At 44.2% G+C, this 243,793-nt stretch overlaps 2 protein-coding genes and 1 long non-coding RNA gene across 10 annotated transcripts; 1 reads left to right on the top strand and 2 right to left on the bottom strand.

Annotated features, from left to right (window-relative positions):
- The first annotated feature begins 3,272 nt into the window (after positions 1 to 3,272).
- Positions 3,273 to 42,518, top strand: LOC143925260 (uromodulin-like). The gene is made up of 7 exons (XM_077449851.1): positions 3,273 to 3,539; positions 4,573 to 4,663; positions 5,938 to 5,958; positions 27,925 to 28,005; positions 31,332 to 31,540; positions 37,551 to 37,714; positions 42,223 to 42,518. The coding sequence occupies exons 1-7, from the start codon at positions 3,273 to 3,275 to the stop codon at positions 42,299 to 42,301; spliced, it is 912 nt and encodes a 303-aa protein (XP_077305977.1). The 3' UTR covers positions 42,302 to 42,518.
- Positions 42,519 to 45,648: 3,130 nt separating this feature from the next.
- LOC144000332 (uncharacterized) lies at positions 45,649 to 163,973 on the bottom strand. Of its 8 annotated transcripts, none has more exons than XM_077494071.1 (22): positions 163,831 to 163,973; positions 152,105 to 152,354; positions 141,709 to 141,871; positions 136,538 to 136,634; positions 117,685 to 117,890; positions 115,497 to 115,651; positions 112,476 to 112,721; positions 111,438 to 111,600; positions 102,899 to 102,995; positions 98,856 to 98,897; positions 97,568 to 97,588; positions 96,259 to 96,621; positions 90,152 to 90,244; positions 86,678 to 86,886; positions 82,703 to 82,854; positions 76,573 to 76,818; positions 75,185 to 75,347; positions 71,525 to 71,624; positions 63,062 to 63,085; positions 56,202 to 56,225; positions 49,675 to 49,698; positions 45,649 to 45,901 (listed from the first exon to the last, which is right to left on the bottom strand). In XM_077494071.1, exons 1-22 carry the CDS (start codon positions 163,904 to 163,906, stop codon positions 45,840 to 45,842), a joined length of 2,976 nt encoding a protein of 991 aa, XP_077350197.1. In that variant the 5' UTR covers positions 163,907 to 163,973; the 3' UTR covers positions 45,649 to 45,839. The 8 variants fall into 8 exon arrangements, with proteins under 8 accessions (XP_077350197.1, XP_077350196.1, XP_077350203.1 ...); XM_077494070.1 differs by lacking the exon at positions 163,831 to 163,973 and adding an exon at positions 163,637 to 163,796; XM_077494077.1 differs by lacking the exon at positions 152,105 to 152,354 and having other exon boundaries at positions 163,831 to 163,965.
- A 48,717-nt stretch (positions 163,974 to 212,690) lies between these two features.
- Positions 212,691 to 225,380, bottom strand: LOC144000331 (uncharacterized). The gene is made up of 3 exons (XR_013278217.1): positions 225,252 to 225,380; positions 218,686 to 218,709; positions 212,691 to 213,291 (listed from the first exon to the last, which is right to left on the bottom strand). It is a non-coding gene; the product is annotated as an uncharacterized LOC144000331 (long non-coding RNA).
- Between the last annotated feature and the right edge of the window lie 18,413 nt (positions 225,381 to 243,793).

Raw genomic sequence — 243,793 nt, 5'->3', positions numbered from 1 at the left:
GGCCATTGGTTGTCGGGGTCTGCGGGCTTAGGGCTTATCGGAATCCGGGAGCCCCCCAGATACCAGCCCCCCACCCTATGTGAATGAGTATTGGGTACAATGTACCCCTACCCATTCACCTGGTGAAAAAAATGTAAATAAAACACAACACAAGGTTTTAAAATAATTTATTGCACAGCTCCAGGGGTCTTCTTCCGTCTTGGGGGGTCTTCTCGCTGGACTCCTCTGCTATCTTCTGCTCTTTTGCTAGCTCTTTTACTACCGGAGGAGCCTGGCTTTCTTCTTCATCGTCGTCCGGGGGTCTTCTCCCGACTTCTCCCGACTTCGGGGACCTTGTCCCCCTCTTTGGGGGTCTTGTCCTCCTCTTCGATTCTTCTTGCCGGGCCTCTGCTTTCTTCCTATAGCTCTTTTGCTAGCGGTGGCCCGGTCTTCTGTTGCCGCTACCTCTTCTTCCAACTTCGGGGGTCTTGTCCCCCTCTTTGGTTCTTCTTGCCGGGCCTCCGCTTTCTTCTTCCAGCTCTTTTACTAGCGGTGGCCCGGTCTTCTGTCGCCACTGTCGCCGCCTTCTCTTCTTCTTCCTTGAGATGTTGACTCAGCAATGTCTCTGGCCACAATGACAGGGACGTGTTGCGCTGCGACTTATATAGGGACAATGGGCGGGGTCACCGGGTGATGTCCCCACCCTTTATGATGTCACAGTCCCAGAGGATGTGTGGGCAAGTCCGTTCATTTCAAAAGTCCGGCGGACTCCTGCCATAGTCCGGGCGGACCTAGTCCGCAGGAAATGTCCGGTTGTGTGTGGGCAGGTCCACTCGTTCGGAAAGTCCGGCAGACTTTCTGGCGGTTTGTCCACCAGAAGTCCGCCAAGTAGTCTGATGCTAATGTTGTTGCTGCTGTTGTTCTGCTAATGTTGTGTTTGGTGAGCATTGATTCTGAGCATGCGTGCGTGTACTTTGGACTTTTGTCCGACGGACTTGTGTACACATGCTCGGAAAGTCCGACAACACACATTTGTTGGCGGAAAATTTGAGAACATGCTAGCCAACATTGGTTGGCGGAAAGTCCGACAACAAATGTCCGATGTAGTGTACACACGCTGGGAATTTCCGCCAATAAGCTCACATCCAACATTTGTTGTCGGAAAATCCAATCTTGTGTACTCGGCACTAAAGCAGATAAAAAGACTGGTCTAGTCTGTGAGTCCAAAACTAGGACTCCTCCAACAATGAGGCATACACTCAAAGTGATGACCCCGGTCACCAGAGTGAAGGCTTTCATTGCCTAAGTACATTCAATCTGTAAGATCAGCTCAGCTGACCTTATCAGACAGTTCTATAAATGTAGTTTTTATTGATTATTGATGATAAATCAGAAAAACTGCGTAGTTTGATCAATGCTTATACAGTATTTTCATTGGGACTTCCAAGGAAAATGGTGATCACCAACTCTGGCTATTCAGTTCAAAAATGGAGGCTCCACAAACAATCAACTTTAGGCTACCTCAGCAATATAAAATGGTGAATCATGATTGGAGAAATAATTCACTGGAGATCAAACAATCCTTTGTGTTTATATCTAGGAGAATTAAAAAACAAAACAAAAAACATGACTATGTTATTAACCATGGCTTGTTACCGGCTATACCAATAACCCCCCCCCCCCCACCCCCCTATTCATTTTAATAACCACACCACACATAACTGGAGTAAATTGGCCATAGCAGCCGTTTTATTAACCAAATATAAATACCAATAATTAACATGTCAATAACCTTACAAAACAGAACATATGTCTTTATTAAAGATAATGTAGCCCAAAGTCATAACCGTACCTGCTAGTCTTATCTGGCCTCCAGTCGTGAAACCCCCTACTTGGAGACAACTAGCAGGTACCCATACCAAATGGGAGCCATACCTCAGATGAGTCCCCACCAACTGGGAGCCATACCTCAGACGGGTCCCCACCAACTGGGAGCTGTACCTCATCTGGGTCCCTACCAACTGGGAGCCATACCTCAGATGGGTCCCCACCAACGGGGAGCCATACCTCAGATGGGTCCCTACCAACTGGGAGCCATATCTCAGACGGGTCCCTACCAACTGAGAGCCATACCTCAGATGGGTCCCTACCAGCTGGGAGCCATATCTCAGACGGGTCCCTACCAACTGGGTGCCGTACCTCAGATGGGTCCCCACCAACTGGGAGCCATACCTCAGACGAGTCCCTACCAACTGCGAGACGTACCTCATATGGGTCCCTACCAACTGGGAGCCGTACCTCAGACAGGTCCCCACCAACTAGGAGCCGTACCTCAGACGGGTCCCCACCAACTGAGAGCCATACCTCAGACAGGTCCCTACCAACTGGGAGCTGTACCTCATATGGGTCCCTACCAACTGGGAGCCGTACTTCAGACCGGTCCCCACCAACTGGGAGCCGTACCTCACCTGGGTCCCTACCAACTGGGAGCCATACCTCAGATGGGTCCCCGCCAACTGGGAGGCGTACCTCTTTCGGGTCCCTACCAACTAGGAGCCATACCTCAGACGGGTCCCCACCAACTGGGAACCATACCTCAGACGGGTCCCCACCAACTGGGAGCCATACCTTATACGGGTCCCTACCAACTGGGAGCTGTACCTCATCCGGGTCCCTACCAACTGGGAGCCATACCTCAGACAGGTCCCCACCAACTGGGAGCCATACCTTATACGGGTCCCTACCAACTGGGAGCCATACCTCAGACAGGTCCCCACCAACGGGGAGCCGTACCTCAGATGAGTCCCTACCAACTGGGAGCCATACCTCAGATGGGTCCCTACCAACTGGGAGCCATATCTCAGACGGGTCCCTACCAACTGGGAGCCGTACCTCATATGGGTCCCTACCAACTGGGAGCCATACCTCAGATGGATCCCTACCAACTGGGAGCCATATCTCAGACGGGTCCCTACCAACTGGGAGCCATATCTCAGATGGGTCCCTACCAACTGGGTGCCGTACCTCAGATGGGTCCCCACCAACTGTGAGCCGTACCTCATATGGGTCCCTACCAACTGGGAGCCATACCTCAGACAGGTCCCCACCAACTAGGAGCCGTACCTCAGACGGGTCCCCACCAACTGAGAGCCATACCTCAGACAGGTCCCTACCAACTGGGAGCCGTACCTCATATGGGTCCCTACCAACTGGGAGCCGTACCTCAGACGGGTCCCCACCAACTGGGAGCCGTACCTCAGACGGGTCCCCACCAACTGGGAGCCATACCTCAGATGGATCCCTACCAACTGGGAGCCGTACCTCAGACGGGTCCCCACCAACTGGGAGCCATACCTCAGACGGATCCCTACCAACTGGGAGCCATACCTCAGACAGGTCCCCACCAACTGGGCTCCGTACCTCAAGGGGTCCCTACCAACTGGGAGCCATACCTCACATGGATCCCTACCAACTGGGAGCCGTACCTCAGACGGGTCCCCACCAACTGGGAGCCATACCTCAGACGGATCCCTACCAACTGGGAGCCATACCTCAGACAGGTCCCCACCAACTGGGCTCCATACCTCAAGGGGTCCCTACCAACTGGGCGCCGTACCTCAGATGGGTCCCTACACCATACCTTTTAAGTGCCCATATGACCTAAAAGGACCTTGCCCCCCGCCACAACACGACAAATTCCCCCAAAATTGTAGGGAGGGAGGGAGGGTGGGAAGCTGATTCTCCAGCTCTTCCCCTGCAACTGAATAACCACCTCCCTTTCCTCTCTAGCTCACTTCCCCCCCAGAGCTCCACCCATATCTCCTTAAACCATTTAACAACGCCCTAACAAAATCCTAACCGCACACTCCCCTCCCTTCTTACCATTTTTCCCAGTCTCAAGCCCCATTAACCCCTGTCATGCCGGCCCTTCGTTTATTGCTTTTTGGGGCCTCTCTTTTGGGAGAGTGTCTGTGGTATTTTGTGTCCATTTTTGAGATCAGTTACTGATGTTGGATGAGAAGACCTGGCTCGCCATTGGTGAGGTGTTCAGTAGGGATGAGGTCAGGGCTCTGCACAGGACACTTGAGTTCCTCCACACCAAATCGGTCACACCATGTCTATGGAGCTGACTTTGTACATGGCGGGTGGGGGTGGGGTGGCATGGTGGAACAGAAAAGGGCCTTCATCATAATGTTACCACAAGGTTGGAAGAGGACAATTGTCTACAATATCTTTGTATGATGTAGAATCAGACACAGCATTGCCTTCTGAAAACAGAAGACATTTACACATCTCCACTTCCAGGACAAACAGAAAACAAGGAGTCTCTACGGGGCTCAGTGGGCAGTTCTAGGCAAACCATTCATAGTTTGCATGACTCCGCCCACTTATCTATTTACATACAGTATATAGCTATGTAGTGCACAACATTTACCAAGAATTCTCTGTATATAGGAAAGTGATAAGGTGTGACCTGAGCTCCATTCAGTCATCTCATCAGATGAATTCTGTGAGGATTTGGTAGAGAAGATCTTATACCGATGAACCCGCCTGACCTCTACCTCAATTCTTAATGTCTTTCTTTGTTTCTAGGTCTGTGCCAGATCAGCAAGTCGAGCTGATGACACCGGAACCTCCCAGGGTTTCGATAGCACTCTGACGATTGGACCTATTGTGGGATCAGGTAATCTTGTGATTGGATACTTTACATTATTTTGTATTCTTGCTGATTTTTATCTGCTTAGTGGGAATAAGTCCCAAAATGATCCCATAGCACCAAAACTCCTTCTAGAACAGAGATTACTCTACAATGGAAGAGGAATTTCACAGTGGAGGTTCTCATATGTTCTCAACATCTCTAATTCTCTGCAATATAAAATAAAAAAGATTAGTGATAAATGCCTTAGCCCTTGTACACACGGTCGGAGATTCAGACGGAATGTGTCCGATCCGACCGTTTTGTCGGATATTCCGACTGTGTGTGGTCTCCATTGGACTGTTTCCTTCGGAGTATCCGACGGACCAAGTTTTCCAACTTGTTGGTAAAATTTTCCGCCAAAATGCTCCGATCGGACATACTCCAATCATGTGTAGAGAATTCCGATCGGACAAAGTGCCACGCATGCTCAGATCAAATTCCTACATCAAAGCTATTGGCTACTAGCCTGAACGTAGTCCCGTCGTAACGAAATAACGTCACCACGTTCTGAACGATCGGATTTTCCGACAACTTTGTCCGACTGTGTGTATGCAACAGTTTCGGACAAAATCAGATCTTGACAGCCCGAGTGAGGACCCTAAGCCCTTGTACACACGGTCAGACATTCCGACAACCAAATCCGACGGATTTGGTTGTCGGAATGTCTGACCGTGTGTACAAGGGCTTAGGGTCCTCACTCGGGCTGTCAAGATCTGATGAGTTGGATGCTGTTGGCTAGTGAGGGTGCAGGCTGAGGAGAGGTCCACCCAGGCCCAAAGCATACTTCAAAAATAGGAAGAGATAACCTGACCGATGCACACCGCAACCCGGCCCGAGAGGTGAGCAGGTAAAAGCAGCCCCAGCTTCATTCATCAAGACCACACCTCCAATATGTTCTGCCCTGCCCTGCCCTGCCCTGCCCTGTCCTGCCCTACCCTGCCCTGTCCTGCCCTGCTCTGTCCTTCCCTGCCCTGCCTTGCTCTGCCCTGCCCTGCCCTGTCCTGCCCTGCTCTGTCCTTCCCTGCCCTGCCTTGCTCTGCCCTGCCCTGCCCTGTCCTGCCCTGCTCTGTCCTGCCCTGTCCTGCCCCATCCGGCCCTGCCCTATCCTACCCTGCCCTGTCCTGCCCTGCCCTGTCCTGCCCTGCCCTCTGGCCTTAATCACACTGAAGGTTTTTGACCTTCATGCATAGAATACAATGAAGCATGTCAACATGTCTGATTATATGTAATAGTTTGATATCATGGATTCTATTTTCCAGATCCAATTCCCACCACTCCTGGTAAGTGTTTTATTCTTCTATCAGATCACAATGGTGGAAGTCCTGTGGATTATTTTATACTTGTACAATATAATGTGATGATCAGATCATTGATTGGTTGCTCTTGTTGTACATTATATATGGTGATGAGTAAAGCATCCAACATTCCGTACACTTTTGTCCTATTTTTGTCCCTCAATACACATCTAGAGAAGGGAATATTCTGGAAGAACGTGTGTTCTATACATGTATGAAGACCTCATGAAGACCCCAACCCCCCTGGTTGTTATGATATAAAAAAAAAAAACAATGTCTAAAAGATCTGGAGCTGAAACACGCAGGCCTACTCTTCCTCCTTCCAATTGGTCAATAAAACTACGCTTCAAAGATATGAGCCAATAAGGAAGGCCACGGAGCTGTGAGCGCAGGGACAGCATGACAGTTGCTATGACTGCACTGTCGCCGTTAATTAGAATAAGGGGGGGGGGGCGCTTTAAGAGAGGACAGGTAGGAGGGGCCATGGGCGGAGCTTAGGTTTCGCCGGAAAATCGGGGGCAGTCGGAGAGCGGAGAAGGAAGGGATTCCCACCCACCCTCCCTTTATATTGGAGGTTGTTTCGAGGGGGTTTGTTTACTGGGGTGGGCAGTTTTGGGGGTCAGTTGAAGAGGTTAAGTGGTGCAGGTAGAGAGTAGGTTTGTACCCATCCATGGTGATGGGGGGTGGTTGGATCTGTACTTCCCGGTTACATGGGGTTAACCGCGAAGGGTAAAAGGGGTAGGTCACTGCACTGGTTTGGGTATAGCCTCCAGAGACAGGGGAGTCCGTCTGGAGGTCCGTCTGGAGGTCAAGAGGTTAAAGTAATGACTGATGTAGTGGGCAGTGACCAGTAGATTATTGGGTTCATGACCCATCATACAAGACTAATGGAAGGTTGTTTACATGTTAATAAAGTTATTTATGAAAAAGTTTATATTGATATATATATATATATTGGTTAATAAATCAAGGCCGGGTGGCCATTTACCCCAAACATAGTCTGGTCATTTGTTTATGGGGGGGTGGGGTTTGGAGGGGAGTTGGGGGGGGGGATTTATGGCAAGTTTTGATCCCGGGAGGTGTCAGTCAATACAGATGTCAAGACGTAAGAGTCACAAAGGAACATCCGTGAGATCTGAACCACAGGCCCCCGGTTATCATCTTATGATGAAGCACTTGGTTTCTACACCACCCTTCATATTCCTTGAGATGCTTTGGGGGGGGTCCAACGAGTGATCTGGGTAAAATGGAACCATTTCCTCTGTGCCAGTTAACCACTTGACCTCCAGAAGATGTACCCCCCCCCCACCCTTGATAACCAGGCTATTATTTTCCATACGGCACTGCGTTACTTCAACTGAGAATTGCGCAGTCGTGCGATGCAGTACACAAATACAATTTGCGTCCTTTTTTTCCCCACTAATAAAGCTTTCTTTTGGTGGTATTTGATATTGCTTTTAATTTTTTTTGGCTATATGTACAAAAAAAGAGCGACAATTTAAAAAAAAAAAAAAAAAAATAACAATATTTTTGACTTTCTTCTATAAAACATCCATAAAGTACAATATAATGTCACTGAAAATGTAACGAAGAATCGGACTGATGGAGTAAATGTATTCATTCTATTAAAGTTGTGACTATCCTTCTGTATTCATGAAATGATACAATCGATACACCACTGACATGCCTTCTGTTTTCCTTCTCTACAGGAGCCAGCTCTTCTATCACTAGTAAGTTTTTATTTTATTTTATTTTTTTATTTGTTTATTCAAATTGTTTTTTGGTAAGCAATGATGAGAGAAATCAACAAGCTCTTTGTTATTGAAAGAGGAACTGCAGCCCGCTCACATCATTTGTAATAAAAAAAAAACATCTTTTGCCATTCTGAAGCTTCCCTCCAACCACTTTTGCATATTATTTTATATATACAGTAATATCTCAGATTGCGAGCAGAATTCATTCCAGAAACATGCTTGTAATCCAAAGCACTTGTATATCAAAGCGAATTTCCCCATAAGAAATAATGGAAACTCAGATGATTCGTTCCACAACCATTTATTCCTAGGTCCTTCAGTTTATAGTCAATATAAAAAGATTCTAGCAATGTGATCGGTTGTGTAACCATAAAATGTTCATCCACAAATGGAGGCCTCCACAACGGGATTAGAAGCAAAATCCAGCAGGTGCTACAGGGTATAAAAGAGAATAGAGGGCGCCTCTAAGTGTAGCAATATGTTGCTAAATGTATTTTCATGAAATGTAACCATATTGCTACACTTAGAGGCGCCTCTCTTCTCTTTTATACACATTTGTGACATGATGCTACTTGTATATCAAGTCAAAATTGATGAAAAAAATTTGCTTGACTTGCAAAACGCTCTCAAACTGAGGTTTTACTGTACTGAGATTCTGTACTTGCCAAATATACTGCAGAAATCTCCCTCCACTGAGCCTGGCTGCAGCCATTTTAACTGTGGGCAGCTGCCTCATCACTTCCTGGATTTACCACAGAGGCACACCTCCAGCTCTGTAGCTCTCATTTGCCCTCTTATGACTCAACCCCCCCTCCCTTCTGGACAAACGCTCAGGAGAGTGAAAGAGAGAGCTGTACATGATGTCATAAGCCTAGGCCAGTGATGGTGAACCTCGGCACCCCAGATGTTTTGGAACTACATTTCCCATGATGCTCAACTACACTGCAGAGTGCATGAGCAGTGGCGTAACTAGAACCTTCAGGGCCCCGATGCAAGAAACCATGAAGGGCCCCCCTGAACCCCAGCCAGGGCCCTTCCCTCCGAGTCCGGCGGTGGAACTCCAGGGCGTGGTCACAGGTATGACCTTTGTGAGCCCTGTAGTTCCACCACTGGCATTAGTAGTTTTTATTTTTTTTTTTTATTTTTTTTTAGGTGCCCCATTGGGGGACTGTCCCTAGGCAGGATGGGGTCCCCGTCCCCAGAAGAGATGAGGTCCTTTTCTCCAGGGCAGATGAAGTTACTGCCCCCATGTGAGAAGGGGGACTCGGGGGGGGTGGGACTCTGGCTGGGGACAACAGACATAGGACTGAGGGGCAATGCATGGAGCAGGAGAGGGGTACTCTGAGGAGCCGGCCGAGGACACAGGTCATGCAGGGAATGCACAACTAAAGAGCAGCCAGTGTGATAGTCGAGCATGGAGCTCTGCTAGTCACCCTCCACCTCCAGCCACCCGTGTACATGGTGCACTGGTACCCCTAGCTGCCTATGCTGCTGCCGGCCATATGTAGGGGGGCTGCATGGGCCCCCTGCATCACAGGGCCCGTTTGCGGTCGCAACTGCTGCACCCCCTATAGTTACACCCCTGTGCATGAGCATCATGGCAAATGCAGTTCCAAAACATCTGGGGGTGCCAAGGTTCTCCATCACTGGTCTAGGCCAATGACCAGAGAAGAAACAGGAAGTGGGCTGTATAAGGGATTTACTGACAGAAGAAAAAAAAATGCTCCCCAAAGTTAAAACAACAACAAGGGGCAGAAGATTTAATAGATGGGAAGATGAAAAAATGACTGAAGGTCCGCTTTAACGTTCTGCTCCACCGTTTGGTAGCGCACATTTTGAGTCACGCTAACTCATTGAAGAATGTGGACTTTAAAGGGTTAAGCTAAATGCTTTAAATCCATGGAGATCCTCCCATTAAGGTCCTTGTTCAGACACTTCCTGTTGTGGGGTGACAACTGTCTCCCAATTGTTCTCCTGAGTTGTCACCCAGACTCATGAAATTCTGAGGAAGATGAAGACGGAGATAAGTGGTGATAACAGTTTTCTTGAGTTATGGTGGTGATAAGTCCCTAGGCCAGTGATGGGGAACCTCGGCTCCCCCAGATGTTTTGGAACTACACTTTTCCATGATGCTCTGGCACTCTGCAGTGTAGTTGAGCATCATGGGAAATGTAGTTCTAAAACATCTGGGGTGCCGAGGTTCCCCATCGCTACCCTAGTTTGATGTCTTCATAGGAATGAGGTTTGGACTGATAAAAAAAGGATTTTTTTTTCAGCCAATAGGCAAACGAAACATTACACCAGCAAAGCCAAACCTCCATCTGAAGGGGGAAGTCCTACATTTAGCTTCCTGCTCAGGGCTCCTAGTTACCAGGAAGCCAGGGATCCCCGGCATCCAAGCAACCAGATCTGCTGTCTGGGAGATTCCGAGCAGACAGCTGTCACCAGGGTCCTAGCAACACGAGACACATCCCCAATAATCTACCAAAAGAGAGAGAAAAAAGGCGTCAAGACTGTACATTTATTGGTACATACAGTAGGTGCATTATAAACTCACATGGAGTTTGGGAAGAAGATGCAAATGTTGTGTCAGTAAGACGCTGGCATCTGTCCCGACTGCGAAGAGCTTGAGGAAAGGAGTGTGCTCTGTGTACAACTCTCCAGTCCGCATGCTCCGAAACGTCGCCACGAGCACGCCAGTGAGGCCATCACACCCAACGCCACGTTTCTCCAGCTACTCTCCAAGCCTCGCTTTTGGTTCTGCACGATCGCCTAGCACCCTGCGGGCCCGGGATAGCCCCGACCAAAGGTCGAGAGCGACGTGGGAACGTCTTTACAGCCGAGACAGATGACATCGTCTTACTGACTCAACATTTGCCTATTCTCCCACCTCCATGTGAGTTTATAATGCACCTACTGTATGTACCAATCCATGTACAGTCTTGACTCAGAGGCGTCTTTTTTCCCTCTCTTTTCTCATGTTTGGAGCTTGCTTTCACTTCCCCCACAAAGGTTGGCCCCCAACACATAGACTGTCCTGCCACTATACTTTGCTTACAGGACTAATTCATGGACTCGTATAATTATTTGTTTAACTATCTGGTTGCGGCACTACCCAATTCTTTTTGCCCGAGGATCTACCAACTGGAAGAGTCCCGGGCAGCAACTGAATGCAAACAGAGAAGTTACTTGCTGGCTGACATCATTGACCAAAGATGAGCGTGGCCATCTTTGGTCAATGACATCAGACAGGATCCCGCCCCTTTTGTTTGCAAGAACGCTGCGCAAATGTGGTGTGACATAAAGTATTGCAACGACCGCCATTTTATTCTCTAGGGTGTCTAAAAATATATATAATATTTGGGGGTTCAAAGTCATTTTCTAGCAAAAAAAAAAAAAGATTTTAACTTGTAAACAACAAGTTTAAAAAATTGGCCCGGTCCTTAAGTGGATAGGGAAGGGCACATATCTGACACCTTACTATCTGCCTATGTGCCAATAAAAGGAATCACTTTTATAGATTTCATGGAGATTCATGCAGTATGGTGGCCAATGTAGAGTAGACTCTGCAAGAAGTTGCTCCAGGAAAGGAAATAACATTATGTTTATTTTTGCAGGCGTTCACATATTCTGGACCCTCATTGTCTCCGCTCTGATCATCCTAAAACAATCTTTGTAGTCACCACCCAGAGCTGGAGATCACCAGATGAAGTCCTGGATGTCACCTGATGAAGTCCCGGATGTCACCTGATGAAGTCCCGGATGTTACCTGATGAAGTCCCGGATGTCACATGACGAAGTCCTGGATGTCACCAGATGAAGTCCCAGATGTCACCGGATGAGATGGATGGAACCAATTTCAATATTATTTTTGTTTATTTAAGAACGCAAAATCCTGAATTTTCTTAGAAACATTTCAATTTGATTGTATAATATGATTTCCTTTCATTTTGTTTTTCTTTTTTTTTTTAATTCTGTATTTTATTTCAACAATTTTTTTATACATATAGACAAAACAAATTTTATTGCATGCGTATCAAAGAAAAAATAAATAAATAAAAATGTATTTTAACACAGATGGATTCTGTTTTCAACTGATATATATATATAAGGCCGTTATTTAAACAGAGAAATCACACAAAAGGGTCTACAAGAAGAGTTGGGTTCTCTGTCTTCCCTCCCCCTTAAACCCCCGCCTGCTCCCCCTCCACAGGCGTATCGCCATATTCCCTGGTGCGTATGAAAAGCGACCATGGTTTCCATTTTTTATTAAATTTTTCCTCCTTAACTTGCGTAATTGCGATACCTTTTTCCATAACATGTATATCGGCTATTTTTTTTAACCATAGCGAGATGGGGGGGGGGGGGGGGGTAGCTCCTGCTTCCAATTGGCCACAATACAGGTCATTGCCACATTCAAAAGATGAGCAAACAACAAATTTTGATATTTACGTTTAGAAAAATCTGAAAGGTGGAGTAGATATCTTGCAGGGCCAGATCCCAGATCACAATCTGTTAACCGCCCTATAATGCCTCGGACTTTGGACCAGAAATCCACTTACTTCTGACATGACCAAAAGATATGGATCATATTACCCTCTGGACTCTGCACAACGCCAACAAGTATTGTTATTTTTTCCAGATAGATTTTTTTTGTAGTAGTGATGGGACTTTATACCACCTTGTAAGGATTTTATAGCATAGCTCTTGGTACTTACCAGCTGTTGAGGAATAGTGGGCAAAGTATAAGATATGGCTCCGTTGCTCTTTAGAGAATGTAGTGACTAAGTCTCTTTCCCCTTTCTGAAGGAATCGAGGGACCAAATCCACTGGAGGATCTATTAGTATTTTGTATACCTCAGATACCCCTTGTGCAGACGTCTTTTCTATCAGCCACAGGTTTTCCAGTGGTGTGTTTGGGTGGTCTGATCTCTCTCCGCGCATAAGGGAGGTGAGAAAATGCATAAGCGGTTGCATCCGCCATGGATCCAATGGCGGGCTAAACAGCAACTGCATTTCCGCCCTGGTCTTCAACCTTGATACTTCAAGGAAGTCACCTAATCGAAATTGACCTGATCTCGTAGTTTGTTTAAAGCGGTTTTCTGTATAGCCTGTGGGAATTGACGGGTTGCCCAGGACTGGGTAGAGCCGCGTAATTTCTCCATCCGATTGTGAAAACAGAGGGCTTTGTTGGATGACTCTTAGCCCTTGTACACACGGTCTGAGAATCCGTCAGAATGTGTCCTATCGGACCGTGTTGTCGGATAATCCGACTGTGTGTGGTATGCATCGGACTGTTTCCGTCGGAATCTCCGTCGGACCAAATTTTCCAACTTGCTGGAAATATTTTCCGACCAACTGGTCCGATAGGACATACTCCGATCATGTGTAGAGAACGGACAAAGTGCCACGCATGCCCAGATCAAATTCCTACATCAAAGCTATTGGCTACTAGCCTGAACGTAGTCCCATCGTAACGAAATTACGTCATCACGTTCTGAAAGATCGGATTTTTTGTCAACAGTTTCGGACAAAATCCAATGGATTTGGTTGTCGGAATCTCCGACCGTGTGTACAAGGGCTTAGAGTTGCCCCTATCAGGGGATGGTTTCTTAGGGATCCCAATGTTCTTAGCCGCAGCCATGGCAGACATCGGAGTGGGATCTCTGTACATGATCGTTCAATCGCAACCCAGGATCTATGTCCCTCGTCTCTACACCAGGCTAGTACCCTAGCACGGTGTACTGCTTTATAGTATCATATCGGATATGGGAAGGCCACGCCTCCCTGGAGTTTTGGCATAGCTAAGTAATGGAAAGATAATTAAAAATGTAAAGCAGCAATGGACTAATAGGCCTCTTTTTGAGCCTGCGCTCCCCTCCCAGAATAATCTAGGAAGGGAGAGCACTGGGAGGTGAAAAACCTATGTAGGGGGAGCTACAAACACTTCACCAAAGGGAAGAATCGCTCGGATCGTATTTACACAAAACACTTCTGATCCTTTTCCCCCAATACCCACAACTTTAGAATACATATCAGGCACATATGTCATATTACGTCTTCTTTTATTGCCTAAAGGGGCGGACTGACCATTCGGACACTCGGGCACTGTTCTTTCTCATTAAGCATGTTCTGCTGATGGCCAGTCCTTTTCTATAATTTGAGACTAGGGGTGGTTAGAAAATATCAGGCAGTTGTTGCCGACAATCCCATCAAGAGGCGCCTTTTTCTATCTCAGCACCTCAGTGTATCCTTTAAAAAAAGTAAATTGCCATATAGCTTCAACCCCATGTTCAGCAAAAGTCAGTCCCAATTCCACCGCAGGTATACTGCAGTACTCATGTGCTAACAAGGAACATGTTCATGGCAGGAGAGAGCAGAGTGAGATAGAGATGAGCTCCTCGGTCTTCTGCTTCTCCATTCACAGGTTGGAGGAGGGATAATGCTGCGTACACACGACCGGACTTTTCGAGGGACTAGGCCCGACGGTCTTCCCGACAGACTTTCGGCGCAGTTCCGACGGACTTTCCCATTGAACAGACTTGGCCACACACAATCACACCAAAGTCCGACAGATTCGAACACGATGACGTACGACCGGACTAGAATAAGGAACTTCATAGCCAGTAGCCAATAGCTGCCCTAGCGTTGGCCTTTTTCCGTTGGACTAGCATACAGACAAACTGATTTTTCAACCGGACTCGAGTCCGTCGGAAAGATTTGAAACATGTTCTATTTCTAAAGTCCGTCAGATTTTTGGACAGCAAAGGTCCGATGGAGCCCCACACACACGATCGAATTGTCCGATGGATTTGTTCCGTCGGACCTAGTCCGTCGAAAAGTCTGGCCGTGTGTACGCGGCATAAGACCTGTAAATGTTACTAAACTGCAGCAGAAAAAAATCAGGTCTTCTACTATTCCCACAGGGCTATTCTGTGTGGCAAAATTGTGCAAATTTCACGACTGGATGGAAAGAAATACAAATGCTTTGGCAGGTCAAACAGCCCCAATATGTATACGTATTTCAGCTTGTTTCAACTACACTATATTACCAAAAGTATTGGGACACTTGCCTTTACACACACATGAACTTTTTTTTATTTATTTTTTATTATATTTTTTATAAAATTTTTACAAAGGAAAGGTTACAGAATGTTTGAGTTCCAGGAATAAACAAAAGGTTGAAAAACACAGAAGAAATGTCCACAAAGGCAGAGCACAGGGGTGGACATCTCAATAGAAAGAGAAGACATCAACTGCATAAAGCATAACAAAGAAATATTACAGAGGTCATGCATGCAAGGCAAAGCTGATTTAGGGTATATAAGTATGGTCAGGAAACTCTAGGGGGTACCAATTTGGTGTATATTTGTGAGGGATGGGAGGGGGGAAGGCCCCTGCAAGTGAATTCAGAGAGTGGAAAACGAACATTTCAGGACTCAATGGACGGAAATTGCGTCCCATATTCCGAACTGTCCCAAGGCTCCCAGATTTTGTCAAATTGGGGAATAGTATTGTGTACAGTGGCCATCAAGTATTCCATTCTTCGAGTCTCAGCAATAAGCTGGAGAAGTCTGGACCGTGGTGGGGGAGTGTTGGATAGCCAGCACAAAGGAATAAGTCTCTAAGCAGCAAGGAGGATGTAACAAATTAGCCGGTTGTTGTTTTTTTTAATACCTGAGAAAGGGAGGCCCAGTAAGTAATGTAGCGGGTCAAGTGGTAGAGATATCTCCGCCACTTTCTGTATTAGTAACGTTACTTCATGCCGGAGAGGCTGTATCAGAGCACATTGCCAAAAAATATGAAATAGAGAACTCAAGACCAGCCCACATCTCCAACAATTAGCTGAGCTCGAAGCCTCATACGTATGAATGACTTCATGGGTCTTATACCAATGCATGAGGATCTTGATGGATGTCTCCCTCTGCAAGACACGTTTGGAAGACTTAAAAGTGGAGTACCAGATCCTGTCCCACATCTGAGAGCTGATGGGTCTACCTATCAGATGGGCCCATCTTCTCTTATATAAATGCGTGACCTCAGTGAGGGGGCTTGACTCCTGAATGATGTGGTAGATAGAGGAAACCAAATGTAGTTGGTGAGGGCCCTAACACACATATGAACTTTAATGGCATCCCAGTCTTAGTCCGTAGGCTTCAATATTGAGTTGGCCCACCCTTTGCAGCTATAACAGCTTCAGCTCTTCTGGGAAGGCTGCCCACAAGGTTTAGGAGTTTGTCTATGGGAGTGTTTGACCATTCTTCCAGAAGCACATTTGTGAGGTCAGGCACTGATGTTGGATGAATGAATGAATGAATGAAATACTTGTATAGCGCATAACGTGAACTGAATCGCCTCTAGGCGTTGTGGCGAGCTTTGATCATCTGCTAAAAGAGGAAGGTCTTGAGTTTTTTCCTAAAAGCCAGGTGATTTTCTTCCAGGTGGATGTTGATTGGTAGAGCATTCCATAGCCGAGGCCCTTGGACAGCGAATCTCCGATCACCCTTGGATTTATACCGGGATTTGGGCACGAGGAGGAGGTTTTTGTTGGCTGATGGAAGACTGCGGTTTGGTGTGTAATGATTTATTTTCTCCATTAGGTATTGCGGAGCTTCTCTATGCACGCATTTGTGGGTGAGGCAAAGGGTCTTGAACGTGATCCGATTTTTTACGGTTAGCCAATGTAAGCTCCTCAGTGAAGGAGAAATGGATTCCCAGGTTTTTTTTTCCTGTTATCAGCCTTGCCGCCGTGTTTTGGATCAGTTGTAATCGCACAAGTTGATATTGTGGTAATCCTATGTAAAGCGAGTTTGCGTAGTCCAGTCGTGAATTAATGATTGTTCCAACTACCACTGCTTTGTCATTCTTTGGGCTAAAAGGGATGAGTCTGCGAAGCATGCGCAGCAGATGGTGAGATCCACTGACTACAGATCCTATTTGTGCATCCATTGACATTTGTGCATCTAAAATAACCCCGAGACTCTTGGCCTTGGTCTTTGGGGAGATAGTCTGCCCAAAGACGGTGGGTGGAGACCAGGAGGTTTTGGTTGCGGGCTTATGATTTGGGTGTAAGATAAGAAGCTCTGTCTTTGATACGTTCAGCTGGATGAGAAGACCTGGCTCGCAGTCTCTGCTCTAATTCATCCCAAAGGTGTTCTTTCAGGTTGAGGTGCAGGCCAGTTAAGTTCCTCCTCCCCAAATTCGCTCATCCATGTCTTTATGGACCTTATTTTGTGGACTGGTCCAAATCATTTGGTGGAGGGGGTATTATGGGATGGCCCTTCCTGTTCCAACATGACTGCGCACCGGTGCACAAAGCAAGGTCCAACAGTCATGTTGGAACAGGAAGAGGCCGTCCCCAAACTGTTCCCACAAAATTGGGAGCATGAAATTGTCCAAAATGTCTTGGTATGCTGACACTTTAAGAGTTCCCTTCACTGAAACTAAGGGGCCAAGCCCAACCCCTGAAAAACAACCCCCTACACCATAATCCCCCGTTCACCCCCACACCATAATCCCCCGTCCACCCCCACACCATAATCACCCCTCCACCCCCACACCATAATCACCCCTCCCCCCACACCATAATCCCCCCTCCACCAAATGATGACCAGCGCATTATAAATATAGTAGCCTAGGTTTTATTTTATTGGGCATTCGGGGAATGCTGGACCACCTTTCTGACTACCTCTTTAAAAAGAAAAAAACAAAAAAACAAATAAATGTTATTTATAGCAGCCAAATCTTTATAGAAGTCGTAGCCTTGCCTCTCATTGTGGTCATGTACAGTAAACTGAGACATTTTATCGAGGAAAGAAACCTATAAGATAAATTAACAACTATAAACTCTAAACAACTCCAATCTTTCAATGGATAACCAAAGGTAATAAACACGCCCATATTGGATAGAAGGCAAAACTTTCACACAATGAGATAAAAAAAATAAAAAAAATAAGGGAAATCAAATACGGCCATAAACACGATCAAATTTCCTCAGATTAAGAGATGGAAAAAAGGAACGTACGTGCGACTGTAAATTGGTGATCAACATCAAATGACCTTTTACATTTTCATTTCTTTATAAAACTATATATAAATGAGAGTTAGATAAAGCCAACAGATCTCAGCTATGTCAGGTAAGGGAAGACTCTCCAGGAGCCATCACTGCTGGGTCCGAACCTGCTGAAGAAAGAACCACCATGTCTAAACCCCTCGTAATCTTGGTGCTTTTATCCACCACATCACTGGTGACCTTCACAGGTGGCCAAACACCAGGTACGTAACCGATACAATATTTAAAGCCAGTGAAGGGGATGAGGGCTGGGGGCTCCTGTGAGCATATGGAACACCCCAACGGGAATTCAGCCCCATTGCTCAACCACTGGGGCATTTGCAGAGCCGAGCACGACATTGACTTCCCTCTGAAGGGACTGTTGGTTCTTACGGAAGGGTTAACTCCTGGGATTCTATGTGTGTATGTGTTTATTTTTATTTTTTTTTATGTTTATTCATGTCTGTTATTGGAGTGCCATATCCCTGGAATCCTAGAAGAAGATTCATTGTATCCTATTAATTATACTTTTTGACTATGTCTCCCTTAAAAATAATTACCTATAATGTTAGAGGATTAATTAATCCCATTAAAGGTCATCAGATATATCGGGAATTAAAAGGACGTGCTGCCAATGTGGTGATGTTACAAGAAACTCATCTGAAATGTTCCTCCAAAATTATATGCACAAAAAGTTTGGAGGTAAGGGACTTTTACGGTACCAAAAATTAAGAATAACAAAAAATATACTGAAAAAATATCTAAATTTATTTAAAGTGGAGGGCCACCCTGAAAAAAGAAAATACATTAAAAATTAGAAAAAAATCATTAAAAAATAAAATGAAAAATATATTTTTTTTAACTTACCAGAAATGCCTGTTGCTAGGCACATCATCCTAATCTGCCACTTCCTCCTCCACGGAGATCTTCTTTCTTCTCTCCTCCGTGCGGCGTCTTTTGGGTAATGGGTGGCGCTGTGTGTTCTGGGAACTGTGTGTCCCAGAAAACAGAGTGTCCCATTCACAAAGCGCTGCGCGACTCGCTCATGCGCAGTAGGAAACGGGCAGTAAAGCCGCAAGGCTCCACTGCCTGTTTCCCTTACCCAAAATGGCGGTGCCGGGACCCGAGACCGAGGGACGGGTCAGCCTCGGGCGGTCGACATCGCCGGCATCCTGGACAGGTAAGTCAGCTTATTAAAAGTCAACAGCTACAGTGTTTGCAGCTGCTGACTTTTATTTTTTTTTTTCAAAACCGGCCCTCCTCTTTAACTCATACTCCACATATATAAAAAAATCCAACATTTAATACATTTTCCTATATTCTATAACAGGCTCCTGGTACAAAGAAACAGGTGACATTCTATTAAAGACCAACAGAGTTTCCATCCCAATACGTTCAACATGTTTCGCCTTGATCGGCTTCTTCAGGAACAAGAGACTAGAAGTGTTCATATCACAAAGAGACAATGTGTTACTCTCTAAATATACATAAAAAAAGAAAGAATCAATTAATAAATAAAGAACAACAGAACAACAAAACTTTGTGGTATAGATAACATAACAATATGTACACAACATCAACCATAATATCACAATTTTGCAGCTCAAAGATTGCAAATGTGTGAAGAGAAAGAAAGGAAAAAAGAAACCTTTACATAATCCAGGTGTTAAATGGTTCCATTACCTCCAAAAAGGGAAAAAACATCAACACAAAAAGGGGTTAATCCTCCTCTCCAAATTTTTTTTTCTTTTTTCTTTCTTTCTCTTCACACATTTGCAATCTTTGAGCTGCAAAATTGTGATATTATGGTTGATGTTGTGTACATATTCTGTTGCTATTTATTTATTAATTGATTCTTTCTTTTTTTTTTTTTTTTTTTTGTGTATATTTAGAGAGTAACACATTGTCTCTAGTCCCTTGTTCCTGAAGAAGCCGATCAAGGTGAAACATGTTGAACATATTGGGATGGAAACTCTGTTGGTCCTTAACCACCTTCAGACCGGACCATTTTGCTGGTAAATGACCAGAGGTCTTTTTACAATTTGGCACTGCGCTGCTTTAACTGGTAATTTCGCGGTCATGCAATGTTGTACCCAAACAAAATTTGCGTCCTTTTCTTCCCACAAATAGAGCTTTCTTTTGATGGTATTTGATTGCCTCTGCGATTTTTATTTTTTGCGATATAAACGTAAAAAGACCGCAAATTTTGAAAAAAAATGATATTTTCTACTTTTTGTTATTAGAAAAATCCAATAAACTCAATTTTAGTCATACATTTAGGCCAAAATGTATTCAGCCACATGTCTTTGGTAAAAAAAAAGTCAATAATTGTATATTTATTGGTTTGCGCAAAAGTTGTCACATCTACAAACTAAGGTACGTTTTCTGGAATTTACGCAGCTTTTAGTTTACGACTGCCTATCTCATTTCTTGAGGTGCTAAAATGGCAGGGCAGTACAAAACCCCCCCAAATGACCCCATTTTGGAAAGTAGACCCCCTAAGGAAATTGATAAGTGGCATGTTGAGCCCATTGAATATTTTATTTTTTTGCCTCAAGCGATTGAATAATGACAAAAAAATTTTTTTTTTTTTTTTTTTACACAAAGTTGTCACTAAATGATATATTGCTCACACATGCTATGGGCATATGTGAAATGACACCCCAAAATAAATTCTGTTGCTTCTCCTGAGTACGGGGATACCACATATGTGGGACTTTTTGGGAGCCTAGCCGCGTACGGGGCCCCGAAAACCAAGAACCGCCTTCAGGTTTTCTAAGGGCGTAAATATTTGACTTCACTCCTCACTACCTATTACAGTTTTGAAGGCCATAAAATGCCAAGATGGCACAAAACCCCCACAAATGACCCCATTTTAGAAAGTAGACACCCCAAGCTATTTGCTGAGAGGCATTTTGAGTCCATGGAATATTTTATATTTTGCCACAAGTTGCGGGAAAATTACAAACTTTAATTTTTTTTTTATTTTTTTTTCACAAAGTTGTCACTAAATGATATATTGCTCACACATGCTATGGGCATATGTGAAATGACACCCCAAAATAAATTCTGCTGCTTCTCCTGAGTACGGGGATACCACATATGTGGGACTTTTTGGGAGCCTAGCCACGTACGGGGCCCCCGAAAACCAAGCACCGCCTTCAGGCTTTCTAAGGGCGTTACAGTTTTGAAGGCCATAAAATGCCAAGATGGCACAAACCCCCCCCCAAATGACCCCATTTTGGAAAGTAGACACCCCTAAATTTAGGGGTACACTAGTGAGACTAGGTAATAAATGGCGGGTGCCCTGAAACTATAAAAAAAATAACTAACCAACCAGCGTCACCTGTAACAGTTATATGGTGATCACTGGTGAAAGGGTTAACTAGGGGGCAATCAGGGGGCTTTATGCGGTAGTATATGGGGGTCCCTGGCGCTATAAAAAGCTGCGGCGAACCTAAATACCTACCTGCCTAACTAGCGTCACCTGTGACACTAATACAGTGATCAGAAAAACGATCGCTTATTAGGCTGGGTTCACACTGGAGCGATGCGGGAACGCCACGAATGCGCGGCGGGTTCCCGCATCACATGCCTCCCGGCGGCAGTTCACACTGCCCTATGCGAACTGCTGGGAGTGTCAGTGAAATGTTAATGACACCCCCAGATCAGTTTGCATATCGCAGTGCGATCTGCAAACTCGGATCGCATGGTGTGAACACCCATGCGATCCGATTCTGCTGCGGACCAAAAAAAGGGTCCCGTGCGAGTTTGCGGCGGGTGCGGCGGGCGCGACACGAATTCAGCCATAATATCTGTATACTATCTGTATACTATCTGTATGGCTGAACTCGAATCGCACAGAGATCGGATGTGATTTGCACTGTAGTGCGGTGCGAATCACATCCGTTCTCATAAACCGCTGCAATGTGAACCCAGCCTTAGTGACACTGGCGACGGGGGGTGATCACGGGGTTAAACCTTTATTGGGGGGGTTAGGGGGGTACCTTAGAACTAAAGGGGGCTAACCCTAACTGCCCTAACAGTTATTACAGTCACAAATGACACCCGCCGGGTGATCAGGGGGTTAAACCTTTATTAGGTAATAAATGGCGGGTGCCCTGAAACTATAAAAAAAATAACTAACCAACCAGCGTCACCTGTAACAGTTATATGGTGATCACAGGTGAAAGGGTTAACTAGGGGGAAATCAGGGGGCTTTATGCGGTAGTATATGGGGGTCCCTGGCGCTATAAAAAGCTGCGGCGAACCTAAATACCTACCTGCCTAACTAGCGTCACCTGTGACACTAATACAGCGATCAGAAAAATGATCGCTTATTAGGCTGGGTTCACACTGGAGCGATGCGGGAACGCCATGAATCCGCAGCGGGTTCCCGCATCGCATGCCTCCCGGCGGCAGTTCACACTGCCCTATGCGAACTGCTGGGAGTGTCAGTGAAATGTTAATGACACCCCCAGATCAGTTCGCATATCGCAGTGCGATCTGCAAACTCGGATCGCATGGTGTGAACACCCATGCGATCCGATTCTGCTGCGGGCCAAAAAAAGGGTCCCGTGCGAATTTGCGGCGGGTGCGGCGGGTGCGGCGGGTGCGACACGAATTCAGCCATATTATCTGTATGGCTGAACTCGAATCGCACAGAGATCGGATGTGATTTGCACTGCAGTGCGGTGCGAATCACATTCGTTCTCATAAACCGCTGCAATGTGAACCCAGCCTTAGTGACACTGGCGACGGGGGGTGATCACGGGGTTAAACCTTTATTGGGGGGGTTAGGGGGGTACCTTAGAACTAAAGGGGGCTAACCCTAACTGCCCTAACAGTTACTACAGTCACAAATGACACCAATGCAAAAAAAAAAAAAGCAATTGGTGTCACTGTGACTGGGGGGGCAGGGGTAATTGGGGGGTGATCGGGGGTAAAGGGGGGGTGTGAGTGTGCCTGGCATGTTCTACTGTATGTGGGGTGTGTTGGTGCAACTCACCGAACCTCTCTCCTCGGTGCCGGAACGAAAACTACCGACACGGAGGAGAGAATACATCACTTCCTCTCCTGTGTTTACATTACAGGAGAGGAAGTGATGTCACCGGACATTTTCATTCGCCGGGAGCGATCGAGAGGGGGTGGCCATGAATGAATGGCCGTCCCCTCGTCCGGGATCGCTCCCGAACGAATACCGACCGCCGCAGGCACCGGGCGGGGGACCGATCGGGCCCCCGACCGGCGGGCAGGCAAGGACGTACATGTAAGCCCTTATGCCTGCCCGTGCCATTCTGCCGACTTACATCGGCGTGCGGCGGTCGGCAAGTGGTTAAAGGGGTTAATCCTCCTCTCCAAATTTTTTTTTTCTTTTTTCTTTCTTTCTCTTCACACATTTGCAATCTTTGAGCTGCAAAATTGTGATATTATGGTTGATGTTGTGTACATATTGTTATGTTATCTATACCACAAAGTTTTGTTGTTCTGCTGTTATTTATTTATTAATTGATTCTTTCTTTTTTCTATGAATATTTAGAGAGTAACACATTGTCTCTTTGTGATATGAACATCTAGTCCCATCTAGTCCCTTGTTCCTGAAGAAGCCGATCAAGGCGAAACATGTTGAACGTATTGGGATGGAAACTCTGTTGGTCCTTAATAGAATGTCACCTGTTTCTTTGTACCAGGTGTCTGTTATAGACCATAGGGAAATGTATTAAATGTTGGATTTTTTATATATGTGGAGTATGAGTTAAATACATTTAGATATTTTTTTCAGTATATTTTTTGTTATTCTTAATTTTTGGCACCGTAAAAGTCCCTTACCTCCAAACTTTTTGTGCATATATCTTTCTTGGGATGTTGGTACTATCATTGTGTTTAAGTTGAACGGACCCCTGTCAGAGTATTTTCGTAAATTTCTCCAAAATTAGCTTTAGCTCAAAATAATTTCCGATATGGTATTATGGGTATTCCCCCAATAAGAGATCAAGGGGCGCTGCAGTAGGATTTGACAGGAATACACCATTCATGGTGAAAGCAATAAAGTTAGACCCAGAAGGACGACAGAAAGGGTCCTTAATATAATATCGATTGCACTTTGGTAAATGTATATTGCCCCAACAGACGGCCTTCCCCTTTTTTTTGAAGGGGGTTCTTAGTAAATTTAGGTTTTCGAGAAGGGAAATGAATATTAGCAGGAGACATTCAATTTGTTTTTGATCCAGTCTTGGATACCCAGCCTATGTCTTTAGAGTCTAAAGGGGGGCAACTCAGGGCGATTAAACATAAGATACATCGACGACGATTAGATGTATGGAGAATCTTGTATCCCAAAGGAATATATTTTACATACTATTAGACAAGAAGAACCGCGCAATCCCTAGAAATTAATAATAGGGTATACGCCCTTCACCCGAGAGACTAAAATGGAAAGCAATAGTGATTTGAAGTGCAATGTCCCCTATTGCACAAAAAAAAAAAAAACTCCTCGTATAATGCAAATAAAAACAACACATATAAAATAATATCACTTATTATATATATATAGTGAATCCCAAAATGTTTCGCATACACTGAAAGCACTCTTAAAAGTGCAAGTACAACAGTGTCACGAATTGCATGTGCAGTGAATCACAAAAATATTATACCACACTATACACTAAAGTGCAAAATATATTGTGCAAATGAACAAATCATAAACTAATCATATAAGATCTCAATGAGTCCTTTTGTTATAGTCCTTAGAGTAAGACCAGAAAAGTGAACTATAAAAAACACCACGTGTCACAGATAACTTCGGCTTCCTGATTCGTATTCCAACTCATAAACCATGCTGAGGTGCACCACCACCAAAAAGATAAGATTGGCTCCTTACCAGACGTCCTAGTAAGTTACGCTTTAAGAGGTCAAGCCAGACCATACATGTGCCTTAGTCCTCCAGCAATGCTTCCATTCTCAGACCAGACCACAATTCGGAAATATTCCAATAAAAAGAGCGAATGGTCCACCACAGAAAGGAAAAAAAGCGCTCCAAATAGTGTAATATCATTTATTAAAATTTAATGAAAAAAGAAATACACTTACAAGGTTACTGTAAGAGAAGGCATATCATAGTGGGAAGCGTCGGCCGAGCGCAATTCTCCACAATTGTATCCTTATTCCGGTTAATGTTGAGAGGCAAAAAAGTAGCGTGTCACACCACCCTACGCGTTTCGTGATATATCACGTCGTCTCGGGGTCACAAGTACGCTCCTCATATTCAAGATTTGGTCACATTCTTCTAGACCATCAGCTTTTAGAAGGACTGTTAAAAGTAGAAAAGAAACCAATAACGTTGTGAGATCACGTTCCAGTATTGGATGTCCTTGATGTGAAGGATCCCTTAATCTGGAGGCTAGATGAGTGTCTTCTACATGGCCCTAGAGTGGCCAAAGATCTAGAGTTAGACTTGGATCTCTTTTTTTAAGGAGAATGGTGCAGAAAATATATCTCCAGTTGTACTTTGGGAAGCACATAAGGCTTATATGAGAGGGAAATTAATAGCGGAGGGGGTCAAACGGAAGAACTCATGTAGAGCCCAGTTGCAGTTCCTTCTTAAGGAAATCCAAGGAGTGGAGAAAATACATAAAGAAACAAATAAAGATCAAACTGTGGTGAGACTAGCAGAAAAATAGAGATAGAAATAGAGCTTCCTTTTGATGGTATTTAATCACCTCTGCGGTTTTTCATTTTTTGCTAAAAAGATGAAAAAAAGACAGAAAATTTTGGGAAAAAAAGTTTTCCTGTCAGAAAATGTTGTAAATAAGTAATTTTTCTCCTTCACTGTTGGGCACTGATGAGGCGGCACTGATGGGCACTGACAGATGGCAGCACTTATGAGCATTGTTAGGGGGTAATAATGGACACTGATAAGTGGCGCCTATGAGCAATGATAGGTGGCACGGATAGGCGGCGCTGATGGTCAGCACTGATGGGCACTGATGGGTGGCACTGAAGAGGCACTAATATGCAGCACTGATATTGGGCACTGATGGGGTGACATTGATAAGGAGGTACTAATATGCAGCACTGATGGGTACTGATAGATGGCACTGATATGCCGCACTTATGAGCACTGTTAGGGGGCACTAATGAGCAATGATAGGTAGCATGGATAGGCGGCGCTGATGGTCAGCACTGATGGGCACTGATGGATGGCACTGAAGAGGCACTAATATGCAGCACTGATGATGGGCACTGATAGGGTGACATTGATGAGGAGGCACTAATATGTAGCACTGATGGGTACTGATAGATGGCACTGATATGCTGCACTTATGAGCACTGTTAGGAGGCACTGATGGGCATGCATTGGCATCACAGATGGGCACAGAGTGGCATCAATAATGGGCACTGATGGGGCTGCACTGAAATCAGGGCACTGATTTGTTCTCCTCTTCCCATACTCTGTAAGTGTGAGGTCAGGAGAGCTGATAAACTGCATCTCCTTGTTTACATGTGATCATCTGGGATTGGACATGGCTGATCACATGGGTAAAGAGCCGCAGATGAGGCTGTTTACTGAGATCGGTAACGCCACATCCCAGGGACACAGCACACCCGGGATCGTCACGGCACATGCTTCCACGGGCATGCGATCATGGTGAGACTGAGCGATGTCATATGATGTTGGCACAAAACAAGAGGTGATCCCGCCCGCCATCATTTGTCCATATGGCAGGTCGGAGGTGGACAAAGGCCAATTTTGTTGAAATTTTAGTGAAGATACAATTATTGTTTTTGCCATAAAATTACATTTGGGAAAAATCTGACGATGATGGTCCGTGGAGGAAAATGTTTCATCAGTTTTTGATCTAATAGAATATAAGAGGAAGCTGTACTTCTCTGCAGACTAGATGATTTTTTTTTTTTTTTTGCATACACAGAAGAATTTAAAAAAAAAATCAACATTTTCAGATTCATTGGGTTTCCAAACCAATTCACTCATTCTATAGTACCATATGTAGTGCCGGCTACTGATGAGCACGCGCTATGTGTTTTTTCCAATTCCTAAAATCACAGTTGGGTTTTAAGGTTAATTATGCCAAATTGTGATTTCAGTGCCAGTCTAGCTGGATTGCACTGGGTTCTCCTTGCCCACAGGTGTCGCTGTCACCACTGGCAAGTGTGAGAAAGCAGTCTAGTTAGGCGTATTGAGTGTCATTCTTTCTCAGAACCAACCCAGTGGGTGTGTCATCCTGCTGTGTATTCTGGGAAAGGGTATTTAAGGTACTGACATCACGTGATTCTGGGTTCCGGTCCAGAAGATCTTTCTGTCTGTTTGGTCCTCCTGACCAGCCCCCATGGCCCTCATGGCCTGGGGTGCGGATCCATCCAATTCCGAGTCTCAGGGTTGGCTAACCCGAGGCAAAGTAAATGAGAGTAGGATTCAAAGGTGGTCCGGTGCCGTCTCATCTGTGGAGAGGCCCAGCAACTGGAGAAGCAACCAGGGGAGGAATCTTCGGGAGAAGGCCACGCTGAAGGCTGGCTTCTAAGAAGGAGCCTGGAGGCTCAGTTGAAGGACACTAAGTGAATCTACACTCATGCGGTATCGCCGGACCGGCTGCAAGATACTGGTACCATATGATAGCTCTCTAAATTTACCTACGTCCCTCAGTTACATTCAAGTCTGTGGCAGAGACTTTGTTCTACTTAAACACTCTATCGGCTGCTAGGCCTGGTGAGAGGAGGTCTATCCGGTAGCTGTGAGAATCCAGTTGTGAACGGTAATTCTCTGGATTTCTATAGTGAGAGACTTCCTATCTTTTGCAGTTCCAAAAGTACCTGAACTTCCTACCCAACCCTCTACCCTTCATGGAGAGACTGTTTTGTCGACTTTTTCTCATATAAATATCCCAAAAGTGGCTTCAGTGTCAGTTTCTGCAATTCTTTGGGCCATCTACCTCGGGAAACCCCTAGACAATACGAGGTCAAGAAGGTAAGGGTAAGCCCAACAAAACCAGCAGCTCCTTTAGGGGTCAGTGCTACACATATTTCTTATTATGTCTTCCTAATATTATCCAATTTAGTGTATAAAGGTACCCCATAAGTTTTATTTGCCCTCATCAGTATCCTATGTTGTCTTTTTTTATGATTGTGCAGAAACATGTAAAGCGGACGAGGAATGGCAGCAGAGGGGAGATCAATTCAGATGTTTTTGCAAAGATCCATATAAAGTCACCGGTATGTATGCAAGAATTCGAGGAGTCACCCGATTTTTTGCAATATTTTACACTGTAGTTAAAGTCATCTAGCAATGCCAATAATATTAAGAAACCATTTAAAATTCAATCTCAGCCAGAACATTTTATTTTAGCTTTGAATAGACTCAGGAATAGCAAAAATGTCAGTTGGGTTTTGATTGTGTGACATCACTGGGGAGCAGAGATGAGAGAACTTCTGAAAAGTTTGAGCGGTTGTGGTTTAGCTGAAGTTTTAAAACATTTTCAACCAAGAAGTCTCATTGAATTCAACATTAATTCAAGCTGTCAAGTATAGATTGGCATATAAAAAGCCAACTTAGCAGAGGATGGTTTCAGTCCATCAACCTCTAGGTTATGGGCCCACCACGCTTCCGCTGCGTCACTCTGCTCCAGTAATTCAAAGCTGTCTTCAATAAGTTTGCATTACAGAGCAGTACACAATGCAAATGTGGCTGAATGGTTCAGGAAGTTCCTGGCAGTCCCACCAGGTAGTGTAACAATTATACTTAGATAAAGGGACCTGGTGGGATTGGAAGTGCGATCTGGTGGGACTGGCAGTCAAGATAAGGAAGAGTGGGACTGGTAGTCAATATGAGGAAGGGGGGACCTGGTGGGACTTTCAATCAGTCTTAGCCCCTGTACACACGGGTCGGAGATTTCCACAACCAAATCCGTCAGATTTTGTCCATCGGATCTTGTCCGAAACTGTTGCATACACACGGTCGGACAAAGTTGGCGAAAAATCCGATCTTTCAGAACGTGATGACGTAATTTTGTTACGATGGGACTACATTCAGGCTAGTAGCCAATAGCTTTGATGTAGGAATTTGATCTGAGCATGCGTGGCACTTGGTCTGATCAAAATTCTCTACACATGATCGGAGTATGTCCTATCGGACCAGTTGGTTGGAAAATATTTCCAACATGTTGGAAAATTGGGTCCGACGGATATTCCAACTGAATCAGTCAGATGCAGACCACACACAGTCGCATTATCCGACGACACGGTCCGATAGGACACATTCCGACGGATTCTCCGACCTCGTGTACAAGGGCTTAGGAAGGGTGGAACTTTATGGGACTGGCATGGGACTGGCAGTCAAGATAGGCAACAGGGCAGGTCAGAGGAACTGGCAGTCAGTCTAAAGAACAATGTAATCTGGTGGAACTGGCAATTAATATGTGAAAGGGTGAAACCTGGTGGGACTGGCAATTAATATAGGAAAGATAGAACCTGGTGGGACTTATGGCCAATCTAAGTGCAATATGGTGGGACTGGCTGTTAATCTAAGGGTAGGTGGAACCTAGTAGGACTATTAGTCAAGTAAGATTGGTGGTAGAAAAAGGAAACTCCTTTTTTATTCTTAGTGATGGAGTTAGAATATCCAAGGGGATCCAGTGATTTGTTTGCTTAAGTTTGTCGGAATAGATCTGAGGCAAAGATATTTGTAGAAGTCTGATTTTGGAAGGTTGTATGATGTTTGAAGTTCATAGAATGGGCGTATTGTGGAAGAGTTCATTAGCAGGTTGAATGTAGATAGGCCAGCAGATACCCAGTTGGATAAGGAAAGGTCGTGAGCTAGAAGATCCAATGATGTTATTGGGAGAGAACGGAAGTCCGCTGAGTATCATTTCAGGGTACTTCTCCATAAAGTTCCCCAGGTAGAAAAGGCTGCCCTAATTGTAATATAGGGGGATACAGATGGGTTGAGCGCCCAGAAGGATGGCACCTAAGGTGCTTTTGCAGAGGTGATCCTAAAAGATGATGTTCAATAGAGGTCCAGAGATGGTCCTTATATGTGGACTTGAGTTGGTCTGAAATCTCTGCTTGGTGATAACGCTTTGAGATTAGGGATTCCCATTCCCACAGCTACTTTAGGCCTGAAGAGAAATTAGGTTTTGAATCTTGGTCTCCTGCCACCACAGATGAAAAGGTGTAAGGTAGTTTCTGTAGATAGGATGCTGGCGGTGGTATCGGGAGCGTTCTGAAAAGGTGAAGTATGGTAGGGAGAATAGACATTTTGACCACGGCAGCTCTTCTCGCCCAAGATAAGGGAGCTTTCTGAAAGGCTTCAGTTGGTTGTTTTATGGGCACAAATAATATTTACATACACGTACCCAGCACTCGATGGGCATGTTATAAATTGTTTTTAATTATTTTTGTTTATTTTGTAAAAATCTTTTTTTTTTTCTATTTTCTTTATTACTTTAAAAAGTGTGCCAACAAACCCTCTATGTGACTAATGGCAGGTGACCTTTGTATGCCCTCCAATGCCCCTGGCCTCCAATGCCCCTGGCCTCCAATGCAGCTATTCCGGCACAGATCTTGCTGGAATGGCTGCATTCTCGGTTACATTTTTACATTGTAGTGACATCATACAAGTCTCTTCTGAGGTCATTAATCACAGAGATAACACATGTTTCCCAATGTCCTCATGCTTACTGAGAGGAGGCTGGTTCCTGAGATTCTGGGGTCCCCTGTGGAATGGGAAGGCCTGGGAAACACTGCGGGAGCCCCTGGTTCAATTGTTTTACGACTTGTTGACATGTAATGTCTCTTATATACACTATATTACCAAAAGTATTGGGACGCCTGCCTTTACACACACACATGAACTTTAATGGTATCCCAGTCTTAGTCCGGAGGGTTCAATATTGATTTGGTCCACCCTTTGCAGCTATAACAGCCTCAACTCTTCTGGGAAGGCCGTCCACAAGGTTTAGGAGTGTGTCTATGGGAATGTTTGATCATTCTTCCAGAAGAGCATTTGTGAGCTCAGGCACTGATGTTGGACGAGAAAGCCTAGTTTGCAGTCTCCACTCTAATTCATTCCAAAGGTGTTCTATCGGGTTGAGGTTAGGACTCTGTGCAGTTCAGTCAAATTCCTCCACCCAAAACTCACTCATCCTTGTCTTTATGGACCTTGCTTTGTGCACTGGTCCAACTCTTTTTGTGGAGGGGGATTATGGTGTTGGGGGAGGGGGGATTATGGTGTTGGGGGGGGGATTATGGTGTGGGGGGGGTTGTTTTTCAGGGGTTGGGCTTGGCCCCTTAGTTTCAGTGAAGGGAACTCTTAAGGCATCAGCATGCCAAGACATTTTGGACAATTTCATGCTCCCAACTTTGTGAGAACAGTTTGGGGACGGTCCCTTCCTGTTCCAACATGACTGAGCACCAGTGCACAAAGCAAGGTCCATAAAGACATTGGTATCAAGCTCACAGCTGCAGAATGTGGCAATGTAATTTTTAGATTATACAAAGGGGTCCCTGAAAGATAATACATTATATTTTTGTTCCATTTAAAGCTTTGTCACAGGTTGTTCCAGACCTGACCTGCGGACTGAGCGAGATGAGAGCCACCTTCCATAAATGTCAGTTTAATGATCTGAACATTTACTTCAATCAGAGTCACGTCAAGAATTACGTCTACTACATCTTCCAGGATGACCCCGTCACAAATACCTTCAAAATCCGGGCCCCCCTAGAACTCATCCAATCTGGAGGCCTGTCCTATGTAAGTTTTCTCTAATGCTGCTCTTATTATTATTATTATTATTTTTGTATGGTTACCCCTCCCCCCGAGGCTGGATTCACACCTATATGAGTTGTAGCCACCACACTCAATGTTAATGTCCCCACAATGTCCCCACCCCCTTTCCTGACCGGCCGGGCTGCGTGCTCAGATAAGGGTCTGGTATGGATTTTGGGGGGGACCTCCACGCCGTTTTTTCGGTGTAGGGGGTTCCCCTTAAAATCCATATCAGACCCAAGGGGGGGGGACCCATGCCGTTTTTTTATTTAAAATTTAGCGTGCAGTTCCCCCTCATAATTCATACCAAACACAGTGCCTGGTATTGGCAGGGATCCAAGTCGGATCCCCGAACCAGTGTGAACCCAGCCTCAATGTCAGCAATGCTTGTCACTCATAAAACTATTTTTTCCTTTCCGGATGAGCGAGCCAGTTCGGCGCTGGTTCCCGCAATGGGGCTCACAAGGTGTCAATCTCACCGATAAAAATGGTGAGATTGACACAATATCGCAGTCTGGGAGGGAGGCAAACCCTCCCTCCCAGAGAGCTGATTATTCTGTCACCTGGCCTGATCCAGAATGGAAATATTTTAGGACACTTCCACCACATGTACAGCAGGGATCCTTGTTCTCCACATTGTCTCCAACAAAATGGGGAGTAGGAGGGAGAGAACCTGAATATGCCTGTTGGAGTGTAGTACCAACGGTGGACAAGTTTTAGTTGGGGTTCTCAGTGTGTAGTACATCTTGAATGTTTAAGTACATTGTTGGTGGCGTTGGGCCATTGTAGAATACGGAAGGTTTGAGAGAGGTCTTTTTCGACGTCATAGAATGAGATTTTTGCTTTGAAGAGGGAGACAGGAACCTTTGGTAAAATTATGATATTCCTTTTTGATTAGTGGAGTAGTCATGGATAAAGGATAGGAGATCCGGTGTAATTTTGATCTGTTCCTTGCGGATAAAGTGAATTACGTGTCTGATACATAAGTACTTGTAGAAGTCTTTGTTTGGCAGGTTGAAACGCAATTGTAAATCTGAGTAAGAATGTAGTGTCGCTCCTTCGTAAAGGTGTCCGATGGTAGAGATTCCTGATTCCGTCCAACTGCTGAGAGAGGGGTCATTAGTGAAAATTATGAGGGAGCACAGAGGAAGAGTAGAGGTGGTCTGGCAAGGTTGTGAGGATCCACTGAAATGCCAGGATTTTGCTGCGGCTATCATGGTAAGGTATTTGGACAGGGGGGATGGAAGTCCCAATGACAGTGCTCCTAACAGACCTTTTAGCGGGTGACACAGTATTGTTTGTTCGATGTGTACCCATTGTCGGGAAGTGGGTGCCACCATGCTTTAACTTGGTCCAGGATGACTGCATGGTAATAGAATTTTAAGTTAGACACTTCCATCCCAGTTGCTGATTTAGGTCTGTATAAGATCTTATTCCTGAAGCGAGGTTGTTGTTTTTCCCAGATAAAGAGGTTCAAAGTAGATTGCAGACTCTGAATGAAGATAAGATATGGTAAGTGGCATTGGCAGTGTTCTGAAGTAGTATAGTATAGTTGGTAATATTGACATCTTCATAACTGATGATCTACCCGCTCAAGAGACTTGCAATTTCAGAGAACGAACTTTTTTGTTTCCGTACGTTGCTTAGAAGAGACTCATAATTGGCTTTGAAGAGTGAGGAGCTGGGGGAAGTTATTTTAACTCCAAAATACTGTATACATTAATGTTGGGCCCAGGAGAATTCAGAGGACGCTGTTATCTGGTCGTTCAATTTGTTAGGAAGTGGTATAGGGAGCATTTGTGATTTGGAGATGTTCACCTTATACAGAGAAAGATGACCAAATTCTTGTAAAAGTGTGGTTACTGCTGGGAGGGAAGTTGTGGGGTTTGTTAGTGAAAGGATCAAATCATCTGTATATAGACCTATTTTGTAGTCTACAAAACCGATTGTCATGCCTGAGATATTTGGATGGTTTATAATAGCTTGGGGCGAGTGGTTCCATGACCATAGCAAACATTATTAGTGATAGGGGACAGCTTTGTATAATTCTGTTAGTGATATGAAAAGCCTGTGATAAGGTGCCAGGTGTGTATACGTTTCAACTGGGGGAGGAGTAGAAGGCAGAGATGGCTGAGTTAAAGTGGAAGTAAACCCATGGATTTAAACAGTTAAAAAAAAAGACATGCCGGGAATGCTAACTGCACATTGGCTGTGCTCTCAGCCAAACTATCAAACCACCCAATGGCTGGTGTCATAACGAATCACATGTGCAGCACCATAGCAGTTGAGGATTAAACAGAGGCAAAGATGGCAGCTTCCTTGGCTGAAAACGATAGGGGAGTTTACTTCCACTTTAATAAACCCTGTGAGGCCAAAGGTATGTAGTACTTCCCTGAGATAAAGCCAGTGAACCCGGTCAAATGCCTTCTCCGGATCCAGGGAGAGGAGCAGAGAAGATGATGGGACTCAGCCCATTGAAGCAGGTTTACAATGCGTCTGGTGCCATCAGATAGCTGGCGCCCTTTCACCAAGCCCACCTGATCTAGGTGAATTAGTAGAGGGATAATGTTTTGTAGTCTAGCGGCAATGATTTTTCCATACATTTTTATGGCCAGGTTAAGGAGAGAGATGGGACGGAAGTTGGCTGGAAGGTGAGGGGGTTTTCCTGGTTTTGGTACGGTGATTATTAATGCCCCCAAGGCTTCGTTAAGGAATGTGGCTCCTTGTGCTGCCGCTTTGTATACATTTTGTAGGTGCGAGGCTAGGATTGAACTGATTTTCTTATGGTACTCATTGCCAAGGCCATCTGCGCCTGAAGCTTTATGCATGGGCAAATTGGAGATCGTCTTGGTAATCTCTTGTATTGAGAACTGGGCAAATAAATCAGTGAGATATTCTTAGGATATTTTTGGAAGGTGTAATGAGGAGAGAAAGGTTTGGATTTGAATGGCTGAGGTAGGTCTTAAATAGAATTTAGATTGTAGAGTTCATTCTAGTATTCTGCAAACCTGTTTGCTATGTGTAGCAGGCTAGTGAGTCTTTTCTCTCATTTTTCTAGTAGGAAGTCTATTCTGCGTTTGCTGGACTTGAGTTGAATCTGGTTTGAGAGGTATGTGCCTATATTGTTGCTTGCCGAATAAAAATGTAATTTGAGGCATTTTAAGAGAATGTCATATTGTGAGATAAAGCATTGAGAGAGTTGATGGCGAAGGTCTTTCAATTGTTTATTTGGGAAGTATTTAGGTTTGTTCTGGGATTCCCAGATGGAATTAGTAAGATCAGTGCTAATATGCGTCCTCTTACGCTTCTCCTTTGCTCCTCGTTTCATGAAGACGCCTCTCATGTAGACCGTGTGGGCTGCCCATAGGGTATGTGCATTGTCCACAAAGTTAAAAGACAGGTGTCTTTGATTGTGATCATCACAACTTTGGTTTTTGTGTCGGAGTTTTCAAAGAGGCAGTGAGAAAATTTGTGATGGGCAATTTTAGGGGGGGTTAAGCATAGATAAGTGAGTTTCCTGAGCACCAAATATATAAAATTTCTGTGAAAAGGCTTCCCTCCATAACATTGATCTTTTGTATGGGCTGTTTAAACCCTTAACATTTAAAGAGGCAATTTTTAATGACATCTTTACTTTTTGGAAGCCTTGCGTGGATTGGGAAGGAGTGGTCAAATAGGGTATATCCTGGGGTTAGTTATGCTGCTACTTTAATATGCCACAGCCTATCTGTAGAAGAGCTTACCAGTGAAAGCTGCTATGTAACAACAGCTACAATAAACATTTGTAAAAAAAAAAAAGCATAAAATAAAACGTAAAGGTTATAAACACAATATTGTATGAACACATAGTAGAACAGATCAAACCTAACTGTAAAACTCAGACCTAATGTCTGTCAAACTGCGAAATTCAGGTGGACTACTAACGTGTGAGGGTACGTGAACAACAGAAAGTCCGGTCATGAGGAAACACCATGTTAGGAATTGCCTATACATGCTTTGAAAGCCCTTGTATGCTTAGCTTCTTATCCTGACCAAAGGGCCCGCTTTCCCAGCCTGGGAGAGTAAATTTGAAGATTTGGAATGATGGTGATGCGGATATGGAGTGAGGGGTGGTGGGATACCCCATTGTTGTGGCAGCTTTTTGTATTCCGCAAGTGATTGGAGAACATACTGTATTTGTGCCCCTGATGAGTGATTTGAAGTGTGCCAGGGAAGAGACATTTATTGTGTCTAAGAGCCTCCGTGATGGGGGGAAATTGTCTCTGCCTTGCGAGAGTTGCCGCTGCGCTGAGAAGTCAGCCTAAATTAAAATGTGAGAGAATGTGAGAGAAGGGTTACAAAAGCTTGCCTGCCTTGTGAGCTGCCACCATAGCTCTGTCTTTAACGTGGAAGAAATTAATTCTTGCCAGAATATCCCGTGGGACTGTATCTGGAAGTGAGCTTGGTTTGGTGATTCTGTGGGCTCTGTCTATGACCAGATCTCAAGGATGTTCCATCGGGAGTAAGGTTTTAGGCAGTTCTAGGAGATATGGAACAATCTCAGGAGGAGAATTCAGGAATACCACTAAACTTGAGATTATTTCTCTGAGACCGATCTTCCAGATCTGCAATTTTATTTTTCATCCACTGGATGTCAGCATTGTGCTCCTGATAACAGTCCACTAAATCATTATGTGCTGTTACAGAGTCTCTTAGCTTAGTTTCCATGTTATCAACCCTCTCCTCAATTTGATCTACCTTTACTTGTAGATTGGTGATGTTTTAACATAGATCTACATGGGAATCCTGTTTTGAGGACATGAAAATTTATTTAAGTGTGTGTTCTGATACTGGTTGTTCAGTGGCAGGGAAGAAGGACAGTGTGTCCTGAGGCTCCTCTCCTAAGTCACAGTTCTCCATAAAAGAGTTGTATTTTTTTACTCATGTGCCCTTCTGTGTCTTTCTCTCCCCCTGTTCCATGTCCTGGATCTCTGTGTCTGATGTGCCGGAGAGTGATGCTGTGTCTGTGTGAGGGAGAGAGGTGCATCCATGCAGCTTCCAGCGGCCATCTTGGGTGTCCTCTCTGCCAGTCCCAGGAAAGAAGCCTGTCAGTTTTTTAGGCTGCTGAGCATCGTAGGAGTGGCAGGAGAGACCTCCTCTTGTTATCCTGACAAGGCTGTGTCAGGCTGTGTCAGGCTGTGTCAGGCGCTCGATCGTGCAGGCTGAGGCTGTTATTTAGCTGCTGATGGAGCTTTCCTCTGCCGGAGCTCTGGGATCAAGCGGCCATAATCCTGAGAGGCCAGACCATGCCCCCCCCAGAACTGGCCCTTTGAGGACAACCATAATGCCGATGTGGCCCACAATGAAAATGAGGTCGACACCCTGGGTCTAGAGTATTTATTTATTCATTTATTGAACAGTGGAACAATTTTGTGTCCAAAATGTATTCCATGACTACCTTAAAACTCCATCCCCCGTGCCATGGACAAGGTTATAGTCCTTCTGTAGTTGATGAACATTTTATGCATCTCTCCCTGTACATAATTTTCTTCAGTATATTTCATTGTATTTTGATGTGTTGGTTGTTTTACTAGATGTGTCTTTTCTGTATGCAGAACTCACCTCCCGCCCCTGATGAAGAAAGCATTTTGAAACGCGTTGGGCTATTCCCATACAAGAACTTAGAAAGTTCTTTATTGTAACTTCCATGTTTTCATGGTATATGGGAATATGGGATTATAGTTGAATATATTGAGATGATGGAAAGGTATAAGCCGGTAGGGGCCCAGCTGCAGGAGAGGTGCGAGGGCCAAATGAAATAGCTTGGTGGGCCTGATGTTAAAAATTAAATTCCATGATTCTATTCTATGCAGTCAGTTGAAGTTCCATGGAGTTTGTTTGGAGTTTGTGTGGCATTTGTATGGGAGTTGGTGTGTGTGTGTGATGGGAGGGGTGGAAATAGATCCTGGCACTATCTACTTTTTAATTTTTATTATTATTTTTTGTTTCTATAAAGAAAACAAATGATACCCACGCCACGTACACGGCCAATTTCATCATTGTTGTGGATCAACTCGGTGCAATAATCACCAGGAACAACACCCTGAATATCACCCTGCAGTGTGCCTATGAGTTGGATATGATAGCCAGCCTGCAGAAGACTCTGCATCCTATCATCAGGTACAAGAAAAACAAAAACAAATGTGAGTCTAAGGATAATGACAAATGTCTAAAGACTGACTGCTTAGTAATTTGTCTCCTGGGTGGATTCACATGAGGAGCTCCTTCAAATCTGACCGACCCAACCAAGATTATCATAGACGATTATCCAGAGATAGAGGAGACACTGGAACTCCAACAAACTTACAACAGACCTACATTTGCATTTGCTCTGTGTGAATCGGATAAAAACAAATGTTCTCAGAACTCCGGGATCAGCAAAAATCCCCCATTAGTATATCCCCCCACACACACACACACACACAACACACACAACACACACACACACACACACACACATCACACACACACACACACAAAACGCACACAACACTAAACAGTTATTACATTTGAGAAATTCCTTACCATTGAAGAGAAAAGTCAACTGAATTTTCAGGAAGTCAGCTCTGTAATTCAAAAAATGCATCATGTATTCTGCCAATGGGGAAGTGTTACACCGCGGATTACATCATATCCTCCCCTCTCTTTAAACCTTAATTCAACTACATTTCCCAACATGCTTTGGGAATTGGAGTGAATGTGGGCTGGTACACTAGGCCTGTACATCTTAAATGTGAACAAGCCCACTTCAACATAAATTATAGTTCCCATCAGTGCAGCCTCATCAGTGCAGAATATCAGTGCAGTTTTATCAGTGCCCATCAGTGCAGCCTCCTCAGTGCCACCTTAGTTTTTCCTCATCAGTGCCCATAAGTACAGCCTCATCAGTCTCCATCAGTGCAGCCTCATCACTGACCATCAGGGCAGCCTCATCAGTGCCACCTTAGTGCTGACTCATCAGTGCCCACAAGTGCAGCCTCATCAGTGACCATCATTGTAGCCTCATCAGTGCCACGTTATGCCCTGTACACACGGTTGGACATTCCGACCACAAAATCCGCCAGATTTTTTCCGACAAATTTTGGCCGAAACTTGCGTTGCATACACACTGTCGCACAAACTTGTCAGGAAATCTAATCGTTCTGAACGAGGTGACGTCAATCACGTATGTCGGGACTATAAATGGGCCAGTAGCCAATAGATGTGTGCCCATCAGTGCCCATAAGTGTGGTTTCATCTGTGCCCACCAGTGTGGTCTCATCTGTGCCCATCAGTGTCCATAAGTGTGGTCTCATCTGTGCACACCAGTACAGTCTCATCTGTGCCCACTAGTACGGTCTCATCTGACAGATCTTGTATCTTGTGAAACACCGCTCGGTCCAGGAGGCGGGACGTTACGGCTAGTGGTGTTTTACATACAAGATTTGTCACAGCTGGAGATCTCCACTCTGTCACCCGGCTGATGTCTGTTAACGATCCAGCTCTGCACTGCAAGATGGCAGGCTTGTAGGGAGGAGGAAGGAGGAGCGGAAACCACCTCCATGGGTGGCACAGACTGGGGTCTATGAGACCTCCTCCAACCTCTACAGCAAGCAGGGACGGAAGTACAAGTCCCAGCTTGCTTTTAGAGAACTACTGGTGGTAGGTGCCAAGATAGCTGGCTGGGGGTTCAGGAGGAATAGCAGCCACCAGCGGTCTTGTGAACAGGAAATCACCGGAGATTAACAGCTTTTCTGAAAAATCATCAGGCTAACACAGAGGAACTACAGAGCTCAGAAGAAGATGGGTGGCATAGCTGGAAAAGGTAGGAGATCAGCAACAAGGACATGGAAAAAAGTTTATTTTCGGAGTTCTGCTTTAAGGTATTTTCTCTACTGAATCAATGTTCTTTTATTATGGGCAGTAGTAATACATCGATCAGCTATAACTTCATGACCTACCTAAAATTTGAGTTAAAAATTTTGCTATGAAAATATCTCTGACCCGTCGATACATGGACTCCACTAGACCTCTGAAGATATGCTGTGGTATCTGGCACCAAGCCATCAGTAGCAGATCCTTAAGCAAAAACAAGTCCTGTAAGTTTGGAGGTTTGGCCTCCATGGATCAGCCTTGTTTTTCCAGCACTTCCCACAGATGCTCGATTGGGTTGAAATCTGAAGAATTTGGAGGCCAATGCCTCAAATATTTTGTTGTGTCCTCAAACCAATCTTGAACCATTGTTGCAATGTGGCAGGGTACATTATTCTGCTAAAAGAGGCCACTGACATCAGAGAACATCGTTTTCATAAAGGGGTGTGCTTGGTCACCAACAATGCTTAGGTAGCAGTTACGTGTTAAGTAATGTCCACATGAATGGCAGGAGGCAAGGTTTCCCAGCATAACATTGCCAGTTCCCCATAGTTCTCTCTAGTTCCTCTCCAGTGCTCTCCAGGCCCCCCAGTGCTCTCTGGCTCCCCCAGTGCCTTTCAGCTCCCCCCGTACTCTACACCCCCAATGCTCTCCAGTTCTGGGGGCAGTGCTCTCCAACTCCCCTAGTGCTCTCCAGTTCCCCACAGTTCTCTCTAGTTCCTCCCCAGTGCTCTCCATGCCCCCCAGTGCTCTCTGGTTCCTCCAGTGCTCTCTGGCTCTCCCAGTGCCTTTCTGCTCCCCCCGTGCTCTTCACCCCCAATGCTTTCCAGTTCCCCCCCAATGCTCTCCAACTCCCCCAGTGCAATCCGGTTCTCCACAATTCTCTCTAGTTCCTCCCCAGTGCTCTCCAAGCCCCTCAGTGCTCTCTGGTACCTCCAGTGCTCTCTGGCTCCATCTATGCCTTTCAGCTCCCCCCGTGCTCTCCCCCTCCATGCTCTTCACCCCCAATGCTCTCCAGTTTTAAAAAAAAATACAAAAAGTGCACTGTGTTCGGACGCTGGACACAGTGCCCTTATGGGAAGTGCCACGTTTATGCAATCACGAGATTGCAGACATGGCACTGCATTTGTGGCGTTTTCTGAAGCGCCGAGTAGCTTCCACCCAGCCATAGTAATATATACTTCAGATTTGATTGACATCTGACCTCAGTTAGATGTCACTTTCTGCCTCTCTCTCCCATTGCGCCCGGGAGAGGAACCAGGAAGTATGCTGCTCCATCAGCACTGCTACTGGAAGGAGACACTGCAGGAGAGGACAACAGCAAGGTAAGTACCGCTGGGGGGGTTTGAAGTGACAGATGCTGCAGGCTGCATTTGGGGGGGAGAAGCTGATTTTAATGGGACACAGGCAGGCTGCGTTTGGGGGGGGGGGGCACAGGCTGCATTTAATGGGGCACAGGCAGGCTGCATTTAGGAGGAGGGGACACAGGCTGCATTTAATTGGACACAAGCAAGCTGCATTTGGGGGGACAGAGGCTGCATTTGGGGGGACAGAGGCTGCATTTGGGGGAGAGAGAGTCTGCATTTGGTGGGACAGAGGCTGGGACAGAGGCTGCATTTGGTGGGACAGAGGCTGCATTTGGGGGGACAGAGGCTGCATTTGGTGGGCAGATGCTGCATTTAATGGGACACAGGCAGGCTGCATTTGGGGGGACAGAGGCTGCATTTGGGGGGACAGAGGCTGCATTTGGGGGGAGAGAGTCTGCATTTGGTGGGACAGAGGCTGCATTTGGTGGGACAGAGGCTGGGACAGAGGCTGCATTTGGTGGGACAGAGGCTGCATTTGGGGGGACAGAGGCTGCATTTGGTGGGACAGATGCTGGGACAGAGGCTGCATTTGGTGGGACAAAGGCTGAATTTTGTGGGATAGAGGCTGCATTTGGTGGGACAGAGGCTGCATTTTGTGGGACAGGGGCTGCATTTGGGGGGACAGAGGTTGCATTTTGTGGGACAGAGGCTGCATTTGGGGGGACACAGGCTGTATTTGATGTGACGCAGGCTGCATGTAAGGAGGGAGTCCACTGGGGGCACCTGATGTAAGGACGGACTCTGCTGGGGATGAATGATGGCATCTGGTTGTAGGCAACGTGGCTAGTGACACGCTCAGGGCTCCCACTGATTCTGCATTATGGTGAGTTGAATTATTTAATTTTATATTACAATGTTATAATATATATAATGTGCTTCAATCATCCTGACACCATAACAACCATGGTGCCGGGATGATTGAAGTGCTAACACCAGGTGTTTGGAGTAACTTTATCTGCTGATTGTTAAACTTTCTAGAATACACATATTTCTATTGTTGTGTAGGATCTGGGCCTGCTGTCCCTCCATCCCTCTCTCCCTCTCCCTCCATCCCTCATTCATCTCAGACGCCAACCACACCACCTTAGAGCCACGCCCACTATTTCGCTCAAACCACGCCCATTTTCACCAAATGGGAGGGGTCAAAAAGGAAGGGCGGGGTCTGGTGCCCCCCCCCCCCCTTCTTAAAACTTCACCAGCTGCCACTGATTAGAAAATATGCTTTTAGAAGAAATATCTATCTCCTAGAGTCCTCAGCCCTCTACTACTGTTCATAATAAAAAAATAACTTTTGCTCAGAAGAGAGAATAGCCTAAAGAAAATGTGTTTGTCCAATTCACACAGAAAGAATTACAGTACATACAGATTCACTGATCTAATGTGATTTTTCTTTCTTTTTTTAATACATAGACCAAAAAAAGCAAACACAGGAGATACAGGAACAGGGCAGGAACCTGATAGTGAACAGAGTCCAGCAGACAAGATCTAATGGCCAATCTCTAGCTGCCGACCAAAGTGAGCGTATTACCTTTGGATGAAAAATCACGTGTTGCTGCTAAACCTACCAGATCAAAGACATTTTTTTGAATATAAATGAATCAGATTGGGTGCTGCTGCTTTATGTCAAGCAAATTGTGATAAATAAATACATAAATAATGTGACATCCAAATGTGAGCTTCCCATTTACACTTGTTGCTAAGACTGTCCATGAAAATCATACCGGTCCATACCTCCTAACTCTTTGAACTTCAGAATGAGGGACACTTGAGGAAGGAAGTGACAGGGAAAAGTGTGGGTGCGGCCAAACTATTAACAGTGGTAGGGGCTTTCTATGCTATCCACAGAATGCAGGGGTCAGGAGTATATAATGCACACAATGCAGGGGATGGGAGTGTTCGGTTTAGAACTCTGTAGAGATCATTTGAGTTACTCCATACCAAACTGGTCACACCATGTCTTTTTGGAGCAGGATTTGTACACGGGGGTGGGGGGGGGGGGCACTGTCAGGGCAGAACAGAAAGGGTCAATTAACATTCAGCCCGAGAAACATAGATTATCATGTGTACGTAGCCTTTCTTCAAAATTATGTTTATACTTGAAAATCTATTGGAGTGTCCAGAGAGAAAACAGGGAAAGAACCCAACACCCAGAGATCAACAAACAGCAGCTACAGGCCTGATGTTCCTCCATTATCCTTTATCCAGACCCTTTTCCACCATCTTTCTCAAGACCCCAAATTTTCCCCACCTCACCGAGAACCTCACACACCACCAGGAAGGACTTTCTACCAAAGCGATATCGGACACTGTGCATTCCAGGTGTAATATCGAACTACTAAGCTGACTAGAAAAAGAGTGTCCAAATCAAATCCCTTGCGATTCTGCAATGCTCCATACCCCCACTCAGCATAAGTCATGCTAGGCAGGAAAGGAATATTCAGAGCCCTCCCCACGTTTTTATAGATTTATACATTGAAAGGACACTGAAGCAAGAATTGGTCCATGGTTTCCACTTCATCCTAACACTCGCTCTTGGACAACCACGATTGTCCAAAGAGCGGCACTTCACATTGCCCCTTACATAGAGCCTACTGTGGAAAGTGAGCCAGGTCTGGTCCCTAAATTTCAAGGGAATCCGCTCTCCCTCATAATATGACCTGGGCAATCCCTTAGGGGCAGTGGCGCATGAAAGACAGTACCCACGATCTTCTCACCCAGGAGTCTCCAAAGAAGGACCTGCTATCCTCCGCTGTCATATGCCACCGTTCTAAGAATTTTCAGGCATGGGGCAACATAAGCCAGGAGCTTACCATTCTTGACCCATAGGCTTTTCACATTAATGGCACTGATGATGCTGCATTGAGGGCAATGTCGAGGCTGCATTGAGGGCAATGGTGAGGCTGCTAAGAGGGCAATGGCGAGGCTGCATTGAGGGCAATGGTGATGCTGCATTGTGGGCAATGGTGATGCTGCATTGAGGGCAATGGAGAGGCTGCATTGAGGGCAATGGTGATGCTGCATTGAGGGCAATGGTGATGCTGCATTGAGGGAAATTGGGAAGCTGCTTAGAGGGCAATGGTGAGGCTGCATTGAGGGCAATGGTGAGGCTGCATTGAGGGCAATGGTGAGGCTGCATTGAGGGCAATGGTGAGGCTGCATTGAGGGCAATGGTGAGGCTGCACATGGACATTGATCAGGCTGCAGATGGGCACTGACCCTTATTTTCAAAGTTCTTTATTTTAATTTGATTTTTTTTTCCCTGAAACTTCCCTCTTAAAGTGAATGTGATAAATACGGTACTTTTCTACTCCTTTTTCTGGTGTGACCCTTGCCTACAAAGTCTCAGGGGAATCCTCTGTGTTTTTTGTCTCTCTGCAGAGGTGAGGCAGTTGATCCCTGCCCTAGAGTACACACTGTGTGGTTTAATAGATCAGGCACTGAAGACACAGCAGCAGGGGGACTTTCTTGTAGACCGGGACATGTTTTATCCTGAATCTGCCCCAGTGAGGCATCACCAAGGGTGATATGGGAAAGGCTTTGAGAAGAACATTTCAAGCCTCAAGATTTGCACATGAGTAGGGGACAATAGCTGAGGAGAATATTGACCTCAACAACCCTAATGCCGCGTACACACGGTCAGACTTTCCGCCGGGGAACGTTGGATGTGAACTTGTTGGCGAAAGTCCGACCGTGTGTGTGCTCCATCAAACATTTGTTGTCGGACTTTCTGCCAACAAATGTTTGTTGGACTTTCCGCCAACAAATGCTTGCTAGCAGGTTCTCAAATTTTCCACCAACAAAATTTTGTTGTCGTCCGTCACACAAAAGTTGCCTCGGAAGCAGAAGTGGTCGGTCTTGTAAGCTAACGTTCGTAATGAAGACTTAACATTCGTGATGCGGCAAATTATGAAATCTCCAAATGCAGCGCACAATTTTCTTCTTCTTTAATGGGATAGAAATTAAGCTGCTTTGCCTGTGATACTGATGGAGTTATTGCAAATGAAGAAGCCCAAAGGGTGGCTCTAAAGAGCTGAAAAACCACGTAGTGTGTCTTGTACGCCACTACGTTCGTAATTGTTGGCCAACATTTGTGTGACCGTGAAAGTCTGTGCATGTGTACGGTCCATTGGACATTTGTTGTTGTACTTTCCGCCAACCAATATTGGCTCGCATGTTCTGAAAATTTTTACGCCAACCAATGTTGGCTAGCATGTTCTCAAATTTTCCACCAACAAATATTGGCTAGCATGTTCTCAAATTTTCCACCAACAAATGTGTGTTGTCCGACTTTCCGGGTGTGTGTATACAAGTCCGTCGGAAAAAAGTCCAAAGTACAAACATGCATGCTCGGAATCAATGCTCACCAAACACAACATTAGCAGAAGGTACTCAAAGGGTGGTGCATGACTATTAAACTTCCTTTTTATTGGCTCGCCGTACGTCTTGTACGTCACTACGTTGGTAATTGTTGGCCAACATTTTTGTGACCGTGTGTATGCAAGACAAGTTGGAGCCATCACCCTTCGAACAAAATTCCATGGTGTTGTTGTCGAAAAGTCCCATCGTGTGTACGGTGCATTAGGAGTCAGGTTCTTCAACCTCTTTACATTTGTGGTGGATGGGTTTATTGATGTTCCAGTGCCCACAAAAGGCCTCTAGAATTCATGCCTTCAAGGAGTGGGAACATTAATGGTTGACCACCCTTTTGGATATAAGGGAAAAATTGTCTTCCTGCCATCAGAAAGGGAGCAAATAAGGAATATCTTCAAGGACCTGTGTATATTTCTATGTATGATTGTTAACAACGGTATCTAAGGAATGAATTTGCAGACCCAACAGGCTATGACATTTTATTTCCCATACATTTGCAAACATTAGTTGAGAAACAAAATCAAAGCAAGTCAAATTATACAATCTCATTGACATGTTTCTAAAAAAAAAATGGCAGGGCTTTGTATTCTTGAGAAAAATAACATTGAAATGGGTTCCGTCGGTCTCATCCGGTGACATCCAGTCCTGGGTGGTGACTACAACGATTGTATGAGGATGATCAGAGCCGGGATAAGGAGAGTCCACAATATGTGAGCGCCTGGAAAAAAAATAAAATACTTTAATGTTATTTTCCTTTTCTGAGACAACCTGAAGTAGAGTGAGTCCCGCAGCTAGCATCCACAAGGGGGAGGTAGGCATAGGGACGGCATGACATGTGCTGGACTGCACAGTCGCCGTTTTAAGGGGGGTGTATGGCCGCTTTAATGGGTAGGGGGTGGGCGGAGCCACGGTATCTAGTACGTGCTAGCAGGGACAATGCTAGCAGTTGGAGAGCGGAGGAGGAAGCAATCCCCACCCATCCTCCCTGGTTTTAGTACGGGGGTTCAGTCTAGGGTGACAGGGTGTTTCGTTGGGCGGTTCTGGGGGCTTTAGATGAGGAAGTGAGGTACAGGTAAAAGGCCTGTTGTACCCATCCATGGGATGGGGGTGGTTTTATGTACTTCCAGGTTACGAGGCTTTAACCCGGAAGGGTTTAAAACGGGTAGGTCACTGCTACAGTTGGTTATAGCCTCCGAGACAGGGGTTGCCGTTTGGAGGTCAAGAGGTTACAGTTGAAGTTGTTTGCAGTGACCATTTATGTTGTGATGCTACGTACCCATGACCCCTTGGAAAGGCTGGGAAAGTTTTACTGTATTTAAATGTTGGTATTTATTAAAGATTATATTTTTTGTTAATAAAGTTTAGGCCTGATGGCCATTTACTCCAAATCTGTCCAGTCATTTGTTAAGAGGGACAGGGTTTGGAGGGGGGCGGGTAGGACGGTTATGGGGGTTTTGAGGTAATATAGAAATATAACACTTGGTTGAGTCCTACAAATGTCAAGTCCAGTCTACACTGGCCGCCATGCCGGATGAATCTCCATGAAATTGAGTGTAAATATTGAAACTCATGGTTGGTTCCTTTATTTGGCACATAGGAAGGTATCAAATGTGTGTCTTCCTGGCTTATATTATTAATATCATCAGAAACAATAACAACATATAATAATTAAAAATAATTAGGACATATTTTGAATATGATGACCTTGTCCTCCTATCGAAATGTCTTTGGAACTCGGTAAATAATCTCCTCTACAAGGTCTTGGATTCGTAAACTAAATAATTATTTCTTCTAAATAAACCTCCCCAAACACTCCCCGACCCCCCTGTGTTCTTCATAAAGCCGGCTACAAAAATATAACAATGAGGTGATCCTCGAAGACATTGTTTATTTACATATCTGATACCAAGATTAAAATAAAGGCTCATGGAAAATTAGCCAGCATTGTAAATGATACAGAAGACGTGCTTGACAAGGTTTGGGATCCTTGGCTTTCCTTTCTTCATTTACAGTTGGGTTCTAAATGGATTCCCCTTCAACCGACCCCAATAGATTTTCAGCTTTCTCTTATATTTGAGGCGTCCCCTCTTCCTTCCACTTTTATCCCTTCTTCTTTTCCCTTTGCTTTCACTCTTCATATTGTTCTTATACACTTAATACAGAGGATATTACTGAGCCGGGGAATGTATAAAGCTTCAGCCAACATCCTTGTACTGAAAAAAAAAAACCTCATGCACTAAATTTAAAGCAAAACCACGCCTGAGGCTGAATGAAGGGAAAAACGGACACTATATTTCCAAAAGTATTGGGACACCTGCCTTTACATACACATGAACTTTAATGACATCCCAGTCTTAGTCCGGAGGGTTCAATATTGAGTTGGCCCTTTGCAGCTGTAACAGCTTCAACTCTTCTGGGAAGGACGTCCACAAGGTTTAGGAGGGTCTCTATGGGAATGTTTGACCATTCTTCCAGAAGAGTATTTGTGAGGCCAGGTACTGATGTTGGACAAGAAGGTCTGGCTTGCAGTCTCAAATTTCCGAATTTCTAAAATTTTGGGAATTTCTGAAATTTGGAAATGTGGAATTTTTGGAATTTCTGTAATGTGGAAATTTGGAAATTCATGAATTCGTAAATTCATAATTTTGTAAATTCGGAATTCCGGAATTAATGATTTTGTCAAAATTTGTTAAAAAAAGAATTCAGAACTAAATTAATTGTACATGTCTAACAATACTTATTATTATTTATAGTTAGGTTTAAGCACACTATTATTCTTATTGTATTATTTTGTAGACATGTGCATTCGTTTCCGTTTGAATGCATTTTCATCTGAATTTCTGGTATTTTCATTATTATTTTAACAAAGGATAACGAACGAACGTGCAGAATTCGAAAATGAAAAATCTGACATAAACAAGCGCTTTATTTTCATTTTCGTTGTGACAACAATTCGATATAGCTAGGAGATTTGACATGACGCTGACAATAGCGATCTGTGTCCATGGAACCTGGGGTCGAATGTACCTAACCTTAGTTCTATTAGTGAAGATTATTCAACATAGAGAGAAAAGATTCAACATAGAAAGAAAAGATTCGACATAGAGAGAAAAGATTTGACATAAAGAGAGAAGATTCGACATAGAGAGAAAAGATTTGACATAAAGAGAGAAGATTCGACATAGAGAGAAAAGATTTGACATAAAGAGAGAAGATTCGACATAGAGAGAAAAGATTTGACATAGAGAGAGAAGATTTGACATAGAGAGAGAAGATTTGACATAGAGAGAGAAGATTTGACATAGAGAGAGAAGATTTGACATAGAGAGAGAAGATTTGACATAGAGAGAGAAGATTTGACATAGAGAGAAAAGATTTGACATAGAGAGAAAAGATTTGACATAGAGAGAAAAGATTTGACATAGAGAGAAAAGATTCGACATAGAGAGAGAAGATTCGACATAGAGAGAAAAGATTTGACATAGAGAGAAAAGATTTGACATAGAGAGAAAAGATTTGACATAGAGAGAAAAGATTCGACATAGAGAGAGAAGATTCGACATAGAGAGAAAAGATTTGACATAAAGAGAGAAGATTCGACATAGAGAGAAAAGATTTGACATAGAGAGAGAAGATTTGACATAGAGAGAAAAGATTTGACATAGAGAGAAAAGATTTGACATAGAGAGAAAAGATTTGACATAGAGAGAAAAGATTCAACATTATACTGTAGAGAGAATAGCAAAAAAGGTTGAATGTGCCTAACCTAACTCTATTAGTCCAAGATTATTCTACATAGAGAGAAAAGATTTGACATGAAGATTGGACGAAGCAGTCGCCGTGAGCGGAAATTTATGGTGAAATGCTCCGCCCATAGGCTATAGAAGAATTCTAATGTTGGGTGACTAGTAATAATAATGAATAAATATAATTATTACTAGTGTCATCCAACATTAGAATTATACTATAGCTTGAAGGCGGAACATTCGACCTTGAAATGTACGATCGCGGCGTCATACAGTTTCGCTGCTCCGTTGAATCTTCTCAGAACATTCGACAGACACCATAAGCCTTCAATGACAGATTCCACCTTAATTATTTCGGATTTTCGGACGATTGCATTTTTGAATGAAACAAAATAAATAAAAAACACATTTCGGGAGTAACTAAATACATTTATTTTTCAGATGAAAACAAAATGCCGCAACAAAATATCGCAGTGTGCGCACGTCTAGTAGCTTGTATGTGGCAACAGAGCACATTTAAATAGCTGCAGCTGAACCCGGTTTTCACATTAGTAATCAGAACTTTAGTAACCCTTTTGTTACAATTAGGAGACAGTTGTCAACTCACAACAGGATGTATCTAAAGAAAGACCTTCATGGTGGAATCACCGGGAATTCAGTGCATATAATATAAATAACAAAGTATCTGTCTGGTTCTCTCATCCCTACTTAGGAGAACATTTTAAACACAATAGAAACCACTTACTGTTGATGGTGGAAGATCCGGGTTCTGTAGGGAATACAGAGAGATGACATATCAGTGGTATATAGATTGTATTATATACAGGTCCCAGAAGAGGGCAGGACCGTTCAGAAAGTGCAGCATGACTCGTGCACGCGCGGTAGGAAACCAACTGCTGGTTTGCCTTACTTACAATACCGGCTCCTGCACCCAAATCCAATCGACAGACTTTTTTTTTTTACAGACTGGAGCTCCTCATTAACCTCCCTGATGATTACGTCAGATTTTTGCGTCTCAAAGCGATACAATTATTTTGCATGCAAATTTGGCATTTTTATATTTAGGCCTGTAATTCTAATGCCGCGTAAACACACGACCGGACTTTCCGACACACACAAGTTCCGACGGTCTTCCTGACGGACTTTTGGCGGAGTTCTGACAGACGTTCCCGAACGGACTTGGCCACACACAATCACACCAAAGTCCGACGGATTTTGACCAGTCTAGGATAAACGAGTTCATAGCCGGTAGCCAATAGGCTTGTGCAATTCGTTTCGTAACAAATCGAAATTCGGCCGAATTTTGCATCTTTCGGACATTCGGATGCATCCGAATGTCCGAATAAAAAAAATAACAAATTACAACGAATACAAAAGAAATATAACGAATGAATTCGACATGATTCGAAATTATTTCAACTGCATTCGAAATGATTTCAACCACATTTGAAAATATTTTGTGACCCGACTTTAGGGCCATGTATCTCGGGATCACTTGGTGCTAGACACTTCAAATTTGGATATGTTGTATTGCTAGTATTATTGTGTTTGCATACCAAATTTGGGGTTTCTAGCTATAAGTGACCCCAAGATATGTGGCCCCAAATTCGAGTCGCAAAATGTTATTAGTTATTAGAGCAGAGAATGACATTTTGCGACCCGATTTTGGGGCCACATATCTCGGGGTCACTTATATCTAGAAACCCCAAATTTGGTATGCCAACAAAATAGTACTAGCAGTACAACATATCCAAATTTAGAGTTTCTAGCACCAAGTGACCCTGAGATACATGGCCCTAAAGTCGGGTCACAAAATATTTTCGAATGTGGTTGAAATAATGTCGAATCATGTTGAAATCATTTCGAATTCGGTAGAAATATTTTCGAATTTGGTTGAAATATTTTCGAATGTGGCCGATTTTTCGAATTCGGTAGAAAACAAAACGAAATCCGAAAACGAATTTAAGGAAGTTAACGAATATAACTAAACGAAATTAATGAATTAACGAATTAAAACGAAACTAAACTAAACAAATTTTTTTCCTTTTGCACATGTCTAGTAGCCAATAGCTGCCCTAGCCTCGGTTTTTGTCCGTTGGACTAGCACACAGACAAGCGGATTTCTCGATAGGAACTGGGTGCGGCAGAGTTCTGGCCGAAAAAATTTGAAACATGTTCTATTTCTAAAGTCCATTGATAAACAGAAATAAATATTAAAAAATCAACCAGCGCTAAACACACATAAAACAACAAAATCCCCGATCTTATTCTGCAGCTAGAATACTGAGGGGCAAATTACCGAATCCCACGATGAACACTATTACAAAAAGCAGTACAGCGCAGATACTATAACCTAATACAGATTAATAAAATAATTATATATTTCATATATAGAAAATGTCCAGTCAACAACAAAGGAGTACAGGAATGATAGGATAAATATCAGTCCTTGTACACACGATCGGAGATTCCGACAACCAAATCCGTTGGATTTTGTCCGACGGATTTTGCCCGAAACTGTTGCATACACAAGGTCGGAACAAAGTTGTCGGGAAATCCGATCGTGCAGAACGTGATGACGTTATTTCGTTAGGACGGGACTATGTTCAGGCTAGTAGCCAATAGCTTTGGTCTAGGAATTTGATCTGAGCATGCGTGGCACTTTGTCCGATCGGAAATTCTCTACACATGATCGGAGTATGTCCGATCGGAGCATTTTTGTTGGAAAATTTTACCAACAAGTTGGAAAACTTGGTCCGCCGGATAGTCCGATGGAGACCACACACAGTCGGAATATCCGACAAAACGCTCCGATCAGACACATTTCCGTTGGAATCTCCGACCGTGTGTACAAGGGCTAAGAGCCAGCAGGTGTTCACCAGAGCCTCTAGTGGTGAGGATAGAATGCGCTGCAGTCTGGCTCCAGGTCGCGGCCCCTAGGGTCTCACAGCTCACGGTAGACTACAGCAGGCAAGAACAAAAAGGGACAAGGTAGAGGTCAGGGCGACTAGCAGACGGGAACAACAGAGTACACGCCAAAGGGTCAGGGTCACAGACAGACAGGAATAGTCAAGAACACGCCAAGGTCGGTAACAGACAAATGTAGAGCACACGGCAAGAAGGCAACAGGAAGCCAAATACATGGGCTAAGAAGTCCCATGTGTAAGGTGATCTTATCCGGGGAATTGGGGTGACTTATGTGATCCCCTCCACCAACGACAGAAATGGACTCTCACCTCAAGTACTGGACCCCCTGAATAATCAGATAGGTCAAATACAGCATTTCCCGTCAAGGGTTAACGAATGAATCCAACTCCTGTTGATCACTCCTGGGGGTTTTATCATATCTCATATCTCATTAGTCTCATAGTAATTCCATGTGTCATATATAAGAAAAAATAAAATAGCAACATCTAGTGCTCTCTGTATAAAATCTAATTATTTAAAACATATAGAAGTGCACTCACATTCCAACGCACTGCGCCCCAGTGCTGGGTAATAAACGATGTGTATAAAGTAATTCCGATGAGCGATCGTTCACGGATCAGCATTCAGACAAGCGGGTGACGTCACGACTTAAGTCACGTGGTATTCCGTGACGTCACGACTTAAGTCACGTGGTATTCCGTGACGTCACGACTTAAGTCACGTGGTATTCCGTGACGTTGCGACTTAAGTCACGTGGTATTCCGCATCACGACTTAAGTCACGTGGTATTCCGTGACATCACGACTTAAGTCACGTGGTATTCCGTGACGTCACGACTTAAGTCACGTGGTATTCCGCGCCACGACTTAAGTCACTTGGTATTCCGCGTCACGACTTAAGTCACGTGGTATTCCGTGACGTCACGACTTAAGTCATGTGGTATTCCGTGACGTCACGACTTAAGTCACGTGGTATTCCGCGTCACAACTTCAGTCACGTGGTATTCCGTGTCACGACTTAAGTCACGTGGTATTCCGTGTCACGACTTAAGTCACATGGTATTCCGAATACCACGTGACTTAAGTCGTGACGTCACCCGCTTGTCTGAATGCTGATCCGTGCACGATCGCTCATCGGAATTACTTTATACACATCGTTTATTACCCAGCACTGGAGCGCAGCGCCTTGGAATGTGAGTGCACTTTTATATGTTTTAAATAAATTGATTTTATACAGAGAGCACTAGATGTTGCTATTTTATTTTTTCTTATATATGACACATGGAATTACTATGAGACTAATGAGATATGATAAAAACTCCAGGAGTGATCAACAGGAGTTGGATTCATTCGTTAACCCTTGATGGGAAATGCTGTATTTGACCTATCTGATTATTCAGGGGGTCCAGTACTTGAGGTGAGAGTCCATTTCTGTTGTTGGTGGAGGGGATCACATAAGTCACCCCAATTCCCTGGATAAGATCACCTGACACATGGGACTTCTTATATTTATCCTATCATTCCTGTACTCCTTTGTTGTTGACTGGACAGTATCTCACAAATTAAAGGGTCTCTAAAGCTTTGTTTTGTTATTTTCTAAATAGGTTCCTTTAAGCTAGTGCATTGTTGGTTCACTTACTTTTTCCTTCGATTTCCCTTGTAAATGTTTTTTTTCTTTGTCTGAATTTCTCACTTCCTGTTTCTCCTCAGTAAACTTCACACCATCAGCCGAGCGGTGTTTAGTCAGCCAGGACAGCTTACTGAGGAGGAACTTTAATGGCATCCCAGTCTTAGTCTGTAGGGTTCAATATTGAGTTGGCTCCGCCCTTTGCAGCTATAACAGCTTCAACTCTTCTTGGAAGGATGTCCACAAGGTTTAGGAGGGTGCCTATGGGGATGTTTGACCATTCTTCCAGAAGAGCATTTGTGAGGTCAGGCACTGATATTGAACGAGAAGGCCTAGCTTGCAGTCTCTGCTCTAATTAATCCCAAAGGTGTTGAGGTCAGGACTCTGTGCAGGCCAGTCTAGTTCTTCCACCCCAAACTCGCTTATCCGTGTCTTTATGAACCTTGCTCTGTGTACTGGCCCAAATCATTTGGTGGAGGGGGGTTTATGGTGTGGGGGTTGTTTTTCAGGGGTTGGGCTTCACCCCTTAGTTCCAGTGAAGGGAACTCTTAATTTCATGATCCCAACTTTGTGGGAACAGTTTGGGGACGACCCCTTCCTGTTCCAACATGACTGCTTATCAGTGCACAAAGCAAGGTCCATAAAGACATGGATGAGTGATTTTGGGGTTAAGAAGCTTGACTGGCCTGCACAGATTCTTGACTTCAATCCCATAGAACACCTTTGGGATGAATTAGAGTGGAGACTGCGAGCCAGGCCTTCTCATCCAACATCACTGCCTGACCTCACAGATGCTCTTCTGGAAGAATGGTCAAACACTCCTATAGACACCCTCCTAAACCTTGTGGACGGCCTTCCCAGAAGATATTGAACCCTACGGACTAAGACTGGGATGCCATTAAAGTTCATGTGTATGTAAAGGCAAGTGTACCAATACTTTTGGTAATATAGAGTATATGTTTCATTTAAGCACATTAATACTGGAGAGTTCTTTCCTGCCCGGGCAATTTTTCAGCTTTCCCATTGGATGTTGCTGGGATACTAGTTGTACAGATGATTCTACTCTTTTCTGTTATTTTATTTTCTATTTTCTATTTCAATTCAAATGTATTCTATTTGTAATTTGAATTTCAGAAGAGGGTTTTATTCTTTTCCATTCTATTATTTTCTATTTTATTCTCTTATTTGATATTGTATTATATTCTTTTCTATTCTATTCATTTGCTATTATATTCCTTTATTTTCTGTTCTATTCCTTTCTAGTCTATTCTTTTCTATTCTATTTTATTCTTTTGTATTATAGTCCTTTTTTCCCTATTCTATTTTATTGTATTCAAAAATTAAAATTTTAATCAAATCTGAAAATTATTAAAATTAAAATTTGAGTTAAATTTCATCTGATTTTTTTTTCCGTTATTTTGGATTCATTAAAATTTGTTACTATTGAAATTTGGAAATTTTGATGCGTCCGAATTTCCTGAAAAATGTGTCCAACTTTCGATTTGGAGCAAAACTAACTGCACATGTCTATCCAAGCCCCTTCATTTTTATCTATTTATCTATTCTCTGAAGGTGATTGGAAATTTGGAAATTTAGAAAATTCAGAAATATGAAAATTTGGAAAAATAAATAAAATTCAGATTTTCAAATTTCCGAATTTTTGAATTTCCGAATTTCAAATTTTCGGATTTCCGAATTTTAAAATTTCTGAAATTCCGAATTTTGAATTTTCAGATTTTCGAATTTCAGATTTCCAAATTTCCGATTTTCGGATTCCAAATTTTTAGAATTTTCGAATTTCTGAATTTCCAAATTTCGATTTTTTGGATTTTTGGAAATTCGAAAATTTGAGAATCTGAAAAAAGAATGAAAATCTGTAAAATTCGAAATAATAAGTAACTATTAATTTATAGGAATTGGAACTTCCTTTCAAATTTGGCTGTTCCACATTCGTTATTTTGCATAATTTGTAACTTTGGATAAATTTGTACTCATTACGTTCACCAACAGCCAAATTTGAAAGGAAATTCCAATACCTATAATCTAATATTTATTGTTTCAGATCTTTAGGTTTTCAAATTTTTCTGATTTTCATTATTTTTAATTTTCAGGTATAATTTTTCAAATTTTAGAATTTTAGAATTTTTAAATTTCTGACATTTCGATTATTCAAATTTCTGAATTTCTGAAATTTTGAATTTCTGAAAATTCGAAATTTCAACTTTTCAGACTTTCGGAAATTTGAAAATTTGGAAATTTGGAAATTTGAAATTTCAGAAATTCGGAAATTTGGAGGTTTTGGAAATTTGGAGGTTTTGGAAATTTGGAAATTGGGGAATTTCGGAAATTGAAAAATTCAGAAATTCAGAATTAGCAATTTTGTCAAAATTCTTTAAAAAACTAATATGGAACTAAATTAATTGCACATGTCTAGTGATGCTTATTATTATTTATAGTGAGGTTTAAGTGCACTGTTATTCTTATTGAATTATTTTGTATGTAGCATCACATTAGTAATCAGGTCCATATCAGAACTTTAGTAACCCTTTTGTTACAATTAGGAGACAGTTGTCACCTCACAACGGGATGTATCTAAAGAAAGACCTTCATGGTGGAATCACCGGGAACTCAGTGCATATAATATAAATAACAAAGTATCTGTCTGCTTCTCTCATCCCTACTTAGGAGAACATTTTAAACACAATAGAAACCACTTACTGTTGATGGTGGAAGATCCGGGTTCTGTAGGGAATACAGAGAGATGAAATATCAGTGGTATATAGATTGTATTATATACAGGTCCCAGAAGATGGCAGGACCATCAGAAAGTGCAGCATGACTCGTGCATGGACGGGAGGAGACCGACTGCTGGTTTCCCTTACTTACAGTGCCAGCTCCTGCACCCAAATCCAATCGACAAATCGGCTCGGCTGCCATTGTTTATTTTTATTTTTTTTTACAGACTGGAGCTCCTCTTTAACCTCCCTGGTGGTATGATTATGTCAGATTTTTGATGCTCAAAGCGGTACAATGTTTTGCATAGAAATTTGGCGTTTTATATTGCAGGCCTGGAATTCTTAGGAATAACTCACTGAAATCCGTCCAAACCAGAGTCTAGAAGACATCCCGGGTATGATAAAGTTTGAAAAACCAAATCATAAATTATAATATAATAAATAACTAATAAATAAATAATTATAACAAATTATAATATAATAATAATTGTTAAAACACCAATTTACCGAGGGCGGGGCCAAACGATGACATACCCAGGTGGCCCCGCCCCCCTCTGACACACATGGACTTCCCAATGGCTTCCCTGTGGCGTTAGGGGGGGGGTAAGGTCGCCCAGGTATGTCACTGTTTGGCCTCGCCCTCAGTTATAAAAGAACTGTGAACACGCTGAAGCGTCATAAGGCGGGTGCCTCCCATAAGGCGGATCTTTTTTATTTATTTTTTCGGGTCCGTCAGCGGAGCGAGAGAAGAAGATGAATAAACTTTGTGAGACATTTTTATTTTTTAAATTTTTTAATAAAGGACTTGTCCCAAAGTGTGTCTTGTGTTTTTTTTTTTACATTTTGACACGTTTTTTGTGAAATGGACAATACAATGTACAACCCTAATGTACCCGTTACCATTTCAAACATGGGGGGCGGAATCGGGGGGCTTCCAGATTCCGGTAAGCCCCCCGCCCACAAACACCCACAACCACCGGGCAAGGGTTGTAAGTATGAGGCCCTTGTCCCCATCAACATGGGGACAAGGTGCTTTGGGGGGCTCGTATGGTTTGGGGGGAGCTCTCTCTCATCCCCCTTCTTTTCCTGCGGCCTGACAGGTTGCGTGCTTGGATAAGGGCATGGTGTGGATTTTTGGGGGGACTCCCGTGCCATTTTTTTTTAATTTTGGCACAGGTTCGACTTAAAATCTATACCAGACCTGAAGGGCCTGATATGGAATTTGGGGGGACCCCCACGCAATTATTTTTTTAAATCCCATGCTGTTTTTATCAATGAAGTTTTATGTGGCTGAAAATTCATTATAGCCATGGGTAGTTTTAAATGACTTTTTTTTCCTTTCCCATTGCTGTCAGACAGTTCTAAGCATGGGAAACATGCGCCCCTTTACAGGCATACTATAGACACCCCCCAGGTATGAAATGTAAAAGAATATTACACTTTTATTGTTTCACTTCGTTATTAAGATCACTGCTCCCGAAAAAAACGTCAGTTTTAAAAAAAAATATTTTGCATTGATCCATGTCCCCCGGGACCCCAAACATTTTTTATGACAATAACTTGCATATTAGCCTTTAAAATCAGCACTTTTGATTTCTCTCATAGACTTTTAAAGGGTGTTCCGTGGCTTTTCAAATTTGCCCCGAACACCCCAAATTGTTCGCTGTTCGGTGAACAGGCGAACACCCGAACATCAGGCTCATCCCTAGCGGCCGCCCAAAGATATCAGTGGCCCGGGAGGGGAGCCCCAGGGTACCACATGTCCGGAGCCAGGGTGGGCTAGGGGGAAGGATAAGAATACCTTTTTGGGTTGAGTTACTTTTAAGCGTTAACGTTAGGTTAAGGGTTAAATGGTGGAATTAAACATCAGCGTAAGTTGACCGTTAAGGGTTAATTCTCAGGACCAGGTCAGGGACAACATTTCAGTGTTAAGGGTTAAACATTAGGGGTAGGTTAAAGTCACATTAAGGGGATTTTTTCATGAGATGCTTATAGTGTGACTTACATGTTCTTGCTATTCTTTTAAAATACTGATGCTTTCTTCTTGCTCTACTAACTGTCCCCAGGCTGTGCTGTACAACTTGGGTCCCCCGTGCCAGCTGGGCCCCATAAAGTCTTATTGGAGCCTCCATTTAGAACTACAACCTTACATGCAGCTGTACTTGAGAAGGACACAGAGCCAAAGCCAAACTCAACTGGAAGCCCCCCAATTTTGGCTCTGTAAACCACTTGTTCAGCTTGTGCGCTCAACACTGGGAATGTCTCCATACAAGGTTGTGGTTCTGAATGTGAGCGTGCAGGAACAGCAGAGTCTGGTGAGACTCCAATGCCGCGTACACACGACCGGACTTTTTGACAGCAAAGGTCCAACGGAACGAGTCAGTCGGACAATTTGATTGCGTGTGGGCTCCATCGGACCTTTGCTTGCCACAAATCCGGCAGACTTTAGAAATAGAACATGTTTTACATTTTCCCGCCGGGCCGAGAAATCCGTTCGTGTGTATGCTAGTCCGACGAAAAAAACAACAACGCTAGGGGGCAGCTATTGGCTACTAGCTATGAACTTCCTTATTCTAGTCCGGTTGTACATCATCACGTTCAAATTTGTCAGACTTTGGTGTGATTGTGTGTGGCCAAGTCCGTTCATTTGGGAAAGTCCGTCGGAACTCCGCTGAAAGTCCGTTGGCAAGACCGTCGGACCTAGTCTGCCGGAAAGTCCGGTCGTGTGTACGCGGCATTAAGGTCCCAGAGGGCAATAGGAAGGCACTTAGGCAAACTCCTTGAAATACTTTGTTTTTCCTGCTCTTAGATTATAAATACTTTGTAAATATGTAAAAGAAAAATAATATTTATGCAATAAAAAAAGTGCGGAAAAATAAATAAAATTTAATTAAATTAAAATAAATAAACTGCTAAACCAAATAGCATGGGAAAGATACATATAAAGAGAGTTAATAGTGCTGCACACCTCAAATAGTACAATATGGGAAGAAATATAATTGGGAGGGGGGGTTTAGGCAGCAAGGTAAGTAATTCAATTAGGTAATACATATAGAATAATATTTTATTGAAGTATGCATAAGATAATACCACGCCAGTTAAAATATGAGCTCTGGTAGGAGAAAAAAAAAAGAAACATTCCAATGCAAACAGAGAATTATACACGGCATTACATATCAGAATGTCAGTTGTATAAAATACTGACGCGTTTCGACCTGAATAATTAGGGTCTTCTTCAGAGGTTTAGTTTGATACAAAAGACAATCAAAGATAAATGGTCAGAGCAACTGAATAGTGTTTTGCATATTTAGGTGGAAAAGGTGAAAGATAGATAAGGAAGTATGAGGGAAGCGTAAATGGGTGAAAAGATGAATAGGGGGGGAAAAAAAGAAGGATAAGTGATTGTACAGATGATTCTACTCTTTTCTGTTATTTTATTTTCTATTTTCTATTTCAATTCAAATGTATTCTATTTGTAATTTGAATTTCAGAAGGGGGTTTTATCCTTTTCCATTCTATTATTTTCTATTTTATTCTCTTATTTGATATTGTATTATATTCTTTTCTATTCTATTCATTTGCTATTATATGCCTTTATTTTCTGTTCTATTGCTTTCTAGTCTATTCTTTTCTATTCTATTTTATTCTTTTGTATTATAGTCCTTTTTTTTTCCCTATTCCATTTTATTGTATTAAAAAATTTGAATTTTAATCAAATCTGAAAATTATTCAAATTTGAATTTGAGTTAAATTTCATCTGATTTTTTATTTTATTTTTTTGTTATTTTCGATTCATTAAAATTTGTTACTATTGAAATTTAGAAATTTTGATACGCTCTGAATTTCCTAAAAAATGTGTCCAACTTTCAATTTGGAGCAAAACGAACTGCACATGTCTATCCATGCCCCTTCGTTTTTACATTCAGCTGCTGGTTGGGCATCTCCCAGAAGGCAGATTAATGGGGATGTGCCACTGGTTGCTAGGATACTGGTGCTTGCTGGCTTCCTAGCAACCAGGAGCCCTGCACAGAAAAGCTGACACATTTGACAGCGGTGGTAATGCAAATGCTATGTATGACTTCCCGCATCAGCCAGGGGTTTGCCTTTTTGCTGAAATGGTCAATTCTAGATCAGTCTGTTTTTTTCTCTCAAACTGATGATCTCTAAAAAAAAATGCTCTCAGAAATAAATGAAATTTCCCTTGAGAAAGTCACGTGACCTGGGACGCAATGCATTGGGAGGAGTCAGTGACGTCACCTTCAGTGTTTCACTATACCAAACGTGCAGTGAGGAGGAAAGCTGCGTGCACCACTGATCATTTTAAGAGCATTTTTGAACCAAACCCAATGTGAGTGAATAGCCCACATTGATCGGGGGTTTGTGAATACACAGCGATCTTGTGCAATGATGTCCTTTTATTACTGTTCTATTGCTTTCTAGTCTATTCTTTTCTATTCTATTTTATTCTTTTGTATTATAGTCCTTTTTTTCCCTATTCTATTTTATTGTATTAAAAAATTCGAATTTTAATCAAATCTGAAAATTATTCAAATTTGAATTTGAGTTAAATTTCATCTGATTTTTATTTTTATTTTGTTATTTTGGATTCATTAAAATTTGTTACTATTGAAATTTAGAAATTTTGATACGCTCCGAATTTCCTGAAAAATGTGTCACACTTTCGATTTGGAGCAAAACTAACTGCACATGTTCATCCATGCCCCTTCGTTTGTACATTCAGCTGCTGGTTGGGCATCTCCCAGAAGGCAGATTAATGGGGATGTGCCACTGGTTGCTAGGATACTGGTGCTTGCTGGCTTCCTAGCAACCAGGAGCCCTGCACAGAAAAGCTGACACATTTGACAGCGGTGGTAATGCAAATGCTATGTATGACTTCCCGCATCAGCCAGGGGTTTGCCTTTTTGCTGAAATGGTCAATTCTAGATCAGTCTGTTTTTTCTCTCAAAATGATGATCTCTAAAAAAAATTGCTCTCAGAAATAAATGAAATTTCCCTTGAGAAAGTCACGTGATCTGGGACGCAACACATTGGGAGGAGCCAGTGACGTCACCTTCAGTGTTTCACTATACCGAACGTGCAGTGAGGAGGAAAGCTGCGTGCACCACTGATCATTTTAAGAGCATTTTTGATCCAAACCCAATGTGAGTGAATAGCCCACATTGATCGGGGGTTTGTGAATACACAGCGATCTTGTGCAATGATGTCCTTTTATTACTGAGAGCTTTTGTAGAAATCATCAGTTTGGGAGAAAAACAGACCATTTGAACCAAATCCATAAGCCCATCAGAGTGGGGATCCATGATCTGGAGCGTGTTATTAAATTCAGGGTTTTGATGTATCTATTCTCTGAAGGTGAATAGGGGCTTTTCCTCTAGGTGGTGGTTCACCTCTTTTGGGACTTTCTCTCCATATTCTTTATCAGATTTTTATTAATACTGTGTGTATGTTTGGATTATATTTCTTTTCACAGAGGAAGAAGCACTGGTAATTGTTTACAGTACACGCTTGGATTATTGGATTGTATATTGTTGTGCGATACTTAGACTTAGGGTTTAGTTTCATTTTTTTTTTTACTTTTCTTGGAAATTTGGAAATTTTTAAGATTCAGAAATTCAAAAATTCTGAAAAATTAAAATTCAGATTTTCAAATTTCCAAATTTTTGAATTTCCGAATTTCAAATTTTTGGATTTCAGAATTTAAAAATTTCTGAATTTCTGAATTTTGAAATTTCAGGTTTACGAATTTCAGATATCCGAATTTAAAAATTTCGAATTTCTGAATTTCAAAATTTCGAATTTTTGGATTTTTGGCAATTCTAAAATGTGAAAATCTGAAAAAAGAATGAAAATCAGTAAAATTCTAAATAATAAGTAACTATTAATTTATAGGTATTGGAATTTCCTTTTAAATTTGGCTGTTCCGCATTCGTTATTTTGCATAATTCGTAACTTTGGATAAATTTGTACTCATTACATTCACTAACAGCCAAAATTTGAAAGGTAATTCCAATAACTATAAATTAATAGTTACTTATTATTTCAAATTTTTACTGATTTTCATTCTTTTTTCAGATTTTCAAATTTTAGAATTGCCAAAAATCCAAAAATTCGAAATTTTTAAATTCAGAAATTCGAAATTTGGAAATTCGGAAATCTGAAATGCGGAGATCTGAAAATTCAAAATTCGGAAATTCAGAAATTTTAAAATTCGGAAATCCGAAAATTTGAATTTTAGAGTTTTAGAATTTTTACATTTCTGACATTTCGATTATTCAAATTTCTGAAATTTCAAATTTCAATTTTTCAGACATCCGGAAATTTGAAAATTTGGAAAATTTGGAAATTTGAAATTTCAGAAATTCGGAAATTTGGAAATTTAGGAAATTTTGAGGTTTTCTAAATTTAGAAATTGGGGAATTTCGGAAATTTAGAAATTGGGGAATTTCGGAAATTGAAAAATTCAGAAATTCGGAATTAGCAATTTTGTCAAAATTCTTTAAAAAACTAATTTGGAACTAAATGAATTGCACATGTCTAGCGATGCTTATTATTATTTATAGTGAGGCTTAAGTGCACTGTTATTCTTATTGAATTATTTTGTATGTAGCATCACATTAGTAATCAGGTCCATATCAGAACTTTAGTAAGCCTTTTGTTACAATTAGGAGACAGTTGTCACCTCACAACGGGATGTATCTAAAGAAAGACCTTCATGGTGGAATCACCGGGAACTCAGTGCATATAATATAAATAACAAAGTATCTGTCTGGTTCTCTCATCCCTACTTAGGAGAACATTTTAAACACAATAGAAACCACTTACTGTTGATGGTGGAAGATCCGGGTTCTGTAGGGAATACAGAGAGATGACATATCAGTGGTATATAGATTGTATTATATACAGGTCCCAGAAGATGGCAGGACCATTCGGAAAGTGCAGCATGACTCGTGCATGGACGGGAGGAGACCGACTGCTGGTTTCCCTTACTTACAGTGCCGACGCCTTCACCCAAATCCGATCGACAAATCGGCTCGGCTGCCATTGCGGGATCCCTGGACAGGTAAGTGACCTCATATTAAAAGTCAGCAGCTGCAGTATTTGTAGCTGCCGACGTGTTTTTTTTATTTATTTTTTACAGACTGGAGCTCCTCTTTAACCTCCCTGGTGGTATGATTATGTCAGATTTTTGATGCTCAAAGCGGTACAATGTTTTGCATAGAAATTTGGCGTTTTATATTGCAGGCCTGGAATTCTTAGGAATAACTCACTTAAATCCATCCAAAGTTTGAAAAATGAAATCATAAATTATAATATAATACATAACTAATAAATAAATAATTATAACAAATAATAATATAATAATAATTATTAAAACACCAATTTACCGAGGGCGGGGCCAAAAGGTGACATACCAAGGTGGCCCCGCCCCCCTCTGATGCACATGGACTTCCCAATGGCTTCCTTGTGGCGTTAGAGGGGGGGTAAGGGCGCCCGGGTACATCACCGTTTGGCCTCGCCCTCAGTTATAAAAGAACTGTGAACACGCTGAAGCGTCATAAGGCGGGTGCCTCCCATGGAGGCTAGTCTTTTTTATTTATTTTTTCCGGTCCATCAGCGGAGCGAGAGAAGAAGATAAATAAACTTTGTGAGACATTTTTTTTTTTTTATAAAGGACTTGTTCCAAAGTGTGTCTTGTGCTTTTTTAAATTTTGACACATTTTTGGTAAAATGGTTGGGGTACAATGTACCACTTACCATTTCAAACAGGGGGGAGGTGGGATCGGGGGTCCCCTTGTTAAAGGGGGCTTCTGGATTCCGATAAGCCCCCCGCCCACAGACCCCCACAACCATCGGGCAAGTGTCCTGTACAAAGCCCTGACCTCAACCCCCCACTGAACACCTTTGGGATGATCTGGAACCAATCAAGATCTCTTTTTTTTGGTGCTCAATCTGAGGCTTGGATTGTCAATGATGAGCCAGGTTTTATAATCCAACATCAATAACTGTTCATACCAGATCCTTATCTAAGCACGCAACCTGGCAGGCCACAGGAAAAGAGGGGGGGTGAGAGAGCGCCCCCGCCCCTGAACCAGGCCACATGCCCTCAACATGGGGAGGGTGTTTCGGGATAGCCCCAAAGCACCTTGTCCCCATGTTGATGGGGACAAGGGCCTCATCCCCACAACCCTTGCCCGGTGGTTGTGGGGGTCTGTGGGCGAGGGACTTATCAGAATCTGGAAGTCCCCTTTAACAAGGGGACCCCAAGATCCCAGCCTCCCCCCTGTGTGAAATGGTAACAGGGAAAGCCATGGGGAAGTCCCTGTGTGTCAGAGGAGACGGGTCACCCAGTTTCATCACCGTGTGACCCTGCCCTCAGTTATAAAAGAACTGTCACCTGAGAGGACAGTCATTACAGTGGGTTCCTCCCATGGAGGCGTATAGGTGGCAGGCGTGCAGGTTTTTTTTTCGGTCTGTTGGTGGAGTGAGAGAAGAAGATGAATAGACTTCGTGGGACATTTTTATTTTTTAATAAAGGACTTGTCCCAAGTTGTGTCTTGTCTTTTGTACCATTTTGACACTTTTTTTTGTGAAATGGTAGGGATACAGTTGTATCCCGTTACCATTTCACACAGGGGGGGGGGGAGCCCACAACCACCGGGCAAGGGTTGTGGGGGTGAGGCTCTTGTCCCCATCAACATGGGGACAAGGTGCTTTGGGGGGGCTACCCCAAAGCACCTTCCCCATGTTGAGGGCATGTGGCATCGTATGGTTCAGGGGGGAGCGCTCTCTCACCCCCCTTCTTTTCCTGCAGCCTGACAGGTTGCGTGCTTGGATAAGGGCCTGGTATGGATTTTTGGGGGGACTCCCGCGCCATTTTTTTTTTAAAATCCCATGCCGTTTTTTTTAATTTTGGCACGGTTTGACTTAAAATCTATATCAGACCTGAAGGGCCTGGTATGGAATTTGGGGGGACCCCCGCGCAATTTTTTTTTTTAAATCCCATGCCGTTTTTATCAATGAAGTTTTATGTGTATAGCCGGACTGACAATTCATTATAGCCGCAAGTAGTTTTAAATTACTTTTTTTACTTTAGAAATGCCATTTTGCTGTCAGACAGTTCTAAACAGGGGAAACATGTGCCCCTTTACAGGCATACTATACACACCCCCCAGGTACGAAATTTAAAAAAAATATTACACTTTTATTGTCATTATTAAAATCACTGCTCCCGAAAAAACGTCAGTTTTAAAAAAAAAATTTTGCATTGATCCATGTCCCCTGGGGCAGGACCCGGGTCCCCAAACATTTTTTATGACAATAACTTGCATATTAGCCTTTAAAATCAGCACTTTTAATTTCTCTCATAGACTTTTAAAGGGTGTTCCGTGGCTTTTTGAATTTTTGGCCCGAACACCCCAAATTGTTCGCTGTTCGGTGAACAGGCTAAACACCCGATGTTCGAGTAGAACTTACATTAGACTCAAACATCAGGCTCATCCCTAGCGGCTGCCCAAAGATATCAGCGGCCCGGGAGGGGAGCTCCAGGGTACCACATGTCCAGAGCCGGGGTGGGTTAGGGGGAAGGATAAGAATACCTTTTTGGGCTGGGTTAGTTTTAAGCGTTAACGTTAGGTTAAGGGTTAAATGGTGGAATTAAGCATCAGCGTAAGTTGACCGTTTACGGTTAATTCTCAGGACCAGGTCAGGGACAACATTTCAGTGTTAAGGGTTAAACATTAGGGGTAGGTTAAAGTCACATTAAGGGGATTTTTTCATGAGATGCTTATAGTGTGACTTACATGTTCTTGCTATTCTTTTAAAATACTGATGCTTTCTTCTTGCTCTACTAACTTCCCCCAGGCTGTGCTGTACAGCTTGGGTCCCCCGTGCCAGCTGGGCCCCATAAAGTCTTATTGGAGCCTCTATTTAGAACTACAACCTTACATGCAGCTGTACTTGAGAAGGACACAGAGCCAAAGCCAAACTCAACTGGAAGCCCCCCCAATTTTGGCTCTGTAAACCACTTGTTCAGCTTGTGCGCTCAACACTGGGAATGTCTCCATACAAGGTTGTGGTTCTGAATGTGAGCGTGCAGGAACAGCAGAGTCTGGTGAAACTCCAATGCCGCGTACACACGACCGGACTTTTTGACAGCAAAGGTCCAATGGAACGAGTCAGTCGGACAATTTGATCGCGTGTGGGCTCCATCGGATCTTTGCTTGCCACAAATCCGGCGGACTTTAGAAATAGAACATGTTTAACATTTTCCCGCCGGGCCGAGATATCCGCCCGTGTATATGCTAGTCCGACGGAAAAAAAACTACGCTAGGGCAGCTATTGGCTACTGGCTATGAACTTCCTTATTCTAGTCCGGTCGTACGTCATCACGTTCGAATCCGTCGGACTTTGGTGTGATTGTGTGTGTGGCCGAGTCCGTTCATTCGGGAAAGTCCGTCGGCAAGACCGTCGGCCCTAGTCTGCCGGAAAGTCCGGTCGTGTGTACGCAGCATTAAGGTCCCAGAGGGCAATAGGAAGGCACTTAGGCGAACTCCTTGAAATACTTTGTTTTTCCTGCTCTCAGATTATAAATACTTTGTAAATATGTAAAAGTAAAATAATATTTATGCAATAAAAAAAGTGCGGAAAAATAAATAAAATTAAATTAAATTAAAATAAATAAACTGCTAAACCAAATAGCATGGGAAAGACACATATAAAGAGAGGTAATAGTGCTGCACACCCCAAATAGTACAATATGGGAAGAAATATAATTTGGGGGAGGGTTAGGCAGCAAGGTAAGTAATTCAATTAGGTAATACATATAGAATAATATTTTATTGAAGTATGCATAAGATAATACCACGCCAGTTAAAATATGAGCTCTGGTAGGAGAAAAAAAAAAAGAAACATTCCATTGCAAACAGAGAATTATACACGGCATTACATATCGGAATGTCAGTTGTATAAAATACTGACGCGTTTCGACCTGTATAATTAGGGTCTTCTTCAGAGGTTTAGTTTGATACAAAAAACAATCAAAGATAAATGGTCAGAGCAACTGAATAGTGTTGCATATTTAGGTGGAAAAGGTGAAAGATAGATAAGGACGTACGAGGGAGGCGTACATGGGTGAAAAGATGAATGGGGGGGGGGGAAAGAAGGATGGGGATAAGTGATTTTTAAGGGATTTCTGGTTAAGAGGGTCTTTCCGAATACACCTCCCACTGGGTAAATATATGTTACATCTGTATTTCACATATTATGATTTATGAATCACCTGTTAAAATTTGACATGTGTACATGTTATGTCTTTTGCAGCAAACAATTCCTCTGAAGAAGACCCCAATCACACAGATCGAAATGCCTTCTATCCAACTGATAATCTGATATGTAATGTCATGTATAATTCTCTGTTTGCATTTTATGTATTTGGAATGATTTTTCTATATATATATTACCTACTTGAATTACTTACCTTGCTGCCTAAACTCCCCCCCCCCCCCGGGGGAAACTGCTAAACCTGTTTCCCCCAGGGGACAAGTCCGGTATCTGATAAAGTGGAAAGGTTACTCTCCAGAAGAGAGCTCTTGGGAACCTGCAAGCAATGTACATGCCCCTAGACTTCGTAAGTTTTTCAACAGGAACCCTGAGAAGCAAGCACACTTGGGCATCCGGAGGCTGACCCTTTGGGGGGGGGGGGCGCTGTCAGGGAACAAGCTGCTTAAAATTTGCGAACAGGAATTTGTGAATGCGAATACGCATGCGCACGCAGGCACGAACGAGCAATAAGACATTTTTGCCAGTGCGCATGTGCGTACACCAAAGTGCACACAATACGTGACAGACTCTGGCACCCAGTGGCCTATTTAGAGCCAGCAGCAGCAACCGCTAATTGCTGAATGATCTTCATCTCCCCCGTGTGTCCCTGAGTTCTGTTCCTGTTGTTATTTGGATTTCCTGTTACCGACCCGGCTTGCCTTTGACCTGTCTTGTCTCCACTTCTGGCTTTGACCCTTGGCTTGTTCCTGTGGCCCCGCTCCTGCCTGCTGATCCATATATGACGTTTGGCGTCTTCTGCTTGTTGCTACTCATGGCTGATATCCCGTGCATGATTTCTGGCCTGGCTCCTGACTCTCCCTGCTGCCCAGTCTCAACTGGTACTCCCGAAGGACCACTGCCCAGCAGTGCATCCTGCTCATCAGCCTGACAGCCACCATCCAGTGGTCATTGCCTTATCACCGCAGCCTACCGCAGCTGGCAACCCCTGCTTCTCTGAGCATTGCACTCCCTGTTACCACCTTCAGGGGTGCTCTGCACTTAGCCACAAAGGGAAGCCCTCTCAGCACTTCGGCCTCCGACCAGGTACGTGACACTGTACCAACCACAGCTTGTGACCTTGACACTGATTCTGTGCCTTGTGATCTGGACTACTTGATTTCTCTTTCATTAAAGCGGGAGTAAACCCAGTTTCAAAAAACACTTACATTCCCGGCATGCTAACGTTCACATTGGTTGTGCTCTCAACCAAACTTTCAAACCATCCAATAGCTGGTGTCATAACTGATCACATGTGCAGCATTATGGCAGTTGAAGAATTATTAAAGGTCAAGATGGCGGCTTCCTTGACTGAAAACGATAGAAGGGTTTACTTCCACTTTAAGAACTATGCGTAGACTGAGGTTTCCAACCACTGGGCTCCACTATCTACAGAAATGTACTAGTTACTGAATCCTGATACCAAACTGGAATAGCGGTGGAAATTGAAGAAGTAAAGAGCCCACGAGCACTAAACCCGCCTGAAACCTAAGCTTTTATGACTCTTAATGCTTTGCATAAGAGTCCATAACTGTTGGTGAGTGTGGCAACTAGGGATGAGCTTCGAGTTGAACTCATGTTCGACTCGAACATTGCCTGTTTGCCTGTTCAGCGAACAGTGAACAATTTGGGGTGTTCGTGGCAAATTCGAAAAGCCGCGGAACACCCTGTGCAAGTCTATGGGAGAAATCTAAAGTGCTAATTTTAAAGGCTAATATGCAAGTTATTGTCCTAAAAAGTGTTTGGGGACCCGGGTCCTGCCCCAGGGGACATGGATCAATGCAAAAAAAGTGCAGTTTTTTTCGGGTGCAGTGATTTTAATAATGATTAAAGTGAAACAATAAAAGTGTAACATTCTTTTAAAATTCATACCTGGGGGGTGTCTATAGTATGCCTGTGAAGGGGCGCATGTTTCCCGTGTTTAGAACTGTCCCTGCACAAAGTGTCATGTGCAGGAAAAAAAGTCTTTTAAAATCACTTGCGGCTATATTGTCGGCTTCCCGTAATACAGAGAACACTCAATGAGTGTTCTCTGTATTAGCCGACAATTCATTCATTGATTAAAAAAAAAAAAGCATGGGGGTTCCTCTAAATTCAATTACCAGGCCCTTCAGGTCTTGTATGGATATTAAGGGGAACCCTGCGTCAAATAAAAAAAAATTTGACGTGGGGGTCCCCTAAAAATCCATACCAGACCCTTTATCCGAGCACGCAACCTGGCAGGCCGTAGGAAAAGAGGGGGGACGAGAGAGCGCCCCCCCTCCCTCCTGAACCATACAAGGCCACATGCCATCAACATTGGGAGGATGCTTTGGGGGTCTGTGACCCCTCAAAGCACCATGTCCCCATGTTGATGTGGAGAAGGGCCTCATCCCCACAACCCTGAGCGGTGGTTGTGGGGGTCTGCGGGTGGGGGGCTTATCAGAATCTGGAAGCCCCCTTTAACAAGGGGACCCCCAGATTCCGCCCCCCCTGTTTGAAATGGTAAGGGGGTACCCCTACCATTTCACAAAGAAAGTGTAAAAATGGTTAAATAAGACAAACACACTTTTGAAAAATTCCTTTATTAAAAATAAAAAAAAATAAAAAAAATATTCCAGCGGTGCTAATCCACTCTTGCTATCCAGCGATGAATCTCCGGGGTCCAGCGATGGATGATCATATCCAGCGACGGGGAATCTCTCAGTCCAGCGCTGTTCATACATCCGTCTTCTGTCTCCACTGCGGAGACACTGCGGGGATCCCAGCGCTGACGTTTCTTATATTAGGAGGGCGGGGCCACCCGTCACCTGACCCCGCGCCCCCTCTATAGATAGATAGATAGATAGATAGATAGATAGATAGATAGATAGATAGATAGATAGATAGATAGATAGATTGTATATATCTATCTATATCTTTATATCTATATATATATCTATATATAATTGTATTTTTTCCAGACACCCTAGAGAATAAAACGGAGATTGCTGCAATACTTTATGTCACACTCTATTTGCGCAGTGGTCTTACAAATACATTTTTGGGGGAAAAAATACACTTTTTTTAAATAAAAAAAAAAAATAAGAAAAAGGTTAAGTTAGCCCAATTTTTTTTCTATATTGTGAAAGATAATGTTATGCCGAGTAAATTGATACCCAACATGTCAGGCTTCAAAATTGTGCCCACTCGTGGAATGGTGACAAACTTTGCCACTTAAAAATCTCCATAGGCGACGTTTAAAAATTTCTACGGGTTAACAGTTTTGAGTGATGGAGAAGGTCTGGGGCTGGAATTATCGCTCTCGCTCTAATGATTGTGGCGATACCTCACATGTGTGTTTTAAACACTGTTTACATATGTGGGCTTGGGGGGACAGGATGCTTTAAAATAAAAACATCTTATTTATTTTACTTTTTGTTTTTTTGTTTTTACACTGTCCCTTTAAAAAAAAAAAAAATTTGATCACTTTTATTCCTAGTACAAGGAATGTAAACATCCCTTGTAATTAGAAAATAAAATACATGTCAGGACCTCTTTAAATTAGCGACGTAGATCCGCCGTGGGCAGTCTGGAAGGGATTAAGCAGTGATTACTTAAACCTTAACTTTTTTTAACCTCCAAAGACTAAACTTTGACCTGAACTATTGGGCTGATACCTCTGATAATGGTCAGATAGTTCTGTGCCGTTTCCAGTTATATTATATTTCAGTAGATTCTTTGTACATCTCTCTGGTTTACTCCTTATTTGAGTTCTTATTTTCTCCCCTTTCCTGCTCACTGATTGGTCCTAATCTAGTTTACATTGTATAGAATTGGTGATGCCCAGGAGACATAGGACATCCTCCTCTGTCCAAGTCTTCCGGCCTCCTGGAATAATCTGTTCTAGAAAGAGTTTTGCTACTATGGTATGATTTGGGGCTTAATTCCAATAAGCTGATAAAAATCATCAAACATAAAAATAATGTAAGTATCCATTCACAAGTTTACCTTCGGATCGATGAATTGGTCCATTTGTCATAGCAGAAGGAGCATCATAAGTCTGGGGGGTTCCAGTTGCATCACTTCGACTCTCTCCCGGGGAGCAGTTCTACAAACAAACAAGACCATTGAGAAAAGACCTTTGGGTGATACGGATTCATCGATGTAAGATGTTCTCTATGAAATCATCACTGAGCTAAGTTGATGAGCTGAGAGAATTGACCATGTGTTCACACCTTATCCAGGGCAAAAGGGGCAGCTGCCCTGGGCCCCATCATTGTTGTGGGGCCCAAAGCAGCTGCCTCATACTTGCCAACTGTCCCAGTTTAAATTCCTTGAAGTTTTAGTCCCGTGCTGTGTCCCGATATCTCAGTGTGAAGTGCTGCTACTAATGCTGCCCAGCTCTGCCCTATTGCCCTGTTCAGATGACTCTCCCACAGACCCTGTGTTTACATGTAAATAACGGTGGCATTCATATGTAAATAGCTGCTTACCAATGCCATTGATATGTAACTAGAGGAAGCATTCATATGTATATCATAACCCCCCCCCCCACATAGCCACCATCACTTCTGCTGAATTCTGCCCACTGGGGAGGCAAAGAGACATGCTTGAAAGTCCTGCCTACAACTGTGGTCATTAAGCCTAATATCAGCCTGTTCTTCAAAGGTAAGCAAAATGTCCCTTACATTGGTGGTTGGTGTAAATCCCTCCTTACATAGGTGGTTATTGTGAATGCTCCTTTTACATCTGTAGTAAGTATAAATCCCCATTACATTGGTGGCCAGTGTAAATCCCCATGACATTGGTGGTAAGTGTAAATCCCCATACATTGGTGGCCAGTGCAGAAACTCCTTTTTATATTGGTAATCGGTAAAAAAAAAAAACTTGCATTTGTGGTCAGTTTTGATTTCTCCCTTACATTGGTGGTCCATATAGAAACCACCTTTAAATTAGTGGTGAGTGTAGAAATCCCCCTTTACTGGCTGTTGATGTAAAATCCCCCCCCCACATTACATTGGTTGTCAGTGTATATTCTTCACAACATTGGTGATCAGTGTACATTTCCCCTTACATTGGTGGCAAGTGTAGAAATCCCCCTTTATTGGTTATTGATGTAAAATCTCCCATTATATTGGTTGTCAATGTAAATTCTTCATTACATTGGTGATCAGTGTACATTTTCCTTTACATTTGTGGTCAGTGCAGAATCTCCCTTACATTGGTGATCAGCGTAAATTCCCCCTAACATTGGCGGTCAGTGTAGAAGGGTCACCTTACATTGGTGGTCAGTACAAATCTCCTTGACAATGGTTGTCTGTGTAAATTCCCCCTTACATGGAGGTCATTGTATATTCCCCCGTAAATTCTTCCTTTTACATGGGAAACATGCACCCCTTTACAGGCATGCTATAGACACCCCCCAGGTACGATATTTAAAGGAATATTTCATGTTTATTGTTTCACATTAATCATTATTAAAATCACTGCTCCCGAAAAACTTGCCATTTTTAAAACTTTTTTTTTGCATTGATCCATGTCACCTGGGGCAGGACCCGGGTCCCCAAACACTTTTTATGACAATACCATGCATATAAGCCTTTAAAATTAGCACTTTTGATTTTTCCCATAGACTTTTAAAGGGTGTCTCGAAAAGACCGGTTGTGTGAATGCGGCATTAGAGAAACTAAAGCCCCGTACACACTATCAGATTGTCTGCTGAGTTTTTCCTTCAGATTTACCAAAACCATGTAGTAGAAGGGCCTTCCTGATTGCATACACATTGAAACTCCTAAGGTTTGACCACATATTACATGGTTTTGGTAAATCTGAAGGAAAAACTCAGCAATCTGATAGTGTGTACGGGGCTTAGGAAACATCTCCAACATTACAGAACAAGTCCGGTTTAATGTGGTCAACTACTACAAGAAATTCCTTGGCATGTGGCCAATATCGGGGGCCAGAGTCATGCTTCTATATATTCTTGACAGATTAATTAGCCTGCGTCTCCCAAATTGGTGATTCTAAATATCTGCCCCTTGCATGTGTTTCCAACCCTTTCCATCTCTGCATCCCACCATGCCTGGACTGTGACATCTATATCTGGGCTATATACTAGGTATAAAATATTATTATTATTTTCAATTATTATACATTTTATTAATCATGACTCCTCAATTGCCCAGTACAGTTGACTGAACTGTTTGTTCCTCAGCAGATCCACCAAAACATATTCAGGATTTAAAAACTATAATTAAATTTTGGGTTTATATATACACAACAGTATTTCTATCTTTCTACGGGACTCGAACGTTCAAAATCAAAAGTGCTAATTGTAAAGGCTAATATGCAAGATATGCAACAGACAACACCAGTAATAAGGGGTATCTTCAGGTGTATACTGTGCTGGAGGCACACAACACCCACTAACTCCTGCAGATGTCTGTATTAGAGAACACCAGCAATAAAGGGTAGATACAGGTGTATACTGTGCTGGGGGCACACAACACCCACTAACTCCTGCAGATGTCTGTATTAGAGAACACCAGCAATAAAGGGTAGATATAGGTGTATACTGTGCTGTGCTGGAGGCACACAACACCCACTAACTCCTGCAGATGCCTGTATTAGAGAACACCAGCCATAAAGGGTAGATACAGGTGTATACTGTGCTGTGCTGGAGGCACACAACACCCACTAACTTCTGCAGATGCCTGTATTAGAGAACACCAGTAATAAAGGGTAGATACAGGTGTATACTGTGCTGGAGGCACACAACACCCACTTTAACTCCTGCAGATGCCTGAGAAAAGAACACACTGTGGCTGCCTATCTTGCTCTTTCCCTGCACACCGGAACACACTACACAAGGCCGCCGTGCTGGCGGCCTTATATAGTGTGGGGCGTGTACTATACCCCCCTGAGCTATAATTGGCCACAGGCATCCTGCCTGTGGCCAATTATTGCTCTCCTCGCTGCTGGCGCTGTGATTGGCCAAACATGTGGGGCCACAGTGCATGCTTGGCCAATCATGAGCCAGCAATGCACTGCGATGGCGTAGTGCATTGTGGGCCATTCGTGCCACACGAATTTGGTGCGAACGGTCCACAAAGTTCTAAATTCGCCGAACAGACGAAGGGCTGATGTTCGAGTTGAACACTGAGCTCATCCCTACCGGGGGGGGGGGGGGTTTGTGATCACCATTTACCTTGGAAATCCCAATAGAAATCTCAGCAGTGATGAGCTCGTTGGTTCCCAAATCAGACAAGATGGTGCATTTCTGACGCTCCTATGGTTGGGGGATTGTTCAGTATGTGGAGAGTCATAGAGTTCATGAACCGTGTTTGCCCGGATCCTTACATTGTGTGACAACATTCAGTAGATTCAAGGGTTTGCAAACTGTTCTTTTTTTTATTTTCTGATTCATTTATCACAAATAATCAATAATCACTTAATTTATAGAACTGTCTGATAAAGTCATCTGAGCTGCTTAAAAATCTTACAGATTGAACTTGTACTTAGACAATAAAAGCCATCACTCTGGGGAGGGGGGTCATTGTTTTGAGTGTATGCCTCATTGTTGGAGGTGTCCTGGTTATGGACTTTGCGACAAAGAACTGGCCTTCCTATCTGCTCTAACCCACTTTTTATAGCTGGAATCCTACTTACAGGTGCACAGGGACCAGTGCCGGAGTCACACAGGCTGACAGCGCAGTGTAGAAACACGCGGTTGGAGTTTTTAACAAACTTGAACATCTTCACAGAGAACCGTCCTTGTCTGGAGACACCGTTCTCTAGAACATCGATCGTTTTATCTTGCATGTTCGGACAGCTAAATAAAGTAAAAATGAGATAAAAGGATGTTTTACAGATAATCATTGTATATACATCGTACTAAAAGACTTTATTCAGGGAAGTAACAATGTACAGTATCTGACTAAAGTAAGTACACCCCTCAGTCACATTTGTTGTAAATCTTTTCTTCTATCTTTTCATGTGACAAGACTGAAGAAATGACACTTGTCTACAATGTAAAGTAGTGAGTGTACAGCTTGTATAACAGTGTAAATTTCCTGTCCCCTCAAAATAACTCAACACACAGCCATTAATGTCTAAATCGCTGGCAACAAAAGTCAGTACACCCCTAAGTAAAAATCTCCAAATTGGGTCCAAAGTGTCAATATTTTGTGTGGCCACCATTATTTTCCAGCACTGCCTTAACCCTCTTGGGCATGGAGTTCACCAGACCTTCACAGGCTGTCACTGGAGTCCTCTCCCCGCTCCTCCATGATGACATCACAGAGCTGGTGGATGTTGGAGACCTTGCGCTCCTCCACCTTCCATTTGAGGATGCCCCACAGATGCTCAATAGGGTTTAGGTCTGGAGACATGCTTGGCCAGTCCATCATCTTTACCCTCAGCTTCTTTAGCAAGGCAGTGGTGGTCTTGGAGGTGTGTTTGGGGCTGTTATCATGTTGGAATACTGCCCTGCGGTCCAGTCTCTGAAGGGAGGGGATCATGCTCTGCTTCAGTATGTCACAGTACATGTTGGTATTCAAGGTTCCCTCAATGAACTGTAATTCCCCAGTGCCGGCAGCACTCATGCTCGTTATACAAGCTGTACACTCACTGCTTTACATTGTAGCCAAGTGTCATTTCCTTAGTGTTGTCACAAGAAAATATTTACAAAAAGGTGAGGGGTGTACTCACTTTCATGAGATACTGTACTCAATGGTATATATGTAATGGGAAAGGCCAATCAGATCTGGTACTTTAGTTTGTGATGGACAGACACAGGTGGGTTGGATGGACACAGGTGGGTTGGATGGACACAGGTGGGTTGAACCACCCAGCAGATTCTCCGGTCTCTGGACACTGGTAGAGAGATCTCTGCACCCAGGTTTCTAATATTTTCCATCTTTTTCATCTGTTATGGGGGTCTCCTGCCCACATTTTTTGGGAGTAAACCAAGGCTGGTCCTTACAGCCCTTCACTATCACTCCTGGTCGAGGAGAAGGAAATGCCGGATGTCAGTAGATTACTACATTTAAATTTACCTGTTTTGGATAATGTAATATTTCAGGGGGTCATTCACATCATTCGATGGGGTGGCGTAGCAGTTCTTAATCACCAGAACAAGATTTGACGCGTCTCCGCCCTGAATGAAGACTCCGACATACAAGAAATCCTCGGTGGACAGGGTATCTTCTGATCCGGAGAACGGGTTATTGTAGCCGCTATCTTTATAAAAAGCCAAGGTGGTCTCAAACGTTCCTATCCACGGAACTGTGATTTTTATAGAGCTGCGTTTCAAATAGTAAAATAATGATAAACAATAATTAAACTTACAACACAAACAATTTAAATGACATCTAAAAGGTAAACTAGTATAGGATGAAAAGAATAGAAGGAGGGAGATTAGAAGGGCTCAGTCATAGTTACAGACAATAAATCAGTACACGGTACTTTACACAACTGGAGGATAGATGACAGAGGACTAAATACAGATCATACCACAGAAAAATCACTGTCCTGATAAAATTCCTGAGCCAGCATTGCTGCCACCTTTCCTTTTTTCCCTATATTCCCTTTTATTGGAAACAAGCAATTGGTCCTGTGTAGTCAGCAGACAGGGACCAGGACCTCTTTATATGAATATGTGACCAGGGGATCTTTCTCCTATGTCACAGTAGTCCTTCATACCATGTGACAGCTGGCGGGAGGGTCTTAGGATGAGCCAATTTGTGGATTGTAGGCCGCAGCCCACATATCAAGCATAACTTGCCACAAATTTGTGGCAGTGTTGAATTGTAAGTCCTATTCACTCACTACATATTGTCACTGGCAAGTTGTACACTTGTAGAGCACTTGCAGCACAAGCTCTAGTCGATACTTTTCAAAATTAAGCCACAGTGACCCCCTGTGGTGGGATGACTATTGCACAACACAACTGAACCAGAACTTGCAGCAGGCTTGCAGAATGTTTGCAAAGAAAGTCGATCTGGAGTCATCCAATGCAGACTTGCCGCAATTGTGCAACAAACTTGTGAAGCCTGTCAAGTCTAGCAATAGCTTAGCAAGCCATTTTTAAACTTAACAGCCCGATTGCTGACTCCTACTGATGTGGTCGTGGATCCGAGCCCCAGTCTGGGTGTTATCATCAAGTCGGGCACTGACCATCATTGGCTATTTAGCCCCTCAAGCCTGTATGACGTATTGCCTTATGGTGTATGTGTCCACCAGTTACAGTAAGCCCTTGTACACACGGTCGGAAAATCCGTCAGAATGTGTTCTATCGGACCGTGTTGTCGGATAATCCGACTGTGTGTGGTATGCTTTCGGACTGTTTCCGTCGGACCAAATTTTCCAACTTGCTGGAAATATTTTCTGACAAACTGGTCTGATAGGACATACTCAGATCATGTGTAGAGAATTCCGATCGGACAAAGTGCCACGCATGCTCAGATCAATTTTCTACATCAAAGCTATTGGCTACTAGCCTGAACGTAGTCCCATCGTAACAAAATTACGTCATCACATTCTGAAAGATCAGATTTTTCGACAACTTTGTCCGACCGTGTGTATGCAACAGTTTCGCACAAGATCCAACGGACAAAATCAGACAGATTTGGTTGTCGGAATCTCCGACCGTGTGTACAAGGGCTAAGAGTACCCATCCTCTTATCTGTGCTTATTAGCCTTTCAATTAGAGGTTATTTGGATTGCAAGCTGGTGATAGAAGATTCAGTCTCTTGAGTGGACTCCTACATGTGGACATTTACCCTTTGGTTAATGGTCACTGCTGTTGTCCTTTTGACACATTGCTAAGGACTTATATCTTTGTTTTCATTTTTAGCGCTACACTTTAATTTTGATTGCTATCTGGGAGACTGAATAATTCTGCATGTACACTATATGGGCAAACATTTGTGAAAACCCCTCCAAGTAATTGAATTTTTAATGCTTCACCCTACAAAGACATTGCAGACAATTGTGTGCTTCCAACCTTGTGGTAACAGTGTAGTGAAGACCCTTTTCTGTTCTACCATGACTGTCCCCTATGTACAAATCAAGCTCCATAAAGATATGGTGAGACCAGTTTGGTGAGTAGGAACTTGAGTGTCCTGGACAGAGCCCCGACCTCAACCTTACTGAACACCTTTGGGATGAATTGGAACCAAATCAGATCTCTTTTTTTTTGGTGCTCAATGTGAGGCTTGGAATGCCAATGGTGAGCCAGGTCTTCTAATCCAACATCAGAACTTGAACTTACAAATTGGCACAAATTCCCACAAACACCCTTCAATGGTGAAGTTCAGGTAATTGGATTGTTAATGCTTCACCCTACAAAGACATTTTAGACCATTGGCATGGCATGGTTTGATCAGATTTGTGTTGAGGAACTCAAGTGTCCTGTAAAAAGCCCTGACCTCAACCCCCCACTGAACACCTTTGGGATGATCTGGAACCAATCAAGATCTCTTTTTTTTTGGTGCTCAATCTGAGGCTTGGATTGTCAATGATGAGCCAGGTTTTATAATCCAACATCAATAACTATTCATACCAGGCCCTTATCCAAGCACGTAGCCTGGCAGGCCACAGAAAAAGAGAAGGCTACCCCAAAGCACCCTCCCCATGTTGAGGGCATGTGGCCTGGTACGGTTCAGGAGGGGGGAGCGCTCACTCGCCCCCCCTCTTTTCCTGTGGCGGCCTGCCAGGTTGCGTGCTCAGATAAGGGACTGGTATGGATTTTTGGGGGGACCCCCATTCAGTTTTTTTTTCATTTTTGGTTTGGGGTTCCCCTTAATATCCATACCAGACCTGAAGGTCCTGATAATGGACTGGGGGTGGGACCCATGCCGTTTTTTTCAATGATTTTTATCTATATCACTAGGACCCGACAATTCATTGCAGCCGCGATCAGTTTTAAATAAAAAAATTTCCTTTAGAAATTAGACATGTGCAGAGTAAAATATTTCGTTTCGGAATTTCGTTTTCGTCCGAAAGCTTAATTTATTTAGTTACTCCCGAAATTCGTTTTTATTTATTTCGTTTTTCGTTCAAAAATTGCATTCGTCCGAAAATCCACATGAATTACGGTCGAATCTGTCTTGGAAGGCTTATGGTGTCTGTCGAATGTATAAAGAAGATTCGACGGAGCTAACTATATAGCATACTTTAGAACCCTATTAAAGTCTATGGGACTCCAACGTTCAAAATCTAAAGTGCTAATTTTAAAGGCTAATTTGCAAGTTACTGTCCTAAAAAGTGTTTGGGGACCCGGGTCCTGCCCCAGGGGACATGTATCAATGCAAAAAAAGTTTTAAAAACGGCCATTTTTTCGGGAGCAGTTATTTTAATAATGATTAAAGTGAAACAATAAAAGTGTAATATTCCTTTAAATTTCGTAGGGGGGGGTTGTCTATAGGGTGCCTGTGAAGGGGCGCATGTTTCCCGTGCTTAGAACTGTCCCTGCACAAAGTGTCATTTATGCAGGAAAAAAGTCCTTTAAAATCACTCGCAGCTATTATGAATTGTCGGCTCCATAATACAGAGAACACTCATTGAAAGTCATTGATAAAAAAATAAATAAATAAATAAAAAAAAAAGCGTGCGGGTCCCCCAAATTCAATTACCAGGCCCTTCAGGTCTGGTATGGATATTAAGGGGAACCCTGCCTCAAATTTAAGAAAAAAATTGACGTGGGGTTCCCCCTAAATATCCATAACCAGACCCTTCAGGTCTGGTATGGATATTAAGGGGAACCCCGCATCAAATTTAAAAAAAAATTGACGTGGGGTTCCCCCTAAAAATCCATACCAGACCCTTTATCCGAGCACGCAACCTGGCAGGCCGCAGGAAAAGAGGGGGGGACGAGAGAGCGGCCCCCCCTCCCTCCTGAACCGTACCAGGCCACATGCCCTCAACATTGGGAGGATGCTTTGGGGGTCCGTGACCCCTCAAAGCACCTTGTCCCCATGTTGATGAGGACAAGGGCCTCATCCCCACAACCCTGGCCAGTGGTTGTGGAGGTCTGCGGGCGGGGGCTTATCAGAATCTGGAAGCCCCCTTTAACAAGGGGACCCCCAGATCCCGGCCCCCCCCTGTTTGAAATGGTAAGGGGGTACAAAAGTACCCCTACCATTTCACAAAGAAAGTGTAAAAAATGGTTAAATAAAACAAACACACTTTTGAAAAATTCCTTTATTAAAAATAAAAAAATAAAAAAAAGATTCCAGCGGCGGTAATCCACTCTTGCTATCCAGCGACGGACGGTCATCTCTCCAGCGATGTCTCATCTCATCCAGCGCAGCGAATCCTCCGTCCTTCTTCTGTCTCCGTGGAGGAGACAATCTCTCGCTGGAGAGATGACCATCCGTCGCTGGATAGCAAGAGTGGATTACCGCCGCTGGAATCTTTTTTTTATTTTTTTATTTTTAATAAAGGAATTTTTCAAAAGTGTGTTTGTTTTATTTAACCATTTTTTACACTTTCTTTGTGAAATGGTAGGGGTACTTTTGTACCCCCTTACCATTTCAAACAGGGGGGGGCCGGGATCTGGGGGTCCCCTTGTTAAAGGGGGCTTCCAGATTCTGATAAGCCCCTCGCCCGCAGACCTCCACAACCACCGGCCAGGGTTGTGGGGATGAGGCCCTTGTCCTCATCAACATGGGGACAAGGTGCTTTGAGGGGTCACGGACCCCCAAAGCATCCTCCCAATGTTGAGGGCATGTGGCCTGGTACGGTTCAGGAGGGAGGGGGGGCCGCTCTCTCGCCCCCCCCTCTTTTCCTGCGGCCTGCCAGGTTGCGTGCTCGGATAAAGGGTCTGGTATGGATTTTTAGGGGGAACCCCACGTCAATTTTTATTAAAATTTGATGTGGGGTTCCCCTTAATATCCATACCAGACCTGAAGGGTCTGGTTATGGATATTTAGGGGGAACCCCACGTCAAATTTTTTCTTAAATTTGAGGCAGGGTTCCCCTTAATATCCATACCAGACCTGAAGGGCCTGGTAATTGAATTTGGGGGACCCCCACGCTTTTTTATTTATTTATTTATTTATTTTTTTATCAATGACTTTCAATGAGTGTTCTCTGTATTACGGGAGCCGACAATTCATAATAGCTGCGAGTGATTTTAAAGGACTTTTTTTCCTGCATAAATGACACTTTGTGCAGGGACAGTTCTAAGCACGGGAAACATGCGCCCCTTCACAGGCATACTATAGACAACCCCCCCCCTACGAAATTTAAAGGAATATTACACTTTTATTGTTTCACTTTAATCATTATTAAAATCACTGCTCCCGAAAAAACTGCAGTTTTTAAAACTTTTTTTTGCATTGATACATGTCCCCTGGGGCAGGACCCGGGTCCCCAAACACTTTTTAGGACAGTATCTTGCAGAATCTTTTCTCTCTGTCGAATATTTTCTCTATATAATCTTGGACTAATAGAGGTAAGGTTAGGCACATTCGACCACAGGTTCTATAGACAGCTTGTTATTGTCAGAGTCACATCGAATCTCCTATTCTATATCGAACTGTTATAACAATGAAAACGAAAATAAAGCATTTATTTATGTCGGATCTTTCATTTTTCGGATTTTGTGCTTTCGTTATCGTTTGTCAAAACAAAAACGTAAATAGCTGAAATTCGGACGAAAATGCATTCGGACGAAAACAAATGCACATGTCTATTAGAAATGCAATTTTGCTCTCTGACTGTTCTAAGCACGGGAAACATGCGCCCCCTTTACAGGCATACTATAGACACCCCCCAGGTACGAAATTTAAATGAATTTAATTTTCCCCCAAAAGTCCAGTGGACCTAGAAATAGAACATGTTTCAAATCTATCCGACGGACTCGAGTCCGACGGGGTAAAAATCAGGAAACCGTTCATCTGTGTGCTGGACTGACGGCCAAAATACGACACAAGGGCAGCTATTAGCTACTGGCTATTGAACTTCCTTGTTTAGTCCCTTCTTACGTCATCACGTTCAAAACGAATGGACTTTTCCAACGGACTTAGTCCGGTTGTGTGTGTCCAAGTCCATTCGTTCAGAAAGTCCGTTGGATCTCCGCTGAAAGTCCGTTGGGAAGACCGTCGGACCTAGTCCGTCGAAAAGTCCGGTCGTGTTGTTGCGGCATTAGACTCACAATTAGATTTTTTTTTTATATATTACCTGGTGATAGGATACAGACTGGTTATTAAATCCAACCCATAGCTACACTTAAGGTTTATATTCAGGGTATTTTTCCTTGTGTATATTGCCCCGGGTTCATCCACAACAATGGTGACAGAAGACTTATATGTGACATGGCTTCCATTTCTGTCCTTTGTAGAAACAAACAGAGAAAAAAAATAACAATAATTAATAAAATATATAGTCCCAGCGTTCTCACCCTTCTTGAGACCCTGAATGGAGATCCTGGCTCCACCCCCTTGCTGAGTGCCCCCATAGCAAGCTGCCCTGGGGGCTCTCAGACATGCTCACTCTGGTGTCATTGAGACATATAGAATGAAGCTTAGCCACGCCCCTGCTCCCTCCTCACTGGCCGTGATTGACAATGACTCCTACTGCTTGTCTCAGCCAATGAGGAAGGAAAGATCCAAGAGAGCCTCTGCTCTTGTGCACATCACTGGATAAGCATTGGGAATGGGGGGGGGGGGGGCACACGGAAGTTTTTTTTACCTTCATGCATATAATCCACAAAGGTAAAAAGCCTTCACCCTTCACAACCACTATAATGATAGCACTCAAAAGAGTCAACTTCACAATTTGTTTCATAATGATACAAAATAATCAATTAGTACAAACTACACAGTTACAGATATCCACGAGATAAAAATGACAGGCAAACATGGGACCCACTATTTTTTGGTACAGACAATGCAGCAGAAGAAGTGAGACTTTCTTGATTGGCTTTGTATTAAGGGTATTTTGTACTATGTTTGACTCTTTCACATCTAAAGCCCCGTACACACGATCGGACTTTCCGACAACAAAACCGTGGACTTTTGTCTGAAGGGGCGTTGGCTCAAACTTGTCTTGCATACACACGGTCACACAAGTGTTGGCCAACAAATACGAACGTAGTGACGTACTTTGTGTTTTTTTTCAGCTCTTTAGCGCCACCCTTTGGGCTCCTTATGCTATTTTCGTGTTAGTAGAAGTTTGGTGAGAGTTGATTCAAGCTTTTTCAGTTCGTTTCTGAACAGCCGTTCACCAACCAGCCATGTAGCGGAATCGGAGGAGATAAAGTGTTATTTATTATTGGCCTTGGAGCTATTGCTTTGACCCAAGTCCAGTCCAGGAACACGAGGATCAGGAGTTGAACCAAAATTTGGTTGCTTTATTAACGGTGACCAATTATGTCATATGCCTTTGCTGCGGGACCTCCAGGAGAATAATCCGGATGATTTTTAGAATTATCTCCGGATGACTAACCCCTGCTTTCACCTCAACTATTGGCATTGGTGACCCCCTATATTAACCAGTTCCTGGCCGCACATGACGATGTACATTGGCAGAATGCCACGGGCAGGCAAATTGGAATACAGGTACGTCCAGTTGAAATTGCTGCCCTGCCATCACATGCGCGCCGCCGGTCGCGGGTCCCGCAGATTCGATCGCCACGGGGATACCTACGATCATCTCATGGGAGGCTCAACGGGGAGATGCAGATGTAAACAGCATCTCTGCATTCTGCCTAGCAACAAGTGACACTGCTCCCTGTGATTGGAGCAGAGATCAGTGTTCACTAGCACACAGCCCAGCCCCCTACACGCCCCTAGGACACACTTAACCCCTACACTGCCAACCCCTGATTAACCCCTTCACTGCCAGTGTCATTTACACAGGAATCAGTGCATTTGTACAGCACTGATTGCTGTATAAATGACAATGGCCCCAAAAATGTGTCAAAAATGTCCGATGTGTCCGCCACAATGTCGCAGTCACAATAAAAATCGCTGATCGCCACCATTACTAGTAAAAAAATATATATATTAAATATATTAAAAATAAAAATGCCATACAACTATCCCTATTTTGTAGACGCTATAAATTTTGCGCAAACCAATCAATAATCTCTTATTGTGATTTTTTTTAACCAAAAATATGTAGAAGAATACGTATCGGCCTAAACTGAGGGAAAAAATGTTTTTTTATATATTTTTGGGGGATATTTATTATAACAAAAAGTAAAAAATAATGCGTTTTTTTCAAAATTGTCGTATTATTTTTGTTTATAGCGCAAAAAATAAAAACTGCAGAGGTGATCAAATACCACCAAAAGAAAGCTCTATTTGTGGGAAAAAAAAGGATGTCAATTTTGTTTGGGAGCCACGTCGCATGACCGCGCAATTGTCAGTTAAAGCGACGCAGTACCAAATCGCAAAAAGTGGTCTGGTCTTAAGCCAGCAAAATGGTCCGGTCTGAAAGTGGTTAAGGAAAATTCCGACCGTGTGTACGCTCCAGGGAACAAACTTTACCGGTTTTCTTCAGACAAATGTTCGCTGTGCAAACAGACAAACTTTCCGGTAACAAAAGTCCTATGGTGCAAAATCCTTTTGTGTGTAAACAAGTCCATCGGACTTTAGTCCAAAGTACAAACACGCATGCTCAGAACCAATGCAAAAGATCAGACAACAATACAAAAGTTGACCAAAGGGTGGCGGCAAAGAGCTGAAAAACCACGTGATTTGGTGAAAGTTGGCTGAAAAAGTCCTGCCGTGTGTGTATGCATACCAAGTTCACAGCCAACGCCCTTTGGACAGAAATCCGCAGAAAAGTTTGTTTTAAGTCCGATCGTGTGTGTATGAGGCTTTACAGTACATAGTCATATATCTAATCTGGCTGAAAAAGACACAAGTCCATCCAGTTCAACCAACAGAGCTGGGAGTCGGGAGCTTTCCGGTACCCGCCTGTAACTGTGCTGGAAGCTCACTCTTAGCTAAATATGTTTACATAAAGGACACATATATGCGGCCTCACAGCATTAAAGCCCGCCTCCTGTGAATCCGCATATATGTTTACCTTCGTGGGGATTGGTTAAATGGGCTGCCAAAGCACGGCTATAGAAAGAAAGCGCGTCCGTACAAATTTTTGCTCCACTGAATACCGCAATACCCAGTGTATACCCTGTAGTGTGCTGCAGTGTGGAAGCATTGCCCGCAATTTTACTGGTATACCCGAGTACAATGCTAAATGAAAGGCACTGATAGTAGGGGGAGGAGTTACAGGACACTGTGCAAATACACAGTGTGTCTGTATTTCCTTACTCTTTTCAGTCTGAGGCAAGATTCAGGCTGTGCTTGAGCAGGGGGCATGTTTCGAAACAAGCGGGCTGTGATTGGTCGGAGGGTGTGTGCCAGAGCCAAGCTGTGATTGGTTGAGGGAGGGGCATTGTGGCTGAACAAACTACACAATCCAGGCATGCTGTGTGTTTGCACAGTGTCATGTACCTCTGCATGGACAGCCAAAGGATGAAAACTGACCACACTAATGCCTTGTACACACGGTCGGAAAATTCAGACGGAAAAGGTCCGATCTGATGATATTGTCGGAAAATCCGATCGTGTGTGGGCTCTATCGGACTTTTTCCGTCAGAAAATCAGATGGAAAACCATTGAGAGCATGGATCTCAAATTTTCCGACAAAAAAAAACAGATCTGACTTCTTCCGATCGTTTGTAGAGAATTTTGATTGGACAAAGTGGCACGCATGCTCAGATCAAAGTACGAGAGCAAAGCTATTGGCTACTTACCTCAGTGTAGTCCCGTCGTAACGAACGAACGTCACCATGTTTCCGAACGATCGGATTTTCCGGCAACTTTGTCCGACCGTGTGTACGCAACACCAGTTTAGGACAAAACCCGTCGGGAAAAAAATGCGACGGATTTTGTTGTCGGAATGTCCGACCCGTGCGTACAAGGGCATAACACAGATTGGTTTCCGTATTTTGTGTGGTCAGGTTTAGGACAAGGAAAGAAAGGTGACTGGCAGGATCAAGCAGGTTCTTCAGATGTAAGAAGTCCATGAAAATGATAGAGACTCAGATTTATTGAACGCACAGATGTGATCACACACACACACATATAAATATTTAGGGGAACATGCACTTTAACACTAGTAGCAGCCTTGGCGAACACTTACATATGTCTGGACTCTACAACTTCCCACTTGTAGAGGGACCAGGATGGTGAAGGTGTTTGTGACGGGGTCGTCCTGGAAGTTGAAGCAGATATTATCCTCCACATGAGTCTGGTTGAAGTAAATGTTCAGATCGTTAAACTGACATTTATGGAAGGTGGCGGTCATCTCGTACAGTCCACAGGTCAGCTGAGGAACCACCTGTGACAGATCTTTAAATGGAGCAAAAACATATATTTTATTAAGTATAAAGTCCTAACCTACACTTGGCTACATATTGAATTTCGGGATGTAAATTCATTCTCACGTACCCGCCACCTTTCTTTCTGGAGCTTATATATGCATTTTTTGGTGGCCACTTTGTATAAGTTTTGTGCGTAAATATTTACTATAACCTCTACACTATTTTTGGTTAATATCTCCCATGACGTTGCCGTGGTTCTACTCAACATCTGACCCCGGACCTCACCGCCAAGTGATTTTAATGCTGCGTACACACGTAGCAGACTATCCGGGGGATTTAGTATGGCGGACAAACCGCCGAACTGTCCGCCGGACTTTCTGAACAAGCTACCTGCCCACACACGGTACTTTTGCGGCGGACTAGGTCCGGCGGACTTAGTCCGCCAGATTATCCGCCATACTTTTGAAATGAATGGACTCGCCCACACACACAGAGGAAAGTCCGTTCATTTTGAACGTGTCTCCAGGTAGCCGGGACCAGCGAAGGTGGTCGTCGCTGGCCCCGTCACCTGGTATGGAGCTAAAGGGGAAGCCCTATGCTGAAAAAATGGCGTGGAGCTCCCCCCTAGGTCCATGCCAGACCTTTATCCGAGCACGCTACCCGGCCGGTCAGGAAAGGGGGTAGGGACGAGCGAGCGCCCCCCCCTCCTGAGCCGTACCAGGCCCTCAACATGAGGGGGTGCTTTGGGGAAGGGGGGACGCGTGGCCCCCCACCCCAAAGCACCTTGTCCCCATGTTGATGACGAGGCAACAGCTCAAGAAGAGAAGAACAGAAGAAGAGAAGACAGCAACAGTAACAGCAGCGACAGAAGACCGGGCCACCGCTTGTAAAAGAGCTAGAAGAAGGCGCGGTGTCCCGGAAAGAAGAACCGAAGAGGGGGACAAGAACCCCAAAGAGGGGGACAAGACCCCCTAAGTCGGAAGAAGACCCCCGGGTGGCAACGAAGAAAAAAAAACGGGCTCCTCTACTAGTAAAAGAGCTAGCAGAAGAAGGCGGAGGAGTCCGGCGAGAAGACCCTCCAAGACGGAAGACCCCCGGAGCTGTGCAATAAACTATTTTAACCCTTGTGCATTGTGTTTTTTTTTTTTTTTCACAGGTGAATGGGTAGGGGTACATTGTGGGGGGGGGCAGGATCTGAGGGCCCCCTTATTAAAGGGGGCTCACGGATTACGATAAGCCACCTGCCTGCAGACCCCGACAACCAATGGCCAGGGTTGTTGGGAAGAGGCCCTTATCCTCAAACGCGGCTCCCAAACAAAATTTTTTCCCCACAAATAGAGCTTTGTTTTGGTGGTATTTAATCACCTCTGCAGTTTTTATTTTTTGAGTTATAAACAAAAATAGAGCGACAATTTTGAAAAAAACGCATTATTTTTTACTTTTTGTTATAATAAATATCCCCCAAAAATATATATATATATATAAAAAAAAATTCCCTCAGTTTAGGCCGATACGTATTCTTTTACATATGTTTGGTAAAAAAAATCGCAATAAGCGTATATTGATTGAATTTTTTTTTACTAGTAATGGCGGTGATCAGCGATTTTTATTGTGGCTGCAACATTATGGCGGACACATCGGACATTTTTGACACATTTTTGGGACCATTGTCATTTATACAGCAATCAGTGCTATTTAAATGCAGTGATTCCTGTGTAAATTACACTGGCAGTGAAGGAGTTAACAAGGGGGTGGCAGTGTAGGGGTTAAGTGTTCCTAGGGGCGTGTTGCTAACTGTGGGGGTCTGGGCTTTGTGTTAGTGAACACTGATCTCTGCTCCAATCACACGGAGCAGAGATCAAGGTCACTTGGTGCTAGGCAGAACAGGGAGATGCTGTTTACAACGGCATCTCCTCGTTCAGCCGCCCCGTGAGACAATCGCGGGTATCCCCATGGCGATCGAGTCCGCGGGACCCGTGACCGGACTCACGGGGTCCCAACCCGCACGCCAATGTGCCACCGGCGGCGTGCACGCGATGGCAGGGCGCCATTTTAAAATGGACGTACCTGTAGGCCAATATGCCTGCCCGTGCCATTCTGCCGATGTACATCAGCGTGCGCCGGTCGGGAAGTGGTTAAGGGAAAAAAACCTTACATTTAAATGCCCATCAATTCAGCCTTGTCAGTGTCCATCTGTAGCCTTGACCATCATTGCACCCTTGCAGGGGTGGACTGACAACTCATGGGGCCCCCGGGCAATAGGAGATTATGGGGCCCCCAGGCAATCCGAGATTATGGTGCCACACAGTATACACACACACAGTATACAATCACACAGTATACACATACATGTACACACAGTATACACAGACATGTTTTTATTGGCTGAGAAGGTACTGGAGAGGTGGGGCAGCGATAATCTCTGGATTTTTAGTCCAAAAGGATGTCAGTAAGGGGCATTGCAGAGACAGATGTAAAAAACAAACACAGATTTTTACATACTGTCCCTGGTTTTACTGAGGCTGGCAACCCTGATGGGGCCCCCTAGTGGCCCGGGGCCCTCGGGCAATGCCCAAGTGGCCCAATGGTCAGTCCGCCCCTGCACCCTTGTCAATGTCATCTGCAGCCTTGTCAGCTTCATGTTCAGCTTTGCCGTTTAAAAATGGCTTTCGGCCGCTCTCGCCCATTCTCGGCAGATTTCGTCCTGCTCTAGCCCATTCTCAGCGGCTTTCGGCCGTTCTCGGTGGCTTTCGTCCTGCTCTCGACCGTTCTCGGCGGTTTTTGGCCGCACTCGGATTCCAAGAGCGGCTGAAGGCAGCTGAAAGCTGCTGAAAATGTCTGAAGGTGGACGAAAGCTGCCGAGAACGTCGGAAAGCCGCCCGCAGCCTCACAATCGGCGGGGATCAGCGCATAACAAGCACACCCACGATTTTCCCCTGATTTTAAGGGGAAAAAAGTGTGTGTTATATGCCGATAAACATGGTACCTAAAGGGTTGTTTAAATATAACAGGAAGAGAGAGACAAGGAAAGAAAAGAGAAGTGAGAGAAAAAGGTAAGGGTGAGTCTGGAGCAACCCCCCCCCCCCCCACCAGATGTGCTAATATAATGTAGCTGGCCAAATGATTGGAGGGCCAAAAAGATGTACCTCGATTTTTACTATCCTTGAGTAGTTTATCTTATACTGGGTTAAACTTCAAATGGTTTATTAATATTATTTGCAAGGCTAGAAGACTTTCAACTCATGAAATCCTATGAAAAGCTGGCGTGACTCCTGAAATTCCTGTATACATACCAGTGACTTTATACGGATCTTTACAAAAACATCCATATTGATTGTCCTTTAGTTGCCATTCCTCGTCTGCTTTACATGTCTGTGTTGACTTACCTAAAGAGAAAAGAGGATACTGATGAGGACCAATCAAACTTGTGGGGTACTTTCATAAGTCAGAAGACGTACTGAGAAATATGGTGTGTATCGTAGAATGGGGGATTTGGTTTGGAAACCCAATGAATCTGCAAATTCGTTTTTTTTTTTTGTTTTTTTTTTATCCTTCTGTATCTAGTCTGCAGAGAATTGTACAGAGGCAGCTTACCTTCTACCAAATCAAAGAACTGATGAAACAGCCGTTGGGCATTGGGCATCACCCACACGGATTAGCAAGAGATTTTTTCCAAAGTAGATTTTGATTCAAAAACGTATATACCGTATTTACTCGAGTATAAGCCGAGATTTTCAGCCCCTTTTTTATGGGGCTGAAAGTGCCCCCCTCGGCTTATACTCGAGTCACCGCCGTCTGCCTACCCGATCAGCGTGTCGTGCAGACAGACGGCGGCCATTCCACTATTCAAAAGCCGCGCCTCCCTGTCTGTGATAGGCGGAACACTCAATTTCCCAGCAGTCAGTGGTCCGCCTATCACGGACATCCGCTCATCCTCATACTACGGACGAGGATGAGAGGATGTCCGTGATAGGCGGAACACTGACTGCTGGGAAATTGAGTGTTCCGCCTATCACAGACGGAGGCGCGGCTTTTGAACAGTGGAATGGCCGCCGTCTGTCACAGACGAGAAGAGGTGCGGCGATCCTGGCATGTTTTTACATGCAGATCGCTGCAGAAGGACAAAGGCACAGGACAAAGGCACAGGACAAAGGCACAGGACAAAGGCACAGGACACAGGTTGGACGGACACACAGGGATGGACGGACACACAGGGATGGACGGACACACAGGGATGGATGGACACACAGGGATGGACAGGCATGTCTCACCCTCGGCTTATACACGAGTCAATAAGTTTTCCCATTTTTTTGTGGTAAATTAGGGGCCTCGGCTTATATTCGGATCGACCTATACTCGAGTATATACGGTACTTTATATCTTCGCTAAAATGTCATTGAAATTAGACTCTAATTTTGTAGAACATGAGTACAGGTTTGGGAGAGCTGGTCTTTTTTTTTCTTAATGCCAAGAGCTGTTGATACAGGAGGCATGCACCATATTGTCACCATTCGAGGAGGCGGCAAGAACGGAGAGTCACCATGATTGTACAAAGGCAGCTGCATGTTACCTTCTACTAAATCAAAAACTGATGAAACAACCGTTCTCCTCCATTGGGCATCATTCACACGGATTACCAAGAGGAGTTTTCCAAATGTGATTTTCCTATGAAAACTTACATTTATATCTTTGCTAAAATGTCATTGAAATTAGATTTAAATTTTGTAGGACATGAGTACAGGTTTGGTCTTTTTTTTTCATAATGCCAAGAGCTGTTGATACAGGACGCATGCACCATATTGTCACCATTCGAGGAGGCGACAAGAACGGAGAGCCACCATGATACATGAACACTGAATGGCATCAGCTTTGAGCAACACCCAAGGCAAATCAGCTGGAGAAAGAGGAGAACTTCCTTCTCAGGGCCCACTGTATCCAGACACCGTCCCCAGGAGGCCACAGAGGGCACAGGAGCAGAGGGGACCCCCTTCCACCACCTGTAAAATCCAGTGGCTAATTAGCTACTAGGATTTTATTTCAATTAAAAAAAAAATACACAGCAGGCAAATTAACATTAACAATTAATATCAAGTGCAGTTGTTAATGTAATTGGTGGTGTGATTGATATTCAGCCAATACTCTATATCGTCAATTCTTAGCAATGTTTGTTTCTGTTTTTTAACCTTTATACAATAAAGATGTTATTTTTATTTTTATTTTGTGTGTACTGGTGTGCCTATAAAGTCCAATTTCAATGTTCTGCACTCGTTTCCAAATGAACTAGGACGTGGCACTGTCATGAAGATCCTGCCAGAAATCTGCGCTCCAGGCTCTCTGGCGCGCATTCGAGTGCGCCATCGCGCATGCGCGTGGGAGCGCACCTCTGTTGGCGCCAGACGGGCTATTTAAGCCTGTCTGTCACAGACGGTCCCTGCTGTCTGCTCTACAGCGTTCTGTGTAGCCTAACCCGATCTGACCTGTAATTACCTGTTTGAAGACCCGCCTACCTGTTGTGACCCTTACGGCCATCCGCCTGCATCTGACCATCGGCCCGCCTGACTATTCTCCTGCCTGATCCCTGATACCTCTGCTGCCCTTCTGATATCTGACCACCGGCCTGCCTGACTATTTTCCTGCTGGATCCCTGGTACCTCTGCTGCCCATCTGATACCTGACCACCGGCCTGCCTGATCCCTGGTACCTTTGCTCTCCGCCTGATATCTGACCACCAGTCTGCCTGACTATTCTCCTGCCTGATCCCTGGTACCTCTGCTGCCCGTCTGATACCTGACCACCGGCTTGCCTGACTATTTTCCTGCCTGATCCCTGGTACCTTTGCTGTCTGCTTGATATCTGACCACCAGTCTGCCTGATTATTCTCATGCCTGATCCCTGGTACCTCTGCTGCCCATCTGATACCTGACCACCGGTCTGCCTGACTATTCTCCTGCTTGATCCCTGGTACCTTTGCTGTCCTCCTGATACCTGACCACTGGCCTGCCTGACTTTTCTCCTGCCTGATCTCTGGTACCTCTGCTGCCCATCTGATACTTGACCACCGGCCTGCCTGACCGCTCTTTGGTGATCCTGCCAGATGCTGATCCCTGGTTCTAGTCCAGCACTCCAGTTTCTGGCCTATCTGCCTGCTGCTGTTCCAGCTTCCAGTCCAGCACTTCAGTTCCAGTCTGCTCTCCAATTCCAGTCTCCTGCATCTGAAAGTGGTTCCTGGACTTCTGACACTGACTGTTGATCCTGCCAGGCACCCATACCACTCCTTACTCCTGTGCCCTCTGTCCCCATTCCAGGGGGCCACGAGTGGGAGCCGTAGGGGAGGTCTATCTCTGCAATTCAGACTCAAAACCACCAGGTACGTGACAGGCATACTTTTATCCTTGTATCCACAGTACCACCCTGTGGTGATACAAATAAATCCAGTTCCAAATAACACACTGGAGATATTGGCCATGCGAGGGAAAGGAGGAAATGAGATAAGCTGTTTAAATAGCCTAAAGGGGCTGGCTGTAAGCTGGAGCAATGAGGCAAGTAATTGGTAACCAGGTGAGTCAGTGTGGAAAGAAGGAGTGGATGGTAATTAACCAACAGCTGAGCAGCCTAGAGCACTGAAAGAAAAGGGCTGCCTGTAAGTAGCAGAAGACAGTCCTACCAACAGTAAGATATGATTTACTTTTTTATTTTTTAACTTGCGGACCAGCCACCATCGTTATATGGTGGCAGGTTGGCTCCCCTGCACTAATCGCTGTGGCTGTACGGCAGCCACTTTAATGGCTATGGGAGGTGCACGCATGCCCGCAGCACAGGCACCAGAGCTAATGTGCGTGGCCGGTGGCCACATTGTCCACTGGCAACCCACAATTGCTCCCCAGAGGGCCAGAATACACGTTCCGACAATGGAGGAGAGACAGATCTGCTGTTCCTAGAGATCAGGAACAGCGATCTCTCTCCTCCCTCCAGTCATTCTGTCATAAACTGTGAATCAGACTGAGACCGAAGTGCAGTTAAATCTCACTTGTTTAATAATAATAATAAAAAAGGTAAACAGTAGTCAAAACATAGCCAGAGTTCTGGAACCGCAACGGATAGTCAGACAAGCCAAAATGCCAGGGAGCCAGAGATGAGAGTAGTAGAACAGCAAGCAGGATCTGGAGCCAGAAGGAATGTCAGCCAAGCAAGTCTTTAACAGGAACACAGGAGAGCGTCTCTAGAGATGTGACCAAGGCGAAGGCAGAGATCATCTGGGCTGGATGGTTTAAGTAGGCAGGACTGACAAGCAGGATATCATCAACAGGTTGACTGTGTGACTGTGAAGAGATAGGAGCTGGAAATTAGCCGACAGCTGAGCGGCCAGCTCAGAGAAGGAAGGGCTGAGCCCAGCCCTGACACAGTCCCATCTTCCACAGTTATAAACACCTCCCTAGGGAACACTTAAAGCTTTGATCGCCTCCTAATGTTAACCCCTTTCCTGCCAGTGACATTTATACAGTAATCAGTGGCTATTTTTTAGCTCTGATTGCTGTATAAATGTCAATGGTCCCAAAAAAGTGTCAAAAGTGTCCGATCTGTCCACCAACATGTCGCAGTCACAATAAAAATCGCTGACCACCGCCAGTACTAGTAAAAATACATAAACACTAAAAATGCCATAAAACTATCCCCTATTTTGTAGACGCTATAAATTTGTGCAAACCAATCAATATACGCTTATTGCGATTTTGTTTATTAAAAATATGTAGAAGAAAACGTATCGGCCTAAACTGATGAATAATTTTTTTGGGGGATATTTATTATAGCAAAAAGTAAAAAATATTGTTTTTTCATATTTGTTTGTTTTCAAAATTGTAGCTCTTTTTTTGTTTATAGTGCAGAAAATTAAAAACGCAGAGGTGATCAAATACCACCAAAAGAAAGCTCTATTTGTGGGAAAAAAAGGACATCAATTTTGTTTGGGTACAACATCGCACGACCGCCAACCCTCTCCTCCAGTCCCTACACTGGCTCCCAATCAGCGTCTGTCAACCCTCTCCTCCAATCCCTACACTGGCTCCCAATCAGTGTCTGTCAACCCTCTCCTCCAATCCCAACACTGGCTCCCAATCAGTGTCCGCCAACCCTCTCCTCCAATCCCAACACTGGCTCCCAATCAGTGTCCGCCAACCCTCTCCTCCAGTCCCTACACTGGCTCCCAATCAGTGTCCGCCAACCCTCTCCTCCAGTCCCTACACTGGCTCCCAATCAATGTCTGCCAATCCTCTCCTCCAATCCCTACACTGGCTCCCAATCAGTGTCTGCCAGTCCTCTCCTCCAATCCCTACACTGGCTCCCAATCAGTGTCTGCCAATCCTCTCCTCCAATTCCTACACTGGCTCCCAATCAGTGTCTGCCAATCTTCTCCTCCAATACCTACACTGGCTCCCAATCAGTGTCTGCCAATCCTCTCCTCCAATCCCTACACCGGCTCCCAATCAGTGTCCACCAATCCTCTCCTCCAATCCCTACACTGGCTCCCAATCAGTGTCTGCCAATCCTCTCCTCCAATCCCTACACTGGCTCCCAATCAGTGTATGCCAACCCTCTCCTCCAATCCCTACACTGGCTCCCAATCAGTGTCCACCAACCCTCTTCTCCAATCCCTACACTGGCTCCCAATCACCCGGAGAATTAAATTCAAAATACTAACCACAACATACATGGCCATTCACAAATTTTCCCCAAGCTACATCACCAATCTTGTCTCCAAACACCACCCAAATAGTCCTCTCCGCTCTTCTCAAGACCTCCTACTCTCAAGCTTTCTCGTCTCCCCCTCCCATACTCATCTCCAGAGTGTCTCCCATCCTCTGGAACTTGCTACCTCCACCGGTCCAGCTATCCCCTACTCTTGCTACATTCAGGAAAAACTCGTCTCTTCGGGGAAGCCGATCGCATCTCCAACAAAATCTCCTACCACTTCCATCAGCTCATTCCCCACAGTTTAACCTTTTGTACCACCTGCCCTACCCTATTAGATTGTAAGCTCTTCTGAGCAGGGCCCTCTTAATCCTCTTGTATTTTATTGTATTATAATGGTATTGTCTACCTTTTGTATTATAAAGCACTGCGTAAATTGTTGGCGCTATATAAATTCTGAATAATAATAATAATCCTTGGATTTTCATCATTTATCACATATACACTATACTGTCCATCAGCATTTAATGGGCAGCCGTCTCCCCGCCACAAGAAGTTTCAGAATAAGGATCTTTATTGGAGGATCAGAAGGGATTGAATGGATTTTACATGGGTGTGTCAGTTTCCCTCATCCCTACTTATGAAAACAATTAAAAGAAAAAAATGTATATATATATATATATATATATATATAGTATATATATAAAAAACTTACTAGGTATGGTAGAAGAACCGATGGTGGAAGAACTGATGGCGGAAGAACCAATGGCAGAAGAATCAATGGTGGAAGAACCAATGGCGGGAGAATCAATGGTGGAAGAATCAATGGTGGAAGAACCAATGGTGGAAGAATCAATGGCTGAAGAATCAATGGCGGAAGAATCAATGGTGGAAGAATCAATGGCGGAAGAACCAATGGCGGAAGAATCAATGGTGGAAGAACCAATGGCGGAAGAATCAATGGTGGAAGAATCAATGGCGGCAGAATCAATGGCAGAAGAATCAATGGTGGAAGAACCAATGGCGGAAGAATCAATGGTGGAAGAACCAATGGTGGAAGAACTGATGGTGGAAGATTCTGTAGAAAATAAAAACAGAACATGTCAGTGATATATACTGTAGATTGTATTATTTCCTGAATGTTTTTTTCTGAATACATTGGATAATGTAAACTTTAATAGCATGAGTACAGAGATTATTTAAGCTGACCTTATACCTGTAAAGATTTATTAGAAAAAATATAATTTTTAGAATGTTTGTTCGATTAACTAAGACGTAAAGGGAACAATTTGAAAATTAGTTTCGACCAGAGTGAGCGAAAAAAATCTAAAAATGAGGATGGAAATCTTGTCAAAGATCATCCGGAAGTAGGAAATTCCTTCTGTAGAAATGAAGACATTGATATGGTACTCGAATGAATTCAGTTGAGTCCATGAAGGCGCCATCGAATGGTCGAACGAGTGATTTCTTTATACGTTCCGATATGAATGTTCAAAAGGTCAGCTTAAGGCTTTCCCCAATAAAGGGGAATGAACATGTATATATATAATGAATCATGGAAGAGAACCAATAATGGACCCAGCCGCTACAGCTTAATTGGCAAAAAAAAAAAAATGTTTCCATTTTACCCAGATCACGCCTTAGACCCAACGCGTCTCTCATACCTTGCAGAGAATAAGGGTCTTATTATGAAATGATGACATGTGCCTGTGGTTCAGAGCTCAGGGCTGTTCCATCCTGACTCTTCTTATTGGCTCATATCTCTGAAGGGCAGCTTCATTGACCAATTGGCAGGGGCAGGGAAGAGTTGGCCTAAGTACTCAGCTCCAGGGTCTTAAAGACACTGGCCTATCATAGCAACCTGGTTTGGGGGGGTTTCATGAGGTCTGTGCAAGATATGTGAGTCTTCATACAAGTATAGAACGCACCTTCCTATGATATGAGCATCACATTATATTGTACAAGTATAAAATAATCCACAGGACTTCCTCCATTGTGATCTGATAGAAGAATAAAACACTTACCAGAAGTGGTGGGAATAGGACCTGGAAAATAGAATAAATAATAAAAATAAATACATATTATCAGACACATTGACATTCTTCATTGTTACTTATACAGAAATGTATGTCCAGTTTGGATGTCTGAAATGTGGGGCTGGGTATTTGGGATTGAAGTAAATGTCATAATCACTGTAGGTCCTCATAGTCCCCCAACTTTAACCCATTGCTAACAATTGTCATTGACACCCCTCTGAAGGTCTATACTCAACAAATGTAGTAAAATATATATTTTTTTCTTTATTTTTTACCTTAATCACCTCTCTTAATACTTTCTACAATTCCAATGGGAAATTATGTCAACAGTGCCAAATTCTTTATAATATACAACTTTCATTGTAACAGTTCAATAAAAATCTACTGAAAGATAAAAAAAGTCTGAAGACGAGGGATGGACGGCTACGTTTGGTAAAAAATATAATTTTTTCATGTCCTAAAATTTGTCTAAATTTGTCATATGAACGCCTAAACAAACATCAAAACAGACCAGCAGACACATCCACTCCCAACGTACTTCCAGCTGCAAATTACAGATCCCCCGCCTGGCAGCTTGATTGCAAACAACGGGCCAAACGTTGGCTGATGTCATTGATCACAGATGACCACACCCATGTCTGGTCAATGTTGTCAGCGAGCTTTTCTTCCCTTTGTTTACAATCAGTTTCTGTCCAGGAATCTCCTAGCAGGCAGATTACTGAGGATGTGTCACTGGTTGCTAGGACTCTGGCGACCGCCGTCTTCCTGGCAACCAGGAGCCCTGAGAAGAAAGCTGCCACATTTAGCAGTGGTAGTAATACAGATGCTAAATGAAATGTGTGACTTCCCGCTTTAGCCAGAGGTTTGGCTCGGTGGGCCGACAGCCACCCCATTTAATTTGCTTGTTAGCTAAACAGCCAAAATTCAGAACGAATCCTACGTTGCTCCAAACCCTCATTCCTAATAAACATCTCACTAGGGGACTTATTATGACCATGATAAGTCATGAAAACTGTTATCACCGCTTATCTCTGGATTTTCCCCGTTCATCAGATGTACACTATACGCTATCAGAATTTCATGGACATGGTGACAACTCAGGAGCACGATTAGAAGACAGTTGTCACCCACAACAGGAGGTGTCAGAACAAGGGTCTTCATTGGAGGATCAGCAGCGATTCAATGCATTTAACTTCAATAATAAAATGTTAGTTTCCCTCGCTCCTACATATGAAAACAATTAAAAAAAATATATATATATATAAAAAAAACTTACTAGGGATGGCGGAAGAACCGATGGTGGAAGATTCTGTATAGACTAAAAACAAATGACATATCAGTGATATATAGACTGTATTATTTCCTGAATGTTTTTTCTCAATACGTCGGATAATGAAGACTTTAATAGTATGAATACAGACAGCATTTAAGCTGATCTCACACCTTCAGAGTTCTGTTAGAAGATCATCATTTTCAGAATGGAACAAGGCAAGGACATAAGAGGGGACATAAGAGGGGACACAAGAGGGGACATAAGAGGGGACATAAGAGGGCACATAAGAGGGGACACAAGAGGGGACATAAGAGGGGACATAAGAGGGGACACAAGAGGGGACACAAGAGGGCACATAAGAGGGGACATAAGAGGGGACATAAGAGGGGACATAAGAGGGGACATAAGAGGGGACATAAGAGGGCACATAAGAGGGGACACAAGAGGGGACATAAGAGGGGACATAAGAGGGGACACAAGAGGGGACACAAGAGGGCACATAAGAGGGGACATAAGAGGGGACATAAGAAGGAACATAAGAGGGGACATAAGAGGGGACATAAGGGGCATTGGGACTTTATATGAAGCACACCACTCGGGTAGGGTGAGACATTCGGTGGATTGTACATAATGTTCAAAAAGTGACCACAATGGGCATGCCACATTAGTTGATAAAAATTTAATTAGATCAATGATTTAATACAAGATAGGTACAACATGATTATTACATCATAATATAGTAGAAAAAAAATAATAATAACATGATAAACATAATAAACAATATATCAAATAACTAAATTTAATATCAGCAGCATACCCAGAATCGCAGAATCAGCACAGACATAGTAGAATTAAAAATGAATTGATGGCTCAACCAATTGAAACCCATCATATAAACATGGATACTATGATATGGCATCAAATATAAAATCTTGACGCGTTTCGTTGAGCTGTATCCACTCATCAGGAGCAGCTAAATGGGGGATGCCGGTAAAGAATTATAGATAAATCAATAATGAATTAATAGTATTAAATTAACACAGGAAGAGAGGGAACACCACTTGTGGTCCTATCACTCTTACCTGTGGATGATATAATGAAAATGTAGACGATCGTATATAAATATAAAAATATATAAATAAATAATATACTGGGGGGCATCGGGGAATGAGAAACCATTCCCCCCGGGAGCTGAGGTGGTATCAACTGCGGCAGCAAGTGGTGCAGACGGTAAAATCCCCCTTCCAACACTATATTAGTAGTAGTGTAAATATATTAGTAGTATATACAAATATATAAATAAATAATTTACTGGGGGGCATCGGGGAATGAGAAACACTTCTTTATCACTTCATTTACTCCTATTCCAGTTAATCCACTATGGGTATGTGCTGTTATGGTTGTCTCTGGGTGGTTGTTAATCCTTATCTCCAGCCCTCTCTCCTTTTCCACCCTAGTTCCTTCTTCACTCATGTCGTTGCTCAACCTGCACTCTTTCTCACACCCACTACCCTTCACTCTATTCCCCTCCCCCTGGGTTGTGGTACATTATTTACCAGCTTATCTTATATATATTATTATTTATTACAGTACATCCTCAGGGTCTACATCTACTAATATAGTGTTGGAAGGGGGATTCTACCGTCTGCACCACTATGCCCTGGCCGGTCTCGCCTTGCTGCCGCAGTTGATACCACCTCAGCTCCCAGAGGGAATGGTTTCTCATTCCCCGATGCCCCCCATTATATTATTTATTTATATATTTTTATATTTATATAGGATCGTCTACATTTTCATTATATCATCCACAGGTAAGAGTGATAGGACCAGGAGTGGTGTTCCCTCTCTTCCTGCGTTAATTTTTTACTATTAATTCATTATTGATTTATCTATAATTCTTTACTGGCATCCCCATTTAGCTGCTCCTGATGAGTGGATACAACTTCACGAAACGCGTTGAGATTTTATATTTGATGACATATCATAGTATCCATGTTTATATTATGGGTTTCAATTGGTTGAGCCATCAAGTAATTTTTAATTCTACTATGTCTGTGCCGATTCCGCGATTCTGGGTATGCTGCTGATATTAATTTTAGTTATTTGATGTATTGTTTATTATGTTTATCGTGTTATGAATTTTGTACTATAATATGACGTAATAATCATGTTGTACCTATCTTGTATTAAATCACTGATCTAATTACATTTTTATCAACTAATGTGGCATGCCCATTGTGGTCACTTTTTGAACATTATGTACAATCCACCGAATGTCTCACCCTACCCGAGTGGTGTGCTTCATATAGACATCCCCCCCTCCCGCCGCCCTCCGGTGCTTCTACCAACTCACTGCTTCCATCGGTGAGTCGGTCACAGGATCCGCCGGCCCCCGGATGATACCATCGAGATTTCCGGTGGACCAGATGGTCCCCGGAGTCTCTATGATCGTTCGGAGGCCGGGCGCAATGTTATGACATCACACCCGGCCTCTGCATTCAAAATAACGGCGCCACCTTGGCTGAGAAGCCGTGATCGGCCGTGACCATAGCAGTTGAAGATTGAAGAGGCAAAGATGGCAGTTTCCTTGGCTGAAAACGATAGGGGGTTTACTTCCACTTTAAGACTTTCTCCAATAAAGGGGGAGGGGCATTTATATAAAACAAATCATGAAAGAGAAACAATAATGGATCCAGCTGCTACAAATTAAAGCGGAGGTTCACACAAAAATTGAACCTCCGCTTTTCGGAACCCTCCCCCCCTCCGGTGTCACATTTGGCACCTTTCAGGGGGTGCAGTTACCTGTCTAAGACACCGGGGTCATGGCAGTAGCTAGCTGCCATAACCCCGGTATTTTTTTACACAATGGGCGCTTCCCTTTAACTGTTTGCCGAGCAGCCACCGTCATTCGGTGGCAGGTCGGCACGATCCCACGAACCGTCTTAGCTATACGTCGGCTCGCAGGGTCGGGATAGCAGGCGCGCACGCTGCATTTCGGGGTGCTGATGCTCATGGCTTACGGTCGCGATGACCGCTGGCTATGAGAGATCGTGGGCATGAGAGGCAGAACAGGGATGTGTGTGTGTGTAAACACACAAATTCCTGTTCTGTGAGGGGTGACAGATCATGTGTTCCTAATAGCTAGGAAGCACAATCCGTCACTTTCTCTAGGTCAATCCCCTCCCCTCACAGTTAGAACACACACTAGGGAGCACACTTAACCCCTTGATCGCCCCCAAGTGTTAACCCCTTCCCTGCCAGTGATATTTCTACAGTAATCAATGCATTTTTATAGCACTGATTGCTGTATAAATGCCAATGCTCCCAAAAATGTGTCAAAAGTGTCCGATGTGTCTGCCATAATGTCGCAGAACGCCGCCATTACTAGTAAAAAAATATATAATAATAAAAATGCTTCAAATATATTCCCTATTATGTAGACGCTATAACTTTTGCACAAACCAATCAATATACGCTTATTGCAGGGTTTTTTCAATCAAAAATATGTAGAAGAATACGTATCGGCCTAAACTGAGGAAAAAAATGGTCCCGGTCAGGAAGGGGGCTAAATCCTTCTGGGGCTGAAGTGGTTAAATAACCTAACCCCTTACACTTCACCTCCTAATATCCAACCCAAAATCCAACGATAACTTAAAACGTAACCCTTTTAACTCCCCAAAGACTAAACTTTCACCCGAACAAATGGGCTGATATATCGGATTATGGCCAGATAGTGTCTCCTCATATTTCCAAATCAGGAATATTTCTGTAGATCCTTTGTACATCTGTCTGTTGTACTCCCTATCAGAGTTCCCATCTCCTCCCCCTTCCTCATGACTGATTGGTCTAAGTCCTTATCAATTTCACATTGTAGAGAATTGGTGGAGACCTAGGACAACCTCCTCTATCATCTGTCATCCTGGAATAATCTCTGTTTTAGAAGGCATTTTGGTACTATGGGATCATCAGAGACTTTTTCCCAAGAAGCCGATGAAATTAATCAAGCAAAAAAAAAAAAAAAAGTAAGTATCTAATAACAAGTTTACCTGATCTCCTAATTGGTCCAATTGTCAGAAATATGGTAGAACCAAAACTCTCAGGGCTTCCAGTTCCATCACTTCCAACCCTTTCTGTGGCACAGACCTAGAAACAAACAAGGCCATTAAGAAATGACTTGGGATGACATCGGCATATCAAATCATCACAGTAATCGCAGAGCTAAACCGATGAGCTGAGCGACCGGAGCTCAGGTCCTCACCTTGTCACTTTCCTATTTGTAGAAAACAATGGATGAGGCTAGAACACCCTTTGAAAATGTGTGCCATGAAGGGTCCAGAGATAGAGGAACGCTTTCCACCCTATATATGCACCTTAATGATCACCACACAGAAGCTAAATCCCAAGCAATGCTGGGATGGGAATCCGAGGTGGGCCAGATGTTTTCAGCAGAAGACTGGCGTGATATGGTCACTAATATGCATAAATGTACCCGCTCAGTTGCCATTAAGGAAAATGTGGTGAAACTGCACACGAATTGGTATTATTGTCAGGTCACCTGAGACCAGGTGACAGATGCACTCCATAGGAGTTGGAAGTGCACCTCTAAGATAGTGGACCTTAGGACTGACTGCTGCGGATTGTACCCAGGGAGGTTCAGGACACAGGTCTACAGGATCACTAACACAGATCCCAATGGGAGCTGGAGCATAGATTCCCCAGGGAGCCGAGTCTAAGAGCCAGCAGGTGTTCACCAGAGCCTCTAGTGGTGAGGATGGAATGTGCTGCAGTCTGGCTCCAGGTCGCGGCCCCCAGGGTCTCACAGCTCACGATCACAGTAGACTACAGGAGAAGGAAGCAGCAGGCTGGAACAACAAGGATAGTAGAGGGATAAGGCAGAGGTCAGGGCAACTAGAAAACAGGAACAACAGAGTACACGCCAAAGGTTCAGGGTCACAGGCAGACAGGGATAGTCGGGGACACGCCAAAAGGTCAGGGTCACGAGCAGACAGGGCTAGTCAGGGACACACCAAAAGGTCAGGGTCAGGAGCAGACAGAAATAGTCGAAAACACGCCAAGGTCAGTAACTGAGACAAACGCAGAGCACACGGCAAGCAAGAAACAAGAAGCCAACCACACAGTGAATATACAATGGATGATCAGCACCGCTGGCTTGCAGTGCCCAGGTTAATATAGGGCTCCCTGATAGGGTCTGGGGTGGAGCCATGCTTAGAGGAGAGGTTATATAAACAGCCAGGTGAGAGTGGCTGGCCTCTTAGTCTGAACACATGAGAAGAGGTGAGCAGACAGGAAGATTACTGCATAACCATGACCATTATACACCAGTTAGAATTCATAGAATGTTCCCAGCCATCCCGGACAGTTGTTTCACAGACTGTGGAGAGAGGGACACTCTTCTCCATACTTTCTGGAGCTGTAAGGTTCTGGGCTCTCTCTGGCAGCAGACAGCTATGAAAGTACTCCAAATAACAGGATCAAGCATCACCTTCACATACCAAATGCGTATTTTGTTTGCATATATATATATATATATATATATATATATATATATATATATATATATATAGCGCTGGCTCCTGATGAGCCGGCGCTATGGTTTTTGAAAAGTTAAGTTGCCTGAAGCCACAGTTGGGCTTTGGGACTATTTCTCTGGATTTCTGGTTTCAGTGCCAGTCCAGCTGGGTTGCACCGGGTTCTCCTTGACCGCAGGTGTCGCTGTCACTGCCGGCAAGAGTGGAAACGCAGTCTAGCTGGGTGCATTGAATGTCACTATTCTCTCGGAACCAGCCCAGTGGGGGTGTTTCCTGCTGTGCATTCTGGGGGTGGTATTTAAGGTGCTGACGCCACATTGGTGTTTTTTTTTTTCTGTCTGTTTGCTTCTGGCGGTCCTCCTGACCCAGCCCAATGGCCCTCCTGGCCTGGGGTGCAGAACTATGCATCCTGAGTCTTGCGGCCAGCTGGCCCGAGGTGACCCAAATGCAGGGACAGGCCCAAGCAAATTTCGGGGCTTACTGATCCGAAGGAGGTCCGGTGCCGTCTCATCTGAAGGTAGAGGCCCAGCAACTGAAGAACCTCAAGGGAGGACTCTTTCAGGAGAAGACCCTGCACAGGCTGGTTTCTCTGAAGGAGCCTGGAGGCTTAGTTGAAGGACACAACATGGATCAACACTCATACGGTATCGCCGGGTCGGCTGAGAGAACCTGGTACCGTATTTCAGTTCTTTAAATTTATCCACATCCCTCAGTAACATTCAAGTGTATCTCACAAGTCTGTGGCAGAGACTTTACCGAGCATCCCACCGGCTGCTAGGCCTAGTGAGAGAGGTCTATCTGGGGGTTGTTAAATCTAGCTGTGAAACAGTTTTTATTCTCTAGATTTTCTCTCAAGACTTCCATCTTGCAATCTAAGTGCCTGAACTCCCTCCTAACCCTCTACCCTTATTGAGAGACTTTGTCTTGTTCTAAATAAATACCCCAAAAGAAGATTCACTGTTTCCACATTCTTTGGGCCATTTACCACGGAAACCCCAAGACGGAGAAGCAAAGAAGGAGGTAACGGTAAAATAAAATAAAACCAGCAGCTCCTTCGGGGCGGGGGGGGGGGGGTCAGTGCAGTGCTACATATATATATATATATATATATATATATATATATATATATATATATATATATATATATATATATATATATATATATATATATATATATATATATATATATATATTTATTTATTTATTTTTTCTGCTATAAAATACACCCAATAAAATTTTAAAAATCGAATTTCTTCCCAAAAAAAGAGCAACAATTAAAAAATGTATTAATTAATTAATAAAACCGACACTGATACCAATTAATTAATTTATTTTAACTTTACCCAAAGTATGTTGACTATGACCTAACACTAACCCTGGAAACCTTATTCATTTTATTTTTTTCTTTATTTATTAGTCTTTATTTTTTTCTATTTTGGGCCAGTTATTCTATATATTAACCACTTAAGCCCCGAACCATTTTGCTGGCCAAAGACCAGAGCACTTAACTGACAATTGTGCGGTCGTGCGACGTGGCTCCCAAACAAAACTGACGTCCTTTTTTCCCCACAAATAGAGCTTACTTTTGGTGGTATTTGATCACCTCTGCGGTTTTTATTTTTTGCTCTATAAACAGGGCTGGAATGGGACAAAAATTTGGCCCTGGACTTCATCATGAACGACCCACTTTTATTTTGAGTGTCTCCATCAGCACCTCCCCTTACATCAGAGTGTCCTCCCTCTCCTCCCCCTCCCACGTGTACTCACAGTTTTGAAGGCAGCTTCTCGTTCCTCTCTCCAGCCATGTGATAAGTGACAAGTGATAAGGGGAGAGAGGAAGGAAAGTCTGCCGGCTGTCTATCTCCCCCTGCAGGCTGGAGGGAGCAGAAAACCTAATGCTCTCTCCAGCAAGTGACGGCAGCTGCTCCGCCTAACAGGAGTGAAATTGTGATCACTTGCTGTCAGAGAGGAGCGGCTCCAGGACTGCACCTGACCGGCCCACTGAGCCATCGGCCCACCGGGAAACTCCCTGTAGTCCGGATGGCCAGTACATGCCTGGCTATAAACAACAAAAGAGCAACAATTTTGAAAAAAAAGCAATATTTTGTGAGTGAGTGACTTGTATAGCGCTACCTATGCGAACTGAATCGCTTCAGGGCGCTTTCTTGCCACCAGAGTCCATCTGCGGCTTTGCGTGGTCCTTTACCCCATAAGGTCCTGACACGCTTATAAGCACATACAACATTGACATACACATACACATATTAAGGCCAATTTTGTTTAGACAAGATCTAATTAACCTACCAGCATTTGTACTATTTGCTATAATAAATATCCCCCAAAAACATTAAAAAAACAAATTTTTTCCTCAGTTTAGGCCGATACGTATTCTTCTACATATTTTTGGTGAAAAAAAAAACGCAATAAGCGTTTATTGATTGGTTTGCGCAAGAGTTATAGAGTCTACAAAATAGGGGATCGTTTTATGGAATTTTTATTATTAATTTCCTTTTTTACAAGTAATGGCGGCGATCAGTGATTTTTATCGGGACTGCGACATTATGGCGAGCACATCGGACACTTTTGACACATTTTTGGGACCATTCACATTTATACAGCAATCAATGCTCTACAAATGCAGTGATTCCTGTGTAAATGACACTGGCAGTGAAAGGGTTAACCAGTGAGTGGCAGTGTATGGGGTTAAGTGTTCCTAGGGGTGTGTTACTAACTGTGGGGGGGGGGCTGGGCTTTGTGTTAGTGAACACTGATCTCTGCTCAAATCACATGGAGCAGAGATCAGTGCCACTTGTTGCTAGGCAGAACGAGGAGATGCTGTTTACACATTTATACATATTTATACAATTTATAAATTATAAATGTATCATTTATAAATTGCACTGATTACTGTAAAAAATTACACTGACAGTGAAGGGGTTAACCACTAGCTGGTTAGGAAGGGGTTAAGTGTATCCTATGGAGTGATTCTAACTGTGGGGGGGGGGGGGTGGCTATGAATGACACATCACTGATCTCTGCTCCCAATCACAGGGAGCAGAGATCAGTGACACTGTCACTAGGCAGAACAGGGAAATGCTGTGTTTACATCGGCATCTCCCCTGTTCTTCAGCTCTGTGAGACGATCGCGGGTATCCCCGCGGACATCGAATCCCGCGATCCTACTTTCGAAGCTCGTGGCAGGATCTGGTGGCAAGTTCAAAGGGGCGTATCTGTACGCCCATTTGCCCAGCCATGCCATTCAGCCAATGTAAATGTACATGCGGCTGTCGGCAAGTGGTTAATGAAAATAAAATAAAAAAATTAAAAATTAAAAATCAGGAGATATCCATAACCATTTACTACCAAATGAAAGCCCAATTTGTCCTGGAAAAAAAAAGTTGCGGTATAATCCACCTGGATACACAATGTAGTTGTGATGATATGTGCGGTTTTACTAACACATGTCAAAAAATTGAGCTTTGGTATTTACATTTATTTTACCCTTATGCCGCGTACACACGAGCGGACTTTTCAACATCCAAAGTCCGAAGGACTGAGTCCGTCAGACTATCCGATCGTGTGTGGGCTGCAACGGACTTTTGACTCGCCAAAGTCCGAAGGACTTTAGAATATGGAACATGCTTCAAATTTTCCCGACGGAACTCCGCCGGACCCGGTCCCCTTCGAAAAATCCGCTCGTGTGTATGCTACTCCGACGGACTAAAACCGACGCTAGGGCAGCTATTGGCTACTGGCTATGAACTTCCTTATTCGAGTCCGGTCTTACGTCATCACGTTCGAATCCGTCGGAGTTTAGTGTGATCGTGTGTGGCCAAGTCCGTTCGGCCGAAAAGTCTGTCAGAACTCCGTCGGAACTCCGGCAGAACTCCGGCGGAACTCCTTTGGAAGTCTGTCGGACATAAGTCCTCTCGTGTGTACGGGGCTTTAGGAGTAAAAGGATTAAACATGATTACCTGATAAATAGTAGAAAAAAACAACAACAAATAAGCAAAGCATATGCATAAAACAAAAGTAATTATCAAAAGAATGCAAATTAGTACAGCTTTCTCACGTTCCACGGGCTACAAACTAACCGTTTACTATGCAACCCAACTGCAGAATCTCTTCTAGATCCACGAATCCAGACGGAAACGGATCGCGTGGGACGCATCACGTGGGCTAGTCATCACATTGCAATATTTTATCCAATGTAATGGAGATTGCACAGGGGCCGCACAATCCAATGCATTGGAGGCCAGAGAAGAAGTATCGGGTCTAATAGACCCCAGATCTCCCCATAAAGAGGGCCCTTCATGGCTCATGCTATCACAAGCAATGTTGTTCATCCCTAGTGATAGCAAAATCAATGGTGCATGTGATAAAAAAAATAGAAAAATAAAATAAATAATATAATAAAAAATTATTTAAGGGCCCCCACCCCCCCCTGTGCTCATGTGCTAAGGCAATGTGCCCAGGCCTAGGGCAGCACTTTACGGGGGGGGGGGGCAGCATGGAAGGAGTCCCCGCCAGCTTGTGCTGTATGCCCTTGTACACATGGTCGGACAACAAAATCCGTTGGATTTTTTCAGATGGATTTTGTCCTAAACAGGTGTTGCATACACACGGTCAGACAAAGTTGACGGAAAATCCGATCGGTCAGAACTTGATGACGTTCGTTCGTTACGACGGGACTACATTGAGGCCAGTAGCCAATAGCTTTGGTCTTGGAATTTGATCTGAGCATGCGTGGCACTTTGTCTGATTGGAATTCTCTAAAAACGATCGGAAAAAGTCCGATATGATTTTTTTTTGTCGGAAAATTTGAGATCCTGCTCTCAAATTTTTTTGCGTCGGAAGTTCCGAAGGAAAAAGTCCGATAGAGCCCACACACGATCGGACCTTTTCTGTCTGAATTTTCGACCGTGTGTACAAGGCAGTAGTGTAGCGCCAGTCTTATGGGGCGGGCTGGGCTTAGATGCAAATTAGTCTAGCGCCCCCATAAAGCGGCCACACTGCTTTCGGTATGCAGGTGAGCGGCAATCCGCAACTGTGGGGGGGGGGGGGCGGTGTGGGGCTCCGCTTCTAATTTTGACTGTCCTCTCATCCTGGACCACGAACCTTCCTCACAGTGCTCTGTTTTCTGCTGCACCATTGGCATGGTTATATCTTCTTATGCCCTGTACACACGACCGGTTTTCCCGTCGGAATTAACTCTGAAGTTTTTTCCGACGGAATTCCTGAAGGAATTCCGCTCAAGCTGCCTTGCATGCACACGGCCACACCAAATTCCGACCATCAAGAACGCGGTGACGTACAACGCGTATGACGGCACTATAAAAAGGAAGTTCAATAGCCACTGCGTCGGAACAGCATTGCAGACGAGCCGTTTTTCCGCTAGAAATGTTTTTCCTTCTGAAAAATTTAGAACATGTTCTCTATCTAAGTCCGTCTGAATTTTCGACGGAAAAAGTCCGATGGGGCACACACACGGTCAGAATATGTAAGATGGAAAGCTCCCATCAGACTTTTTCTGTCGGAATGTCTGACCGTGTGTATGTGGCATTAGTCAGAAATTATCAAAAAAAATAGAACTATGGAGAACTATGGGCAACACTTCTTTTTTTCATTTTGGATAGAATAAGGGAGGGTTATAGCCCCTGTCAGTTTAATTTTTACCATCCCTGTTGCAGAGGTTTCCCTTCACTTCCTGTCCCACAGCCAAAGAGGAAGTGAGAGGAAATCTATGCAAATGAAGGGGTGTGGCCTTGGCAGGAAGGGGTGGGCCATATTTAAATTATTAGGCGCATGAGTTTAGTCAGGCCTAGGGCAGCACAAAACCTAAATACACTACTGATCGTACTACACATGTGAGGTATCACAGTAAACATCAGAGCGAGAGCAATAATTCCAGCACTAGCTCTCCTGTGTAGCCCTAAACTTGTAACCTGTGAAGGCCTTTAAAATGTTGCCTATGGATAATTTAATGTACTTCAGTTTGTTGGTGGTATCAATCAAATATGTTAATTTTCTGTGACACTAATGATAGGCCAATGATAGGCCAATTACGTAGAGGTGGAGTTTGCATATGTGTATGTGAGTGTATATATATATATATATATATATATATATATATATATATATATATATATATATATATATATATATATATATTTATATTTATTTTTTTGCCATATCTGTTTCCAACTAGCTACGACTTATGCCCTGTACACACGGTCGGACTTTCCAACGGCTACTGGTTATGAAAGAGGGAGAAAGAGAGAGAAAATGAAGGGGGAGGGGAGGGAAGGGTGGGAGGCTGGCAAACATGATAGTATACGTACAAAGAGCTAAAAAAAAACAAATACAAGGAAGCATTTGAAAATTCAAGGAGGTAATCCTTAGGTTAGACTGACCCCGATTAGGGTGGTTAGGAGCTTTGTGGTGTCGAGGAGGTGATGTCTTTATAACATGAGGAGGTAAGGAAGGAAGACCAAGGGGCCCAGGTTAGGGCGTGACGTTTTGTGGTTGCCCTTGTGATATGGGTGAGTTCTTCCATGAGATTAACTTCGGATATCTTTTGCAACCAGGTTTTCATGGAAGGTATTGTAGGTTGGCTCCAAAGAGTAGGAATGAGTGCCTTAGCCATATTTAGCATGTGGGGAATAAGCGAGCGTTTCTATCTGCCAATGGGTGACGTGAAAGAGTATGATCCAAGGGTCCTAGGGAAGAAGAACATCAATGATCTGGTGGATCAGATCTATTACCTGCTTTTACTATTAAAATAAATTGTATCTTTGGTAATGCACAAGGTCGGTGCGCCCTCCCTGTTTTTCTATATGTTTCAGCTCCAAGGACACCCATTGTTCTGAGGAGGGCAGCTAGACCTTTGACTTTCCATATTTTGTCCAAAGGGTTGTCTACACCACGTACATATGGGCTAAGTTCCTGAGCGCAGGAGATAGTTTTGCGAAGCCAAACCCTAGATCGGTCTTTGAATTTGCTCCAAACCCTCTTTTTATAGCTGGAAATCACTTACGGGTGCACAGGGTCCAGTAGGGATGTCACACAGGCCGACAGTACAGTGTAGATACAGAAGGTCGTAATTTCCAACAAACTGGAACATTTGCACAGAAAACCGTCCTTTACTGGAGACACCGTTCTCTTCAACAGTTATACTTCCATCTGCCTTGTTAGGACAGCTAAAGAAAGTAAAAGCGAGATAAAAGGATAGGCTTCTAACTTCATCTTGTTCAATTGACAATAAAACCTGGACCTGACTGGCTTCTATGCCGCTCCAGATTTTGCACTCTTCGATCCTTGTAAACCTCCCCCCATTGTACTAAAATACTTTATTCAGAAAGCATAATGGTTTATATACAGTATTTAAATAGAAAGGCCAAACTGATTTGATACTTTAGTTCTGGATGGACACAGATGGGTTGAACTAGACATGTGCACTGACAAAAAATGTTTTCATTTTTGTTTCTTTCGTTTTTTTGCTTTTTTCGGAAATTCAGAAATTCGAAAAATTGGAAATTTGGAAATTCGGAATTAGGAAATTCGGAAATTTGAAAATTCGGAAATTTGAAAATGTGGAATTCAGGAATCCAAAAATTTGGATTTTTGAAATGGTTTATATACAGTATTTAAATGGAAAGGCCAAACTGATTTGATACTTTAGTTCTGGATGGACACAGATGGGTTGAACTAGATATGTGCACTGACAGCATATTTTTTTTATTTTCGTTTCCAAAATGTCCGCATTTCTGAAATTCTGAATTTTTGGAATTAACAAATTTGTCAAAATGAGTTAAAAAAATGAATTTGTAACTAAACGTGTCTAGGTTGAACCATCCAGCAGCTTCTCCTGTCTCTTGACACTGGTAGAGAGATCTCTACACCCAGGTTTCCAATATTTTCCATCTTTTTCATCTGTTATGGGGATCCCAGTCTGCTGCCCATGTTCTATGGTAGTAAACCAAGGCTGGTTCACAGATCCCTCATCTATCACTCCTGGTCATGGAGAAGGAAATGTCGGGTGTCAGTAGATGGATCTCATCACATCTAAATGTACCTGTTTTCAATGATGTAGTATTTCAGTGGGTCCTTCACATCCTTCGATGGGGTGGCGTAGCAGTTCTTCATCACCAGAAGAAGATTTGACGTTTCTCCACCCAGAGAGAAGACTCCGACGTACAAGAATTGCTCTGCAGACAGGGTGACTTCCAATCCCGTGTATGGCGTTGTGTAGTCGCTATCTTTATATAAAGTCACGTAGGCCTCAAATTCTCCCATCTCGTTCACTGGGGACTTTATAAAGCTGCATTTCAAATAGCAAAATTATGATGAATCTACAATTAAACATGCAATCCTTATCGTTTATATGATACCTAATAATATAAACCGGTAAAGAATGGTGAGGATAGAAGGAAGGAAATTAGAAAGGGCTAATCCTAGTTACAGACAATAAAGTAGACGGGTTCTCTGCGCTACTGTAGGATAGAGTACAGAGGCCTACATACAGGTCATACCACAGAAAAACGATTGTAGCATAAATATCTTGATAAAGCTGCTGCTCCAGCATGGCCGCCACTTGTCTTTTTCCCCATAATTCCCTTTTTACTGGAAACAAGAAACGGGTCATCTGTAGTCAGTAGACAGGTGACCTCTTTGTACAATTATGTGGCCAGGGGGTCAGAGAGGTTTTCTCTTATGTCACAAGAGTCCCTCATACCATCTGACAACTAGCAGATGGGGGTCTTAGGATGAGACTGGGACCAATTCATAGATTGTTGGCTGCAAACTGGATAAATCGGCATGTACACTATATGGCCAAAAGTTTCTGCAAAAGTACTCATCATTAGGGATGAGCTCGGTGTTCGACTTGAACATCGGCCATTCATCTGTTTAGCGAATTCAGAACTTTGTGGACCATTCGCACCAAATTCGTGTGGCCCTTACGGCCCACAATGCACTACGCCATCGCAGTGCATTGCTGGCTCATGATTGGCCAAGCATGCACTGTGACCCCGCATGCTTCGCCAATCACAGCATCAGTAGCGAGGAGAGCCGTAATTAAAGCTCAGGGGGGTTTAGTACACGCCCTACACTATATAAGGCTGCCAGCGCGGAGGCCTTGTGTAGTGTGTTCCGGCGTGCAGGGAAAGAGCTAGATAGGCAGGGACAGTGTGTTCTTTTCTCAGGCATCTGCAGGAGTTAAAGTGGGTGTTGTGTGCCTCCAGCACAGTATACACCTGTATCTACCCTTTTATTGCTGGTGTTCTATAATAAAGGCATCTGCAGGAGTTATTGGGTGTTGTGTTCCTCCAGCACAGTATCCACCTGTATCTACCCTTTTTTGCTGGTGTTCTCTAATACAGCCATCTGCAGGAGTTAGTGGGTGTTGTGTGCCTCCAGCACAATATACACCTGAAGATACCCCTTATTGCTGGTGTTGTCTGTTGCATATCTTACATATTAGCCTTTAAAATTAGCATTTTTGATTTTGAAGGTTCGAGTCCCATAGACTTTAATAGGGTTCTAAAGTTCATACAAATTTTTGGTCCGTTCGAAGGTTCTGGTGCGAACCGAATCGGGGGGTGTTCAGCTCCTCCCTACTCATAATACTCCATCATACAAAGACATTGTAGACAAGTGTGCTCTTCCAACCTTGTGGTGACAGTTTGGTGAAGACCCTTTTCTGTTCCACCATGACCGTCCCCTGTGTACAAAGCCAGCTCCATAAAGATATGGCGTGACCAGTTTGGTGTGAAGGAACGTGGGTGTCCTGTTCAGAGCCCTGACCTCAACCCTACTGAACACCTTTGAGATGGAATACCAATTATGAGCCAGGTCTTCTCATCCTACATCAGTACCTGACCTCACAAATGGGCAAAAATTCCCACAGACACATTCCGAATTTTTTTAATTTATTTTTTTACATTTAGCTTGGCTTACAAAAGGCAGCAGTGCACCAATGTTACTCCTTTCAGCTTTTCCATCAAAGGATCCATAAGCCCACTTTGATTGGCAGACGGAGATTGGCCATTAGTTCTAGTCCTCTCTGTCATTCATCCACTGAATCTGCATGTTCATTCTTATTATGAGCAGCAGTAAAATACCGCATTTTGGTCCCTAGATGGCATTGAGGAGTATAGTAAAATAAATACATTGTTGTAACAAGAGATACAGTGTGACAAATTCTAGAAAATGATAACCATTTGTTACACTAATTTGCCAATTCCCTCTAGCATTCTCTAGAATTGTTACATTGTATCTCTTATTAAGATGATGCGTTTATTTCCTATAGTATTCAGCTCCATCTACTGGCCTAATGTGGTATTTTACTTCTGCCCATAATAAAATATCTTTTTTTTTTCAGAAGAGAGAATAGCCTAAAAAATTATTTTGGCCCAATTTGCACAGAACAAAAGAACAGGAAGATTTGTTGGATGAGCGGCTATAAAAATAGCTTGTAATGTATTTTCTGGTGTGACATATGACTTCTAGTGTCTCCCGGCTAATAATCTATAAACATCTTGATTGGATGGGTCTGATTTGATGAAGCTCCTCATGTGAATTCACCTGGCAGTCAAGTTACTAAGCAGTTGACCTTTAGAAATTTTACAATATCCTAATGCCCCGTACGCACGATCGGACATTCCGACAACAAAATCCATGTTTTTTTTTTCCGACGGACGTTGGCTCAAACTCGTCTTGCATACACACATTCACTCAAATGTTGTCGGAAATACTGAATGTCAAGAACGCGGTGGCGTACAACACGTACGACGAGCCGAGAAAAATGAAGTTCAATAGCGGGCGCAGCTCTTCTGATTGGTTTCCGAGCATGCACGGCACTTTGTGCGTCGGAATTGTCTACACACACGATCGGAATTTACGACAATGGATTTTGTTGTCTGAAAATTTGAGATCCAGATCTCAAATTTTGGTTGTCGGAAATTCCGACGGAAAAAGTCAGATGGAGCCTACACACGGTCGGAATTTCCGACAACAAGCTCCCATCGAAACATTTGTTGTTGGAAATTCCGACCTCGTGTACGCGCCATTAAAGTTACATCTCGTTTTTTCTTACCTGATGGTGGTACGCAGACTGGTTATCAAATCCAACGCATAGGAACACTGCAAGTTTATATTCAGGGTATTTGTCCTTGTGATCATCTCATCGAGAGCTTCCTCCACAAGAATAGTGATGACAGTCTTATATGTGACTTGGCCATCACTTGTTTCCTTTATAGAAACAAAAAAATGAATAAAAATAATTAATAAAGTAAATAGTGACGGCATCGATTTCCTCCTCCCCCATCACACACACCAACTACCATACAAATGCCATAGAACTTCAACCGGAGGATAGAGCCACAACATTTCATTCTTAACACTTGTCTGCAGGATTTATTTAAAGCGGAGTTGCACCCAAAATTGGAACTGTGGCTCATTTGTCCCCTCCCCCTCCGGAGCCACATTTGGCACCTTTTGGGGGGGAGGGGAGGGGGGAGCGGATACCTATGTTTGACAGGTATCCTGTTCCCACTTCCGGGAGCCACAGCTGTGGCTGTTGACGTCACCGCTCGGCTCCCTTATCCTCCTCCTTCCTCCCCTCACTACCAAGCCAATAGGAGAGAGGAGAGGAGCGGAGCCTCGCGCATGCGCACTGTAGCCTTAAGCCGTAAGGCTACACTGCTGGGTTCCCTTACCCGCAATGGTGGCGGCAGCACCCAACCAGCTGATGGAAGCATCAGCTGTGGTGCCGACATGGCTGGACTCCAGGACAGGTAAGTGTCCTATTGTTAAAAGTCAGCACTTGCTGTGTGTGTATCTGCTGGCTTTTATTTTTTACAGCAGTGGGCAGATCTCCGGTTTAATTCATTTTTATTTATTCTTTTCAAAAGATTTTATTGGATAGCGGTATTAGGTTTACAACATTATCCTGCATTCATTGAGGAAACAAAAAACATTGTTCATTGTGGATAACACAGGCGTATAAACGTCAATAATTATATTGAGTATCCGACTTAAATTCCGATGGGAGATTAAAGTGAAGTTCCGGCGAAAAGTTTTTTTTTGTTTTTTTTTTCATCCTAGCATTACTACTAATGAAATTCAAAATGATGTATACAATGAACATCATCAATTTATCAAAAATAAAAATGTCTTACTGTAATATTCTATGCCTCCGTTTGTGGCCGTTTCCATCATGATTGTGGGCATGTAAAGCCCAATCGAGATCACTTCCTGGAATAGCTTTGGAGAGGTGCATGCTGGGTAACCAGCATGCACCTCTCGATCTGGCGCATGCGCGATTCACCGGCGGCCGTACAGTACCGCCCACAGACTCCTGGGAAATGACGTGACATCATTTCCCAGGAGCATAGGCGAGGGAGGAAGTCTCCGGTTGTGGCCGTTTCCATCATGATTGTGGACATGTGAAGCCCAATCGAGATTACTTCCTGGAATAGCTTTGGAGAGGTGCATGCTGGGTAACCAGCATGCACCTCTCGATCTTGCGCATGCATGATTTACCGGCGGCCATACAGTATTGCCCACAGACTCCTGGGAATGACGTGTCATCATTTCCCAGGAGCATAGGCGAGGGAGGAAGTCTCCGATTGTGGCCGTTTCCATCATGATTGTGGGCATGTGAAGCCCAATCGAGATCACTTCCTGGAATAGCTTTGGAGAGGTGCATGCTGGGTAACCAGCATGCACCTCTTGGTCTCGCGCATGCGTGATTCACCAGCGGCCGTACAGTACTGCCCACAGACTTCCCAGGAGAATAAGCGAGGGAGGAAGTCACGAGGAGCTCCGCGGACCAGGAAGTGGCAGATTACGAGGACTACATAGGAACAGGACCACCCGTGCAGGTGGGGTGTTTTATTTCATTGCCACACCACCGCTGGGGGGCGTTGTTTTTTTTCCGCCCCCCCCCCAAAAAAAAAAGAGGAACCCACCAGTCGCCACTGGTCAGGGGACATAGTGGCTACCCAATCCAGGCATGAAGTGTGTCTGCACAGTGTCTGTACCTCTGAATGGGCAGCCAAAGGATGAAAACTGACCACCTAACACAGATCAGCTTCCGTACTTTGTGTGGTCAGTTTAGAACAGGAAGAATGGTGACTGGCAGGATCACCCAGGAACTTCAGACAGAAGAAGAACATGAAAATAATAAATAAAGACTCTGATTTAAAAAATACACATACAGTAAGTGAATATTTGGAGTAACACACACTTTAGCAGTAATAGCAGCATTGAAGAAGACTTACGTAGGACCAGACTCCACAACCGACTTGAAGAGGGACCAGGATTGTGAATGTATTTGTGACGGGGTCATCCTGGAAGTCGTAGCAGATATCATTCTCCACATGACTCTTATCGAAGTGAATGTGCAGATCATTAAGCTGAGATTTATGAAAGGTGGCTCTCATGTCGAACGATTTGCACGTCAGATCAGGAACAACCTGTGACAAAGCTTCCAATGGAACAAGAATAAATATTTTATTATCTTTAAGGGGCCCCTTTATATATTCCACAAATGACACCCAACGTGAAGGATTTCCAGGATGATGGATTTAAATGGAGAAGGGCTTTTTGGTATGTAGGAGGAACTGAAAACATTGAAAATGGCTTTTGGAATGATTGCAAAGTTTACAACTGGTTGGATCTCTATTAAGAACTAGGAGGTGGATCAACTTAAAAACCAAACAGGGGTGCATGAGATGTGTCACTCCATCCCATAAGATTGAAGGATAACACTATTGATATATACAGCGCCTTGAAAAAGTATTCAAACCCCTTTAAATCTTCCACATGTTTTCATGTTACAACCAAAAACGTAAATGTATTTTATTGGGATTTTATGTGATGGACCAACACAAAGTGTCACATAATTGTGAAGTGGAAGGAAAATTATAAATGATACAAATAAATCTGTGAAAAGTGTGGGGGGAGGGGCATTTGTATGGCGCCCCCCGGAGTCAATACTTTGTAGAACCCCCTTTCTCTACAAGTCTTTTTGGGGGTGACTCTACCAGCTTTGAACATCTAGAGAGGACATTTCTGCCCATTCTTCTTCTTTGCAAAATATCTCAAGCTCTGTCAGATTGGATGGAGAGCGTCTGTGATCAGCAATTTTCAAGTCTTGCCCCAGATTCTCAATGAGATTTAGGTCTGGACTGTGACTGGGCCATTCTTTTTTTTTTTTTAATCTTTATTTAAGTTTTTTTCCATACAAAAAATATAAAACATAGTTTACATATACGTATGCATCCTACTCCCCCCCCCCCCCCTATAGCCCTACTACCTCTTCATATTTCTTCGTTGATTTAAACAGTTTCCATTGCTTCCATTTCTTTCGAAATTTCTTTTCCCCGTTCTCCTCATCCTCTTCCCATCCCTCCATTCTATACATGTCCTCTACTTTTCCTATCCATTCTCTCAGTTTTGGGGCTTCCACCTGTCTCCAGTTTTTGGGTATCAAGCTCTTTGTTACATTTATTAGGTTTCCTATGAGTCCTTCTTTGTATTTTTGGGTTGGGGTGTCTGTACCATGGAAAAGACATGTCCATGGATTTTCTAGTACCTGAATTCCTGTTATTATTTTTATTAAAGTTAATGTTTCTCTCCAGTAATTTCTAATTTTTGGGCATTCCCACCAGATATGTGCCGCACTCCCTTGCTGTCCACACCCTCTCCAACACATCCCAAGTTGCTCTTCCTGGTATCTCCTCATCTTGTCTGGTGTCCTATACCATCTAGCAAGACTTTTGTAATTCATTTCTATTGTATTAAGATTTTTCGATGTCCCATGCGTTAGGTGCAGAATTTTTTCTATATTCTGTTTCTCCCCTCGTGGCCCTATTTCTTCTTCCCATTTTTTAATATATATAGGTACCTCCGTCTCGTCCACTTCTCTCAGCATCTTATATATCTGTGAAATATTTACTCTTTTTATTTTCCCCTCACATATCCGCTCTAAGACGTTGAGATCTGTTCCACATCTCAATGGTTGTGGCAATGATGAGACAAAATGTCTGAGCTGGAGGTACCTCCATCCGTCTATATCCATGTACTCCTGTAATGTTTCTAACGTGTTTATTTTACCCGCATTTATTATGTGTCTCAATTGAATATCTTCTCTTCTAATCCAGTGTCCTCCCATAGTGCTCTTCCCCGGTGGGAATAAATTATTTTCTTTTATTGCCATTAGTGGGGAGTTGTATTTCCACTTATTGTGCTTGTCAATTCCGTCCCATATCCTAAAAACGTTTTTTGTGAGTGCAAGTGTTGTTGGTCCGAGTGATCTGTGTTTTGGTGGTATCCAAATTTCCTTTCCTAATCGTGTCTCTGCGGCGCTGTGTTCTATTGTCACCCATCTTTTTTCATTATCTATTTTTGTCCACTCCACCACCCGTGTTAATACTATAGATTCGTAATATTTCTTAAAATCCGGTACTTTTAGACCTCCCCTCTCTTTTCCCAGTTGTAATACCTTTAAGGCTATTCTAGGCTTCTTATTTTTCCAAATGAGCTTGGTTATTAGGCGTTTAATAGTATTAAAGTAGACTGGAGGGATATATATCGGTAACATCTGTAACTTATATAATATTTTTGGTTGTATGATCATCTTAAGGGCATTGATCCGGCCAAACCAGGACAATGGTTTCGTCATTATTTTTTTTGTATCTTCTCTTACTTCATCCAGTAAGGGGATATAGTTTATCTCATAGATTTTCTTTAATGAGGCTGCCAGCTTTATACCTAAATATTTAATTTCCTTTTTCCATAGGAAGGGGAATTCGCCCTTGATATCCTGTTCTTCCCCACTGCTCGTGCTGACACTTAAAACCTCTGTTTTTTTTAAATTTATTTTAAAATTTGATAGATCTCCATACTGCTCGATACTCTTTACCAAATTTGGCATAGAGATTCTAGGGTTTGTCACATAAAATAGGACATCGTCCGCAAATGCGGCTACTTTATGTACCTCTTCCCCCAGCTCAATTCCTCCTATATCAGGATTTTTCCTCACTGTCTCCAGCAGTGGTTCCAAAGTCAACACGAACAGTATGGGTGACAGTGGGCAACCCTGTCTAGTCCCATTATACATTCTAAAGGGGTCAGACAAGTTGCCGTTTACCCTTACCACTGCCTTTGGGCACTCATAGAGTGTCTTTATCCAATTCAGGATTCGGGTACCAAATCCCATTTCTTTCAACGTGCCCAGCATAAATCCCCAGTCTACTCGGTCAAATGCTTTTTCTGCATCTATTGACAAGAGAAGACTGGGGATTTTGCTCTCTTGGGCCTTCTGGAGAAGCAATAATGTCCTCACTCCATTATCCCTTCCCTCTCGGCCCCCCACGAACCCCACTTGGTCTGGGTGGACCAAGTTCGGGACTATTTTTTTCATTCTGGTAGCTAGTATTTTTGCGAATAATTTTATGTCAGTATTTAACAGTGAGATTGGTCTATAATTTGAGCATATCATGCCATCCTTCCCTTCTTTCAATATTGTGGAGATAATTGCTAGAGAGGCTTCCTTACCCAATCCATATTTTATATCTAGGCCGTTAAAATATGCACATAACCTTGGTGACAAAATTTCCCCAATTTTTTTTATAATATTCTATTATATAACCGTCCGGGCCCGGGCTTTTCCCTCCTGTTGTTTCTTTTATTGCTTGGTTTACTTCGGATATTGTTATAGGGGAATCCAATTCCTGTACTATTTCCTGTGATAGTGTAGGGACCTTAGTACTTATTATATATTCTTTGATTTTCCCCTTTCTAATATTCTCTTGTTGCTCTGTCTCCTTTTTTCTCACCCAATATAATTGCTCGTAGTATTGTCTGAATACCTCCGCTATATCTTCAGTCTTATATTTGATCTCGTTATTTTTATCTAGTATTTTCTCAATGTAATTTTTTGCTTTCTTTTTCCTCAATATCCTAGCTAAACTCTTGCCATTCTTATTTCCCAGGAAATATCGCTCTTTCGTTATTTTATGATATTCTCTTCTTACTTCTTGCTCTATTGTTTCCTCCAGCTCTAGTTTTTTTATAGCTAGGTTCCGTTGTAGCCCCTGTATCTGTCCCTTTCCATTTTGTTTCTCTATTTTGTGTTTTAATTCTAGTCTCCTAATTTCTTCTCTTAATTCTTTTACCTTTTTATTCCTTTCTTTTTTTCTTTTAGCCTCAAGTGAGATATATATTCCTCTTATGTATGCCTTATGGGCCTCCCATAGTATGTTCTCCGCCATCTCGTCCTTCCCATTTGAGACAAAGAAAAATTGCAACTCCTTTCTTATTGTTTCCTCTCCATCTACATCTAATAGATCTTTATTTAGTTTCCAGGTAAACGGGGGTTTCTTTACCTCTGGGATTTTCATTCTCATGATTACAGGTGCGTGGTCTGACAGAGTCCTAATTCCGATATCCGTATCAACCACTTCCTCCAATAGCTGATGTTCCACCAGCCAATAATCTATCCTGGTGTACGTCCGATGCACGGGGGAGTAGAACGAATAATCTCGTTTCTTCGGATGTTGTATTCTCCACACATCTATCAGCTGGAATTCGGCCATCCATTGTTTAATTACATTTCGCTGCGTGTTCGCCGTCTCCCGTGCATGGGACGAACTATCCAGTCTCGGATTTATCGGAAAATTCAGGTCTCCTGCCACAATCACCCTCCCCTCCTTAAATTCCCAAAGTTTTCCCAGCGTCTTTCTCAGATAAATTATTGGATTCTTATTCGGGCTATATATATTTGCCAAGGTATATTTTATTCCCCATAGTTTTCCTTTTAGAAACAGGAACCTCCCTTCCGGGTCTCCCATCCTGCCCTCTACTGTAAATTGAATATCCCGGCCTATCCCCACTGCTACCCCCTCTGTTCTACTTGAGACTGAGTCTCCATAGTACCAGATAGGATATCTTGGGGAGTACAGTCTAATTTTACTTTCATGGGTTAAGTGCGTTTCCTGTAAGAACACAATCTCTGCATTAAGTTGCTCCAATTCTCTTAGTATCTTAAACCGTTTGTTAACTACATTTAGACCTCTCACATTATACGACATGCAGTTTACCACTGTCATGCTGAAACCCAAACAATGCCCTTTACTCGAAATCTTGAGCTATAGGTTATTCTCCTCTCTCCCTCCCCCCCCTCCCCTCCCACCCCCCCACCCTCCTCTCCCACCCTCACCCCCCCCATGGCCCATCTCCGGGCCTCTTGCGTCCAACCTGGATATATCCCCATCCTGGTGTCTGCACCTCTTCCCTTGAGGTGGAGACCCCAACCCGGCGCCCCATGAGCACCTCCCCGGGTCCTGTGATCCCGGGGTGGGCCCTAAAGAGAGAGACCCTTCCCCAGCCCCCCCACCCCCCCAAAGAACAGCTTCCACCACCTCAATATATTTCCATAGCTTTAGAGCAGCCTTTTTACTACTTCTTCCCTCCCCCCTCCCTATACCCCTCGCCACCCCCCTCCTCCCCCCGGTAACTCCTCTCTTATTGACCCTTCGTACTCTTTTGGAATTGGTATCTGTAAGTTTTTACAGAAGTCCTGCATGTCTTCCAGAAGTCTCAACCTTACTGTTTTCCCATCTCTATGTACTATTAATGCTGCGGGAAATCCCCAGCTATATCTACTTTCAAAATATTTTATTTTATATTAAAGGCACTTACATACGTAAAACAGTACACAAACTAGCAGTAGCAGGGAGGACCTGCTGTCACAATGTAAGTAAAAAAAAAACATGAGACATTAGTGGAAAACAGACAATATCAAGAGTGTACAGTCGGCAAGCCCTTCCTTATCGAGGGGCTACATCAATAAGAGGTAAACGGAGGGTGTCCCCCCCGGGAGAGCCCACCAGGTAGAACTATTAGGGTAGCTCCCAGGAGCCCCCATCCCGACACCCCTAATAGGGAACTTGCTGTGCCAGGATGAGGGAGTGTCCTCCCAGGCCCCTCCCTCGCAGAGGGGAAAAACAGTCGGGGGATCATCTGCCGTGGGTACCGCAACATTAAATTGGACTGTATGGTGAACTTGTCAATTACAGCTCTGTTGAGCAAACCAAAATCTTAGAACGACTAGAAGGACAGAGAAGAGAAGAAAGGAGGAGAAGAGGAGAACAGAGGGGTCGGGGGAGGTAAGCTATGTCCTGAAAGGGTGGAAGGATATAGCGAGGGAATGTTTCACAATCAATGTAAGGATGGGTGCTTTAGGGATGAGGTCTGGTTCCTAGGGGAGGGCCTGGGGGTACCCCCGGCAGCAGAGAGATTCCCATGTAACGGGCCCAAGGGTCCCACACCTTTCGGAATTTAGGTGTGGTGTCTGACAGAATACCTGATAGTTTTTCTTGGGACATTATCCACGATATCTTCCTCTTAACTGCGAGGAAGGAGGGTTTGGGTTGCTTCCATGCGGAGGCAATCGCAATTTTGGCTCCTAATAGAATAAAATAAGTTAGTTTCTGAATGTTACCAGACATCAAAGGAATCGGGGTATTGAGTAACGCAACCTCTGGAGTTCTCGAAACCCGGCAGCCTGTGACTAAGTAAATCAAGTTGAATATTTTAGTCCAGAACGAACGGAGTCTAGGGCATTCCCACCAGATGTGGATCATGGAGCCACGAAGTTGGCACCCCCTGAAACATAAGGGATTAGCCGTGGGATATATTCTGGCTAGCCTTACTGGAGTGAGGTACCACCTGGTTATCAATTTGATGCTAGCCTCCATTAGTGAGGTGTTCTGGATCCCACGAAAGGATCTGGCTAAGGCCAGCTGCCAGGATTCGAGACTCCCAGAGGTCTGGAGATCAGATTCCCAAGCCGTCATATAGGGGGATTTACCCGTTGGGGAAGTGAGAGCCGAGTAGATCACTGAAATACCACCCCTCTGCTCCCCGACTCCACCACACCAGGCTTCATATTCAGTAAAGGGAGGAGGAAGGGGTTTGTTTTTCCAAAGTGAGTTCAGGTAGTGAGATATTTGGTGGAAGCGGAACCTCTCTGTGTTTGGTAGCTCTAAGTGTTCGATACAATAAGCTAGGGAAATCGGACCCCTGGAATTAAAAAAGTGACCTATCCGGTATAGTCCCTTGTCCAACCACCATCTGAAGGCCTCAATGTTCAGACCGGGGGGGAAGTCATGATTACGGAACATGTGAGCAAGGGGTCTTATAGTGGAGACTAGGGAAGGCTCTTTGCGAAGGCCGTCCCATAGGGCACAGGAGTGAGAAAGGGATGGGGACATGATGGGCGGCCTGGCTTTGGGCGGGCACCATAATAAAAAATCTAGTGTATAGGAGGGTACCGCACAGCGTTCTATGGACTGCCAGTCCGGTTTCTCATATTTGGAGTAGATCGAGGAGAGTTGGGCTAGGCGAGCTGCAAGGTAGTATTTGTGGAGGTTAGGCAGACCCAGCCCCCCTCTGCGTCTATGCAGGAAGAGCGTGTTTTGCGGTAGACGGTATCCCTTATTACCCCAAATATATTTCAGGATTTTGCTTTGCAGAGAGCAAAGGTGGTCCTTCCGAACTGGTATTGGCAGGGCTCGAAAGTAGTAAAGGATTTTGGGGAGAAGGGTCATTTTTATGGAGTTAATCCGGCCAAGCCAGGATAATTCATGTTTAGACCATGAGGAGAGGTCGGTTTCCAGCTGTCTGTATAATTTGGGGTAATTGTGGGCATATAGCATCTCTATTTTAGGTGTGAGGAAGATACCCAAGTATTGGATGGCAGTGTCACTCCATTGGAACAGAAAGGATTGTTTGAGAGAGAGGACTTGGTGAGTGGGGAGAGAAACATTCAACGCCACAGACTTGGAGTAATTAACCCTCAAGCCTGAGACCTTGGCAAAGTCGTCCAATACCCGGGATAAGTTGGGTAGGGTTGTGAGGGGGGAAGTGAGGAACAACAGTATGTCGTCCGCGAAGAGTCCACATTTGTGCGTTTGACTACCGCATTGGACACCTCTAATGTCCATATTGTGGCGGACTGCGATCGCCAGTGTTTCAATGGCTATTGCAAATATGAGGGGGGATAGGGGGCACCCCTGTCTGGTCCCCCTGGTGATGGGAATTGGCTCAGAAAGGTATCCCTGCATTCGAATTTGGGCCCTCGGCTGGGAGTATAAGGCCTGTAATAAGCCAAGGAAGCGAGCCCCAAATCCCCACCTGTCAAAGAGCTGGAAGATGTACTGCCATGAGACCGAGTCGAAAGCCTTTTGAATATCTAAGGAAAGGAGGAAGCCAGATTGTCCGGATCCCCCTTCCCAATTAGACTGAAAAATGGAGATAATGTCGATCGCCCTCCGAATTTGATCAGGTCCCTGTCTGCCGGGAATAAAACCAACTTGATCCTTGTGGACATAGCGTCCAATAAAGGAGGCTAACCTATTGGCCATAACTTTCGTAAGAATTTTGAGATCATTATTAATAAGGGAAATCGGTCTGTAGTTGCTGACATCTTCCAAGTTCTTGCCAGGTTTGGGGATGACCGTGATATACGCCGTGTTAAGGTGGGGATCCAGGGGGTCTCCATTAGCTTTATGGTTACCGAGATTGGCCAGGTGGGGAGCTAGTGTGTTGGCAAAGGCTTTATAGTAAGGGATCGAAAGGCCGTCGGGACCAGGGGCGGAGCTTTTTTTAAGAGTCTTAATGACTTCCAGTATCTCCTCTGTCTGGAAGGGGGCTTCCATAACTTGTTTGTGAACGTCCGATAAGGCCGGGATGGGCAGACCCTCCAAAAACTTTGGGAGGAGGTTATCTTTGGGGGGTGGGGAGCTACTGTAGAGAGAGGTGTAGAATTTCTGAAAGGCATTCAGAACTGTGACCGGATTAGACGTGGGCGGGAGTCCCGCGCTTCTGATCCGAGGGAGGGTGCTCAGCTTGGTTCTAGGGGAGAGTCTATTGGCCAGGAGAGTGCCTATTTTATCCGCCTGTGAGTAAAATTTGTGGCCAGCCCACCTAACTGATTTTTCAGCTTTCGTGGTGAGGGCGAGATTTAGTTCTAAGCGAGTCCTGTCTAGTATGGCCGTGGGGGTACGGAGGGGGTCCTTTTTGTGAAGAGCTCTGAGTTTAGAGTATTCCTCTTCTAGCTTCAGAATGGTTGATTGCCTTTCCCGTTTTATTTGAGAACCCAATTGCATGAATTTTCCCCTAATGTAAGCCTTGTGCGCCGCCCACAGGGTCTCGGGGGAGACATCAGGAGTCGCATTAATAGAAAAATATTCCTTCAATGCTTTGTCGAGATCTATAACTCGTGATGGCTCCGAAAGGAGGGATTCATTTAACCTCCAATGCCTAGGATGTCTCCCACTCGAGCCCCCCAGGGCCGTCACAATTACAAGAGAGTGATCTGAGATCACTGTGTCAGTGATGGAGGCTTTGAGCATCCTGGGAAGGAGCGAGGAGGGGACAAGTATGTGGTCTATGCGTGCATATGATTGGTGAGGCGCTGAGAAGTGAGTGTAGTCTCTCTTTGTGGGGTTTAATTCCCGCCAGACATCGGATAGCCCATGAGCGTGTAGCAATTTGGCAATCCGTAAGCTTGCCTTTGTGGGCCTGGTTAAGCGGGGACGTGAGGGGGAAGATTTATCAAGTCCTTGATCAAAGGCGACGTTAGAGTCTCCTCCGACAATAACCGTCCCCTCTAAAAGAGGTGCTAAGGTACGTAGCATGGATTTGAAAAATTTGGCCTGACCCGTGTTCGGGGCATAGTAGGAGACCAAGGAGTACAGTTGGTCCCCCACAGTGCCCTTTACAAGTAGAAATCTGCCCTCCGGATCCGCTTTTTCAAAACTCTTATTGAATTTGCATGTTTTGGCCATCAAAATGGCCACCCCCTTGGTCTTGGATTCCGCGTTGGCTAAGAAGAACTGAGGGAAGTGGGCATGTAGGTACTTGGGACTATACCGGATAGGAAAGTGGGTTTCCTGAAGCAGAATTATATCTAGTTTCAGGGATTTGTAGTAATCGAGGGCTTTTCTCCGTTTGATGGGGGAATTAAGACCCTGAATGTTGTGGGAGGCTATCTTAAGCCTAGCAGCCTGTGGATCAGCCATGGAGCAGAGGGGGAGCCCAGCATCTGAAAACGACCTCACTTACCCAATCTATAGCTGGGTTCCTGGTAAGGGCATTGAGATCGGTGGCCCGAGGATGTCTCCCAGGATACCATGTCGACTGGGTTGGCTCAGTCCAACCTGAGGAGAAAAAAAATAGTGTCATGCAAACATTCAACGGGGGAAGCTTACCATCAAGGGGGAAGAGAAGGGGAGAAAGGGCAAGGAAAGAAAGGGTTCCTGAGAAGAGAAAGAGGAGATCAGGGCAGGAGACACCCCCCGAAATCCCAAGCAAACACAATGAAGACAACCGACCCATAAGGTCAGGAGTCCCGACCCTCAGACGCCTGGGAAAGGCCGAGGGAGGGAGAGTTACACATGTGGTCCCTCGCGGAACTGGGGACCCCTAGTCGGGTAACTACCCGAACTGTGAAATCAACTTTAAATAGCAATAACATAAAAGCTGCAATATACATAAAAAGGAACTTTTCTTTTGAGGCACGGCTAAGCATAATGCCTAGAAGACACTGGGGCTAAGAAATGAACGCTGTTCTTAAGGCATAAGGAAGGATGGTACATCCAGGGGGGGTGCTGAGGAATGCAGTCCCCTGGGAAATCCTCAAAGCAACCTTAGGGCCCATTTCGAGGGTATGTAAACAAAAAAAAAAAAAAATATATATATGCGGGGTTACGGGCAGTCCAGTATATGGACCAAGTACTGCATAGCGTCCCGGATTATTGGAGGCAATGGGGATAAGGGTAGAACAAGGGTAGCACAAGTCCTAGGCAAGGGGAGGGCAAAAAGGGTTGGAGGGCCAAACTTTCCAAGTTTGGGGAGCAGTCCTCCGGCCCTCTCCAGGACCTCGGACGGTCAGTCACAAAATGGAGAGATTGATAATGGGACTGGAAGTTGCTCAGGTGGGTGCATTATCCTTGACCTTCTTGGCTCTTCCGGAGGTCCACAACGGGGATTGTGGGCTGTTAGGAGTGGGTCGTTTGTTAGATCCCTGGCTAGGGTTAGAAGTGTCCATGTCAGCTTCTTGAGAGATGATTTTCAGCTTGGTGAGGAGCTTTTCCCCCTCGGGAAAAGTGGAGAAGGCAAAAGACTTCCCTTTGTCCGTGAACCTGACCGCAAAAGGGAATGCCCATTTGTATTTTATGTCTTTGTGGGACATTGCAAGCAAGAGGGGTTTTAGAGCTCTTCGTCTCTGTATCGTGGAGGGGGAGAGGTCCGCAAAGATCTGAACCTGGTGTCCCTGGTAATTGACGTGTTGCAGGGATCTGGCTCTCTTCATGAATTCTTCTTTCACCGAGAAGTGATGTGGCTTGGCCAGAACATCTCGCGGGGTGCCATCCTTCCTAGGGGGGCCGAGGGTTCTATGGACCCGGTCAAGTTCAAGCTTAGTAGCTGGGATATCAGGGATTAGCTGTTGAATGAGGTCTTGCACCGCCCTGGACACATCAGTTATTGATTCTGGAAGCCCGCGAATTCTGACGTTATATCTGCGTGACCTATTTTCGAGGTCATCTATACGGGCCATGGCTATGTCCAATTGCTCCTGTACTGAGTAGATGTGTCTGGAGTTTTGGATGGATCTGGCTATGGTATCCTCCATTTTATGTTCGATCGTTTCGATCCGGGAGCCTAGGTTAATAAAATCAGCTTTCAATTCCCCCGTGATTTGCAAGGCAGTTTGGGAGAGGCCCCTCTCTAATAATTCAGAGAATTTGCCAAACAGGGCATCCATGTGGGAGACTGGGTCTGTATGAGCAGCCTCGTGGGGGGCCATGGCGGTCTGGGTAACTCTGTAGGTCCCCGCTGGGGAGGGAGAGAACTCCTGGATGGTGCGTTCCAGCAGAGAGACCGTGGAGGCCGGGGACGGTGTGGCTTCCTTGGGGAGACCCCTGGGGTTGCCTGGGGTGGCGTGGAGAGGAGGAAAGTCTGTATCTGACCTGAAATCCACTGTGCCTGCGGATCTGTGATCCTGAGACAGGAGCTGTGCTGCGGTGGCCATCTTGGATTTCTCCCTCACGTCCAATGAAGCGAACAGCGGGCCGAGATTGCGTTTAGCCAGTCCACCGGTCATTCAGAAATGTGCCCCAACACTTCGGGATTCCGCCCCTATAGCTCGGGAAGCGGAAGGGTAGCCGTGCCGTGCGGTAGGGGTTCCGTTGTTCCGCGAGGCAGCGGAGCTTTAGATGATCGCGGCCATCTTGGAAGCCTCGCGCATGCGCACTCCCCCCAGCTATATCTAATGTTTAGTCCTCTTAATTGGTCCAACAGTGGTTTGAGCTTTCTTCTTCTTATTAGGGTCTCTGCTGATAAATCCGCGAACACTTGTAGAGTCTTTTGTTCGTACTGTAGAGGGGGTCCCTTCCTAAGATTATTCCATATTTTTTCTTTATCTGAGTACTTATGAAACTTAATAAGCACATCCCGTGGCGTATCCTCTTTTAGCCCAGGTGGTCTCCTCACTCTGTGTACTCTATCGATTTTTATCTTTTCTGCCTCTCCTCTCTCCAATAGGGGGTTAAGTATCCTCTTCATTTTTTCCTCCAGATTTTCTCCGTTTTGCTCTGGTATAGCCCTTATCTTCAAGTTTTGGCGCCTATTTTGGTTTTCTTGCGCTTCCATTTTATAACAACATTCTTTCTGTTGTCTTTGCAGCTCTTTCAATTGTGTTTTTAGCCCAGCTATCTCCAATGTTTGTCTCTCCGCCCTCTCCTCCACCTCTTCTACCCTTTTTAACAGATGCCCCAAATCCATACGCACGTTGGAGACCTCACTTTTAATCAGGTTTTCCATTCTCTCAAACATTGCTAACATATCCAACTTAGTAGGCATTAGGGATTCACTTCTCAGATCTTCCTCCTCTGTAATCTCCGTCTCTATTCCCATGGTCTCCTGCATCTTTTCTCCTTGGGCCCCCTTTAATTTAGCTGCCTCTTTTCTTGCGCCTTTGTTTACCTGAGCTGTTTTTTTTTCCATGCTGGGACTTCTGATGTTCCCTTCTTTAGTTGTCAGATATTTCTGGATTGAACTTGCGTTTGCACTCGAATTTAAACTTTCTCTGGGATTTTTGGGTTCTGTTACTTTTTGGGATCGGCCTTTCGTTATTTCTTTTGGGCTCACACCCCCTCCGGCTTACCCCTCTTCCCGTGTGCTTATCCCTCTGGGATTTATAATATACTCCTCCTTCCCCTCCTCCTTTCCTTGTGTATGTTCCCAGACAGATAGAAAAAAAAAAAAAAAAAAAAAACAACAACAACAAAAAAAAACAAAAAAGAGAGACCTCTCTTTGGTAATCGATGGCTCTGTTCTATGCGAGTACAATAGATACATGTTCATGGGTTGCCCACAGATGTATTCAGGCTCATTATGTCTCTCATGTAAATTACTTCTTGGAACCGTCTCCTCCCCCTTTAATATATATTCAATAGATAGTATGCCAGGTGAGACATTTCAGCTAGTCCATTTATTGATTGGTTATTAAATTGCTTTACTTCAAACTGGTATTTTTAGAAAAGCAGCTCAGGAAAAAAAAATCTTCATTTATCTTCACATATCCTAGAGAAGATTTAATGACACTCCTTTTTTTTTTTCCTCCCACAGGTTCTTAGCCTTGCTCATTCATTCATATCTATACAGTTGCTATATGAAGATTGTCTCTGCATGTATTAGTGCATGCATTAGTATCACCAGTAAGCATTTTTAACCTTCACTGTATATCTCGCAAGCACTTGTTCTGTCTCGCTCTTGAACATCTCAGGGGTTAATTATCAAACATGCAGACAGCTTTAGCGTCCAAGAAGGGGGAGGTAGAGAGGGCAGAGGGATATATACATCATACACAACAGGTCTCACAGCTGAAGATAAGGAACGGAATCACCTATTTATCCTGTCGCCTTCAGTCCTCCTTATCAGGGGGGAGAGCTTCCCTCTCCAGCTGCTGCTGACTTTTCTACTGTAACCAAGTCACTTTATGCAAGTCGTCTCGGAGGGGAAGAGGGAGGGGGGGGGGGGAGATACTCTCACCAGCTGCAGTTGATCTCCTGCTCACATCTCCCGTCCGGAGGTTGTGCGGCCGCTCTCACCTGCCGCTATCGCTCTCCACAAAGGTCTCAACCTGCTCTGAGGGGGGAGGACAGATCGTCCTAGCGGGAGGCTTCCACACTGTGTCCCCGGTCTTCCATCTGGTTCCTCCACCACTGTGGATAGCAGTCTCTCTCAGCCCTCACGGCCGCCGCGTCAGGCTCCTCCCCCAACGCTCCGGCGTCACATCAGTGCGTCCGTGTGTCCTTCCTGATTGCCCCCTGTTTAGGCTAGACTGGGCCATTCTAACACATGAATATGCTTTGATGTAAACCATTCCATTGTAGCTCTGGCTGGATGTTTCGGGTCGTTGTCCTGCTGGAAGGGGAACCTCCGCCCCGGTCTCAAGTCTTTTGCCGACTGTAACAGGTTTTCTTCTAAGATTGCCCTGTATTTGTCTCCATCCATCTTCCCATCAACTCTGACCAGCTTCTCTGTCCCTGCTGAAGAAAAGCATCCCCCCCACATGATGCTGCCACCACCATGTTTCACAGTGGGGATAGTGTGTTCAGGGATGATGGGCAGTGTTAGTTTTCCACCACACATAGCGTTTTGCTTTTAGGCCAAAATGTTTAATTTTGGTCTCATCTGACCAGAGTACCTTCTTCCACATGTTTGCTGTGTCCCCCACATGGCTTCTCAAAAACAGGACTTCTTATGACTTTCTTTCACCAATGTCTTTTTTCTTGTCACTCTTCTATAAAGGGCAGATTTGTGGAGAGACGACTAATAGTTGTCCTGTGGACAGATTCTCCCCCCTGAGCTGTGGATCTCTGCAGCTCCTTCAGAGTTACCATGGACCTCTTGGCTCTTCTCTGATGAATGCTCTCCTTGCTCGGCCCGGTCTCTAACGATTGTCACTCACCTGTCCATTTTCTGGCTTTAATGACTTTAACAGCTAACCTACCACTAAAGTTTAACACTGAAACTTCATCCCTGAACTAATCTTGAAAATGAACCCTTAACTTTAAACTTACCCTGATAATTAACTCCAACACTTAAAGAGGTTGTAAACTCTTTAAAAAAAAAGACCCTTGTAGGACAAAGGCATAATGAGCTAGAATGTATGGCATAGCTCATTAGGAAATTCTTACCTTAGAACGAAGCCTTCCAGCGACGCCCGCACACCACTGAGATGGATGACATCTTCCCTTGAGTTTCTTACGGGTTTGCGAGCTCCGGCGCTGTGAGTGGCCGGAGTCGCGGTGACGTCACTCCCACACTTGCATGCAGGAGCCGCCTTTCACAGCACAGAGCTCGGAAGAAACACCACCCGTGGCCGTTCCTTCAGAGCACATGCGCCAGTGACGTCACCGGCTGCATGTAAATATCTCCTAAACTGTGCAAGTTTAGGAGATATTTACGTTACCAATAGGTAAGCCATATTATAGGATCACCGATAGGTACCCGTCAGAAGTTCACTTCCTCTTTAACATTTAATCTAACTTTAAGGAAAAGCTTCTAGAAGTAGACATGTGCGGTTCATTTTCAGGCAAATTAAAATTTTCGTTATTCGGAAATTTGGATTTATCCAAATCTCTGAATTAAAATAGTACCAAATTTTAAAAAATGTAAACGAATCCAAAATTAACAAAAAACAAATTTAGACAAAATTCAAATACTTTTTGAATTTAAATACTTTTCAAATTAGAATATGAAAACTTTTCAAATTAGAATAGTTTTCCGATTTCCAAAAATAATAAAATAGAATAGAAAATAAAGGAATAGAATAGGAAAAAAAATGATTTTTTTAATAATTTTCTATTCCTTTATTTTCTACTCTATTTTTTTTTTTTTGTAATTTGGAAAGCTATTTGAATTAAAAAAAAAACGTTTCAAATTCAAAAACTATTCTAAATTGATTTGAAAACGAAGAAACAAAACAAATTCCAAAAAACGAATGAAACTAATGAAACAAATTGAACTAAACTAATTTATGTAACTAACGAATCGAAATGAATCAAAACAAATTTTTCCTATCTGCACATGTCTATCTAAAAGTTAACCTAACCCAAACACTTAATCTTTTCTCCATCCCCCTTAACTTAAAGTGTGTGTAAAAACAGATATTAACGTTGTATAAAAAAATCACCCTTTTTGTCTTGTGAATGTAGTTACAGTCATGGCCGAAATTGTTGGCACCCCAGAAATTTTTCCAGAAAATCAAGTATTTCTCACAGAAAAGTATTGCAGTAGCACATGTTTTCCTTATACACATCTGTTTATTCCATTTGGTGTCCTTTTATGAAGCAGTGAAACCTATTCACTGCTTCATTCTCCGGCATTCACAGAGGAGATCTTTCTCCTTTGTGTGCCAGTTTATAAAGCGGAGTAGATCGCTTCACCCTTGGAGAAATGAAGAGATCTACAAACGCTTCTAACACTGGAGAACGGCCCCTAATACTGGAATCTCGTGAGACTTTACGAGATTACAGTACTAGAAATTCACCGATACACAGAGATGTCAATTTATTAAGCAGTGATAAATTATCACAGCTCAATACACTGACACGCGGTGTGATTAATGTTAGTGAAATAAAGCGTCCCCCTACATAATATATACATGTATACACACACAGACATTATATATACATGTATATACACACACATTATATATATATATATATACATATACACATTATATATATATATATATGTATATATATGTATACACATAAATATGACAGGGGGACATGGTCACAGTGTTGGGGGGTCTGAACGAGGCATAAGGAAGTTAATTATCTTTCTTTTTCCTCCTCAGATCCCCCCACATTCTCTCTTCACTCCCCGGTTCTCCACCTCTGAGTTGGTGAATCGGGGAGTGTGAATTCTGACACAGATCGCCAGTGAAGCGCTGAGATCCCAGCTTCATAAACTGGCCGTTACTGTGTCAGTCTATGAGGATTCTCAGTGTGTGGAGATAATCGGCGGGAGAACAGGTTCAAACACTTCTCCCCCCGATTATCTCTGGTTTATAAACTGTTTATGGGCTGTGATCAGCGGCGATCCTCTGGATCTCCACTGATCACTGCTTCAGAAACGGACACCTATGTGTGTATTGGAACAATTCCAAAGGGCGTGCAACCAAATATCAAGTTAAGGGTGCCAAAAATTTTGACCACCAATTTTGTGGTTGATTGGCTGACCAATTTAGTTGAGATTTCGGACTTCTTGTAACTGCCACTTTTGATGGACAACTTGGTCTGTTACAGGAATGTGAAAAAAAAAATTGATCTACTAACAGGATCAACAGTTAAAGTGGAAGTAAACCCATCGATTTAAACAGTTAAAAAAAAAAAAGGCATGCCGGGAATGCTAACTGCATATTGGCTGTGCTCTCAGCCAAACTATCAAACCATCCAATGGCTGGTGTCATAACAAATCACATGGGCAGCACTATAGCAGTTGAGGATTAAACAGAGGCAAAGATGGCAGCTTCCTTGGCTGAAAACGATAGGGGAGTTTACTTCCACTTTAACCACTTCCCGACCAGCGCACGACAATGTACGTCGACAGAATGGCACGGGCAGGCATATTGGCGTACATGTACGTCCAATCTTCAATGCCGCCCCGGCCATGGGGAGCGCGCCACCGGTGGCGCGCTCCCGCGCTGGTCGGGACCCCCATGAGTCCGGTCGCGGGACCCGCAGACTCGATCACCGCGGGCATACCCGCGATCGTCTCACGGGACGGCTGAATGGAGGAAACGCCGTGTAAACAGCATTTCTCCATTCTGCCTAGCAACTAGTGATGCTGATCTCTGCTCCATGTGATTGGAGCAGAGATCAATGTTCACTAAATGAAAGCCCAACCCCCCCACAGTTAGTAACACACCCCTAGGAACACTTAACCCCTACACTGCCACCCACTGGTTAACCCCTTCACTGCCAGTGTCATTTACAAAGGAAAAACTGCATTTATATAGCAGTGATTACTGTATAAATGACAATGGTCCCAAAAATGTGTCAAAAATGTCCGATGGGTCCCCCACAATGTCGCAGTCACAATAAAAATCGCTGATCGCCGCCATTACTAGTAAAAAAAAATAATAAAAAATTATTAATAAAAATGCCATAAAACTATCCCCTATTTTGTAAACGCTATAACTTTTGTGCAAACCAATCAATAATCGCTTATTGCGATTTTTTTACCAAAAATATGTAGAAGAATACGTATCGGCCTAAACTGAGGGAAAAATATGTTTTTTTATATATTTTTGGGGGATATTTATTATAAGAAAAAGTAAAAAATAATGCGTTTTTTTCAAAATTGTCGCTCTATTTTTGTTTATAGCGCAAAAAATAAAAACTGCAGAGGTGATCAAATACCACCAAAAGAAAGCTCTATTTGTTGGAAAAAAAGGACGTAAATTTTGTTTGGGAGCCACGTCGCACGACCGCGCAAATGTCTGTTAAAGCGACGCAGTGCCAAATCGCAAAAAGTGGTCTGGTCTTTGACCAGCAAAATGGTCCGGGGCTGAAAGTGGTTAATAAAACTTATATACACTCCTTAAGTTATGGGATGTACTCAGAAAAATTATAACCAACTCATATATGTAATTACCTTTGTCCATAGATCTTTTGTTATAAAACCTAACCCTTGCATTTCATCCCCAACCTAAAGCCCAGTAATAACGTAAGCCTTAACCTTTTTTATTCCATCAAAGACTAAACTTTCACCCAAACTATTGAGCTGATACAGTCAATCATGGTCAGATAGGCCAATGTGTCTTCTTCCCATATTTCCGATTTCCTCCCCCTTTTCTGCTCACTGGTTGGTCCAGGAATATTTTACATTGTAGAGAATCGGTGATGACATATGAAAGTCCTCCGTCATCCTGGAATAATCTCTGTTCTAGAAGGAGTTTTCATACTATGGTATCATCAGTGGTGTATGCCCAAAAAGAAGATAAAATGAATCAAACGTAAAAGTAATGTAAAGTCACAAGTTTACCTGATTGAACAATTGGCCTAATTGTCAGAAAAGCAAAGGGATCTAAAATGTTGAGGAGTCCGATCCCACCACGTTGGCTCCTTGCTGTGGTGCAGTCCTAAGAAACAAACAAGGCATTCAGAAAAGAGGGACCAGTGACACGGGTTCATCAGTATGTTCTCTATGAAGTCATCATTATTCACAGAGCTAAGTTAGTGATCTGACTGAATGGAGCTGAGGTTCACACCTTATCACTTTCAGAAACGCAAAAAATATTAGGAAAATGTTGTGCACTGTATAGCCATATACAGTGCTTTGAAAAAGTATTCATCCTTGAAATTTTCCACATTTTGGAAAATTCCTTGAAAAATTTCATCCTTGAAATTTCGCACATGTTGTCATGTTACAGCCAAAAAACATAAATGTATTCTATTGGGATTTTATGTGATAGATCAACACAAAGTGACTCGACTTTGCAAATTCCCTCTACCTAGGACTTACAAAATACCAAATTTCACGTCTACAAACCGTCCAGATCACAGCAGCCAGACTGGTAACTGGAAAAAAAAACATGGGAATCAATTACCACGTCCCTGAGGACCCTCCATTGGCTAGCCGTGAAGGACTGAGTTACATTCAAGACCCTCTGCCTCACTCACCAATGTACACAAGGAGAAGCCCCAAAATACCTCTGCGACAAAATAAAGCACCACACCCCCAAGTCGTGCCCTCTCCGGTCAACTAACCAGAACATCCCCAAGACCCATTATAAATTAAAAGGCGAACGAAGGTTCGCACTCCAAGGACCACGGCTATGGAATGCTCTACCCGCGGACATCCGCTCGGGAGAAAACCATCTGGCCTTCAGGAACAACCTCAAGACCCATCTCTTCTAAAAACCCAGACGGACACTGGCGGCAAAAGCGCCCTGAGGCGATTTAGTTTGCATATTTAACGCTATACAAGTTATTCATTCATTCATTCACATAATTGTGAAGTGGAAGGAAAATTATAAATGATACAAATAAATCTGTGAAAAGTGTAGGGGGGGGCATTTTTATTCAGCCTCCTATACTCTGATACCCCCTAACTAAAATCTAGAGGAACCAATTGCCTTCAGAAGTCAGCTACTTAGTAAATAGTGTCCACTTGTGTGTATTTTAATCTCAGTAAAAATACAGCTGTTTCTGTGAAGCCCTCAGAGGTTTTTTAGAGAACCTCAGTGAACAAACAGCATCATGAAGGCCAAGGAACACACCAGACAGGTCAGGGATAAAGTTGTGGAGAAGTATAAAGCAGGGTTAGGTTTTAAAGCTTTGACCATCTCACGGAGCTCTGTTCAATCCATCATCGGAAAATGGAAAGAGTATGGGCACAACTGCAAACCTACCAAGACATGGCCGTCCACCTAAACTGACCGGCTGGGCAAGGAGAGCATTCATCAGAGAAGAGCCGAGAGGTCCATGGTAACTCTGGAGGAGCTGCAGAGATCCACAGCTCAGGGGGGAGAATCTGTCCACAGGACAACTATTAGTCGTCTCTCCACAAATCTGCCCTTTATGGAAGAGTGACAAGAAGAAAGACATTGGTGACAGAAAGTCATAAGAAGTCCTGTTTGTAGTTTGTGAGAAGCCATGTGGGGGACACAGTAAACATGTGGAAGAAGGTGCTCTGGTCAGATGAGACCAAAATCGAACTTTTTGACCTAAAAACAAAACGCTATGTGTGGAGGAAAACTAACACTGCACATCACCCTGAACACACCATCCCCACCGTGAATCATGGTGGTGGCAGTATCATGTGGTGGGGATGCAGGGACAGGGAAGCTGGTCAGAGTTGATGGGAAGATGGATGGAGACAAATACAGGACCATCTTCAACTTCAAGCAGGACAACGACCCTAAACATCCAGCCAGAGCTACAATGGAATGGTTTATATCAAAGCATATTCATGGGTTAGAATGTCCAGGTCAGAGTCCAGGCCTAAATCTCATTGAGAATCTGTGGCAAGACTTGAAAATTGCTGTTCACAGACACTCTCCATCCAATCTGACAGAGCTTGAGATATTTTGCAAAGAAGAATGGGCAAAAATGTCCTCTCTAGATGTGCAAAGCTGGTAGAGACATCCCCAAAAAAACTCGCAGCTATAATTGCAGAGAAAGGGGGTTCTACAAAGTATTGACTCCAGGGGGTGCCATACAAATGCCCCTTCCCACACTTTTCACATATTTATTTGTATAATTTATCGTTTTCCTTCCACTTCACAATTATGTGCCTCTTTGTGTTGGTCCATCACATAAAATAACAATAAAATACATTTACGTTTTTGGTTGTAACATGACAAAATGTGGGAAATTTTAAGGGGTATGAATACTTTTTCAAGGCACTGTATACAGTATGAGTAAGTAGTTGTTATCCAGGTTTTCGCATCCAACATCAATACCTGACATCACTTATGGGCACAAATTCCTTCAGACACCCTACAGAATCTTGTGGAAAGTCTTCCCAGAAGAGTGGAGGGTGTTATAGTCATATAAGGGGGTAACTTTATTTTAATGACCATGGGGGAAGACAACACTGTATTAATATCCATGGTTTTGGAATTGGATGTCCAACAAGCGCATATGATATAGGTGTGATGGTCACATAGAATTCCGCAAAACCACGAATATATAGAGAATGGAACGTATTATTAATCACAATGAGTTTTGTGATTATTCATTCACTTCAACAGTTGTAGATGCTACTGACAGTGCGTATAAAAGGTAGAAAACAAAAATGAGTCTTTTAGGATTATGATAATATTATAAAAAATAAATGTGTCCACTAAGGGGTTAAATAAATAACCAACTCCGAATGTCAGGTCATGAAACACTTGCAAACCAGCTTCAAACATAAGTTGAAAAATGTAGCACTTCCGGATAGTAACTGCCAAGGATGTCTGCCCCAAGAACTGTGGAAATAGGCCCATGATGCCTGTAATTAAATATTTTTATTGTCTTGATGTACCTAAAAAAATGACATGGTGTCACGTACTTGGTTGGAGGCCAAAGTGATGAGAGGGCTTCCCTTCCAGCTAATCTTTGAGCACCCCTGGAGGTGAGAACAGGGAATGCAGGGCTCAAAGAATCATGGGTTGCCTGCAGAGATATCTGGCTGGAGGATCACTGGTCGGCCCTGTAGACAGCTTTAGTACTGGAACCTCAAGTGGAGATGCAGGTCCAGGACAGCAGCAAGAGGGTAAGTAGTACCTGTGGCAGGTAGAAGGTCAGGTGGCCAGAGAAGAACTGAAGTGGTTTACTCAGGAGGACCAGGACCGTGGTCATACATGGGGGATCAAATAGCAAGCCCAAAGTCAAGACAGAGCTAAGGTCATGCTTTAATTGCCCGAACCGTGTGTTTCTCAGCAGATCCACAAAGAAATATTCAGATTCACTGTGGAGAACCATTATGGAGACAGAGCTCCATTTATTGTTGCCACCGTCCCCATCTGCGTATGCTGCCTGCTGGGGTTCTGTGTGAGACGAACGCCACCTCTTCTCCACTAAGGGCTGATTTTTTTTCCAACAAGTGTAGCTATATACCAGCCTGCACGTCTCTGTTGAGAGGACTCACTTTGTTTTTGGGGACCCTTGTGAGGGATCTCTCGAGCATTGAGGATTCACGTTTTGTGCTTGGGTAACCATCTTCCCTGCCTGGACATATGTCTTCACACCTGCTTGGTATCACCTTTGATCATCCAATTTTAATATTCTATTCCATGAAACAGTATTGAGCATCTCCAATTGTTGTCTCCTCTGTGACCCTGAAGAAGGGATTTACCCTAAATCTCCCGAAACGTGTCGGGCTATAGGAGAAGTGCTTTTCTGTTTATATACTACATATGGATACTGTATATTATTCTATGCAACACTGCTATCTTTGTTTATGATAGTGCTTTTTATTCAATACATTTTTTTGAATAATATAGTGCCTTCTAACAAAGTTCGCCCTTAAAGTTCCTTTTGTACCAGGGGGTACTTGCCTTTATATACACAAAGAAATATTCATTAGTCAAAAACAATTAATTGACAATTCTCAGGATTTTCTCTCCTATTTATGGACAAAATTTATAAAATTATGTAAATATTCATTGTAAGCATTCAACGTGTTTATTCCCTAATTCTTTGTTTCAGGTGAATCCTTTTTTGCATAGTGTGGAAATAAATGTTCTTGCTGTAATTTTTATATGTTAAAATCAGTGATTCTTTCAAATGAGTTCTTACTTTTTTTTTATATTGCAGAGGAAGCCTGTAAGTTAATTGTTTGTTTGCAAAATTATTATTATTATTATTATTATACAGGATTTATATAGCGCCGACAGTTTACGCAGCACTGTCTACCCCAACATTGGGGTAGACAGTACAACGCAATACAATTCAAGACAAGGGGAATCAGAGGGCCCTGCTCGTTAGAGCTTACAATCTAGGAGGGAGGGTCAAGTTATACAATAGGGTAATAGCTGTGGGGGATGAGCTAATGGAGACAATAGTGCAGTTAGATGGAGGCAGGATAGGCTTCTCTGAAGAGGAAAGTTTTCAGGGATCGCCTAAAAGTGGATAAATTTGGAGACAGTCTGACAGATTGGGGTAGTGAGTTCCAGAAGATGGGCGAGGCTCGGGCGAAGTCCTGCAGGTGGATATGGGAGGAGGTGATGAGGGAGCTAGAGAGCAGGAGGTCCTGGGAGGAATGAAGTGGGCGATTAGGTTAGTATTTTGAGACTAGGCTAGTGATGTCGCTGGGGGCAGAGTTGTGGATGACTTTGTAAGTAAGTATTAGTATTTTCAATTTAATTCATTGGGCACGTGGAGGGATTGGCAGAGAGGGGTAGCAGACACTGTGCGGTTTGTAAGGTGTTTGAGTCTGGCAGCAGCATTCATGATGGTACATTATTGAACCGATGACCCAGTTCAATAAGGGAGGCCACACAAACAACGAACTTGTGAACACCATTTTCCTTTTAAAGTGTTAGTAAAGTCATAAAAATAATAGAAGCCATCACTCAGGGTGTGTGTGTGTGTGGGGGGGGGGGGGGGGCATCCGTTTGAGTGTATGCCTCATTGTTGGAGGTGTCCTTGTTATGGACATTGGGACTAGACCAACCTTTCTTATCTGCTCTAACTCTAACTTTTTATGGCTGGAAACCGACTTACAGGTCTACAGGGTCCAGTAGAGATGTCACACAGGCTGACAGCACAGTGTAGATTCATTTTGTAGTAATTTCCAACAAACTTGAACAGCTGCACAGAAAACCGTCCTTTTCTGGAGAGACCGTTCTCTACAACAGTTATGGCTCCATCTTGCTTGGTAGGACAGCTAAAGAAAGAAAGCGTGAAAAAAAGTAAATTTTACAGATAATCATTTTATACACATCGTACTAAAATACTTTATTCATAGAACTAACAATGTGCATGGTGGTTTATATATTTGTTGGGAAAGGCCAATCAGATCTGGTACTTTAGCTTTGGTTGGACACAGTTGGGTTGAACCATCCAGCAGCTTCTCCTATCTCTGGACACTGGTAGAAAGATCTCTGCACCCAGATTTCCAATATTTTCCTCCTTTTTCTTCTGTTATGGGTAGACATGTGCACTGCCCAAAAATTTGTCTGTTTTGGGTTTTGTTTCAATCGGTTTTTTTTTTCGTTTTTCGGTCATTCGTTATGATCGCAATTCTTAAATTTGTACATTCGTAAATTCGAAAATTCGTACATTAGATAATTTGAAATTAGAAAATCCAAAAACCCGAAAATCTGAAATAATAACTAACTTATAGGTATTGGAATTTCCTTCCAAATTTGGCTGTTAGTGAAAGTAACAAGTACGAATTTATGCAAAGTTACAAGTTATCCGAAATAACGAATTCTACATCTAAACAAATGGAATGGAACAAATTAATAATAATAATAAAAAGTTTTTATTATTATTGTTGTTATGTATTATTATTAATTGATTACGTTCCATTTGTTTAGATACAGCATTCGTTATTTCGGATAATTTGTAACTTCGGATAACTTTGTATTTTTTTTTTACGTTTACTAACGGCCAAATTTTAAAGGAAATTCCAATACCTATAATTTAATAGTAATAGTTAAGTTATGAATTTACAAATGTGTGAATTTACAAATGTGTGAATTTACGAATGTGTGAATTTACGAATGTATGAATTTACGAATGTATGAATTTACGAATGTGTGAATGTACGAACGTGTGAATTTACAAATGTATGAATTTACGAATGTATGAATTTACAAATGTGTGAATTTACGAATGTATGAATTTACAAATGTATGAATTTACGAATGTATGAATTTACAAATGTATGAATTTACGAATGTATGAATTTACAAATGTGTGAATTTACGAATGTATGAATTTACAAATGTATGAATTTACGAATGTATGAATTTACGAATGTATGAATTTACAAATGTATGAATTTACGAATGTATGAATTTACGAATGTGTGAATTTACGAATGTATGAATTTACAAACGTATGAATTTACAAATGTGTGAATTTACGAATGTATGAATTTACAAATGTATGAATTTACGAATGTGTGAATTTACGAATGTGTGAATTTACGAATGTATGAATTTACGAATGTGTGAATTTACGAATGTGTGAATTTACAAATGTATGAAATTACGAATGTACGAATTTTCGAATTTACGAATATTTGTATAAATTTGTTAAACAGGTTTTCCTTAACTCTGATATTTCTGAATTCATTAAGAAACAAATTTGTAACAAAACTAATTGAACATGTCTAGTTATGGGAATCCCAGTCTGCTGCCCATGTTTTACAGAAGTGAAGCAAGGTTGGTTCAAATTGGAACAAACAACAGTGGACTTTACCAGCACAATAGGAGGTGAGATACTGTCTATAAAAAGTCATAATGTTTATTACAACTCAGATTGACCAGTTGCGGACCGCCCACCACACTTATACTGTACATCAGTGGCGGCTAGGGATGAGCTTCGAGTTCGATTCGAACTCATGTTCTACTCGAACATTGCCTGTTCAGCGAACAGTGAACAATTTGGGCTGTTCGCAGCAAATTCGAAAAGCCGGAACACCCTATACAAGTCTATGGGAGAAATCTAAAGTGCTAATTTTAAAGGGTAATATGCAGGTTACTGTCCTAAAAAGTGTTTGGGGACCCGGGTCCTGCCCCAGGGGACATGGATCAATGCAAAAAAAAGTTTTAAAAACGGACGTTTTTTCAGGAGCAGTGATTTTTATAATGATTAAAGTGAAACAATAAAAGTGTAATATTCCTTTAAATTTCGTAGCTGGGGGGTATCTATAGTATGCCTGTGAAGGGGCGCATGTTTCCCGTGCTTAGAACTGTCCCTGCACAAAGTGTCATTTGTGCAGGAAAAAAAGTATTTTAAAATCACTTGCGGCTATTGTCGGCTCCCGTAATACAGAGAACACTCAATGAGTGTTCTCTGCATTAGCCGACAATTCATTCATTCATTGATAAAAAAAAAAAAAAAAAAGTGTGGGGGTTCCCCTAAATTCAATTACCAGGCCCTTCAGGTCTGACATGGATATTAAGGGGAACCCCGTGTCAAATTTAAAAAAAAATTGACGTGGGGGTCCCCCTAAAAATCCATATCAGACCCTTTATCCGAGCACGCAACCTGGAAGGCCGCAGGAAAAGAGGGGGGGACGAGAGAGCGGCCCCCCTCCCTCCTGAACCGTACCAGGCCACATACCCTCAACATTGGGAGGATGCTTTGGGGTCTGTGACCCCTCAAAGCACCTTGTCCCCATGTTGATGAGGACAAGGGCCTCATCCTCACAACCCTGGCCGTTGGTTGTGAGGGTCTGCGGGCGGGGGGCTTATCAGAATCTGGAAGCCCCCTTTAACAAGGGGACCCCCAGATCCCGGCCCCCCCCGTTTGAAATGGTAAGGGGGTACAAAAGTACCCCTACCATTTCACAAAGAAAGTGTCAAAATGGTTAAATAAGACAAACACACTTTTGAAAAATTCCTTTATTAAAAATAAAAAAAAATAAAAAAAAGATTCCAGCGGTGCTAATCCACTCTTGCTATCCAGCGACGGGTCTCCGGGGTGCAGCGATGGATGATCATATCCAGCGACGGGGGATCTCTCAGTCCAGCGCTGTCCATACATCCTTCTTCTGTCTCCACTCCGGAGACACTGCAGAGATCCCAGCGTGATCCCAGGTGATCCCAGGTGACGGGTGGCCCCGCCCTCCTAATATAAGAAACGTCAGCGCTGGGATCTCTGCAGTGTCTCTGGAGTGGAGACAGAAGACGGATGTATGGTCAGCGCTGGACTGAGAGATCCCCCGTCGCTGGATATGATCATCCATCGCTGGACCCCGGAGACCCGTCGCTGGATAGCAAGAGTGGATTAGCACCGCTGGAATCTTTTTTTTATTTTTTTTATTTTTAATAAAGGAATTTTTCAAAAGTGTGTTTGTCTTATTTAACCATTTTGACACTTTCTTTGTGAAATGGTAGGGGTACTTTTGTACCCCCTTACCATTTCAAACAGGGGGGGGCGGGATCTGGGGGTCCCCTTGTTAAAGGGGGCTTCCAGATTCTGATAAGCCCCCCGCCCACAGACCCTCACAACCACCGGCCAGGGTTGTGAGGATGAGGCCCTTGTCCTCATCAACATGGGGACAAGGTGCTTTGAGGGGTCACAGACCCCCAAAGCATCCTCCCAATGTTGAGGGTATGTGGCCTGGTACGGTTCAGGAGGGAGGGGGGGCGCTATCTCGTCCCCCCCTCTTTTCCTGCGGCCTTCCAGGTTGCGTGCTCGGATAAAGGGTCTGATATGGATTTTTAGGGGGACCCCACGTCATTTTTTTTTTAAATTTGATGCGGGGTTCCCCTTAATATCCATATCAGACCTGAAGGGTCTGGTTATGGATATTTAGGGGGACCTCCACGTCAATTATTTTTTTTAATTTGACACGGGGTTCCCCTTAATATCCATGTCAGACCTGAAGGGCCTGGTAATTGAATTTAGGGGAACCCCCACGCTTTTTTTTTTTTTTTTTTTTTTTATCAATGAATGAATGAACTGTCGGCTAATGCAGAGAACACTCATTGAGTGTTCTCTGTATTACGGGACCCGACAATTTAGCCGCAAGTGATTTTAAAAGACTTTTTTTCATGCACAAATGACACTTTGTGCAGGGACAGTTCTAAGCACCAGAAACATGCGCCCCTTCACAGGCATACTATAGAAAACCCCCCAGCTACAAAATTTAAAGGAATATTACACTTTTATTGTTTCACTTTAATCATTATTAAAATCACTGCTCCTGAAAAAACGGCCGTTTTTAAAACTTTTTTTTGCATTGATCCATGTCCCCTGGGGCAGGACCCGGGTCCCCAAACACTTTTTAGGACAGTAACTTGCATATTACCCTTTAAAATGAGCACTTTAGATTGTGAACGTTCGAGTCCCATAGACTTTAATAGGGTTCTAAAGTTCACACGAAGTTTAGGTCTGTTCGCAGGTTCTGGTGTGAACCGAACAGGGGGGTGTTCGGCTCATCCCTAGTGGCGGCTGATGGTAATGTTTTTTTTTTTCATGGGGTGACAAACAGGTCTGGAGCCCTTACCCCATCTATGGTGGGCAGCTCTTCTCCCAAGCTTGACTGGTGGCTTCCCCTGCTCAGTGGTGGCGGCTCCCCCCTTCCCCGCTCTCCATGGGCATCACGGAAGCTTCCTTTTCCTCCCTCCTCCTCAGAGGCCAATTGGGACTCTTCTCTTTTTGGGCAATTGGAAAATGTCTCTCAGACCTGCTTCTGTTTGGCCGGATTGAGGAACAGTTTTTCAATAGTCGCTGTTGTTATACCTGGGTAGGCTCGTAGCGCAATGCTCTACGCCACAAGCCCACCCTATTTTGAAGCCTATTAGAGCCTCTGGCTCTAATCAGGTGTTTAAAAACTACCCCGCCACTGTAATTTATGTGCCCAGCATCCTGAAAGGGGCCAGACACTGAATAGGGGGTTGCGGCCATGAACTGAATAGAGCATGGGGGTGGTGGCCGTGGATATAGGGGGAGGTGCTCAGTCACCCCCAATGCCACTGTTGCATGTGATCTGATATTCCTGTGCATGCTACCACGGCTGTGCTGTGATTTGGTACAGCATATATCGATCATCAAATCCAGGCCAATGACTGCAAGCAACACTATTACAGACACACTATAACCTCCATTACTAGTATAGTGTCTGAACAGATTTGTATCTTTCATCAGGTCAGAACTATACCGGAGTCCTCAATAGTATAGTGTCCCCAGTAATGCAGTGTTAGCAGGATCAGCCCCGATACCTGCCAGCACCTGTGTTTAGCCCCTCCACCCCCCCAACAAGTGCAGTGTCAGTAGATCACTGTCACCTCTGATACATTGCAAATGAAACCGCAGGGTTAGCAGAAGTTGGTCTGATCTTTCTTAACACTGGCAAATAATTTGTGCACTAGGTACCTTAGTGGCAAAAATGTCTAAAGAAAGGTACTCTAGTGAAGAGTTCTTCGGGTTTCTGACTATGACAGATGAGAGTGATGGGGTCCTCTCTGACGGAATCAGGCTCGGAATAGGAACCTGTAGAGACCAACGGCACATTATACAGATCATCTCAGATGATGGAGAGAAGGTCCCTGCTAAGGTCAGGTGTTCCCGACCCCGTGCCCAGGTTGCTGAGGTGCTAGAAATGCACAATGATTCTCATATGCAGCATAGTGCCAGTACTAGCACTGCACTACCTTTTGGTGATCTGGCAAGCACCAGTGGCCTAGCACATCCATCCTGGCATTTTACACCCAGCCCTGCAGTATCTCATGGTGATGCGGCGAGTCTCAGAAGTGAAGTCCAAGCTACAGAGGTGGCTAGAAAAAGCAGTGGCCAGCAAGAATTCAAGTACAGGCCCCTAAAAGTAGTGTCCTTCCAGATGGGTTTGCAAATCCTGATTGGTAGCCCTCAGATTCAGCAGCACCCGTTATCTCCCCATTCTCAGCCCAACCCAGAATGAAGGTGGAGACAGCACATTTTACAAATCCCCTTGATTTTTTTTTAGCTGTTTTTTGCAGATAAACTGTATCAATTGATTGTAGACCAAACCGATCTTTATTCCAACCAGTACATTGCCGCCAACCCAAATTCATGCCTTGCCAGACCATTCAAGTGCAAACTCATCATGGTTTCCAAGTTTAAAACTTTTTTGGGCCCAACCCTTAACATGGGCATTACAAAAAAAGAATGAATTGCAGTCATATTGGTCCACAGACCCAATTCACCATACGCCCGTGTTCTCTGCTACACTGGTCAGAGGTAGATATAAGAATATAATACGATTTATGCATTTCAAAGACTCTGTCATCCTCGGGGTGACCCTGAATATGATCAGCTCCACAAAATTCTGCCCCTCGTAAATTACCTGTGCCAGAAATTTGCAGATGTGTATACACCCCGACAAAACATCTGCAAAGATGAGACCCTCATTAATTTTTCTGCCCGCCTTGCATTCAAGCAAGCCTGCCAGATCTGTGGTCATCATGTATAAGACCTGTGAGAGGGTAACAGGCTATACATGTTCTTTTCAAATTTACAAAGGAAAAGACAGTCATGTGCAGATCCCCGAATGCCCAGGCTAAATGGAAAGCAGTGGCAAGATAGTATGGTGTCATCCTATTTCCTTATAAAAGTTTTTAAAAAACGCTAATCACGGCAAAATCACGGCAAAAACACAGTAAAAACGCAGTACTTGCATTTTTGATGCAGGTCCATTGACTTCTATTACATGCAAAACGTTTCATTTTGCATGAAAAAAAGTTCCCGACCCTTTCCAAAAACGCAGAGGCACAAAAATGCATTGATGTGAACATGTTCCATAGGAACCCATGTTAAAAAATGTCCTTGCATTTCTGCAAAATGCATCAAAAAACTAGTGTGAATCGAGCCTAATCAACAATTATCTTTAAGTGATCTTCTCACCAATATCTTAAATGCTCACCAGAAAGTCAACTATTGCCAGATCCGCAAAGCTTAGCTTGTAGCTCAGGAAGACCCTCAAGTGCTCAATATAGCTAGCATGTTTCAGGGGAAGCCCCTCTTCCTCAGAGCGTTAGCCATATTGGATGCTGAAGTCTCTTCCCGTGCTACAAGCTAAGCGTTGTCTATTGTTTTATAGTCCTCCCATAGCAGACCAAAAATAGGTCTTGCACCCCTGGAAGTGGAATACTACAATTCATTATGGGGTAACATTTGTATTTCATACATGGACAATTTCTATTCAAGTGTGCATTTTTTTAGACACTTATTCAATCATGGAATTGGCTGCTGTGGCACCATGCGACATAATCACCAGGACTTGCCCCCCAATGGTTTGGAAACACCTGATTTAGAAAGGAGGAGAAAGCCTGCTTCAGAAATGATGTATAACTCGCAATGAAGTGGAAGGACAAATGGGATGTTTTCATCATGTCTTCCATTCATACAGGTCTTCAGCAACCAAATGATGAAGTTGTACTTAGTTTCCCACTGAAACCAGACACTGGTACCAAAGGGTGTCTGTATATTTATTTCAACAGGTTGTATAGCATGCTTTTGTGTTTTAAAAGGAAACTAGAAGAAGTGGACCCTTCCTAAAATTTCAGGTAAGCGATTGCTACAGCCCTGTACTGATTATGCTCATTGCACCCCGTCTTCTTGATCCTCCATGTATGACCTTGGCCCTGACAGGTGAGGATGTTCCTGGATGGCACACTGTACACGCGGTTATATTTATTATGCCGCGTACACACGATCGGACTATCCGGTGGACTTGCCCATGTGTGGGCTCCGGCTGACTTTTTCTTCCCAAAAGTCCGCCGGACTTAGAAAGAAGTCTTGACTCAAAATCCACCCGTCTGTGTGCTAGTCCGCCAGACTTTTCAAATGAACGGACTTGCCCACACACAGAGTAAAGTTTGTTCATTTTGAACGTGACTCCAGGTAGACGGGACCAGCAAAGGATGTCAATGTCGCCGCCTCCAGCGGCGAGATTGACACCTTGCCAGCCCCGTTGCCTGGTATGGATCTTATTAAAGGCGGCTCCAGGATTCCGATAGGCCCCCCGCCCACAGACCCTGACAACCAACAACATGGGGACAAGGTGCTTTGGGGTGGGGGGGGGCACGGGGCCCCCCTTCCCCAAAGCACTCACCCCCCATATTGAGGGCACACGGCCTGGTACGGTTCAGGGGGGGGGGCGCTCGATCGTCCCCACCCCCTTTCCTGACCGGCTGGGCAGTGTGCTCAGATAAGGGTCTGGTATGGACTTTGGGGGGACCCCCACGCCGTTTTTTCGGTGTAGGGGTTCCCCTTAAAATCCATACCAGGCGACGCGGCTCGCAAGGTGTCAATCTCGCCAATGGAGGTGGCGACACTGGCTTCCTGCGCTAATCCCACCTACCTGGAGTCACGTTCAAAATGAATGGACTTTACTCCGTGTGTGGGCAAGTCCATTCATCTGAAAAGTCCGGCGGACCTCCGCTGCAAAGTCCGGCAGATTGTCTGATTGTGTGTACACGGCATTAGAGGCATTTGGCTCATATCTTCTTTCCCCTCCATATTCCCTTGTTTGGAGTTGGATTGGATGGTGGTGAGGAGAATTACTAATTACGGACATCATTTGTGGAATAACTAGTAAATGTGCTCTGCTTTATCAGCCCTTGAAAAAGTGCTTGGTGGCTCAATGGAACCCTGGGGATTTGTCATGGACAATATGACTCTGGACCATATGTTGACAATAGTGATCATGGTACTTGCTTCTATATATTTATTTTGGCTCTAGACATACAGGATATATGCCGTGCCAGTTTGGGGTTGCCTGCGTTCGCTGGTTCCCCCCTACTATGGTGGAGATTTTTCTATACGCTATACATAATCAATCTCACCTGCACTAATAAGCGCCCATTTCAGTCTAATGATATAATGTTACTTAACCCATGTCTCCCGCATTTCCCCAATAAACAGATAAAATCACCATCTTAGCTCTATCGTTCCTTCTTCTGCCCTGCTGGGCAGAGGCTCTCTTCTTTTATTCACACACATAAAGGAAGTCCCAAACAGGAAGTCACAAACAGGAAGCCCTGGCCCCAACAGCCAATTGCTTCCTTCACAGGATATGACCTCACAGGATATGACCAAAACAAGGATATGACCAAACAAGGATATGACCAAACAAGGATATACCAAACAAGGATATGAGTTTATACAACAACCAATGATTACCATTCCTCCTGATGCGAGACTATCTGCAGGTGTACGCCATGGCATCCCAAATATGTTGATCAGGCATACAGGGGTAACACGAGCGCACATCCGCTAAATCGATAATGTCTTGCAAAGCGAACACATCCACCCCAGACGATTGTCTGTGCATCGCACAGGAGCCCTTTTACCGGCAGACATATCCTCACTCCTCAAACACCTTTCTCCAACCTCAGGAAGTTTTCCACTACCTAACGGATCTCAACCAGCATCAGTCTGCTCCAGTCAGCTCTTTAGAGCGGGTTGCGGGAGAACTAACACTGGGAGAAACTATGCCAATACATATTAAAATACATCTTCATAAAATTTCCACAATACCCACCCCCTTCTTTTGACTTCTGTGTCCGCCCCCCAGGACCTGTTTTAGCTGTCCTTTGCCTAGATAGTGTGTGAATGATAAGTGCAACACCCACCCAACCAGTCCTGATGAAGTGATAATCCTCAAGAAATGTGTTGACTTTCAAGTATGGAGAATTTGTGGACATCTATCCTATGGACATACAGCATGATTAAAACACTTGGATTCACCTACACAATTTAAGTGTGCCTTTGGTTGGGTAGTAGACATGGGCACCGTCAATAAATTAGTTTCGTTCTGTTCCGTTACGGTTCATATTAAAATTAATTAGTACTTCGTATTTCGTGTCCGAAATTCAATTTCAATTCGTACAAAAAACGAATTGTCGTTAGGTCCGTTAACTTGTACGAACGTTCTTTACGATGAATTTAAAGGCAAAAATATACCTCAATATGACAGTCGATGCTGATGGAAGTTTGGTTTTTATCCGAAATACGAAATTCCGTTGAAGAATTTCCTATCCGAAATACGAATTTTCGTTAGATGAGGGGCTCCACACCATCCCTGGGCTGTGCTGACTTCCTCCTGGGGATTCGTAAACAAAAGTTCGTATTTCGTACAAAATTCGGACGCATGGCAATTCGTATTTCGGATCCTCGTATTTCTAACGAATTTGAGATTTGTACAAAACGAATCGCACATGTCTATTGGGTAGTACTATGTATCAGACACCTATGGTTTGGGGTGTTTCTTTTTACTATATTTGTATGTGATTGGTGGTGAATTTAATCTGAGTTGTAATAAACGGTATGACTTTTTACGTATATCTCCCCGTGTTGAGCCGGTAAGTCTGCAGTTTTTTTGGTAACATGTCTATTCCAATTTTTATGACATTTTTGAGGATGTGGCACAGTGATGGTCTTTTTTTTATCGGTTTACCCATTTTGGATGATATAGTATTTCGGGAGGTCAGTTATATCATCTGTTGTGGTGGCGTAGCAGTCCTTCATCACCAGAACAAAATTCGATGTGTCTCCACCCAAAATGTAAACTCCAATATGCAAGAATTCCTCTGTGGAAAAGGTAACTTCTGGTCCTGAATACGGAGTTGTGTAGCCGCTGTCTTTATACAAAGCCATGTAGACCTTGAACTGTCCTGTTCCCGGAACTGTGATATTTGTAGAGCTGCCTTTCAAATAATGATAGATAAAAATTAAACATACTCTACTAACAATTTAAATGACAGCTAGAATGTAAACTGGTGAAGAATGGAAACGATAGAAGGAGGGGAATTAGAAGGGCTCAGGCATGGTTACAGACAATAAAGCAATACACGGGTTCTCTGCACAACTGGAGGAGAGATGACCGAGGCCTACATACAGATCATACCACAGAAAAATGACCGTCACATGACTATCCTGATAAAGCTGCTGAACCAGCATGGCTGACACTTTTTCCCATAATCCCCTATTACTGGAAACATTCAAATGGCCCTGTGTAGTCAGTAGACAGGTGACAGGACCTCTTTGTATGAATTATGTGGCCAGGGGGGGTCTTCTATGTCAGAGAAGTTCTCCATACCATGTGAAAGCTGGCGGGAGGGTTGTGGGATGAGTCTTGGGCAAGTTCACGGAATGTAGACTGCAGGATGGATACATCTACATGTACACTGTATGTTCCAACGTTTGTGAAAAGCCATCCCAATAATTGAATTTGGGTGTTCATATGAATAAGAGTACTGTTATTCCGCGTACACACGAGCGGATTTTCCATCGGAAAAAAAAATCTTGGATGGCTTTTCCAACGGAATTCCGCTCAAGCTTGGCTTGCCTACACACGGTCACACAAAAGTTCTCTGAACTTTCGACCAGTCAAGAACGCGGTGACGTACAACACTACGACGAGCCGAGAAAATGAAGTTCAATGCTTCCGAGCATGCGTTGAAATGTTTCAGAGCATGCGTAGGAATTTTGCTGGAACGATCAATGCTATAATCTGGCACATTGATGTCAGATCTCAGAGACTTCATGGAACAAAATGTGATTATGCTTGGATACTGTGAAACTGATAAGATAATAGTGAATGTTATGACAAAAACCACTTCCAAAGCCAAAGTTTGAAGAACTCTGAAAGAAGATGGGACATGACCTAGGACAATCTTTAGACATTACTGAGTGGAGTAAAATCTGGTCAGCTGTGACTAAAGCCGCGTACACACGATTGGAATTTCGGCCGGCAGGAGACCGATGAGAGCTTTTCATCGGAATTTAGCTGGCTGAGTTCCCGCCAGGAAAAATTTGATAACATGTTCTAAATTTTCCCGATGGAAAAACTTTCTATCGGAAATTCTGATTGTGTGTATGCAATTCCGACGCGCAAAAACTCACGCATGCTCAGATTCAACTACGAGACGGAAGCTATTGGCTACTGGGTATTGATCTTCCTTTTTCTAGTCCCATCATACGCGTTATACGTCACCGCATTCTTGGCGGTCGGAATTTGGTGTGTAGGCAAGACAGCTTGAGCGGAATCCCGTTGGAATTCCGACGGGAAAACCATCAGAGCTTTTTCTGGCGAGAATTTCCGATCGTGTGTACGTGGCATTACTGTTCTATGAATGCACTAGTTCAAGAAAATGCTCATAAAATACTCTTTCACTATTACGTAACTCTTGTAAGACCAGATCATTTTTCTCCTTCAACCTCTTCCCTGTGCTTTGGAGGATGCAATGCCAGAGGCACAATATTTCATATTTGGTGAGGTGCCTCATTGTCCGAAAATTGTGGACATGGGTATATGATTCATATAATAATTTACAAACCCCTAAATATGGATCCATGGAATCTTTTCTTCATAGACCCAATTTGAGTCTTAGGAAATCAGAAAGGAAATGTATTTCTTTCATATTTTTAGCAACACAACACAAACTATTGCTAAAGCTTATGCGGCGTATGCCGGACAATTCGATCGCGTGTTGGCTCCAGTGGATTTTTTCATCGTAAAAGTCCGGCAGACTTAGAAAGTAATTTTGACTCAAAATTTGTCCGCCAGACTTGGCTTTCAGCGGACAATCCGTTCGTCGGTGTGCTAGTCCGGCAGACTAAGAATGACGCATGCTCAGAAGCAAGTACAAGAAGGAAGCTATTGGATACTGGCTATTGAACTTCCTTTCTCTAGTCCCGTCGTACGCGCTGTACGTCATCGCGCTAGAAATCGCCGGACTTTCGGAGTGTCCATGTGTGTCCAAGTCCGTTCATTATAAAGTCCGGCCGATTGTTTGCCAGATTGTTTGCCGGACCAAGTCCGCCGAACAATTCGATCGTGTGTACGCGGCATTAGACACAACTATCCCTGAACTTTAGAGAAGTAAAGCAGAGAATTATGGGAAACATGATCCATGAAAAATGTACTTCTATTCTAACTGACAAATACTCTAATGCCGCGTACACACGACGGGACTTAGGTCCGACAGACTTTCGATGGAGTTCTGACGGAGTTCTGACAGAGTTCTGACGGACTGTCCGAATGAACGGACTTGGCCACACATCACACCAAAGTCCGACGGATTTGAATGTGATGACGTACGACCGGACTAGAATAAGGAAGTTCATAGCCAGTAGCCAATAGCTGCCCTAGCGTTGGTTTTTGTCCGTCGGACTAGCATACACACGAACGGATTTCTCGGTAGGAACTGGGTCCGGCGGAGTTCTAGCGGAAAAATTTGAAACATGTTCCATTTCTAAAGTCTGTCAGACTTTTGCAAATCAAAAGTCCACTGCAGCCCACACACGATCTAATGGTCTGCCGGAATTGTTCCGTCGGACCTTTGATGTTGAAAAGTCCAGTCGTGTGTACGCGGCATAACTTTAAAAAAAAAATGGTCTCCGTGGTCGGTTTATAAAACAAACCCCCCTATCCATGCGTCTGGACCCCTGATCTACATATCAGGGGGCCAGATTATGGATTCCAATGTGGGGGGGGGGGGTGGTTTGAAGCACGTGATTAGAGCCAGAGGATCTAATAGGCTTCAAAAAAAGGGTGGGCTCGCAATGCTCTCTGAGCCCACCCAGTTGTGTGACGATAGCCAATTCATTTTTTGCTATTTTCACACTAAAGTTCCTCTCTGCCGATCAGGAGGCAGGTCGTGAGACTTGTTTCCCCGATTGCCCAAAGCACCAGGTCATCCTAGGGGATGCCTGACGCTTAGGCGGAACAGAGAGGAGGCGGCGGAGGAAGCAGCTGGAGGAGCAGACAGCGGAGCCTCTGCACGCACCCCACCACCGCCACCGTGCTGGAGGACACCACAGCCCGCCACCTACATCGGGTAAATGCCGGACACCCGTGCTGGAGGGAGTGATAGTGCCACGCCTCCGGCCACCTGGAGGGGGTGGTTGTTTTCCCCCCCCCCCCCAAAAAGAAAAACCCACCAACCGCTATTGCTGTATACACATTCAATAAAAATATTGTAAAACAAAAGATGGGACATTTCTGGGAAGTGGTTGTAGAGTGGGATGTTAGCTAGTTATGCTGTTTATACAGGAGAAGGGATCTCACCGCTCCAGGAGCGCACATGCAGACTGTAAACTGTCTCTTTGGCTGGGAAGCCACAGGTGCCGGCTATTACCACTAGCAACAGACAAAAAACAAGCTCTGGACTGCCGCGCTCTTCAGAAGACCACTTTCTTTTATTGGAAAATCACATCGCAGCTCAGCAAACACAGCGAACAAGGAAAAATTGCTGACGCTTCACACTAGCTGTAGAGCTTATTCATATGCAGTTAGTGTGAAACGTCAGCAAATGTTTCCTTGTTGGCTGTGTTTGTTGAGCTGTGATGTGATTTCTCAATAAAAGAAAAAGAGGTTTTCTGAAGAGTGCTGCAGTCCAGAGCTTGTTTTTTGTATGCTGTTTATACAGATGCAAGTGCAAAAAAAAAATTCTATTTGTAGTGTTACTTTAATGCTTGTGTAATGTAACGTTCTCTCTAGTGGGACCACATGGTTATGATATAACTTTCTGTCTCTGCATTGTTGTCATTTCTAATTAAAACTAGACGGGTTCAGTAAATTGCCCGAAGTTTTTACTAAAAAATATTCATATCTGTAGCATCTTTCCAACGACTGTCATTAGACATGTGCCATGACTGAATAAGACTAAAGGCCCATACACACGATCTGACTTTTTGACAGCAACGGTCCAGCGGACCTGTTTTATCGGACAATCCGACCGTCTGTATGCTCCATCGGACAATTGTTTTTTTGTTTTTCAACAGACAAATGTTTGCTGCGCATGCTCTCAAACTTTCCGGCAACAAATGTCCGATGGAGGATCATCCGATCGTGTGTACACAAGTCCATCGGAAACTAAAGTCCAAAGTACAAACACGCATGCCCAGAACCAATGCTAAAGATCAGACAACAATAGCAGAAGTTGCCCAAAGGGCGACGGTAAAGAGCTGAAAAACCACATGATTTGGTGAAAGTTGGCTGAAAATGTTACATATAGTTAGTAAGGTTGAATATAGACACCAGTCCATCCTGAGTGAGTGTGCGTGTCTATCCCTGTACATTGCATCTCATTAAGATGCTCATCTATTATATTATATCTAAGATACCCATATAGCGCCATCAATTCACACACTCACATCTGTCCCTACTCTCAAGGAGCCCACAATCCAAAGTCCCCAGCCCACATTCATATACTAGGACCAATTTTGGACAGAAGCCAATTAACCTACCTGCATGTCTTTGTAGTGTGGGAGGAAACCGGAGTACCTGGAGAAAACCCACGCAGGCACAAGGAGAACATCCAAACTCCAGGCAGGTAGTGTCGTGGTTGGGATTTGAACCAACGACCCTTTTTACTGCTGGGTGAGAGTGCTAACACTCTACACCACTGTTCTGCCGTGTGTATGCAGAAAAAGTTCACGGCCAACGCCCCTTCATACCAAAATCCACAGTAAAGTCTGCTGGAAGTCTGATCGTGTGTATGAGGCTTAAGTAAGAAGAATGGAAAAACGTCTTTAACCACTTCCCGACCAGCGCACGACGATGTACGTCGACAGAATGGCACGGGCAGGCATATTGGCGTACATGTACGTCCAATCTTCAATGCCGCCGTGCCATCGGGAGCGCGCCGCTGGCGGCGCACTCCCGCGCTGGTCGGGACCCCCGTGAGTCCGGTCGTGGGACCGGCGGACTCGATCGCTGCGGGCATACCAGCGATCGTCTCACGGGATGGCTGAATGGAGAAAATGCCGTGTAAACAGCATTTCTCCATTCTGCCTAGCAACTAGTGACGCTGATCTCTGCTCCATGTGATTGGAGCAGAGATCAGTGTTCACTAAATGAAAGCCCAACCCCCCCACAGTTAGTAACACACTCCTAGGAACACTTAACCCCTACACTGCCACCCACTGGTTAACCCCTTCACTGCCAGTGTCATTTACACAGGAATCACTGCATTTATATAGCAGTGATTGCTGTATAAATGACAATGGTCCCAAAAATGTTTCAAAAATGTCCGATGTGTCCGCCATAATGTTGCAGTCACAATACAAATTGCTGATCGCCGCCATTACTAGTAAAAAAAATAATAATACATAATAAACTGAGGGAAAAAAAAAATTTTTTATATATTTTTGGGGGATATTTATTATAACAAAAAGTAAAAAATAATGTGTTTTTTTCAAAATCGTCGCTCTATTTTTGTTTATAGCGCAAAAAATAAAAACCGCAGAGGTGATCAAATACCACCAAAAGAAAGCTCTATTTGTGGGAAAAAAAGGACGTCAATTTTGTTTGGGAGCCACGTCGCACAACGGCGCAATTGTCAGTTAAAGCGAAGCAGTGCCCGAATCGCAAAAAGTGGTCTGGTCTTTGACCAGCAAAATGGTCCGGTCTGAAAGTGGTTAAAGAAACAACACTAGCAGTCAAGAAAAATATCAGAAATAAGAGACATAAAGGAGGTACATTTCAATCCTCCATACAAAACAAAACAAAGAAATTGGCATTAGTTGGACTTTAGATGGTCGTGGGGAATGTTACGCCTCATGCCCACGGGCGTTTTAATAAAACAAGCTGTAAAGATAGTACCGACCCCAGAAAACAAAAAACGGCATTAAAAACACGATTTTATCCACGTTTTGCATTGCCGTCAATGCAAATTTAGCCGCGCTAGCTTTCAGCCAAGATGATCCGACTTGCGTTACGACTTGTGTGCTGAGAATTTTGAGAAGAAACGGCAAAAGGTAAAAAATAATTTGCGGGAGGCCCCCCACCAAGATGATACCAGACCCCGTCGGTCTGGTATGGATCTTTTTGTGTTTCTATTATTTTTATGCACATAAAAACAAAAACATTCCGTTTCCAGACCATATAAAAAAATAAATACAGGCATATACATGCATATTCGTAATACACAACACATAAAACACAATTGACACGAGCATGGATCTATCTCATAATAGACTCATAATCATGTTAAATATATTCAACCAAACCCCACCGTCCAGCCCCCCCCCCTCGAAAAAAAAAAAAGGGACACACCCCCAACTATTCCACTCAAAGGTGTTATCCTTTATACTTGGGATAAGTACTCTAGTCCCCTTCCGATAACAGTAAGTACTTTGTGCCGTCCCTTCTTAAATCAATAAAACGTGACATATCCCATTTCTTTATTAATTAATAAGGAGGAGAAATTCTCAACTTTTTACCCCTGTGAAAAAAAAAATCCCCCTTTGAAAGTGTTTGTTTCTGTGAAAAAAGAGAGAAAAACAAAAAAAAAACACAATGGAAAGGGGGATTAGCCTAACATTTAATTCTCTCAGTGACTTCCTTCTCGACGCAATAAAACTGCGAATTTCTCAATCCCTCTTCATTCATTTATAAACCCCCCACGCCCAAAAAATGGCGTGCGGGTCCCCCCAAGATCCATACTATCCCCTCCCTTTCCTGACTTTTCCGGGCTGCGTGCTCAGATAAGGGTCCGGTATAGATCTTGAGAGGACCCCCGTGCCATTTTATGGGCGTGGGGTATACCCCTTAAAGTGGCTGTAAACCCTTTACAACCACTTTAACCTACAGATAAGCCTAGAGTAAGGCCTAGATTAAGGCTTACCTGTAGGTGCTTGAAATTTCCCCCAGACCTGCACGGTCTAGGAGGTATGTGCAAATCGGCATAAGGAGATTTCTTATGTGCATGCGCTGGAGTTAGAAAGGGCGCGCTGTGCCATTTCTAGCTTGGGTAATGCCGTTAAAGGCGGGAGTGACGTCACGCGACCTCACGCGACTCTGGCCAGTCACAGAGCCGGAGTTCGTGGCCCCAGAAGGAAAAGGGGTGAAGAATGGATGCTCTCTACTAGCGAGGAAGACGGGGACATCATGGGCTTCTCCTGCAGATAAGTGTCACATAATGGGCTACTATGCGATACAATGCGATGCGATGTGACGCACTGCATAGTAGCCCATTATGCTTTACCTTTGCAGGGAAACAAAGAGGAAGTAACACCCATCAGGGTCTACTTCGTCTTTAAGATCCATACCAGACCTATGGGGTCTGGTATCATCTTGGGGAGGGGGCTCATGCTAATTTTTTACATTTTGGTGGGGTCCCCTTTCAAGATTCTCACCGCAAGTGTCGGACCAGATCTGACTTCTGGTGCAACTTCACTTCAAATCAATGGGCTTCCATAGGGAACCATTGATTTTGAATACAGGCAGAGAAAACCCGGACGAGGCTTAAAGCGTTAAATCACGTTTAACACATTTTACCAGTGCCTGCTATTTTTACAGCTCTAGCACTGGAGCCTCCCTGATTTGGAAGGGTTCTCCCTGATTTGGAAGGACTGTCCCTGATTTGGAGAGGCTCTTCCTGATTTGGAGGGACTCTCCATGATTTGGAGGGGCTCGCCCTGATTTGGAGGGATTGTCCCTAATTTGGAGGGACTCTCCCTGATTTGGAGGGATTGTCCCTGAATTGGAGGGACTCTCCCTGATTTGGAGGGACTCTCCCTGATTTGGAGGGGCTCTCCCTGATTTGGAGGGATTGTCTCTGAATTGGAGGGACTCTCCCTGAGTTGGAGGGGCTCTCCCTGATTTGGAGGGACTCTCCCTGATTTGGAGGGATTGTCCCTGATTTGGAGGGACTCTCCCTGATTTGGAGGGGCTCTCCCTGATTTAGAGGGACTCGCCCTGATTTGGAGGGATTGTCCCTGATTTGGAGGGACTCTCCCTGATTTGGAAGGGTTCTCCCTGATTTGGAAGGACTGTCCCTGATTTGGAGGGGCTCTTCCTGATTTGGAGGGACTCTCCATGATTTGGAGGGGCTCTCTCTGATTTGGAGGGATTGTCCCTGATTTGGAGGGACTCTCCCTGATTTGGAGGGATTGTCCCTGAATTGGAGGGACTCTCCCTGATTTGGAGGGGCTCTCCCTGATTTGGAGGGATTGTCTCTGAATTGGAGAGACTCTCCCTGATTTGGAGGGGCTCTCCCTGATTTGGAGGGACTCTCCCTGATTTGGAGGGACTCTCCCTGATTTGGAGGGATTGTCCCTGATTTGGAGGGGCTCTCCCTGATTTGGAGGGGCTCTCCCTGATTTAGAGGGACTCTCCCTGATTTGGAGGGATTGTCCCTGAATTGGAGGGACTCTCCCTGATTTGGAGGGGCTCTCCCTGATTTGGAGGGACTCTCCCTGATTTGGAGGGATTGTCCCTGAATTGGAGGGACTCTCCCTGATTTGGAGGGGCTCTCCCTGATTTGGAGGGATTGTCCCTGAATTGGAGGGACTCTCCCTGATTTGGAGGGATTGTCCCTGAATTGGAGGGACTCTCCCTGATTTGGAGGGGCACTCCCGGATTTAGAGGGATTGTGCCTGATTTGGAAGGGCTCTCCCTGATTTAGAGGGATTGTCCCTGATTTGGAGGGACTTCCCCTGATTTGGAGGAACTGTCGCTCATTTGGATGGGCTCTCCCTGATTTGGAGCAATGTCCCCTCTGTCCCTCTTTCCTCCTCATGTCTCCCTCATTTTGGTCTGATCTCTATAGTTATATATAAATTTCACTTTTTTATCTATCAAAAAGTGTTTTCCAGAGCTAAACCTTTCATCTAATTTCTAAATTTCTACATTTGTAAATTCCAAAAGCCGATATAAAAGCATGGTGAAAATGCTTGTAAAAAAAAAAAAAATGGTGGTCAAAAAAAAATCCCTTGTGGGTATAATCAATCTTTTTTGGTCTTTACAAGTTTAAAACAGTTTTTTTTTTGCTAGAAAATTACTTAGAACCTCCAAACATTATATATTGTTTGTTTTTTTCTAACACCCTAGAGAATAAAATGGCGGTCATTGTAATACTTTTTTTCACAATGTATTTGCGCAGCGGTCTTACAAGCGCACTTTTTTTTGGGGGGGAAAAAAATTCTCTTTTATGAATAAAAAAATAAGACAACAGTAAAGTTAGCCCATTTTTTTTTTATATTGTGAATGAAGTTATGCCGAGTAAATTGATACCCCATATGTCACGCTTGCGCCTGCTCGTGGAATGGCGTCAAACTTTTACCCTTAAAAATCTCCATAGACGACATTTAAAAAATTCTACAGGTTGCATGTTTAGAGTTACAGAGGAGGTCTAGGGCTAGAATTATTGCTCTCGCTCTATCGATCACGGCGATCCATCATATGTGTGGTTTGACTACCGTTTTCATATGCGTTGCTCACGTATGCGTTCACTTCTGTGCGCAAGCTCATCGGGACTGGGCGCTTTAAAAAAAAAAAAAAAATCTTATTTATTTTACTTGATTTTATTTAATTTTTCACTGTTTTTTTTTTTTTTTTTTTTTTTTAAATTGTCAATTTTATTCCTATTACAAGGAATGTAAACATCCCTTGCAAAAGAAAAAAAGCATGACCGGTCCTCTTAGGCTCGGTTCACACAGTAGGCGGCACGACTTGCAGCGCCGCGACCTGCCGCGACCTGCCGCGACCTCAGCGGCGACTTGCAAAACGACTTCTGTATAGAAGTCAATGCAAGTCGCCCGAAGTCACCGCAAAAGTAGTACAGGAACCTTTTTTCTAAGTCGGAGCGGCGACTTGAGTCGCTCCTATTAGAACGGTACAGTAGTACAGAACGGGGCGCGACTTGTCAGGCGACAAGTCGCTCCTGTGTGAACCGAGCCTTAAATTTGAGATCTGGGAGGTCAAAAAGACCTCACATCTCATATTTGGACTTGCACCCTAAAATGGACCTTCCGCTCATCGAAATCCTCCCTCCCCGCCGGCGCCACAATTGGCACCTTTCAGGGGGGAGGGGGGTGCAGTTACCTGGATAATCCAGGTAACTGCACCCACTTCCGGGATAGCTCTCTGCGGAAAGGGGTGTAGATTACGCCCCTTTCCGCAAGTGCCCGCCCCCTTCTGCAAGTGCCCCGCTGCCTGCTGGGAAACACACAGATCCCAGAGGCAGCGGGGACCGTCCTTATTGCGCAGCGCGACTCGGGCATGCGCAGTAGGGAACCGGGAAATGAAGCCGAAAGGCTCCATTTCCTGATTCCCATACCCAAGATGGCGGCGGCAGCATCCGAGTGACGATCTAGAGATCGGCTTCGGGTGCCGACATCGCAGGCACGCTGGACAGGTAAGTGTCACTATTTTAAAAGTCAGCAGCTGCAGTATTTGTAGCTGCTGGCTTTAAAAAAAAAAACGCGGAGTCCTGGCGGACTCCCGCTTTAAATGCAATAAAAAAAAGAAAAAAAATTTGTCATTTAAAAAAACTGACTGGCCCTTTAAAAGGTATGGGCGAAAGTGACGTTATGACGCCTTGCTATGGTATGGTGATGGGCGGTGGCCATCTTCCCCTCACTCGTCTCTATACCCAGCCACGACATGGACCCGATCGCCTCCGCTGCTGCTGTAAGCTTTGGAGGGCATGGGAGAGCGGCGGGAGGGGCGGCCCTATTCCCGCCGATAACGGTGATCTCGCAATGAATCCACCGCAGAGACCACCATTATCGTAAACGCGACCGGCTCCTGAAGAGACGGACACCTCGGTTGTGGCAGCAGCTGCTGCCGTTACCGAGACATCCATCTTCAAAGTGCCGACATATATATGTACGGGAGCCGGTCGTGGCAAGTGGTTAAGGGGGGTGTGGCTGGGGGGGGTGTGTCCTATGCCTGCATACTTTTGCTAAGTGTCCCTCATTCCCATCTCAAAAAGTTGGGAGGTGTGCAAATTTTGGGGATTTCACCACTTTTTTTTAAGAGGATTATTAGTTTTGATAATGACTGGGGAAACCTAAACAATTTCACTGCACTTACCCCTAGTCAAACATGGAGCCCACATGTCCACATGAGCCCAGCCTTGACCTCACATCCAAGGGACAGATATAAAGGTGAAGTAGCTGGAGATATCACCTAATTCAGGACTGCACCTGAAAAGTCTTTGGTTCTCGCTCTTTAAATATTGTATCGGTTACATACCTGGTGTTTGGCCGGCTGTGAAGGTCACCACCGATGTGCTGGACAAAATCAGCAAGATTTTGGGGGGCTTAGACATGGTGGTTGTTTCTCAGCAGGTTCAGACCCAGCAGTGATGGATCCCGGAGAGTCTTCTCTTAAATGAGACTCCAGAGACACAATGGTTTCATCCTTTAAATATTGTATCGGTTACATACCTGGTGCTTGGCCGGCTGTGAAGGTCACCACCGATGTGCTGGACAAAATCAGCAGGATTTCGAGGGGCTTAGACATGGTGGTTGTTTCTCAGCAGGTTCAGACCCAGCAGTGATGGCCCCTTGGAGAGTCTTTTCTTAAATGAGACACAACGGTTTCATCTCACCCACTCTTATATATTCCTTTTAGAAGGAAGTGAAAATGCAGAAGGTCATTTTGTTTTGATTACCAAGTTTACAGAAGCACGTACTTTGCCTTCTCCATTGTAGAATCTTATGAGATTGTGTGTGTTTACTACCTTTTAGTTATCCATTGAAAGTTTAGAGTTGTTTGGAGTTTATAGTTGTTGAATTATCTTTTAGGTGTCATTCCATTGGGGGGGTTATTTAAAAATGCAAGTGCAAAGTGCACTTGAAATTGTGCTGAAAGTGCACGTAGAAGTGCAGTCGCTGTAGATCTGAGGGGTAGATCTGAAATGAGGGGAAGCTCTGCTGATTTTATCATCCAATCATGCACAAGCTAAAATACTGTTTTTTTATTTTCCTTGCGTGTCCCCCCTCGGATCTACAGTGGCTTTACTTCCAAGTGCACTTGTAATGCAAAGTGGATTTGCCTTTAGTAATTAACCCCCAATGTTTTTGTTTGCCGTGCATGGCCACAGTGAGAAGAAAGGATGGGACTTCTATAAAGACTCTGCTGCAAATAAATAGCGTTTTATTTGCCCGTTTACTTTTTAAAAGAGGCAGCGAGAAGGGCGGTTCAGCATTCCCTGGTTACCCAAACAAATGAAGCCAAGATGAAAGACTAAACTATTTACCAGACAAGCTGAACCTCTGAGTGCATCTCAAAATGAAGTATACCGGGGCTCCTCCTGTTTTTAATGGTGCAAGTCCTATCCATTACTAGGAATGGGCCGAACACCCCCCCGGTGCGGTTCGCACCAGAACATACCGAACAGGCAAAAAATTCGGAAGAACACACGAACATCATTAAAGTCCATGGGACACGAACATGACTAATCAAAAGTGCAAATTTTACAGGCTTATATGCATTGTATTGTCATAAAAAGTGTTTGGGGACCCGGGTCCCGCCCCAGGGGACATGTATCAATGCAAAGAAAAGTTTTAAAAATGGCCGTTTTTTCGGGAGCAGTGATTTTAATAATGATTAAAGTGAAACAATAAAAGTGCAATATTCCTTTAAATTGCGTACCATGGGGTGTCTATAGTATGCCATGTTTCCCGTGTTTAGAACAGTCCGAGAGCAAAATGACATTTCTAAAGGAAAAAAAGGCATTTAAAAGTACTTGCGACTACAATGAATTGTCAGTCCGCAATACACATAAAAGTCATTGAAAAAAACGGCATGGGGATTTCCCCACAGGGGAACCCCCGAACCAAAGTTAAAAAAAAAGAAATGCGTGAGGGTCCCCCCAGGTCTGGTATGGATTTTAAAAGTAAAAAATCGGCGGAGGTGTTCCCCCAAAAATCCATACCATACCCTTATCTGAGCATGCAACCTGGCAGGCCGCAGAAAAGGAGGGGGGACAAGAGAGCGCCACCCCCTGAACCGTACCAGGCCACATGCCCTCAACATGGGGATGGTGCTTTGGGGTAGACCCCAACCCTTTTTCTTTTTTGGTTCGGGGTTCCCCTTAATATTCATACCAGACCCAAAGGGTCTGATAATGGACTGGGGGGGGACCCCATGCTGTTTTTTATCAATGAACTTTTATCTGTATTGCCGGGACTGACAATTAATTGTAGCCACAAGTAGTTTTAAATGACTTTTTTTCCTTTAGAAATGTCATTTTGCTCTCGGACTGTTCTAAACATGGGAAACATGCGCCACTTTACAGACATACTATAGACACCCCCCAGGTACAAAATTTAAAGGAATATTACACTTTTATTGTTTCACTTTAAGCATTATTAAAATCACTGCTCCCGAAAAAACGGCCATTTTTAAAACTTTTTTTGGCATTGATACATGTCTCCTGGGGCAGGACCCGGGTCCCCAAACACTTTTTATGACACTAACTTGCATATTAGCCTTTGAAATTAGCACCTTTGATTTTTCATTTAATGTCCCATAGACTTTAACGGTGTTCTGAATTTTCCCCCGAACACAGCATATTGTTCGGTGTTCGCAGAACATCCGAACAACCAAAGTTCGGCCCGAGAACCGCTTGCCCATCCCTATCCATTACACATGCAGCAGTTGGGGGAGGGCTTCTCCACAAAAACTGTTGGCCCCTTGATCCCTCTTTATCTTTCCATTTTCAGGATGGACTGAACACATTACAATTGTGTGCCCCCTAGTGGCTGCTCTAGGTTGTCCAATCTGCAATGTGCAGAGTCCTCTCTCTTCGCTGCTCCAGGTGAACTCAGTAGATGTCAATCCTATGCATTCAAACTGTGCATATGTACAGTGCACACTCTTCTTATTATTCATATACAGTGCCTTGAAAAAGTATTCATACCCCTTGAAATTTCCCACATTTTGCCATGTTACAACCAAAAACATAAACGTATTTTATTGTGATTTTATGTGATAGACCAACACAAAGTGGCACATAATTGTGAGGTGAAAGGAAAATGATACAAATAAATCTGTGAAAAGTGTGGGGGGAGGGGCATTTGTATGGCGCCCCCCTGAGTCAATACTTTGTAGAACCCCCTTTCTCTACAAGTCTTTTTGGGGGTGTCTCTACCAGCTTTGCACATCTAGTGAGGACATTTCTGCCCATTCTTCTTTGTAAAATATCTCAAGTTCTGTCTGATTGGATGGAGAGCATCTGTGATCAGCAATTTTCAAGTCTTTTGCCACAGATTCTCGATTGGATTTAGGTAGGGATGAGCTTTATATTCAGGTCGAACATGAGTTTGATTCGAACATTGGCTATTCGAGCGCTTGTCGAAATACGAACATTATGGGGCGCTCCCTCCAAATTCGAGTGGTGCGTCATGCCCCATAATGCACTATGATATTGCAGTGCATTGCTGTCTGATGATTGGCCAAGCATGCACTATGACCCGCATGCTTTGGCCAATCACAGTGCCGTCAGCAAAGAGAGCCATAATTGGCCAAAGGCAGGGTGCCTTTGGCCAATTATGGCTCAGGAAGTTAAGCCTACGCCCCACACTATATGATGCCGCCTGCACATTGGCCCTGTGTAGTGTGTTGCTGGCATTGACCAAGAGAGTGTCATTTCATTTAGATTGAGCAGGCAGGAGATTCAGTTAGCTGCAATGTATTTATTATATATATACATCCAGACTGTATCCAGTTTAGCTAGATCTGACTGCAGTCAGTTCCTGGTGTACTGTTTCTAATATACTTCTGGCAGGCAGGTGATTCAGTGAGCTGCAGTGCATAAAATATATATACAGTCTCCTACGTATATATCCACTGCATTCTAGTCTAGCCAAACCTATATCTGACTGCAGGCCATTCATGGTGTATGCGTCTAGGAAGTATTTGGGTAAGTCTATTAGCCAGGATTTTAGTAAATATTTTGTAATCCAAGTTGAGTAATGCTATAGGTCGCTAATTATTGGGGAAGAAAGGATCTTTTCCAGGTTTTGGAATCATCGTCATGTGAGCATTGAGAAACTGAGGATGAGGAATGATTCCTTTCAGTAATGAAGCAAAGAGTGATAGCAAATATGGGCTTTGAATCGGGAGGACAGTTTTATAATAAGAATATGGTTGCCCATCTGGGCCAGGGGATTTGTGGGCTGGTACATTTTTAAAGACCTCCGCTAATTCTTCAGGGGTAATTGCAGTATTTAAGGAAGGGAGGTAGGAAGGGGAAAGCCTAAGGTTAAGCGTAAAGAGTCAAAGAAAGAGTCAAACTTGGTCTGAGAAAAATGGTAGTTTGGCTAATGCCGCATACACACGATCGGACTTTTCGACGGACTTGGTCTGGCGGACTGGAATACGTCAGACAATTCGATCGTGTGTGGGCTTTAGCGGACTTTTTCTTCCCAAAAGTCCAGCGGACCTAGAAATAAAACATGTTTCAAATCTTTCTGACAGACTTGAGTCCAGTCGAAAAATATGGTCGTCTGTGTGCTAGTCCAACGGACGAAAGCCGATGCTAGGACAGCCATTGGCTACTGGCTATAAACGTCTTTATTCAATGTAATCATGTTCGAATCCATCAAACTTTTGGACTGATCGTGTGTGGGCAAGTCCGTTCGTTTGAAAGTCCAGTGGACCTCAGCTGCAAAGTCCATCGGATGGTCCACTGGACCAAGTCCAGTCGAAAAGTCTGATTTTGTGTACGCGGAATAAGACTTTAAATAGTCATACAGACCTTGGTAAAATTCCCCAAAGACTTTAGGCATACAATGACCTTGATACAATGACCTTGAAAGAACGCTTTATGCATTTCCCACAGGGTGGAGGCCTCTGACACTGTGTTCTCATTAAACTGAAAAAACTCAGCCATGATAATTGATCTCTAATCTCTGTGATATGAAGAAATGATTCATTAAGGCGCCAGTAACGTCCTGGGAGAAGCAGAATGAAAAGCAATATCTAGGTAGGCAGATGAATGATCCGACCATGTTATGGGATCGATTTCCGAGGCAGCTATGTTTGTCAACAAAGGAGAGGTTATAAAAAAAATGGTCCAATCTAGAATACAATTTATGGGGAGGTGAATAGAATGTATGTGAATAGAATGTGAATAGAATGTATATTGCCTATGAGTAGGGTGTTTAATTCTCTAGATATTAAGAAGGTTATGTGCTCTAATAAGTCTACGAAAGGCAGCTCTGGTGGATGGGAATAACACTCGGCCAGGCAACACAGTCATATTGAAATCACCTCCTATAATCATGAAAAGTTGGGAAAACGTATCCAACCTCTCAAACATATCTATAAGGAATTGCATTTGACCAGAATTGGGAGCATATACATTGGCCAACGCAAGAGAAAGCTTTACGTAGTCACAATCCAGGAAAATAAATCTACCATGGGGATCCAGGTACAAGGACTCAATTCGTAGGGGACAAGAGCGTCTAACAAAAATTGCTACACCTGCTTTCCCCTGAAGCATCGGAGGCCATGTAGGCAGCTGGGAAATATTTGCTAGCAAATTTAAAGGCCCCTAATGGGCGGAAGTGAGTTTCCAGGATTATGATCACATCAGCTGCAGAGGATTTAAACTCTTTCAATGCCAACCACCTTTTTTTGAACCAAGTTTAAAGCGGAGGTCCACCCTAAAGTGGAGCTTCCGCTCTTTGGACCCCTTCTCCCCCTCCGGCGCCACAATTGGCACCTTTCAGGGGGGAGGGGGGTGCAGGTACCTGTACAGTACAGGTATCTTCACCCACTTCCGGCGTAGATTCTGCAGAAGCTACGGCCCTTTCCGCAGAATCTACGCCCCTTTCCGAAGGTCCCCCGATGCCTGCTGGGAAACATATGGATCCCAGAGACAGCGGGGACCATCCTTATTGCGCAGCGTGACTCGCGCATGCGCAGTAGGGAACTGGGAAATGAAGCCGCAAGGCTCCACTTCCTGATTCCCATACCCAAGATGGCGGCAGCAGCACCCGAGAGACGATTGAGAGATCGGCTTTGGGTGCCGACATCGCGGGCGCGCTGCGCGGGTAAGTATCCTTATTTTAAAAGTCAGCAGCTGCAGTATTTTAGCTGCTGGCTTTTAAAAAAAAAATGGCGGACTCCCGCTTTAAGCCCTTGACATTATAAGTAAGAAGTCTTAACGCCATAGTAACAGTCAACTCAGCAAGCAAATTACATAAAATGCTGTATAAAGGAGGTAGGAAAACCCATGGTGTATGAGATAGAAAAAGAGCATAAAATAGCATAAAGAAACATGCAGAAACAAAAGCAGCACAGAAAACTTTAAAATAGTCTATATGGTGAACTAGCTACAGGTCAAAAAAAGACCTGAAAAGAAAAAAAAAAAAATGTACAAACAGAAAAAAACCTGAAGGGCGAAAAACCATTCAGGAAGCCAGGGTCGTGGTCTTGGGCTAAGAAGAGGGGCATGGAGGTCCCCACCATCTTATATTAAGAGAACCTCTAAAGTAAAAAACTTGAACAGATGAACACATTTTTCATGGCAGGAATATGGGAACAGCGCCCCAAATTCGGGAACTCTGCCTATTGATGAGTGCCGTGTTGCCAGCAATGAAAAAAGGTAGGATCAGCAAATGTAGAGCGTTCCTTCAGGTTGGGTATCTGGAGGAAGGACGCCTCTGAGGAGTGTTGCTTCTGCCGAACCGGGGGCCAGATCCGACTTGGAGCAAATGGTGGTTTGGGTGTTATGGATAAGGGCAGAAGATCTTCTTCTGGGAAGGATGGAAGGCCCAGGTTTCATAAAAAGGTTTAATTTTCCTGAAGGTTGCGCATGGAATGCTGTATGCCATCACGAGAGGAAGATAATCGGAAAGGAAAGCCCCAGCAGTATATAATTTTATGGCTAGGTAAATTGACTGTCATGTGATGGTTGACAGGTCATTGAAGATCTGTATTTTGGCGAACTTGAAGTTCAGCCTGGTCTTGTTGCGAGTGGCCATAGTAAAGGCCTCCTTACTGTCATAATAATGGAAGCAGACCATGATGTCCCTGGGATTTGCCCCAGGCAGGGGTTTGAAAGCTAGAGATCTGTGAGCTATATCCAGTGGCCAATCAATGTCAGGAATATGAGGGGCCACAGTGTTAAATAAGCTCAGGAGATAGGGACGCGGATCCTGATCCCCTACTGATTCAGGCACCCCTCTAATCTGTAAATTTTGTCTACACTCCCTGCTTTCCAGGTCCTCTTGTTGAGTTTGAGCTGGGAGACTGTATGTTTTAAAACCGCATTGTCCTCCTCAAGAACATGGACATACCGCACAAGTTCATCAAATTTTGTTGCTAATGTATGATCACGCTCCCCCATCTGCACAATCTCCCCTCTCAGTTCCTGAGCAAACTCCCACATCCCCTGTGTGATATTGTGGGTACAATTCTGGAGCAGAGGCTGCAATTTAGCTTTCAGGACCTCTGCTGTTAATGAGGTGATTGATCCTGATGGCTGGGTGGGTGAGACATGGACAGGGTTACCTCCACCATCTGCCAGCTGGTCTGTTGGGTCCAGCAGATCATCCAGGACACTCGAGGCCAGGGATGCAGGCCTAAGCAGGAAACAGTCCATAGTGAGTGTAGGTCGTGGCTCAGGGAATGAAGAATAGGTATGTTTTTGATCCCCTATCTTCACCATGAGATGCGTGGTGGTTGCGAGAGTATGGTGAGGCAATTCCCATGGCTAGCAAAGCTGTGGATCGGGCGGCGTGAGTTCTGGAAGATTTTTTTTTTTTTTCTTGTTTTGTCCAAGAGGAGATTTAACCCCACATCAGAAAGACAGGTTAATCTTGCTCTAACATCCTTGACTTACATTGTTAGAGCCTCTCTGAATTAAAAATGATGTTATATAATTTTTGTAAGGTCACATCGAAATTACCCAGTATCAAAGTTCCGCGGCAGTAAAGTTGGTTTTACAACTTACAACAAGTGTTCTGCAGAAGAAAAAACGTGTACAAGTCAATTAAAGTAAGGGACTCTCAGCAATGAAAAGATTGACTCCCTAAACAAGTTAAAGTGGTTGTAAAGTCACAGCCATTAAATACTTTTATCCTCTCTGTTTTAGATCTCTATTAAATGCAGTATGTGTGTGTTTTATAACAAAAAAAAAGTATAATTCTAAATACCTTCTTTGGTCCAGCTCTGTTGGGCAGTCACGTATCTTCTCTCTGCTCTCCTTCCCGATCGATGGGAATTTCCACGGATTGAGCTCCTGTTGGGCATGCATCGAGGGAAGCCTTGCTTTGTGGAATCTACCTTGCCAGAGCCTTTAAGCTTGTTTGAAGCTAATATGCAAGTCAAACAGTCCCTAGTTGCTCGCTGAGTAACATTGCAATAAGAACATTGCAGGTACTGTCTGTCGCTGTCTGTGGGTTGGTGTGGTACTGGTTGCAGTACCTGGTCTACAGGGTAGATCACCACTGGGAGAGCCCATTAAAAAAAAATCTTGCCACTTCTATGGGGGTGAGTGCTGGAAGTACATGGTTAGCTTGACTATTCACAGCACGGCAGCCATTAAATACATTGTTTCCTTAAAGCGATTGTAAAGTCTTGTTTTTATTTTTTTTTCTATAAAAATAATAAACATGTTATACTTATCTGCTCTGTAGAGTGGATTTTCACAAAACAGCCCCAATCCTCCACTTTTCGGGTCCCTTTTTGCTTCGCCTGGTCCCTCCCTTCTGTCGAGTGCCCCCCACACCAAGAAGCTTACTACGGGGGCATCCAATCCAAGTCACAGCTCCCTGTGTCCATTCAGACACGGAGCTGTGGCCCGGCCCCGCCCTCTCTCTATCCTGATTGGCTGACGGACTTTAATTGACAGCATCGGGAGCCACTGGCGCCGCTGCTGTGTCTTAGCCAATTTAGGAGGGGGAGTCTCAGACGGCCAAGACACTCTTGGACATCGATGGATAGAGATGGGGCTTGGGTAAGTATTGGTGGGGGGGTTGAGAGGGGCTGCTACACACAGAAAGCCTTTTATGCTAATGCATAGAATGCACCTTCTGCCGTTACAACTCCCCAGGCAGGGGTTTGAAAGCTAGAGATCTGTGAGCTCTATCAAGTGGCCAATCAATGTCAGGAATATGAGGGGCCCAAGTGTTAAATAAGCTCAGGAGATAGGGACGCAGATCCTGATCCCCTACTGATTCAGGCACCCCTCTAATCTGTAAATTTTGTCTACGCTCACCGCTCTCCAGGTCCTCTTATTGAGTTTGGAGCTTGGAGACTGTATGTTTTAAAACTGCATTGTACACCTCAAGAACATGCACATACTGCACAAGTTCATACTGGGGCATACTGCACAAGCATTATGATGTAATTGAAACCCAGAATAATATAACTCACCTCTACGCAACAGGTTGCTTTAAGGCCTGATCACCACGCAGCATATATTCACCTTTACTTGCCATTACCTTCAGCTGCTGAGGCGCAATGGGCCTAGGTCCCCATTAACGTAACACAATGGGATCAAATCCCCCACCACCCTTGCCCTTTAACCCATTAAATAAGACTAGGGATGAGCCGAACACCCCCCGGTTCGGTTCGCACCAGAACTTTCGAACGGACCCCAAATTCGTACGAATGTTAGAACCCCATTGAAGTCTATGGGACTCGAACGTTCGAAATTAAAAGCGCTAATTTTAACGGCTAATATGCAAGATACTGTCTTAAAAAGGGTTTGGGGACCTGACTCCTGCCCCAGGGGACATGGGTCAATGCAAAAAAAAGTTTTAAAAACGGCCGTTTTGGTGGGAGCACTGATTTTAATGACGATTAAAGTGGAAAAAAAGTGAAATATTCCTTTAAATATGGTGCCTGGGGGGTGTCTGTAGTATGCCTGTGAAGTGCCACGTGTTTCCCGTGTTTAGAACAGTCCCTGCACAAAATGACATTTAACGGAAATAACACCATTTAAAACTGCTTGCGGTTTTAATGTTATTTCTGGTTCCGGCAATAGGGATGAAAATCATTGAGAAAAATGGCATGGGTAGCCCTCCCTGCCCATTACCAGCCCCTTTGGGTCTTGTACGGATATTAAGGGGAACCCCGTACCCATATTAAAACAAGAAAATGCGTGTGGCCCCCAGGCCCTATATACTCAGAACAGCAGTATACAGGCGGTGCAAACAAGACAGGGACTATGTAGGTTTGTTGTGTTAAGTTGAATCTGTTTGTAATTTTCAACTGGTACATTTTTAAAGTGTAGCTCCAGTCAAAAAAAAATGTTTTAAGCTTTTTGGAAAACAGGGAAGGGTTATCACCCCTGTATAATTTGTTTTGTCGTCCATCTTTTTTCATCTCACTTGCTGTTGTCTCCTTCCGTTTGCAAGTAGGAGATGTTTGTAAGTTGGATGTTTGAAAGTAGGGGTCTGCCCTATATGCTCTGCAGAAATGGCGGAACAAGGTGTTGGTTTTGCCACAACATTGTAAGCCCTCAAAGTGACTCTTGGTGGGCGCTGGAGCGCCCTGCTGTGAACAATTATATCAAGAATTGTAATTACATGCCATTGTTGAACAGTGGTAGAAAAATTTAGCTTTGGTGGTTGTGGTGCTGGTGCCACAACACTATAAGTCCTCACAGTTACTCTGGGTGGGCACAGGAACGGGCCCTCCTGTGAAATATTATATCAAGAATTGTAATTACATGTCCCTGTTAAACAGGGGCAGAAAAATTGGGCCTTAGGCACTTGTGCTGGTGCCACGACACTGCAACCTCTCCCATATACTCTAGTTTTATTTCAGGAATTAGCCCTGCTGCAAAGCATTGCATCAAAAATTGTACTTAAATGCCCCTTTTAAACAGGGGCAGAAAAATTGGGCCTTAGGCATCATCCAGAAACAGAAATGTTCTTCCAACATATCATCGGAGGAGGAAGAGGATAGACAATCAACATAACAGGACAGTCACTCAGCATCAGCATAGGCAGTCTTGAAGTGATGTGATATTTAAAAAAAAAATATTCGGTTACATCAGCTTCAGGTGCTTGGTAGCTGTGGGTGATCCAAGACTGATTTATCTTGATGAAGGTCAGTCGATCAACTGATTCGGTAGACAGCCGCACCCTGTGTAACAAAGCCACCAGCAGCACTGAAGGTGCGTTCTGAAAGAACGCTGGATGCAGGACAGGCCAGTAGCTCAATTGCATACTGTGCAAGCTCTGGTCAGTGATCCATCCTCAAGACCCAGTAAGCCAGAGGATTTTCGGTGGGAAAGGTGTCCAAGTCTGACCTTGCCCCTAGGTATTCCTGCACCATGTAAATCAGACGCTGGCGATGGGTGCTGGAACCGATCATACCTTGGGGCTGCAGACTAAAAAATTGTCTGAACACATCGGTCAGACGGCCACCTTCTCCACCGCTCCTTCTGACCGATGCCTCAGCAACACATTGTCCAGGACCAGGAGTTTGTAACCTCCCAGTCTCTGGGAACGCATTGCACAGACCTTTCTGCAAGGCCTCCCGGAGATGTCTCATCCTCTGCTCCCTCTGCGATGGCAAGATAAGGTCGGCAACCTTACCTTTGTACCGTGGATCAAGGAGAGTGGCCAGCCAGTAATGGTCCCTCTCCTTGATCCGAAGAATACGAGGATCCTTCCGCAGGCTTTGCAGGATCAGGGAGATTATGCAGCGTAGGTTAGCTGAGGCATTCAGTACGGAGTCCTCTGGGTCACTAAAGACAACATGATCCGCAGATACCTCCTCCCAGCCACGTACAAGTCCACGTGTTTCTTGGGACTGTAAATCATCCCTACAAGACTGCTGCTGCTGCTGATGCTGAGTGCCAGCCTCCACCTCCATGCTGACACAATCATCCTCCTCCTCCTCTTCCTCCTCCTCATCCTCTTCCTGTGTGATGGGTGGCACAGCAGGAAGACTGTCTGGATAAAGGGGGCCTTGAGAGGCAAGGAAGTCCTCCTCTTCCTGCCTCTGTTCTGCCTCAAGTGCCCTGTCCATTATTCCACGCAGCGTATGCTCCAAGAGGTGGACAAGAGGTACAGTGTCACTGATGCATGCACTGTCACTGCTCACCATCCTTGTGGCCTCCTCAAACGGTGACAGGACAGTGCATGCATCCCTGATCATGCCCCACTGGCGTGGTGAGAAAAATCCGAGCTCCCCTGACCCTGTCCTGGTGCCGTAGTCGCACAGGTACTCATTGATGGCCCTCTGCTGCATGTGCAGCCGCTGCAGCATGGCCAACGTTGAGTTCCACCTGGTGGGCATGTCACATATAAGGTGGTTCTTGGGCAGGTTCAACTCCTTTTGGAGCTCAGCCAGCTGAGCACAGGCATTAAATGATTGGCGGAAATGCACACAGACTTTCCTGGCCTGCTTCAGGACATCCTGTAAGCCCGGGTACCTGCCCAAGAACCGCTGCACCACCAGGTTAAGGACATGAGCTACACAGGGCACATGGGTCAGTTGTCCCTGTCGGAGGCGGAGAGGAGGTTGGTGCCATTATCGCAAACCACCATTCCTGGCTTAAGCTGGCGTGGCGTCAACCACCTCTCGGCCTGCCCCTGCAGAGCTGACAAAACATCTGCCTCAGTGTGGCTCCTGTCCCCCAAACAAACCAGCACAAGCACGGCATGGCATCGTTTTGCCTGCGTACTTGCATAGCCCCTGGAACGCCTACGGAGCACCGCTGGTTCTGAGGACAGAGCACTGGAAGAGGCCATGGAGGAAGAAGAAGAGGAGGGGGTGGAGGAAAGAGGTGTGTCACAACCAATAGTAGCATTTTGGAGGCGTGGTGGCGGAACAACCTCCAACACTACTGCACCTTGTCCTGCATCCTTCCCTGTAGCGGTAACGTCCCTGTCCATGCCTGCTGGACCATGAGTCAGCGGTAATATGCACCTTACCGCTGACCGCCCTGTCCAGTGAGGCAAGGACATTGCCTTCCACATGCCGGTAGAGAGCCGGAATTGCCTTCCGTGAGAAAAAGTGGCGTTTGGGGACCTGCCACTGAGGAACCGCACATTGTACAAACTCACGGAAGGGGGCCGAGTCTACCAACTGAAAAGGCAGCAGTTGAAGTGCTAGCAATTTAGCCAAGCTAGCATTCAACCGCTGGGCATGTGGATGGCTGGGAGTGAACTTCTTTCGCCGGTCCAGCAGCTGGGGCAGGGACATTTGCCTGCTATAATCGGACGTGGGTGTACTGCTAGCAGAGTGCCCGGAAACACTTGGCTGTGACATACCTAATTTAACACCTTCATTCCTCTCAGAGCAGGTTTCAGAGAGGACTGAAGGTCTAGTGGGGTTGGAGATGCCAGCTGATGAGGAGCAAGGAGAGGTCCGCTTTGTTCTTTGGTGTGGGTCTTTGAGGTACGCTTGCCAACGAGCTGCATGGCAGGTCAACATCTGTCTGGTCAAGCATGTGGTGCCCAAGCGGCTGTTGTTTTGGCCACGCGAGATATGCTTGAGACATATGTTGCAGCAGTGCGATCTGATGCACTCATCTCAAAAAAGGCCCACACCAAAGAACTTTTAGCATAACGTGCAGAGGCAGCGCCCTGCACAGGCGGAGCTCTGTGGTGTGGTTCAGTCAGTGTGCTGCCCCTAAGCTGGCCCCCGGAGGGCATCCTGCCTCGTTGGACATGTGCCTCCTCCTCCTCCTCTCTCCTACCAGGCACCCACGTGGAGTCAGTGCCCTCATCATCCCCTCCCTCTTCATCGCTGTAGCAAACCTGCCAGTATGCTGCAGCTTGTGGAACATGACTGCCAGATTGCTGTCCTTCTTGAGCATCCCCTCTCTCTGCATTCACGCTACTGCCTTCCTCTAGCTGAGTGTCATCATCAGAGGCTACAAAACACTGGGCATCCTCCTGGAGCATGTACCCAACACTGTGCTCAAAGAGTTCAGGAAACTCCTCAGGAGGACGTGGTGGGTCTAGGGAAGGAGTCACTGATGATGACATTGAGAGGAGGGAAGACGATGCGCTGGCAGCTGCTTTGCTAGTACCCTGAGACTGGGTGAGAGAGGATGAGGAGGATGAAGAGGGCTTGGTCATCCACTCTACCAAGTCGTTGGCATGTTGCGGCTCAACATGTCCAGCTGCCAAAAAGAAGGACAAGCGTGTCCCATGGCCACGTGCTGATGACAATGCACCGCGTTTCTTTTATCGGCTCGCGCCTGTCTGCCTCTCCTTGCTGACCTTCCAGACATGGTAATGGCCTGAAGGGAGTTGGGTAAAAAAGCAGTTGGGTAGTGTATATTGTATTAGAGGCACACAACACCCACTAACTCCTGCAGATGCCTTTATTATAGAACACCAGAGATAAAGGGGTATATACAGATGTATTCTGTGCTGTGCTGGAGGCACACACAACTTCCAATAACTCCTGCAGATGGCAAGTGGGCTCAAATAGAGAAGAGCTATGTAGGTGGATATAGAGGTATGTACTGGGTACAGAGCACGCAGACATCACGCACAATCTCCTAACACTACTGACTGAAAAGCTCTATTATAAAAGATAGATCACTAGCTATATAGGTGAGGTGAATATAGCGGTGTATACTGCGGTCAGGGCACGCAGACAACAACCACTACACAACAGCAAGATCGAAAATCGGCCGAAAATGATCGGTGTGTACTGTGTTGAAGGTACACAGAACACCCACTGCTTCAGACGCCAACACATTACACAAGGCCGCGGCGCTGGCGGCCTTATATAGTGTGGGGCGTGCACTACACAGCCTGAGCTATGATTGGCCACAGGCATCCTGCCTGTGGCCAATCATGGCTCTCCTCGCTGCTGGCGCTGCGATTGGCCAAGCATGCGGGGTCACAGTGCATGCTTGGCCAATCATGAGCCAGCAATGCACTGCGATGGCGCAGTGCATTGTGGGCCGTGAGCACCACATGAATTTGGCGCGAACGGACCAAAACGTTCGGACTTCGCCGAAAGGGCGAACAGCCGATGTTCGAGTCGAACGTATGTTCGACTCGAACACGAAGCTCATCCCTAAATAAGACACTTACAACCATTAGCTTGGAAAGGGCAAGGCCACAGCTTTATTAAATTCTAAGACATAACATGTAAACATATTTAACCAGTGCCAGACACAGTCATACTGTGAGCACTCAACCAAAAGTGGGAAGTAGGGGCCTGTCCTTACCATAAGTGGTGGACAGACAGCCTGCTTCCATCAAGGGCATAGACCATTACAGCAACATTAACTGCTGGTGAGGTCAAGAAAACCACAGCAAGCTGTGACATACCATAACTGAGGAAAAGAGGGGTGGGAGGGTTTGGCGGCTCTTCCAACCGACTTCCCCGAAAGACCCAGAATTCCCTGGGGCACACGTTCCCTAAACTCAGGCCCATCCCATCCACCATATTTCAACCAATCATTCCCCTTGTCCGGCACCTAGCCATGCCCCCATCAGTCAAGGCTCTCTTTCCCTAGGGAGGTGGCTCAAGAGGCGTTCAAACAAAATAGCCAGAAAATAGAGAAATTAGACTTGGGTTTCATCCAAAGGATACACACAAAGCTAATAGAGATAACCAGAGAACCCCCTACAATGACGGGCTATATCAGCCACAAAGTGGAGGCATATTAAGTAAAAACATTGTATTTTATTTAGAAAACAAATAAAATGTGAGAAGAGAAGATTTTAGTGATACCCCAACAGGGGAAATAAGTACATAAAATATACATATAATAAAATAAACATATACAGATTAGATGAACATGGTCCATACGGTGATATGATATTGGTAGGAGTATATGATATATCATTGCATTTAAGTATACATTATTGTACAATAAAGATATGTTCCTAACCCTATGTTGTTTTAGGTAAATCAATTAAACTGGTCATATGTCTGGGTCCCGAAGAAGACAATTTAATGGGGAAACGTTGACCGCACAGACAACATCATATCATACCACCATGTTCATAGACCATGTTCATCTAATCTGTATATGTTTCTATTATATGTGTAGTTTTCATACTTATTTCCCCTGTTGGGGTAGTACTAAAATCTTATTTTCTAACATTTTAATTGTTTTCTAAATAAAATACAATGTTTTTACTTAATATGTCTCCTCTTTGTGGCCCAGCACAGCAGATGCGCACATTAACGGCACGTCAGAGCGCACGTGCGCGTGTCACCAACGTTGGTGCCAAAGGGGCTATTTAAAGTGAGAGCACCCAAGACTCTTTGCTGTTTGGTCTGCAGCTTCTGTATGTCCTGAAACCTGTTATCTGTGCTGACCTCTGATCTTTCACCCGGCTTGCTCTTACTAACCTTGTCTGCTTGATACCCTGACTCCGGCTTGTTTTTTGGAATTCTCTTCTGCCTGCTGCTCTGCCTGATCCACCAGAACGTTACTGACCCGGGCCTGCCTGACTCGGCATCCACTCCTCCAGCCTGCTGCAGTTCTGCTCTGCGAGTCGCACCAGTTCCTGTTTCCTCTGCGATCCAGTCTTCCACAGTCTTGGTCTACCCAGCTCTGCCAGTCGGCCTGCTGCATCTCCAGCCATGAGCATCCAACCATAGCGATACTGGACTGATCCTAGGCACTCCTGCGTCACCATGCTTCTGTGGCTGCTGTCTCAACCTCAGGGGCCCACAAGCCGGTGTGGCAAGAGAGGCTCTCCTCTACATGTCAGGTTTACGATCCAGGTACGTGACATTGATATAGTCCGTCATTGCTGTATACTGGGGGTTCTCCAGTTATCTCTATTAGCTTTGTAACAAAATAGCCAGTTCCTCCGAGTATAAAGAAGCATGTTATTCACTTCATGTGGCGGTACTGGTGTTTAAAGACTGCTCCAGAGCTGTCACATCAAGCTGATCTTTTTTAAATGGCTGGTCGTTCATCTGTGTTTTTTTTTTATGTGGTGCTCCCTTCTGAATTTCCATGGATTGAGCTCCTGTTGGGCACCCATCCAGAGGCAGTGTCTGATGACATCATCGCTGTGACAAAACGCACCAAGTTACAGTGCGCTATGCTAGTCCCCAGGTGAACCACATGCTGGCCCTGCCACACAGGTCTCTCTGTTCTTACCAATTGCGCGGGGCAGGAAGGGGTTTTAATGTGTTGTAATTTTGTTGCAAGATGCAATAAATCCATTGGAACCTTTTACGCTATGAGGATCTCCATTTTATTTCTTCTGGCTCACCTTGCTCACTAAAATTCCCCAGTATCGGACCTACGGAATCGGGACAGTGTGAGGAAGGACGTGGGGATTGGCTGGCTCTCTTTCCTACTACAGTCATGGAGACCACTAAGCCTGATTTGACTCCTGTTGCCATAGGGTAAATAGGGTCAACTACGTTCAGTGAGTAGCCAATTTTATCACATGGTATTTCATCTGAAATTTTGATATTTGCTGTTTATACAACTACGGTTCACCATTACGAGGACGTTCCTACATCTGAGCGGACTTTTTTCTAGTGGATGATGCTTTTTTGTTTATAGAGATATTTCACATTTTTTGGACTTTCTTCACATGAATTGTATTTATATCAGATTATTTGTTATATGACTCGTATGTATTTATCAATTTATCCACATGCACAGGGCATTTTAAGAATAGTATTTGCGTCTCATTAGCTAGAGCTTTTTTTTTTTCACATGGAGTGACTCTGGCTTAATTGATCCTAGTGGATCAACTAATGCCCCAGACACGCTATCCGACTTTCCGACAACAAAACTGTGGAATTTTGTTCGAAGAGTGTTGGCTCCAATTTGTCTTGCATACACACTGTCACACAAATGTTGGCCAATAAGGATGAGCCGAATACCCCCCTGGTTCGGTTCGCACCAGAACCTTCGAACGGAGTCTATGGAACTCGAACATTCAAAATCAAAAGTGCTAATTGTAAAGGCTAATATGCAAGATATGCAACAGACAACACCAGCAATAAGGGGTATCTTCAGGTGTATATTGTGCTGGAGGCACACAACACCCACTAACTCCTGCAGATGGCTGTATTAGAGATCACCAGCAATAAAGGGTAGATACAGGTGTATACTGTGCTGGAGGCACACAACACCACTAACTCCTGCAGATGCCTGAGAAACGAACACACTGTCCCTGCCTATCCTGCTCTTTCCCTGCATGACGGAACACACTACACAAGGCCGCTACGCTGGCGGCCTTATATAGTGTGGGGCATCCTGCCTGTGGCCAATTATGGCTCTCCTAGCTGCCGGCGCTGTGATTGGCCAAGCATGCGGGGTCACAGTGCATGCTTGGCCAATCATGAGCCAGCAATGCACTGCGATGGCGTAGTGCATGGTGGGCCATTCGTGCCACACGAATTTGGTGTGTATGCTCTACAAAGTTCTGAATTCCCCCGAACAGGCGAACGGCCGATGTTCAAGTCGAACACCGAGCTCATCCCTATTGGCCAACAATGATGAACTTCGTGACATACATGACGTACGTGATATCTCCATTATGAATGCTAGTTATATCTCCGGCTCGTACTTGAATCCGAGCATGCGTGGACTTTTGTCCAACTGACTTGTGTACACACGATCGGAAAGTCCGACAACATTTGTTGGCTGAAAATTTGAGAACCTGCTAGCCAACATTTGTTGGTGGAAAGTCCGACAACAAATGTTCGATGGAGCGTACACGTGGTCGGACTTTCCACCAACAAGTTCACATCCAACATTCGTTGTCGGAAAATCGTGCGTACGCGGCATTACACTTTAATTACGGGACTTGTTTTGTATGCTACAGCAGCTGTCACTTGAGCACTTTAGATTTATTTATCGGCATGAGTGTGTATACTTTTTGGCATATATTTTTTCACATATACCCATCCAGGAAAGCCTTGATTTTTGGAAGCTACCTTTCCAGAGCTTTTGAGCTTGTTTGATGTTTTCCTTCATCTCACCACATATACAAGTCAAACATTCCCTAGTTGCTCTCTGAGTATGTTGTCCTGAAAACTTTGGATGTTGACTGAAAACACCTAATGCTTGAGCATTTAAAAGATGATAATTTAAGTCTAAACCCTTGTACAGCACTTTACTTATTCTGCTGCTGTATACACACAGTCGGACTTTCTGCCAACAAATGTTTGAAAGCTGGTTCTCAAAATTTTCCGCCAACAAAACTTTGTTGTCGGAAAGTCTGAGCGTGTGTACACAAGTCCATCGCACAAAACTTCACACTTGCTCGGAATCAAGCAGAAGGAGCCACACTGGCTACCATGGGCGTCTGCAGGTAGGGGCAAGGGGGCACAGTTGTGTCACTATCGGAGATTCCTGCCTGCTCTGTTCCTTCCCTATTGGCCATAACTGAGGGCCCATTTAAAGTAGACTAGGAGAGGAGAGCATCATGGGACATGCAGTCCCAAAGATTGGCAGCCCCATTTTCCACAGGGAGGAGGCTACAGCTCGGTCAAGAGAGAGATTGAGAGACTGCAGCCTGAAAAAAAAGCTGAGGGAGAGAGTGCTACAGGACAAAGAATGAGGACTGTGCCAGGCCAGAATGACCAGGGTACAGATATGCTACACTACTGACCAGAGTTACCCCGGGGGACCCAGAGTGATCGATCGTCCAGCCGGAGGGATCGCTGCTGTAGTTTCTCTGGGTCTGGTAAGATGGCCTGTTGGCCATTATCCATTACTTATCCTAGGGACTGTACTACATCTGCAGTCTCTGACCATGATAATGTGATAAGGACATTGTCGAAAAGGGGCGGTGCATGGATGACCCTAAAATGATGCCCCCCCCCCTGAAAAAAGTTCTGCGGACGCCCATGCTGGCTACTGAACTTCCTTTTTCCTGGCTTGTCGTATGTGTTGTACATCACCGCTTTCCCACATTGGTAATTGTTGGCCAACATTTGTGTGACCGTGTGTATGCAAGACAAGTTTGAGCCAACAACCTTCGAACAAAAATCCACGGTTTTGTTGGCGGAAAGTCCGATCACGTGTACGGGGCATTGCACTGCGTGGTTAGAAATGTTAACGGTATGTACAGTTGTATAGATGTCCTCAGCTTGGAAATCAGCTTTGAGTTGGGTATTGACCCCTGTACCTATATACTGTATGCTGAGGATATCACGATGTACAGCCGCATATCTAGATGTGAAGCTTTTACTTTTAATCATAGCTTATTATTCCCATAAGAAACTCTTTACTGATCACTTTTGAAATGAACGGACTCGCCCACACACATGGAGGAAAGTCTGTTCATTTTGAGTGCGGCTCCAGGTAGCCAGGACCAGCGATACCTCCTTCGCTGGTCCTGGCTACCTGGAGCCGCACTCAAAATGAACGGACTTTCCTCCGTGTGTGTGGGCGAGTCCGTTCATTTCAAAAGTACGGCGGATAGTCGGACCTAGTCCGCCGCAAAAGTGCCGTGTGTCACCTAGTATGGATTTAAATGGAAATCCCTATGCCGAAAAAGCGGTGCGGGGGTCCCCCCCAGAGTCCATATCAGACCCTTATCCAAGCACGCTACCCGGCTGGCCAGGAAAGGGGCTGGGGACGAGCGAGTGCCCCCCCTCCTGAGCCATAGCAGGCCGCGTGCCCTCAACATGGGGGGGTGCATTGGGGAAGGGGGGGCCATGCGGCCCCCCACCCCAAAGCACCTTGTCCCCATGTTAATGAGGACAAGGGGCTCTTCCCGACAACCCTGGCCGTTGGTTGTCGGGGTCTGCGGGCGGAGGGCTTATCGGAATCCGTGAGCCCCCTTTAATAAGGGAGCCCCCGGATCCCGGCCCCCTACCCTATGTGAATGAGTATGGGGTACAATGTACCCCTACCCATTCACCTGTGAAAAAAATGTAAAAAAACACAACACACAAGGGTTAAAATAGTTTATTGCACAGCTCCGTGGGTCTTCTTCCGTCTTCGGGGGTCTTCACGCCGGACTCCTCCGCTATCTTCTGCTCTTTTACTAGCTCTTTTACTAGCGGAGGAGCCCGGCTTTCTTCTTCGCCGCCGCCCTCTTCTTCCAACTTCGGGGGTCTTGTCTCCCTCTTCGGTTCTTCTTGCCGGGCCACCGCGCCTTCTTCTAGCTCTTTTACAAGCGGTCTTTTGTCGCCGCTGTCTTCTGGCCTTCTGTTCTTCTGTTCTCTTCTTCTCTTCTTAAGCTGTTGCCTTGTCGCTGTCTCTGGTCACAATGACAGGGACGAGGCGTGCATCGACTTATATAGGGACATTGTCGGATGATGTCTCCGCCAATTATGATGTCACAGTCCCAGAGGATACTGGGACTGTGACATCATAATGAGCATGGACATCATCCGGCAATGTCCCTATATAAGTCGCCGCACGCCCCGTCCCTGTCATTGTGACCAGAGACAGCGATAAGGCAACAGCTCAAGAAGAGAAGAACAGAAGAACAGAAGAACAGAAGAACAGAAGGCCAGAAGACAGCGGTGACAGAAGACCGGGCCACCACTTGTAAAAGAGCTAGAAGAAGGTGCGGTGGCCCGGCAAGAACTGAAGAGGGGGACAAGACCCCCAAAGAGGGGGACAAGACCCCCGAAGTCGGAAGAAGAGGGCGGCGAAGAAGAAAGCCGGGCTCCTCCGCTAGTAAAAAAGCTAGTAAAAGAGCAGAAGATAGCGGAGTAGTCCGGTGAGAAGACCCCTGAAGATGGAAGAAGACCCCCGGAGCTGTGCAATAAACTATTTTAACCCTTGTGTGTTGTTTTTTTACATTTTTTTCACAGGTGAATGGGTAGGGGTACATTGTACCCCATACTCATTCACATAGGGTGGGGGGCCGGGGACCCCCTTATTAAAGGGGGCTCATGGATTCCAATAAGCCCCCCGCCCACAGACCCCGACAACCAACGGCCAGGGTTGTCAGGAAGAGGCCCTTGTCCTGATCAACATGGGGACATGGTGCTTTGGGGTGGGGGGGCCGCATGGCCCCCCTTCCCCAAGGCACCCCCCCATGTTGAGGGCACGCGGCCTGGTATGGCTCAGGAGGGGCGCTCGCTCGTCCCCACCCCCTTTCCTGGCCGGCCGGGTAGTGTGCTCGGATAAGGTTCTGATATGGACTCGGGGGGGGCCCACGCCGTTTTTTTCGGCGTAGGGATTCCCCTTTAAGTCCATACTAGGTGACGGGACCAGCGACGCCTTCTTCACTGGTCCCGGCTACCTGGAAAATGAGCGGACTTTTCTCCGGGAGGGAAAAGTCCGTTCATTTCAAAAGTACGGCGGACTAGCACACACACGGCTGTATAGTCTGCCGGACTAGCACACAGACAGCAGGATTGTCTGCCGAAATGCGAGTCCGGTGGACAAATTGATGTGCAAAACTACAATCTTAGTCCGCCGGACTTTTGGGTAAGCAAAGTCCGCCGGAGCCCACACACGGGCGGATTGTCCGGTGGACTTTTCCATGGGATTGTTTGATCATGTGTACGTGGCTTTAGCTATACGAGAGCTTGACTCTAGGAACTCTTTTGAGGAGCAGACCCAAGGCCTAAGCTGGAGGCCCGAATCAGTGGTAAAGATTAAGCCAGGAGGCTATTAAAAATCCTGATTGTGCAGGATAAAGTAATGGTGGAACCCCCTGCGTGGGCTACTGATGTCTTTGTGAACTTTTTTGTTCATTTAAATAAAAGTGGGCTACCACGCCCTTAAAAATATAGTTTTGGACTGGCGCACACATTGAAAACGCACCTACCGCACCTTGACACTGATCACTCCGATCTTACAAGGTATTAATTGTCTTCAGAGCGCCATCTTTTGGAGGAGCAAAAGACGGGGAAAGGTAAAGTGCAAAACCTCTTCCCTAGATTAAATGTACAGTCAATACTCCCAGTGCAGACACAGCCCCACTGCAATAAATCATTTTGACGTTTCCTATTGTTAGACTTATAACAAATAGCTACAACACTTTATATGAGGCAAACTACCCGACCCTTTTTAAATGTTACATTTTTAAAGAGGTTTTAGAGGCAGAATATTTTTTACCTTAACACGTTCTATGCCTTAAGGTAAAAAACTTTCCAGTTGCAGCTCCCCCCCCCCCTCCTTATACTTACCATCTTGATCTAGTGATGTGAACGAGAGAAGCGGCATTCCTGGGTCTCTCTGTCCTCATTGGCTCACACAGCAGCAGGTGCCATTGGCTTCTTGAACCCACCATACCCAGCCATACCTGCAGTCCTATTCGTGACAACATGCCATGCAACAAAAATCGATAATTAAAAGTCTCACTCAATGTAAAAGGTCTAAACCTTCCAATAAACGATCGCAGATTCTGATGGCACTGACAAAACACAAAGCACATTTCCTCCTCTTACAGGAAACATGTTTCCGATTGGATGCCATACCCAAGCTAACAAACCATGTCTACAAAACGACATTACATGCCACAAAGCCAAACTCCAAAACCAAGTGGGTATCCATTCTCATCTCCTAACACTTTGACTTCCACCTTTCAGACTCCTTATGCCGCGTACACACGAGCGTATTGTCCGGCGTACTTATTCTGGCAAACAATCCGGCGGATAGTCCGGCCGACTTTCTACCGAAAGGACTATCACACACGGACACACAGAAAGTCCGGCGTTTGCTAGCGCAATGACGTACAGCACGTACGATGGGACTAGTAAAAGGAAGTTCAATAGCCAGTAGCCAATAGCTTCCTTTTTCGTACTTGCTTCTGAGCATGCGTCATTCTTAGTCCGCCGTCCTAGCATACTGACGAACGTATTGTCCGCTGAAACCCAAGTCCGACGGGAAGATTGGAGTGCAAAAATACTTTCTTAGTCCACCGGACTTCACGCTGGAAAAGTCCGCTGAAGCCCACACACGATCGAATTGTCCGCTGAAATGCGCTTCGGCGGACTAAGTACGTCGGACAATTTGATTGTGTGTACGCGGCATTAGTAGACCCAGACGGCAAATGCGTTTTTATTAACCCCCCTGTGATCCCGAGTCTGGCTTGGGTTGGGATTTTAGTTTCACAAGCGGTAACCCCAAGCCAGACTCGGGATCACATCGCTGGATACAGGGAGGACACAGGGAGAGTTACTTACCTTGTCCCCTGAATCCAGCGATTTCCTGCGCGCTGTGTGAGCGTGCCGTCCTCCGCTCGATTCACACAGTGCCGAATGCCGCCGATCTCCGTTCCCTGCGACGTTACGCCGCACGGGAGCGGAGATTGGCGCCAAATTCAAAAAAGTAAAAAGACACAAAACACACACAGTACTGTATAAAAAAATGACACACCCCCTTTGTCCCTAGTGGTCTGTGCAGTGCCCTGCATGCACTTTTATATTATAAATACTGTTTTTTCTGCCTGAAATTTGGAGATTGTCCATAGCAACCAAAACGTGTCCCTTTTTCAGTGTTTTAGGATTTGATTACATTATTGAATAATTTTTATTATTATTTATTTTTATTATTATTTATTATATTATAAACTTTATCATACCCGGGATGTTTACTAGACTCTGGTTTGAACAGATTTAAGAGAGTTATTCCTAAGAATTACAGGCCTACAATATAAAACGCTAAAATTTCCATGCAAAATAATTGTACCGCTTTCAGCACCGAAAACCAGAACTAATCATACCGCCAGGGAGGTCAAAGGCACTTATGCATCCAAACTAATCACACTTGCTAATATGTACTGTCCTAATGAACACCAAGTATCCTTTTTTAGAAAGATCTGTGATCTATTGTCTTCATTTCAGGAAGGTATGGTCTTATTGGGGGGGGGGACTTTAATTACCCACTCAATCCGACCATAGACACCTCCACAGGTACAACCACAATTGCATACTGAGCTCTCCATCAGATCAAATTGCAACTACAAAATCTATCACTCCATGACACCTGGCGCACCATGTTTCCATGCGACAAAGACTACACTTTCTTCCCACCACCACATCAATAATACTCCAGAATAGATTACGTCTTCCTCAACCAAACAGATCTATCAATCCTCCCCCAAGCCTCAATAGAACCGATGTTCTTGTCCGATCACCATCCCATTTCAGTAACCCTTGCATTTCTCGAAACAACACATACAACGAAATCTTGGCTGCTAAACTCCTCTCTATTAAAAGACCCAAAAATATTACAGCAGATGTGCTCCCGAATTCGATTATACTTCAGAGAAAACTCTATCCAAGACATGACCCCGACTACGCTTTGGGAAGCACATAACTGTGTCATAAAGGGGCAGCTAATATCCCAAGCAACAAGAGCCAAAAAGAGACAGCAGGAACTGATCAAATTATTAAAGAGGAAGTAAACCCTGATGAGTTTACTTCCTCTTTCATTCCCTGCAAAGGTAAAGCATAATGGACTACTATGCATCGCATCGCATCGCATTGCATAGTAGTCTATTATGTGTCACTTACCTGACAGAGGAGCCAGTAAAGTCACCGCTGTCCCCTGTAGTCTGGCACATCCACCTTCTCGGTTGGTCTCGCTGCTCCGCTGCTGTCATTCGGGGAAGCCGCGATGACTTCACTCCCGCGCATGCACACGGAAGCCGTCACTCGCGGCATATCGCCGTTGACCACGGTGCGCTCAGTGCGCCAGCGAGCCGCTGTCTACGGCACATTCTCAATGGACTATACACTCAGGGCAGGACTTACCATTGGGCTTGACTGGGCTCAAGCCCATGGGCCCCGCCAAGATACATAGCCGAGTGTACGCAGCTCAGCTTCGCTCACAGTCACACCCAGTCCTGACCTATGATGGACATAACACAGGGATTGGGCGTGCCTGTGAGCTGAGCCGAGTACACTACTCTCGGCTCAGCTCGGGACTGCGAGAGGATCCGAGAGCCACCGAGAGGACCTGAGAGCCGACAAGAGGACCTGAGAGCTGCCGAGAGGACCCGAGAGCTGCCAAGAGGACTCGAGAGCCGCCGAGAGGACCCGAGAGCCGCCGAGATACACAGGACTCTGTATCTCGGCTGCGCCATTTTTAAACTTCAAGACTGCAAAGACAAGGCTGCAAATGACACTGGGGCAGGGCTGTAAATGACAAGGCTACACTGACAAGGCTGCAAATGACACTGCCAGGCTGCATTGATGGGCATTTAAATGTACGTTTTTTCTTTAAAATTCCCTCCTAAACTTGGGGTGCATGTTATACGCCGGCGCGAGTTATACGCTGATAAATACGATAATGTATAGAAGGTAGGGCCCGAAAGTGACTCAAGCCCAGGGGCCCCCACCACCCCTCAAGTCCTGCCCTGTATACACTACCCCATCAGCAAGGGTAAAAGTGAATGGCCATCTGTTGAACGCCTTCTCTACAAGCAATGGGACATGGCAGGGATGCCCTTTGTCTCCCCTGATCTTTGTCCTGTCACTGGAACCCCTCCTAAACAGACTAAGGTCCAACCCGGACATTAAGGTCATCTCCATAGTGAACAAAGAATTTAAAGTCGCCGCCTTCGCTGACGATATCTTACTTACTTTACAATCACCTTGCCTATGTTTGCCCAACCTACTGAAAGGCGTAAAACATTTTGGAGTCCTGTCAAATCTTAAAATGAACTGCTCCAAATCATACGCCCTGAATGTTTCACTTCCCTAACAGGAGGTGTCCCACTGTCAGGAATCATTCCCATTCCTATGGAAAAGCGAGGCTATCACCTACCTTGGCATTCAAATCACCAAGAAAATGTCTGATCTCTATAGCCATAATTTCCTAGCAGCCCTTTCCAGAATCTGAGGGATTGGATTAACCTTAACACAGTGATGGGCAACCTTTTTGGCGTGGTGTGTCAAAAATCGGCAAAAAATTGAGCATAACTCGCGTGGTGTGTCACTTCGACAAAAAAACATAATTTTGCGCAATTTATAGTTTAAACTACAAAAATATATAATTGCAATATATAATTGTATTCAATAAACCAAAAACAAATTAATTAACATACCTGCTTAGTAACTTCTTTGTTCATCAGTCGATTTCGTATGTTGCCCTTGATATTATTGAACTTGTTTGGGGTGCCGTGAACCAGGGCTGTGGAGTCGGCTGCTTCCAGCTCCATGTCCTCATCAACATGCCGCTCCAGCCCGCCCCTGCTATGATTATTCCTAGTGACGTGAGGGCGAAGACTATGAATATTCATAGCGGGGGCGGGCCAGAGCGGCATGTTGATGAGGACGTGGAGCTGGAAGCAGCAGACTCCACAGCCCTGCCGTGAACTGAGATAAGTGAGGGGGAGGGCGAATTCTTTAACTAACCTGCCTATTAGTGACTTTTTTGTTGCTGAATTTCATTGGCTAAATCTTCAATTGAAGGTTGGTATTTTGTACACTTCAGGCCCAAGAAAGCACTACTAACCTCATCTGTCAATCTGTTTCTTTTGTTGGTTTTGATATTATTTAATGCTGAGAATAAGGTCTCACAAAAGTACGTAGAAGGAAAAATTGTGAGAAAAGCTGTTGCTATATTTGTCAGGGTGCTAAAAGTGTCTGGTGGTCTGTTCCAGGCACTCCAAATTTCCTGTTCGTAGTGGCACTCATCTTTATTCTCCAAGCGGCCCCTTTCCAGATTCTCAAGCTTTGACCTCAAGTCGACAAACACCTGAGCCCAGAAGCTGTCTTGAAATTCTGCAAGCTGCATCTCCAAATCATCTATTTGCATCCATTGGAAACCATTGAATTCCAAACTATTGTAGACTACTACATCAGGATACTTAGATATTTTCATGGTCTGTTCTAGGCTTCTAAATTGACTAAATCTATCAGTAAACTGGTCAAGTAACGAGTCTAAAACATGCTGGTACTTCATATGCAAGAGTTCCACTTCATTTCGTACAGCTGCACTGGCCTTCTCAAAATGCTTTTGTACTTGAGGGAAAATACTTATACGTTTTAGTTTCTACATCTCGCTTGAAAATTTTTACTTTACTTTCAAAAGCTTTTATGTATCCAAACATAACATCAATACTTTTGCCAAAACCTTGTAACTTTAAGTTCAGTTCATTAACATGAACAGAGAAATCTGTAAAAAACATCAGGGTGTTGACCCACTTATCATCATTGAGGTGAGGAAAGTTTCCCAGATCCTTCTCTTCAAGAAATACCTTAATTTCTTCAAAGCACTCCACAAAGCGCTCAAGAACCTTGCCTCGGCTCAACCATCTTACATTATTGTACATCAGCAGTCCACTGTAGGTGGAATCAACCTCCTGTAAAAGTGCTGAAAATTCTCGCTTGTGAAGGGGGCGAGCAGCTATTAAATTAACTATTTTTGTTAGAACTGACATTAAGTCATTTAAGTCAGTGAATCCTGCCTTGGCACATAAAGCCTACTGATGGATAATACAATGAAAAGGCACAATCGCATGTCCAATAGCTTCTGTAAACAATTTCACAAATCCAACGTTTTTCCCCACCATGTTTGGGGCACCATCTGTCGTCACTGACACAACTTTTCGATATATCAATGCTTAGGTCGCAGAATGTTTGCATAACAACCTTACATATTTCGCTTCCTGATGTACTTGTTAGCACTGATACTAACTTTATCAACTCTTCTCTCATTGTGTGACCATCAGAATATTGACCAATAATGGCCAACTGAGCATGCGATATGACATCAGTAGTTTCATCAAGAGAGATGGAAAAATATTTACAATTCCTTATGTCTCTCTTTAATTGCTGTTGTACGTTTGTGTTCAGTCTCATTATTCGGTCTTTTATGATATTTCTACTGAGTGGTAACTCAGATATTCTCTTAATAATTGCATCTTTATTCTGCATATCGTGAAATAGAACTGGCGTATATCTTAGGCCGCGTACACACGAGAGGATTGTCCGTCCAACTTAGTCCGCTGAATCGTGTTTCAGCGGACAATCCGCTCGTGTGTGGGCTTCAGCGGACTTTTTCGGCGGACAGTCTGGCAGACTAAGTCTTTCGGAATTTCCGTAATTTTGTCTGTCCAAACTTGGTTTCAGCGGACAGTCCGGTCGTGAGTAGGCAAGTTGGACGGACTAAGTATGGCGCATGCTCAGAAAGGGTTTACACGGCCGAAGGTTGCATTGCAGTGTATTGGATGTCGTATTTCTAATCCCGTCGTACGTGCTGTACACGTCATCGCGCAAGCTTTCAGCGGACTGTCTGTTCATCGTGTGTGGTCAAGCCCGTTCATTCAAAAGTTGGACGGACTGTCTGTCGGATTGTCTGACGAACTTAGTTGGGCGGACAATCCTCTCGTGTGTACGCGGCCTAAGTCTTTCGGAATTTCCGTAATATTGTCCGTCCAACTTGGGTTTCAGCGGACAGTCCGCTCGTGAGTAGGCAAGTTGGACGGACTAAGTATGGCGCATGCTCAGAAAGGATTTCCACGGCCGAAGGTTGCATTGCAGTGTATTGGACGTCGTATTTCTAGTCCCGTCGTACGTGCTGTACACGTCATTGCGCAAGTTTTCAGCTGACTGTCTATTCATCGTGTGTGGTCAAGTCCGTTCATTCAAAAGTAGGACGGACTGTCTGTCGGATTGTCTGACGGACTTAGTTGGCCAGACAATCCTCTCGTGTGTACGCGGCCTTAGGAGAGTTTCTTTAATAAATTCTCCCTCATTAAGCGCTTTTGCATGCTGAGCTATGGAGTGAGCAATGCTCAAACTTGCAGAGTCTAAATTTGTAGAGCCTTTTATAAATTTAAGGATGGAGTTAGATTGGCTCTTATAAAGGTGTAGCTTCCTGGAAATGTATTCTCTCCTTTCATCCTCACTTTTTTCCAAGAGCTGGGAATGATTAGTTTCAAAATGTCTATTTATATTCCACGTTCTGCTTACTACCGTTTCAGTACATAGAACGCAAAATGATCTGCCATTTTTTTCTATAATGCCATACATCTCGCTCCATGTCTCTTGAAAGGGTCGGCCACTGCTACTACCACTCCCTTTACTTAACCTTTGTTTTTTATTTTTTGGGTGCTCCATCAGTGGGCCAGTGACAGCAGATAGAATTATAGATAGCTTGTTAGGCTAGTTAACCCCTAATTGGCTAACACAACCTCCCCCTCACTTATCTCAGTTATTGTGGGCAATTACAAGTCCATGGCACCCCAATAGTTGCTGCTAATGGCGCTCACAGTTCCCCTTGGCACTCCGCTGTTCCCTGCTGTGGTGCGGTCTTAAAAGGCAGTCCCAGGAGTAGACTCTCTGTGCCGGCCTGACTGGAGAGAGACGCTCACTGTTCCCGCGCTCCTCTCCTGCGGGTCCTCCCTCGCCGCGCTGATGACGTGTGTGCGCACGGCACGCACGCCTTACCAGCAGCCCCTGTGCTCAGAAAGGGGCAGCGGCGATACAGTAAGTGAGTGTGGGCGGGGGAGATCACACGTCCTGCCCCGCAAGTTCCTCCAGCACAGATTCTTTTATCCTCAGCGGCCGTGCAGGAGCCGAGGATGAATTGCATGAAATCCTGTGCGTGTCACCCCAAATGGCTATGCATGTCAGCACTGACACGCGTGTCATAGGTTCGCCGTTACTGCCTTAACATATCCTGGTTTGGACCCTCAGCTCTAATAAAACTGATTATTCTCCCCCGCATACTTTATCTAATGCAGATGATCCCAATCCACCTTCCTCCCTCTTTTTTTGCATCATATAAAAAATTCTTCTTCTGGAAGATCAATGCCCGTCGCATCAAATACATGCGCCTAAAGGCTAAAGGTCGGATCGGTCTTCCAGACCTCCACAAATATTATCTAGCCTGCCATCTGACTAGGATTGTGGACTGGAATGTCCACAGGGCTGGGAAAACATGGGTCACTTTAGAGGACTCCTTCACACGTACCCCAACACACATAATCCTATGGCTGGCACCTTCCCCCGGCCACAGACCTTAAGGACACACCCTCTCATACATCCCACACTGCCAGCCAGGAAAATGGATACAAACTCGCAACTCAATGGTATATAACCCCAGCCTGATTACACAAATGCTCTCCCACAATTCCAAATATCTGCTGCAGATGTAAAAAGGCAGAAGGCTCCATGCTTCACATCTGGTGGGACTGTGCATTGCTCCAACCATTTCGGAGGGAAGTACACGCCCTAATAACAGGAGTCACCACATACACGCTGGACTACAAACCCGCACAATATCTCTTACACCCCATGTCTCTTCCTAAGCAAGACTATCACAAATCCCTGGCTATGCACACAGTCAATGCTGCCAGACTCTGCATTCCAATTCACTGGCAATCTGCAGATTGATACCATCAATCAAGGAATGGCTAATCAAGATATCTAGGATAGAAGAGATGGAGGAACTGATCCACACTTCTCAAGACCGCATACAAAAATTCACGAACACCTGGGCTTGCTGGACTCACTTTATGTCAAGCGAGAGCTACAGCTCCCACTTTCCTTCTCTGACAGCAACCACCCACAATACCTGATAGAAAACTCCACACCTTTACCTCGGGTGGAGGCGTTGGATCAGAGAACGTGCCCCCATCCTCCCTTTTCCCTTTCCTTTTCCTTTTTCTGTTCTGGCCCAACCTCTCCTCTATCACCCCCCCCACCCCCCACTCCCCTTCTATCTACATACCCAGGAAAAAAAACTTGACGCCCCACTACTTTCAGTCATGAAGGCTCCTGAACAAACAAAGGTCAAGTCTATTGGCTCTACTACCACCATGGTTAGACCTGATGATGTTGGTCTCAATGGTACTACCATCACCACTGCTATTACTTGACCCGAACCATATTCTGTTAGTTAAATTGGTCATATTGATGAGTATTCCTATAAAGTTTACGTTCTTTTAAAATGTTTTATGTTGAACAGATTCCCTCCACCCTTGATGTCATGACCCCTATCCTACCAATAACCTATGTCAATCAGTTGTATACCGAGGTCATGGCATCAATTTCTACTGAATTGCTGAATGCATTGTAAACACAGCTTTATTATGTTCAATAAAAACTTTCTTCGTCTATCCCGGCACGGATTTGGACACCAGCTCGCCAGAAATCGCAGAAACCCTTCTCTACTCCCCAGCGTAACTTGCATCCCAGATTGCCTCCTTGAAGAGAAATCTCAAACGTCAGGTCTGGTTGGACTCGACTTCGGTCCCTGTTTCACCATGTTTTTTTTTCCCCTTTTTCCCCTTGACAGGGGATATACGCACCCTTAGTTTTAGGTTGTGACTTTTCTTTTCTTCCCATTTTTGGTTGCCTGGGACTATGGTATATTGTTCCTATTGCTTGTAACTTTTGCTGGAAGGTGGCGGGGTCTCTCCAGATGAGCTGGAACCCCTGATGTGCCTCCTTTTGTTCCGCGGCCGCGGCTGCGGACTCCTGGGTGGTTTTTACCCCCCAGGCCTTTTTTCTGTTTCTTATGGTTTATTTTTCCATTTTTTAGGCCTTTTTTTGGCCTTTTTTTCATTTTTTGCTTATTTTGGATGCCTTCTTTATCACTCATTAGATGCATTGTTGATATGTTATGTTTTCACGTGCTTTTCATCCCTAGGATACACCACGATTTCCAGTATTTCCTTGGTCTGTACAGGTATATTTGGTTACTGTATGTTAATTATGGGTACTTTAAGCTCCAATTACTTCATGCACAATGGCTTTGAGGGTACTTACTTATAATGTTAAGGGCTTGAACTCTGTTCATAAGCGTTGGTTGGCTCTGAAGGAGTTCAAGTCCTCCAACGCAGATGTGGTCCTAGTCCAGGAGACTCACTTCCGCCCAGGGGGTTCTCTTAAATTTGCTGCCAAACATTTTCCGGTTTCTTTTATGGCCTCCGACCCCTCTGGTAAAGCCGGGGTCGCGATACTGATTAAAAAAACCTGTCCGTTGCGGGTGAAGTCTTCTTTCCTTGACCCGCAGGGTAGATATATTCTCCTGGACTGTGACTACCTATCTCGCTCTCTTACTATAATTAATATTTATGCCCCCAACTCGGGTCAGGTTCAGTTCCTCACTGGGGTCTTGGAGACGCTGGGCGCATATGCCCAGCCGTTCATGATCATCGGCGGGGACTTTAACATGACTATGTCCGCTAAGAGGGATAGACAAACCCTATTTTCAGGTAACCCTTCCTGTAAATCTGAACGTCAATCCACTGCGTTTCGCAAACTCACTAGGTCCCATAACCTCCTAGACATTTGGAGGATTAAACACCCTACGCATCAGCAATTTTCTTTCTATTCCCCCCCCCCATAAGATGTACTCTAGATTAGATTATATTTTTGTAACGGCACCTCTATTGACGTCGGCGGTAGCCGCGGAGTTGAACCCCATGACATGGTCAGATCATGCCTCGGTTCAGCTTGACCTTGCCCTCTCCACTTCTACTCCCCGGACTTGCCACTGAAGACTTAATGATTTCCTTCTCCGTGACCCGGTCACTGAAGCTCACTTGTCCCAAAGTTTAACTGACTTTTTTCAACTGAATGTAGGATCTGTGCGGGACGTGTCCACCTTATGGGAGGCTCACAAGGCCTTCTTCAGAGGAATATGTATTTCTGCCGGATCCCGCCTTAAGCGAGACTCGGCGGCGCAGAGACTTGACATCCTTGCGCAATTGCAGAAAGCTGAGGCTCTGCTCTTATCCTCCCCTTCGGTGTCCCGTCTTCGCACAGTGACCTCCTTACGCGAAAGGTTAAAATCTCTGGACATGCATAAATGCTCTAAAGCCCTACTCTGGGCAAAACAGAAATTTTACGAGTTCGCCAACAAGCCTCATAGGATGCTGGTGAATAAGCTTAAACCTCGCCCATTTCACTCTTATCCTGATCTTCTTATACAGTCAGATGGCACTCCGACTTACTGCCCCTTAACAATGACTAAAGTTTTTGGTGCTTTTTATAAAAAATTATATAACTGCCTGACCTCCGATCCCAACCATGTGTTCTCTCAAGAACACTTTAATGACTTTTGTACCTCTTTGAAATTGCCATTGTTGTCCTCTTCTCAGGTGGACACCCTGAACGCCGCCGTCACACCAGAGGAATTGGCAGCGGTAGTAAAGGCACTCCCATCCCACAAATCCCCAGGCCCAGACGGACTCCCTTACATCTATTATAAATCTTTCCTCCCGACGCTTAGCCCTCATTTACTAAATCTTTTCTCCTCTTTACAGAAAGGAATAGTACCTCATTCCCAGTTTTTACATGCGCACATAACGGTTATCCCGAAGCCGGGTAAATCCCCTACCCTACCGGATAATTACAGACCCATAGCTTTACTTAACTCCGATTATAAGATCTTTACCAAAATTCTAGCTAATCAGCTTTCCTTGATGATTCCCGCCCTGGTCCATAATGATCAGGTGGGATTTGTCCTGGGTAGACGAGCTGGTGACAACACTAGACGTACCATCGACCTCATAGACCTGCTCGACAAGACATCCCGCCCTGCCATTATTTTAAGTTTAGATGCACAAAAAGCTTTTGACAGGCTGGGATGGCCGTATATGTTTGCCACACTTCAGCGTTTTGGATTTTCTGGTTCTTTCCTATCAGCTCTGCAGGCCTTGTACTCGCTACCCACGTCTCAGGTCCAACTGGCATCTTATAGGTCCCCGCTCTTTACGCATAGTAATGGTACTAGACAGGGATGTCCTCTTTCCCCCCTGTTGTTTATATTATGCCTTGAGCCCTTGGCTGCAGCTATAAGGGATGACCCGGACATAAGCGGCGTCTCCCTTAGGTCGAAGGACTATAAGCTTTCGCTTTTTGCCGATGATATTCTCCTTACCTTGACGAAACCCCACATCTCCCTTCCCAAACTTCATACACTTCTAGATGCATTCAGTAGACTCTCGGGATATAAGGTCAACATGACTAAAACTGAAGCGCTCCCCATTCACATCCCTCCCCCACTTCTAGCTTCGTTAAAAAATGAATTCCCCTACCATTGGTGCCCTGTTTCCCTTAAGTACCTTGGCATTAATTTGACTGCTACATATAATTCCTTATACGTGGCTAACTTTGTTTCTCTGATTGCGGAAACACATAGCTTGCTCCGAAGCTGGTTGACTTGCCCGCTATCCCTCCTGGGTAGGATTAATGTACTAAAAATGGCCATACTCCCTAAGTTTTTATATCTCTTTGAAACGTTACCAATTGCTATACTCATGCCTCAGCTTAGAAATATTCAACGGGCCTTCACCAAATTCATATGGGGAAATAAAATGCACAGAATCGCCCAGACCATGGCCTTTGCTCCACGATCCCAAGGGGGGTTGGGAGCTCCTGATATATTGAAGTATTTCTATGCGACTCACCTCCTGCCGGCCATCTCCTGGTCGTCGTATTTCGCTACCAGTAGATGGTCGGAGCTAGAGATGAGCGTTGTCAGTCCGGTTCACCCGTGCTCTATGCTGTGGTCAGATTTGCCCTCCTCTATGGTCCAGCTTAGACGCATACTTCTGGGGCCGATGCTATTTTCTTTATCCATATGGAAAAAATGTCACAAGAGGTTCTCTCTCTCTTCTCCATGCTCACCTTTGCTGAATGTTATTTTCAACCCAGACCTTCCAGACAGCCTTTCCCTGAAGAACATGTTCCCCTGGTTTAGTTCGGGTATCTTCCAACTTCGCCACTTGGTACATCCGATATCCCGTAAATTCCTATCCTTTCTAGAACTTCAGAATAAGTATGATATCCCGAAACAACTTCTTTTCTCATATCTTCAATTCAAACACTATTTTCATTCCAGATCCCCAGATCTGGCTCTGATCAACCCTAGTACCTTTGAAACCTTATGCTCCCAGGGTCCTTGCCAGAAGGGTCTAATATCCTCCATATATAGCATACTCCATGACTCAACCTCCCCCAACACGGACACTCACCTCTATATGAGGAGATGGACCTCTGTTTTACAGTCTCCCTTAACTATCTCTCAATGGCAGGATATCTGGCTGTCTACCTCCAAAGTCTCTAGGTGTGTGGAGCAGAGAGAGACGGCTTATAAGATACTGATGTTCTGGTACAAGACTCCTGAAATGTTGCATAAATACGATCCCTCTATATCTAAGCTGTGTTGGAGATGTCTGCGTCATGAGGGCACTCATTATCATATTTTTTGGAGTTGCCCTATGATTGTACCCTATTGGTCTATGGTCCAATCCCTGCTCCATACAGTGTTGGGGATTGATATCCCTTTGGATCCTAGGCATTATTTATTGGGCTTGCCGGTGGCAACGCTATCTAAAAGCGCTAAGAAGCTGACAGCATATGTCCTTCTAGCTGCCAAGAGAGTGATCCCTGCGCTTTGGCTGTCCTCCTCCCTACCCAATCACTCACAATTGATATCCGCGGTGGCAAACATACGCAGAATGGAACATATGACTGCCTTGGCACAGGATTCCCTACCTAAATTTTTTAAAATATGGGATAGATGGGACAACTCCATACTGAACCCTGAGGCAACACCCTACTGTATAGATGTGAGCCCCCGGGCCAGCCTCCCTGAGGCTCTCCCCCGGGATCCTTTCCCTGCATCACCTATATAATTTACGGCATTTGGTTTACTTATGCATCTTTATTTGCAGACCTGTGGTGTATCCTTTTTCCTTTCCCCCCAATGTTTTATATCAAGATACTAACATTTGATATCCCGCCAGCGGCGGTTTTTGCTGTTATATTTGCAATGTTAATTTTGTCTGTATGTATTGGAAGCAATCTTATTTTTGTTCTGTAAATGAAAATTTTTTCTCAATAAATATACATTTAAAAAAAAAAAAAAAAAAACTTTCTTGTGGAAGAAAAAAGTATAGCAGTAACCAAAATGTCCACATCACATACATTTTTATGTTATGCAAAAGTTGTTTGGACATTCTTCACTTTTGATTAAACATTTCACAAAGCTATGCAATATATGTCACTTCATCAGGAACCAAAAAAAGCCTGCCAATATCACAACCAGTGCCGTCCAGCCCAAAACCTAAAGGAAGCCTCAGTGTACCTCACATTTCAAAATATAACCATACTGTCCAAATAGGACATATCTCCTGTTGGAATGCCACTCATGATAATATCCCCTTATGGGCATCTATGGAGACTTACTATGGTTACTACCTGCTCAGCACGCCCCTCTTTCCAGTTCCATAACAGAGCATTCTTTGAAGCTATGGGATGAATATTTTAGTGGTCTCATTTCCTCCCATTCTCCCCTCCTAACTAATATGGGGGACCCAATGTTTACCCCAGGTTTTACAAACCTTATGGCATTTCACCGCTCGAATGAAGGCCAGCTCACTATGATCTCTAAATTATCCAACTCCTCTGGTTTTAAACCGTTTTCTACTTTTTCTACAAAAAGATTATAATTTCTAGACTTGTGCACAATGGAAAATTTTGTTTAGTTTCAGTTCGTTGTCATTCGTAAAATACATCATGTCGTTCTGTTTAGTGATGGCCGAACGGTTCGCCCGGCGGTCGTTTTGCGGTGAATTTCGGTCGTTCGCGGTCCGCTCGTTCGCTCGCCTATTGCCGTCGTTCGCCCCGGCGGACTTACGTGTTTAATGTGTAAAAGAACTTTGACCTATGATGACACATCCATCATGGGGTACAGGACAGCCAATTGAGACATTACAGCACATGGACACTTGGACATTCCCTCTAACCTATAAATACACCCGATCCGGCGGCCATTTTACATTCTTTCTTCTGTCACTATAGGGAAAGGTTGCTGTGTGGAGTAGGGAGAGATAAATCGCTAGCTATTTGGTACACAAAAGTTCTTTTCAGGACTGGTATAGGTGTTAGGTGTATATAGGTTTGCTGTGCTACTGATTGTTGCAGCAGCCTGAGTGTCTTTTGTCAGTTTAGAGAAAGGGAAAGGACAGTGTGTGCTACAGGGAGAGTCAGATTAGTCATCATCATCATCATCATCATCATCATTAGCTGTTACTATCAGGTCCACAAAAGAGCTATTCCAGTAACCACTAATCGTTCCAGTCTCCTCTTTTTGCCACTTTGTATAGGGACAGGAAGGAAGCAGTGTGTCAGGCAGTGAGGGTCAGTTTAAAGACTTGCTGTTACTATTAGTTCCACAAAGGTTCTTTTCAGGACTGGTATCAGTGGTACGGTAATAGGCTTGTACACGTATAATATTCTTTCTTCCAAATATAGAAAGAATATTATACTTGACTGCTGCCCTTCTGCTGCAGTCTGCTAATCATTCACAACTCACTTGTTCCACAAAGCTCTTTATCAGGACTGGTAACTTGGTCTGTGTAGGGTGCTACAGTACATAGGGTTGAGTGAGGTACAATCTGCTGTTCTGTAAGGACCGCTATCGGTCCACAATAGATAGGGTTGAGGTGCACCACTGCTGACCGCTGCCTTATACTGCAGCAGTCCTTCATTGGTATAGGGACTGAAGTACAGTCTGCTAATCACTAACACACAACCTGCTTGGTCCACAAAAGTTCCTATAAGGACTGGTAACTTGGTCTAGGGTGCTACAGTACATAGGGTTGAGTGAGGGACAGTCTGCTGTTCTGTAAGGACCGCTATCGGTCCACAATAGATAGGGTTGAGGTGCACCACTGCTGACCGCTGCCTTATACTGCAGCAGTCCTTCATTGGTATAGGGACTGACGTACAGTCTGCTAATCAGTCACACACAACCTACTTGGTCTACAAAGGTCCTTATAAGGACTGGTAACTTGGTGAAGGGTGCTACAGTACATAGGGTTGAGTGAGGCACAGTCTGCTGTTCTGTAAGGACCGCTATCGGTCCACAATAGATAGGGTTGAGGTGCACCACTGCTGACCGCTGCCCTATACTGCAGCAGTCCTTCATCGGTATAGGGACTAAGAGTTTTGTTTGTTTTTGTGATTTAAAAAATGACAGGCAGAGGAAGAGGCAGGCCCTTCCCCAGGGGTGGTAGGGGTAGGGCAGGAGCAACAGCCATGAGCCAAAGTGGGAAGTTGCAGAAGGTGCGTTCAATTACTTTAAAGGACGCACCAGACTTGGTTGAGTGGCTCACTCAGCCTTACTCTTCTGCACCCTCCTCATCCTCTCGATCTGCACCCTCTTCTTCACTCTCTGCTATGTGCACCCCCTGGGGGTTCTTATTATGAGGGTATCACACCATCCCTGTGCTGTGCTGACTTCCTCCTGGGGCTGCTTACGGTGCTGCTGTCAGTGCTCTCTATCACGGTGTTGCTGTCAATGCTGTATGTCACGGTGCTGATGTCAGTGCTCTCTATCACGGTGCTGCTGTCAGTGCTGTATATCACGGTGCTGGTGTCATTGCTGTATGTCACGCTGCTGATGTCAGTGCTCTCTATCACGGTGCTGTTGTCAGATGCCTCTATCACGGTGCAGGTGTCATTGCTGTATGTCACGCTGCTGGTGATCATCTCCTGCACCCTCTTCTTTGCCTACCCTGGTCCCTGACCTTCCCTCTCCTCCATTGCCTAAATGCGCTCCACAGTCCTGAATTGTCACAACAATTTCCCATATAAAAAAAGAATGCTTGTAGTTATCGATCCCAAATTCACCTCATACATGTATTATGTCGCGGTCCGCGTTCGCGAAACGTCCCGTCGGAAGTTCGTCCATCACTAGTTCTGTTATATTCGTTATGTTAATACGTTTTCGGATAATTCGTTATTATTCGTAGAGTGTCTAATTCATTCGTTTGTATTCGTTGAAATTCGCTATTTATGTATGTATAGACATTCGTGATAATGATTCGTAGTTTGGAAAGTCGTTTGTTTATTGAATCTTTTAACACACACAATGACAACGTCTCTTCTCCTCGGCTCAAATACAATACAACATCCTTCTCACTCACTTCTCAGGAATGCACTTTGCCAGTAATCCAACCTCCGGCACAAAATTAATTAGCTGATTGGTCTATAAGGTTTACTTTGAGCTGACCTTTTGTTTCATTAGATCTTTAAAGAATTACCAAATTCATTCGAATTCATTCAAATTCATTCGTTATATTTCTTTCGTATTCGTTGTTATTCGTTATTTTTTTATTCGGACATTCGGATGCATCCGAATGTCCGAAAGATAGAAAATGTGGCCGAATTTCGATTCCTTACGAAACAATTTGCACAAGCCTAATAATTTCCCACCTTTTCTGCCATTGTGCTGGGTGTCGAATGTGTCCCTGTGACTCTAACCACTTCCCATCCGGGCCAATTCTGGCACCTAAATGTAAATATTATTATTATTTTTTTTTGATAGAAAAATTACACAGAACCCCCAAAACATTATATAGTTTTTTTTAGGAGAGACCCTAGAGAATAAGATGATGGCCATTGCAACTTTTTATCTTGCATGGTATTTGGTAAGCGATTTTGCAAGTGCTATTTTTGGAAAAAAAAAAAGGTTCATGCATTAAAAAAAAAAAAAAAAAACAGTAAAGCTAGTCCAATTTTTTTGCATAATGTGAAAGATGATGTTACACCGAGTAAATATATACCTAACATGTCACGCTTTAAAATTGCGTACGCTCGTGGAATGGTGCTAAACTTTGGTACTTACAAATTCCCATAGGTGACACTTTCAAATTTTTTACATGTTACCTGTTTTGAGTTACAGAGGAGGTCTAGTGCTAGAATTATTGCTCTCGCTCTAATGCTCACAGTGATACCTCAAATGTGTGGTTTGATATATGTGGGGGCGACTTGCATAGGCATTTGCTTCTGAAAGCGAGCATGGGGGGGGGGCAAGGGGGCTTTAATTAAGGGGTGAGCTAGGAGAAGCACTGTAGGGCGCGAGGGGGGGCGAATGTCCCCTCTTGCCGCCTATAGGAACGGTCAAGCAGCTGAACAGCCACTATGATTGTTCTTATGATAGAGGGAATCGCTAGGGTTCTGAACCCAGAACCACGTGACTTCCGCACCTTAAGTACCCTCTCCCAGAATACACAGTGAGACAAACTCCCACTGATTGGCTCAGAGAGAGAGAGATTGGTACCTAATGCGTCCAACCAGACTGCATTCTAAGGCCTCTCACAGGTGTGAACCCCACCTATGACCAGGCAGAACCTTAATACAGCCCAACCAAACTGATGCCAAAGCACAATTTAGCACAGTTAGTCCCAAAATTCAACTACAGTTTTGGGCAAAAACTACATTTATGAACATAGCGCATATTCATTAGGAGTACCGGCGCTACACTGCCAGTGTTGGTGGTGTGATCTTGTGAACTGCGCCTTTTCTGCTGTGTAAAGATATGAATGGTGAGTCTGCCTTTACAGGCTATTGTATTGACAGTGGTTGTTAATTATTTTTATTGTTATTATTATTCAGGTTTTATATAGCGCCAACAGTTTGCTCAGCGCTTTACAACATGAGGGCAGACATTACAGCTACATTACAATTTGGTACAAGAGGAATCAGAGGGCCCGGCTCGTTAGAGCTTACAATCTAAAAAGGAAGGGGCAATTGATACAAAAGGTAATAGCTGTGGGGGATGAGCTGATGGAGGAAGTAAAACAGTGTTAGTTAGAAGCAGGATAGGCTTCTTTGAAGAGAAGGGTTTTCAGGGATCGTCTAAAGATGGATAGATTAGGGGACAGTCGGACAGATTGGGGTAGGGAGTTCCAAAGGATGGGAGAAGCTTTGGAGAAATCCTGGAGGCGAGCATGGGAGGAGGGGACAAGGGAGCGAGAGAGCAGGAGGTCTTGGGAGGACCGAAGAGAGCGGATTGGTTGGTATTTTGGTACTAGGTTGGTGATGTAACTAGGGGCAGAGTTATGGACGGCTTTGTAAATTATTGTTAGTACTGTAAATTTTATTCGTTGGGTGAGTGGAAGCCAGTGGAGGGATTGGCAGAGAGGGATGGAGGACACTGAATGATGCCAGTGGAGGGATTGGCAGAGAGGGGTGGAGGACACTGAATGATGCCAGTGGAGGGATTGGCAGAGAGGGGTGGAGGACACTGAATGGAGGTCAGTGGAGGGATTGGTAGAGAGGGGTGGAGGACACTGAATGATGCCAGTGGAGGGATTGGCAGAGAGGGGTGGAGGACACTGAATGATGCCAGTGGAGGGATTGGCAGAGAGGGGTGGAGGACACTGAATGGTTGGTAAGGTGGATGAGTCTGGCAGAAACATTCATTATGGACTGAAGGGGGGGATAGTCTATGTAAACGTAAACCAATGAGGATGGAGTTGCAGTAGTCGAGGCGAGAGATGACCAGGGAGTGAATTAGAAGCTTGGCGGTGTGTTTAGTTAAAAAGGGGCATTAATTGGAGCATCTGACCGGTTGTAATTCTATGTTTATGCTCTTTTATAGCTGGATATTGTTAACAGAACTGATCTAGCAGGAGGGATCTGTTAATGTCCTCGATGGCCCCATAGGCATTAGGTACCACATCTCCTTTGAATTAGACTTGTGTTATTTATGTATGAGACGGCTTTTTGGATGATAGAAGTAATACATTTTTGGATAAGCTAACCCAGTATATTAATACATATTTTTATTGTGTGTTCCTCTTTCTTTTTTTTTTTTCAGGGAATTCTTTCCCAGTCCTCTGGCAAATTTTTTTTTTTGTGTTTGGGGATATTCTCAGTTTTCTAATATGAGTTATTTTGTGGATTAAAACTCAAATAAATAATCAAATAAATAATCAAAATCCCCAAAATTCATGTGATAAAAATCCGAAACATAAAAAGAAAAAATAGATAAACGAGTGATAGCTACAATAAATATCACAGTGACAATAGGTAAAAAAAACTAAATAAAATGCAGTGATTAAATAGATGAAAATGATAAAATTAAGATAATCGCTCAAACTTAAAAATATATGAATTTGTGTATATCCCAATACACGGTGAATGGTGTCACTCAAGTGAAATTTCATAGACAAAAGTGGGTTAAAAAGTCCTGCAAACAATATAAAGAATATAAAGAATGCAAATAAGCATCAGCACTCATAAATGTCAACAAAATGTCCAGTGCATATCCCGGTGTCCACGACCAGTGAGTAGGGATGAGTTTTGTGTTCGACTCGAACATCGGCTGTTCGCCCGTTCAGCGAATTCCGAACGTTATGGGCCGTTCACGCCAAATTCGTGTGGCGCTCATGGCCCACAATGCACTGCGCCATCACAGTGCATTGCTGGCTCATGATTGGCCAAGCATGCACTGTGACCCCGCATGCTTGGCCAATCACAGCGCTGGCAGCGAGGAGAGCCATGACTGGCCACAGGCAGGATGCCTGTGGCGAATCATAGCTCATGCTGTGTAGTACACGCCCCACACTATATAAGGCCGCCAGCGCGGTGGCCTTGTGTAGTGTGTTGGCATCTGTAGGAGTTAGTGGGTGTTCTGTGTACCTTCAACACAGTATACACCGTTCGTTATTGGCCGATTTTGTGTTCTTGCTCTTCTGTAGTGCGGTATAAACCATTATATCCACCTATATAGCTAGCTATCTTGCTCTTTTTAAATAGAGCTTGCAGTCAGTTGTAGGAGATTGTGCGTGCTGTCTGCGTGCCCTGACCTCAGTATACACCGTTATATCCACCTACATAGCTCTTCTCTAATTGAGCCATCTGCCATCTGCAGGAGTGGGTGTTGTGTGTGCCTCCAGCACAATATACACTATCCAATTGCTGGTTTTCCCATCTCCCTGCAGCCCATTACCATGTCTGGAAGGCCAGCAAGGAGAGGCAGACAGGTGCGAGCCGATAAAAGAGGGCAAGCAGGCTCTGTGTCTAGAGACAACAGTGCTGGTCGTGAACGCGGTGCATCGTCATCATCAGCACGTGGCCATGGGACACGCTTGTCCTTCTTTTCGGCAGCTGGACATGTTGAGCCACAACATGCCGAAGACTTGGTAGAGTGGATGACCAAGCCCTCTTCATCCTCCTCATCCTCTCTCACCCAGGCTCAAGGTACTAGCAAAGCAGCTGCCAACGCATCGTCTTCCCTCCTCTCAATGTCATCATCAGTGACTCCTTCCTCAGACCCACCACGTCCTCCTGAGGAGTCTCCTGAACTCTTTGAGCACAGTGTTGGGTACATGCTTCAGGAGGATGCCCAGTGTTTTGTAGGCTCTGATGATGATACTCAGCAAGAGGAAGGCAGTAGCGTGAGCGCAGAGAGAGGGGATGCTCAAGAAGGACAGCAATCTGGCAGTCATGTTCCACAAGCTGCAGCATACTGCCAGGTTTGCTCCAGCGATGAAAAGGGAGGGGATGATGAGGGCACTGACTCCACGTGGGTGCCTGATAGGAGAGAGGAGAAGGAGGAAGAGGAGGAGGAGGAGGCACATGTCCAACAAGGCAGGATGCCCTCCGGGGGCCAGCTTAGGGGCAGCACACCGACTGAATCACACCGCAGAGCTCCACCCGTGCAGGGCGCTGCCTCTGTGCGTTATTCTAAAAGTTCTTTGGTGTGGGCCTTTTTTGAGATGAGTGCATCAGATCACACCGCTGCTATTTGCAAAATATGTCTCAAGCGTATCTTGCGTGGCCAAAACATCAGCCGCTTGGACACCACATGCTTGACCAGACATATGTTGACCTGCCATGCAGCTCGTTGGCAAGCGTAACTCAAAGACCAACACCAAAGAACAAAGCGGAACTCTCCTTGCTCCTCATCAGCTGGGATCTCCAACCCCACTAGACCTTCAGTCCTTTCTAAAACCTGCTCTGAGAGGAATGAAGGTGTAGAATTAGGTTTATCACAGCCAAGTGCTTCCGGGCACTCTGCTAGCAGTACACCCATGTCCGATTATAGCAGGCAAATGTCCCTGCCCCAGCTGCTGGACCGGCGAAAGAAGTTCACTCCCAACCATCCACATGCCCAGCGGTTGAATAATGCTAGCTTGGCTAAATTGCTAGCACTTCAACTGCTGCCTTCTCAGTTGGTAGACTCGGCCCCCTTCCGTGAGTTTGTAAAATGTGTGGTTCCTCAGTGGCAGGTCCCCAAACGCCACTTTTTCTCACGGAAGGCGATTCCGGCTCTCTACCGGCATGTGGAAGGCAATGTCCTTGCCTCGCTGGATAGGGCGGTCAGCAGTAAGGTGCATATTACCACTGACTCATGGTCCAGCAGGCATGGACAGGGACATTACCTGTCTTTCAGGGCCCATTGGGTCACTCTTCTGGCAGCTGGGAAGGATGCAGGACAAGGTGCACTAGTGTTGGAGGTTGTTCCGCCACCACGCCTCCAAAATCCTACTATTGGTTGTGACGCACCTCTCTCCTCCACCCCCTCCTCTTCTTCTTCCTCCATGGCCTCTTCCAGTGCTCTGTCCTCAGAACCAGCGGTGCTCCATAGGCGTTCCAGGGGCTACGCAAGTATGCAGGCAAAACGATGCCATGCCGTGCTTGCGCTGGTTTGTTTGGGGGACAGGAGCCACACTGGGGCGGATGTTTTGTCAGCTCTGCAGGGGCAGGCCGAGAGGTGGTTGACGCCACGCCAGCTTAAGCCAGGAATGGTGGTTTGCGACAATGGCACCAACCTCCTCTCCACCCTCAGACAGGCACAACTGACCCATGTGCCCTGTGTGGCTCACGTCCTTATCCTGGTGGTGCAGCAGTTCTTGGGCAGGTACCCGGGCTTACAGGATGTCCTGAAGCAGGCCAGGAAAGTCTGTGTTCATTTCCGCAGATTATTTAATGCCTGTGCTCGGCTGGCTAAGCTCCAAAAGGAGTTGAACCTGCCCAAGAACCGCCTTATATGTGACATGCCCACCAGGTGGAACTGAACGTTGGCCATGCTGCAGCGGCTGCACACGCAGCAGAGGGCCATCAATGAGTACCTTGCCTCTCAAGGCCCCCTTTATCCAGACAGTGTTCCTGCTGTGCCACCCATCACACAGGAAGAGGAGGAGGAGGGGGATGATTGTGTCAGCATGGAGGTGGAGGCTGGCACTCAGCATCAGCAGCAGCAGCAGTCTTGAAGGGATGATTTACAGCCCCAAGAAACCCATGGACTTGTACGTGGCTGGGAGGAGGTAGCTGCGGATCATGTTGTCCTTAGTGACCCAGAGGACTCCGGACCGAATGCCTCAGCTAACCTATGCTGCATGGCCTCACTGATCCTGCAAAGCCTGCGGAAGGATCCCCGTATTCTTCGGATCAAGGAGAGGGACCATTACTGGCTGGCTACTCTCCTTGATCCATGGTACAAGGGTAAGGTTGCCGACCTTATCTTGCCATCGCAGAGGGAGCAGAGGATGAGACATTGCTGGGAGGCCTTGCAGAAAGGTCTGTGCAACGCGTCCCCAGAGACTGGGAGGTTACAAACTCCTGGTCCTGGACAACGTGTTTCTGAGGCTTTGGTCAGAAGGAGCAGTGGAGAAGGTGGCTGTCTGACCGATGCGTTCAGACAATTTTTTAGTCCGCAGCCCCAAGGTATGATCGGTTCCAGCAACCATCGCCAGTGTCTGATTTACATGGTGCAGGAATACCTAGGGGCAAGGTCAGACTTGGACACCTTCCCCAACAAAAATCCTCTGGCTTACTGGGTCTTGAGGATGGATCACTTGCCAGAGCTTGCACAGTATGCAATTGAGCTACTGGCCTGTCCTGCATCCAGCGTTCTTTCGGAACGCACCTTCAGTGCTGCTGGTGGCTTTGTTACCGATCACAGGGTGCGCCTGTCCACCGACTCAGTTGATCGACTGACCTTCATCAAGATGAATCAGTCTTGGATCACCCACAGCTACCAAGCACATGAAGCTGATGTAACCGAATAATTTTTTTTGAAATATCACATCCCTTCAAGACTGCCTATGCTGATGCTGAATGACTGTCCTGTTATGTTGATTGTCTATCCTCTTCCTCCTCCGCTGATATGTTGGAAGAACATTTTTGGTTCTGGGTGATGCCACCAGCCCAATTTTTCTGCCCCTGTTTAACAGGGACGTTTAAGTACAATTTTTGATGCAATGCTTTGCAGCCGGGCTCATTCCTGCACCACAACTAGAGTATATGGGAGAGGTTGCAGTGTCGTGGCACCAGCACCAGTGCCTAAGGCCCAATTTTTCAGCCCCTGTTTAACAGGGACATGTAATTACAATTTTTGATGCAATGCTTTGTAGCAGGGCTCATTCCTGCACCACAACTAGAGTATGTGGGAGAGGTTGCAGTGTCGTGGCACCAGCACCAGTGCCTAAGGCCCAATTTTTTCAGCCCTTGTTTATCAATTCTTGATATAATATTTTACAGCAGGGTCCGTTCCTGTGCCTACCGAGAGTAACTGTGTGGACAGTGTTGTGGCACCAACATCACAACCACCAAAGGCCCAATTTTTCTACCACTGCTCAACAATGGCATGTACTTACAATTCTTGATATAATCATTCACAGCAGGGCGCTCCAGCGCCCACCAAGAGTCACTTTGAGGGATTACAATGTTGTGGCAAAACCAACACCTTGTTCCGCCATTTCTGCAGAGCATATAGGGCAGGCCCCTACTTTCAAACATCCAACTTACAAACATCTCCTACTTGCAAACGGAAGGAGACAACAGGAAGTGAGATGAAAAAAGACGGACGGCAAAATTATACAGGGGTGATAACCCTTCCCTATGTTTTCCAAAAAGCTTAAAAATAGATTTTTTGACTGGAGCTACACTTTAAAAATGTACCAGTTGAAAATTACAAACAGATTCTACTTAACACAACAAACCTACACAGTCCCTATCTTGTTTCCACCGCCTGTATACTGCTGTTTTGAGTATATAGGGCCTGGGGGCCACACGTATTTCCTTTTTTTAATATGGGTACGGGGTTCCCCTTAATATCCGTACAAGACCCAAAGGGGCTGGTAATGGGCAGGGAGGGCTACCCATGCCATTTTTCTCAATGATTTTCATCCATATTGCAGGAACCAGATATAACATTAAAACCGCAAGCAGTTTTAAAAAAATTCCTGAAACCCAAATCCCAGTTCTCAATCAAAAAGACAGCATGACCCAACACTTCTTAGATTCAGATGGCTAATGTGCTCCTTTCATCATAAAAGCTTTAAAGTGACTCACCAACAGTTGTGGCCGGTAAAATTATAAACCAACAATTTATAATTGTACCAGGCACAACTGTTGGTGAGTCACTTTATTACTACTGCTACTTTTTTTTTTTTACTTTATTTATGTGTTTTTTTGTTTTTTGTTTTTTGAGAGCTGCTTAAGCGGGAAAGAACCTATTTCTTCTGAACTTTTTTGCTTTTTCTTTAATATAATAAAAAATAAATGTATAAAACTCAAAAAAGGGCTGAATTTGTGCAAGACCATATACAGTATGTGCCATAATTATGTGTAAAAAAAAGAAAAGAAAAAAAAATATTATACATGGTTAATTATTGAAATATTTTCTTAAAACAAAACAGAAAAAAAGTTCATTTGTGTAAAAAAACAAGTCCAAAGTCCAAACAATTCCTGAAACCCAAATCCCAGTTCTCAATAAAAAGAAACAGCATGATCCAACACTTCTTAGACTCAGATGGCTAATGTGCTTCTTTCATCAGAAAAGCTTTAAAGTGACTCACCAACAGTTGTGGCCGGTAAAATTATCAACCAGCAGTTTATAATTGCAGCAGCCACAACTGTTGGTGAGTCACTTTAGAACTTTTCTGATTGTCTATGGATGTAGATTTTTATAAAGTCCATCTTTTTTAGAATGAATACATATTTGATACATAAGCAGTACATAATTAATTAATATTTAATACATATAAAATTAACACAATTGTGGATATTCCAGAGCTTTGCACTGCAAAATTATTTATTGAATTAGAAAAATGCACACAAAAAAGAAAATGAAATATTTTCTTATTTTATTAATATTATACATTTTATATTAAATATTATGTTATTCATATTATAATTAGATGAAGAATATTCAAGGTAAATATAACAGTAACTGGTGGGGAGAAAAACTCTGCAATTCTATAGGTGGGGCAGCTGGTTTGGAGGTGGGGGGGGGGGGGCTGTGGACTTTGATTATGTTTCATATTGCACTCTAATGTCGCGTACACACTATCGCGCATTCCGACAACAAAATCCATGGATTTTTTTTCTGACGGATGTCGGCTCAAACGTGTCTTGCGTACACGCGGTCACACAAATCTTGTCAGAAATTCTAAACGTCAAGAACATGCTGGCGCCCCGAAGATTGAAGTTCAACAGCCAGTGCCGCTCTTCTGCTTGTACACACGATCGGAATTTCCGTCAACGGATTTTGTTGTCGGAAAATTTGGGATCCGGATCTCAAATTTTGTGTGTCGGAAATTCTGACGGAAAATGTCCAATGGAGCCTACACACGGTTGGAATTTCCCTCAACAAGCTCACATCGAACATTTCCCGTCGGAAAATCTGACCGCGTGTTTGCGGCATAAAACTGGATGAAACATGAAAACAAGTTCTCAATAGATGGAGTAACATTTAAATGTTCCTTCTCTTTGCTACCAACAAAGCAATCATGGGGGGGGGTCTCATCTTTGATGATTAAGGAATCAATTTGCACATCCTACAGGCTAAGACATGTTATTTCTCATAGATTCGTAAACAATAATTGGCAAACAAAATCAAAGTAAATCATTGAAATTTTCTTTAAAAAAATTAGACTTTGCATTCTTAAGGCCGGGTTCACCTACGTGCGGCCGCGGTTCCCAATATGGTCGGTGGGTGGGGGGGGAGGGTCCGGTGTGCTTCTGTTCACCTGTTCAGGTTTTGCCTGAATTTTCACCTGAACCAGACCCAAAAAAACGCACAGGACCCTTTCGGAATTCTCACCACGGCCATCCCCCCACCCCGGAAATGTGTGAAGCCGGCTCCATTGAGAGCCGGGCACACTCACACGTCATGAAAATTGGATGCAGTGAAAAAACACACAAATGTGAACTCGGCCTAAATAAGCAAGAATAACATTGAACGGGTTCCGTTGGTCTCATCCGGCGACATCCAGTTCTGGGTGATGACTACAACGATTGAATGAGGATCAGAGCCGGGATAAGGAGAGTCCACAATATGTGAGCGCCTGGAAAAAGAAATACTTTCATGTTATTTTACTTTTCCGAGACAACCTGAGGCCAGTGTACATTGGCCGCCATGCTGGATGAATCTCCATTAAAATGAATGTAAATATTTCAACATATAAAGTGGTTCCTTAATTGGTACATGGAGACAGATAGAGGCATTGTAATGGATGTGGGAATGTCATGATGAAATGTCTATTCCAATATATATAAGTACATCCTTTATAGCAGGGATATGCAATTAGCGGACCACCAGCTGTTGCAGAACTACAAGTCCCATGAGGCATAGCAAGACTCTGACAGTTACAAGCATCACACCCAGAGGCAGAGGCATGAAGGGCACTTGTAGTTTTGCAACAGCTGGAGGTCCGCTAATTGCATATACCTGCTTTATAGCCTGACATATATATCAGCTTCTGCTTATCAACCTTAAAACATATTCAGCAGATATTTGCAAAGCTTATGCCTCCCTTGTTGTGGAAGTGAACTGCAAGAGTTAATAGAAGAACAGTTAACAGAAGAATCGCACCTCTTCCAAAAAATACACTCAAAAGTTACCAACGTTTCAGAAGAAGCAAGAACATTGCAAGAACATTGCTACTTCCTCATATGGATGACCCAGCTAAAGCCTATATTTTTTTGTCACAATTTATATGTTTTGTGGTTGTTTTGTGGTTTGCGCCAGTCTTATCTGACGTATCTTAAAGCGGTAGTAAACCCATGCATAAAACTGTTTAATTTACGTCATGTACCGGAAATGTAACACTCCCATTGGTTGTGCTCTTAACCAAACTGTCAAACCATCCAATGGCTGGCGTCATAACTGATCACATGTGCAACATCATGGCAGTTGTAGATTAAATAGAGGCAAAGATGGCAGCTTCCTTGGCTGACATTGTTAGGGGGTTTACTTACACTTTAATCTTAAAGAGGAAGTAAACCTTGATGGGTGTTACTTCCTCTTTGTTTCCCTGCAAAGGTAAAGCATAATGGACTACTATGCATCGCATCGCATCACATCGCATAGTAGCCCATTATGTGTCACTTACGTGACACAGTAGCCAGCGATGTCACCGCTGTCCCCTCTTCCATGGACCGTCCATCTTTCTGGGTATCATGGCTCATGGGAGCCGCGCATGGGAGCCGCCACTAACAGCATATCGCCATTAGCAGTGGCATGCTCAGTGCGCCTGCACGCCGCTGTCTACGGTGCATGTGCCATAGACAGCAGCGGCTGTCTTTTTGCAAATCTCTCCTAAACCGTGTAGGTTTAGGAGATATTTCTTGGACCTACAGGTAAGCCTTAATCTAGGCTTATCTGTAGGTCAAAGTGGTATATAAATCTTGGAAAGAGGAAATATTAAAACAGAAAGTTATTTGACTCTGAACTAAGTGTCAGCGTGAGTTGCTTGACGTGTGCACGCTTTATATTCAATCATTTGATCAGGGGCAGATATAAAAATACCAGACCTCGGTTCTGATCCAATACAGTATCAGATTTGTGTCCGTGCTTATATAAATAATAGTATTATACAGCAAATATTATTATTATTATTATTAATAATAATAATTATAATATAATAAGGCTTCGGACGCGTTTCACATTTGGTGATCTTGTTCTCCTTATTGGCAAAATTTTGGAAATTGATATATAATCTAATCTACAAAAACTTGAATCTTAAAATAAATAATGCTTCCTTCTGAATAAACCCAACACTTTCATTCTTTTTAAAGCTGGCTACAAAAACATCAGCCAGCATTCCACGTCTGTGTTTAGATTCAGAAGGACTAACTAGCCGGGCATCTCGCAGCAGGCAGATTCATGGAGATGGGTCACTGGTTGCTAGGACGCCAGTGGCTGTTGGCTTCTTGGTGACCAGGAGCCCTGAACAGGAAGCTATCACATATAAAGTGGTAGTAAACTCTGATTTGTGATACAAAATAAGATCTCCCGGCGTGCCGCAACCCTAGATCTTATCACTGCACTACAGAGAAACCAAATATAAATAAAGCAGCCACTTTAAAAGAAATACTGAAAGTAAACAAAATCTACCAAAAAATAACCTCAAGGTAAATAGTGGCGAGGAACACACAATAATGTGAACAATACACATATATATATTACACACCCAGCCAATAGTAGTGCATAAAAACATAACAAGAAATAGTCCATAATAAATGATGTCTAATAACGGATAAATAATTCATGATAAAGGTCAGTTGATTGACTGACTTGACACCACGTGATAGAAAACGCGTCTCCACTTCCCCAATTGGATGTACACTCACCGACACTAATTGCTTCACACTCTCCGACACTAATTGCCTCACACTCTCATGTTCAGCAAAAAGAGCATTGCACCCCTCAGGGTTGTGGATATCCCATCAATCGATCCAAGCATCCAAAGACCAATAGGAATCCATAATATGTAAAAAGTGAAATAACATCAAGAAAACGTACGAGAAGGCAAAATAAAAAGTGCATTGGTACGGTAAACAGACACCAAGCATATCCCATTCCGGCGTGTTTTGTCATCACGACTTCATTTTGGGATTGATCCTAATCCCAGGACGAAGTCGTAATGACAAAACGCGTCGGAAAATGGCTGTACGGCAACCGGAATTGACATTTATGTATCACCAGAAGTGACACTGCATGTGTACAGGCTTTTTGGTCGGGTGAAATACAGTGCCCATTCTTATGTTCCTTATGTTCGCTGTGACTAGGATATGCTTGGTCTCTGTTTACCATACCAATGCACTTTTTTATTTTATTTTGCACATTTGGAGTTCTTTTTTTTTTTTTTTTCCTTTACATATTATGAATTCCTATTGGTCTTTAGATGCTTGAATCGATTGATGGGATATCCACAACCCTGAGAGGTGCAATGCTCTTTTTGCCGAACATGAGAGTGTGAGGCAATTAGTGTCAGTGAGTGAACATCCAATTGGGGAAGTGGAGACACGTTTTTTATCAAGTCACTCAATCAATTGACCTTTATCACGGAATATTTATCCATTATTGGACATTATTTATTATGGACTATTTCTTGTTATGTTCATTTTATTTTATTTATTTTTTCATTTCTTTTTATTTTTTATGCACTGATATTCACTGGGTGTGAGAAATGTATATGTGTATTGTCCTCATTATTGTGTGTTCAGCGCCACTATTTACCTTGAGGTTATCTTTGGTAGACTTTGTTTATTTAAACTCAGATTTTTACCTATGAAATGAAGCGCACTGCTCCCTTGGGAGCTGCTAGTAGTTCATACAGTACGGCTGGTTTAACCCCCCGCTTCTTCCACCCCCCACTGCAGTAAAGCTACAAAAATACAAATTGCCTCTTGATTGAAATGTGTGAGTGATAGTCCCTCTCCTTTAATGAGCTGACACACATGTCCCTCTGAAAAGCATGTGGTACTTTGAAAACGCTAGCAGTCCCAGGCCTCACCTGCCTTCTCCTCCTGCCCTTTTCTTCCCAGTTCAGCTCAGGAAAGGTCCAGGCCAACCCTGGTTCACTTCCGGTCGGTTTGCAGCTACTTCTTGCTTGGTGGAGACCTTCCAGCTCTGAAGTCCCCGATCCTCCATCGCCTTCAGGCGAAGATCCATGGCTTTCCAGCACTGGGGTAAAGAGACCGCCAGGCCTTCAACCCTGGGCCTTAACATCACGTTTTTCTGTGTGGATTAGTTCTCTTCCCATCTCCAGCTCCCCGGAAACATGTGACCCCAGTGTGTGTATATATATATATATATATATATATATATATATATATGGACCCCGCCCCTGACCAAGCAAACTAACGATCGGACAAAGGCCCATACACACTGCCTGTCCTTCAGAGCCTGACCCACCTCCTTTCCAGAGGATTCCTCTGGAGAGCAAGGGAGTGTTTTCCCAGGGTGATGAACAGGTGGCCACATATAGTTACATAGTTACATAGTTAGTAAGGTTGAATAAAGACACCAGTCCATCCAGTTCAACCTGAGTGAGTGTCTACAATTGTCCTTATCCCTGTACACTGCACACTCACATCCATCCCTACCCTCAAGGAGCCCACAATCCCAGGTCCCCATTCATATACTAGGGCCAATTTTGGACAGATGCCAATTAACCTACCTGCATGTCTTTGGAGTCACAACCCCCTCTAACCTACAACTCCTCTCTAACCCAAACAAACCTCCAGGCCTGTACAAAATACAGTAAGGCACTGGCAATTTAACCTAACTTCTAAACTAATGGGGGCCTGGTATGGATTTTGGTGGGGGGGGGGCGCCATTTTTTTTTTTGGTGCAGGATTTCCCTTAAAATCCATACCAGACCTGAAGGGCCTGGTATGGATTTTGGGGGGACCCCCGTGCCATTTGTTTTTACATTTTGGCGCAGGGTTGCCCTTAATATCCATTCCAGACCCAATTGGCCTGTTGTAGACTGGGGGGAACCCATGCCTCAATCAATTTTAAATGACATTTTCTGCCTTTAGAAATGTAATTTTGCTGCTCTCACTCATTATACTACGTACGGCCACTATATAAGCAGCCTTACATAGTGTGGGGCGTGGACTTAGACCCCTGAGCCACTAAACCTAAAGTGGTGGGCGCTACACTTACAAGTAGGCTTATAATAAAGCGTACCTGTAGGTAAAATGAATATCTCCTAAACGCCAAGAAATTATGTTGACGGTGAGGTCAACGGCGCACGCTCTCTGAAAGAACGACATGTTCATGTGCTCTGGGCTGTGGCCATGACCCCCGTGCACACACCCCGGAGAGACATCATGGTGGCTCGGCCATTCAAGCAAGCAGCAGCCTGCAAACCGGGAAGAAAGACTGGGTGAAGGTGGAAGCGGTGACGTCTCAAAGGTTTCATAATGTGCTAGACTGAGATTCATATTGCCATGCAGGAGGAATGTTTTCTAAAGTTTATTACAGCTTTAACATCAATAGTAATACAGCCGATAAATATATAACTTCGCCCTGCAGCTGGAGCATTGACCCGGTGGGGAGGCTGATGAAAACCCCATTTAGTTTGTCTAATCACCAAAAAATTTAATTTTACATCAGTCCAAACCTCATTCCTATCCAACCTCTCACTAGGGACTCATCACCACTTTAAGTCAGGAGAAACGTTGTCACCACTGATCTCCGGCGTTTCCCCATTTATCACATGCACACCACAGTCTCCATCTGAATTTCGACGTGTCAGGGTGACAACTGATGATGAGCACAATTAGGAGACCGTTGTCACACCACAACAGGAAGTGTCTGAACAACGGCCTTCCTGGCAGGATCGCTGAGGATTATCAGCCTATAACTTAAATAACAAAAGTGTTTTTCAGTTTCTCGCATCCCTATTTATGATAAAAAAATATGTAAAGAAAATACAAAAACTTACTAGTGATGGTGGAAGAACTGGATTCTGTAGAGAATAAAAACAGATGATATGTCAATGGAATACAGATTGTATAATTTACTGATTACATTGGGTAGTCAAAACATTCACAGTGCACCATTGATTAATCCAATCATTCATAAAACGATCAATGAGCTCTATGACACTACACCGTATGACGGGTGTAAGGCCTACTTTATGATCCAGACAAGTGTGGAAGTTGAAATGTTTCCTAGTTTCCAGACAAGCCCTCCACCATTGTCAGTGACCACTGGGTATTTAGCATTTTGCATTGTATTCTTATGCATTTTTAGACTTTTCCCAATAAATTAGTGAATTTTTATATATATAACAAATAATAGTTACATAGTTACATAGTAGGTGTGGTTCAAAAAAGACCATCACATCCAACCCATGTGTGTGATTATGTCAGTATTACATTGTATATCCCTGTATGTTGTGGTTGTTCAGGTGCTTATCTAATAGTTTTTTGAAACTATTGATGCCCCCCCGCTGAGACCACCGCCTGTGGAAGGGAATTCCACATCCTTGCCGCTCTTACAGTAAAGAACCCTCTACGTAGTTTAAGGTTAAACCTCTTTTCTATTAATTTTAATGAGTGGCCACGAGTCTTGTTAAACTCCCTTCCGCGTAAAAGTTTTCTCTCTATTACGGGGTCACCAGTCCGGTATTTATATATTGTGGGGTCACCAGTCCGGTATTTATATATTGTGGGGTCACCAGTCTGGTATTTATATATTGTGGGGTCACCAGTCCGGTATTTATATATTGTGGGGTCACCAGTCCGGTATTTATATATTGTGGGCTCACCAGTCTGGTATTTATATATTGTGGGGTCACCAGTTCGGTATTTATATATTGTGGGGTCACCAGTCTGGTATTTATATATTGTGGGGTCACCAGTCCGGTATTTATATATTGTGGGGTCACCAGTCCGGTATTTATATATTGTGGGCTCACCAGTCTGGTATTTATATATTGTGGGGTCACCAGTCCTGTATTTATATATTGTGGGGTCACCAGTCTGGTATTTATATATTGTGGGGTCACCAGTCCGGTATTTATATAATGAAATCATATCCCCTCTCAGGCGTCTCTTCTCCAGAGAGAATAAGTTCAGAGCTCACAACCTTTCCTCATAACTAATATCCTCCAGACCCTTTATTAGCTTTGTTGCCCTTCTTTGTAGTCGCTCCATTTCCAGTACATCCTTCCTGAGGACTGGTGCCCAGAACTGGACAGTATACTCCAGGTGCGGCCGGACCAGAGTCTTGTAGAGGGGAGAATTATCCTTTTATCTCTGGAGTTGATCCCTTTTTAATGCCAATATTCAGTTTGTTTTGTTAGCAGCAGCTTGGCATTGCTGAGCCCATCATCTACTAGGACCCCCAGGTCCTTCTCCATCCTAGATCCCCCCAGAGGTTCCCCTCCCCCCAGTCTATAGATTGCATTCACATTTTTGCCACCCAAATGCATTATTTTATATTTTTCTACATTGAACCTCATTTGCCATGTAGTTGCCCCTCCCCCCATTCATTTGTTCAGATCTTTTTGTTAGCTTAGTATCGTCCGCAAATACAGAGATTGAGCTGTTTCCCCCATCCCCATCCTCCAGGTCGTTTTATGAATAAATTAAGGTAAGGTAACTTTTTCTTCAGTTTAGGCCGATATATATTCTTCTACATATTTTTGGTAATAAAAATCACAATAAACGTATACTGATTGGTTTGCACTAAGGTTATAGCTCCTACAAAATTGGTTGAAAGATTTATGTCATTTTTATTATTATTATTTTTTATTTTTTTTTGTAATGGCGGTGATCTGCAATTTATATCAGGACTGCGACATTACTGCAGACAGATCAGACACTTTTGACAGACACGATGAGTTGTCAGTCCGCCCCTGGATGTGCTGTAACCTCTATCAACGAATCAGTGAGCGGTAATGATACGCTGTAACCTCTGGCAACCAATCGCAATAGCTGCCTGATCTGATTCAGTAAACTGATTTTGAGTCTAGCTGTTATTTATTGTATGTCTCAGAGCAGGTGGAGAGAAAAACTGCATGGGGGGTGGGGCAGGAAAAGTTTTGCCCAGGGTCAGACACAATGTCATAATTCATTGTTACTTATATGTCCGGTTTGGATGTCTGAAATTTGGGGGCTGGGCATTTGCAATCAAAGCAAATATGATAATTACTGTAGGCCCTCATGGTCCCCCAACTTTACCCATCCCTATCAATTGTCATTCACTTGTCCCTTCTCTGGCCTTAACACATAAATCAAAAAAAAAATTCTTTTTAAATGTATAAAATAGGATTAGGTCAGGGATAAAGTTTCACTGTTAAAGGGGTTGTAAAGTAAAATTTTTTATTTTTTTTAAATAACAAACATGTTATACTTACCTCCACTGTGCAGCTCGTTTTGCACAGAGTGGCCCCGAACCTGCTCTTCTGGGGTCCCTCGGCGGCTGTCTCTGCTTCTCCCCGCAGGTGCTTCTCACGTTAATGCGAGCTCCCTCGCATTGGTGAGAAGCACCTGCGGGCGCGCTCCCGTGATACAGCCGGCGGCTATAGCCGCTCACTGTATCACAAGGCCCCGCCCCCCGGCACGCTGCATCATTGGATGTGATTGACAGCAGCGCGAGCCAATGGCTGCGCTGCTTTCAATCCATCCAGTCCAGCCAATCAGCGGCCAGGCTGAGCGGCGAAGAGGATGGCGGGGGCGAGCGCGGGATTTTTGTGGGGTCAGGTAAGTAAAACGGGGGGACTGGGGGGCCGGCAGTGTCAGATGTTTTTTCACCTTAATGCATAGAATGCATTAAGGTGAAAAAACATTTACCTTTACAACCCCTTTAAGGGTTATGCCCTGTAATTCCGACAGAAAAGGTCCGATCGGATTATATTGTCGGAAAATCCGATCGTGTGTTGGCTCTATCGAACTTTTTCCATCGTAAATTCCGATGGAAAATATTTGAGAGCAGGATCTAAAATTTTCCGACAAAAAAATCCGATTGTTTATAGAGAATTCCGATTGGACAAAGTGCCACGCATGCTCAGATCTAATGACGAGACCAAAGCTATTGGCTACTGGCCCTGTACGTAGTCCCGTCATAACGAACGAACATCATCACGTTCCAAACGTTACGATTTTCCAACAACTTTGTCCCACCGTGTGTATGCAACACCAGTAGTGCATTGATGTCCGATGATTGGCCAAAGCATTCACCTGACCTGTATTCTTTGGCCAATCACAGTGCGCTCTGATGTGAGAGCCATAATTGACCAAAGGGTGCCTTTGGCCAATCATGACTCAGGGGGCTAAGTCCACGCCCCACACTATGTAAGGCTGCTTATATAGTGGACGTACATAGTATAATGAGCGAGAGCAGCAAAATTCAATTTCTAAAGGAAGAAAATGTCATTTAAAATTGATTGAGGCATGGGTTCCCCCAGTCTACAACAGGCCATTTGGGTCTGGAATGGATATCAAGGGCAACCCTGCGCCAAAAAATGTAAAAACAAATGGCAGAGGGTCCCCCCAAAATCCATATCAGGCCCTTCAGGTCTGGTATGGGTTTTAAGGGGAATCCTGCACCAAAAAGAAATGGCAACCCCCCACCAAAATCCATACCAGATCTTAAGGGCCTGGTATGGATTTTGGTGGGGGGTTGCCATTTCTTTTTAAAAATAATTTAAAAAATTGCGTGGGGGTCACCCCAAAATCTATGCCCTTATCTGAGCATGCAACCTGGAAGGCTGCAGGAAAAGGGGGGGTGAGAGAGCACCTCTCCTGAACCGTACCAGGCCATATGCCCTCACCATGGGGAGGGTGCTTTGGGGTCCCTCTCAAAGCACCTTGTCCCCATGTTGATGGGGACAAGGGCCTCATCCCCACAACCCTTGCCCGGCAGTTGTGGGTGTCTGTGGGCTGGGGGGGCTTATCAGAATCTGGAAGCTCCTTTTTAACAAGGGGGTCCCCCAGATCGTGCCCTCCCATGTGAATGAGCATCAGGTACATTGTACCCATACACCAAAAATTTCTTTATTTAAAAAAAAAAAGTGTCCCGCTATGTCCATTCATCTTCAATCACAGCTTCAACGGACCCGAAATAAATTATGTCACATGATATCAGAAGGGGACAGGGTCACCCGGTTACATCACCGGGTGGCCCCACCCTTGGCTATATAAGAGCTGTCACTGCGAAAAGACAGCAGTGTCCCCAGCAGTGTCCTCATCACAGGACACTTTTTTTTATAAAGGAATTTTTACTTTGGATCAGGGGGCCCCCTTGTTAAAGGGGGCTTTCATATTCTGATAAGCCCCCCACCCACAACTGCCAGGCAAGGGTTGTGGGGATGGGGACAAGGGGCTTTGGGGGGAGCCCAAAGCACCCTCCCCATGTTGAGGGCATGTGGCCTGCTATAGTTCAGGAGGAGGGGCGCTCTCTCATCCCTCCTTTTCCTATGGCCTGCCAGGTTGCGTGCTCAGATAAGGGTCTGGTATGCATTTTGGGGGGGGGGACCCCTACGCCTTTTTTTATCTATATTGCTGGGATCCGGCAATACATTACAGCTGCAAGCAATTTTAAATGACATTTTTTTCTTTTAGTAATGTCATTTTGCTGTGGAACGTTATAAACATGGGAGAGATGTGCTACTTTACAGGCATACTATAGACACCCCACAGGCACGATATATAAAGGAATATTTCACTTTTATTGTTTCACTTTAAGCATTATTAAAATCACTGCTCCCCAAAAAAACTGACATTTTTAAAACTTTTTTTTGCATTGATCCATGTCCCCTGAGGCAGGACCCGGGTCCCCAAACACTTTTTATGAGATTAACTTGCATATTAGCCTTTAAAATGAGCACTTTTGATTTTAAGACCCTTTTCATACCAAGGGCATTTTGCAGGTGCTATAGCGTTAGAAATAGTGCCTGCAATCCACCCTCAAACTGCTGCTCCATTCACTCCAATGTGAAAGCCCTGAGGGCTTACACACTGGAGCGGTGCACTGGCAGGACGTCAGGAAAAGTCCTGCCAGCAGCTTCTTTGGAGCGGTGAAGGAGCGGTGAACTCACCCCTCCTGCAACGCTGCTGCCTATTGAAATCAAAGGGGCAGCGCTGCATTACCGCTGGCAAAATGCCGCTATTGCGGCATATTGCTGGCAGTTTTAAGCCTTTCGGTGGTAAAACGCCGCTATTTTTAGGATTTGCAGCACATTTTGTCCGCTAGCGGGGCGCTTTTACCCCCGCTAGGGGCCGAAATGCGCTGCAAATCCGACTGTAAAATGGCGCTGAAAATAGCAGCGTTTTACCGCTGACGCTATAGGCGGCTTGGTGTAAAAACCGTCTCAATTTTCAGTTCCCATAGACTTTAACGGTTTTCACGTGTTTGCACATTTTTTTTGCCTGTTCGCATGTTCTGCTGTGACTCAAACCGGGGTGTGATCGGCCCATCCCTAACTGGTGTGCACTGATGAGGCTGCATTTATAGGCGGCACTGATGGGCACTGAGAGGTGACACTGATGAGGAGGCACTGATTGGCAGCACTGATGAACACTGATTGGCAGCACTGGTGGGAACTGATTGGTGGCACCGCTAGGCACTGTTTGGACTGCACTGATGATCAGGACACTAATCGTCATTGCCCTGATTATCAGTGTAGCCAATCTGATTGTCTTTTTCCTTCCTCACGCTGTCAGTGTGATTGACCCTTTCCCCGATCTGTGATCCGCTGATTCCAAAGGACTCAGCGATGACAGAGCACGCCGCTCGCACGGCTGCAGGGGGTGTGCTGGTAGTGCGGCCACCATGGAAAAGTAAGCCCACGCTGGGCTCATCTTTGGTCTATAGTGTGAACGGGAAGGGATTAAACATTAACTCTTTAAAAGTTAGCCTAATCCAAACACAAAATCTTCTCCCGCCTCCTAGGCTTAAAGGGCGTGGAAGTGGAAAGAGATTGGCCCTACTAGCAGGATCAACAGGTAATCACACTATATTATGGGGTGGACTCAGAAAAAACATTAACCGCAGTGTTGATTCACAGACTACCCTGTATATGTCTTTTTTTTGTTTGTTTTGTTTGTCTATAGTTCCTCTTTAAGCAACCTAACCCCTACACTTCACCTCCTAATCCCCAACCCAAAGGCCAATGGTCACTCTACCCTTAACCTTTTTACCACCAAAGACTAAACGTTCACAAGAAACTATTGGGCTGATATATTTCTGATTCGGTTCTTTTTTTTTTTTTGTATATTAATGTACATCTGTCTGGTGCACTCTCTACCATGGTTCTCATCTCCTCCCCTGTCCTGATCACTGATTGGTCCATATCCTAATCTATTTTACATTGTAGAGAATTGATGATGCCCAGGAGACATAGGACAACCCTCCTCTGTCCAAGTCTTCTTTCATCCTGGAATAATCTCTATTGTAAAAGGAGTTTTGGTACTATGGGATCATTAGAGACCTATTCCCCCAAAAAAACGGGTAAAATCAACAAACATAAAAATAACGTAAGTATCCAAAACACAAGTTTACCTCCTGATCGCTTAATTGGTCCTATTGTCAAAGCAGCTGAAGCATCATAAGTCTGGGTTCCATCACTTCGGCTCCCTCGTGAGCAGCTCTACAAACAAACAAGACCATTAAGAAAAGACGGTTGGGTGATACGGAATAATCAGTGTAAGATGTTCGCTATGAAATCATCACAGTATTCACAGAGCTAAGCTGATGAGACGATTGAATGGAGCTCAGTAGGCTTGTGCAATTCGCTTCATAAAGAATCTAAATTTGTTGTGAGGGATGCATCCAAACGTCCGATTAAAAAAAAAAAAAATTAATTTTAAGTAATACAAAAGAAATTATAGCGGATAAAACGAATGGAATCGACATGATTCTGTAATTTGTTAAAGATCTAATTAAACAAAAGGCCAACTCAAAGTAGATCTTACAGTCCAATCGGCTGGTTAATTTTGTGCTGGAGGATGGGTTACTGGCAAAGTGCATTCCTGAGAACTGAGTGAGAAGGGTGTTGTATTGTATTTGAGCCGAGGAGAAGTGACGTTGTCATTGTGTGTGTTAAAAGATTCAATAAACAAACGACTTTCCAAACTACAAATCATTATCACGAATGTCTATACATACATAAATATCGAATTTCAATGAATACGAACGAAATTATAGCGCATATAACAAATTAACTCATCAGGATTCGAGATTCAGTATAACGAATATCGACACTCTACAGAAATAACAAATTATCCGAAAGCGTATTAACGTCACGTAATAAATAGCGAAATTATGTATTTTACGAATGGCAACGAACCGATACTAAACAAAATTTTCTGTTGTGCACAAGTCTAAAGCTCAGGTTCAAACCTTATCACTGTACAGAAAATCATTGGTAAACACTGTGCACTACTGTATATAGCTACAAAAGTGGGTAAGTGGGCAGAGTTATGCAAATCATGAATGGTTTGTGTGGCACCACCTACTTACCCATGAGCAGAGACTGAGCTCTTTATTAGGATGTGTAAATATCTTCTGTTTTAAGAATATAATTCTAAATCTCATACTCCATCATACAAAGACATTGTCCGCAATGGTGCTCCTCCAACCTTGTGGTAACAGTTTGGTGAAGACCCTCTTCTGTTCCACCATGACTGTGCCATAAAGACATGGTGTGATCAGTTTGGTGTGAAGGAACTCCAGTGTCTTGCACAGAGCCCTGACCCTACTGAATACCTTTGGAATAATTTGGAACAGTGAAAGTAAGCCAGGTCTTCTTATTCAACATCAGTACTTCAGAAATGGGCACATGTTCTCACAGATACCCTCCAAAATCTTGTGGAACGTCTTCCCAGAGGAGTAGAGCCAGTTTCATAAAGACATAGTTTGACTAGTCTACTGTGAAGGAACTCCAGTGTCTTGGACAGATCCACGACCTCATCCCTACTGAACACCTTTGGAATCATTTGGAACAGTGATAGTAAGACAGGTCTTCTCATTCAACATCAGTACCTGACCTCAGAAATGGGGACACATTTCCCTCACGCCAAGGTTCTAGGTATAGTCCTGGACTCTGAACTCTCCTTCAAGCAACACGTCCAATCACTGTCCAAATCCTGCCGCCTCAACCTCCGCAACATCTCCAAAATACGCCCCTTTCTAACCAATGAGACAACAAAGCTCTTAATTCACTCGCTGGTCATCTCTCGCCTCGACTACTGCGACTCCCTTCTCATTGGCTTACCTCTACATAGTCTATCACCTCTTCAATCCATTATGAATGCCGCTGCCAGACTCCTCCACCTTACCAATCGCTCGGTGTCTGCTACTCCTCTCTGTCAATCCCTTCACTGGCTTCCGCTCAGCCAAAGAATTAAATTCAAAATACTAACAACTACGTACAAAGCCATCCACAACTCTGCCCCCAGCTACATCACTGGCTTAGTCTCTAAATACCAACCTACTCGTTCTCTTCCTTCCTCTCAAGACCTCCTGCTCTCTAGCTCCCTCATCACCTCCTCCCATACTCGCCTCCAGGACTTTTCCAAAGCCTCTCCAATCCTATGGAATGCCCTACCCCAATCTGTCCGCCTATCTCCTACTTTATTAGCTTTTAGACAATCCCTGAAAACCCTTCTCTTCCGAGAAGCCTACCCTACCCACACCTAATAACTGTATTTTCATGTTCTCCATCAGCTCACCCCCCCCCCCCCACAGTTATTACCTTTTGTTTCAACTTGACCCTCCCTTCTAGATTGTAAGCTCTAACGAGCAGGGGGCCCTCTGATCCCTCCTGTATCGATTTGTATTGTAAATGTACTGTCTGCCCTCATATTGTAAAGCGCTGCGCAAACTGTTGGCTCTATATAAATCCTGAATAATAATAATAATTCCCAGAGACAGATACCCTCCGAAATCTTGAGGAAAGTCTTCCTAAAGGAGTAGAGCCAGCTTCATAAAGACATAGTTTGACTAGTCTGCTGTGAAGGAACTTCAGTGTCTTGCACAGAGCCACGACCTCATCCCTACTGAACACCTTTGGAATAATTTGGAACACTAATAGTAAGCCAGGTCTTCTCATTTAACATCAGTACCTGACCTCAGAAATTAACACAAATTCCCACAGACACTAGACATGTGCAATTCATTTAGTTCCAAATTAGTTTTTTAACGAATTTTGACAAATTTGTTAATTCAGAATTTCTCAATTTCCGAAATTTCAGAATTTCCGAATTTAAAAATTTGCGAAATTACGAATTTCCGAAATTCCTAATTTCAAATTTTCATATTTCAGAAGTTCCGCATTTCGGATTTCCGAATTTTGGATTTACGAATTTCCAAATTTCCGATTTCCGAATTTTTGAATTTCCAAATTTCGGATTTCCGAATTTTGGAATTTCAGATTTTGGGAAATTAGAAAATCAGAAAAAAAGAAAGAAAATCTGTTTAATTCTAAATAATAACTAACTATTAAATTATAGGTATTGGAATTCCCTTTCAAATTTGTCTGTTAGTGAACTTAAAGAGTACGAATTTATCCAAAGTTACGAATTAAATTATCTGAAATAAAGAATGCTGCATCCAACCAAATGGAACGTAACGCTCTAAGCCCTTGTACACACGGTCGGAGAATCCATCGGAATGTGTCCTATCGGACCGTGTTGTCGGATAATCCGACTGTGTGTGATATGCATCAGACTGATTCCGTTGGAATATCCGTCGGACCAAATTTTCCAACTTGCTGGAAATATTTTCCGACCAACTGGTTCGATCGGACATACTCCGATCATGTGTAGAGAATTTTGATCGGACGAAGCGCCACGCATGCTCAGATCAAATTCCTACGTACTCGTTAATTTAATAGTTAATTAATTAAACTGATTTTCTTTCTTTTTTTTCAGATTTTTCAAATTTTTGGACCTTCAAAAATGTGAGCCAGGAAGCCTAATGATATCACAGGTGCCCGCCCCGACTCACCTCTGCATACGATCGACACTGAGGAAATGGCTGCACTCCAAGATCCATCAAAATTCTTATTTAATAACCAACATCCCAAGTGTTACAGACAGTACAAATGGTAGACGCGTTTCACACACTAACAGGTGCGCTTATTCATTATGAATGAATAAGAGCACCTGTTAGTGTGTGAAACGCATCTACCATTTGTACTGTCTGTAACACTTGGGATGTTGGTTATTAAATAAGAATTTAGCATTTGTAATATTATGTCTGTTTCATTTCTCAATAAATACTCTTTAAAAAAAAAAAAAAAAAAAAAAAAAGAATTTTGATGGATCTTGGAGTGCAGCCATTTCTTCAGTGTTTATAAGGTGAGAAAAAAAACGCGCTATCCACAAACAACAAATAAATAATAGCTGCCAGCACCGCAGACTTACCGCAACAAACAAAATGGTGAAATAATAAAAAAGGTGCAGCGCTTAGATTATGACAATATCTATATAATCTTTTACCAGTGTAAATAATATAATCAACTTTAATAGTGAAAAAAAAAACTCTGCATAAATTAACACTATTAATGATTCTATGTTTTAGACAACACTATATCCAAATATACAAAAAAAAAAAAAAAAAATTGATATACGTATATCCACCAAGGTGAACGTGTTAAGAGTCCATAAGTGAAACAATATGGTGACAAAGTGCAATATCTTGAGAAGTTATGGTGACTTCAGTGAATACTTTGCAGGAATCCACCACCACTTAAGAGGAGGCTTACCAGATGTAATGGACCCAGTTAGGTATATACCGACGCGTTTCTCCTAAACAGGCATCATCTGTTCCCCAGATGATGCCTGTTTAGTAGAAACGTGTCGAGAAGGGCTCGTTGATGCCACTGCGTTGCCAGAATTTAATTTCCATGCTTGTATTTGCCTGTAATATGTGAGTACCCATTTACGCTTTTAATGTCAATAAAAGTTAATATATTATAATATATATAAAAAATATATATTATAAGTTATGGTGACTTCAGTGAATACTTTGCAGAAATTCACCACCACTTGAGAGGAGGCTTACCAGATGTAATGAACCCAGTTAGGTATATACCTAGTGCAGTGATGGCGAACCTTGGCACCCCAGATGTTTTGGAACTACATTTTCCATGATGCTCATGCACGCTGAAGTGTAGTGGAGCATCATGGGAAATGTAGTTTCAAAACATCTGGATTGCCGAGGTTCTCCATCACTGACCTAGTGAGTCACACGAGTTTATTGATGTAAATCCACACGAAAAAAACAGCTGGCAAAACTTGTAACTTCTCATGGGTACCAGAGTAGACAGAGAGATGACCCACAAATAGATGAAATGGCTATCCACCTTTTGGGGTGACTGAGGACAGAGATTCTTCCACGTATATTATAGGCCAAAAAGAAGAAAATACAGCCTCATAGTAAAATACCGTTTAAAACTTTTATTGACATTAAAAGCGTAACTGGGTACTCACATATTACAGGCAAATACAAGCATAGAAATAAAATTCTGGCAACGCAGTGGCATCAACGAGCCCTTCCCGACGCATTTCTCCTAAACAGGCATCATCTGGGGAACAGATGATGCCTGTTTAGGAGAAACGCGTCGGTATATACCTAACTGGGTCCATTACATCTGGTAAGCCTCCTCTCAAGTGGTGGTGGATTCCTGCAAGGTATTCACTGAAGTCACTATAACTTCTCAAGATATTGCACTTTGTCACCATATTGTTTCACTTAAGGACTCTTAACACGTTCACCTTGGTGGATATACGTATATCAATTTTTTATTTTTTTTTGTATATTTGGATATAGTGTTGTCTAAAACATAGAATCATTAATAGTGTTAATTTATGCAGAGTTTTTTTTTTCACTATTAAAGTTGATTATATTATTTACACTGGTAAAAGATTATATAGATATTGTCATAATCTAAGTGCTGCACCTTTTTTATTATTATTTCTTCAGTGTTGACTTCCATTTTATTCTCTAGGGTCTTTGCTAAAAAAAAAAAAAAAAACATATACAATGTTTTGGGGTTCTATATAACTTTCTAGCAAAAAAAGGATGAATTTTACATGTAGGAGAGAAATGTCAGAATTGGCCTGGATGGGAAGCGGCTAAAAAAATGTGTTTATTGATATATTTACACCGGTGAAGCTGCCTAACGTTGGTTGTTTGTGTGTCCTCTGCTATTGAACCGAATAGCTTTGGTCTGGGATCACCATTTTCCTAAGAACTCCCAATGAAACTCTCAACCATGATGTCATTGATTCCCAAATCTGACAATCTGGTGACCTATATAGTTGCCAAAATGTTCAGTATGTAGAGAATCGTAGAGTTCATGGGCCGTGTTTGCCCGACTCCTTACATTGTGTGACTTCATTCAGGAGATTCAGTGATTAGCAAACTGAATTTTTTTTTTTTTCTCTTATTTGTTTATCGCCAATAATTAATAAACACTAAAACACCATCTGATAAAGTCAGATGAGCTGCTTGAAAATCTTACAGACTGACAATAAAAGCCACCACTCCGGGGAGGGAGCATCATATTGAGTGTATGCCTCGTTGTTGGAGGTGTCCTGGTTATGGACTTTGTGTCTTATCTGCTCTAACCCTCTTTTTATAGCAGGAAACATACTTACAGGTACACAGGATCCAGTTCTTTTGTCACACAGGCTCACTTTACAGTGTAGAAAAACTTTGTCATAATCCCCAACAAACTTGAACATCTTCACAGAAAACTTTCCTTCTCTGGAAACACCGTTCTGTACGTCATCGACCGTTTTATCGTTAGGACAGCTACGGAAAGTAAAAGTGAGATAAAAGGACATTTTACAGATAATCATTGTGTATACATTGTTATAACATACTTTATTCATAGCACTAACAATGTAAATAATGGTTAATATATGTAAATGGAAAGTCCAATCAGATTTTGGATGGACACAGGTGGGTTGGATGGACACAAGTGGGTTGAACCACCAACCAGTTTTGGATGGACACAAGTCGGTTGAACCACCAACCAGTTTTGGGTGGACACAGGTGGGTTGAACCACCAACCAGTTTTGGATGGACACAGGTGGGTTGAACCACCAACCAGTTTTGGATGGACACAGGTGGGTTGAACCACCAACCAGTTTTGGATGGACACAAGTGGGTTGAACCACCAACCAGTTTTGGATGGACACAGGTGGGTTGAACCACCAACCAGTTTTGGATGGACACAAGTGGGTTGAACCACCAACCAGTTTTGGATGGACACAAGTGGATTGAACCACCAACCAGTTTTGGATGGACACAGGTGGGTTGAACCACCAACCAGTTTTGGATGGACACAGGTGGGTTGAACCACCAACCAGTTTTGGATGGACACAGGTGGGTTGAACCACCAACCAGTTTTGGATGGACACAAGTGGGTTGAACCACCAACCAGTTTTGGATGGACACAAGTGGGTTGAACCACCAAACAGTTTTGGATGGACACAAGTGGGTTGAACCACCAACCAGTTTTGGATGGACACAGGTGGGTTGAACCACCAACCAGTTTTGGATGGACACAAGTGGGTTGAACCACCAACCAGTTTTGGATGGACACAAGTGGGTTGAACCACCAACCAGTTTTGGATGGACACAAGTGGGTTGAACCACCAACCAGTTTTGGATGGACACAGGTGGGTTGAACCACCAACCAGTTTTGGATGGACACAAGTTGGTTGAACCACCAACCAGTTTTGGATGGACACAAGTGGGTTGAACCACCAACCAGTTTTGGATGGACACAGGTGGGTTGAACCACCAACCAGTTTTGGATGGACGCAGGTGGGTTGGATGGACACAGGTGGGTTGAATCACCAACCAGTTTTGGATGGACACAGGTGGGTTGAACCACCAACCAGTCTTGGATGGACACAAGTGGGTTCAACCACCAACCAGTTTTGGATGGACACAGGTGGGTTGAACCACCAACCAGTTTTGGATGGACGCAGGTGGGTTGGATGGACACAGGTGGGTTGAATCACCAACCAGTTTTGGATGGACACAGGTGGGTTGAACCACCAACCAGTTTTGGATGGACACAGGTGGGTTGAACCACCAACCAGTTTTGGATGGACACAGGTGGGTTGAACCACCCAGAAGCTTCTCCTCTCTCTGGACACTGGCAGATGGGAGATCTCTGCACCCAGGTTCCCAATATGTTCCGCCTTTTTAATCTGTTATGGGGATCCCAGTCTGCTTCCCAGGTTTTACTGGAGTAATTGTAGAATGCTAAATGATGTGGAAGTGTCTGGGCAGTTGCTGATGCTGACCCCTAAGCATCCACACCTATAAGGCTTTGGGTTTGAATGGACTATCTCTGTACTTGGTAGTGAATAACAAATGAAAGAAAATAATAAAAAAAAAATATATAATATTTAATGAAGACAGGAAATGTATAAATACAAACATTAAATCTTTAAAATTCGTATACACCACAATTAGACAATGCTACTGTCGTGTTCCCCCCGTAGCGTTTTCTGTTGAAGAGGGATATACAAAATTCTTCAACCAGTTTTGCGGCGAACCGCTTCTTCAGGAGGATAATTTATAGAATGAAGAATATCTTTGAGCAAAACATAATCAACAAAGCTACCTTTCATGCTTGTGTCTATAGATTATCCTCCTGAAGAAGCGATTTGCCGTGAAACCGGTTAAGGAATTTTGTATATCCCTCTTCAACAGAAAACTCTACAGGGGGGGGGGGGGGAACCCGACAGTAGCATTGTTGAATTGTGGTATATATAATTTTAAAGATTTATTGTTTGTATTTATACATTTCCTGTCTTCATTAAATATCATATTTTTTTTATTATTTTCTTTCATTTGTTGTTATTCACTACCAAGTACCGAGATAGTCCATTCAAACCCAAAGCCTTATATGTGTTGATGCTTAGGGGTCAGCATCAGCAACTGCCCAGACACTTCCATGTCTTTTATTACAAATTTCAATTACAAATTTGGATGATGGTACTTTTATAAGTTTGATGTATGTCCTATTTGAACCTGAGGCTATACTCACCATTTGGTTTTACCGGTGTCAACCAAAGGTTGGTTCACAGATCCCTCATCTATCACTCCCGGTCATGGAGATGGAAATGTCAGGTGTCATTAGATGGATCTTGGGATCCATGGGAAATGGGAATGGGATATAGGGGCAAGAGGGGCAATTGAGACTTTACATGAAACAGTGTTGTTATTCACTACCAAGTACCGAGATAGTCCATTTAAACCCAAAGCCTTATCGGTGTTGATGCTTAGGGGTCAGCATCAGCAACTGCCCAGACACTTCCACGTCTTTTATTACAAATTTCAATTACAAATTTGGATGATGGTACTTTTATAAGTTTGATGTATGTCCTATTTGAACCTGAGGCTATACTCACCATTTGGTTTTACTGGAGTAAACCAAAGGTTGGTTCACAGATTCCTCATCTATCACTCCCGGTCATGGAGATGGAAATGTCAGGTGTCAGTAGATGGATCTTGAAATCAGAATGGGAAATAGGGGCAAGAGGGGCAATTGGGACTTTACATGAAACAGTGTTTCATGTAAAGTCCCAATTGCCCCTCTCGCCCCTATTTCCCATTCTGATTTCATACTATTGGGGATGGAGACCAATGTACTGTTGTTGTGGTCTCATATGAAGTCCCAAGCCATCTAAGATCCGTCATTAGATGGATCTTATTAGATCTAAATGTACCTTTCTTTGATGATGTCATATTTTATAGGGTGATCCACATTATCCTCTGGAGTTGCGTAGCAGTTCTTCATCACCAGAAGAAGAGTCGATTCGTCTCCACCATAAACAACGACGCCGACGTACAAGAAATCCTCTGTGTCGATGGAAACTTCTGATCCCGTGTATGGATCTTTGTAGTCACTTTTTTCGAATAGAGACATGTAAATCTTGAACGCTCCGATCCCATCCACAAAGATATCTATAGCGCTGCATTTCAAATTGAAAAAATAATGATGAACAACAAATGAACAAACAATACTAACGTTTTTTTTTTTTTTTTTAATGATAACAATTTTTTATTTTTTTGCCCAATTTGCACAGAACAAAAGTACATGAAGATTTTCTGGGTGAGCCACTAAAAAAAAATGATTTGTAATTAGACCCCATACATGTATTTTCTGGTGTCTCCTCTTGTCCTGGTAAATCAGCTATGAAAATTCTGGTTAGATAAATCAGATTTGACGATGCGGCATCTTAATAATAATCCAGCCAGGAGCCAAGTTAAGCCTCATACACACGATTGGACTTTGTATAAACTTTCCCGTGGACTTTTGCACAAAGGGCGTTGGCCGTAAGTTTGTATTGCATACACACGATTTGACTTTTTAGGCAACAAACACCAATGTAGTGACGTTTCAACGTACTGACGACACTTCAAAAGAGGACATTCAATTAAGCCTCATACACACGATCGGACTTTGTACAAACTTTCCTGTGGATTTTTTGTACAAAGGGCGTCGGCTGTGAACTTGTATTGCATACACACGGCAGGACTTTTTCAGCCAACTTTCACCAAATCACGTGGTTTTTCTGCTCTTTACTGCCACCTTTGGTCAATTTCTGTATTGTTGTCTGATCGTTTACATTGGTTCTGAGCATGCCTGTTTGTACTTTGTACAAAAGTCCGATGGGTTTTCTGTACACACGATCGGACTTTGCTCCATCGGACTTTTGTTGCCAGAAAGTTTGTCCGTTCCCACAGCCAACAAAAGTCTGATGAAAACCAAAAAATTTTGTCCGATAGAGCGTACACACGGTAGGATGTTGCTCCAAAACAGCTAATTTGCAGGTTTGTTGTCAAAAAGTCAGATTGTGTGTACGGGGCCTTAACTAAAGCCTCATACACACGATTGGATTTTTGTACAAACTTTCCCTTGGATTTTTGTACAAAGGGTGTCAGCCGTGAACTTGTATTGCATACACACAGCAGGACTTTTTCAGCCAACTTTCACCAAATCATGTGGTTTTTCTGCTCTTTACCGCCACCTTTGGTCAACTTCTGTATTGTTGTCTGATCTTTTGCATTGGTTCTGAGCATGCCTGTTTGTACTTTGTACAAAAGTCCGATGGTTTTCTGTACACACGATCGGACTTTGCTCCATCTGACTTTTGTTGCCAGAAAGTTTGTCCGTTCACACAGCCAACAAAAGTCCGATGAAAACCAAAAAAGTTTGTCCGATGGAGCGTACACACGGTCGGATGTTGCTCCAAATCAGTTAATTTGCATGGTTGTTGTCAAAAAGTCCGATCGTGTATATGGGTCTTAAGCAGTCGGCCTTCAGACAACTTCCATTAATCTTAAGGCCCATACACACGATCGGACTTTTTGACAACAAACTTGCAAATTAGCTGTTTTAATGCAACATCCGACCGTGTGTACGCTCCATCGGACAAACTTTTTCATTTTTCATCGGATTTTTGTTGGCTGTGCGAATGGACAAACTTTCTGGCAACAAAAGTCCGATGGAGAAAAGTCCGATCGTGTGTACAGAAACCCATCAGACTTTTGTACAAAGTACAAACAGGCATGCTCAAAACCAATGCAAAAGATCAGACAACAATACAGAAGTTGACCAAAGGTGGCGGTAAAGAGCAGAAAAACCACATGATTTGGTGAAAGTTGGCTGAAAAAGTCCTGCCGTGTGTATGCAATACAAGTTCACAGCCAACGCCCTTTTGTACAAAAATCCATGGGAAGGTTTATGCAAAGTCCGATCGTGTGTATGAAGCTTTAAGGCCTGTACACACAATCTGACTTTTTGACAAAAAAACATGCAAATTAGCTGTTTTAAGCCAACATCTGACAGTGTGTACGCTCCATCGGGCAAACTTTTTAATTTTTCATCGGACTTTTGTTGGCTGTGCGAATCGACAAACTTTCTGGCAACAAAAGTCCGATGGAGCAAAGTCTGATTGTGTGTACAGAAAACCATCGGACTTTTGTACAAAGTACAAACAGGCATGCTCAGAACCAACGCAAAAGATCAGACAACAATACAGAAGTTGACCAAAGGGTGGCACCGGAGTAATTAAACGTCCTCTTTTGAAGTGCCGTCAGTATGTTGAAACGTTACTACGTTCATCAGATCGTGTGTATACAATACAAGCTTAGAGCCAACACACTTTGTACAAAAGTCCACGGGAAAGTTTGCACAAAGTCTGATCATGTGTATGCAATACAAGTTTATGGCCAACGCCCTTTGTACAAAAGTCCAGGGGAAAGTTTGCACAAAGTCTGATCATGTGTATGCAATACAAGTTTATGGCCAACGCCCTTTGTACAAAAGTCCAGGGGAAAGTTTGCACAAAGTCTGATCATGTGTATGCAATACAAGTTTATGGCCAATGCCCTTTGTACAAAAGTCCAGGGGAAAGTTTGTACATAGTCTGATCGTGCGTATGAGGCTTTATGCCACGAATACACAGTCAGATTTTTCAAAGGGAAATGTTGGATGTGAGCTTGTTGTCGGAAATTCCGGCCGTGTAGAGGGCTCCATCGGACGTTTGCTGTCGGAATTTCCGACAACAAATGTTTGAGAGCTGGATCTCGAATTTTCAGACAACAAGACTTGTTGTCGGAAATTCCGATCGTGTACACAATTCCGACGCACAAAATTCCACGTTTGCTCGGAACCAAGCAGAAGGGCCGCACCGGCTATTGAACTTCATTCTTCTCGGCTCGTTGTATGTCTTGTACGTCACCGCGTTCTTGACGTTCGGAATTTCCGACAAGATTTGTGTGACCGTGTGTATGCAAGACAAGTTTTACCCGCCATCTATCGGGAAAAAAAATCCATGGTTTGGTTGTCGGAATGTGCGATCGTGTGTACGCGGCATAAGACTTGACATTTTGATTTTTTGTTTTTTGTCTCACGTGATGATGGGTTTCAGAGTCTTATGCAGACTGGCGAGCAAATCCAACGGATAGGAACACTTCAGGGTTACACTAATCTTATCAAGTCTTGTGACTGTTGATCCGGGTTCTGTCACATCAACGACAAACGTAGATTTATATGTGACGTCGGTGTTAGTTGTTACCTTTATAGAAACAAAAAAAAACAAAACAAAAAAATCAATCATTAATAAAATAGATAGCGAGGACATCTATTTCCTCCTCCCCCATCACACACAACAACTGCCATACAAATGCCATGTAACTTTTTGAATATTTTGAACAGTGGCACTATTTTGTGCCCAAAATATATTCTATGAGCCTTGTGTCCTGCAGTGTGATGTAGAATGGGAGCACAGCATGTCTCCTGTAGTGTGGTGTAGAATGGGAGCACAGCATGTCTCCTGTAGTGTGGTGTAGAATGGGAGCACAGCATGTCTCCTGTAGTGTGGTGTAGAATGGGAGCACAGCATGTCTCCTGTAGTGTGGTGTAGAATGGGAGCACAGCATGTGTCCTGTAGTGTGATGTAGAATGGGAGCACAGCATGTCTCCTGTGGTGTGGTGTAGAATGGGAGCAAAGCATGCGTCCTGTAGTGGGATTTAGAATGGGAGCACCGAATGTGTCCTGTTGTGTGGTATAAAATGGGAGCACAGCATGTGTCCTGTTGTGTGGTATAAAATGGGAGCACAGTATGTGTCCTGTTGTGTGGTATAAAATAGGAGCACAGCATGTGTCCTGTTGTGTGGTATAAAATGGGAGCACAGCATGTGTCCTGTAGTGTGGTGTAGAATGGGAGCACAGCATGTGTCCTGTAGTGTGGTGTAGAATGGGAGCACAGCATGTGTCCTGTAGTGTGATGTAGAATTGGAGCACAGCATGTGTCCTGTTGTGTGGTATAAAATGGGAGCACAGCATGTGTCCTGTTGTGTGGTATAAAATGGGAGCACAGCATGTGTCCTGTTGTGTGGTATAAAATGGGAGCACAGCATGTGTCCTGTAGTGTGATGTAGAATGGGAGCACAGCATGTGTCCTGTAGTGGGATGTAGAATGGGAGCACAGCATGTGTCCTGTAGTGGGATGTAGAATGGGAGCACAGTATGTCTCCTGTAGTGTCCTGTAGAACGGGAGCACAGCATGTGTCCTGTTGTGTGGTGTAGAATGGGAGCACAGTATGTCTCCTGTAGGGTGATGTAGAATGGGAGTACAGCATGTCTCCTGTAGTGTGGGGTAGAATGGGAGCACAGCATGTGTCCTGTAGTGTGATGTAAAATGGGAGCACAGCATGTCTCCTGTAGTGTGGAGTAGAATGGGAGCACAGCATGTGTCCTGTATTGTGATGTAGAATGGGAGCACAGCATGTCTCCTGTAGTGGGGTGTAGAATGGGAGCACAGCATGTGTCCTGTAGTGTGGTGTAGAAATGGGGAGCACAGCATGTGTCCTGTAGTGTGGTGTAGAAATGGGGAGCACAGCATGTGTCCTGTAGTGTTGTGTAGAAATGGGGAGCACAGCATGTGTTCTGTAGTGTGATGTAGAATGGGAGCACAGAATGTGTCCTGTAGTGTTGTGTAGAATGGGAGCACAGCATGTCTCCTGTAGTGTGATGTAGAATGGGAACACAGCATGTGTCCTGTAGTGTGGTGTAGAATGGGAGCACAGCATGTCTCCTGTAGTGTGGTGTAGAATGGGAGCACAGCATGTGTCCTGTTGTGTGGTGTAGAATGGGAGCACAGCATGTCTCCTGTAGGGTGATGTAGAATGGGAGCACAGCATGTCTCCTGTAGGGTGATGTAGAATGGGAGCACAGTATGTCTCCTGTAGGGTGATGTAGAATGGGAGCACAGTATGTCTCCTGTAGGGTGATGTAGAATGGGAGCACAGTATGTCTCCTGTAGGGTGATGTAGAATGGGAGCACAGCATGTGTCCTGTAGTGTGATGTAGAATGGGAGCACAGCATGTCTCCAGTAGTGTGATGTAGAATGGGAGCACAGTATGTCTCCTGTAGGGTGATTTAGAATGGGAGCACAGCATGTGTCCTGTAGTGTGGTGTAGAATGGGAGCACAGCATGTGTCCTGTAGTGTGGTGTAGAATGGGATAACAGCATGTCTCCTGTAGTGTGATGTAGAATGGGAGCACAGCATGTGTCCTGTAGTGCGGTGTAGAAATGGGGAGCAAAGCATGTGTTCTGTAGTGTTGTGTAGAAATGGGGAGCACAGCATGTGTCCTGTAGTGTTGTGTAGAAATGGGGAGCACAGCATGTGTCCTGTAGTGTGATGTAGAATGGGAGCACAGCATGTGTCCTGTAGTGGGGTATAGAATGGAAGCACAGCATGTCTCCTGTGGTGTGGTGTAGAATGGGAGCACAGCATGTGTCCTGTAGTGTGGTGTAGAATGGGAGCACAGCATGTCTCCTGTAGTGTGATGTAGAATGGGAGCACAGCATGTGTCCTGTAGTGGGATGTAGAATGGGAGCACAGCATGTCTCCTGTAGTGTGATGTAGAATGGGAGCACAGCATGTCTCCTGCAGTGTGGTATAGAATGGGAGCACAGCATGTCTCCTGTAGTGGGGTGTAGAATGGGAGCACAGCATGTGTCCTGTAGTGTGGTGTAGAAATGGGAGCACAGCATGTCTCCTGTAGTGTGGTGTAGAATGGGAGCACAGCATGTCTCCTGTAGTGTGATGTATAATGGGAGCACAGCATGTCTCCTGCAGTGTGGTATAGAATGGGAGCACAGCATGTCTCCTGTAGTGGGGTGTAGAATGGGAGCACAGCATGTGTCCTGTAGTGTGGTGTAGAAATGGGAGCACAGCATGTCTCCTGTAGTGTGGTGTAGAATGGGAGCACAGCATGTCTCCTGTAGTGGGGTGTAGAATGGGAGCACAGCATGTCTCCTGTAGTGTGGTGTAGAATGGGAGCACAGCATGTGTCCTGTAGTGTGGTGTAGAATGGGAGCACAGCATGTCTCCTGTAGTGTGATGTAGAATGGGAGCACAGCATGTGTCCTGTAGTGGGATGTAGAATGGGAGCACAGCATGTCTCCTGTAGTGTGATGTAGAATGGGAGCACAGCATGTCTCCTGCAGTGTGGTATAGAATGGGAGCACAGCATGTCTCCTGTAGTGGGGTGTAGAATGGGAGCACAGCATGTGTCCTGTAGTGTGGTGTAGAAATGGGAGCACAGCATGTCTCCTGTAGTGTGGTGTAGAATGGGAGCACAGCATGTCTCCTGTAGTGTGATGTATAATGGGAGCACAGCATGTCTCCTGCAGTGTGGTATAGAATGGGAGCACAGCATGTCTCCTGTAGTGGGGTGTAGAATGGGAGCACAGCATGTGTCCTGTAGTGTGGTGTAGAAATGGGAGCACAGCATGTCTCCTGTAGTGTGGTGTAGAATGGGAGCACAGCATGTCTCCTGTAGTGGGGTGTAGAATGGGAGCACAGCATGTGTCCTGTAGTGTGGTGTAGAATGGGAGCACAGCATGTCTCCTGTAGTGTGATGTAGAATGGGAGCACAGTATGTCTCCTGTAGTGGGGTGTAGAATGGGAGCACAGCATGTATCCTGTAGTGTGGTGTAGAATGGGAGCACAGCATGTCTCCTGTAGTGGGTGTAGAATGGGAGCACAGCATGTCTCCTGTAGTGTGGTGTAGAATGGGAGCACAGCATGTCTCCTGTAGTGTGATGTAGAATGGGAGCACAGCATGTGTCCTGTAGTGTGGTGTAGAATGGGAGCACAGCATGTCTCCTGTAGTGTGATGTAGAATGGGAGCACAGTATGTCTCCTGTAGTGGGGTGTAGAATGGGAGCACAGCATGTATCCTGTAGTGTGGTGTAGAATGGGAGCACAGCATGTCTCCTGTAGTGGGTGTAGAATGGGAGCACAGCATGTGTCCTGTAGTGGGATGTAGAATGGGAGCACAGCATGTGTCCTGTAGTGGGATGTAGAATGGGAGCACAGTATGTTTCCTGTAGTGTCCTGTAGAACGGGAGCACAGCATGTGTCCTGTTGTGTGATGTAGAATGGGAGCACAGCATGTCTCCTGTAGGGTGATGTAGAATGGGAGCACAGCATGTCTCCTGTAGTGTGGGGTAGAATGGGAGCACAGCATGTGTCCTGTAGTGTGATGTAAAATGGGAGCACAGCATGTGTCCTGTATTGTGATGTAGAATGGGAGCACAGCATGTCTCCTGTAGTGGGGTGTAGAATGGGAGCACAGCATGTGTCCTGTAGTGTGGTGTAGAAATGGGGAGCACAGCATGTGTCCTGTAGTGTGGTGTAGAATTGGGGAGCACAGCATGTGTCCTGTAGTGTTGTGTAGAAATGGGGAGCACAGCATGTGTTCTGTAGTGTGATGTAGAATGGGAGCACAGCATGTGTCCTGTAGTGTGATGTAGAATGGGAACACAGCATGTCTCCTGTAGTGTGGTGTAGAATGGGAGCACAGCATGTCTCCTGTAGTGTGGTGTAGAATGGGAGCACAGCATGTGTCCTGTAGTGTGGTGTAGAATGGGAGCACAGCATGCGTCCTGTAGTGTGGTGTAGAATGGGAGCACAGCATGTCTCCTGTAGGGTGATGTAGAATGGGAGCACAGCATGTCTCCTGTAGTGTGGTGTAGAATGGGAGCACAGCATGTCTCCTGTAGGGTGATGTAGAATGGGAGCACAGCATGTCTCCTGTAGTGTGGTGTAGAATGGGAGCACAGCATATCTCCTGTAGGGTGATGTAGAATGGGAGCACAGCATGTGTCCTGTAGGGTGATGTAGAATGGGAGCACAGCATGTGTCCTGTAGTGTGATGTAGAATGGGAGCACAGCATGTCTCCTGTAGTGTGGTGTAGAATGGGAGCACAGCATGTCTCCTGTAGGGTGATGTAGAATGGGAGCACAGTATGTATCCTGTAGTGTGATGTAGAATGGGAGCACAGCATGTGTCCTGTAGTGTGGTGTAGAATGGGAGCACAGCATGTCTCCTGTAGGGTGATGTAGAATGGGAGCACAGCATGTGTCCTGTAGTGGGGTGTAGAATGGGAGCACAGCATGTGTCCTGTAGTGTGGTGTAGAATGGGAGCACAGCATGTCTCCTGTAGGGTGATGTAGAATGGGAGCACAGTATGTATCCTGTAGTGTGGTGTAGAATGGGAGCACAGCATGTCTCCTGTAGTGTGGTGTAGAATGGGAGCACAGCATGTCTCCTGTAGTGTGTTGTAGAATGGGAGCACAGCATGTGTCCTGTAGTGTGGTGTATAATGGGAGCACAGCATGTCTCCTGTAGTGTGATGTAGAATGGGAGCAAAGCATGTGTCCTGTAGCGTGGTGTATAATGGGAGCACAGCATGTCACTAGTATTTTGGGGTATGATATTCAATGAAGGGCTCCGGGGCACAGAAGACATGGTGGGGGCGTTCACATTAATTGGGACACTGCAGCTGATTGGTGTGAATTCAGCCTTGGGGGAGGGGCCATGATACAGAAACAATACTAGTAGTAAGATTGGAGAACACTTACCTGGGACTGGAATGCACAACTCCCTGCATGTATAGGGGCCTTGATTGTGATCGTATTTTTTACGTCATCGTCTATGATGTCATAGCAGATCTTATCCCTCACACTATCCTTATTGAAAAAAATATCCCAATCCTTAAACTGACACTTGTGGAAGGTGGCCACCATATCGAACGCTTCGCAGATCAGGTCGGGTTTCACATCTGCCAGTTCTGTCAACGGAATGAGAAAATATTTCATTATCTTTCAGAAAATCCATTTCATATTCTTCAAATGACGGCCAATGGAGACCCAGGAGAAAGGAATTACATGGAGGATTCCCAGGAGAAGGGAATTGCATGGAGGATTCCCGGGAGAAGGGAATTACATGGAGGATTCCCAGGAGAAGGGAATTACATGGAGGATTCCCGGGAGAAGGGAATTGCATGGAGGATTCCCGGGAGAAGGGAATTACATGGAGGATTCCCAGGAGAAGGGAATTACATGGAGGATTCTCAGGAGAAGGAAATTACATGGAGGATTCTCAGGAGAAGGGAATTACATGGAGGATTCTCAGGAGAAGGGAATTACATGGAGGATTCCCGGGAGAAGGGAATTACATGGAGGATTCTCAGGAGAAGGGAA

Source organism: Lithobates pipiens, unplaced genomic scaffold (assembly GCF_037356315.1).
Source record: "Lithobates pipiens isolate NorthernLeopardFrog02 unplaced genomic scaffold, aLitPip1_a1.2 Scaffold_22, whole genome shotgun sequence".
NCBI classification, from domain to species: Eukaryota; Metazoa; Chordata; class Amphibia; order Anura; family Ranidae; genus Lithobates; species Lithobates pipiens.
Note: the sequence above shows the minus strand (reverse complement) of the source record. Positions and strands in the feature narration are given on the sequence as shown.

Excerpts from the sequence above, each read along its gene's own strand:
- LOC143925260 (XM_077449851.1), top strand. The coding sequence starts at position 3,273 with ATGGATCCCTACCAACTGGGAGCCGTACCTCAGACGGGTCCCCACCAA. Across the intron at positions 4,664-5,937 it reads TGGACCTATTGTGGGATCAG|ATCCAATTCCCACCACTCCT; the intron begins GTAATCTTGTGA and ends TCTATTTTCCAG. Across the intron at positions 5,959-27,924 it reads TCCAATTCCCACCACTCCTG|AAACATGTAAAGCGGACGAG; the intron begins GTAAGTGTTTTA and ends ATGATTGTGCAG.
- LOC144000332 (XM_077494071.1), bottom strand. The coding sequence starts at position 163,906 with ATGTCTAAGCCCCTCGAAATCCTGCTGATTTTGTCCAGCACATCGGTG. Across the intron at positions 152,355-163,830 it reads CACAGCCGGCCAAGCACCAG|GCAGCTCTACAAATATCACA; the intron begins GTATGTAACCGA and ends ATTATTTGAAAG. Across the intron at positions 63,086-71,524 it reads ACCAATTCATCGATCCGAAG|AACCCGGATCTTCCACCATC; the intron begins GTAAACTTGTGA and ends TATTCCCTACAG.